The following is a 270033-nucleotide window of genomic DNA, read 5'->3' on the forward strand; positions in this document are numbered from 1 at the left end:
TTTTTTTTTATTTAATATTCTCAGACCAAGAAAGCCTTTGGTCCTCTTTAATCTCTGGTACCTTTCCCACGGGGTCCCAGACCACAAGTTGGAGAGCACTGATCTCGAAAATAAATCTGCTTGATGCACAACCCAGCGTGAGCCACCACTGCAAAAGTTCAGTGACACTTTTAGGGATCACTGTGTGCAAACTGTTGCATCCGTAAATACTAATTAAAACTACACCTTATAAGAAAAGCAGAAACATCTTTTCTGGGCGCCGACTCCTGCAGGAGGTACCGCTGTGGAAATCCTTTCCGGTGGCCAGTTTAAAAGCTGTGATGATCGAAGTGTGAACGGGCACACATGCTGCTTTCAGGTGACGTCTTTGTATGGGAGTCCTTTCATATTTGAGGCCTTCAATGCCTTGCACACATTCTGCACATTCTCAACCTATTCTCAAAAGCAAGGCTCGATTTTCAGGCGTTAAACTGCTTCGTCTGCAGTCTACTCCTGTCACATATTGTGAATATTTGGGACAAAAACTCAATGAAAAACCTGACGCTGGGGGGAGATTGAAACCGTTGAACAAACAAGAATAGAAAACCACCTCTTGCTTAAACAAAACAAAATATATTTGAGATTTTAATCAACATTTTTTGGTATTGTCCTTTCCATTAGGGATGTCATTTGTAAGTTTGAACCGCTTTTAATATATGACGTTTCACCCACAAAGTGAGCATGTCCATTAGAGTGATCTTTTATTGTGGCCACCCTAAAGGCACACCTGTGCAACATTCACGCTGTCTAATCAGCACCTTGATATGCCACACCTGTGATGTGGGATGGATTATCTCGGCAAAGGAGAAGCGCTCACAAACACAGGTTTAGCCAGATTAGTGAACAATATCTGAGAGAAATGGGTCCTTTGTGTGTATAAGAAGTGTTTTACATCTTTGAGTTCAGCTCATGAAAAATGGGAGCAAAAACAAAAGTGTTGCGTTTTTATTTTGGTTCATTATTTGTCATTTTTAGATAGACACCCATAAAGACAGTTGCTGAGTGATTAACAATCAGAGGATTTCATTTAAATCAGGATTGATGGTTACAAAATTCTAAATATTCTTTTTTTTTGACAGATTCAAACATGAGTCATAATCAGTTCATTCTATGTTGATTTTCTTAACTTTTTGCAATGCATAGACTTTATACCAGGAGATCTCAACCTTTATGACTAAAACAGCCATTTTTGGCAACTTACCACCCAATGAAATTACTGCGACAAAACTTATTTAACTTTAAAAAAAAAAAAAAAAGATGGTTTACTAAGTTATATACTCTATATAGTTTTGCTTTATTTACCAAACTGTTGCTTTTGTTGAGTTTACAACATTTATGATATACATTTTTTTTTTAGCTGACTGTGATGTTTTTTCAAACTTTGTAGTTGTTTTCAGCCTGAAAGGTTTATAGTTTGTATTACGTTTAACTGTTTTAAGCTTGTTTAACCTTATTTAGATGCTTTTGCTGTTGTTGTAGTTTAAAGCACTTTCATAGCTTTTTAGTGGCCAATTTCACCTCTACATATCAAACACACAAGTAAACCTGTTTATCTTCCTTGTCGTGCAACACAATTATAGTAACATTTTATTTCTCTTTTATAAAGACTTTTATGTCATTTAGTTTGTGTGCAGCACTCTGGCTCCCTTTGGTTGTTTATAAATAAACATGAATTGAATGAAATAAGAATCAGCTATTTCCTTACACTTATGGTAATTTAGTGTGAACTGCAAGGAGCCACTACAGCACCACATGTGGATTGCCGACACCTGCTTCATACAGGACATTATAATCTTCCGAATATTGAAAGACATATTTACATGATTTCTACATCATTACCTTCACTTTATTAACACTTTACATAGCATCCCGGTGTTTATGGGTTGGGAGTTGTACTGTATGTAGACAATATAGTGCTAAATTCCACCGTAAATCATGCAGTTCCAACGTTTTATTTTTTTGTTTTCACCCAGCATAATACTGTATATATGACTCATATCATGCTCACAATGATTTAAAAAATTTTTTTTGCAAAACTCTACTGTCAGCTCGTGCTTGTGCTTCTCTCCAGAGCAGCAGACACAGAAAGCCGCTCCCACAGGACTGAAGATTGCAGCAGACATGTTTCGGCTCCTTCCATCAGTCAGTAAAGTAGCTTGGTATGTATTCAGAGTTTTCCACTATAAAGCATCCCCACAAAGGAGAGTTACACAATTTTCTTTTGCACTGAGTTGGAAAAGATTAGTTGTCAAGCGCGCATGAAGAATTATCGTGTCAGCCTAATGCAAAATTAACACGATGTCTTTAATTTCCACTCTGTGAATAGAGCGCGTTGTCGCATAGAATTTTGTATTTTTTTCCGAGGTTGTTTTCCAAGAATGACAATATTGTAAATCAGCAATAAGCGACAGCAAAGTGCTATTTATTTTAAGAAATCTGTAGAAAATGGATTTCTGTCCTTTGTGCAGAGGTTATCAAATATTATCTGTTGAATAAAGAATGTTTGATTAAGTCTCACTAAGACAATTTCTACCTAATTTCTGACTCCTCTCTATCCTGTTTGCTCTGTTCTGGTTTACTAAAAAAAAGCAGCCCTCATGTTTCTTTGCGCGCATGAGATGGAAGCGCTCGGCGTAGCTGCAGACTCGGTGTATGCCAGTGATGTACATGCAGCCTCTGCCAGAAGCAGCTCTCGGATCCATTTTCATAACAAACCCACCGCCGGCTTGAAGCCAAGAGCTGAAATCCCAGAGCCTGCCATGGCTGTTGATGCATTTCTTAAAGTGATTGCCACTGATAAAACTTCTCACACGTTCAGATTACAAGAGGGATTTCAGACAACAAACTCACTACTTCTTGTACTTTTGTAAGTAATCTAAGTCTGAGGTGTTTCAAGACGCTGCAGTCTGTCTTCATATCCGCTCACCATTAGTTTCGCACATGGATCCTCGGTGATTCCCGCCCATTAGGCAGACCTGGGCCGCAGCCTCGGGCGCAGTAAAAACTGGCAGCTGTTTATTTAGGTGGTTTGCCAAGTTGATCACCTTTGGCAACACTGCTTACACAGCCCCGACACTCTTCTTAATAGAGTACACATTAGTCTTTCCAGTAATGCTCTCTTCTTATGCGTCTGTTCCTGCAAGAAACTGAAGTAAATGCTGTCCGTGTTGATTGTACGCAGGGATACATTTGGACGTGGGGAGGAAGTGTGATGAAGCACGTTGGCAAAGACTCGCGAATACCCTACAGGTAAGGCAGTGCTGGTAACCGTGATTAGTTGCTTTCCTCTAGTGGAATAACTTTTGTTTGTGTGTGAGTGGATCAGATCTGTATTTAAAAAGCAATCCTGGCAATGTGCAGAGTTTTGCTGGAAACACTTTAATCACCTTGTCTAGAGGACTTCAGAATGCATTTTCAGCAGCAAACCATGTTTTCTTTGCTTCACTTTGGACCGTATGAATGTTTTATTTTGCTATAGAGCCACATTTCCATTGACACTGTAAACTGTTTCCCACAGGTCAAACCTGAGAAAGGTTCTGCAATGTGGTAAGGAATGCTCTTTTTTAGTGTTCGTTCAGGGACCCGAAGATAATTCGATTTGACACCAGTGTTAAAGGTGGTATCGCTATAATACATTTGCAGATACCATTTCCTTGACCAGTGGACTCTTATTTAAGTATGTTTCCAGTAGAATTTATTCACCATTTGTAGCAGAGATAACTGTGAAAATAGTGTTTAATTGAGCACATCCAAAATGTAAAAAAAAAAACAAATCTTAAAAAGCAAACCTTTTTAAATCATTTTTTTTTTCAGCTATCTTGTCAAAATTTGGAATTTGGTCTTTTCAAGCTTCTGGGAAATTCAAAACATGAATTTAAAGCAACTAAAATATTTTTTGTCATCATCCATGAAACAGGGATGGAATAGTGATGCCTGTGAAATCAATATTATTGAACACATGGAAATATTGCTGTCTTATAATTCTTGTTCATTATAAAGAACCTCATCAGTAAGTTCAGAATGGAGTTTGACATTGTTTGTGTTTTTAATATATACCCTATTTACTCTCCCTGTGGGAATTTTCAGTTTGATAACATGTAAATGAATTTTTCGTTCTTGGAAGTGGGACCTTTCCTGCTTTTCAGACTTTAAGTTGTTTTGTAATCTCAAAATTAAAGACATTGAGTTAACAGGTGTTCTAGTGCATTCGGTATATAGATTGCCGAACCGTACATCAACGTTGGGACAATCTTCAAACCAGATAAATGTAACCATATCACTATGCAAAAACTAACTTTAAAGTAAACCAAACCAGCCGGAAATGAGAATTTATCTATCCCAAAACATCCTGTTTTTTAAGGTATTTCAAACATACACAGTGAAATTCAATATTGTAATATTGTTATGCTGAAGCCACAGTGAACAGACAGTGACAAAGTGGCTGAAAGCTGCTTTACTGGTTGTGTTGGGAAAGGAAGAAATGGCTTTTGGAAAGAAAATATATTCATTTTGAAATAAAATCATTCATCATTTGCATGTAAGATATAAGCTGTTACCTCAAAGCATGATGGTTCCTTCCTTCCTGTGCATGTGTGTATCTTCTTCCCTGTGCTTGTGTTGGCTTGCTCTGGGCAGTACAGCTTCATCCCACAATCCCCAAAAATGTTTGTTAGAATATTTGTTGATTCCATTTGGTGTTGGTGTGTGTAAGTGTTTGCTGTCTCTGTGCTGTAATCGACTACCTTGACTATATCCTGCCTTTTGTCTCTGTTGGCCACGATGGACTCGGGCTAGATAAGGCAGGAATAGAAGATTGGTAGATAGATTGCTTGTGTAACCTCTGCATCGAGCCGGGTGTTGCCGTTGTAGCTTTCAGCGTCGACGATGTAATAAAAGTGCTCTGGAGCGTGAATGTAAATAAGCCCAAAAAGTTGAATCACAGAAACTTTGAACCCTCATACTGGAGGTGACACGGCAGGATTACTAATCAGAAAGGGAAATAAATATAAATGTGAATGATTGAAAATAGACCTTGCACAGCTTGAGTTGATATGAACACATTCTGCAGTCATGTAATGATACCATCTGCTTATGGGTTCAGACTGGCTGTGAGACAAAGAGACGTCCTCAGATAGGCAACATGCTGTACTCACTAATTCTGTCAGAGACTGAGTGAGCTAATAAATGATGGCTGCGCACTCCTTCCTGCCAACTCTCAAGTGCAGTTGTGTGTTTTCTCCAATGAGTGCACCTATTTGTTTCTTAACAAGACAATGAAGGCTCATTTGAAAAGGTCTAGGTGAGAGCGAGGGGGGGTGTGGGGGGGGGGGGGGTGGGGGTGGGGGGGTGGGGGGGGGGGGTGTCTTATCTCCTTCCGTATCCATCTCAAGGACGAGCTGATTGTGTCTGGCTAAAAAGCTGCATCTCCATACAAAACGTCACCCTGGATGTCAGACTCGTGTTGACAGATTATAACTGGGGGATTCATAAAGAGACAGCCAGTGGATCGAGGGGAATTACTGCGCTGCATTTGATGCACACCCAGCCAAAATGTCAGGCTCAGGGCTCAAAGGCTTCCTGCATTTACAAACAGCTACACACCAAGGACACAAGTGTCATTTGTCATACAAATCAGAATCAGTTCAGGCTGATGACTTACATGCTTGTCACATGAATAATTCTACAAAATATTATATGGACCCCAAAGAACCGTTTGACATTTGGAAAAATATTCTTGAATGCTGCAATGAGAAAAGCCAGATCAGAGGATCAATGTCATTCATCTGTCAGGGAGTTAAATATGGATCTGTGGCAGGGAAACTATAGAAGCAATCAGGAGCTACTCCACAGTATAACGTGGAAAGTTGTTCATTGTATTCAGACGAAGCGTCATGAAATAATGTGTTACTGCTCAGCATTAAAGCTGCGGATGTTTATAGGTTTAGACCAGTAGTATCAAACCCAGTCTGCTAGAGATTCCAATATGGCCAGTTTGCAAGGTCACCTTGCAAAGTGTGAAAAAAAAAAAAAAAATATATATATATATATATATATATATATATATATATATATATATATATATATATATATATATATATATATATATTAGACATTCCGTGCAATTTTTTCAATAAAAAAGTAACTGTTGTCCCTAATTGGTCCTCTGGGGTTTACAGCGTTCCAGAGGTCATAATGCAGTAATGCCAGCCAAAGCTGAACAGCAGATGGCCACAGTGTTGGTACCCAATAGATCATTGATGCATCAGAGGAAATTAGCCACCTATTGCTTGCTAAAAACATGCATGCGAAAAACTGCAGAGTAATGAAATTCAACAGGTGTTTATAAACATTAATATGAAGAGAAACTTCATTTCAGTCTGTGTAAAAAAAGAGCAGAAAATGTTAAGCTCATTTGCATATAATAGTTTTAGGGTTTTTTTGCTATAAGATAAGACTGGGTAGTTGTTGGTAAATAGGTTATTATACAGTGATTTCACAGGTCAGGCATTATTGAGATTGAATCTGTCCTCGTGTACGGACATGGCTTTTGCTCGAAACGCAACTTCTGATCTAACTTTGTTGTTTTAGCTATTTCAGAGTTTAAAAATAAAGACTGTAGATCTCAATCTTCTCATCTCCTTCTTAGCAGGATATAGGTGTATTTTTCAAAATATCAAAATTTTTGACAAATATCTGAAGTCATTTCTTCACCTGTTGTTGTTTTTCTGCAATGAAATGCAAAGAAAAATCTGTGTTTCTGCTTTCTTTGTGTTACAGATTATTGAAGATGAGTTGCACTCCTGGTGGACAATAAAAGCTTTATCTCATCCCTCAGGATCGCTGTGTTATTTATATAAATGTATTTCTTGAATTGTAAAATATGTCCTCAGGATTAAAAAATTAATTTCACCAGAGATCCGCGCGCGGGAAGGCTGTGTTTGCTTATTTGTGTGCGTGGTGTCCCTCCTTTTCCAGTTTCATCACAGTCACATTTTGTATTTGAATCACTGTTATGGCCTCGAGTAAAAAGTCATGCACACAACAAAATTTCAACACGGCTGCACCTTACTTACTTTAGCCAGCGGAGAGGTGTTGTCATCTGGCGGCTGCTGTCATCACCAACCCCGAGTGCACCCTGTGTCTCCTCCCCGCTCACTAATAAATGGTTCACTTAGTGCTGCCAACATGAACATGTTAGTTCATTAAGCAAGTCGAGCCCACTGCTGGCGTCCCGGCCAAATGTCACAGCTACTTTACGAGCCCAACCCGTCACTGCTGCAGGAATCTACTCCAGCAGCCAGTCACAGCTAACCCCGTGTCATTTTCCGAGTGGTAGTCATAATGAATGGAGCCTTCTGCGGCTCTACATATGGTACCGAGTGATTAACACTCGAGATTGATGGAAGCAATGCGGGCTTTCTGCTGTTCAAATGAAGGTTTGGTGAATGCCTTCCCTCTGAATTTGTGTGCTCATATTTGATCTGCATAATAGAAAATCGATATCCCAGTAAAGCAAGCGCGTCGCCACTCCTCGCAGCATGTTCATCTGGAGCGGCTCGCCGAGCAAAGAGCCACACTCGATGCAGAGGATCATTTGTTTCTTATCTTTTTTGGGTGGAAATTGGGGATTTTCGCTGAATCTGCTCTATTGTGTAACGGGCCCCTTCCCATCCAAAACATCCATTCTGATGCTGGCATTTGTTTAATTCATTTGCTCTGGGACGTCCACTCCACGCAGCCCCGGTGTGACAGCACGCCGTTTATCTTCCTTGATATCGCTTGATCTAAATATCAGAAGCACAAAGAGACACCAAAGTGGGTCAGAATCCAGGCGAATACCCAGAAATGTTCGACGATGCACAACACAGAGCACGGCAGCGGCTCTAACATGCAGCATCTCCCCCAGCCAGCGACACGTACCTGAGCAAACTCAGCTCTGTTTAGACAGCTGCTTGATGAGCCAGAATAGAAAATGAGGGCTTATAATCACTGCACTCCAAAAGGGCCCCTTCACCAACATGGCACTTGTGATGAAATGGTGTGCGGAGTCATGGAGTCCGGGATGTGTTTTGATGATCTTCACGTTGTCTCCCATGCGACAGCTGGCTGGGATCTGAGCCAGGTGACAGAGGGTGAGGTTGTATAGCTTGAGCTGCAGTTTGTTGTGCGTAAGCCTACTACTGTACATCTGATCTTAGCTCCTCTGTGCAGAAAGCGCCCTCCTTCAGCTCATTAGAGTTATTTTAGCGAGGCTTGACATGGTACGCTGCTCTGTGCGTACAACTAGACTAAGCAGCAAGTGGCTGTGTTTTTTTTTTTTTTCTACAGATGAAGCCATTTGAAATAAAACCGCTTCACAGATATAGTGGCGGCTCAATGTACAACATGGTTTGTAGTATGTGGAGCTGCTACTGGGAACAGGATGAAGCATCATGTTTGGGCAACAAAAAAAAAGTGCTCCTTCAAATACAATATTCCACGAGAAAGTACAAAAGAAAATATTCATCATTGTGATTTTGAACAGTGCAAATGCACAGTGTGAACTTGCTCCAGACACTTTGTTGGAAAACCGTCATTCCTCTCTGAATGACGACTTTTAACAAAACAGCGGAGTCCAGTTTTCTTCCAGTAAACAGTGTTTCCATGCATAATGCAGAATAAGCTGCTAGGTGCATTTACATATTTAGATTACAGATATGTATTTATGAATAAACATAATATCTACTTGGCAGTGAAGCTGCTGCAGACCACAAATGCATATGTAAACAAGACGAGGCGTTTAAATTAAATTCCTCAATGTGTGCGTGCGTGCATGTGTCTGCGTGTGCAAATAAATGTGCTGAATTGAATTTGAATAAAGCACTTTATACCTGATTCAAAGAATAAATAAAACTCGTCCAGATCACTTGTCTGTTTGATCTACTTTGTTTTCTTCCAACAAACAATGCCACTCACTTTTTTCATCTATGGTATAATAAGGCATAAGAAGTTTATCAACCATCTGTCTCCAATCAAAAGCTTCTTATCTTAAAAATAATATTCATCCACGCAGCTGTAGATAATTCCTAGTTAAAAAGGACCCACTTAGATGTTTGCAGCATTAACTTGACAATAATAATAATAAACCAGCTATACACTGCTGTCAGAGCAGAGAAATTACAAAACAGCTTGTCATCGCATGCATCAACTAAGACGGGATGAGTTGAAACTCCGGAGGATCAATTCATTTTCACACGACAACATGCAGTTACAGTTATTCTTACGCTGTTAACATATATTCCAATGATTAAAACCATTGATTTGAAGCTTTAATCAAGCAGTGAGTAAATCACGGGAGTTGTAAAAGGGAGCGTTGAAATGTACGCCAAAACCAGGTATAAACAGGCACAAACCTGATACTCTGCTCACACACACATGGAAAGACTGATCTACTATGGGGACTCACTGATAATTGTCTCAGACAAAAAACACACAACGTCAATTTAGTGCATTTGTCTACATGAATATGGATGAATATGTGTGCTCCAAATTTTGATAATTACTCAGAGGAGTTTATGTTAATAGATTATTGTTCAACGTGCAATGTGATTCACCACCTTTGACAACGTCGGCATTCTTGGTGATTGCGTCTGTTTATAATGCCAAGTAGCCTTCAGCAGAGATGCTGCTGTTACTTCAGCTGGCTCCCCACAACCTTTATCTGGAAACTAGATTTTAAGATATTTTCTGTGTTGGAATCTTTTCAGAATCTCTTCTGTTGCTCTTTTCTTACCCACAGCCTTGATGTTGTGACTGATAATCTACCAGACTGTGTTGTCGGTTTTCTCTCTTTTTGACCATATACAGTATGTATGATGACTTTCCCGACCATCACATCCAGTCATATGGTCTCACATTTGATGCTTGTGAGGTCTAAATGCTCCATACAATCATTCCAAGGCAAATTTAAGCAAACAAACATGGAAAGGATTTCATTTCCTGCAGATACTTGTTGTGTAAACAGGCCTAATTTACGTTAAATCCTCATTTGCATACTTCTGTTTAAACCTGATGTCACTCATCATATTAATCTCAGTTCATCACCTGCAGTGCAATCTATTTGCTTAAACATGCAATTTGCCACACTTTTGGCAGCGGCTTAGGTAAACCTTTCCCACCTCCCAGCTCCTCATGATCGCATCAGTAGCTTTTGTTTAGCCCTCCGTGGCTGCGCCAGTAAATTTAATCCCTCACATTTGACACCATGTCACTCACCTGCTGCTCGTACCAGCCTGAACATTCAACCAGTTGATGCTCTGTTATGCTCAATGTATACTACATTTGAAGTATCATTTCAGCTTAGGTGAAATCCAAGGGTCCTGTCATCTCAGAGCCTCCATCTAAAGGTGAGGATAAAGGCGCCGCAGGTATCTTTTGTCTGTTTTCCATTTCCTTTATGCTTTACATAACCCCCGATGAGTTGGAGTGCGAGATGCTCTGTCGGATAAATGCCTCCGACAGGCGAGAGTGTGATGTAGTTGTCAAGATTCAGAGTCACAAATGTCCCCAATGTGGCTCTTTTATTTTACCTCGATTGTGTTTCCTGTCGCAGTACATAGCAAGCTGATGCTGGATTCAATCTGGAAGACAAAGGTACCGATAGAAACTCTTGCTCAGAGGCCAAGGCGATCCATCCAGCCCACACGAACCACAGCTGGCTATATTTTGTGCTGCTGATTGTCAGTGGAGGTCATGTTCGAGTCTTTTTGCCCCTGGATATTTTCACGAAGAGCACGAAACAAGAGTAACAGGCAAAACAAGTGAAAATGGGCATAGATGTCACATCGTCAGTGTCTCATAGTGACTCACTGTCAACAACCACACACTCCACACTAACAGGCTGCAGCCAAAAGAAACAAGCAGTGTGGGGTGAGCGATCGCAGGCTTATCGCTTTCTGCTTTGGCTGCTGTCAAGAGGGCTGATGGGTCAACTGTGGGGTCAAGACAAGAAAAGACATTATAATCACTTTACCAGTAAATACCTAAAAACGTCAGACTTAACATATAACATATGTTGCCAATGGAGGAGCACCAAAATGGAGAAAGGAAAGTTTTTTTTTTGTTTTTTTTAAAGCATTTAATTTGACATTAAATCATCTGAGGATCTTTTCATACGAGTGTCTTTGAAGTCTTCTTCACTTCAGTGCTGACTGCGCCCTGACCTTCTGATCCTAATTCATTCCTTTACATCTTTTGAACATTTATAATATTGCATTCGGCATGTCAAACATGTGGGCTAAAACTGACCTGCCACAGAGTCTGACCTGATCTGTGAGGTCAAGTTAAAAAGTGAAGAAAAATAAAAAAAATTTAATAAAATACAGAAAAGAAATTAGAAAGTAGAGACAGGCTGCTGTTTCTTATTCATTTACAGGGGATTTCAGAATTTTATTAAAAGTAAACAAGCATTCCTGAAACTGTCGCTGCTGGAACAGCAACAACAATAACATCAGAGTCATACTATGACACTGAATTTATATAAAATGCATATTGAAGGCTGCAAACTACTGCAGAAGAAGAACATCGTTTTCATTTTGACCCAAGAGCATTTTCAAACACGGCATATTGTTGAAACAGCACAGTTTGTTGAGATTTTTTGCGAAAAGATAACAATTGTAAAACTTGAAATTGTATATTTGTTTTACATGACACGTCTGTAGCTATTTGCTTTTTTTTTTTTCTGACCTTAATGGACTTTTGACTCTTCGGGCATGAATGTTAATTACTTCATTGATAATATTTTTTTCCCAATAGTTGGATAACCCTTTGTTTTTGTAAGCGCTGCAGCTTCGTTCAACCATAACTCAGTAACAGCGGGAACAATATTCATGAATCACAATTCATGCATCACTGAATTATTCTTCCTCTCCTGCATTTCTCGGCGAAAATGCCCAAAGGGTTGCTGCAGCAAGCTGTTGAAATCGATTGCGGGCTTGCATTGACTTCACCTTATCAGTGGGGCAACCCATGGGGGCTGTATTAGCGCTTTGTCTCGAGTCAAAGTATTCCACATCATCTTCAGGATCGCATAAGACCATACTATACGAGAGCTCCACACAAAACCGCTGTGACATTTTCTAATTAACATTCTTTTCCCAGTCCTTCACTCCAGACCTACTTTTTGACCATGATGTGTAAATGAGAAAGAAAATGTTTAGAGGGTTTTAAAAAGAAATATATATCTGATCGTGAATGTAATCACTTGTTAAAAAGAAGGAAAAAAAAAGTCTGTTTTTCTGGTTTTTTTGTCTGATTTGATTGTTGTATTGAGATCTTCCTGTTCAAGGCTCGAGGATGACCTTATAAGAAATAACAATAGAAAAACTCTCTGAGCAATTACCCAGTGTGTATACCATCTAAACTTTTATGACTTCATGCTTTGGGGTCAAACGGAGGTGATTCTGGAGAAAATAATGTCTTTTTTGAAGCTTTCTCAGAAGCTGTCGGCTCCAAACTGCAAGTGTGTGGGGCCTTCATCAGCTAAGACATCAAACTGCAAACCATTATGTGGGTAAACTGCTCTCCTTTTCAGTGAGTGCAGTTGGAGACCCTGTGAAGATGAAAAATGCATGTCAGTGGTGAAAAATCCCAGCAGCCCGAGGGGCGCTGGAGCTATGAACCACAAGAAAGAGATTAACCAATGCAGCTCTGAGAGAGAGGTGAACTCCCTGTTCTCTCCCGCATCCAACAGATCATTTCTAAAATGATTTATTCTTTAAGAAATCCTTCACGGCAGGTGTGATTTAATGGATCAAATTATTTGTTTCAATGCGAGCGGCCCAGGGGATGGTTTGTTCCCACAATGATAAATCTGGTGTGTTTGAGGGAAAAAAAAAGAAGAAAAAAAAGCTCCAAATCTGATTTAAGAAAACAGATATTTCAATTTATGACAATCTTCTCATGGCAGGGAAGGTTTTATCGTGACGCCCGAAAGACAGTATTATTCAAGGACCACGCATTTCATTCCTTTGACTACGGCTGATTTGACCTAACAACGGCTAAAGTAGCTTCACCAGACTCATTGCAGGAACTGAAATAGATAAGGAAAGGTGACAAAGGACATCGTTGTATTCATGTAAATGCTGGCTTGAAACTGTATCAGTGGTGTGAGAAACAATACTCCTCAAATGCCTTTTTATCGTGCTTGAACTTACTGAGCTGCACCCCTAAACTGCAGTATCTAAAAAAGGAACGGGGCGGGTGGGGGGGGCTTCTCTTCCATCCATCAATCTCAAGAGGGCAATCTGGTGGACTCATGTGAGCTCCAACTCATCAATTTATCAAAGTCAAAGAGGAAATCTAGAGGATTGCTCCTAACTCTTGGTTCTTCACACTCTCCCATCATTCCGATTCTTATCTGCTGTCTGTTCCGACCGCTAACTCTGTGTCAGCTCGTGAGGCATCAACAAGCTCCAGTGCACTGTCTCCCCCAACACCCCCTGCAGGGAAAAAGGACAGGCACTCAGCTGGTTGATTGTCAGGGCCATTATGCCCTCCAACATCCCACAGTCCCTGCTTCCACAATTCCCTCCATTAACAAGGGGGTTTGCTTCCCACTCTTCCTCTTTGATGTGTCACACTCTGCTGAAGATTTGTTTTTAATACATGTGACAGAATCCACTTAACTGGCAGTGAGAGGATGTGAGAAGACCTTTTCTTTCCCTTGACATCATATCCGTATTCCAGTTTTGTGTTTTTCAGCACTGAAATCACATCGCGGCGACAAATGTGGCGATGAGTTTATATAATTGACAGCTTGCTGCAAACAAGTTGCTGAATGACTGCAAACAATTGGGGGAAAGAAAACAAAGCCTTTGTCCGTTTATTTAAAGGAGAGTTCACGTAAGGGAAAAGTCCTCATTTATCTCAAGCTGTTTGATAAGACTGGAAGATCGAAATCATTCTCCTATCTGTCAATCAATTTTGCAGTTAGTTAGCTTTGAACCGTGAGAGGCAAAGAGCGCTGAATAAATGTGAGCAAATGCAGGGAGAAGTAAACAAATCCTTTGTATTTTTATTGAGAGGAGGAACCGAACATTGGTGGCAAAGCCTCCACTGCTGTATGTTCCACTGAACAATACTGATCTATTAAATACATATACAGTATATGAGATAGATTCGCTTTGCAAAGTGAGGAACCAGCTGGAAACAGCAACAGTGAAGAAACTCTATGTTGTCTATTATCACAATAAAGTCAACAGCTCAGTGTTATTTCTCACCTGTCAGTTGACTGAACGCCCAGACTCTCTCAATACTGTTACTGTTAAGGTTTGCACCAAACTCATAATCCTAATTCACAATCAGTATAAACGTAGCCTTCATCAAAGTTACACGAGCTTCATGACCTTGAGAACTGTCCGCTATTTTAGATTCAAAGCATCGAGTCACAAAAACACATTTACACTGTTTTAATTCAGTGTGTACAGTCTTCTAAAGTGTCTGATTTTACTTACTATATTGTTTGTATTAAAGACCCATCTCTGCCACGTCAACATGTTGCTAAAATAGGCTTTTCTCAGTCAAATGTCCGACGCTTCTTTGTTGTATTGTTTATTAAATTAAAGCATTTAAATGATTTGTTTTGTTAACAAATCTGGGTTTTGTTTAAAGGAACTGCTTCTACAGTCATGCACAACAGTTTTTCAGCTGTACAATCCACACAAATTGGAGATTATAGTAAAACATGTATTTTTCAAATGGAGATCTGATATCAATAATTCAACTTTAGAATAAACACGGGGGGAAACAAATACTACAGTGAAATTCATACATAGTTAATGTCCCTTCAACCAACTTTATATATTATTATAATATAAATAGTCAGGATTTACAAGGCAGCTTGATCCACAACAATGTGGCGAAGGGGAAAAGCAACCATGCAGTGTTCCTGCTGTAATTAAAACCCTGGCTACTGAAGCAAGCAGGCGATCTTTTGAGCATTTAGCTCCCTCCTTTCTCAGGTTTTAAAGTAAAGTCTAACACGAGGCGACAGCATGGCTGCAGGTGAGGCTTAGAACAAGTGCAGAGTTTGTGAGCAAAGTTAATCACATGAGTAGCGACTCACACATCTGCCAGGTTAATGAGGAGCCCGGCAGGAATAGCGATGAGTTTACATACAGCTGCAGGAAGTTTGCCTCTCATTCTACAATCAACAGGGTTGTCACACCTCCCGGCTAATTCTGTGTTTGGAAAAGATCTTGATGACTAATACATTGTCAAGCGACATCAATTTTTTTTTTTTTTTGAGGCTTTACTACATAAATTGTCATTAAAAGGAATGCGCTGCTGCTCTGTGCATCAGCTGCCAGCATTCACGAGAAGTGGACAAAATGCTGATGGGAGTGTAAGTGACGCTCCCATGGTGCTACGATCGATACCACACACTGTCACCAGGAGACCGTAATACACACTCGTTAGACGTCCGGATTCAGAGCACTGCCAGCAGTGCATCTTCACGACTGACAGTTAAGCTTTTACACCCAAAAGCCAAAAGACAACATGAACTGATGATCAGTTCTAAAGCAGAGAGTGAGTGAAAATTATGCCCTTTCACCTCTGCTGTATGATAGGATCATGAGGCGCATGGGAAACAGCTGCATTTAAACCCACTGGAACTATGTTGATCACTGGTTTCGACTCGGCTTTTTGAGATATTCGAAATGCACCAGTGTTGCAGCAGTTATTACAATTCAGATTTCCTTTGATAAATGTCACGGTTATCAGTGATTCATTGGAGTGCGCACAAACAATATTTATCTGAATAGTGTTGTGAGTCATAAGGAACTTCTTTCTTTTGAAATACAGTCGGGCTGTTTGCAGATAAAGACGAATTGTTTCCCGTGAAAATAAAACACTCACACATTGGATGGTTAAGAAAAACCCAAAGGTGCTTGGAGGTGGACAACAGACACAGAAAATTCACAGTACACTGACAATAAATGATTGTAATGTTATGATCTTATGGGGGGAAAAAAAGCCTCTTCAGTTAGTGTTTTGTCTCTTTTTTGTAATAATTAACCTTCAATAGATAGTTATATCGTATCTACGATGCATTCGTAAGGCTTTAACCAGAATATAGACGCATATCGACATGCAAGACTTTGGACTCAAAAATATGATAGAAATGATAAAGACAATGTGATAAAAATATTTTATGTACTTACCAGCTTTTCTTGTGGGATGAGGTCACATTCCATCGTCAACAGCTGCTGTTTGCCGTCTTTCAGATGGAATAATAGTTCAGCTTCAGTCAGCCTGTATCCTTCAAGATGCTGTTCATGATCTGGTTTCCCACTTTCTGAACTGTGAAGTCAGTTCATAATTCAAAAAATATTTTTTTTAGAAAATCCCAAAGCAATTAAAGTAGCACTCGAGTCAAGACTTAATTATTAATTTAGTCACCATCGGGCTTCGTTTCAGATCTGCTGAAGCTTTTTTATTTTGCCTTGAAACTAAAATGTTCTATTTTAAGTGTGACAATGCGGTACATATATTATCGTTTGACATGAATCCACAGAAGAGCTCAAATACTGAACACCATGACTTCCAACCTTTTGTAAAAGTCCAGCTGAAGAATGAGATATTTAACCAATAGATTGTGAGATTTCTTATAAAGCTCGAGGGGGTTACGCACACATCGGTGTTATTAGATGTTATTCAATACTTTCTGGGAAAAAAACCAAACCCAAAGTTAACCAGCGCTGCCTCTGGTGGGGCATTATTAAATAACAAATCACTCCCATTCTCATTCAGTCCTTTGGGTGAAATTATATAAGGGTTAGGACAAACACTGGACGGAAATGCACAATGGAGTCAATGTGGTAATCACTACTGCTGATAAAAGACCTTGTGATTGATTTTTCACAACAGGAGACTTGTTGCATGTGACTTGCTCATGAATTGACTTCTACACATTTTGAAATGTATTGCAGTTCTGACTCTTAATACGCAATGGAGCTACTATCCTCAGCAAGGAATCATTTTAACAAAACAAGGCCAATAAATGCAAAGTAAAAGTAAGTACAGCTCAGTGATATACTCCACATCTTGTCAGAAGTATTGCCCTTTGCATATTTCTCAGTTTAATACAGTATATGCAGCTATTATTCATGCACTGTTGTATTGTTATCCATTTATTCCACATAAACGTCCCTATAGCATAAATTATCAACACGAGTGTGACACTGTGGAGCAGATCTACTGTGGAACGTAAGTAATGTCCAAACATATAAATATGTAAACTGAGCTATAAAAAAAATGATTTTCAAACATTATATGAAAGAAGACATGTTATTATTGATAAGTATATTGCACTACTGGTCGGTGCTCTTCGGTATATGAATAAGTAAACGTTTATTTATGTATATAGGTGGGCGGATATATCAATACATGCATACAATAGTGTATTTTAAGGGATCACCTAATTCAAACAAGACAGGAGGTTTAATAAGCGATGATACTTACAAACATCCAAACACATATTGTATTTTTTCTTGCTGTTCATGTTTTATATGGTTATTTTAACATAAAAAAAAGTTTGTCCTAGCAGTAAGGTCGATTCTTCCTGTTTCCCTGTGAGTCAGACAGAATAGTCCGTCTTAGTTTTATTTTATCAATATAATATTGAGAAAAAAAAAAAGTTTTTTTTTTTTAGCTCCCTTCTTTTAAACAAGGTATGTGGGTAAGCGATACCAGATGTGGCTCTATTCATCAGATCTAAATGAAAATCAGCACATCTCTGATTTCAGCAGCTCCCTCCTGTTATTTATAGAGCAAGACTAAAGCTTTGTTACCTCAGTACGAGGTCTTCTCCTCTCGCTACGGCAGCTTCGGTGTGTGAGGCTCACGAAACAATCGGTGCAGTTTACTCCTGGATTCCATTTCTTTCTCTCTATGATAACACGTCATGCCCAAAAACACCTCTGGTCTGTGTAATGAGGTGCAGAAAGGAATCAAATTGCACTATGAAAGCAACCAAGTTCATGACTAATGATGGCAAATCCATTTGAAAGAGATAAACACAGCCCCAGTCAACTGCCTGCTCACCGTCTAAGAAAGTGCCAGCTTTGTCAGACAAAGTCATGCTCTACCAAATATTAAACATCAAGGGTGTCTTGCTGACAGCAGCCCGGCTGTGCACTGTTATCCATTCGCCTTATTATACTGAATAAATCCTCCTCATGTCAAGCACCATGCCTGGATTTTAGAAGCTAATTTAATTCCAGCTATGTGCGGCGCCGACGATACGAGCGTGAGACGCCGATGCAACGTGGTCCGAATGTGTCAGAACATTTGATGCAAACTTTGAAAGTCGGGTGGGTTTAAATGCTGGGATTTGTTAAGAGTGACACGTTTAAAATTAACAAGTAATAATTACTGATAGGAGTTACAGCAGGAGGGGTCGTCGGCGTAAAAACAAAATAGTCCAGTCGAGGGTGCAAATTGAAATGACTTGCTGTGACGACCCCTGTTAAACAAAGCTGCCAGACTAATCAATTGCAGATAGTTTAATTTGGATTTCCCAGAAAACTTTCAAATTGTGTACCATTCAGAGCCAACTCTGCAAGGCCTCTAAAGCTAGAATACTGTGGAAATTCCAAGAAAGCGTGATTAGGAGAGCAGCCACTGTTACCAGCGAAACAGAATGACGAAAAGTTCTCCCCTCTTCGGTAGCCACCATTTTTTGCAAATTACAGAGCAGACAAGAGGTTCAGGAGCCTAGAGAGGAAATATCTCTTGACCACGTATGCTTTGAATAAATTGCATTGTGCACCATCAGGCAATATTCCAAGCCAGGATAATACAACTGTGGAAATTGTTTATTTTCATCCATCCTCCTGCCACCATTCATTCATGCTGCTGCCAGCAAATACAATGACATTGTTTCCCAGACAGCTGGGAAATGTTCTAGTCATCAAGCCCAAAAACTCCGTTCCTGCCAAAGTGCTGTGCACCATGACTGGGTGTTGGCCATCCGAGTTCAGACTGGAGTCAAAACAAAGAAACTCGGAGAGAAAGGTTAAAAAGTAAAAAAAAAAAAGACAAAAAAATGCAACAACATTGAAAGAGAACTCAACATTGGTTTGATACCGAGGTGGGAAATACTCAAGTCAAAGCTCACAGCGATCATCTAAAGCTTTAATCATTCATTTATTGCAGGCGTGAAACAGATTTCACATGATAGGGACTGAGTCAAACTATGAACAATATGCAACCTCAAGCCCCCGTTCAAAAGACATTTTTAATAGTATGAAAAAAGAATGAAAAAAAAAAAAAAAACTCCCATTAGGGGTCTTGAAAGAATGAGTCCAGGTCCTCTGACATCTCGGCTGAATGCTGGGAGGGTTTTGCCGCGGCCTCTCGGGCCGTGCCGGATCCTTTAGTGGAAACGTTTTCCTGTGACCTCTGGGCGCCGTCCATCTCTCGCTTTATGTCCTTGCCGGTGCCCAAAAGTTTCTGGCTTTCCACAAAGTACAGGTTGGGGTGATTGAGCGAGAAAGTGGTGTCTTCAACCTGCTCACAACCAGCAACACAAACAAAGCAGAAAGCACAAGAGGAGGAAGGTCAGCAGGAAGCAAGAGAGGCGATTATTAGTTATGAATGACTGATCATTCAGTGTCTCCCCTTTGAAGACGGAGCGGGACTGGTTTACTATTGTAACAACAATCAACCGCTTTATGATCATTAATGAGGACAGCAAGCCACATTAGCAAGCTAAATCTGCAGCTAACTATTCCATCAGAGTCCGGTGAAAAGACGAAATGCCCTTTTAGGAAGTGAAATGTCAAAATCACTCACGATGAGTAAAAACCCATGAATCAATTAACGGATGAAGTTCCTCTGCTCTTTCTGTGACCTTTACCATAATTTTTTAAACAAACCATTAATTGTGATTGACGTTTTCGAAAACCTCGCTCTCATTGAAGACGTGAATAATTAAAGAGGCTTTAATAAGACGGCGTCACGAGCTCGGAGAAAACGCTTCACTATTTTCATCGACTTGTTGAAGTTTGAAAGAAAAAAACATTCTCTATAATATTTGAAAATTGGGCACTCAAAGGACAATCAGGAGGGATTTCATGCTTCCAATCAGCGCAATGAGTCTGCGGGGGCCAGGCGGCAGCGGCTTCTGAGCCCGCTGAGATTTCCGGATTCACAAAGCGAATCTACACTCGCGCGGAACACGCTGTGCAAGATCGCCACCTATATCAGCTGTGGGCATCAGAAAACTCAGAATTCAGAGTGTATTTATTATCCTGCAGGGCAAACGGATTCATTTTACACATGGCTGCGAAACAAAAACATCTTTGTTTTTTTTAATCAATTGCCAAATTAATGTTCATGTTGCAACTGTGGGCAAACAAATGGCGCAGAAATGATTCATAAAGCTTGGATGGCGGAGGGAGCAGCCCTGGGTTACATCTGTAAGGTCTCAGTGGAGCACACGTTCACTGGAAACCGGGGAGAAACTAAAACGCACGCGCAACAGACGAGGACCTACAGACCATCATGAAGTGGGGACATTTTCAAATGGACCTCAGGCTCTGTTGGGACTGATGTACAGGGTGGTGAAGACACAATAAATATCTGTCAATTGTTCTTTTTGTAAAGATAATAAAAGCTAAATTAGGATAAAATCTCCTTCTACACATATATCTTATATGAAGGCTACCAAGACAAGCTGGTGTAACAACTGGAGAGTTTTCATGCGGACAGACACATTTGGTGATGCAGTTTTATGTGTAAATGTTTCGTCTCCGTTAGGACGAGGTCTTAAGATGTAAAATATGAAATGAGCCCATTTCCCCCCCCCAAATCCATAAAAAATAAAAAAAAGATCTTATATTCATATATTTGAACCAATCCAGCAGTGAATATGCTTCATGCAGTTAAAATGCTCAAATTACTAAAAGTGCACATAATTGCATATCCTGACAAAATATAATATATAAAACATCATATATTTTTTATTATTCTTGGCGTTAAACCGGTGCAAATGTGGTTTAAAGAGAGAAAGCTCCATCTCTGGGAAAAACATCTGTGCGCGAGCTAAACCGTGCCCAGCGACCTGCGTCTGCCTCCGGTGGAAACGCGTCGTCACTTTCGGGCCCTGCTTCTTGGAGGATGATGACTCAGGCATCCACAGTGAAACAGATTAAATTAAACAAGTATCCACGGGGGACAAAACAAATCACAATGCTATAATAAACCTATAAAAATTAAGTGGCTATGACAGCCGGTTAATGATGGAGAGGATGACTGTTCTGGGTGTTTGGCGAGCCTTCACGCACGAGATGCTAACCCCCGCCTCCGACACAGGTAGTCTCCCCGGCTCCCCCCCTCCTCCCTCGCGACCGGCGTGTGTGCACTCACATTGTGTGTCAGCTCAAAGTATTTCTGGCACGCCAGCTGGTAGTGCATTCCTTTCACCAGCTCCAGGATCTAGAAGAATATGGAGAAAGAAAAGAAGAAAAAAAAAAAAAGACGATTTACAGAGGATACTGACAACATTGTGAGCTGCTGCCGCAGCCCTCCACTGCAGACTGTTTTAATTGGCTGCTGGTCAATTACCCACACAAACACACCTCATAAATCATAATGACAGCAGAGAATGCATCCTTCAGGAATTCTTTGCAGTAGCAATAAAAACAGTGCACACACTTTTTTCTCTCTCTCTCTCTCCCCCAAGTCGATTTACATATTGGTGCCCTGAGCCAACTCTGTTGAATTACCACTGGCAAAACATCAAACCTTCAGGTCTTCTGATACGTCTCAATTTTTAAGAATGTCTCATTTATTTCCATTCTTGAAGCGCTGCAGAGTTCAAACGAGAGAGCGTGAGCAGCCCGGGTCTTTACTGGGTCACATAAGGGCTCCCAGAAACGAGCGGTAAAAATCGCCGTGGCGCGAGTGTGACTGTAGCGCGAGTGTGACTCAGGGTGAGCGACCTGCTGAAAAGTGAATCCAGGTTCTTTAACACCTGCCCAGACCAACTCTTCCAAGGTACGCTGCCTGCATACGCTCCCTTCATTATTTCCCGGATCCCCGAAGGGCTGCCTCCAGCGTGATGCTGCCCCCAGCATGCTTAGCGCCACGGCTGGTGTTGGATCGGCGAGGAGCTCTGTGACTGACGAGGTGCAGCTTTTAGGTTTGTGTCGTGGAATACTCCAGAAAATATGCAAAAAAAAAAAAGGCACCGAATAGAAAAAGAAGTCGTACTGTCAGTCTCATATCCTCACTTTCTTGTGCAAAACAGCATTTTCTCCCTGCGCTGGTTTTCTCCTTGTACTCCAGTTACCTCCCACAGTCAGTCTGACCTGTTGGCCTACAGTCACCTCAGCTGGGATCGGCTCCAGCAACCCGACAGAAAGTTCAATAAAGCCGTTTCCTGGAGATAGATGGACGTTCGTACAGACAGAGGCCTGTTTAGTGTGATGACACAACCTCCCTGACAGCCTGTGTAGCTCTTCCTACTGTTCCTACATTCAGAGTGGATATTCTACATACGAAACGTATTTCAACTTTTGAATGAAGGAAGTTTTGTGGTTTATTCCAGAGGATTTAAAAACATCTTGATGGGGATTTGATATTTAAGTCCAAGCAGAAATGTTAAAGCTTATTGATGAATTTTTTTCATCGACATATTACTTCTTTGACATTTAGACGTTTCATCCTATTCATCTTCTTAAAGATGTTTTTTCTGTGGTTTTCCTATTTAAATTCTTTATATTCCTCACAAATGCCTCTTTACCATTCTTGCCTTTTACGTGTTCTTTCTTATGTTGTGATCAACTATGTAATTTGAATAAAAAACTAAATAAAGTTTGACTGACTGACTCATTTGTGACACAAGTCTGCAGTTTTCACGACGACACGCTGGTGTTTCAAAGGAGATCATTTAACATTGGCCATGTTAGCGTTTTATATATAGACAAAGTGTAATATTGTGAATTAAACTGCGAGTATTATCAGCTGTATATCATGTCGCCTGCACTGAGATGTTCCCTGTTCAAAGATCCAACGACAAACTGAACTTTCCGCTCCTATCTCCACGGCAAATAACTCTGTGTGACCACGTCTACGACCTACTGCTCCCAGCCACTGCTGACACAGTGAGAACCAACATTTGCTGGTTTCCAGATTCCATTTTTTTTTATTTTATTTGACACAGATTGGATAACCCCGCTGGCAAAATAAAAGTTTTATTTGCCGGGTTCTGTGACGTCGGAGGGGGGTAAAAGAAATGGAACACAGTCGCTGTCCTCAGTCAGGAGCAGGTAATGGTGGCTGGAGGGCTGCTGGACCATTTGACAGAGCAAAGCCTGGGCAGGGCGGGGCGGCACCCACCTGATGGATTCCACTGGGAGACACCTTGTAGAACTGAAGCTTCTGCTTCAGCAGCTCCGGGTCGCTGTGACGGAATGGACAACCTGAGAAAAAGAGATGCAGAAAAACCCCCTAAAAAACTGTAATCTGTACATAAATAAAGAGAAAACAACAGGAGGATGAGAGCGTGAGAAAATAAAGGTTTTCTAACTGTAACGAACGAAGCGCTTTAAACTAGAAAACCCGCCTATAATCAGATGGGTAATGGCTTCCTCAAACAGACGCCAACTCACCATGATGATCGCCTTGGCTGGGTGGGTTTGATAAAATCACCTTCATGCAACTGTAGGGGGTGTAGTCTGTTCGCTTGCCTTCTTTGCCAAACATGTGGCGGACGCTGTAGGCATATGCTTTGTCAAACTACAGAGAGAGAGAGAGAGAGAGAGACGAAGAGGAAGAGACGGCATTAGCGAGGACGGGAGTGCAAGAGCAACAAGGTTGGGGTGAAAAGAGACATCGTCATACATCATGTCAGTTTTGACAGGGTGTTTTCCTCCATGAAATATAGAGCTATTAGAGGGAACCTGCTGTAGAGGTGTCGCCACACTCGAGATGGCTGAATTACGGGTACCGTAATGCGGCCATCCTTCTCCATGCTTTTGGCCGCTCTCCTGCGCGGCGCTTTGACGCGACGTGACGAGCGCGTTTTAAATCAGAGAACTTCCAACGCGGCGCTCGACTACTCAGCGTGACAGGCCCGGCGTCACCGTGCACATCAGTGAGGGGCCGCGTGGTGGAGTCGCTATCCAGTGGGTGTCACTGTTTGTCTCTTTGCTCTATAGAGGAGAGAAATCTCAGACTTCTATAATGTGTCTTTGGCGTCCTTAAGTCCTCGATCACAACAGACGACAGTTGGTTGGAAAGATGAGGGACTGCATTTTGAGTTTTAAGAGTCTGAATAAGTGGAGGAAAATATGACAAGATTAATCAATATTAGGGAACAAAAAAACCATTAATTGCAGCCAAAGTTTTCGAATTTTGATATGTGAGACACTTTCTATCAAACTCCGAGATTTTTTTTTTTTAGAACATACTAAAATTGTGTGTTTTTTGTGAGGCTCTTCTTTAACAACCTGAGGTTTGACCACACATGTCGCCATCCGTGGTTCATCGAGTGCAGGATTGAGTTTGTGAACTGGAATCAGTTTCCACTCAATTTGTGCTTCATCTAAAGAGAGTCACCCTTTTTTTCTTTATTCACAAAAACGTTATTAATCATTTCATCTGTTGCTGTTTTTTTTGTGTGACTCTTCCATCCGATTTAACTTTGCCACCCACATGTAATCATCCCCTCTTCCATTCGTGGGCTGAAACAACTGGGGGCTCGTCCAGGGTCGTAAAGATGAAATAAGACTCAGCTTTATGGGGCAATTAGTTTGTTACAGGTACATTTTTTTTTTTCCCTCCGATTTTTTTGATGAGTATTTAACTGTTGAGTCTCGTGGCTGCAGTACCCACTACTTTGAACTATTTCCATCAGGCCGCAGTGCCTCAAGTGTTTCCAAAGACAGCGGCTGACATGTTGGTTCAAACTGGTCGAGACAGAACAATTTTTCCTGAAAAACATTATTTTTGCACCTTCGAGGTGTTACAGCTGCACAGGCCGTCTGTTTCTCTCTGTGGCACCTCTTACTTCTTTCCTCAGGTAACCCGGGAGATGTGATACATATCGGCGACAACTTCAAACACCTTTGCGCGCTCATGAAGCAGAAACCACATCTGCACATTTTGAAGCGACACTTAGGCCGATCCCCGGAAATACCAAAGTACTTGTGCCAATCAGTCGAAATATAGCGCAGCCGGCACAGATTGGGTGTGAAAAGAGGACGTTCGATCACTTTGTGCGTCCGCTTGCTTTGTTGTGGTTTGGTTTTCACCACGAGAGTCGTTCTCGTTGGTTGGTTGGCTGTTCTTGTGAGACTTTCGCTCCGTTTGAGATGACTTGGTTTAGTCGATTGCTCGCCTAATTCATTAGTAAAAAAAAATAACCTCAATGAATATTATTTATACATTTTTTTCCTTCCATTTCCTGATACTACTGATGCCTCAATCACTGCTAAACGTCTGTGGGTTGTAACGCCGGGGTGGACAGTTATTCCCACGTTGTAACTCTTCGTCAGGCAAGTGATCATTTAGAGTCATGTCTGGGTTTTTCCTTTTTACCACTAAATGCTATGTTGATGACATTTACTAATGAGCGCAAGACTTTTCATGACTTTTTTTTTTCTTTTTTTTTTTTTAAATGCAGGACAACAGTACCTTTTCATGACAATACATTTGTTTGTTGTTCTCTCCTTTTCAAAAGCTCAACTGAAAATACGGGATTCTCAGAACTTTATTGTTACCTGCTATCAGAAGATCATATCGAATTGTTGTAGCATTCAAAAGCCGAAGATAAACATCAAGAAGAAAGTCTTCAAACATCTTTGTGCATCTTCTATTGTACAACTGAATGTTCTGACTGACCTTCAAGTGTGACGTCGGCGTGGATTTAGTCAGAGAAATCCTGTTTAATCTCATTAGAAATAGCTGTGGCATGTATACCGAGTTTAATATTCAGGAAAACTATGCAAGCCACAGATTTAATGTGGGCAAAAGGCTCCCCAAACACAAAACATCAAAGTCAAGGACACCGGTGAACTGAATAAATAAACTTTCAGGTGGCAGACTTCGACAAACCTTCACGTCATCTTCCATTCGCTTCCAAACCAAAAGCCTGAACATACTTCAGGTGGGGTGGTGGGGGTGGTGGTCGAGGGGTGGGGGGGGCATTGTAAACAATCTTTTGCAGCAGACTTCCTCTTATTGTACGGTGATTCTTCATTCAGTCATTAAAATGCATTACGATGACCCTGACTCTAAAAATCTAAATCGTAAAATATACAGAGTGCCCCGACAGTGGAAGAATACAATCAGCATGACTGCACTCATCATCGCGCATTAATGTTGCAATAAAACCTTTGAACTTGCTAATGTGACAAGCAGCAGCGGCAATTTAAGGAGCTATAAAAACCTCTTTAAGTACAATAAATCAGATATTAATTATGCAGTGTGTCTAACATTTCCAGAACCTATTTTCTGATTTAGGACCCCTTTACTCTATTAAAACAAAACTTGGATCTCCGGCGGCACTTAAGTGTGTTTAATATGTATTATGTGGAAAAACGTGGATGTAAGAAAAAAGGAAAAAAGAAAAAGAAAAAAGGAGAGCTTTTTGTTGTAAAAATGATTCGTGGACTTCAGGTGATGTGACATTAAACTTTTAACTCATCTGGGTGACATTGAGGTTCAAGTACGTAGAATAAAAATGCAATTTTGCATCAATTTATATTATCAAACAGCTTATTTATCAAACATCTAAAATTAAAACGTCTGTGGTCAAACAGTCTTTTCTCAGACGCAGTTGGGCATTTAGCTTGTTCTAAATTTACTCCAAAAATAAAACTCATCTAAATATGATGCTAAATTTTCTTCTAATCGCCAACTGTGTCCCTCCACTTCGGATAATCCGGAGTAATATCCCAATCCGGCTGACCCCTAAAATGAGCGAATTCAGAGTAGGGAGATTAAACACATGCACAAAAGATGCATTAAAAGGAGGCGAGCCACAGCTCTTTTATTACATATCTTGGCTCGTGGGGCAACATCAGTGTAGCATCCCCCCACACTCGAGGACACATTAACAAAAAACCTGCGGCGGTGGAGACATAGAAATAGGACACAAGCAAAGGGATTGTGTATATGTGCGAGTGTGAGTGTGAGTAAACTTGGCACGGCTTCTTAGACTCGGTCCATAGTGACTTATGTGCCTGTAGCTTCAATCCGCCGTCTTATGTGTAATACCATTAAAGTACTTTGCTTTTTAAATGTGCACAACAGGCCTTTTCACATTATTAAAAAAAACAAAACAATGAGAAGTGAAACTGTGGAAGACTGCGAGCTCACATGAGTTAAGAAGTTTGATGCTGCCGGAAGAGGAAAATGATCTAAAAAGATCTCACTTACACATGAAAATCACGTTTAACCTAAAAAAATAAAAAAGCTGTGCCAGGAAGTGACTAAAAACACTGATGTAAAGTCAGCCAGCTACTCTTAAAAAAAAAAACTCATCAGTAGAGGGTTGTTTATCCCGATGCCAGTCTTGCACCACACATTTTAGTCCATTAAATGAATTTGTGTTTTATTCAGGAGAAAGTTTGCTTAACCGCCATGCAGCCGCCGGCCACTAGTCAGCGCTACAGAGCCGCCACGCAGTGTTTGAGGAAACTTTAACTCTGCGCATGTTTTTTCCCAGACTCCTTAAAAAAATGTGACACAAAGAGGACAAAAAAAAAAAAAAAAAAAACCCCAGACAAAGACGTATCTGCAGCCAACAGGCTTCAACCAGCAGCCATTGTTCTCAGACTGTAGCAACGTGCGTGACGTTATCATACAGTCTCATCGAGCAGTTTCAGATAATATGCACCAGTATGTTTTGATTTACAAGTCACTTTTTAATAGAAATCAAATAAGCACACCCCACCCCCCCAATTAATGGACATTAATGGAATATGTTGAGCCTGAATACACAGTGTTAGGTTTGGAGTATTCTTGAGCCTGTCTGTTTATTTTTCTCCCGGTCTTACCTCAAATGCTCATTTAATTGACAAAGAAATTAGTCGCAAGGGACAAATCTACTTCTTAGTAAACCGTAATTAAATTTGTCTGTACTTCTGTATCTGTAATATTTGTTTTCGTCTTTGTTTGCTGCGGCCTTTCAGTGTGGAATAGAATTTATTTCACGCTGCATTGCATCATCTAATCTCTTAATCGTAATGTGTTTCTTTTAATTGCTTTGATAGTTTGGATATCATTGCATTTGTTTTGATTCGTTTTTCACCAATGTTTTGTCTCTTCAGGGCGACTGTGGTAAACATGCAATTTTCTAACAAGACAATTGAAGACACCAAGTTTCACCATGACATTACCATGGCAACTGAGAGCTTCCAATATTCGATAGGATATCTTCTTTTTTTTTTATTTTTTTTTTTATGCATGTGCTTTCAGTGCGACATGTAAGTAGAGAAAACAATATTGAATGGACTCATCAGGCTGCATCTTTCAGGGTCCTGGTGTTATTCATTCAGCTCATTTTGCCCCGTGTCACGGATAGTTGACACTTGAACGTCAGGAATTCAATGCATCATACCTGTGCTTTCCGACAACAACTCCAATATCCAGCAAAAGTGCGCCCATAGAATCCGTCTGTGCAGGAAAACTGAGTGCAAGTCCAATCATCAGGACATTATAAAAGGGACACAATTGGGATTGAGGTTTGTCGAGGTTCTGATGAAGCATTTCGTGAGGGCAAGAGGTAGTTTGATTTTGTAGGCTGAAGATGTCCCACTGAACTCCTACATCCTGATCCTACTATCATCTTGAACATTATTGCCTCATTTTCTAACTTTCTGAAACAGCAGTTTGAAAAAAAGTTATTATAAAAAAAAAAAAAAAGAATTAAAAAAATGCCGGGTTTCTTTTGTAGCGATGAAGCAGCTTGAGGCGTCTTTTCAAAACGTACTGAAAATACCAGCGGTAAAAATAACAGTGTACATTTGCAGCCAGTCTCCGCCAGCTCTCAATAACAAAGTGTCATCTGAGTCTTCCAATGCATTGCCTTTAATGTGAAAAACGGGGTCATTTAATGGAAACTAATTAACCTCAAGTTAACATCTGTAAAACAAGTAGTTTTTTGAAGCAGTCCTGCCCGGAGGCGATACGACGCGCTGAAACGCGGTGCAAACAGACACTCCTTCAAATGAATGGGCTATCGTCCGTGGCAGGAAAAATGGATGGATCACGTTGATTTCATCTATTTTCGCTCTCCTTCTAGTCTAATATTACATCGCCTCTTCCTCCAGGCCTCCCTTTCGGCATCGCTGCCTCCCATCTTTTTCTCGGTGCCTGTCGCATACTAATGAGCCGGCTTTGTGCAGCCTGCCACAAAGTGCAGTCCCTGACACAACACATACATCACTGTGAGCGCTGCGATGTGGTCAGCGCCGTTCTGCCGCCTCTGCCGTACACGAGCCGGGCATCGTGCAGGGTCCGTCGCACGTTCTCCGGGAGCTTGTACGTGGGCACCGAGCCACCTCGGAAGTGGGGCACCAAAGAGGACTGGAACATTAATCCTGGGTCCCGTGGCTGCCATCAGTGTCTCACTGAGAGCCAGTATCACTTACGAGGAAATTAAACAGGAAAGGCAGAAGTGACAGACACGTCTATGTTGCTGCTGGAGATGCGCTTCACATGTGCCGTTGTGCTTTTGTAAAAAGCCCCAAAAAAGTTTATTCGACTCAAGAAACAAACATTTTGAACTGATTTCCAACTAGTTCTGGTGTGGGTTAATATATCACATAAAAAAAATAATACAAACCTTAATAACCTCATGCTGCCGGACAAATACAGCGTCATAAATTTAAGTCGCACAACAGTATCAAGCTAGGCAAAAAGAGGCAACATAGCAGCACCAGTGTATTCTAAAGGTAGAGAAAATTAGGGTTTCCCTTCCATTTCATTGTTTTTCTCCATTCAGAATAAACAGAAAAACATTTTAAGGAGAATATTTGTTTAGGTCACCAGAAGCCCAATGTCTGAAGGACACTGTCTCAGACAAAAGATGAGTAATCGTGACGATATCTTTGATGGTGGCTTAAAGTCTGTGGACGTATGTTGGAAAGTAATCCAGATTCGTGAAAGATCGAGGTCGCGGTCACACAACCTGGCAGCCCGAGATCATTTTCTGACAGTGTCAGAAATTTCATTTTCACCACCTCACTGTGTGTGATCTTTTCATTTACCGGCAAAGTTTTTCAGTCTGTGATGTCAAAATACAGTATATACTTTGAGTATATTCTGAGACCGCTGTACCACCTTCCTATTACACTGTTGTATTTGCTTCATCTTTAGAGTTTTGTTGTGTTAAGGCCCAAACACACAGATGAAGCCTTCTGAATTCAATATGTGTGCGATTTGCTTCATTTACTTGGAGCTTGTGTACCAAACACAGTTATACCACGTGGGGATGTGTTGTGCACTATAACTAACAAGGAAGAACTGTGCAAATGTCTGCAGGGATACAAGCAAATCAACAATACCTGGCCTAGGCACTGGGACAAAGAAGCTAAAAAACACATTTGGCAGTCCTGTTGATCGGATATATTACACTACTCAAATTGCATGGCCCTCTACTGGATGTGTTGTGCATTGGGTATAAAGATGAAGTTTTACCAAAACGGCGCCATGTCAGGGCGAGGTTTCGGCAATCATTTTAGATAGGATAATCTAATTGAAATGAATTTGATAACACAGATTTAGAGTGTCTGCCCCGCTGCTCCCTTTACCACAGGGCTCGTTACATCGTAACCTGCACTGTAGACTTATAGATTTTAAACCTGAACCCCTGCAACATCCAGGATTTGAACTTGTGTACCCCACAGTCAAGGTCAAAATGTGGTAAAATAACAAACTAGCCCTGGGAGTTTTCGCTTTCATTCATTCAAGGCAAAATTCTGTTGCTTTTTGAAGATCGCTGGTGATGCCACATTCACATCTTCGATTATCAATGCTACCTTATGATGTCCTCCATTTTCCTGACTCACATTTACCTCATTATATTGCAAGTGTATCTCTGATTGCAAATTAGGATTGGTTAATTTCTTAATCACACGACGTTGCTCTTGTGCAAGACGTGCAGAGATGTTGCAAACCTTACGCACGATTGTCTGCTTTCCAAATAGCCAAAACACGAGGGACTGTTTTGTATCGTTGTGCATCCAAGGCTGGTAGGGATCCTTTAATGTTTCTGCTCATTACTACTGAAACCCTGGCACCAGCAGGGCACGCAGCCTTCAGATATTCCCACATGCCCGGACACTTTGTATGGCTGATGCAAAACATGACCCAGACTGGAAAGAGTGCACGCTACCTGGGGAAACATGGCAGTGAGCCGCTACTACAAATCATCATTCACAGAAAATGCGGCTCAGGGCTCATCTTTACGCAGAGCAGTACTACGCCGCTGGACGAAGGGTCTGGATTTCAAACAATAGGTCATAACAACATCTTCACCTTGCAGTAATGTGATGGAAGCCCAGAGTCGATGGCTAATTTTCCAACATTTTACTCAAGCATTTCAAATCCAGCTTGAAAGGCCACACAAGTCAATCATCATTCGTATCGATTGTTCGTCTGTCAATCTCACAACCAATTAATCATCTTATTAGATCTCCCATCACACACGGGGAGCAGCAGCACATGCTGGGCGGTGCTCATGTTAAGCCAGTGATCCGACCATTAAATGCAAGAAAAATGTTTTAATATTTTCTTTCGCTGCGAATATCGCTGTTGGGTGTTTTTATTGTTTTCGCCGGAAAAATGACAAAAAACCACATCTGGTAGTTTTAAGACTAATACTTTGGATCATCAGCTGTTCCTCCTATACAACTTGGAAGCTCATTTTTACTTTAATGAATGTTCTTCAAGAGGCATCTGGACGAGGAATTCCTAAGTGGCTGCGCTGAGGGAAAAAAAACAGCACTACTTAAAAACCACGGTGAAGTCTGAATCAGCCCTCTCTCACTTCTCAGACAAGGCACAGCGACTCTTAACAGTCTTCAGTGGACGCTCTCCAGTCATATCCGCAGAAGCGAATCGATACGAGCCATTCAAAACTTATTTTCCTGACAGTCAATAAGGAAATGCATTAACACTTCCAGAGCAGCCAATTTAAAGCGTACACAAACTCACTGCCAGAGCAGCAGCTGCGTGATGACTTTCCTGAGGAATCTTAACTTCCTTCCTGCAGCTGTCACTACAAAATAAAAAAAATATTATTCTGGTTAGAAGCGAGTCCACAATTGTTCCTAATAAATTTGTGTTCCACATATTACAGCAGCGCTAAACATTTTCTCTCTATGAGATTGTGCTGCATGAAATTCTATTTGTTTTCTCTGAACTATTTCATTATGCGGTGTCTCTTCCTCGCATTAGGTCTAGTGTTTCCCTTCACGCAGAACATTTTTTAAATGTCTTCACTGTCTCTCATTTAGACGCATAATAACCAAACTCATCATCACTTACGTCTCCGTAAGCCATCTCACTGTGCCGGCACGTAATGACACCACTAAACATTTCTGCTTTGATGACAAATACTTAATCACCTGTTTGAATGTTTATCAGCACTGACGATTCAATGAGCGTGAGGTTTACACAGTGAATAAAAAAAAAAACCTCACTGAGTGAGCGGTGGGACTGTAGATTTATTGAGATTTTGTTTTGTAGGTTAATGTTTTTGTTTTTTTTCATTTCTGTTGCCATCATCCATGCATCCATCTATCTTCTATAGCACTTCATCCAATTCAGGCTCCTGGGCAGATGGAGCCAATCCCAGCTGCTTTAATGGCAAAGACAATGGGCCAGTTCACACCTGGCGTTATTATGAGTTTTGGGTCAGATCTCATGTGTCAAGCCCTGAAACAAACCGTTCACACTTGTCCATATCATACATTTCACGCTAACCACTTGAGGTTGGATTGTGTTACTACATCTACGTCACTTCTACTAAATGGCTCAGCCTGCGCTGGATGGTATCCTCTGCCCAGGCCACTATAAGGCACTGTGTCTCTGTAGACCTCCAGGCATGGACGTCCATGTTGTTTTCCATAGATTCTTTGGAAAGTTGGAAAGGCTGTAAAACTTCAATGAAAACACTTATTTTCCTGCAACGCCACCGTTGTGGCGCATGCAGTTCACACTACAAAAGCCTATGTGGTCAGATGCTCTCTGACGACCTCAGGGAGTGGTTAGAACCAAAGTGCTTTGGTGCCTGTTCACACTCGTCTTTAGGGCTCTTCCCATGTTATCGGATCACCCGAACATGAAAACACCAGGTGTAAACGGGCCCGATAAGTCCTGTAAGTCAACGATTTCAAACACATGGTCCACAGGCCAAAATATGGCTCATCAGAAAGTCAAAACCAGCACGTAGGGTGACACTGCATAGTGACAAAATTAGATAAAACATACATAACTTTTTCAAGAAAAGTACCTGTTAAATTTTGCTCCTTTGTGGAAAAAAAAACTAGTTTTATAGATTCTTCAGAATATACTTGCAGTACAACTGACGGAAACATGGAGTGGTGGTCATTTTATGGTGTTTGTTGTTATGTGCACAGCAGTTAAACAGGTTTTGCTGCATGGAACTCTTTTTATGTCTCACCGTGCAGCATGCAACAGGTGCAAAAGATAAATGTTCCAGCATGATGCAGAAGTAAAAAAAAAAAAAAAAAACAGTTAGAAAAATATCACTCTAACAGCAGTTAAAATAATGCGAAGAGAAGATACGGTGAGAAAATGCCGATTTCTAAACGAGTTCACTCAATTTTGGGTGTCATTGAACGTTACTTGTATTCAGACAATACTATGCTTTTACGTTGTCGGTCCCGTTGGGTTAACGCTGCGCTGGATGTGGCTGATGAAGAGCGAGTCCACGTTACCTTGTCTGCATCCACTTTGCCTCTGATGAACTCGGACCTCCAGAACTGCAGCGCCTGCTCCAGAGAGAGGCCGATGCCTTTGAGGAACAGACCGTACTGCATCCGGCCTCCGTGACGGAGGTGGTGGTTCTCCCGCAAGGCCTGGTGAAGCTGCCTCATGCACAGCGGGAACGACTTTCCTGCAAGCTGCACGCAAGTCGGCGGTTAACATCGTGAAATTATATAGTTTCTGTGCTTCCACATAACTGGGCTGTCTGGAGCTCGTGTTAAACACTACAGTATGTAACTGTATCCGAGAGGTGGTAAAGAACTTCTTTCTCTTTCCTCTAGATCAGCAAAGTTACTTGACAAACCAAATTTCTCTTCTTTTGCATGGTCCATTTCTGGACAGAAAGGTCACTTTTTGAATAAGTGGTTAGAGAAACGTACTGAATCAATTTGCTCCAGGGAGATCTTCCCAACGTTCTTCTGGATGCTGTAATCCTGTCCCACATATGCATGGCTGAAAAAAAAGAAAAGAGGACGGATATAAAAATCACGACAAATAACAGAGTTATTTATGTACCATGATTATACAGTGTTAGAAGCAAACAGGGACACCATGAAACCTGATCATATGTTCTAATAGAAAACAAGATGAAGAGTCGAAACGTTAAATGAATGCGATAATGAAAGTGAACATCAAAAGTCAAAAGATGTCCTGTGACCCACAGACAGACCTGAACCTGCGATCAGTCATTTTGTTTTGATGTTTAAAGACTTTAACAACCCACCGATCCCCTGGTGAGTGTGCTTTAACGTGGCTTTGTGTTTACGCTCCTCCATAAAGATTACTGACCTGCCCACTGATCTTAACAACCTGCCCACTAATCCCCAACGACAATGAAGCATCATCCCGTCTCCCTCCCTGCGTTCATGTTTTCACTTTGATCTGAGGGTAAAGAAACGCCCTCACTGTGTTCCGGCACCACTCGACTCCGCCGTTATTAAGCTGGCTATTAATGCAACCTTTAATCTTAACCTTTTTAAGATCATTACACACAAAACACAAAACTAACGGTTTTTGGCATTTCAATTGACTCGAGGAAACAGTGAGCTCTTTAATATTGTTGGCAGCACTGCAGCTCTACATTGACAATAATATGGAAGAATCAGTCTAACTCTCAGATCGTAGCAAAATCTTATAATCTTCGTTAAAAAAAAAAAAATTCCTCTGTGAAGTAAATTGATTGGAACTAATAACTGAAATAGTTCGGAGAGAACGACATTAGAAGTTGGAGATTAGTTCGAATGCACCAAAGGAGCATAAAGACTGGGCAGACTCAGGCCAGACACGCGCCTCCAAAAGGTCTCTGGTGCCAAAGATTAATCCTGCGAGACATCTTTTTTTCACTAGAATCCCAGCAAAATGGCAGCAAAGTTATTAATCCTGCTGCTTACCTGAGGTGGTTAAGGAGCGGCTGGAGCCGTTCATCAGAATGCACCGCTGGCAGCGAGCGAGCCGTCAACTGCGGGAGACATGGGCATCACATGAGTAATGGCAAATAGCCTCTGTCAAAACATTAAAACCGAGCAACACCTCCGATTTCACTCACAGACATTTTCACATAAAAGTAATTAAAAGCCGACGCTTTTCGCGCAACGCATGTGATCCGGGTGGATCTGAAAGCATGTAAACAACTCAAGACACACCTGTAATTAATCAACATGTCAGCGGCTCAGTTTACATATAAAACCCACACACATTCATCAGTTTCCTGTTAAAAGTCTGCTACAGTGGTGGAATGGAGGTGAGAGAAGCGGTATAGCGATCGGGAGTTCACAGGCTTGAATATCACAGCTGATGTGTCACCACTGAGGCTCCCGAAGACAGACCCTTGACCACCATTAGCCTCCCGGAGCACCGTCATGTCAATGTCACCGCCGCATCCTCGAAATAGGATTGATCAATGTGGGGAAGAATAATTTCCCCAATATGGTTTTGGTTAGTTTATTAGTTATTAAATTAGTGCATTTGCAGGGAGTGTGTGAAAGCTTCTGCAGGTAAAATTAGGCCGCTATAATGCCCTGACTTAAGGTAGCGCCGGTAATTTACACATTTTGACAACAGTCACATGATCCCTAGCAAACAGCGTCTCCTCTGATTTAGCTTTCAGTCTGCACATGCTCATTGATTTTTCTAAACTTGAAAACCAAACATGTTTTACAGACATGACTCTAATTTCACAACATTTCAACCAATCCCAAGTTTGCCTTAGACACTGAGGGGGAGAAAAAAAAAAAAAAAAAAAAAGGAATGTTGTGTGGACTATTTGCGAAAATGAGCATCAAACCAATAACTGGAGTCATATGGAGAAACAGCTTTCACTTTCATACCTTTTTAATGACACGTTTTGTGTGATGCCCCCGCGCTGTCCCCAGTGAAACAGAATAACCATTAGAGAGGCACGATGGCACAGTTACAAGAAAAATAGTTTGGCGCATTATTCCATTCCAACAGTTAGTGGTCCGGATAATTGCTTGGAAATGGGAGAGTGGCAGAAATGGACCAAGTTCTTTTGTTTTATTTGTGTTGTGCTTTGTAATTGGCAAGAGCCAGTCCTGTTGCGAGATGGGAGACATTTGTTGGGTATATCAGCAACACTTTGGCTGTTACGTCAACATTATCTGAAATAAAATGACGAATCAAACGTCCAGCAACATGACAAATACACAGAATTTAGTCGGGAGATTACCGGGAAGCAATATAATTCTACTAAAGAGAAAATAAGATGAGCATAAACCAACAGCATTAAGTTGAAGTAAAATCTGAGGTTAGAAATCCACGTCTAAAGAAAACCTTAGCACGCATTATTACAGTTTGCCTCAAATAAGTTTGAAACGAGTCGCTCGGCATGCAAATATACATTTTATCCCACTCGCTAAAATGAAGCCCACTTAATCTAAGACACAGATCACCACCAGGAAACACTACTATCAGATTGTCCCGTTTACATGGACACTGAATGCAGTGATCAGATGATCTTGAAGGTTCATATGCAATCAGAACACTGTCGTGTTTTTGACGCTGCTGTTTTTCCCGTAACACTGCGCGAGTCAAGAGGACGACCTAATCACATACAGCTGTTTTATTTGGATTGGCTTTTAATCAAATTACTTACAGTCCATGTAATTGCAGCTGGTGACAGAAAGGGATCGCTCTCAAAAGGGACGCAACATAACCACTGACGACGGTGGTTCAAAATACTAAATAGATTTCAGTCCACAGAGAAAACAAACGCCATTTTAGCAGATCTCGAAACAAAAGCGCCTGCGGTGTCTTTTAACGGAGGGTTTCAGAGTTGCTTGTCCAGAGTTTGCGAGAAAAATGTATTCAGAGGATTAAGTCGGTCAGTGATTCACTGCAACTCACAATACAGACAGGATGCATCCATGCACGTGCACATCTAATGGAACCCGACGAGAAGGATAAATATCGTCACTTACTTTATAGGTGTTCACGTTAATGTGGTGCCATCGTGGGCCATTTAGACCCCGTGATTCACTTAAATAATAACTTAAACAACTAGGAGTTTTAACATTCACTATTTGTTTGCCGGGTTTTTATCTGTGATTCAGTTTAAGGTTAAAACATTCATTCATTCAAACCTAATTAAGCAAAAATAAAACAATATTATTTGTAATAATAAGTTATGACTGACATTTAGTGTTATCCATTTTTAAATATTGTAAATGAGGGATATTTAAAATAAATCCCTCCTGCCACGGTTCATTTGAAAGCTTCAAGCCTGCTTTATGTGAGTATATTTCACAAATCTAATTTTTCCTCACGTGCATTGATTATTATTCTCGTTTAAGTCTACGATGTTGATAAGTTGGTCTTGTGCTAAAAATCCATGTATTTCTGCTGCACGGCGAGACCAGGAGGATTTATGTAATAGATAACAATCCCACATGAAGATCGATGAACACCAAGCGATAATCACTATTGACTTATTTCTGTTACTCTTAAAAGGAGCCAACTATTTCTCAATAATAATATGTAAATATTTATTATATTTGTTAACTTTGATGTTTGAATATGTATTTCATTGGCATAATTATTATTTCAGCATGAATAACAACAAGAATATCGCTATAAAATTCTGTTTTAATGAGCGCAATTTGGAAGAAAAAAAAATACCTTTAACTCCTTTATCTTACCACCTTATGGTTACTGTGATACATCAGGCTTTTTGTACAAAAGTCATGTTTACAACCATTTTTGAATTAAACTTTCATAAAAAATCTTTTCTACATGACTTAAAATAACAATATTAAGACAAAGAAAAATGCTTCTGTTAGTTTTGGTTCAGTCATTTTTAATTCAGCTATGTTGGAAATTCTGTTTAATGACCAATAACAATAATTCTGAAGGCTATACTCTTTAAAGTCAACTTGTATTACAGGATATGAACCGAAACTGGATAAAGCTTCATAAAAGACGTGCGGATGCAGGGCATCAAAAACCACAACTACTGTGTGAAGACAAGTTCATTGAAATCTGCTCAATACGACTATAAAACTCTTGCTCCATGTTTGAAACCTGTCGGTGTCTGTTAACTCGTCATTCCGATGACGGCGATTCAAATATCCATCCTTCTGCGACACGGAGAAGCACAGTGACGTCTCCTTAACCTATAAATCAGCAGATTTATTTGTGAGGACACGAACAGGGACAGTGGAGAGTTTTTACCAAACGTAATACTGCCTGTATGGGAATGTAAAGGAAGAGGAAATGTATTTTCATCCTTTTACTGACGTCAAAGTATAGTTACATTAGTTACAAATGGAACCCTTTACAGTTTCCTGTCCCAGAACACTCTGAATCCTCCTCTATAAGCTATATTTACGTTTAGTGCCTGTTAGGTTATATTGATTTTTTTTTTTTTCTGGAACACACACACATTAATTAAATCACTTCAACTTGCAGCCAAAAAACAAATAGAATCAAATGAGAAAGATGGTGGTTTCAGCACAAGCTGGAATAATCTGCAGCTCTTAAAGCGGGCAGGTTGTTTTTTTTTTTTTATTATTTTAATTTCCTCCCCTTCTTTCCTCGGCAAGTCGCTGTAAATCAGCTCTATTGTGGTTTTCTTGCACCTAATTAAACGAATGAGCCTATTCATAAAGCAGCACCACTGCCTTTGGTTGTTCCTCAGTCAGGACTCGTCACCACAATAAAAACTTAATTTTGGGTTGTCGCCTTTCGTACATTAAGAAGAGAGTTCCCAAAAAACATTTAGCTGCGGGTTCCTCTGGGGCATTCAAAGTGATGCACACAAGCATTGTCGCATCCTCCTTTCCACGGCCTTTAAAACAAACATCATGCCTGTGGGGGGGGGGGGGGACGCTTTTTTTCCTACTTGTTGTCCCCAATCTTCCCCGCAGACATTTCATGCCACGCGTGCGTGTTCATTCCCGTCCTTTCAACCCTGTGTTACAACCGTTTCCTTCAGGCCAATGAAGGCAACAGCTTGCAATTTAGTCTTTGCTCTTATTAAACTGGAAATCTATTGTACACATCGCGTGTGTGTGTGTGAGAATTAAGTACATGTATGTACCGAGCAGCGACACATGTACAATTTAATAATGTGTGGGAGACGCTCAGAATTTAGAGGAATGCTCCTTTTCGTTTTGTTTTAATGGAAATACAGTAGAAATGCAACGTTCTCATCTGCCATCCACTGTAAAGCAGGGAAAGGCTGCACTTACGGCCAGAGCTTTGGAGAGCCTCGTGCGGAAGTCATTCAGGACAATGGTGACGATGTCCTGGTGGGGGATGTACACGTAGCCTGCTCTGAGGTACACCTTCCTCAAACGCACCACATCCAGAGCATCCTGAAAGGGAACCTGAAAAACAAAAAAAGCAAGCAAAGTCAGGAGGCAAATAACCGACTTTGACAGCGTCAAATGTGATCCCAAGATTTTCTTGTAAAGCAAATCTGATTACTGAATTTCTCTCAATTACCAAGCCTGTCGGCAGCGCGTGTCATTATGCTAACTCAGTAACAAAACTCCAGCGCCCCCCCCCCCCCCCCCCCATTTCCTGCTCATTTAAAAATAAAAACGGACGTAAATCCACACTCTCGCTGAAAGTTCAGACGAGCTGTCAAACAGCCACTTATTTCCGAGTCGACCCGTTTTTACGCAAATGTCTCGGTGGCTTTTCACTGAAAGAGGACACGGGTAAATAATGTGCATGCGATTCTCCACGCATGTCGTTTTCTTTTATACTTAAAACTTTGGACAAGGAATTGTCATCATTCTGGATTGTGACCTGTTTTTTTGGTGGAGAAAAGCTTCCATGGTCCAAAGGCGTCTCATTTGTTATCTGTATATAGCTAAACGGGTACGTTTCTACTACGGTCTGCTCAAGTTGGTCATAGCCATTTTTAATTCAGAACATTGTAAAAAGTTAAGAGTCCCACTTGTCTGAGACACTGAGAGACACACGGGGCCACACAGGGTTACACAACGGTGTTTTGGATGAAGTCGCTTTGAGCCGTGTGTAGTTTTATTCCTCTTATATCGCATGTGAGTTTATAACATTGCCTTTGTGATTTTAATAACTTTCTGCATGTGATGGCATTAAAGTTGGAGACAAATCCCCCCCCCCCCCGGAGTTACAAAAAAAGTGTACCCTATCTAAAACATCACTTAACAATATAATTATCAATCCAACTCTTTAGTTGGACGGTAAAGTGCTCACACGCAGAATAGTAATTCCACATTAAGAAGAATTCTCCAGAAAGTTAATGTAAAGTGCCTCGGGGAGGAAACACTTGCTCATTTGCTTCATATCAGCAGATGCTCTGATGATATTTGAGAAGATGTCATCTACGGGAGGAGAAGTGAGGAAAATAGCACCTCAAACACCCCGGTCTGTCGAGCAGATACAGTCTGAGACTAGAAGCGTGGACTGTGCCGACGTCTTCAGGGGTGCGCAGACACTTCCTTCTATCAAACACTGGCCGCGGCGGCCATCTTTTCCGGGAGCGTTGTGCCGGGCGAGCAGCATCTTCGCCCGGCTGACAGGAAGTGACTTGACTAACTGATGATGAAGGCCAGCTCTGTCCTGGGACGCTCCCGAGACTCGGTTGGGGGGGGGACGTGGGAAACGAGGATAATTGCTGAGCTGTCACCCGTGTTGGCCGATGAGCCCCACCCCCTGCAGCGTACTGACAACACCAGAAAGCTCCTCTGGTGACAAACTGCTCCTTCTGTAGATCGCTCTTCCTTTCTGCTGTTAGACCCAACAATCCACGGCGCTCCCAGGTGACGCCTCCTGCCCGCCCCACACTGATAGTCTGACTACTCCGTCTCACGCCTCTCACTTCATGCTTTACCTTCAGACCCATGGATTTATGGGTATTCTCACAAATGAACTATACTTGTATGTAGTTGTAGTGTGTGCTTTCACATTTACAAACTCTTGAGGTGCCTTCAGAGTGATTCATGCGACACACTGATTAAGTCAACGTGATAAAACTTGAATAGATGTCATTGTGCCTTGAAATTTGTTCTTTAGTAATATGTATATTGTACATGTTGATATCACAGTAACGATAAAGCAGCCCTGCCATTGATGAATACATGTGCATGAATGTAATACGGTTGTCAAGTATTAAAATTATGATATGCAAAAATGAAGTGGTTGATGGTAATGTCTTTGTGCTTGGAGATATAGTCTCCCAAATAAGTCTGGTCTTTCTCAGTGGATTCCAATTTTTTTTAAATTTATATTAAATAATCTAATTGTATATCATTCACAATTTTCATACACTTGTCTTTATAATTCTCACTCTGAATTTGTGTGTGAATGCATAGTGCATTAAATATACGTACTTTACCACAGTCATTCTTTTGCAAAATGTCTATTTATTCACTTTGAAATCGTAATAACTTAAATATTTGCTATATAGTCTGCAGCCCTAATTTTTACTATCGATTAAAATACTTTATTCAGGAATTCATACATGAAGAATTATGTACCATGTGTACATGTATCAGACTTTTTTTTTTAATTGCATTCACGTGTACACAATAAATCATAGTGGTGCATCTCAAAATACAATAGAAAATATAAGTTCTCCAAATAATTTAATTTGAATCATGAAACTTTCTCATATCTTAAGATTTATTGGTCATAGTCTGGATTAATCGTACTTTTTCATCACGCAACACTGCTGTCAAGTTATGATGCAACACAGTAAATTTCCCAATGAAAAGTTCATCTGATACATTTCAGTAAAGTATTGTTTTAAGAGTTAACTGAAACTTCTTGGCTGGTAACATGTGGGAGGCACAGAGGTGAGGAAATTGAGCCCCAGTCTTGAGTCCCAGTCGCTCACTGAACCCGTCAGGGAGAAAATGTGACGTGGAAATCAAGTCAAACACACAGATCATCTGATCCGATGTGGCGACCGAGGACCAGAGCAAAGTAAACACTGTAAATATTCCGCAAATGTCAAAATTGTAGTAATATAAACGTTAGTCACGAACCAAAAGCGTAATTTGCCAAACACACTTACAGCAAACTGACCTATATTATTGAGTAGTTTTGCTTTCCACCCATTCTTTATAGCATGATTCCTCAACTAAAGTTAAAATTGAAACGTCATGCTGGGCCTCCCGTGACCGCGAGATTAGTCCTGCCACCTCTGAAGCCCGATGGCCAACACTCAGCCAGTCAAAGTGAGGAAATTACAATTTAGATCTATTTCTTTTTGTTTTTTAACACTTATTTCCAACCAAAGACTGAGTAACTGATACCAATTCAAACATCCCCATTGCCTTTGCAGGAGAACAAATTTTTTTTTGCTAAAAGTAGTACCCATTCTACACTCAGTACTGCGAGTGATCTCTAGTGCTGCATGAGGTGGTCGACAGATGGTTCCAGATCATCATAGCCGCTATTCATCAGGTTGTAAAGACATCAACTTGCTGCTCTGGCCAAAACACTTAGTTACCATGTCAAGACATGTTGCTTTTTCAATGCGTTACGGGAGGTCTCCTGGGAAATAAACTCCATATTACATCTTGCCGGAACTTAACATGCTTATGGATCTCAATGGAACGCGATGAGTGACTCACTTTGTAGAAGTCCTGATCTTCCACGGTGATCCCACTGACGGCGGCACTGGAGCTGAGAAGTTTATCGAGCAGGGCTTTCTTCTCCTCGACACTGATCTGAAAGTTATTGATGAGTTTCAGTGAGGCACTGCGAAGGGTGAGCATGGAGGTTCACGGGAACCAGACATCATTTATCTACATGAATGTACTGCGCGTTATCCCACGGCACTCTAAAGAGTTTTTTCCTTTCCAAGATATTCACAGCCAATATTAAAAATAAAAAAATATAAATAAATGCACTGCTTCCAATAGTGCAGACGGCCCTATAAACATACCATTAAGCAGAACTGAAACTAAACTGTGTGAATTTACCTACTAATTAGCTGGGATTGAGATTACCGGGATTATATGCATTTATTAAATCAATTATCAAATAGTGTTTGTTGGCAAATAAAGATTGCTTCTAAAATTAAGGCGCCTGAGCTTTCACGGCGCCTGTTGGTGATCAAGCATCGCCATCTAGTGGAAATACAGCTCAACTACAGGGACGTGGAAGAGCCGAGCTCATTGGCTCACAATCACATCACAATAATGCTCTGACATGTCTACATGGTCGGAAAAGTCTTTCACTGGAATTTAAATGAGTTCAAACGCTTACATACTGAGTTTCTCAAAAGTGTTTTTTTTTTAATGGTTCCCTTTGACTATATTAAATAATATTATATTAATCCATATACCTCCTGAACATATATGGCATTACTGGATATTATTTTTGTATAACATAAAATTGAAACAAAAACAAATGTGTCTGGAGCTACAAAACATATTTGTCTTATAAAATGAAGACAACACAGCTCGAAAAGGTCCATATTTAAGTTTGAATCTTAGGAAGCAAACTGCAATTAAGAAGAGTAAATAAAATGTATTAAATTTTGATTAGGGTTACTTGATTAGCAGTTTTAAAGGGTGTTTAGTGGTTTAACCTTTGTTTTAAACATTAAATTAGAGTGCAAAATCTAACTGGTTTTAAATCTCACCGTGTCATATTGCAGATTATTCCTGTGGAGAAATTCCAACTTCTGTTTTGAATTCAGCTCAGAGAAACGGTGCCGGAAAAGATCGACTTCCTGTTGTATGAACCATCGCCTCAGATCCTCCCTGTAAGACGTCACAGGAAATCTTCTGATGACCCGAGCGTTCAACAGCTGCACTGAAAGCCTCACATATCAATAGCAATTCTTAAAAACTAGAAAAAGCACACACACTCACGTTTGGCAGTAGGCGAGTCTGAGGATGAAGTGCGAGATGTGATCCTTTCTCCGTTTGTCATACTCGCTCAGTCCAGCCTGAGGCTTTCTGTCATCCTTTATAAAAAATAAAAACATTTACACCGCGATCAAGCTGATGCAATATTGGGCAATACTCGGAGGTTAATTCATAAGATTGTAAAGTAAGTTTAGAGACCCTAAAATCAAGAAAAGTGTGTCTTATAACTAGTTTACCATTCACAGTACATGTATAACATTCATTAACAACTTTGGTATTAATTGATGATCAAATAAGTAGGGCAACAAGAAAACCTTTGAGGTTCGGCTTTGTCCAACCAAACTTTTTACCTTTAAATTGTTGCAAAGAAATATGATCAAAACAAATAGGTGGTGAGTAAAACTCCCAATTTTCTAGATTCGTTTTCTTAAACCACATATTAGTAATGCTATAAAACCTATATAAAACTATAAGAATCCTTGTGTATAAAACAACATATCTTCTTTTTTTTTTTTTTTTTTATTCTACTGTATTTTAAAGCATATGACAAAACATGCAGGAAAGTGACACGGCTCAGTGAAGCAATTATCAACATGTTTAACACTAACCAAACTCACAGTCTCTGGTCGGTGGGGAAAGTTCAGGGATTTGGACTCGGAGACCAATTTATTTGCGTACTGCTCGGACAGTTTGACGTAGCTCACTCCTGAAGTCTCAACAGCCTTCAGCACTGCAGGAGGAACAAGAGGAGAGATGATCAAAATAAGCAGTCTCTTCAGCCAAAGTGGGGTATGACACCGTTGTCTCACATTTCAGTCGGTCCACTGCAAACGTCTCAAACTCAGAGAGAGAGATGTTCTCAAGGGGAGGCTGTCCGTAGAACTGCAGAGGCTGAACGTAGAGCTCCTTCTGAGGGCTGACGGCCAACTTCCTTCTTCTGCTAGGGAACAGCATGGTGCCTGATGGGAGGAGACATCACAGCCTTTACGTATTGCTCACAGATATACATCGCCAATATAGTGAGTGACGAACCCTTCATATAAGATATAACCACTAATTTATCATTTAAAGACTGCACAGTGAGGTACAGACCAGTACACCCTTCATCACAAGTATACAGAAGGAGAGAACCAGTTCAGTCTGACAAGTCAGGGAAGACAACGAAGCAGCATTTTAAAGTGACCGTAAATTGCAGGTTGTAATATATTTTGTAAGAAATTAAGCAAGCTTGTAATCTATTAAGTGTTTTACACTTACATATTTAGCTATAGACGTAATGTTATGGCCCCTACGGTGGCCTCATCTCAACATCCTAGGCTCTGGTTGGGATGAGGATACAGAAGAATGTGGGGCATCCACATTCAAACGTGCTGAGATCTTTCTGAAAAGTGTTTACTAAATCTTCCTGCAGGTTTTGCTGGAAGATGTGATGCTATTTGGGGTGCAAAGGGTGGCCCCACTGAATACTGGCTTCTTTAAGGTGCAGTCAACGCCACGTGTGTTAAGTGATCCAAACTCACTATTAATAAAGTGTCTGTATCTTGATGGGGATCTCCAGCCTACCGTATCAAACAAATCCAACACATCACACTACACCTAGAAGTTATTCATACACTCAATACAACACGCATCCACCACAGGGAAGCAAATAGAAGGACAATCATTATTATGGGGCAATATTCTTAACTCCTTATTAAGCACAAACCCCTACAGTGGCTTGTACAGGAGGAAGATAACCGGGCTGGTCTGATGAGAATAACTTGTATGAAGCGTAATGCAGCTTCATAGCTTTGGTAAAATAGGCACAAATAGCCGTGTAGCGTATCAGAGGGAGAGTTACTTGTCAACCAACAACAGGACAATGTAGATCAACAGACAATGCATTGGCTCATTAGCACTAGTATGATGAACGACATGAGACCAATATACGTCTTAGCAGCTGGTTAGCTACCCTGTAGCGTTCAGGTGAGCTGACAACTACAACAAGCCGAAGACTTACAACACAATATGAATGAAATACTACGTTTACCTGAGAAAATAGGACGATGGAGCAGAGTAGATCAATCTAATATCAGTCCCGCCAAACGAAGTGGGTTATTCAACAAACGCGGGTAAATGGTGACGACAGAAGGCAACCCGGAAGAGAATCACTGACGTCAGGTTTGGGTGCGCTTGTTTAGTTCGTCTTTCGACTCCAGTTAAGCCAAATAAAAATGTAAACGTAGAAACAACATGGTAGCTATTCACGTATACACAAAAACGCATTAAAAATGAGGATTACTCAAAGGTTAAATGATAGGATAGGCTTGTAACCACGCTTTCGACCCGTTTGCGACCCGCCGGAGCATTCGTATTACAAAACAAACGCACCCAGATAATGTGCCTTTCTGTAGGAACAGAAGTGCAGACAGATTGTGTACATGAAGTCTTGTTGGTACTTGTTCTAAATCTCAACAACATAAATCTAACTTTTGGGAAACTTTCCATTATTACATGAGTCATTCAACTAAGATAACGTTGAGCTATTGTTCCAGTCAAGTGTGTTTGTGCAAAGTGTCTCAAAACGTTATGTATATTTAGGCACTCAAAAACGTGTTTTCCCATGCTAAAAAAAATAGAGTAAATAATAATAATATTACAATTTCAATAGGGTCCTTCGGGACTTTCAGTGCTCTGACCTTAATAATACCCAAGACACAAGACAATTGTCTGCATATGAGATAATCGCCATAGGGCTAGTGAAAGTTCAACATTTCCAGTCGTGACTGAGAACTCCGGTTGATCCCAGGAGAATCGACACGCGGAGCTGGATTCTCGGAGCAGGACTGTCAGAACCCAGCGGCGGGTGAGTCGGACTCCCGGAGCCGGAATCCCGGAGCGGAGTTTCACTCTCTGCTGCCTAGCAACAAGCAGCTGCCAGCTAGCCACTTAGCTAACAGCCACTCGAGTGCGCAGCGTCGCGAGCCGGAGCGGAGGGTCGCAGCGGATATATGATAGATGGCTGTACATTTTTATTCCCTCAACATCACAGTTTTCCACCTCAGTTGTCGACGTTAGATAAACTTTGTCTTTCACTCTTAGGCGGGACACACCCGGCCTGTGAACTTATTTCACGGAATCCCCCAGCGAGTGGCGCGGGTGGGTGTTTTCTCTGAGAAAAAGTGGCTAAAGCTAAGCTAGGTCATCTTAGCGCTTCTTGCCACGGGGAAGGCGAGCAGAGCTCAGCGGGGCTCGAGACATGCTATGGTGGGTTAGCTGCCGGGGTTAGCGCTTCTCATGTCGACGGACCAGCTTTGAGGCGACATCACAGGTAAGAAACTGCTCTCGGTTTCCTCGTTTCTCCCCTGCAGCGTTCCCAGCTGCTCGGTGCCCGGAGCCCCGCTGACAGAGATTCAACAGGTCGCATCTTGACGGAGAAAACATGACTCTGATTTGGGTGAAGGTGGACTGATGAAAAGTTGAATCCAAACTTAAATGCCGCTCACAGACGCTGAGAAAATAAGCTGGTCGTATGAAACACACATGCACAGTGCGGAGCCGCTTAGTTACATGGCATGACATGTTAAGGTTATTTGTTAAAATGTATTGTGTGTACCGGTGCCCCGCCTTGAGGCCTGGACAAAGTAACGGTGAGTCTGTGAAGATGAGTCACTGTCGAGCTGGGAGCTGCTTTATCTTTAACATACCGAGCAGATTGCAGCCCAGGCACTGAGAGCCTCTACATTTCTCATCCTCTGTCTCATGTCTGTAAAATAGGTGGTTATGAAACCTCATCATATAGTTAAAAAAAAAAAAAAACTCAAATGTTACAGTGGATCACGTGTTAATACGCACCTGTTTAAATGTGTAATAAGAGCTTAACCCAGGGTCATGTCTTTTTCAGAGGCTTTAAAAAAAAAAAAATATATATATATATATATATATATATATATAAAATGGGCCATCTTGAAAACACTGATAACAATCAGAAACAATACAAGACTGCCCATTGCTGTTACAGACATAAAAAACATATGTCACCTGTAATTTTAGGTCATGGCTTTATTTAATTTGAAAATTATCCAAGTATAGATTATGTTACTTGTTGTACTTTGCTGACTCATAAAAAGTGGTGCTTTGATCCTTAAGCATTATTTTAATTCAACACCCTCCTATGTCACCAATGACAGAAAATGATCAACTTCAAAAAACTGTACAGATTAATATATGTTCCTGCTGATCTTAAGTTCTGATCAAAATCATTAAAAATGAAATCATTTAATTAACTTTTATATGTGATGACATAATAATTTTTTATGCTATTTTCCCTATAATTAACACTGTATGGCTGGGCATTTAAAGAAACATCAGTCGTTAGATGAAATCAGGAAAAAGTAAAGTATACATAAGTGTTTATTCAGCTACTTACCTTTACAAGGGTCGTCAGTCACCATGAGTCGTTGCAACTTGTACTTTAATTCTGGGTAGTTTTTATGCATTATGTCCATCCTGCTGCCACATTTATTCAAACCCAGTTCTGGCACACTCATGGTCAAGATTCAACATGATGCACCACTTATTTTTTTCTCTTAAGGTCACCAGTGCCTCTCATTCCAAGCCTTCATGTTACAACTGATGCATCCCGCCGCTCTGTTACGGTCGATGAATAATATCTTCTGCTGCCTTACATATTGTGAGTCAAATTCAGGCAGGCTGTTGGACGGCACAGTCACGCAGCAGGTTGTCGGTGTCCACTGAGAACAGCTTTCTTGCAATATGTTGTTTTAGCGTTGCTCTCAGCCGCTACACGCTTAATGCTGTGGAGTTGTGATGTGGAGTGCGCGCTGCTTTTAGTGCTAATGGAAGCATAAACGTGCTGCACCACCGCTCCCCCGCACAATTTGCAACGATGTGCTATGTACACACATAATGCACAGCCATTGTTATTAGAGTGCAATGAGTTTGAGGTTTGACCCCGTGGAAAAGTAATTATCAAATTTAGTTGTTAAAAAAATAATTTAATAGTCCAACCTGAGTCATGGAGACGGCCTCTTCTGCATGTTTTTGGTCCCCGCTTTAAGATTCTGATGATGACAACAACTTTGCATAAAGTTGTGTGTACGTTATGTTTGTTTTTTTTGTATTTGGTCATGCGTCATTGCTCCATCTCACATATTTGTCTTTGATAAACGTGGAGCTTCTCCACCCTTTATTTTTCAGCTTTCATTAATATTTTAAGTAGTAACCATCACACTTGACGTATAACCCATCACCTGCTGTATTAATGTGGTTACTTATTTTCAAGCTCCACACTCGGTATTCAGTGTATAATAACTTTTAATCTTACTTTAGAGTGCAGAGCGTTGCTTCTACAACAAATCAGCTTTTATACATTAACTATTTTTCACCGACAAACTTGATGTTGACAATTTTTGTTTGGCTATTAGATGATTGTCACTGGGTCATGCAGCGGTGTAGTGGTTCCAGATAATGTGATTTCCTCTCACAGTTAAAAACATGCATTTAAGGTGATTGGGTGACTCCAAATTGTCCGTGGTTGTTAAATGTGCATCTTCGTGAAATGTCATATTTATAGCAGCTTAACAAACTCTGTGTATAAATATGTGACTCTTGTACTTATCGTTGCCACTCTGCATGCATAGTGGAAGCGAGACAAGGATCCAGACATCGCCGCCATGTTGGAGGAAGACATGGAAGTGGCCATCAAGGTGGTCGTGGTCGGCAACGGGGCTGTCGGCAAGTCCAGTATGATCCAGCGCTACTGCAAAGGGGTCTTCACCAAGGACTACAAAAAGACGATTGGAGTGGACTTTTTGGAAAGGCAGATCGTGTAAGGAACAGAACTCAATCTCATCATTTACTGAAGCTTTTATTTTGAAACTCTGGACATTCTTGTCAGATTTTTTTTTTTAAAGATGTAGGTTTAATTAATGTATTTGAATATGATGGGAAACCTTGTATTACCTGTAACGTTTCAGTGTGAATGATGAAGAGGTGCGACTGATGCTGTGGGACACCGCGGGCCAGGAGGAGTTTGACGCCATCACTAAGGCTTACTACCGAGGTAAGATTGCATTTCTGTCATGGATTTAAGCGGCACCGATTTTGTCACCGCTCTCGCAGTCCCCTTCCAACGGTAACACGCTGCGGAACAGACTGTTTTGAGCTCAAATAAATGCTCTCCAGAGGGACGCTTCTGAAGTGGAATCTGTTTCTGCCTTCTCCAGGAGGCCGAATCACACGTTGTATTTTCTGTCAAGCGTAGACGAAATATTGTCCAACAGCTTGGAAACGTGAACTGTTGGTGTGTGTCGGTGCTTCCTAGGTGCCCAGGCGTGCGTGCTGGTCTTCTCCACCACGGACAGGGACTCGTTCCAGGCGATCGACAGCTGGCGGGAGAAGGTGGAAGCAGAAGTTGGAGATATTCCCACAGTTCTGGTGCAAAACAAAATCGACCTCCTGGAGGAGACCGTTATTAAAAAGTAGGTTCCTGGAACAGCAAAGTGGCGGAGAAATCGCCGAACTGTGAGGAATTCACCGTGCGTGTGTTCCCTGTGCCTGCTTTGCAGCGAGGAGGCAGAAGCCTTAGCGAAAAGGCTGAAGCTCCGCTTTTACCGCTCTTCGGTGAAGGAGGATCTTAATGTCAACGAGGGTGAGTCGCTGATAATGTGAACAGCTTCTCGGATTCAAGGGAATTACTGAAAAACATTTCTTCTGGTGCTCTTCTAGTTTTTAAGTACTTGGCTGAAAAGTATCTGCAACGACTCAAACAGCAAACGGCGGAGGAGACGGAGGTGGTTCACTCCACAAGCAATAAAATAGGTGAGGACTCTTCTCCTTCTTGTCATTTCTCGCATTATTAATTTGATCACCTCACATATATATATATATATATTTTTTAATGTTTTTTTTCAAAGGTGTTTTTAATACCACCAGTAGTAACGTCTGCAACCAGAGCTCCAGCAACGGCAGAGAAGTAATCACTTTGCGACCCAACAAACAGAGGACCAAGAAGAGTAAAAATCCTTTTGGAAGCTGCATCCTACTCTAGAATGAGAAAACAAAACATAAAACACATCTAACTCTGACAATAATTCTACTGCTAAACTGACGACGGTTGTGTTCAATGGCGGCAGCCACAGATAGAGACCAAAGCCCACACCGACTGAGAAATACTTCACGACGTACTACTTTATTAACCTGATGTTTATTCTGGGTCTTGGGTTGTTTCCCCACATTGTTAGTTTGTTTCCGCCACAGTTCATCTGTCTTATTGTACACACAGCATGTGTCCACGTCTGCACACACTCGTCGCCTTAAGAAACAGCAGCAGCTGCAGTGTGTTTTGCCCCAAACAAGTTAAGTTCCATCAGTGAGTGCGGCGGGATTTACTCTGTGTCGTACGCTTTTTATTTCTTTTTTAATTTGAAGATGACTTGACGCCGGCATTGAAATATGTAACAGCAGAAATTGCACTCTTCACTCTGAGAGAAGGTTTCCTCCCGGGCGTGGCCGTACAGTCCCTCGTCGCCGTGCTTTGACATTTCAGCCAGACAATATGTTTTTCATGTATTGGAAACGATATACAGATTGGTTTTTTTGTACCATATTTTTCTAGTTCTCAAACAGAATGTGGTTCAAGCTGTCCTCTGTCCCCCGTCCAACCTCGAGTTGGATCTCTGCGTGAGTATTTTTGTACGAAACACAACAGTGTTGAGTGATATTTTGTGCCAAATTCTCCTCTCTGAGCTGTGGGTGAGCTGTTCCACCGCAGTGATGTGGATGTAAGGTGGGTGATTGGACAGGATGTGCTTCTATATATAACCAAATAACAACCACTGACACTAAAGTAGTCCTATTGATTTACAAATACGTGAACCCTTTCACATGTAAGTGATAGGACACGATAAGGAAATTAATGATGATTCTCTCCGTCACAGTCCATTACCGTCTGATGTTTTTGATTGCAGTTGTTTACACGTTCTATATTTAACCTAGCGTTCTTTTTGTTTTGTTTGGGGTTGGGTTTTTTTTTTTTTTTACTTCAGAGCCAGCAGTGGTTCAACTACATACATATTCAAATGTAGTTCTATTTCTAATGTTTCCTACATTCAACTTGGTACAATTGTTTAATTTTCCGGGGGATTCTCTTGTGAAGTGTCTTTTTTGAGTTCACCTTCATTTGTATACGGAATCCTGTCCTTCATTAAAAAGCGGAGTCGTGTGTAAAGACAGCTCGGTAGTGTCTGTGCCTGTGGTACGGTGCTATGAACAAGATGCAAAACATTTGTCCTCATAGGAAACTAAAAGAAAACTAGGACTGTACATTTTGCTGTAGAAGTGCTTGCGTGGGCCTGAATATGCAAGAAAAAGATCTTCTCATCACGTGCGGGCCCTCAGCCTCTCCCCGCTGCACGCCTTTCTTTACACTCACCTCGAGGACACTGGTTGACCAAAGCACAAAGACATCCGTGTTGATGCTGCCGTCTCATTGTAAATCTCCCGTCTCCAGTCGCTGACGTTTCCTTACGAGTGGTGAAATCTTGTGTACCACGGGGGATTAAGAGTTACATGTGACAGCTGCGAATACATTTGCCCGCATGTTTTAATCTTTCTAGAAAAATAGAAACGCAACTGAACTCAGATCTGCGTTCAGGTGGCACCGAATTCATTTCTCCTTCCTCCTAATCGAAGTCTGTTGTGAAAATTCCCCTCAAAAGCTGCTTAGAACGTGTTCCACCAGCTCCGGCAGTGGTTCTTAAGATTGAGTGGCATTTCAATTCTCGTATTAGTTTGTATGTAAACTGTGCTGGTTTGGGGGGTAAAACAGTCAGATGACATAAGTGTAATGCATGCAAGCCTTATTTTCACCTCGGTGAACGTTCACCAATGGTCTCAATGCCTCTTTCTATGTTTACATTCTCCACCCACCACCAGGAAGCATTGTGACTCCTCTTGCTGCTTGTTTGAAATTGCCTGCACAGTAAACCTGTAAATAGTTCCATCTCAAGCATTTTGAACGTTGTGTTCATCAGTTCTTTTTTTTTCTTTTTTCCTCCTGTTTTCTGCAATTTGACTGACTGGTCTGAACGCACTTTACTGTTTTAAAACATTTAATCTCAAAGAGTTTCCAGATAAAACTAACACATACTCGCGTGCCGTCACTCAGGTGTAATAATCTCAATGTCTCTTCATTTTTTTTTCTTTACATTACATCAGTGTCTCATGTGGAGATGGACAAATCTACTTATGGATGCTTTCATTTTCGACAACAAGGAAAAAAACAAAACACTTTGCTGCAGTTGTTAAAGTGTGCACATCACTGCACCTATGTTGATATTTAGAGGAGGAAATGTTTGATGGCAATCTGAGACAAATAAAATTCAACTTTTCCTTGGCATGTCTCGTGTGATTTCATGCGGCTGTTTCATATTTGCGCACTTAAAAAGGGTCCGGCGTTTTTTGCCTGCAGTCCCTGCAGACGAGCGATAATGTCGAAATGTACACAGTGTTTTGCGACACGATAATACGGCCTGTGCTTTTGGAGAATTTTCAGGTTAATGAGCAACCAGGATGTCTGTTGGAAGTTCAGCCTCGCTCGGGGAAACATTGGTTTGACAAAAACAGCCGTGAATGGTTGTCCTCGTAATTTGTCTTCTGTCGCTTTGTTCCTCGACATGAAATTAAAGGTGTAAATTTGGTTAGAATCATAAAAAATGGATGATTTTTCTGCTCCTGATGGTAACATACAGTATTGTTTTTTCCTGTTTGATATTAATTTTTTTATTTAAATTTTTTTTGCAAATAACACATTTATATTATAAGACAACACAGTTGTCTACCAACTGTGGAAAAATTTATATATAACCTTTAAATGGGTATTTAGGTAAAAGAAAATTAAGTATTGACCTACACCAACAAACAAATATCTACTATTTTAACGATTGCCCTATAAAGCATTATTGGCAGCATGGGAAGCAGGTCATGATGTCTTTAATCTGAGGAGATTTTACACAATTGATCCTATTTTGCCTCTTCACCCCACAAATTAATGCAACGCTAAATAAACAAAACAAAAAAATAAATGTAAATGAATGATTAATACTATGGCAGAGCTCTTTCCTATTCCCTCTTGTGACCCATGAAGAATGAACCAATGAATCACGTTGTACTGGCTTCTCCATCGTTTTCCCTCGCAGGTGTATTTCCACTGTAGCGTCTTATCATGTGGCTGAGACAGACCGAGACTTTCATAATCAGCTGCTAAAATAGTGTTTATTTTCCATTTCGCACAATTTGACACAAAATCGACATTTTGGTAAAACACAACATCCACTCCTAACGTGCCTCGTGATGTCTTCACACAAAGAGGTAGTGTGTGTACGCACACCCTGAATCGTCAACAGGTAGTTAGTGAAATAGAAAAAAGACCTTTGGATTTAGTGTTGCAGTCCAGTGCTGAAGTCTCAGTGGGTCACTTTAACACAACAAACAGATTTTTACGCTGTTGAATCGCTTAATATTCTCCCCCAGCACAGTGTCTATATTTCATTTCCTTTTCAGCACTGGTTTTTATTAGTAAACAGTGATCAAACTTTGAGAGCAGGTTGTGTCTTCTGTGTTAAGTGAACATGCATTGGGTTTGTATTGTGTAAAAACATGAAGTAAAAAAAAAAAGACATTTTGAGTGAAATTTTGTAAAAAAAAAACAACAACTTTCACTTAAACATCAAACTAGGACTTTTTATGACCTTACATGAATGTTTGTGGAAGATTAGAGTACTTCTCAGGGAAGTCAGTGGCGTTTCGAACATGTTTGATGTCTCGGCGACGAGTCCTATTGACTCCCAACGACTTTACAATCTTCAAGTTTCTGGTGATCCATTATCTTGATGTTTTTTTCGGCACTTTCAACGTTCCTCATCAGCGTCTCCAGCCTCCGCTTGATCTTCTTCTGGTCCTCCAGGGCGCAGCTGATCACTATGGCCTGAAACTTCTGGTCGACGGGACCGGGCGGGGCCTCGGACACGCAGGCCGAGAGCAATGTCAGCAGCCGCTGCCGACCGCCGTCCATGTCGTCCAGTAACTTTTTCACTATTTCGTCTATTATCGCCTGAGCCTTCTGCAGGGCCTCCTCCTGCTGGGAGCTTCTGATCGTGCCAATGGAGATTTCCACAGACAGCGTTCGGCCCATCAGGCGGTTTGCGGTCAAACCTAACTCTTCCCTCTCGCCTACAGACACAAGACCAGGACAAAATGCTGTATTCTTAGGACGTAACACTTTAAGAAATAAAGATACAACTGTTCTAATGTTATTACATCTCACTTGTAGGGTGGAGCACAGTGATCAAGTATTGCCTCTCCATATGGGCGAATTTTGTAATCCTTGCTTTTGTCCTTATTGTGTGGACTCTCAATGTTCATGTTTGCTTACACACACACACACACACACACACACACACACACACACACACACACACACACACACACACACACACACCACTTAACCTAAAGCACATGTTTTTTGGACTGTGGGAGGAAACAAGTCAACTCGACACATGAAAGCAGCCAAACACAGACTCGCATCTGAGAATATTCTTGCTGTGAGGCGAGAGGGCGAATCACAACTGCACCAGGCCAACTTCACAATCTTTTATTTGGGGGGGTATTTTTAAAGCTGCAAACCACACTACAAAACTTTACAGTGCAGAGTTGTTTTAGGTTGAAAGCTGTAGTGATATGCAGCTCGATAACACAATATTGATAACTCCAATGACAGGTTTGTCTGTTTTTTTTTTTTTAAAGATTCTCTTGTTGAAATATCAATATTTACATTATAGTTACTATTTTGAGATGAATGTGTTTTTTTTATTAGATGTAAATTTGATTAATCCTGTGATTGGCATAAGTATTTCTACTCCTTCATAAATGATGGTAAAACTGCTGCATAAATGTTAAATGAAATGAAAATACTGTTTGCCTCGATTTGTGTTGAATTGGTTTAATTTGAAATAAAGTTTTACTCCTTTCTCTTGCCACATACATTTAGGTTTCCCTCGGGCTTTTGAACCAAGTTTCAAAGGAGATCTGTGGTGTCGACCAACAATTGATGGTTCGCTTCTTTTGTGTACACTTTGAATTACAGGATAAATGTGAGCTCATTTCTTGTAAATCTGTGAATAGGTGGAGCTCAAAAAACTCCTTGAACATCACCGCCAAGGCACCAGGCAGCTCTAACAACATAACCTCACTGAATCACGATGTGACATCGGAGGGGAGTGTGAACGTGAATCTCACCAGCACAGATGTTACGCATTTCTTGACTGTTCTGCAGAGACTGAATCATTTCCAGGATGGACTCCCTTTCCTGCTCCATGGCCGAGGCAGCGTCGCGTAACGCCTCCACCCTGACAACAGACAGTTCATGAGCATTACAATCCTCTCTATTGTTTCCTCACAACACTTTTTTTTCTTTTCACTGTTTAAACGTGCGCTTATTAGACATCTAATTGGGGGCGCCGCCGCCCTTTAAAGTCTGGAAGCAGCCGCTCCGTTACGCACGCCGCCAGGCCCCGTTCTGATTGAACCGCACCTTATTTCCAGCTGGTCCAAGTTTTCCAGCAGCCGTCCGGAGCGATCCGCCATGGACAGCGTCCTGCTGAACTTGCTGCACATTGCTGCTTCGTTCATCTTCGCCTGGATTTTGGCCTGAGCCATGCTGGACAGAGAGTGAGGAGGAGCGCGTGAATGTTTACGATCCGAGCCGGGGGGAGAGAGTGAGCGCGGTGAAGCCGTCCAGCTGACTCTTCCTCCTCCGGGGACACTTCCTAACATGGACTGTGACTTCCTTCACACTCCCTCCGCATAGAAGCTTCCCGAGGAGTCCAGAGCTCCGCTTCTCAACAGCAGGTCCGAGGACCCCTGCGGGTCCTTACGCGCTGTACTCAGATTACAAGTTCACACTCAGTACCTAAGCACGTTGTCCAATGTGTTTATTATAAAGGCTTTAACTTAACCCGTTGTGTGTAAATGAGAAGATTTGAACCAAAAACTAGTAAGAGAACATAACATCAGGTTTAGAAATGTATCTTTGTCTTCGATGCCACTTATTCTGTATTTCAAAACTTTGGGAGTTAATCTCTTAAATCCAACTACAAGTTTTCATCAATGACCTCAGCATTCAGACACTTGTAGTTTGTATATAGTACTTAAAGTTAAGACAAAATTGAAGTCATGTAATTATTCATACTTAAATTTATATAAGGTAATCTTCCTTGCTAAATTTACAATCACAATTCAAATATTCAAGCCTGTTGATTGTATCTCATCTTTTACCTTCTTATATTTGTTTTACAAAACAAAATAACACCTTGAGCATGAACATATTTAAATTAAATTGAGCATAATTTAGTGTACCTTCGAGGAAAACTTTGTATTTACTTATTTATTGCCATTGAGTGCAATTTAAGAGAAATTTAACAGTAGTCGTACATGAGTTTAAAAGTTATAACCAATACTTTTTATTTTTAATGAGAAAGGTTTTAATCCCCTTTTTCAAAGGCAACGTGACCTCTGACACCACAGTTAGATCACAGCTGCCAAATTCCACAACTCGGGAGGTGCGTCAACTGGTCCGTGAATTTTCCTGTTTAGCCACAATCTTAAGTTTACTGTCAAATACTAGAAAAACAAAATGCTCAAACTTCAAACGCTAACATATTAAAGGCAATGAGGTGCAACAGAACATGAAGACCCATCACCTGGTTCTCCGTCTGAACATCCTCCATTGTCTCATGCAACTTTAGTAGTTTCCCCAAACACAAAATGTAACCATCTGACTACATTTATATAACAAACAAAAAACCAAACATTTTTGAATACTATTGAAAAACTTCATATAAGACGAACGGGTATTCTTAGAGGCTGAAGATCAAGACTTGCTTCACTGCTTCCTAGGAAAGCTTGTTGCACACAATACACTGAACTCTGAGTCTGCACTGAAAACCGAGACTGCAACCGGAGACACAGTTGTGGTCACGGGTTCAGCAGTGGCATCTTGCAGTGTCATCGCCGCCAACTTTAGCACGCGTCAACACCCCCCAAACCCGTTCGATCTTCACGACCGCGTTGTGCAGAAATCCCGCAGGCTCAAAGTGTCATTTCGGATTATGCAACCCGTGTTCCGACAGAGCGACAAGAGTTGATGTATTTATTTAATGGTTTTTGAACACAAACATCTCGTACAAAACAGAAGCGCTGACCAAAGGGAGCTCATATTAAACTGCAGCCTCGTTAAAACTCCTGGAGACTTCTTTGAAGAGCTTCTTCCAATTCTGTAAAAAAAATAAAATAAAAATAAACAGGGATAGGAATTTAAGGATATGTAGACCAATACGTTTAAAGAAATACTGCAAACATGCAAAACCACTGCAAACTCTCTCAGATTTTTTTCTCACTTTAATTTCTCCTGTTATGACATCTACACTCATTTGAAGCAACTCTGAAAATCCCTGGACATGATGTCACGCTTGGACACCATCAACACACAAGAGTTTAGATGAAGAAATTAAAAAAAAAAAAAAAAAAAAACATGCACGTGGACACATAAATCATTGTTTCTATATTCAGTCTGCCGTCCTTCAGTATGCAGGACTGCTTGACATAGTTTAGAGTGTGGGAAGAGTCGCTGCTTGTACTTGCTTTGGAGGAGTATGTGAATGTTTTAGCCACCAGTTTTCAGTTCATGATCAAATCAGGTCGTTGACAGAATTCAGGTCAGACCTCAGCAAGGACCTCTTCTCAGGTCAATTAAACAGGTGCGTCTTAAAAATATATTAGAATATCAATGGAAACTTTCCATTGTGTTTTCATCGCTACACTAAACATATGCAATAGAAATGCATTTCCTACATTTTAATTCTCATGCAGCTGATGCAGTTTCTTACGCACCTGTGGGAATGGCAAGACATTAAAAATGCTCAATCACCAAAATGTGTCTTATTTGTGTCAGACTGTTTGCATGTGTGTTTGTGTCCACTGCCATTACTGGATTTAAGTTGATGTTGAATTGACGTGCAAGCTTTAAAACACTATATATAAAGAAAAATGTGGTACCGATATCAAATTACAATCTCAAATATTTAGGCTTATCATAGATTTAGTGTTTTATCAAATGTGCTTTATTGAAGATTTCATAAAACTCCAGCTGCATGTTTTAACAATCCAAAAACATTCATGGTCACTGTCTAGTGTATCACATCCAAAAGTTCATTCCTTAGCAACCATTTCTTTAGAGTACATTATTTGTATTTACATCCTTTATTTAATTTCATTATGACGCAGCTCGGCCAGCTCAACACGTACCAGCAGACTCTCTTCTGGCTTCTTCTGCACTTTGAGACAGCGCTTCTTTCAACTCCGCATCGGATTCACCTGGGATGAAAGAAACAATGACTTTACAGCCAAGTCATTCCAATCCAATACTAGAGATGCATATCAAAGTTAAATTGTACACGATTTATCACCCACTTTCACTTTCTTTGTTGATCTCACCAATGACCTCCGTCAGGGTTTTGTCATCCATCCCTATGAGTGACAGGGTAAACATGAAATTTATGTGTCACGTAAAAATTGAAGCGTCGAACGAAATAAGAGCAATTTACCATTGCTGGCTGGCGTGATCTCCACAGCATTGAGGATTTTCAAGTGGGCGGGTTCTTTGTTCGGGTCTTTCCTGCAGGTCCTAGAGCTCGCGCACGGCTCCAGTGCACAGTGGTGGGAGTGGTAATGTGTATGGAAATTCGGTACGCTCCTAAAACTCTCCCGGCAAGCTTGGCATTCTACATCAAAGGTCTTTTCCAGGTTCAGGGCCGAGTGTTTTGTGTGGATGTGGGTCTTTATCTGTGCATAAGAGGGAACAGAGACGCAACAAGGAGCACACACGTACTGACACCTCCCTTCAGCAGCCAGACTTCTCATGCACTGTGTATACGAGGCTTTGACTTCCGCTTTGCTCTTTTCGGAGCCCATGCATGGACATCGGTACGGCCTGGGGGTCTGATCGGTGGCCGGCTGAACAACCTCGTTCTCGTCGTCCATACAGTAGTAGTCCTTACTGTGAAGACTGTTGTAGTGCTCCAAGAACTCCTCCTCAGAGTCAAGCTGCATGCTGTCGCAGAGGCCACAGAAATAGGAACTCTTGATCTGCCCGTCGTGCTCGTTCATACAGTGTCTCCGCACGGTGGATTCTTTGAAGAACTTCTGAGGACAGTGTCCGCACATGAATCTCTGAAAGCTGTGACTGCTCACGTCGCTGCAGTGTTTGTGGACAGCCGCTGCCGAGTCGAAGACGTCTTCACACATCCTGCACATCCAGGTCTTCGCCGCCGTTGATGACGTCGCCACCGTGTTCTGCTGCACCGCCGACACGGACGGCGAGTACCGCTCCACTTTGCCGCTTGTGGAGGGCTTGGCGGCGAAGACTTCGGCCAGCTCTTGGGGCACCTCTTGTTCAGTGTAATAGTTGTGTCCGCTGTGAGAGTCCAACACGTGCGACAGGATGTCTTCATAGCGAGGCATCTCTACTTTGCACTTGCGGCAGAAGAAGAGGAAGTTGGAGAGGTGTGCGCCCCCGTGGAAGCGGCTCAGGTGGAGGCGTGTGACTGAAGACTCGCCCATGTGTTTGCCACACACGCCACACTGATGGAAGATCTGGTTCGCAGCCAGGAGGTGCTTACTGGCCACATCCTCCTCTGAGAAGTGAAGACCACACTCGCAGTACCACGCGGTCGAAGACCTCCTCCGACTGTGGGCCTCCATAACGGGACCAAATCTTTTCCGTTTCGCTGGAGAGCTCGGATCACTCTTATTCCCGTTTTTCATGGGAAAAGGTGCATCCCGTCTTTTCTCGGTAATCCTCCCGGCGTGTCGAATTTCATTAAACCTGCTGTACTGAAGAAGTGCCTGCGCCATAGTTTGATTGAATTCAACATCGTGCTGCATGGACTCTTTGTGCCTCTCCAGTTCACCTTGGCTGAGGAAGGTTTTGCAGCAGCGAGAACAATGTCCTCGCACTTGAAGCTGCTTTACGATCTGCACCACCGTTTTGTCAGCCTTGGCCACAGCGCAGCCCTGCCTGCAATGCACACTGAAACAAGACGAGATCAAAATCAGTCTGGACACAATCTTTGTCTGCCGCATATTCATCCACGGAGCTTCCATCCCTTGCTTTACCCAGACTGGGCTCAAGGGGGAGCTAGAACCTACGAAATGCAGGACACACCCTGGGTACAGCACAGGTCCAGAAACACACCATTTAAATAAGTGAATACAAAACATGTGGACTAAAAGCTCAAACGTACTTGAAGTGAGCTTGAGCTTCCTGATGAGAGATCAGCACTTTGTGGCATAAGGAGCATCGGACATTGAAAGTTGTGTCCTTGCACAAAGCAATGATGCGATTCTTGGCATTTTGTGGGACAGGAACCGGCAGTGCTCTTCCTCTGGTTTCTGAAACACACGGGAACAGTGGCTTGTATGATGACATTGTACAATTACTGTTGCCCGAGTAGGTACTTATTTCCAGTACACTTGTAATGCCGACACTGGGAGTTTGTCCACGGTGCTCCTGTACAGTTTCCCTCCACCGCCGCTCATAACTAAAGATGCTTTGAAAAGGTTACATTCATGCATGACAAGAAACCTCACCATTCATGGCGAGAGACTCGGCAAAGTGGTTTCTGGCCGACATGTGCTGAAGACACTCGTCTCGGAGGTTGAAGAAGAGGTAGCAGACAGGACAAGCAAAACACACGATTTTCTGGTAGGTCTGGTCGATGCTGTGACCGTCAGCACAAAGGGAGGCAACCTGGACATCAAAACAATAACACGGTTGATTATTTTATATAATAATATGCACTATTTCCCTACTATATCGAGGATTTGAAAGACAGTGATTTGCACAACTAGGTCAGTAAAGCACCTTTGACTCAAGGTGTTTCCTCCAAACATCTTTGGTTGGGAAATATTCAGCACAGGCAACACAGGCAAAGAACTCCGACGGGACGCCTTTAAGGCTGATCGCAGGGTCACAGGGGGAGTGATCAAACCTGCACACAAGACACTGGATTAAACAAAAAAATGCCAACATTCACACAATCGAGCAATGAATGCATGAGATCTCTACAGACATGAGAGAAAAGAGGACTACCTTTTTAAATGTCCTTCAAGAAGCAAAGCATTTTCATAAACCCGCCCACAGTTAATGACGGGACAAGTGGGTCTGAGTGAACTATTTCTGGGGATAAAAACGGGTCGCCGTCGTCTCCCAGAGCCAGAACTGACCACACCAGGCTTGACACCTAAAAACAATGAATTGGATTCTCTTTATTGTAGCAAAAATTATTGTGGTATGATTTATATTAAAAAAAAATTTATTCAATCCACTCACGTTCAAAGCAAAGTCATTACAGCTGCTCACTTAAAAAAACACATGCTGGCAGTTTTTCTATAGATGTTGGTCAACTTATGCTGAGAGATTAGCAAACAACAAAACGAGTGCTCAAAATGTACCTGGCATCTTTAACCACATGTCGACGCAGCGCTTTGCGTCCTGTTTATTTCCATTTAGAGAACTGAAAGCCAGTTCCTGTTGTCCATGAACCTTTTGTAGGATTTGTTTCTCCTGGAAATGAAATGCCAACATAATTTCATAAAGTTGCAGTGTCAGAGATAACAAATAAGTTGCCTCAATAATAAAAATTATGTAAACATGCATCCCAAAAGAGCAGATTAGTTTATTCCCAGTTCTACCCACTAGGTGGCAATGTTGCTGTTACAATTGGTCTTAACTGCACACACACAACTAAAAGATCAGATAAATATATTACCATGTGGTTTACAATTAACCTTTGCCTAGAAGTACACAATAGTACCCACTTGCAAGGCAAAGATTCATTATGTTAGATGTCTTTGATGCTGAAAACGGGGGTGTAAATACAAAGTGTTCTCAAATAAATTTGACCTCAGAGCTGATTGTATAAAAACATAACATTGAGAAGTTTTCTTTTTGCCATTATCTTGAATGTTTTTATTCCCGTTGCCCGTGTGAGGTTCACATCTTTCTGACTCAAAGTTAACATTGAGCACAATATGAAGATTTGATGCTGCCATCAAGTGAGAAAGCACATTCCTGAGAAATAACTGAATTACAATCTAAAAGCAAAGAGAACTGACTTCAGTTCATTGGCCACACACACACACGTCTCTCGATCTGGATTGTGCCAGACCAGTACAACAATAGCATTAAAAGAAAAAACAAAGAAACAAACTAAAAATAACTTTTAGCTGATAAGACTGTCGGTTTTACGTTTCTCAAGGTCATTCCAGATTAGGCAATGCGTTGTGTTGGTTGAGGCCCGAGGCCACATATATGACACCGCTGATGTAAAGGAGCTCACCTTGAATGCTTTGCATTTATCTGCTCTTTCCTTCCTCTCCTGCGCCACCTGGTGTGCCAGTCTGTCAAGAGTCGATGCAACGCGTGCTTTGTTGCGGCTAACTTTATCTTCAAGCTGCAGGTGGAAGAAAATGTACAATGTTTAAGAAAAGAAATATAGGCAAATATTAACAAAATCTTCATAATTTTCCACTCACTGTGCCTGCCATTGTCGAACACCCTTCATCACTGTCACTCGACAGGTCAATACATTCTAATACTGGTCGTAGAGGCCCCTCCTGTCAAAGTATAAGACAGATTCCGTGTCAATTGCCAGTGTGATGAAGTACATCCATACATGCGTTTGGTAGTAGGAGTGAAACATGCCCAATGTTGAGTGGTTTATCAGAAACAAACTCAATTATATTCAGTACCTTAAAAAAAAAATAATAATAAAAAGGCAAAACCTTCAACTCGCTGAAGTCAGACCTATAGTCATTGCTGCCACCTCCACTTTTGTTTCGACGGATCACTCTTATGATCAACATTTTTACACTTAGTATAATACAGAGAACCCCGCCTTTAGGAAGAAAATGTAAAATTCTTTGACACACTCATGAAGTCTGAGCCAATGCCTGATTTTTTTTCCAGAAAAAGATTATAATACACGGATTAGAAGTGTTAAACCAGAGTGCTTAGTGTGCTTGTCATTCTATCATTAGTCAACCCAATACCAACCACACAATCACAGTGCAGTTGTTTTCATTTGGCCTCACTGGCTTTTGAATAGAAAAATGTCTTACTGATACAAACTCCACTTCTTCCTCCACTTCATCTTCATCTGCCAGGGTTGGAGAAGACATTTATCTGTGCATGAAGCAACAAACAAATGTTAACTTCTGCATTATATCCCATTGTACACATAAAACAGCCAATAAAATTTGCATGAACATGTTTCAGTTGAAACCAAAAAAACCAAAACCCAATTCAGAATCGGTTTACCTTAAAACGTACATTGAGCAGCTATGGACTTCTTAACAGTAAATATATGGCACTCAATAATCAAACATGTCACAGGTGTTGAAATGGTCACAGAGATGCATACAAGGTAGATGACTTGCATCAGATTATATTTATCTGAAGCGAATATTCAACATGTGGTGTGGCAATGTGCCACCAGGGGGAGTAACGATGTGCAAACCCCCTCCAGTGGAACGAAGAAGACGGATTACGCGCCTTGAGAAGCGTTCATGGACTGCTAAAGTAAACAGCTAGGGTTTGGGTTAAAATTGTATGTAGCGCGCATTCCGATTTTATTGGCTTGATGCAACTTCACGCCACACCGAAAAGTCCACTTGTGTTCATACGAGTCCGAAATATCCACAGTGATGTTGACAAACTTTACGAGCAGTGAAATCTCAGCCGTTATGCACCATCCAAAACATTTGGAACAGCAAGCTAACGTTAGCTTGGCACTTCAACCATCGTTACAACAAATTCATTCCGCTAAACCAATGTCTATTGGGACACGCTGGAGTTTTAGTGGTTTGCGGGTTAAAGCACAGCCTGTGTGTCATATTACCTCCGGTTTATTCTGCGGACTCCCGTGTGAGTTGACGGAAAAGTCTGTGCACTGCACCGCTACAACATCCCGAGCAAACTGCACGCAGCTATTCCGGTCTTCGACGTCACCTGTAGCTGGTGCGCTGCTTTTTGTACGCGGAGTGTGCCGCGTGGACGGGGTTATTGGTTCTCGCATCAGAACAACGAAACTAACCCCGCCCGTGTGGACCGTATCCGGGGTGAAGTGTGACAGTATACAAACTATTAATGCGGCAGTGGTTGAAATAAGTGACTCCGATCATTGAGAAAAGTTATTATAATTTACTATAAACGTATAGTAGCACAGCTAGAAGCATTAGAAAAAAAAAGATTAAATAAAAGCCGCACAGTTACTAAATATGCGCTGTATGTTCATATCTTTGCATTTGATCTGATTTATTGATAGGGAACTTAATGATGTAAGTAATCTATGCAAGTACATATTTCGGTATGGAACAATTTGTACAATTTAAAAAGAAAAATAACACATTCGATCATGAACCTAGGAAAAAAAAAAGTGAAACAAAATAAACCCATGCAGTTGTTTGAATTCCTCTGAAAATTAGGTAAAATATTATAGGATTTAGGCATAACGTGTATTTCTGTATATATTCACAAGTGTCATAATTTGCTTCTATTTGCACAATTACCTTGGTAACTGGTAATCATTAATGCTTTACAGCCATATGACCCAATACCATCAGTGCAGTTCAGTTCTGCTGCACAGTTTATGACTTCAACACTATGAAGGTCAGCACAATTGCAGACACTCATATGCTTATAAATACCTCTTTTTGCAAGGTACTATATGGTCAATATGGATGCAAACAATATTAAGAAGTGGTCTAAAACTGAGGGATGGGATGCAACACTGTTAACTGATCCATCTCTATGAAACATGCTAGAACAGTTTTCCTTCTGCAAAAGCAAATATATCTATCATGGAAGTAAATGTAGTGCTGAGAGTGTCATTATCAATATCAACATGATTGTTTAAGTCACCCATTATACTACCTTTGTCTACACTCTGTCATTACGTGTAATCACCTGCAACCCCAAGCAGTATGGGATGCATGAAAAATGAGGGGACAATATTTCTTTTTTATATTTGTAATATTCTATACAATGCATTCTGCATATAATTTTGATGGCATTAATTGTTTCTCATTGCAATTAATTGAATAACTGATAAAAAAAAAAACGGAGGTTCTCCTTATTGGCTCCAAGTCCAACTTCACCAAAGTTAAAAAAAATTTCATCTCGGTTTTTGTCATCAATAGCTCCTCTGTTTCTCCCTCCTCTCAGGTTAAGAGTCATGGGTGTCATTCTTGACAGCAATCATCCATCCAAGCCCATATCAATGACATCACTCGGTCAGCACACTTCCACAATCACAATACCAAGTGCCCCTCCCTCACTGCCACATCGTCCACACCCTGGTCACTCCCTACCTGGGTTACTGCAATTCCCTTCTGTCTGGTCTCCCTCTCAAATGCATCCATAAACTCCCACTGGTCCAAAACGCTGCCACCCAAACTCCTTTCATCCATCACATAACCCCAGTTATCCATAATCTCCACTGCCTCCCAATCCAACAGCACATTCAGTTCAGGATTTTAGTTTTAGCATTCAAGGTCCTTCATAACTTTGCCCTCCACATCTCACTGACCTCCTCCACATCTTACACACACAGCCGCACTCTCAGGTCTGCCTCATCTCTCAGTCTCACTGTCCCTCCAGCCTGCATGAACACCCTGGGGTCCCGAGCCTTCAGCTGCTTGGGCGCCCACCTCTGGAACTCGCTCCCACCTGACAGAAACGTTCAATCCCTGGACCTTTAAAAACTTATCTTAAAACTTATCTTTAAACATATCTTTTTAAACAATGGTAACCATTTTAAACAATGTCACTCTGCTGCAAATCCATGAATGTGCTGGCACATAAAATCTATTATTATTATTATTATTATTATTATTATTGCTAATAATAATAACAATGATAATAATAATAATTTATTATTATTACTACTACTACTGGTTGTCACGTTGCTATGTAGACCTAATGCATTCAGTACAGCAGTTGTTCAGCTTTTTTCGCTTTCTCTTTTTTTTTTTTTAACCACTTCCATGGTATATGTAGAGGTAAACATATTGTACTTAAATGCTGCACAGTTAAGCACTCCCCTAATGCAGTGGTCCCCAACCTTCCTCTCTTGAATCCCCCCAGATTGCATCTATCCCAAGTTCCAACCCAATCTCACAAAAGCCTGCAGACATCCAGACCACTTTATCTATTTCAGGGTGACCGTTTGATTCGATCTCAGCTGACTGCCTGAAGGGAGGATACCCTGGAGAGGTTGCAGTTCCATCACAAAGCAAACAAAGGAAGATAGACGATCACTCACATTAACACCAAAAGGCAATTCATCACCAATTAATCTTGAATGCTTTAGGCTTTCTGGACTGTGGGGAAAACAAAACAAAACTGGAGAACCCAGAAGACAACTCACATGTGGACAGGGAGGTCATGCGTACTCCAAACAGAGAGGATACCAAGCCCAACCTGGACTGTAACTTTTGACCACTACTAACCACCACACTGTGCTGTCTGCCAGTGATTATTGGGAATACAATTTATCTTGTGTTTTGCCACAGAAATCTATAAGAATATTAAATGCAACATGTCAACATGCCATAGGCCACAGCGTTACTAATAAAACAGTTTCCTTCCTGAATTTGTTTGCTTACATTTTTCCTTTGGTATAAAAAAAGATTTCATTTTGTCCAAATATTACATAACCCCTGCTGGATTATGACCAGAGCTTTTTGTGTTTCTATCTGTGTGTTATTTCCTCTTAATCCCAAAAGTGTCACTTCATCTCTTTCCTCTTTGCAGCGCCTGCTAGTGCGATATGTACTTTAAATATTTTCAGGAAACTGTCCACATTACTGTATCCCATAAAGGCATTTAGTGGAAATGTTGCAAATATATAGGATAAAACAACATCATATTTTCATAACACATATGTAGTCTCTTGAGTGTCACAGATACTAATGCATCTTACTTTTTGCAGTTACTATTACAGCCTGCATCCGTTAGGGCAGACCAGGCTGCAGCAGATTACTGCGATGAATCTGCTGACTCTCTCTGTCCCTGCGAGAAAATAATTAAATAATTAAATAAATAACACTTGCGCCTCTGCTGAGTCATGCATTGTACCTCTCCAGCACACAACAATGATGTCAATAGTCTGGACAGTCCTCTTTGGACCTGTAAGCTTTGCACCACGTACTGCGGTGTGATGCTCCACGTATGTTTGTGATCGTCTCGAGCTGTCAGTGAAACGGCGGCGGAGGAGCGAGCTGTCGGAGGCTGCCTCGGATCTGCCCTATATCTCGCCTTATGATGATCGCTGCGGCGTTTTTGGTCCTGTTAAGGCCGTATAGTATTCAATGCGTGCTGCTGCTGTTGTTGCTCCTGCTCGGGACTATTGCCACAATTTTGTTTTTCTGCTGCTGGCATCGCAGGCTCCGTAATGGGAAGCATCCAATAAAATCGGTGCTTTCTGGACGCTCCAAGAGCCGCGGTGAGTATCGCATGCAGGCCAGCCGCAATCTCCTCACCCTGACAGCTCACACTGGACATTAAAAACACATTATCTAAATGTCCACAGTCTTTTTCTGTCATCTGTCACAGCTAAATATAGATTCAGTACCAATGACACGCCTACGTTTGGAGCTGTAAGGTGAAAGAAGCGTCACTTTGATGCTGCGAATGTGCGTAAAAACCAATAGGTGGGTTTATGGTTGAACTAGCTGTCAAGCTAAAAGTTGTAAGTAAAATCTAATTTCCGGATGACTGGTATTCGACGACACATCACACATGTGGTAGATATTACATAATAATATTATGTCATCCTAACAATTGTTATCTTTCTTGTAGTTGGCCTACGAACGCATCATTTTCGATCTGAGGTATGAACTTTTTACCTTGTGGCTTTGTCTTTGTTATCAAATAAATAAAGGAAACGATAAGTTTGCTGACGAGGATGCAGGCTGCTTGGTCTTTCAGCCGTATTTTCACAATATTCTCACCCCAGAAATCCGCTTCTTCAGACTTTTATTGAGGACTGCATGACTATTTTAAGGACAGAGCTCTGCGCATTGCGCATGTCTCAGGCTATCAATAAATAATGGAGATGATGTAGCAGTTTCATTTTTCAAAGTGAAGGAAAACTCTTTACTCTGCTTTTTTATGAACACGTGGATTGAAAGTACTGGGTACGTGAGAGAGTCTCGGTGTCATTTTTAAATGTTTTGTTTTCAGTTTATTTATTGATCGTTAAAGAAAGTAAGGTGATCAAAACAGGCAACCAAGCTGTAGACTGTACCACTCAACTCAATAAAAGCGGTTATGATATGGTAAAATTTATTTTAACAGAAATCCACTGCATTAATTGCTCTTTCTGGCATGGCCTGTAGAAAACCTTATATGTAATACAATGATAACTAAAATGAGTTAGTAATGTAATTGATGTTTAGCTCAAAACTTGAAATAAACCTCTTTGTTGTTTAAAATACAACCTGCATCTTTAGCTTTTAATGCTGGTTGCCTGGAAATTCATATGTTCGTTTTAGTGATTTTTCTTTTTTTTTTAGGTTTTAAACTACAACAAAGTAAAGTCTCAGCTTCATTTGTGGGTCATATTACTGCACTGGATGCTAAATCCCTACTGATTCATTACTGTGGCGGGTGCAGATTCCATATCATGTTCAAGGACACCACCACAACTAAAGTGCTGTCCTTGATTATTACCCTCCTACAACAAATAAGCTTTGCTGTATAACATTTAGTATATAGTTCAGCATATTGAATGCATATCTGTTAGAAAGTAAAAAAAAAAAGTAAATTCTTTATGTAGTTTAATGACTTTCTATATAATGCAGCATGCCACAAACACATATATCCTTTTAGTAGTAATTGCCATTACATTTGTGTAATATGCAACAAGCTTGACATGTGATGATGTTTCCCAGGGGTTCAGGCACAGTCCACGTCACGCAAGAAGGGGCATTCATGCTCGAGTGACAGAAGAAAAGCCCAGTCTGGTTGAGGTTCCTGACAGTGAACCCGATTCATCATCTACTCTTCGAAAACGGAAAGTCAAGAAGAGGGTTCAACCTGAATTTTACCAGTCTGTGCAGGTCACCCCCACACGCAAACCTGTAGGTATCCCTGATTACCTGTGAATAATAACAATGACAAAGTGATAGTGCTGTTTTGTCAGCTCTTATTCTCCACCTGGATGCAACTTGGCTTTTGAAATACAGGCCAGGTCTTTTGAATGTTTAAGTGCAGGTTGTGAAAAAAAGATGGGGTCCTTGCAGGTCTGTTACAAGTAAATGAAATCGGTTATCACATTTTCTTCCATGATATAGATATTAAAGATATAAGATATTTCTCTGCATGATGGCACAGTGCAGTTAAGCAAATAAATGGTCATATCATGCATGAGTTGATCATTAAATTACTGTATAAAAGTTCCATGTAGACAAACACTTTTAAAAGGCCTAAAACCCGTGCTGATTAAAAAATAACAATATTTTGTTTTTACAGCTTCATTTTGAAGTGACAATATCCGAGTATCTGAGCTTTCTCTTCACACTGGCTGTATTTGTTCTGATCCTGATGTTTGCACAAGTTTAAAAGAAAGAAAAAGACAAATCACACATTCCTTATCTTTCATTATAAAATCTATTCATTCTAGCAAGAATATAACATGCTCCTCAGATGGTGCCCTACAGACAAGGTCTTGATCTTTCACTGTTGTATCTCGTCTGATATATGTGCATTTTTACTTTTTAAATTAAACCCATTGATTAACGCTGACCTCATTGTAAATGTTGGTTTACTATGTTGCAATTTTCTAGATAACAGAAGCAAACAGAATTGTGTTTCTATTAGTGCAGTGGTCAGCAAAACAAGGAAGTCTGATTATATCAGTGTGTTGTTCTTCTTGCTTTTTATTGAACACAATCAGTTGCTGTTAAAATCATTTCAAATGTTATTGATTCATTTGTTTTGCAGGTTCAAAGTTGAACTTTGCACCAACAACAGTATTTCAGTATTGCTGGTGTATTAGTTTAAATAGTAAAGGGGTTTTTACTTGAACCAAGACACAGAAATCACGAGTTAGTGCTTCGATTTCAATATGTAAGTAGTCATCATTTCTGTAGTGCAACCCTGGTTCAGCCTATCCTGCATAATTTATGACATGCAGCACAGCCTATAACAGTGTGTGCAAAGCGGATCCTCCACAACAGCGACCCCAACTCAATAAAACCATGGGTTTGTGTATTTATAAAAAGGTAGTTTGTGAATAATCTTCATCGGTGCAAATTGACTGCCAATAACATGTTTTATTTACAGCAGGTCAAACTAAAGGGCTCCTGTTTTTATTCTATGTCGACCTCTGAAACACATGTGAAGCACATTTTAGGCAAAAAAAAAGAGAAAACCTACCTGAAAAGTACTTAAGGACTTTTAAGCTCCATTTCCACATACATTTCATCATGATGTTCTTTATAACTCATTCTGGACATACTTTCAAATAATCTGTGGACTCTGCTTTTTTGTTAAGAGGGGAATGTACTGCTCAATAACATTGCACATCAATGTGGATTATATAAGTATGAAGATAACCACACAGTGTAGTTGTGTATTTCCTTCCTCTTTTTTTTGACAGGGAGGAATTATGAATACACAGAATGCGGATAAAACCGCAGCTCTAAGCGGTCTTTTCAGGATGGAGTTTTATACTGATAGAAAGTGACGTAAGCATGAAAAAGCTGCTAATTTTAACATCGCTGCTTTTATCAGCTCTGCAGATTCTCATGACAGCAACTCGTAAAAATAAAACACACATCCTGTCATTTGTGTCAAGAGGGAGAACAGAACGTACTACAATTGATGTCGGATGTTAGTTTGCCTTTCAGCATCTCGAAAGCAGTCGAGAGCACAAGCCCATTTTGAAATACTATAAGTAGGGCAGCACTGAACTCCACAGCAGTTTCTTTAAGATTGTGATCAAACGCTGGTAAGCAAGTGTCATCATACAGGTATTCTGAACCCCACCTCTCTGTGTTAGGTCAGGCTTTACTGTGTTATTTGTTCTATTGCTCAATCGCAGGTGTGTCAGGGTGTAGCAAGATATCGCAGGAAAAAATTTTCATTCATAATTTTTTTAATGTTATATGCATAGTACATATCACAAAATAAGCTCAAAATGGTTTTGGAGCTTTTTAAACAGATGTGTTTAACTTTACATTGTAAAAGTTTGTCACAGTCCAGCTCAAACGTTCCCATTAATGACAATAAACTGCCATTTTTATGCTCAGTAGAATCTAACGGCTGCTTAAAGCATATTTTATTGTGAAAATGTAGGAAATAATAGGAGAGACGTGCAATTTAACATGTGGAAATGAATGTGCAGCATGTACTTTTTGGAGTTAATCTGGTGAGTTTCACGATGAGCCTTAAGAGTTGGCAGCCCCATGTCTCTTAGATTTTAAAAGAGATTTGCCAGGTCCGCTGACTTTAATCACTAAGGAGAGATTGGAGATTTATCCCGCTGGGTAATACAATTTAGCAGAAGAGGAAATAGTAAATCCCCCTCATTCCACCCAGCATATTGCACTCTTTAAATCAGTTGGCACTTTTAAATAGATGCTAACATAAACAAACCAGATAATTAATATTTTTAACAAGTGTTTTTATAACTAAATATACAATTTTAGGTAAAGACACATCAATCCGTGCATCAAACTATAGGTGAGCGCATGCTACACCCAGGACAGGATGCCAGTCCATCAGGGCAAACGCACAGGGACAGAAAACCGCAACCAGTCACATTCACAGCGAGAAAAACTGTACGTCCCTAATTTACCTCACATATGTGTTCTTGGACTGTGAGAGGAAAGCAGCAGTACCCGGAGGATACTGGCAAACACACACAGGGAGAACATGCAAACTCCACACAGAAAAGCCTGGCTAGTATTGGACATGACCTTCTAGCTGTGAGGTGTGAGAGTTTCTCTAGGATGGCTCAGCAACAGGAAAAAAAAATGGGGGTCAGGTCTATTTACCAGCATGATTCATCCTTGTATGTTTTTTTTTTTTTTAAAGAAAAATGGAAAGAAACAGGTTGAGGGAAACTTTTTTTGTGTTTTAATCATTATAAAAAGACAAGTGCAATGACAGTTGCAATCAGTACAAAAAAACCCCATCTGAGTTCAAATGAAAATCTCTACACCCATCAACCGATGTGTCTTATAATAAAGAAAACGACACTGCAACTGAACCCACAACCTCAGCAAATGGGAATCCATCCTTGCTGGGGTAAACCCAGGAGGCCCTGTTCTCTTTTTACCCCCGTTTTATTTATTTATTTTTTAAAATCTTTTATTTTGAGACAGCTATTTGTAGCCAGGCAGCGCCTCGGTGCAGAGATGGCGCTCTAACATCGCTGCTGCTCCTCCTGCTGCTCCTGCTGCCGCTGGTTACCGGCTGTGACGCGGAGACGCATGCAGCGTGCGCTCCCATCACGGTCCAGCTCTGCCTCGCCTGCACACGGCGCGCCATCCCCGCAGCCCTCTGGAGATCTGACATCACCTCTCATCCTTTTAATGCTTCGATACCAGACCGCCGCGTGACCGGAGCATCCCTCAAAGGGCGTGGCACCCTGTGAGATATGTGGTTGAAGGGTGCCAGCTAATAACGCCTTAATACGATTTTCTCCCCTCCTCTTCTTCCTGCTGACAGGTCTCCATGTATACAGTGGTAAGTCTTATTGTTGACCTGGCGGGGGAGCCAGATACTATTGATTTCACATTGCCTTTATTTGGCATATTTCATTGTTATTGGTCATTCCAACCCGGAGCCGAATGTCACTTCGCCTCCTAAACACGCGCTCACGTTGCGCACTTTGACCTGCTATGGTGAGGGGAAATTAGAACTGAGCTGCGCTTTCTGTATTGTTCTTTTTTCTCTCTCTCTCTCTGTCGCTTTCTTAACCCCCATTTTTCTTTTGTCTCACAGAGCTCCAGTTCGGGGAACCCTTCTTTGCACTGCTCCATGTCTTCCTCCGCGGATTTTTCGGACGAGGATGACTACAGTGTTAAATCCGGATCGGCATCACCGGCTCCCGGGGACACTTTACCCTGGAACCTGCCCAGACATGAGCGATCCAAGAGGAAGATCCAAGGAGGATCCGTGCTGGATCCGGCAGAGAGAGCCGTTCTCCGGATCGCAGGTGAGGAGCAGTCAACTTATTAGTGTTTACAATAAGGAAAATGAACAGTGGGCAAGCATGATGCAGTGTAAGGTTATATGTGAATTATGTGTCTCATTTGGGTGGATTTTATTTTTTTTCTGGGACCCCCCACTATTATTATTTGGGGACATGGACATGGTGTGTAGTGACGTGCACATGTGGCACGTGTGACGGTATTTTGGTCTGCGCTCCTGTTATTCTGGATGCGACGTTTTTAAATGACAAACCCATAATTAAAAGCACATTCTTATTCAAGTCCACGTATTCACCAACATACATCCTACATTTGTTTATTAAAAAAAAAAAAAAAGCATCTGATTTGTTTGAAGATTGAAATAACAAAGTTGAGAATTCAACAAAGGTGTGTATGATAAGACAAAGGAAATGAGCTCATACTTCTGACTCTTTGGTTTCACATTTGCTTATAGCGCTCGTTTTACTCCACTTTAAGTGTTTTATAATGCCACTTTGACACAGTTTACTGTCATAAACTCCTGTCAGATATTGTGTGTTTGACCCTTTTTATTGTTGTATTACTAACAGCTGACTGGTTACTACAAGCAAATACATGCGGATATTTCAGATATTGTTTTAAATTGAAACGTATATGTCCAATGGTGATAAAAAGCGCTATTAAGCTTTACAGGAATAGGCGTTTATGTTGTGCGCACTATAAAAAATTAAAACAATCCATTTATTTTTTTTTTTACATATTTTGCTAAAAGTGATATATTATCCCAACATAAGCCGTCGGACGAGTGCCAATAAGCCCTTTCTATTCACTAAATTTATTTGAAGAGTAGTAATTGAACTAATTGGCTTATTAAGACGGCCATTTTTTTTACAGTGCAGCCTTTCCTATCAATCTGGTGCCCTCCGGAGAGGAAGTGACTCCTATTGGTCAGTGCGCAGACAAGGGAGGGATGTAGGGCGTTTCCTTCACTACAACAACAGCGCCGATCACTCTCCAGTCCTCCCCTCACACACACACACACACACACACACACACACATATACATGCACATAAACACACACACAGCCACACGCACAGACACACACGCTGTGTCCCTGTCCGTCGCTGGTGAATGTCCAGTTTGCCCGGGTTATGGCTCAGTACGCACCGCAGGCTTATGCGCTTTCAGACGAACAGGAATACCTCCAAGCGTATGAAGATGTGTTGGAAAAATACAAAGGTAAGAGAGCAGATTGGATGTGATTCGGTCGTGGGACCATTGGGAGAAATTACCCGATTGCTGCTTGACAGTTCAATAAATGTCAGCCTGCCCCTTCCTTCTGGTGAGTGGCTGGTCTTAGTGTCATTATCCGTGCAGTGGAAGAATGAGAATATTTCCTGCATGACATCACACTGTGTATGGCTTTTAGTAGCCTGGACAAAGACCTAAATGTGATGTTTTTGTGATCATTAAATTAGATTTTCTTTTGGTGTATTTTCCTCAAAGAAAAACGCTGCGCATATATGTGTTTTCATGATAAATACTAGGGCCACATTGAAATCTTACTTCAGTTAAAATCATAATCTTTATATTCATTGGGTGATTTCACATTCATGAATATCGTTGAATTGCGTCCTATGTAACAACCCAGGACTAACAGGACAATGACATAGCAGGATAAGGTGTCACTTCATATCAATAGTCTCATGCCACTTTATGTCGCTTCTCCTTTCTGGTTCATAGAATTAATCAGAGTAAATCCATCACACATAGAGAGTTGACTTGATTCAGCATCTCTGTGACACAATCATTCTCGGGCCTGGCCTGTGTGGAAGATCCTGTGGAGCTGAATTTGAAGTGACAGCAGCGGTTTTAACCCCTGGGTCTCCCTCACACTGAGGCAAAACGCACAAAGCAACAGAACAATAACTAACAGATAGGGAGCAATGTTGTTCTGAACGCCTTTAGCATGTTCTCTCAGCTGTTGGGTGTTTTAGCCAGCAGGGCCAGTCAGCTGTGGTATCAGGCTTAAACGCCCTGACTGGAGTCTAATGGGATCATATGATGTAGCATCACTAGGATTTGCTGCTGTTGTCTTGAGGCAGAGGGGCTGTGACAAACAAAAACCTCACTTATTTTGTGTGTTTCCTGTCATAAGAAAGTAGTCTGGCAGTGGCATCTCTTCGCACACGTTAGGTATTGATTCTAAAGGATATTTGAGTTCCCACCGGCTGGTACAGGAACAATGAACTTTGCAAGGAAGGGTAAGGCCTATTCTCCATTTCTTTAATCAATTACCATGTGACACAGTTTGCTGAAGCATCATGTCTAATGTTAATGATTTGCTTTGATGTCTCAGTTTAGTATTTACTCTAATGTCAAGGAAAATTTCTTTGTCATCATATCACAGATAAGCTTCTTCAAATCTATTGCTTTAGAGTCTGCTCTTGGTGGGAATTGTGTTTTTTGTTTTGTGGGTTTATCATTTCTCTCAGTAAACCTAATTCCGATCGGTTCCCCCCCGTTTTGTTGACAACGTGGCTAAAACAAATGTTGGAGATTCGACCACTGAGACAAAAGAGTTTTCAACATTGATTTACTCAGGGGTTGGCTAAGGAGACAAACTTCAAATTTTACAAAATGTTCTTGATAAAGTTGTGCACTGAAAGTGTCTGAGAGTGATAGAATGTGATTTACTCAAAATTATTTACAGAATATTCAGTTTTTAAAGGACAGTTGGAGTTGTTGTTTATCAAGATGAAACCGTAAATAATGTGGTCTTTATTGTTTTTATTCTTTAATGGGTCCTCCCGATCATGTAAACAGCCGATTGCTGTTTTCACAAGAAAGTTTGAACATGTTTTTTTGTGGCGTTGGCTGAATGTGAGGGAAATATTGTTGTTTTAGATTTATCTATAGCAAAAGTGAACGACCAGAGCCCCAAGCTTTCCTGCATGTGATGCTCAAAGTATCAAAGGAGCATATTTTTATTGGGATCTGTTTAGCAGTAACCAAGCAAACAAAACTAAACACAGAAATAAACAGATGCTTCAGTGGGTAGGCTGTGGGAGGCGCATCTTACCAAATCAAAAATATACAATGGGATCAGTTATATAGATGTAAATATGACAATATCTTTAGGCACTTGTAATGTTAGATGTTTGTCATGATTTTTTAGTTTTTAGATACTTGTCGGTCATTTCTTGTCTGGTTTGTTCCACGGTCATCAAAGAGAGCAAGTAGAGCAGAAAATACCCCATTTTAATTCTAATGAGAGAGCGTGATTTGCTCTGCTAGTTTAAGATTCTTGGCACAGTGAGTAAGATCAGATTTATTTATTTTCTCCAAATACTTTAGTTTCTGCTTTTTCTGAGACTGGTTGCTGCTCACTTAGAGCATGCACAGAGGTCGTATTTCTGCAGCTGTAAGCAGCCCACATTATTTAAGTATTAGACTTAATAACACACTCAACAGAACGGCTTTGAGTGGGGCCTGAAATTTAATGCTGACTTTGCAGACAAAAGACCGTAAACCCGAGAAATGAGCTAAAGACGTGTTTTGAGAAACGTACAACAGTTAATAGCAGTGCACAGGGCCAGTGCGGGGCCATGCTGTTCTAGCAAAGCCTGCTTGGTCGGCTGTCAACATAAAGGGACGGCGGAGTTTCTCAATAGTTGATCTCGCTCTGACACCAGTGAAGATTTAATGGATGAGACATTTTGTTGTCCAGTGAGCTCTCATTACAATTTTCCTGAATAGGTTTATCACGTTTGAAAAATGCTTATTTTCAAACCTGGAAACCCCCCCCCCAAAAAAAAAAACACGTTTTGCTTCTCAGGAGAGCCCTCCAAGCGAATTCAAATTAAGCTGATGGATGACTTGCACTTCTCTGTTTGTACAATAATTTATTCAGTAACTGTGGCGAGGAGAAAATGAATTAATATTCTTGACCCAAGGAATCCTCTTTTCTATGGACCAATTAAGAAAGTACATGACACCCAGATTCTGTTTACAAACTAGAACTAATCAGGTGCATTAAAAAAACCCAACAACAATAAAAAGGTTTCCTGATTATGAAATCGTGAACCTGTATTTTGCAAGACAGCCACACATGATACACAGCTTGCCCTTGGGGATGCCGATGATGTCTGATGTGTTTTACTAGGGCGTGGTCTCTATGTGTGGCATTTCTCTTTGCGAATATGTGTAATCTGATTTATAGGAGCAGCACAGAACACTTACAACACATCTCATTACTATTTAATTGACCTTTTTACCTATACATACTAATGTGATCAAACAGCATAGCCAATGAGAGAGCATTGTCTCCCCCCCCCCCCCTTTTTTTTTTTAGTGCACAGTCACTGCCTTTGTCCATCCCACTAGGCCGTGCCCAGCCCAGCCCCTCTGCTTCATGTTGACAGCCCACTCATCACATTCAAATGGCCTCGTGGCCCACACTCACACATGCAGCAGAACGCCTTTTGTGGAGAGTGTCTGCTTCCATACAAAAGAAACTTTGTGTTTAGAAGCGTTTCAGAGGTTTGTTCATGTGCCGTGTCGAATGAGGTGACACTCCTTTTTTTTTGTTTTTTCGCTGAGATTTAAGAAGCTACACTTTGAAGGTGGTCTCCACACAACCGGGTCAACCGTCACACTAGCAGTCTGTTCTGTTCGCCCGAAAAAAAAGAAAGAAAAAAAAAGGAACTGTCATCGTTTTCAAATCTGAAACTTTACTATGCTGCCGGAAAGGGAAGGTTTTATGTGTCCGATTGCTGCACAGTTACAACTAATTTGTTTCAACCGAAATGTGAATAAATCTTCTCAATGTTGAATAACCAGAGGATTGAATAATGTGGAGTCATGGTACAGATGCCACAGGAAGACTCCTGCTGGTTTTTTGAAGACATTACATTTTCACTCTCTGACTCCGGTGCAGCTGTCTCAATGAAGCTGTGAAGCCGTCTGCGAGTGGTGGATGTGTTTTACAAGTTTACAGGGATGTGTTCCCGGCTCAGGCAGCTTAATATCAGCTATCAGAAACATATTTTCTCTTTTTCTTTCAGCTTGTCAGGATGTGGCTGTAGATATAAACAGTGAAATCAAGGTGGTCACCAGTAAATGTAGAGTACTTCACCACGAGATTCACAACATTTATTTATATATATATATATATATATATATATATATATATATATATATATATATATATATATATATATATATATACACACACACACACACACACAAACAAGGGTTCCTCTAAAGTACTCTTCATATAGTGTCTAGAACGCTGCTTCACTATTCAAATGGTGCAGCATTATATTTGTGCCTGGGCACCGTGCATGCTCACTGTTGTATTTATATGCTGTCATGGTGATGGGAAGACCAGCATGACTGAATTCCACAGCTCTGCTTAGCTCCTCTTACATGAGATCATCTTGTGAGCCTCCCAGTCCCACCCTGACTCATGCTCTGTAGCCTTTCCTCTCCCACACTAGCAGCACCACCCTTCTCTTCTAAATGCAACAGATGCTGGGAACCAGTCCCACCTCAGCAATGGAAAACACATTTTCCTCTCTCATTTTTTTTTCTCTTTTTTAAGCAGCCAGAAAATAAGCAGCAGCTTTTGTGATACCCTCACATTAGATGCCTTTTGGCTCAAACTATTATGTATCGCTCCTGTGACTTACCTTCCCTTTTTCTTACACTCCAACATTTTGTGATTTCAAGTAGTTTGTTTTTAGTTACGGCGTCTTCATTTGGTAAGGAAGTGATGTCATCCTTCCTGAACTCGGTTTAATAACAGACACAGTAATGAGATCAGTGGAAATGACTTGGATTCTATACTGTGGGCTTCATATTTGTCAGAAGCTGTTGTTTTTGAATAGACACGTCTTCAAAACACCAAATCAGGGGAAATGTTTTACAAGGGTGAACGATCAGGATTCTCTATAGCATCTTGCAGTTATGCACAATTTGCACAAACACTTCAGTTTGTCCTTTGAATTAGTGTGTTACACATCCTCACATTGTCAGCTTGATTGTAACATTATTGTTCTGTTTGAGAGATGATTCTAAGATTTACCCAAACTTGAAAATTTATCATATAATTTGGGGCTGCATGATATTAGATGATCATAGAGATACGAAAGTGTTATAGTATTGCAATACCAATATGATTTGGTTTGAATACAAACCCTTTGTTTGTGCTATAATAAAATAACAGTGCTATTTGTCTTGCCCAAGATTTTCACGTGAGTTATGAGTCGGCGTTATTTCGATCACTCGCACACCTGCAGTTCCCACGAGCAGACATTGTTGTTTTGGGGAAATTTTCTTTGATATTGGTGCTTCTAACTTGTGTCCTGTGGCTACAAGGTATGAAATGAAGGCTGTCAAAACATGAATTCACAGTGTATAGAACTATGCAGGTCAGTCAGTCTTTTTCAATACAGGTGTTGTGCATTTTGATAATGAGATATTGTGAAGCCCCAATAGGCCTTCTGAGGTTAAAATGATTCTTATTTAAAATCTTAATGACAAAATACGTGCCAAAATTCTTGTCTCCGGTTAGTGACTGTTCACACTTTTGGTGACACATATTGACTGATTATTCCATTGCCGTTGCTCCCTTCCAGGGTCACCACACCAGGTCATGTGATCTTCATGTTTTTAAATTTGGGACAAGTCTTACATCAGACATCCTCGCTGATGGAACCTGAGCAGTCGGGGGCTAAAGGTTTTGTTTATGTGCCACAGTGGTGACCCATCAGCAGCGGGATTCAAACCTGCAAGCTATCGGTTACAAATGGTCTTCCAGGCACGGGAGGAATGCATATTTTTGTATTTCAGCGTTGCTCAGCCATCATTGCTGTGGACCTTAGTCTAAACAGCATGTCAGTGAGAGGGAATATTTGCCTCGAGTCTTGGCCAATACACCCTGTGTGACCTGAAAGAGAAAGAAGAGTGAAAACACGTTTCTTCACATGCCTAAATCTTCACTGCAATGTCGATGCTGTCGGACATTGAACTGTTAGCAACTGTGTCTGTGTGCGCTGACGTCGGTACAATAAGAGTGTATTTATGTCCCATTAGTTGTCGTTAGAGCTTCCTCCTTTTTCCTGCGTTACTCTGCTGAGTGCCTCTGTAGTGATACAGCAGCTCATGACTGTGCGGGTACCTTTCTCGCCTCACCTTCATCCTCCATTTGCTTTTCATCAAGGGTCAAAAGAGTTTCTGCTCCACTTCATGTGGGTGTGCAGCACCTTGTGTCTTATTCAAAGTAGAGAAAGCGCAGCGTAATTGCATCGCACACAGTAGAAAATCTAAATGATATTGTGTGAGTACACTTTATATATGAATGGTCAGACATTGCACACTCTTTTCTTGGTTTCTTTTTTTAATCTTTTTTGTCCTTAAAAAGTTATGGATGACTGGAAGGGCTGCTTTGAAGGCTTGGCAACCTGTTTCAGTGACTGAGTTCTTTCACTCACATACCATGGATGCTGCCCTACCTGTCTGAGAAGACTGCCTCGAGTATTTTCACTTACTAACAATGATCACAATGTATCTTCAAACGACTCCCCCATATCATGACTCTTGTGTTTCTTTGATTACCACTTACCCGGATACTGTGTTCACAGCATGCCTAATAAAACCTTTGGGATGATGATAGCTTCAGTGGACTGAGTCATTGTCTGTTGTCTTTTGTGTAAAGAGGCACCATGAATGAATGAAACCTCTACAAAACATGTAGTGTGTTGTGTGTTTGAGAAGTATTTTCTGATAAACATCAGGATTTTAGGCAAACTGCTTCAGGCCAGTTGTTCAATGGGAGGCAACATTGTCGTTTCACTTTTTTAATGGAGCATGAAAATGGTTCACAAGCTTTTATTTGTATATATATTTTTTATGTGGTGTCTATGTAAGTACGGCCCATTTCAAAATCTGACTTCTATTCATCTTCTAAACCACTATTTCCAACTGTTGGTGGATATAAACCGTGCAATTTTGGCCTTTTAAGATAAAAGATAAATCAGAGTACGTGGAAAAAATCCTCACGGGAATAAGATGCGAACTCCACACAGAAAGGTCCACAAGCCCAGGATTGACCAGGAGATATCCTCGCTGTGATGCGAGTACCAGCCACTGCATCACAGTGCGTGCCTTTCCTCATAGTGCGACCAGCGGATTAAAATCTTACTCCGTACTTTGTCTTATGAGAAAAGACTCTGTAAACTATAATAGGATGATAGGATTATGATGATGGGAATGGTAAACTTTACACTTGCAAAACATCTGTATCATTATATTAATGAGCAGGTTCGCTTTATGTATATTCATATATCAAAACAAGACTGTGCTAAGAAGCAACCTCATGCAGGCATTTCCCTTTTTAGTTAATCGTAATTTCTGTTATTGGTGAAAGAAAGCTGCTTGTGAAAAAGCTCTGATGTTTGTTTGCTCATTTTGACAAATGCATTTATTTAGATATTTTCAGGAGAAACTGAATTAATAGAAATCTGTGTGAAGTGTCGTGTATGCCGACTCAGCAGTCTGTGTGTATTCAGTTTTTAGTAACCTCTTTAGATTTTCTCTCTGTGTTGCATGTTTGTGAGCTGACGTGCATGAGACTGACTCATTAGAGATATTCAAACCTCGTCAGGGTCAACTTTCATTTATACCCTTTAGCGATGAAAACACCCAGACATGTGGTTTAACATACTGTATATTTTTCGGCTGCTGCTTTGCACTACACAACCGCCTCAAAACAAACCGTGCCACATGCCTGTGCTCATGGAGGTGGTTGTGACACAAGAGACGTGAAATGGAAGCTGTTCAGCAGGAAGATTTTTCCAGTCACGGTCACTGGTTAAAAAGTTCAAAGCTTCTCAGTCTAGTCTTTAGGTTGTTTTTTTTATTTATTTTTTCCCTCCCATATGAGGTCAAGAGGATTACATTGGCTGGATTTTGATTGATGGCACTTTTTGACTCTGCTCAGAATGTGAGGATATTCCAGGCACACTGGCGAAACAAGTCGTCGAAGGGTGTACCAGATGTTCTCAGGACAACCATCCAAGCTTGTGACAAGGTGCTAAATTGAAGTGCTTTGCATTGTCCTTCAGCCGGTTGCATTCCGAAAAGTTTAGACTTCTCTTGGATGCAATTTAATAACTATTAATTAAAAAATGTCCAAACGATTTAGTTTCTAATGTATAGTTTGAATCTCCCAAGAAAACAAGCAGTTTCATTTTAGTTGTGCTACAGGAAAAACGTTCCTTCGGCCGCCTGTGTTGCATACTTGGAAATGAAGGATGTCACCTGAGTGGCTCAGATTATGTGGCCTGCAGTTGCAGGGGCAGCAGCGTGGTTTAGGGTTATGGCTATTTATAAACATGCACATGTGCTGTGCTGAGGTCTTCAAATAAGTGTCTCAGGCAGTCTGTTTGTAACGCTGCAGTGGACACTTGGTTTGGTAGACCGGGGTCAGACTTCAGAACAAGTCCATACACACCACAGAACTGTGTGCCCACCAATATACGAATCTGCTCCTAAGTTCAAAGGGATTCATTAGAAGAAGCTTTTCACTTGCATATCTTTAGGTAGAGAAGACTGTGACTTAATTACTGCCGGTTTAACTTTCTGTCTGAATAAGGCTTTAATGACTGCTCTTTCCAGACTGTGCCAAAGATTGTAATGCCACCAAGTTCAGCTGTAACCTGAGAAAGTAGTGGTTAGTCAGGCTTTATGCAGAATCCTTCAAACAGCAACCTATTAACGTCACAGGTCACAGACTGCTGGGTAACATATTTTACACTGTTCCCAGACGTCTAGTGTATGCAAATTTTCAAACCACCTCATGATAAAATGTGCAGGGTTTTAGTTTGCTGTTGCATGGTATGTTGGTTGAGTTAGTTATTATAAGCTAAAAAAAAAAAAAAAGTATGGGAATTGAAATAAACATCACGCTTGCGTCATCATCATGTGAGAGAAGAATGTTTATCACCAATCTACCAAAAACTTTATCATTCATTCACCCTGAATAGTTCATGTCAGCAGTTTGCTGTACAGCGACTGGATCTCTGGTCAACTCTTTTAAAACAACTACTTTATAATTCTACTCACACTCAGAACAGTTGATTCTAGATTTAATCACAAAAGTTTTTTTCTTTGTTTGTTTATTTACATGTTCAACATGGAGAGAACTTTCAAAATGTGATAAGCACTGGTGGCTTCACTGGTGATACAGAAAGGAACTGTTGATGTTGTTTCATGAGCAATGTATTCGTGAAACAAGCCTAATGTGGCCCGATACGGTTAATTATGATGGGATACATGCGGAGAAAGAATTCCCCAAAGGAGATTAACAAAGTATGCAATGCATGCATTCTTTCTTTCTTAAATAATGAGAAAAGTACTGATTCATTATCACAGTAATGAATGAGAAACATGTGAACCTCATCAGCCCAGATACGTTTTGATCTATTTTGCCGTCCTATTAATACCAAAAGCACTTATATTTATTAAATTCAAGCTTTTTTTTTTTTAAGTTCATACCGACTTCTTATTCTCATTTGCTCCTCAAGAGGGCACCATATTGTTAAACTGATAGAAACACAGGTACACCCATTACTTTTTCTCCTAATCTTTTCTCCCCTGCTCTCTCCTTCTGTTTGAGCTTTCGCAGCCTGCAGGGCATAAATTAGTCTGTCTTTGCTACAGTACCTGACAAACACTGTCTGATGTCGATGTGAATAAATAAAACGTCTCTGTTATCACCACTCTTGTGTGAAGTACAGTAGCCTGCACTGGCCATGTTTGATAGCTGTTAGATAAACTCATTTCCAGCTCCTGACCTTTGATCTAAGCTGGAGAGTTTCCTGGAATACTTGCCCAGCCAGTCTATATTAATGAGCTTTTCAGGAGGGGTTTATATATTATGCAGCGAGGAGCTTAGACATAGGCATTACACATCAAATTGGTGTCCCGCTGCAGAGCGCTCTGCTTTATTTGATAGTGATTCAGCTCCACTGTGGACTCACAGATGTATACTGCAGGAATTTTTCTGTGGTGGCGGGATCATTTCTTAATCCATCCCTCATTTCACCACACATCTTCAGTGTCATTGGCTCATTTTGTCAGACACTGATGCCGTCCAGAGTTTAAGCTTTACGTTGGGCTTTGATGAGCACATTATAAAACTGAATCAATTCAACCCATTTTCCAGTTCTCTGATGCTTTTACTCAAACTCTATTTTTAGATGAACTAAATGCACAAATCTGCTGAGAATACAGTCGGAGGGCTCTTGAGATGCTCCCTTCAACCTTGAAATTCATATGTTAGGCTTCATGAATATAATTATGTATGAAAAGCCACTTTGTTTGTTCGATTTAAATGCAAATAATATATTATTATTATTATTGACAGCTGAGTAATGCTGTTTTGTCTGTGACAGAGTGATATGCTTCTTCATAAATCTCATTTATCTAATACTAAGGAGATTCGACTTCAACACACTGATGATGATGATGAAGTATATTGCAAAGAGTTCTACCTGCTTTACTATTATATGTTAGGACAGGTTCACACTAATTTTCTCTGTAATAATATACATGAAAAAAAAACTAAATCTAAATTCCAATAAAAACGGAATAACTTCATGCAAGGAGTGTTTGCCCTTTTTGAAATTGTATCATGTTGCATGATGAATGGTGTCGACTTCTATATACCTGATTGATTTCTTCTGGCGTGAACACTTCTGATTGTTGGCAGCTGCACAATAGAAACATGATTATCTGGAAACCTGCGCACCTTTTGAAAATGTAAATACCTCTCTGGCATGTTTATATTGCTCGAGATGTAATTGATGCAAAGATGAAGTGATGCATGCTGCCGTCAGACATGATGATAAACTGTGTCTGAAACAAAACTGTTCCACCCAACAAGTTTTCAAGCATTCTGAAATGTCCCAACAAGGAACGGTTCACTTTTGTTTTTTTTCAAAACTTTGTAGGATTTTAATGGCTGTTGTAAGATAAACACAAAACCGCATGGAAACTGAAATTCGCAAGTCAGTCATGGAAAGCCTGACAGGACTCGTTGTGGATGCTTTGATGAGAGAGGGAGTCACTGCTGCCCTAGAGGCGAGCAGGCAGCCGGGCAGGCAGGCAAGAAGAGGGAGAACTGTCTCTGCTCCCTCAGTTGCTTTTTCACGTCTGTCTCCCTGAAACGCCGTGCTTGACAGCACTCAGGAGGTAGTGTGGAAGATGAAGAACCTACTGAGGACCGAGAGAGATTATAGGGCTCACCTGGCAACTCTCATGTGCTGCATGGGTCAGTATTTAACACACTGCTTCTTGTCATTTCCTTCAAGAATTAGTCCTTGCCTGTACTTGCTCATTACTAATATAAAATGTCCTTGAGCTAAACTTATTGAGTAATCTGTTAAAGACGGGTAAAGGCAGCGGGTTATCTGTACTCTGTACTGTTCAGCGTTTTTAGTAAAGACCTGCCTCCCATTATGTAGTGGGCGTCAGGAGTGAAATAAATGTGAGCTGTTGTTATGAATGTTGATATTATCAAGTATACACGTGAGGTTTTCTTTTTTTTGTGCTCGCTGAAGAATATTTAGAGGAGTTGGGTCTGGCAGGCAGGGAGGCGTGGAAGCAGTGCAATGAGTCACAGAGGAGGTGACTGGACTGGATCCCGCTCTGTTCTGATGAATAGATGCCAAGATTGAAGTAAAGTACGCCAGTTTAAAAAAAAAAAAAATAAAAAATGCTCAGAAAAACAAATGAATCTAGTGTTGTTTCTCCCTCGCTCTCCATGAAATGCAAAGTTTTTGTTTCCGTTTCACTTTTCGTTTTAGCTGTTGCTGCATGTGGCTGGATTCACTCATGCCGCTGGCCACAGGAAATACGGTTACTATGGTGATGCATACGCCAAAAAAACTTGATAATGCAGTCCAGAGCATGTATGAGGGAGTGATTTCACTGTGGTCTCGAAGTAATAACATACTTCCTTTTAGGCACTGGGACATGATTCTTCATGTGTCTAATGCTTTTCTGACACGCCTTTCATTTAAAGGTCACATCCAGAAATGTCGGTGCACATTCACTGCCACAAAAAATCCACAAATATAGTCACATCAAAAATCCCAAATTCTTCATCCCATTCAGATTAAGTAGCTTTCTCACAAGGGAATGTTTATTCTTGCCTTTTTTCAATACGTTAACCTTTGTTTCGTGTGAAATCAATGTATTTCTTTATTCCAGGTTTTACATCTATGTACTTGACATTTTTACACAAGTATATGCATGTTTCACTTGCATTTATCAAAACACAGATCCACTTTAGTTTTATGAATGAATGAATGAAAGGATGAATGAATGAGCAGCTTGCTGATGGCTGGTATTACAATTTTACATGCTGTTTGTTCTGATGAGCTCCAGTTACCACAGGTAGGCAGCCTTTGTAAACAGACTTTTCAATCCTGTAATACTCCACAAATAGAAAATGGCCTTCTGCTCGCTTGTCTCCTCAAAGTTCAGAGTGATTGATTTTCTCTTGTTACTGGATGTTTTCACAGTGAAAGGTCCTCCGTTGAGGCTTGGGAATGAATGAACAAATAGCTTTATTTAAGGGGCTACATGCCCTTCATTTGAGCTCTATAACTTTCTACCACTGTACAAAGACACAGTGTTTGCCTTGAGAGGGGACGGTGACCATGGGCTGCCGCTCACTGTGACATTTGTCCAGATGATGGATGGATGAGTGGATTTATTCTTTAAAAAACAGGACAATAACCCATACGATAGATTATCCTTTTTCGTATGCATCGTTTAATTTTTCCAAAGTGTCTTCAAGCCTCCTTTTGAATGTGATGCGTCTGACAAGGAGAACTAGTAGCCACATGGCTACTAGTGAACCAGAAACCGCTGACCTCAGAGCAGCAAAACATCCTCATCCATGGTCGTATTAAAAAGAAATCCTATAGAGTTGATCAGAAATAGACCGTTGTTCACAGAGACACTTTTTACCTTCACTTGAATAAGCGACCTGAATCGGTGCTTCTTTTTTTCAGCCGCTCCATCTCACCCTATCTCCTGCCTCCTATGCTGTTACACCAATAATCTCAATGTTCTCCTTATTTACAACCACGAATCTCCCAAGATTTCTTCTCCTCCGTCTCTCACGTCATTCGTCCAACATTTTCAACATTTCTTCAGCAGACATCTAAACCACAGAACTGGATTTTTATGCTGCCCAACCTTGTTAAATCTATATTGACTGTATAAATAATGTGGGGTTTTTAGACACTTCTGTGATATTTATTTTACATTGTTGCAAAAAATATTAACTTTTTGTTTTTCTTCCTTCCCAGATGAAAGGGACAGAGTGCAGAAGAAGACATTTACAAAGTGGATTAACCAGCATCTGCTGAAGGTAAGAAATATGACATGATTATTGCCATTCCTTTTATTTTAATCTGTTAAATTCTGCATTTATTTGATAAGTGATTTAAGAATCAGAGGCTGGTATTATTACTTGTAACTTCTATACGTAGATGAAACCAGAACATTTGTTGCAATTCTGGCATTCAGCTGTAATCAAAATCATTTTCCTGAAATGTCAACAATAAATAATTGGTAAAGTATTGCCCCACTTTCTGTGTGAGGTCTCAACAAGTTAACATTCCTCTCAATACGTTATTAAAGGTAAATGTCCTTTAGCATGACGAAGGCTGCAGCTCCGTTGCGCCAACAGGTTTCCGTTTGTTGACTCAGGAATCTCAGACACTCACTGGGGTGTTTTATTTGTCGGTGGAATCTAATGAAACACTTAAGCAGATGAGTCCGGGCACGTCTCAGTTGATTTTTGTAAAACAGACGCTAGTAATGATTTTAGTTGTTGTTTCTAATGAGGTTCATGTGTCAGTGATAATTATCACTATTAATACAATTACTGTTATTGATGGGAACATCTTTTTTTTTTTTTTAATTCTGGTGGTTCAAGATATCACTTTTTTTTTCTATTATTGATATTGAAGTCCATAAAAACAAAAGTACAGATTTTAAACTTCAGGCATCAGTTTAGTTGAGGTGTGTCAAACTCATTTTAGTTGTGGACTATATATATAAAAAATGATAGCAGAATTTGTTTAAAGTAGAAATATTGTACATGCATTTGATGTACTATTTACTACTTTGCCAACAATAAAGCTGATCTCTCATAGGCATCACTACAGTCTAGTGTTCAGTGTTGAATTAAGTCAACTAGTCTCACTAGAACAGTGCCTTAACCAGTGTCACTGTGATGGTGACAAATCTACAGTAGCCTTTACATTGATTTGAAAATGACAGCTTATGTCTTGCTAATTTTGTTTTTCATTTTGGAGATTATTTCGCAAGCCACCATTGACCCTCAGTTGTTTTTGATTGTTTGAAACCCTGGTAACAAACTAAATAATTTGACCGTGTGATGTGGATATCTTTCATTGCACCAGCGACTTGGCAGATAAAACTGAACAGCAGCAACAAAAACAATCAAGAGGCAAATATGAAACATGTAACCTTGTTGTTTTTTTATGCATCCGTTTAGGATCAAAACTTAGTTTTTGCACCCACAAGCAGTTATTGCCTATAGAAGATTATTAACTTGACTTTTGTCTTTATACTTTTTGATGAAACAGATGAGAAAATATTCTTTAGAAATCTGTCAGTTGCAGTCTGAAGAAAATGAATAATTTAGCCTCAACATAGAGTGTATAGAATTTCTATCAAGATTGTGTGAAGTTATTCATGGCCTGCAGTGGTCTGCCCTGCCTGGCCCTGATGCCCCTCCTTCACTTTCATGTAACAGGCAGACCAGAGTTACCATGCCCCAGTGAAATATGTGGAATATATCCTCACACGATTTAACAATCCCTAATCTTTTCTGCGGTGCCACCATGAATATGTGGTTCCGAGAGTAATAATAAATACTGACAAACATTGATGGTGCCATAGAGGAGAATTGTAAAAGTTTTGCTGATCCCTAAAACCTCTGCACGTCAGTAATTTGAGCTGTAAGACGTGCACCTTCAGGAAATGCTTGCAATAGCTTGCCCTCACATATTACACATGATGAACATGTAATGTCACATTTTTGGCAAAGAAAGAAGGAAGTGAAGCTCATAAAACATGCAATAAAACCGCAGAGATTAAAGCTAACACGTGGATTAAGGAGAAAGAAATTTGCCCCCTGTGGTAGTTTGAATTTGTATTAATGGCTCAATCGGAGCAATATAAACATTTTCCTCCAGCCACATGCGTTCATTGTCATTCACACGTGGTTCATGAAAAATCAGAGGTGCTGAGTAATTGTCGGGGGTTATGCTGTGTTGACCCAATAACATCAGGGCGCAGGTCTATTTTGGCTGCACACAGCTGTGGCGGCTCTCTGGGATTACAGTGCTGAAAGCCTTGTGTGAAAGCAGGTCAGCGGGCAGCGGGGTGATTTCAGAGGCGTGGTATTTAGGACAGGAAGGAGAGACGGGCCTGCTGGAAGGTGAACACTTCGGACCGGAGCTATTCAAGTGCTTGCATGAGGTGTCAAGCTGATATCCTGCTTAAGCTTCACTGGTCACATTGTTTTACACTCCATTTACTTCACTTTAGCAGCAGTGGAAAGTCCATAAATTTATATTTTTAAAATTGATCACCAAACACAATAATGGAATTATTGAACATCAACAATGGAATATTTTACTGAGATATAAGATCATTTCAAACATATATAAAATTTCTTGCTTTTACATAAAGTTAATTTATTATCTGACTCAAAACTATGATGCAAGTTGAATCATGACCCGTGTCATTACGAATGATGAAGCAATATTTATAATGTGTGCGCACATATTGTGTACGTGCATATGAACACACCACTACTACTACCAACCTAAAAAAATAAAATATCTGTACCTTCCACCTTTGTATGCACCACAGATAGTTTATAAATCCGCCAAGGACCTAATGAAATCATTAGCGTATATTTGTTTGTCTGTCGGTATGTCTCTTTTACATTTGGTTTCTTCCTGTAATTGCAGGTACGAAAGCATATAAATGATCTGTATGAAGACTTACGAGATGGACATAACCTGATCTCGCTGTTGGAGGTCTTGTCTGGAGACACATTGGTGAGTTCATGTTTTTTTCTTTAAATCAAACTCTCCATTGTCAGAAACAAACTTTTACAGTTTCCAGATTGCTTTAGTGTTGCTTTTTTTTTGTGTGTGTGTGATTTTTTTTTTTTTCCTTTTCCAAAACAATTACTGTTCCTAAAAATAGCTTTTAGGATTTCTCATTCATGCTACTAAAGTGTGAACTGCAGGATTTGCTTGTGTTTTTACGTTTTTGTGTCAGTTGTAACGACATTTCAATCGTGTAAGTTTTCCCTCATATATTCTGGGACATAGAGTATATGTAGCTGTATTCTCTGGATTAGCTGTGCTGTGTATGTGTGAGCAGATGTAAGCAATATGAAAGAAACCAGTGCAGGGAGCCTTTTTCCATGCTTATTTTTGGATTCAGTCAGTGATGGCACAATTTGTTCCACAGTACCAGCAGAGCCACACACGCGTTAAAGGAAACATGGTGTAATAGTGGAGAGTTTGGTACCAGAATGAATAAAGTCTTTCAGTGAGGAAAAAAATTTGAAAACATGAGGGTGAGAATCTACAAGTGGGGAAATGTGTTGCTGCCTACTGGGATCGTTGGGAAGATCTTGACAGACATCATTAAGTCATTAACAAACGTGCTAACCAGCTTTTTATGCCACTAATTTCTGCTTAAGGCTGCCGTATAAACAAACAACATAAAGTGTTAGATAAAGCGACATATCTGAGAGCAGGGTATGTGCATCATTAAATTATTTTTTATTAAGAAACCAGTTGGCACATCTCTTCTCATTACAGAGGTTTTATTATTATTTGTTATTAGTATTATGAAGCTGTTTATTTAAATGACTCAGATTTTGCAGGAAATCTTTTCATCCAAAGCTGTGCTGTCCATTTTAATTTATTCAAAGGTACAAGCTTTCAGATTTTTAAAAAATATATTTTAATATAACATGAAAAAAAAAAATTAAGTAAAAAAAAAAGTAGGGATTTGATCTCTGATCTCTTGCAATGTCCAGCTGTTTTATTCAACAATGTCAGCCAGTCATCGGTTTAGTCTTGCATGACTAGTTTCCACTCCTCAGTAGATCTACAGGATGAGTTGGTATCAACCATTTACGAACTGGCATTTCCCCCACGATTATCGTGTCATCGCTCAAAACTGTGTGCACTGATGCATACCAATATATATGCTTTGAGAAATATCAATATCATATATTGCTCATATTGTCCTGAAGGGGAAGCGACGACTGCAACTTTCAACCAAATCCAAAGAGCACTGAAAATCTTGAAATTGTATTCTACTTAAAGGGATGCTGCTTTTCTAACTAATACAAAAAAATGGAAGTTATTGTGGTATCTGATTGTGAAATTATTACTGTTGGTAATTATAGTAAAAATGTAATTCTAGAAATACCCAGTCAAACTTTTGAGTTACTCATTATGCAAAAAGTGACCACTGACTGTCCAACTGTTATTCCTTCAGTGAGCTGAAATAAAAGAATCCGTTCAGAATGGATTAGATTATACATTCCTTTAATAGTCATACCAATTTTACCATGCCAGATTTGCACCAGCAAAGGGAACAGTAATGAAGGTATTAAGTACTGAAGATAGAATGTATGTATGTATATACGCATGTATATTTAGATTGCGTTTCAGAAAGAAGTAATAAAAATACGGTTGATCTGTATTTTAATTTAAAAAAAAAAGATTTATGTACAATCAGATAAAAGTTGAAAGTGTGTGTAGATGTTTCATTTCGCCAGCGACAGAACTTGATGTCCTCAGTGTCACTTGTATTCCATGTCCATCTTAACATGTTTTTCATTTATTACTGATATTCGGTCTCTGTGTCGACACACAGTGTTGTTAAGCTGTGATGTCCCTTGAATTGCCTGCATCCCTGGGCGATGAATCCCCCCCCCCCCCCCCCCCCCGTCAAATTTAGTGTGACTAACATCCATCCTCTGAGTAGAATTCTATTTTCTGTTTACATCCCACTTTCCTCCTCTTCTGTTCTCTGCTCTCTGATCGTTTTGTGTCCATTGTCTTAACTTTCTTTGATTTGGCCTCTGTGTGTCCGTTTGTCTTCCTTTTCTCCCCCCATGTGTTGCCTTTTCGGTGATAAGCCAAGGGAGCGTGATTTTCTGAAGACTTTGCGGTTGGTGAGTGGGACAGAAGCATGTGCAGTTGAGCAGCATGGAGACTCGTTGGATGATGATAAGGGGGTACGTGTGGCTCTCGCACCCCCCACCTCCTTGTAACAAACTAATTCGGAGCGTGCTGTGCAGTTAACAGGAGCGTAGAAGCAATCAGACTGCGGGACCTGCTCTTATTGTCCTACTATTGTCCTCTTATTGTCTTAGATAATTGCTGAGCTGTGTTTCCGTCTGAATAGGAAGATGCAACATCAATTTTTCTTGATGCAGAAAAATTTGCACGTGATTCAAAGACCCAGGCAGTTCATCCACAAATTTCCCTTTTGAGACATTTTTATAGAATCAAGACAGCAGCCTGATGAAGAAATATGACACACTGCCCTTGAAAAAAGCTTTTAAAAAATATTACAAATCATAACAAAGTGAGTCCGTGAAGCTTGGGTCTTTATATCCATTTCACTAGCTTTGCGCATCATTGAGTCATACAGTGAGAGCTTTCCAAATCTATGTGACGAGTTGGACATTTTTTTATTTGCCGGCTTTTAAGTATCTTGCTGCTTTGAATCCTCAAGAAGGTTTCATACGTGAATGACTCGTACATAATGGAAGATTGGGTTCCATTCAAATACTTTTTTTTTTCCCCCTTTTCTATTAAGATGAACAGGATTCATGTAGGAAGTGCAAGTCTTTTTCTGCCGCAGCTTTGTTGCTTGAATGCATTTTCCATCTCATTACCTCATGCTGTGGCCTTTGATTGTTCACTAGTGTTTACTAAAAGAAACCGTCTATTGCTGCGCTGTGATATTCACAGTCAAATCTTCAGTTGCACCTCTGGATAGTACAGTTTTGTTTTCTCCAGGTTGGGATGCTTGATTTGTTAAATCCTATTCAGAGAGGATTTGCAGAGGTGGAAATGGTGGAAAATGTTGCAGGCTAGTAGAACCACAGTGTGCACACTTTGAGTGGGAAAACGCCTTCGGTTGTTGTGGGTCCAGATTGTGTGTGTTTTAAGTCTTGACTTCACCAGATCAGTGGGTAAGAAACTTCAAGCATGTCTTGTGTCCTTCACGCTACTAATTTGATTTATTTTTTTTCTTCTTTTTAATGTGTCCCTTGATAATGGCATGAACATGATTAGCATACGTGGCTCCTCTTCCCTGTTTCTGTCCACAGCCTCGGGAGAGGGGGAGGATGCGCTTCCACAGACTCCAGAATGTACAAATAGCACTGGATTACTTAAAAAGGCGGCAGGTGAGGACTGATTCAAGCATCCTGCTAAATCGCACCTTCGATTCAAAACTGATGTGCGTTTCAGAGAGTGTTGCTTGAAATGTCGCACATTTACAGTAATGAGGAATGATCGCACTTTGACATAAAGTGCAACTAATAATAGCCCATTAAACATCACAATACATGTTTGCTGCTTTATTTGAGGAGTCACGTGAAATTGTGTTATAAAACAATGACCTCATCTCCCTCCGGTGTTGAAATAAAGGCAACCAAAGGTACACACATGACTTGGGAGACTGTATGACGTCCAACAGCCCACACACACATAAAAGAATAAAAAAATAAAAAAATAAAAGAGATCACAATTCTGTTCAGTTGCTACACATTTAATTGCATCGTTTGAGGAGTGCTGAATTCAAATCCCATCAGTGGGATTTCAAAGTGGTTTGATTGCCTCCCCTCCCCCACCATGCTCAGGAGGAGCCGAACAACACAGCCTGGTTGAGCCGTGGCCAGATGTGACGTAAGGCTTGAGACAAAGGATTCATAGACGGTCACATGAGTTGTTCTGTTGTTGTAGCTACAGAACATACCCCACACATCCATGTAAAGCAGTCCAACTCTGTAAACGTCCCTCAGTCTCCACCTTTCGCTGATTGATTACAGTTATTCCAGATGGTTGCATCCACAGAGGAAGATTACATTATTTACTGCTAAATTAAACCAAGACTTTGCACTCTGCTGTCTTTTTTATGGTTTATGTATATCACGTGATTAAAAAGACATAATTCCTCACATTGATATATTGCTGATCAAACAGTACTTACAGGTTTATAGCATTTAATTGGTTGAAAACGACTACTGAAGGTTCACCTCAGTCCCACACTGTGATTTCAATATTCACCAGAAAAACATGACAATCCTGCCACCCTGTGGCGTATGTGATATGACAGGCATGACTCCAAAAAGATTAAACAGATATACACTCATATGTTGTTGTTTATATAAGTTTGTTTCACAAGGATAAACACTTTTGGAGGTTAAAATGACAGTTGACGCTAAATGTATATAATTAAAACAGCAGTCGCATGTAAATTTGTATGATATCATAGTAATGAGATTCAGTTGAGTTCTTTAAACACTGTAACATATTGTAATTTCTCATGTATTGATCTTCTGTTTTCTGTTTTCTCATCAGGTCAAACTTGTAAATATCAGAAACGACGACATCACAGATGGAAACCCAAAACTGACCCTGGGATTAATCTGGACCATCATTCTGCACTTTCAGGTCAGTTTGGCCGTCCAGTTGTGTGTTATTGATGCTTTTCAAGTAACAATGGAGAATACTTTTATAGAAAAAACGTATCTATGTGTGACTTTATTGTGTGTGTTTTATTGTGCACCAGATGGTGCGTCTCAATTTCGATTGTATTTTATTTCATTCTGGTCTTTTTTCTTTTTATCTTGGATTACACAAGACTGATCATTGTTCTGTTCTTTTTATAACGCACATGTGCATGATTTTAATACGGCTGAGTTTCAACAGAGTGATGCTTGTGCAACGGAAATGCTGGCATCCTGAGATTGAGTTACATAATGCTATAAAAGCTCCAGATTAATGTTCATAAATTGAGTTCACACCCATAAGTTGATATTTCTGCTTTTGACCACAGGGTGTCAAAACTCTGCACCCTTCATCGTGCTGTGTTGGGTTTTGCATTTTGATGAGGCTCTGTTGACCTGCCTTACTCTGTTTCATGTTCATGCAAATTATCAGGTAGTTTTGAGTGTCCCTGTTATGTCCAATTTTAAATGCTTTGGAGGCATTTTTTTTTTTTGGTCGGTATGATTTCTAAAGATTGTGTTTTATGGAAGTAATTATTTAACATCGATATTTGGTCTATTGTAGTTGGTTGTTTTTTTTACTTCAAAGAATAGTATTTGCATTTCTCTGTGATATTTATTTATGCACATGTCAGTGAAACCGTGCAATGCTCTGCACCTCATCTCTGGGTAGACGGTTTTTAAGATGCTTTGTGCTTTAAACTGAGTGAGTCATCTTTCAAATGCACTTAAAATGTTCTCTTAAGCAAATGTCTACCAATTTATTGCTGTTACATAAATCTTGTTAAGTGGCCCAGTGTTGTGCATGCCTGGACTATTCAGGTGTCCACTAAGATTTGACTGATTCCTTGCAGTATTTCTTTGACACATGCAACATGTCAGTCAGAGACAAGAATATGATCCAAATGCGAGTCTTTCAAACTTACAGCTTTGAATCAGGCTGTTGTGCAGTGGGCTTAATATTTCACGCATGCGTTTGTGTGACTAAAGCACTGAGAGGATGAATTGGGAATAGTAGCTAACATAGTTCCACCCGGACTCAAACTTGCTGACGGATAGCGTCTGTGGCGATGCCAACACCTGCTGCTGTCAGTCTCACGCAAGCCCTACAGCGGTTGATCCAACAGTGAAGGACCTGTTTCTTCTTGATTTGGAAGGTCACCAGTGCAAAGAGAAAAAGCTTAAGCTTCAGTCATATAATACACCTCTGGCTTTATTAAATAACCAGTCCTAACAGCACACCGACAGGCATGAACTGAACGCTACCGGCCTTTATATGATTGATGGTGTCAGAAGTGATCAAAAACGGTTTTAAGAACAAGAGTTGTTTTGGGCGGCATCATAAGCGTGGTTTTCTGACAGCTTCAAGCTATATTTTTATGTATGTTATTTAAACGTTTGACCCCAAATTTCTACCTCTTACCTCTTTGTGGGCTTACTGTGTAAATACTTGAACTTTTGCTGTTGTGCTTCAGACATTGTGCATTTTTTAATCATGTTCTCACTGGCAAAAGTGGATTTTGTTACACAAAGCAGGATGTCTCACGTTCATCATGTTCTGTATTTTTCTGCCGGAGAAAACCAGGGTATGATATTTCTTTCACAGTGACATCATGTCGGTTGTGCTGCTTTCAGGTGTTTCACGTCTTGTTTGCTTGTTTCAGCCAGATGGATGGCATCAGTGAAGGAATTCTGTATTTTTGGGTTGTTATTCAAAAAGTGATTGTAGCGCTTTATTTGTTATTATGAAGTAGTAACAAGTTTCTTTTTCCTGTTAATCCCTGTGGCAGTACGCTACCTGTTACTTCATATTTGCATTACTATGCATCATCTCCTCTTAAGCTTGTATTACCACTCCTAAAGCTAGGTCACCTGGATTAGTTTTTAATATTATGGCTTAAGGATGGTAAACAAACAGGGAATGATAGAATGATGGTGATTGGATGGTCATAGTCTAGAAATCCCGGTTGCCACAGTGAATGACAAATACTACAAATGGAATAGCGCCATTTCTCTACTTTTTCATGGTTTAATAAATGTCTAGGTATTTCAAATGGTGTGGTTGTTTTAGTTAGGAAAAATACGCATCCGGTCAGTGGCACCAAAAGGAACAGAAGGTTTCTAGCAAACAATAACATAATACGTTTGATCATTTTAATCAAGCCAATAGCATAATAATTTGCTCATAGTGTAATAATATATTTGAGCCAATCACATTTAGGAAATAATGTACTAATTTATCAAGTGATGCTTTATTGGTTGGTTATTGCATGATTGAAGTGACATTAAGAAATTTTGGGGGGAAAATGTAATAAGTGCAGCTAATAATGCAATCATGGCTTTGGCTTTAAAATGACCAAAATCATTGTGTTATTGACCATTATTACATTATTGGTCGTTGCCAACCAAATGTGTTCATCAGCATTGCTGTCTCTTCTAATGACAACATAATATAGATCCTTTGCATATGTACATAAGGGAAACCAGCACACTGTAGTGTGAACTATATTTGCTGTGCTGTGACCGCCTAAGAAACGTTGGTGACGTTCATACACTGTAGACACACAGTAGCACACAGTTATTTTTAGTGGCGCCGTGTGGTGACTTTATTTTACACTTTTAGATGCCACTTATACTTTTTTTTTTTGCCTTGTAATACTATTCAATTCCACTTCAGTGGGCTCTCATGGATCATGTAATTGTTCTAATGGTTTTATATGGTGAATCACTTCCTGGTCCGAGCATTACCCCCCTTGTGAACTGCAGTGGTGGTGATTTGTCCAGATAATGGTGTTTGCTTAAACCAGTGGACTTAAGCTCCACCTCTGGCTCGGCCATTGTGTGGAGCTCGATTAATAGACAAAGTGAAAGCACTTTGCCGTTCAGCTTGGATTTGCCTCAGCGTCGGCCGCTCTGTTCTGCTTTTCAGAGCCTCTGTTACTGGCTGGGACTCTGCCTGGTTCATGCAACCAAACATGCTGAGCCAAAACAAATTCCCACAGCATAATAGGCAGCCTTCAAGCGGCATCCACTTGCAGTTTTAAGCTGTTTTCCTTCCGTCAGCCCCTCAGATACAGTACGACCTGGTTACACAAATATTAGGAAAAGGAAAGAAGGCACCATGACGTGCATGTTTATGTCTTGACTAAGCAAATCAAAACAGGTTTGTCCACAAGTCTTTTTCCATTGCTGCTCAGCTGAGAGCTGTGAGCACGTGGGCCACGTCTGCGTATGCCTTTATGGTGTTTGAGCTGGATTAGCAAAGCCGGAGAAATGTTTCAAAGGTCAGAAAAGATTCCTGTGTCAGAGGAGAGACCAGAGAGCGAGCGAGAGAGAGAGAGAGAGAGAGAGAGCGAGCGAGTGAGAACTACAGAGTGAGGGAGAAAACCTGACCTTCTTAGCAGTGAGTCAACAAAAGTAAGACGTGGACTCTTGTCAGAGTGGAAGGAGTTGTTTGTCTGGCTGCTGAGCTGCGGCTGCTTCTTGTGTGATACTTGCAGAGTGTCAAAATGGCTTTCTGCCCGTGGGATCGTGCTTTTTCAGGTCGCGTGGAGCACACCGGATATTTTGCCTGAGAACAGCTCACAGCTGGGAGTTCAGCACTGCCGATGGATAATACTTCATACCACTGACAACGATGGGAAACATCTGTGGGTGTGTTCGGGGCCCTAAAGAGGAATGCTACGTTGACCCTAAGAAAGCCCCATTAAAGCCTGAATCTAAAGAGCTTAAAGGCCGTCGATATTTCCAGAGAAGAAAGAGAAAAACTGAAATTTTTAAACCGGCTGAATCTGTGTGGAGTCCTGGAAATGAAGCCATTCCAAGTAAGGTCATCTGCAGCAGCGAAAATCTACAAAACATCCCAAATAGTACCGCAGAGGAAAACCAAGAAGAGCTGGATAAAACCTCAGTGGTGGAGAAACATCTATCCAGGCAGGGCAGCATCAGCGAAGGTGTTTTTGTTGGCGAAGTCCCCGTTTTGATCCTCAGAGATCCTTGTGATGAACCTCTCGGCTCGAGGCTGCGGTACAAGGTGAGAAGGTTTTCCACGGAGCGGGAAGACGGTGACAGCAGCAGGTCTGCTGTGGAGGGGAAGCTGCGTGGCATCAGCACAACGTCCAGAGGCGTCCCGGCGAAGGATGGCCTGCTGGTGAAGAAGCTGCTCCAGCGCCAGTTGAGGAGGGCCGTTAGCTTTGGAGCAGTGGAGCACATGTTACAGACTCTGAGGGGTAACGATAAACCTGGAACTGAGGAAACGTTTGCCAAGATTATATGGGGATCTCAAGCACACAGACGGAGGAGACGGAGAGCCCACACCTGCTCCGGTTACGTAGACTCCACGCCATGTATTTCCACGCAACACGAGGTAAACCAAGGTTGTGCTATTTATAGCATTAATAAAGGTGACGCATATTAGATGGGTGTATAAAGTAGACTGTGGTTTTTAGATTAGAAATGTATGCTGAATAGATATGTACTTTTTAATACATGTATGTTGTATATGTACATATACATTGTTATGTCTTTATTTATACATGGTCATCTAAAATGATCTGTAAATCTGTTTTTAACAGATATAGTTGAAAACCCTCATTGAGACAGTGTTTATTTAATTTTTTGGAATCATATTTGACACATATTTTCATCTTCTTCAAACAATTTATGGCTATTATTGATGTGAATGGAGGCTGAAATGCATCTCATGTCCAGTTTGCATTCTTCTGCAGTTATACAGCTTACGTTTATACATTCAAATTTTGGGGTGAATGTGGCTTCAGATTTCTTCGTCCAGTTCATATTATATTCAGTATTTATGAACCTTTTTGAGATATGAGACCTGATACATGACCTACATCAACCCAGCTCTAGAATGCATGGATGATGGGCACGTTGCTGCCGTGCTCGGTTTGCTCCCCAGCCTTCATAATGTCATCAAAACTGTTTAGACGAAGAAGTTTGTAGAATCTGTGGTCGGTTCTATACAGAAACCTTTGGAGAAACATTGTCTATATTATGTCTTTGTTCAGTTCAGTTACGTTGCTGTTCAGGTCTTAATTTCGTATTTCCAGCTGAGTGGACTTTAAGCAAGTTTTGTCGTGTGTTGTTGACTGCAGGCTTGTGAGAATCTTGTGGATAGGTTGATACAGGAGGCTGACATGGTGGCGTAGTGGTTAGCAGTGTCACATTACAGCAAGAAAGTTCCTGGTTTGATGGGAGTTGATGCTTTTGTGTGTGTGGCGTTTGTATGTTTTGACTGTCGACATTATCTGTGGGTACAGCTTATTTCCACAATCTTAAAACATGGATTTCAGTTTACTGAATAAACTCTAAATTGGCTGAAGATGAGTTTCTGTTTCTGTTTCTCTGTGTTATCCCTGAACTGCTTGTCCAGGGCCGAGCCTGCATTTTCTCCAATGTCAGCGTTTGCGTCAGACTTCAGCTCCCGTTGTATTTAATCTGAATGAATGAGTGTCAAGAAACTGATAAGCAAAGTCATGCTCTATCTTTCCAGGATGGCTTTATTCATTCTTGTGTGATATTTAAAGAATTGCATGGCTGATGATTTCTTATGTCAACTTTTTACAATATTTAAACGGATTAAGATGAGCTCTGTTTTTTTTTTAAAGTTGGAAATGCTCTAACACTTTGAATTGCCTGAAAGTGAAAAAGTTTAAAATTCATATGACTGTGTTTTGTGTATGTAATGTTCAGACTGCTGCCAGCTGACTGGGTAGTGGCTCTGTTTGTTTTTACGTCATTGATCTCCGCTGTAAAACTTCAGAGCGGGATATTATCTAACTCTGGTTGACATTGCTAGGATACTGTTGACATTTTGCATGTGTGAACAAAGTGATTAATGAACCTCGTGAGCACAATTTGAAATTTTCAAATGTGAATCTTGCCCATCCTGTATAAATGGGATCTTATTAAACATGTGAGATTAATTGGGAATCCTGACTTTCCCGTGTGTGTGACTGTTTGTCCTGTGATGGACTGTTGACCTGTCCAGTGTGTACTCTGCCTTCCCCCATTGTTGGGTGACATTGGCTCTGGAGCCCCGCAACCCTGAACAGGATAAAGATACTATGTTTATGTTTATCTTGTCGCTGACGTCACTTTTGGTTTTGTCTCGTGTCACATACAGCCGGAGTACCGGTAGGTTTAAATGAGTGAGTTCATATTCACCTGTTCACAGTGGCAGCTGTGCAGGAGAGGGGATGAGATGTGTATATTTTGTTGACCTTATTTACGCTAAAGAAGAAGAAGAAGTCCTTTTGTCCGGCATCTTGCCTCATGTTGCTATGTTTGCCTCATGTTTGCAAATAAACCTGGGCATTCCTGGAAAGAGTTTTCTGATTGAAAGAATAATTATGGAATTGTGTGATGTATTATAGCTTGAATGGTAACCAATGCTGCATGAATAAGAGTTTAGTTTTCAATAATTCTCAGGGTTAGAATTGAGGAGCATGAAATTGTATTTAACTATGCCTCCTATCAAACCCTCTATTTCTATTTCTTTTTCTTTTGGTGCGTGACAGATCTCGGAGATCCATGTAACAGGGGAGTCCCAGGACATGACTGCAAAGGAGAGACTGCTGCTCTGGTCCAAGCAGATGACAGACGGCTACGTGGGAGTACGGTGTGATAACTTCACAACCTCGTGGAGGGATGGAAGGCTATTTAATGCCATCATTCATAAATACAGGTACTAAACCAAGCACACATGTTTTATTAAAAAGAATGAATAAAATTGCGGTTTAGTTTTTGTATCCAGATTTTTATTGCCATTCCCTACACACTCCTTGTTTTCCACTATTGTGTGTCAAGATGTCCTGACCTTATTGGTGTTGTCATACAGGCCTCACGAGTCCTTTTGTCCTTTCTTTTTCTGCTGCAGACCAGATCTGGTGGACATGAGCCATGTGTCGGCACAAACCAACAGATCAAACTTGGAACAAGCGTTTTGCGTAGCTGAGCAGCTGGGAGTGGCCAGGCTGCTGGACCCTGAAGGTGAGGACCTCACACTGCAGCGTTCATATGGTTTAACTTTGTGAAGTGTTTATCACCTTTTGAGCTATAAATCATTTACAGTGAAGCTTTAGTTTTGGCTTGAGGTATAATTCCTCACAGTATAGGTCACTGCCATGTATTGCTTTCTTGAGCTTTTGTTTTGGTTTTTTCCTCTCTCCATTAGATGTCGATGTTCAGTCTCCTGATGAAAAGTCAGTGATCACATACGTCTCAACACTGTACGATGCCTTCCCCAGAGTACCCGATGGTGTCGATGGGATTAATCCTAACGTAAGTACAAAGGGGATTTCATCTGAAACAAGTGAAACTGCTGAGCGGGTACTCATTGCTGCTGCTGCTGCTGCTTTTCCTCTGAACAGGATGTTGATATCAAATGGATCGAGTACCAGAACATGATCAAATACCTCAGCCAGTGGATCAAACACAACGTGGCCATAATGTCAGACAGATCATTCCCCAATAACCCTGTAGAACTCAAGGTACAGTATCACACCAAATAAAAATCATGATGTAGCTTTTGTTTGTTACTACTATTATTTTTGATGTCTTGCTATTGCTATGCACCATTTGACAGAATATTGTCTAAAAGGTTGAGGATAATTGCTTTAGATCATCCTAATGTATAATATAATGTCTCTCTGCTGAAACTGAGACTTAAAGTGGTATTGATGGCTATAACAAGAGAGCTGCAGCACCCATTTGCAATATTAAATCGATAAGTTGAAACAGTGAAGGTGCTTTCATACAGCTCTTTTAAAGCCTACCAGAGAGTACTCATGATTGCTTTGAGATTTAAATTTTTCTGGTATAAATTACTGTAATATGTTGGGGTTTTTTTTCTACAGGCACTTTATACACAATATCTCCAGTTCAAAGAACATGAAATCCCTGTGAAAGAAAACGAGAAAACGAAAATCGAAAATCTCTACAAGATGCTTGAGGTATGTATGCAATGTCAAAACTAGTGCAGTACTACGCTGATCACACGACGCCGAAATACAGTATTATCTCACAGGTTGTCGTAACATATGTGTGGTTGGTGGTGTATCTGACAGATGTGGATTGAGTTTGGGCGCATTCTGTTACCCCCGGGTCATCACCCCAATGATATCGAGAAGGAATGGGGAAAATTAATCGTCGCTATGCTGGAAAGAGAAAAGAGCCTGAGGCCAGAGATGGAAAGGTATGTGGAGGCGCACGGCACGCTAATCCTTGTTTTGACCTGGCCCAGTACAATGTGAATGAAAAACATAATCTTTGTAGACTCTATATAAATATCTTACAATAACCTAATCTTTGGCGACTTTGATTTTTCTTTCATGTGACAGATTTTGCTTGACATATATATATAGTGATGTAAATGAGAAATATATTTTAGAGCTGACAACAATAAAGGAGAAGAAATACAGCATGAGCCAGCATAATATTCTCTATGGCCGGTTGAGGTGGAGTCCTATTACAAGCTTGTTAATGTCTTTACTGAAACCAGACACTGAGAGTCAGTGCAGCATATGGGAGTGTGATTTACCCCATTACAATAAAAAGGATGGATGGATGGGTACATAGATAGATGGGTAGATAAATAGGAAGATAGATAAATACAGTATTACTAAACATAAAGACAGGATCATTTAAGAATGAAAGAAATGGAGGTTTTAGCACAATAAAAATGTTTGCACTAAATATCGACTCCTTATTGAGATACCTTGAGGAGCAGTCAGAAAGACTAAGATGTGGATTATGTTGAGCTTGAAAGACTGTCAGCTTCGAGGCAGGAAGCTGTTACAGAATTGGGTTCTTCTGCGCCGATTGTTATATTACTTCTTTCCAGAGGGAGCGGAGCAATCTATGATGTGGGTGGGTGGGGTCTCTTTTGATGTTGTTGGACAGAAGGCCGTGAGGTTCCAATACGATATCCTGCTGTCCTCAACACTTTGTGTACAGTTTCCCAGTCTGAAGCTTTGTATCCTCTAAGCCAGAAAGATGTGTAGCTGATCAATATGGCTCTCTTTAGTGCTTCTTTAAATAGCAGTGACGACTGAGCGGGGAGGTGTGCTCTTTCTATCCGCTACAGAAAGTGCAGACACAGTATTTCTGGATTACAAGTAAGCTGTTATTTTGCATGTGATAATGGTGGGTTTTCTCTGGGTTTGACAACCGATAAAATTATATTTAAAGTTATACAGCATACAAAGAGACTTTTGAAGAATGATGTTGACATGTTAGAAAAACATGACATATCTGGTTCTTACACAAACTTACAAAAAAGTTTGAACTCTTTCTGTTCTCCTTCCATCAATATTTGTTTGTGCCATGTATTTCTGGTTTCTATGGCAACTGAAATATCCTCTTTTGAGTTTTTCTGTTGACACAAGTTTAGAAAGGCTGATTTTTTGATTCTTGCATTCATGTGTCTAAAAAACACAGTACATTTACAGCATCAATGCAGGGCGTGGTGCATATGGGCAGAAACAGCAATTGCAGGCATTTGGCAGCGTTTCAAACAGTCTCACCTCTCAGAGTGTGGTGCTGTCTCAACCTGTATCTGATATTTGTCCCTCAAGGGCAGCATAGAGTTTCAGGGTGGGATTCTGTACGTGCGCCGCACCTGGCTGTGACACTATAAATAGGAGCAGGTCTGGAGCCATCCCGTCAGTTGGGCATAAGCATGTCTGCAGTCAGGCTGTCAAAGTTTAAGTCAAGACCGGGATGGTGAAGATGGAAAACAGTGGCTGTTTTTGAAGCTGGTGATAGCGCTGATAATCTGAAGTAAGATGGCTTATTTGAGTGGGCTCTCGTCCGTCAGCAACAGTAGCTTCGCCAGCTATGGCTCCAATGACATCCGCCTGAGTGAACCTTTACAAATAAACAGCTCGGTATTTCTCAATAACAACATTGCTTTTGGATCCAGGTGAGATGACAGTGTACTTATTTTACTTGTGTGAAGCTTTTTCAACTTTAATATATTTATATCTTAAGAAAACATCACTTTTCTTTCCAATTTTTTATTTATTTTGTTTTATCTCTGCTGCTCGGTTATTGTCGTGCTCTGTTCTGAATTTCATGGCTCGGAGGCTTAATATGTACAATAGAATTAACTTGAATAATATACATAAAACAACTATATGTCTATTTTTTTCTTTTGAAGGCTTGAGATGTTGCAGCAGATGGCCAACAGGGTGCAACGGGACTGTGTCAATGGCGAGGACAAGCTGGCAATGGCAAGAACGGCCCTGCAGTCTGTAAGTTAGGTGCAAACGTAATGTCGCATAAGGCTGTTTATAAATATAGATATGTATATGCTTCAGCTTTTTTTTCTCCCCTTTCTAAGGATGCAAAACGTTTAGAGTCTGGCATCCAGTTCATAAATGAAGCAGAGATTGCTGGTTACCTGTTGGAGTGTGAGAATATCCTCAGGCAGCAAGTTGTGGACATCCAAATTCTTCTGGATGGGAAATTTCCATTTGCAGACCAGCTTGTCCAAAGGTACAAAGTTGATCCTCTTTCATACTAAAATTATGTAAATCTCTTAAGAGTTTTAGATAAGGATATCTCATATTGTTGTTTCTCTTATTCCAGGGTATCAAAACTTCGGGATGATCTTCTCACAATGAGAGCCGAATGTTCCTCCATCTACAGCAAAGGTCGCACTCTGACAACAGAACAAACCAAAATGATGATCTCTGGCATCACGCAAAGCCTGAACTCTGGCTTTTCCCACAATATCAACTCAAGCCTGACACCAGCCCTCACTCCTGCACTTAGCCCAGGGGGGTTAGGTACCCCTGGATCCACATTCACCTCTAGCCTTACACCGTGCCTGACTCCCTCCATGACGCCCGCCTTGACTCCCAGTATGCAGCCCGCTTCGGTCCAGAGCTACATGGGAAGTGGTGGCGGTGGCATGGACCCCAGTGGGCTCATGCAGCTGAAACATATTCAGATCCGAAAGCCTTTGCTGAAGTCCTCTCTGGCAGACCCCAACATGACGGATGAGGAGGTCAACATGAAATATGTTCAGGATCTCCTGAACTGGGTGGAAGAAATGCAGGTGAATATTCAGCACGATTTTTTTGTGTTGTTGTTGCTGCAATTGTTAAACTCTCGAGACGGACATTGAATATTTTTTTTCTTTCTTTTGCAAAGATCCAGTTGGAGCGCTCAGAGTGGGGTTCTGACCTGCCCAGTGTGCAAATGCATTTAGCAAACCACAAAAATGTGCATAGAGCCATTGAAGAATTTCAGATGAGTCTTAAAGACGCCAAACTGACTGACGTTAGTTTTATTTTTATTTCTATCTTGCTTACAACTCGAGTAGAAATTCCATAACATTGTTATTAGCTATTCTCCGCTCACTGTGTTTATTCTTTCTCCAGATTCAGATGACCATCCCCCTGAAGATAACTTACTCAGACAAGCTAAGCAAACTGGAAAGGCAGTATGAAAGGTTGTTGGTAAGTCCATTTCAAGTCTCTTCCAATTGCTACAAACTAATAGAGCTTTTGTTGTCGACTGACTGTTACAAACTCTTGTGATTTTTAGACCTGCTCAATGGAGCGGCAGAGCAACCTGGAGAGCCTGCATGACTTTGTGTCGCAGGCAACCCAGGAGCTCATCTGGCTGAATGAGAAGGAGGAGGAGGAGGTGGCCTTTGACTGGAGTGATCGCAACAGCCACGTCTCGAAGAAGAGAGATTACCATGCTGTGAGTAACTGTTCTGCCTCTGAAAGTGTGTTTATTTTTGTCGTGCTTAACTTGATCTGTGGAAACATCAGTGTTTACAGAATAACAGAGATAACAATAACTTGCTCTGTTGCAGTTTTTACAGGGTTGCATAGTTTTGTCTAACTTGTTCCAGTTTTTATTCAGTATCAATAAAAGAAATGTACGAGTAGAGGTTGTCAGTGTTAATTTGATATTTGTGACGCTGAGACATGATATGCAATTGCGTGAGATGATGGAGTCCTTTGTCATGGATGAATGCCAGTGATACTCAGCATAATGTCTTTATACAGGATTTGATGAGGGAGCTGGATGAAAAGGAGGAAACCATCAAGTCTGTGCAGGACAAAGCAGAACGCCTCATGCTCAAGAACCACCCAGCCAGGCTAACTATTGAAGTAAGCCCTTGTGTGTGTGTTTCCTGGATACTTAGCTCTGCGGTCAGCATCACAATTCAGTTTCAGATTTTGGACGAGCAGTAGGGCCTCCACCCTGCATCCTATCATTAAGAGATTTTGAAGTCCTGCCTCAGCTTGTAGTTTTTCAGCCATTACGCCACAGCTTTTTTTTGCGTGAACTCTTCTTTATGTTTTTTCTTCCAGGCATACAGAGCTGCAATGCAGACACAGTGGAGTTGGATTTTACAGCTGTGCTCTTGTGTAGAACAGCACCTCAAGGAGAATGCTGTTTATTTTGAGGTGAGGTGCAATCTGTGACTTTTTGATTAAATACAGCCATTCTTATGTGCTTGTCACATCTAAAGTCACATTCTGTTCCACTTTGCAGTATTTCAGCGATGCCAAAGAGTCATTGGACTACCTGAAAAACCTGCAGGACTCAATTCAAAGAAAATACAGCTGTGATCGAACAAGCAGCCTGCACAGACTGGAGGATCTCATTCAGGAGTCCATGGTAATGTGACAGAAATACACGAGGTGTGAATAAGGGGAAGAGACCTTAAGAAAAAAAATTATTTTCTATGTGTCCTTAGGATGAGAAAGAGGAGCTCCTTCAGTACAGAAACACAGTGGCTGGGTTAGTGGGAAGGGCCAAAAATATTGTCCAGCTCAGGCCTCGAAACCCTGAAAATTCCCTGCGGTCCTCCATCCCTGTGAAAGCAATCTGCGATTATCGACAGATCGAGGTATGGTTTGCCAAAATTTAATGTCATCTTATCTCCTAAATGCAAGATGATAAAACTATAATGTCACTATTTCTCTCTCTCAGATTACAATTTACAAAGATGATGAGTGCGTACTGGCCAATAACGCTCACCGGGCAAAGTGGAAAGTCATCAACCCAGCAGGAAACGAGGCCATGGTGCCTTCTGTTTGCTTCACCGTTCCTCCGCCCAACAAAGAGGCTGTGGACATGGCTACAAGGTGAGACACTTAAGGACTATTTCAGTATTTTCTGTAAATTTAGCTGGATTATGAGATTCAAATGCAGTTTGATGCTACTTTTTAAGTGAACCTTTTTGCTTTTCCTGCAGAATTGAGCAAGTATACCAGAACAACCTGGCACTGTGGCACCACTCCCATATCAACATGAAGAGTGTGGCGTCTTATCATTATCTCATGGCTGACATACGAGCCATTCGCAACTGGAACGTGTCCTCAGTATGTTTAACTCATTGCCTTTACTTTTAATTGATCTTGTCCGCTGATAATGACTCATAATTAGAGAATTTCCCCGAGGAGATTAATAAAGTATAATTATTAGTTTTAGTTTTTAGGTATTAATTGGCTCTCTGTTTTCTTTTTTTATGTTTTCATCCTGAAAATGTGTGAGCTTGGATTAGGACATGCAGGAGTGTCCTAAAACCTTTAATCTCTGACCATTGCAGATAAAGACCATGTTACCTGGCGAGCATCAGCAGGTTTTGAGCAACCTGGAGTCTCACTTTGACGAGTTCCTGGAAGACAGCGAGGAGTCGGAGGTGTTCACTGTGGCAGACTGCACCCAGCTGGAGAGAGACGTGGTAGCCTGCAAGGAGTACTACCAGGAACTGCTCCGATCTGCAGAAAGAGGCAAGACATCGATCCCCTTCTCCTACTTCCAAGGAACCTCCTGCCCTAACTGTCTATCAAATGCAGTTTTGAGTTCTTTACTAGAATATATGGCTGAAGATTTATTTGGTATGTTGTGAAGTTGCAAGGTTATATGTAAACAAGCACACCCATATGTGTGCATACATATTCATCTTGGCAGTCATAAGTGTACTGCCAAAGATTTGGAATAATGATGCCATCCAGAGGAGTATTCAAATTGTGTTTGATCATGTAATGCCTCTCAAACTGCTGCTATTTTGAATTCACTTTTTCTATTCTATGGCCAACAGAGGAACACGAGGAGTCAGTGTACAATCAATACATCTCAGAAATACGTAACTTCCGGATGCATCTGGAGGCCCACGAAGAACGCCTGATCAGGCAAATCCGCACGCCACTGGAAAGAGACGACCTGGAGCAGAGCCTGCAGCGCATCACAGAGCATGAGGTACTAAAACACATCTGGGCTTCAATAGGCTTTCTCCATTTATAAACATGGCTGATGTTAAGGTTTTCACATGATTTATCTGCATGCCACTTTGCAGAAGAAGGCAACGGAGCTTAATAAGCTGAAGGAGGACCTGGATGTCATGAAGGAGAAGTGTGAGCTGTTCCTCAGACAGGCTGCGGGGTCGCCATCTGCACCAACACTTTCCTCTGAACTGTCTGTGCTCATTCAGAGTATGAGCCAAGTGCACTCTATGTCTGCCATTTATTTGGACAAGTAAGAATCTTCTTTCATTGCCCCTTAGTAAACAAAGTAGACATATTTGTATGCAGCCTAATTGAAGGTGTAGCGGAGCTCTGAATGCATTTCCTCTCGTTTTGCAGACTGAAAACCGTGAGTTTGGTGGTGGAACACAGTCAGAGTGCAGAGGCTTTAGTTAAGGCCTTTGAATCCAAACTTTATGAGGAAGAAGCCATAAACTCTGATGTCAAATCTATTGAAAGTGTCATTTCTACGCTGAAGGTAAAGCACTGAATTAAATACATCATTTCACCCTCAATGCCAGTTTTGATAAATTCAGTAAATGATCGCTGCTCTCCGTGATCACAGCAATGGCGGACGGAAATCGATGAAAAGCAGGAGGTTTTCCATGACATGGAGGACGAGCTGCAGAAAGCACGCGTCGTCAGTGATCGCATGTTCAAGGCTCACAATGAGCGAGACTTTGACCTGGACTGGCATAAAGAGAAGGCAGATCAGCTGAGTGAGAGATGGCAGAACATACACTCTCAGATTGATGGCAGGTTTGTGTGTTTTTGTTTCCATTAATTTTCATATTAAACCTATGACCACACACGCGCCACGTGTGCACGCAAACAACGTACCATTGCCTGAGCTGCTCATCCAATTTCAGGCTTCGAGACCTGGATGGTATCAGCAAATCACTGAAGCACTACAAAGACTCCTTCGGCAGTCTTGATGAGTGGGTCAGAGAAATGGAGGCGACACAGCTGAAGGCTCAAGAAAACAAACCTGACGACAGCAAGGCGCTTGCTGAGCTGTTAAACAAACAGAAGGTAGGAAAATACAGTGCCACACAAGCACAAGGAGCACATGTACGTCATTTATAGATAAATTATATGTTTACGCTTTGTTTATTTTTGTAGGTCCTTGTTGCTGAGATTGAACAAATTCAGGGGCGAATTGATGACTGTCAGAAGTACTCAGAAAACTACTCGTCTGCCATTAAGGTAATTTGTTTGAACTTGTTTTTATCCTGTAACTCACCTTTTCACTTTGAATTGTGGATAGAAATGCACGAGTTCTTTATGAATTTACAGTATATATTTGTATAGTGTAATATTTTTAGAAATGGAAATGGAATATTTGCAAAATTTCAAGATATTGTTAGAGGGACACATTGCACAGGATTAAGCAGTATAGAAGATAGATGTGTAGATGGAATATTATTGTAAGTGGGGAATGTGTAAAATTTAAGACTTGTGATTTAACAAGAATAAGAGATAAATGGCTAAAACAGTGTTTTATAATGGGCCCACTGGTCAAAATGTTTGCCCCTGCTTATCATTTACACTACAGCCCTGTATACTAATAAGGAGTCATTGTTGTGTCGAGTGAATACATCCTCTTGTGGTGTAAACCTGTACTGCAAAACTTAAGAGGCTGCGGTTAGGAGAAGTTTGGAAATTTACATTCTGCACCTTTCAACTCTGTTTTTTAAGGATTATGAACTTCAGCTGATGACATTCAGGGCAATGGTGGATTCCCAACACAAATCTCCCCTTAAGAAGCGCAGGTTGAATAGCTCTTCTGATGCCATTCAGCAGGAGGTAAAGCAACAATTTATATTTATCAGCAGAGTAAAATTAGCTCTCAGTGAACACTGACTGCTTAGTGACATAATTATTTGTTCATCTGTTTGAAATTGCAGTTTATGGATCTCCGAACACGTTACACTGCGTTGGTGACCCTGATGACACAGTTTGTGAAGTTTGCCAGCGAAACACTCAAGAGAACAGAAGATGAGGAGGTGAACTTTTTACATGTTTTTAACTCCTGGCTTTTGATACTCAGCTTTTCGGGGTTTATTGGTTTCCTTAAAAAGACGAAGCTAATCTAGCCTGAGCTTTGCATGGTCTCTATGTCTTATCTTTTGCATCAACACTTTTTTTGTAAACTACTCAGAGGAAAATCCTACAAACCAGCCCAAAACACGCCAATGTGTCTCTTTATTATGCCGCTTACATCTTGACTTTCTCCAAGGGTCATATCTTTGCGATATGGCCGGCACATCCAGAGGGAAGACCATTTGCTTCAGTGGACTAATGAAGCAAAGGACAGTGGTGCATGTCTGCATGCGTAGTGGGTCCTTGCTGGGGACGGTGACTTCCTGGGTGGCAACACCTTGTTATTTATCTCTTTGATTCAAACCCTTTTCTTATGTTAGTCTCTCTGTCTCAGACCAAAAAAAGCCTCTCCAGGATTTTGTGTTGTGACAGTAAAACAGTCCAGATGAATGAATACAATTAAATTCATTTGAAAATCCATTTAAAATCCAATATGGGGATATTTTTTGACCCCCTTTAGAGGGCACTCGCAGAAATAAATTCAAAATTTTAAACAAGGCCAGATTGTGTACATTTGACCAAAACCACACATATCTTAGGATTTGTTGTTAAAATATTCTCTAAATGAGGTTTATTTATTCTTGAGTACTACTATCATGAAATACATTGTGTTATTTACACAAAAAGTACACTGAGTATGACCTACTAGACTTATTAGGTTCATGCGTGAAAAAGGTTCTATCACAGTCATAGTCTGTGTACTGTACAAATGTTAAAACGCAGTCCTTTCACATATTTAAGATAAATACATCAATTAAGTGCATGTACTAGGAAAAATCAGATGCTTAATGAAAGTAACAATGCTACGACATTTACAGCTATCTCAATATTTAGTGCAACAATTTTTTTTCTATTTTTTAGCATATCCATTTAATTTGCTAGCTTTAGTTTAGAAGGGAACATAAAGAGATACACAAGCGATCAACAATGGTCACTTGCCTGATAAAGGGTTCAAAATGTGTTGTAACATGAAATTCCTGGAGAAATGGCTTCAAACTATCAATGCCATTGAATTGACAGTATTTAGTCGAATGTGACACCGTGGATGACTCATTTTTTTGCATTGTAGAAAAGAAAAGCTTTTGAAACAGCAGAGAATGCAAAATGGACCGAGGATATGGAGCTCCTCAAAACCACAGGGGAAGTAGAGATTAGTGAGCTGAAGCTTCGCGTGGAGGAACAGGAAGCTTTGCTCTGTGAAAGACAAGGACAGCTGGAACAACAGCGGGGGGAAATCGAAAGACAGCAAAAGATGATAGATGATCTAAACTTTAAGAAATCACAGCTCGAGCATGATGTAAACCAGTATTGCATTAAGTTAGAGATAGCGGTTAAAGACCAAGCCGCGAGCGAGCAAGAACTGCAACATGCAAAATTGTTCATCGAACAGTCGGAGGCGTCATTGTCTCTCGCTCAAAAGAAACTGGAAGAGCTCTCAAAGAAAACAAACAATGACGAAGATCTTAAAACGCTGGATCCCAAACTTAAAAGAAATATAATTGTGGAAGAATCTGTCATTGTGAGAGAGGAGGAACTGCAGAGCCAGGCCCAGGCTAAAAGGACCGACTCAACTCAAGAGTCTCTGGCGTTTGATAGCCAGGCATCAATTCAGAGCGAACAGAAGTCAAACGCAGCGAAAGAACATGACAGTGTGATGGTGGACGTGCTACAGCAGAAAGTAGAGGAGCTGGTTCTGGTCCAGAAAAAAGCTGAAATGGCAGAGGAGAAGGCACAGAGTTATAAAAAGCTGCTGGACGACAGCAATAACAGAGTAATGAAGCTGCAGATGGACATGGAATCAGAGAGGACCCAGATGAGACAGAAAGCAGAGGATCTCCAGCAGGAAATGCAGTTTATGAAAAAATCTATGAATGAACTACAAGAACAAATCCGATCTCTGCAGAGAGCAAAGTCCTCGCTGGAACAAAACTCCTTTTTCCAAAGCACTGAGGTTGAGGGCCTTAAAGAGCAGCTGAAGGTCACCCAGGGAGAACTGCAGAAGAAAAGCTCCATCGAGCAGGAAAACAGTTACAAAATTACCAATTTAGAGGAAGAGGTGGTCTCCAAACAGGCAGCGATAGATCAGCTTAAGTTTAAATGCAATGAGCTGACAAGGATAAACGTCTCGTCTGACGGTGACATTAGAGGCCTTCAGATTCAAATAGAATCACTGGAAAAAGAGAGATCTGTCGCTGAGCAAAAAGTGAAGTCTTTAAAGAGAGAGATCGATAGCTGGAAACGGCAACTCGAAGCAGTTAAAGAAGATAATACCTCACTGAAAAGATCAGAGCAGACATTTGAGCTCAAATGTAAAACTCTTGAAGCAGACCTGGAGAAAAGTGAGTTAGTTGCTTCTCAACTGCAGAGAAAAATGGATGAGCTGAAGCAAACTAACAAAGAGACGGAACAGAATTTGAAAGATATGCGAGCCAAACTTGATCAGCTGACAATGGAAATTGACGGCAAGGATCAGCAAATTAAAATCTTCAAGTCTCAGGTCGAAGGCACCAAATCCCAAGTCAAGATAGTTGAGGAGGAGCTAAATAAGAGATCTCAAACCTCCCACGAGCTTCAAATTAAACTGCAAGATTACGGCGAGGCGGTAAAGAAGTTGCCTGAACTGGAGCAGAAAGTCAAAACCTTGAAATCAAATATTTCCAGTTATGAGCAAGAAATTGCATCATTGAAATCAGAACTGAAGTCTGCGTTTGCCGAGAGGAATTTGGCCAATCAGAAGGTTGAGTTGCAAAATGCAGAAATCAATGATTTTAATGCCATGGTGAATAGGAAAAATGCAGAGCTTCTAAAAGAGTCAGCTGAGAGTAAAAGACATCTTAATAAACTAAAGGCAGCAGAAGAAGAGCTCTTCAAGCATAAATATAATGCTCAGGATTTAGCGAGCAGCACGGAGACAATCTCAGAAACCATGAGGCAGGAAATATACACTCTTCAGAACGGTGAAAGAGCCATGGAGAGGAAGGTTGAGAGCTTAAATGTTAAACTTTCAGAGTTAAACACGTCTCTGCAAAGAACTAAGGATGAATTAGCTAGAGAAACCAAACAAAGACAAGCCAAGGAGTCAAAAATAATGCAGCTGGAGTCTGAGCTTCAAAGGAATAAAGCAAGTATCACAGACGTGATGTCCACTTCTGATAAATCACGATCAAATCTCCAACACGAGAACACAATCCTGAAGAGGGAGAAAACCGAGGCGCTGGAGAAAAACATCTCTCTGGGATCAGAGGTCCGAATGCTGAAAGATAAGCTGCAACATGCGCAAACGGAGGCTGAACTAAAGCAAAAAGAAAACTCTGTCCTTCAGCTGAGGTCCGAGCAGATGGAAGAGCAACTGGACAAGTGCAAGAAAATGCTGGAGGAACTTAAAAGTAAGCTGGAGCTTCAGAAAGAGGGCTACGAGAGGCAGTTGCTGCTCGTACAGTCAGAAATAGAGAAGAAGCTTATTTTGCTGAAGTCAGAAATCACAGGTGACAGTGGGAAATCAAACCATATCGCGCAATTAGCCGAGATACTGAACAAGTATTTCACACAAGATGTGAAGGAGATGAGAACGGTGCACCGAACCACCGTGGAAACCACAAATCAGCAAGCAGACCAACAGCTGCAGAGCAAACTGGAAACGCTGCAGCAAGAAAAAATACAGCTGATGCAAGACTTTTCGAAGACAAAATCAGAAATTGGCCAACTTGAGGATGACAAAACCAAACTCAACTCAAAAATTGCTGCTTTGCAAAGCCTTTGCAACACACAATCAAATGAATCAGCAAAGTTTGAGCGGCTGTTCAGGGACAGCGAGTGGAAACTGACGATGAAAGACAACGAAGCGAAAGCTCTCCGGGAGAAAATTGAGTCGTGCATGAAAGAGGTGAATAGCCTGCAGGAAACGCTTCTGATGCTGAATGTGGACGATAACAAGATGAAACCCGACGTCAACATGATGCAGAAAATGGCGTCCGCAAAAGACGACGTGAAATGGAAAATGGACAACGACATACACAAAATGAAAGGCTCCGCAGAGGTACGGCTCTTTCAGCATTATTGCACAATTATATCATATCCAATACAAAATCTAAACACGTTAAAATGTAAAACTGCAAATTCTTGCTCCTTGATGTTATTGAGTGTTTACATGTGTAACTCAAAACTTGTTGTAATGTCACATTTACAGACTTCAATTGTCAAGACAGGACCCACTCTTGAAGGAATTACACAAGTCAAGCAAGATCAAGCCAACGTTTCTCACAGCCGAGGCCTCCCACACGATTCAACAACCACAGAAACGTTAAGCAGCTCCAACTATCAAACTCCCAACCTGCTACAAAAACATGTGCAAAGCGTCACAACACATGGATACATGGCTCTATGCGGACTAAAAGGCCAACAGTCCAATGAAACGAGTTCCAGCAAGACAAGAACTTATCGAATCAAAGAAATGAGTGAAGCTGTAACATCATCGGGGAAAACTACAAAAGATGGTGATAGAAAACTCAATACGGCATATTCAGTCTCCCAAAGCCTTCCAGAAGGCAGTGCAACTATTCAACGCCTCATCAGGTTCAGGTTCTTAGATGAGGAGGTTTTGCAAAAGTTTGAACAGGGCCTCATCACGATGGAACAAGTTCAGGCGTTGCTTCCTCAGAATTCAGGCAGGCCAACCGCTATTGTGGGAATTTACGTGGAGTCGAGCAAGAAAAAGGTATCCTTCCTTGAAGCCGCTGAAAAGGGCTTCCTCGCAAAGACGTATGCGCTTGAATTACTTGAAGCTCAGGCCGCAACAGGAAACCTCACAGATCTGACCACAGGACAAACACACTCAGTCAGTGAGGCAGTGGAGAGAGGGATCGTAGAGGCAGGCCTAAAAGATAGACTCATGGAGATGGAGAAAGCTGTTAGCGGGTACATCTTTAAGGGCAAAAAGATGTCTGTGTTTCAGGCAATCGAGCAAAGGATTCTTGATAGATACAAAGGCAAAAAGATCCTTGAGGTCCAGGTTGCAACTGGCGGGCTTATAGACCCAGAGACTGGTGTAAGGGTGCCACCGTCCATGGCTGTTGACCAGGGCCTCCTGAACAAAGAGACTCTGCAGAGTCTATGTGATCCAGCAAGTAGCCTCAAAGGCTTTCACAACCCTGACACGGGACAGAAAGCATACTACTCTGACTTACTCAAAGCATGCGTGTTTGACATCGACGGCGGTGTGTTCCTCTTTCCCTTTGGTCAGAGACATCTAACAAACACGTCTCCAATGAGTTCTCACAGAGTGTCCATTGTCAACAGCAGCTGCGGCGCTGAAATGTCAACGTATGAAGCGTTCAAGGGGAAGCACATCGACAAGAGCACTTATCTGTTTCTGTCTCAGCAAGAGAGTGAGTGGAACGAGACGTCCACCGTGGATCCCAGTGGAAAACCGCTTCATGTCCTTACCGATGCCAAAAGTGGTCGTCAGCTTTGCCTCGAGTCTGCTCTAAGTCAGAGGTTTCTTGAACAATCTGAGCTGGAGAGCTACCGCAACGGTCTTCTAAGCATCTGTGAGATTACAGACATCATATTTTCCAGAATGGTTGTTGTGGAAGATGTGAACAGCCCCATCGCTGGTCTGTGGGACATCACTCAGAAGAAGAGGGTGTCAATTCTGCAGGGCTTCCAACAGGGCTTAACTGATAGATCGACTGCCTTGCGACTATTAGAGGCTCAGGCCTGCACTGGAGGAATATGTGACCCTTGCTCTGGAGAAAAAGTTAATCTTTCTGAGGCTGTCAAAAGAGGTCTGTTAGATGAGTCACTAAATGAGCAGCTCCAGCTGTTTGAGCAGGCCTTCAACGGTATCGTTCACCCAAAGACCGCAAAGACTTTGTCTGTGTCTCAGGCCGTGCAGGAAGAGCTCTTCCCAAAGGATGCTGGCATTCGCTGCGTTGAATTCCAGCTACTGACTGGAGGACTGATAAACCCTGACACTCATGACAGAGTCTCACCTGAAGAAGTCATTCAGATTGGCCTTGTTGACAAAGCAACTGTGGCTGTGCTTAAAGACGAGAAGTCCCACACCAACAGTCTCTCCTGCCCCAAGACAAAGAGGAAAATCACCTTTAAGGAGGCTCTCGAGAGGAGCATGTACGACTGCCACACCGGGTTGAGGTTACTCGAAGCTACAAAAGTCCATGGTCTTGGACCAAAATCCACCTTACACTATGTTTTGGCGTATCAATAAACAACTGTAAATACATGAATACTCACAGTATAAATGCAAAACCTGCAAATAGATACTCCCACAGTTTTGCTTGGCTGTAACAGTAGTTTTACTTCACTGTTTTAATCCCGTGGTTGATGCAACTGATAATGACCTTTGAGGTTCTTTCTTTTTAACTTGACAATGAATGTCTTTTTTACAGTGTCCCTCGGTCTCTTCTCTTTTAAGTATGTTTGTTCATGGTTTCATTGTCACATTAACATTCTTGTTCAAAGGTCAATTTTTGTTTTGAATTCTAGAGATCTGTTGATGAGGAGAAGAGAGAGCATGGTGATAAAGTTAGCAAGCTATTACACTGGATGTCCAGTGTGAAACCAACCATGAGCAATGATGGGAATTCTCTGAAAGATAATAATGCCAACACAGACACTTCTAATAAATCACAGGTAAATAATATGTGTATCTTCTATAACACACGTTGCTTATACATGAAAAAATGACTTCATAGTAACTTATATTTTTCTAATGAATATCATATCACAGCCTTTTCCTGTTACAATCTATTCTTTCTAATAAAAGGACACTTTAAGACTTTTTGAATGATTTAATTCAACTATTTTTTTACTCTTGATGTTTATTGGAAATATGGTTTAAATTATGAATTTTCTTTTGTTTTATTTGTGCATGTCCTTCATCGTACTGATCCAATAAATATAATTCACAAGTTGCACAAGCACTCAAATAAAAAAACAAACAAACAAAAAAAACATTGCGTGAATATATAAACATGAAACAGGTAATCAAAATATAGTCATACTTTGGGATGTATAAATAAATATACGTAAGGCTCTTTCAGTTTAAATAAAACTGGAAAACACTACTGTGCTCACTTTAGAACAATTAAACTCTGACTGTGGTTCAATAGTAAACGTATAACACATATAATCTTTATAGTATATTAAAAGTAGAAAGATAACACATTTTTGTACTGAAGGATCACAAATATCATTAACTGTGTATTATTGGCATGGCAGTTTGACAAAAATGTAACTGACAAAGGATACATGTTTTTATTTTGGGGTTTTATGTATCTGAATTATAATCAGTGATTCAGTAGCAGTATGTGTCACCAATAAGGTCCTGCTATTGTCATTTTCTCACATATTAAAATATATACCGTATCATATTTCTTATTTGTATGGATTGGATACACATATACACAGTGTTATGGAAATCCCATTATCAGAAATCAGCATTTCAGTTCCTTCTATTTACATTTGATGAATTACAGACCCTCTCTGTCATTGTGTTTCTGACTTTTCTTCTAATGTTCAATCAGTTCCCTTGCATTCAAATATAACAGTGTCACACAATACAGTGATTACAAATAACCACACACATTAATTAAGTCATTCTGGATAAATACTGAACATGAATATGATATTTTGTCAGAGGTATAATTGTTTTAACAGTGCTTTGTTATGGCCACACAGCTTTTGTTCAGGTTTATAAATGTCACCAAACACTGGAGTGTATCAATAGCTTAATAAATAATAACTTAATATCCATAGCTTAACTCATTCACGACCCATTTAACTGTCCAAATTCAGTTGATTTCAGATATTTCTTTTGTCTGTGTGATTTTATGAACAATGTATCCCGTGTGAAGTCATGCTGCTCTTCCGCAATAATAACACGCCACCGGTTTGTGTTTTAGGTGTCAGTCGAGGAAATGGTGACTAAAAAGGAACAAATTGCTGAAGCACTCAGAGCCACACAAACGATGCTAAACAAACACAGTGACAAGTGAGTTTCACACCTCTGTACCTCATAGGCCTATAAAGCCTTTGCGCAGTGTTAATCCTCTGTTTTTCATTTACAGAATGACCGAGGAGGAAAGAGCGACAGCCCAGGAGCAGCTGAGGGCGCTCAGTCAAGCATACAATGAAATCTCCCAACAGTGTTCAGATCAAACAGCCTCTGCAGAAGAGGTTGGACACAAGACTTTGTGTTTGAGTGTTTAGCTATTGTGTCATATGTTGTATGACAAAAAAAACCCAGTGTCACAGTGTGGATTGCATGACTAACCATGATACTCTTTTCCCCTGTGCAGTACCAGCATTTTTCTCCTGCATTTCACTTTATATTCTCTGAGATTTTACGAGAGACAAATTTGTACAGTTGAAACCCAGAAAGCCTGAGTATGCTGTAAACATGCCTAATTGCATCCAGCTTTGGTCTGATATCCCATCATATGATGCGTTACCTTACAGTATGCAGTTTGACTAACTCCACTCTTTCTGCAAGATGCTGAACACTGCATCCTCAGATCGGCATGGTAGCTTTAAATGTTTGTCACTCTCCTGTTGCAACCCCGTTGCAGTCCTGCTCTTGTGCGCACAATGATTTAACATGCTTGTGTGGTGGTGAGTATCCATTTTTTTTTTGTCTCGTTTTGTAAATCTTTTACATATTACACACTTTGGAATGTATTTCAGCTACATAACCGTTTCTTCTTCCACTTTCTGCAGGACATCAAAATCACTACTGGAGCTGGGACCAGATTAATGAGTGATCTGATCAATCAGGCGCTGGGGGCCACTGTCCCAGAATCCTGCAAAGCTTCCACCCTCCCTCAGTCTGAGCCCCATGACCATGTGGACTGGGATGATGATCTTAGACAAGATCACATGTACAAATCCACACTGAACCATTCCCCTGAGTTGCATAAACCACGCAAGTGCATACAGAGTTCACACATCACCTCCATGTCCCTGTCTGACGTAGCAGCAGCTAGGGAAGGGTCCATGTCAGAGGATCTCATTGTAAAGCTGATAGAAGTCAACCATGTCGGTGATGGAGTGAGTGTAGGCTATACAGGGGACACACTGACCCTGGAGCAAGCATTTCAGCTTGGTTTAATACCTGCTTCTGTCTATGTGAAGACTCTTGAGAGGCAGAAGACCTGTCAGGATATGATGATTCCTGACACTGCAGAGTATCTCTCGCTCTCGGAGCCCGAGGAGGCAGTTGAACCTTGTGAGGTTAATAGGCTGATGTTGAAGTGCCTCAGTAGAGATAAATCACTGACATCAGGGAGGAACATTAGGACTCTTAGGTCTGCTTGTGATGGTTTTCTAGATGAGGAGACCATGTCAGTGGATGAGGGTGACTCTCAAGAAGGGAAGTCTGCAACTGAGGAATCAGATACTGTAGAGAGTCTCCAGGATGGTGATTGTCTGAGGATGGATGCGGCTGTTCAGTGTGATTTGATGAGCTCTTGCAGCACCCTCATCATGTTGGGGAATCAGCAGCGGTTTGCGGGAGTTGTTTTGCCTCACTCTGGGGAAATCACCACCGTGTCCACTTCATCGCAGCACGATGAACGCAGCACCAGCAGTCAGTTTTCCAGTGAACTCTTTAGTAATCGGAGTAAAATAGCAGCTTTTTACATCCCAGAAAATTCTGAGGTGATTGATTTCAATAATGCTATTCAAAACTGTTTCATAGACGGGTACACTGCAGAGATTCTGAAATCAATAGAGATCCCGGATGCTCTTCCTGATGTTACTCACCTCATTGAAAAGTTTTCATCTTGGCTCGTGTATAAAAATCTGTCCGTTGATGGATGCCATCATGCCGCCTGCAGTTCAGAGTTCAACGTCCCTTCACCTTCAGAGGCTCAGCAGCTGTTTATTTCATACTTGATGATGAACAGCTACATCGATCCACAGTCAGGACAGAGGGTTTTAATTCTCGATGAGCAGGTCTCTAAAATGGCTCAGGCCTTTTGTGATGATCCAACATTTTTTGGAAACACCGATCAAAGTTTCACTCACCTGCTTTTACATGGCAATATGGCTTCAGGACAGGCAGAGTCAGAGATGCCGCTGTGCATAAAGGAGGACACAGAGGAGATACTAAGAAACGTACAACACAGTTTTTATCCTCAAGATTTTGGTTGTGGCTTTAACGAAGAGACTGCATTTGAAGAAGGCACATATTATGAGGCATTTGAGTCTCATAGTTACGTTTCTTCGGGCAGTGTTAGAATCAGCTCTGATAAAAAATCACATGCTGATGGAAAGTCTCTAAAAGAAGACCTGGATAAATATTTAGGTGGTACCTGCACTGTTATGGACATTACAGAGTATGTTGAGGAGGAGGAATTTGTTATTCAAAACAACACAAACTGGACAAAATCTGGCGATCTTGATGAAAATATTTGGGGCAATAGATTACAAATAGAGTTTGGAGATGTTGATAATGGAGGTGCCAATACTGAAACTTCTCCAGAAATGTCAGTCTCTTCCACATCTTGTTACGTGAAAACCAGAAACATTGACTCACCGTCAACATTTGAATCCAAGTACTCCAGCCGTCAGATGCTACCACAACACAACGTCGCATCACTGTACAGTAAAACACAAAATCTTAACCGTGCTGACGCTTCATGCACTATGGATGAGACTGAAGAAACTGAGAATGGTACCTCCGGGAAGTACTATGACATGGGGGAAACTCCTCATAAAAGACTAACTGATGAAAATACATTAGAAGAGCTGCCTGATCTGCAGTCAGAACAGATAAGTCCTTTTGGAGATGAGGAGACCGCAGCTACTCATCCACAACAGATGATATTAAACAAATATCAAACAGAACAGCAGAGCTTCTTAAAATCTGACTGCATTGACAATGTGAACAAGTTAGTTCAGTTTAGATTAAGTGAAGAAGGACACACTGACTTAGATCCCAGCGCTAGCTTTTACCCTGAAGAAAACTCCATACGCTCCACGCAGGACTTGAGTCTAATTAAAATGAGTGAAGATGAAAATGTGCCGCATCCCACTGAGAGGAAGGTTTCTGTCATGATGCTTGATTTAGCAGATGAGGGAGATCCTAACAAAGAGAGTGTGGGTGATAATGGAAGTCAGCATGTAGGCTGTGAGACTGGAGAAATTAGTCACTATGTTCACGGTTCTCTTCTCTCACACAGTCATCTTGATCCTCAGATGAGCTCAGCCTTCTCCCTTAGTGAGCTGACTGCACAGCGTATTCGTCACACAGACAAATCTGCTTTGCTTACTGAAAACGATGAGTCACCATTCATGAGCAATAGTCAACTGGCAGCCAGAGTCGATATGTCCAGTGATGAGATTGGAAATGCCGCTTCAGCAGCCCAGTCACGTCCGTCTCATCTCAGTAAAACAACATCCAGTATCAGTCCTGATTATGAAAACCAGACTCAACATCACTCCTATAAATGTGACAGCCTGCCTACAGACGATATTTCCAGTGATGGAAATAATGCCCGGCTGGAAAATGAGCCCATCGATGAAAGTAAAAAAGGTCCCTTCTCATCAAACCACAAATTTCTTTTCGGGGAAACTAATGACAAGAAAAATGCAAATGCTGTTTGGTCATCTTTAGACAGTAACAATACTCTGGGTATGAATCAGACTTTGCCCTTGTTGGAAAGTGGCACTGACCAAAACAGTCCAGAAGATGGCAGTAGAGTTGCATTTCCTCCACAAACAGTGTTTGGTCCAGAAAATAGTGTCAATATTGAATCTGATCCCAGCCGCTGTCAAAGTGCTGAAGCTCGGAGAGCACACGTTCCTCCACAACAACTGAGTTCCTCCTCTCAGTTACCTGCTGCATCAGTTGAAGCCCGTACAGCAAAAAATATCAATCAAAAGAGCTCTGATGGCACAGAATGGATATTGGCTGCAAATGACACTGAGATGTTCACAGAGGCGTTTTCCCCAGATTGTGGCAGCAGTTTGAACAACAGTAGTGCTACTCTGCAGATTTCTGCATCTGAAAAACTGAAGGAAAAAACAAATCCAGACGTAGGTTGTGAGAACAGTTTGAATGTCAGTAGTGGTGATCCGTTTGTTTCTGCATATGACTGGAGGAAAGAAAACATTAATACAGACATGGATTGTGATAGTAGTTTCAATACCACTACTGCTAGTCTGCTGGTTTCAGCATCACAAACAACGGAAGGAAAAGTAAATCCAGACATTGGTCATGATAGTGGTTTGAATACATATCGTGCTACTCCGCAGGTTCCTGCATCTGAAAAGCAGAAACAAAAAGTGAATCCAGACATGGATTGTGATAGTTTGAAAACCGCGATTGGTACACGGCTGGTTTCAGCATCAGAAAGAAGGGATGAAAAAGTACATCCTGACATGGATTGTGACAGTAGTCTGAATATCACTCGTGATACTCTGCTGGCTTCTGCACCTGAAACCAAAGAAGAAAACGCTAATCCAGACAGTGATTATGATAACAGTCTGACTGTCAGTAGTGGTGCTCCGTTTGTTTCTGCATATGACAGGAGGGAAGAAGTAGTAAATCCAGACGTGGATTGTGATCCTAGTTTTAATACTTCTACTGCTACTCTGCAGGTTTCTGCATCTGGAACAAAGGAAGGAGAAGCTAATCCAGACATTGGTTATGATAGTGTGTTGAATACATCTCGTGCTACTCTGCAGGTTCCTGCATCTGAAAAGCAGAAACAAAAAGTGAATCCAGACATGGATTGTGATAGTTTGAATACCGCTATTGGTACACGGCTGGTTTCAGCACCAGAAAGAAGGGATGAAGAAGTACATCCTGACATAGATTGTGATAGTAGTCCGAATATCACTCATGATACTCTGCTGATTTCTGCACCTGAAACCAAAGAAGAAAACGTAAATCCCACCATTGACTGTGGTAACAGTTTGAATGTCAGTAGTGGTGCTCTGCTGGTTTCTGCATCTGAAATGATGGGAGAAAAAGTAAATCCAGACATTGATTATGATAACAGTCTGACTGTCAGTAGTGGTGCTCCGTTTGTTTCTGCATATGACAGGAGGGAAGTAGTAGTAAATCCAGACATGGATTGTGATCCTAGTTTCAATACCTCTACTGCTACTCTGCAGGTTTCTGCATCTGGAACAAAGGAAGGGAAAGTAAGGCCAGATATGGATTGTGATAGTGGTTTGAATACATCTCGTGCTACTGTGCAGCTTTCTGCATCTGAAAGGCAGAAACAAAAAAATAATCCAGACATGGATTGTGATAGTTTGAATACCTCTAGTGCTAACCAAGAGGTTTCTACATCTGAAACAAAGGAAGGAAAAGTAAATCCAGACATTGGTTATGATAGTGGTTTGAATACCTCTAGTGCTAACCAGGAGGTTTCTACATCTGAAAAGCACAAACAAAAAATGAATCCAGACATGGATTGCGGTAGTAGTTTGAAAACCACTATTGGTACACGCCTGGTTTCAGCATCAGACAAAATGGATGAAAAAGTACATCCTGACATGGATTGTGACAGTAGTCTGAATATCACTTGTGATACTCTGCTGGGTTCTGCACCTGGAACAAAGAAAGGAGAAGCTAATCCAGACATTGATTATGATAACAGTTTGACTGTCAGTAGTGGCGCTCCGTTTGTTTCTGCATATGACAGGAGGAAAGAAAAAATGAATCCAGACATGGATTGTGATAGTAGTTTCAATACCTCTACTGCTCGTCTGCTGGTTTCTGCATCTGGAACAAAGGAAGGAGAAGCTAATCCAGACATTGGTTATGATAACAGTTTGACTGTCAGTAGTGGTGCTCCGTTTGTTTCTGCATATGACAGGAGGGAAGAAGTAGTAAATCCAGACATGGATTGTGATCCTAGTTTTAGTACTTCTACTGCTACTCTGCAGGTTTCTGCACCTGGAACAAAGGAAGGGAAAGGAAGGCCAGACATGGATTGTGATAGTGGTTTGAATACATCTCCTGCTACTGTGCAGCTTTCTGCATCTGAAAGGCAGAAACAAAAAAATAATCCAGACATGGATTGTGATAGTTTGAATACCGCTATTGGTACACGGCTGGTTTCAGCATCAGAAAAAAAGGATGAAAAAGTACATCCTGACATGGATTGTGACAGTAGTCTGAATATCACTCGTGATACTTTGCTGGCTTCTGCACCTGAAACCAAAGAAGAAAAAGTAAATCCAGATATTGATTATGATAACAGTGTGACTGTCAGTAGTGGTGCTCAGTTTGTTTCTGCATATGACAGGAGGAAAGAAAAAATGAATACAGACATGGATTGTGATAGTAGTTTGAATACCTCTACTGCTACTCTGCAGGTTTCTGCATCTGGAACAAAGGAAGGAGAAGCTAATCCAGACATTGGTTATGATAGTGGGTTGAATACATCTCGTGCTACTCTGCAGGTTCCTGCATCTGAAAAGCAGAAACAAAAAGTGAATCCAGACATGGATTGTGATAGTTTGAATACCGCTATTGGTACACGGCTGGTTTCAGCATCTGAAAGAAGGGATGAAGAAGTACATCCTGACATGGATTGTGATAGTAGTCCGAATATCACTCATGATACTCTGCTGATTTCTGCACCTGAAACCAAAGAAGAAAACGTAAATCCCACCATTGACTGTGGTAACAGTTTGAATGTCAGTAGTGGTGCTCTGCTGGTTTCTGCATCTGAAATGATGGGAGAAAAAGTAAATCCAGACATTGATTATGATAACAGTCTGACTGTCAGTAGTGGTGCTCCGTTTGTTTCTGCATATGACAGGAGGAAAGAAAAAATGAAAACAGACATGGATTGTGATCCTAGTTTCAATACCTCTACTGCTACTCTGCAGGTTTCTGCATCTGGAACAAAGGAAGGGAAAGTAAGGCTAGACATGGATTGTGATAGTGGTTTGAATACATCTCGTGCAACTGTGCAGCTTTCTGCATCTGAAAGGCAGAAACAAAAAAATAATCCAGACATGGATTATGATAGTTTGAATACCTCTAGTGCTAACCAAGAGGTTTCTACATCTGAAACAAAGGAAGGAAAAGTAAATCCAGACATTGGTTATGATAGTGGTTTGAATACCTCTAGTGCTAACCAGGAGGTTTCTACATCTGAAAAGCACAAACAAAAAATGAATCCAGACATGGATTGCGGGAGTAGTTTGAATACCACTATTGGTACACGCCTGGTTTCAGCATCAGACAAAATGGATGAAAAAGTACATCCTGACATGGATTGTGACAGTAGTCTGAATATCACTTGTGATACTCTGCTGGGTTCTGCAGCTGGAACAAAGAAAGGAGAAGCTAATCCAGACATTGATTATGATAACAGTTTGACTGTCAGTAGTGGTGCTCCGTTTGTTTCTGCATATGACAGGAGGGAAGAAGTAGTAAATCCAGACATGGATTGTGATCCTAGTTTTAGTACTTCTACTGCTACTCTGCAGGTTTCTGCACCTGGAACAAAGGAAGGGAAAGGAAGGCCAGACATGGATTGTGATAGTGGTTTGAATACATCTCGTGCTACTGTGCAGCTTTCTGCATCTGAAATGCAGAAACACAAAAATAATCCAGACATGGATTGCGGGAGTAGTTTGAAAACCGCGATTGGTACACGGCTGGTTTCAGCATCAGAAAAAAAGGATGAAAAAGTACATCCTGACATGGATTGTGACAGTAGTCTGAATATCACTCGTGATACTCTGCTGGCTTCTGCACCTGAAACCAAAGAAGAAAAAGTAAATCCAGATATTGATTATGATAACAGTGTGACTGTCAGTAGTGGTGCTCAGTTTGTTTCTGCATATGACAGGAGGAAAGAAAAAATGAATCCAGACATGGATTGTGATAGTAGTTTGAATACCTCTACTGCTACTCTGCAGGTTTCTGCATCTGGAACAAAGGAAGGGAAAGTAAGGCCAGACATGGATTGTGATAGTGTGAATACCACTATTGGTACACGGCTGGTTTCAGCACCAGAAAGAAGGGATGAAGAAGTACATCCTGACATGGATTGTGATAGTAGTCTGAATATCACTCATGATACTCTGCTGGTTTCTGCATCTGAAACAAATGAAGGAAAAGTAAATCCAGACATTGGTTTTGATAGTGGTTTGAATACCTCTAGTGCTAACCAGGAGGTTTCTACATCTGAAAAGCACAAACAAAAAATGAATCCAGACATGGATTGCGGGAGTAGTTTGAAAACCGCGATTGGTACACGGCTGGTTTCAGCATCAGAAAAAAAGGATGAAAAAGTACATTCTGACATGGATTGTGACAGTAGTCTGAATATCACTTGTGATACTCTGCTGGCTTCTGCACCTGAAACCAAAGAAGAAAAAGTAAATCCAGACATTGATTATGATAACAGTCTGACTGTCAGTAGTGGTGCTCCGTTTGTTTCTGCATATGACAGGAGGGAAGAAGTAGTAAATCCAGACATGGATTGTGATCCTAGTTTCAATACCTCCACTGCTACTCTGCAGGTTTCTGCATCTGGAACAAAGGAAGGGAAAGGAAGGTCAGACATGGATTGTGATAGTGGTTTGAATACATCTCCTGCTACTGTGGAGCTTTCTGCATCTGAAAGGCAGAAACAAAAAAATAATCCAGACATGGATTGTGATAGTTTGAATACCGCTATAGGTACACAGCTGGTTTCAGCACCAGAAAGAAGGGATGAAGAAGTACATCCTGACATGGATTGTGATAGTAGTTTGAATACCTCTACTGCTACTCTGCAGGTTTCTGCATCTGGAACAAAGGAAGGGAAAGTAAGGCTAGACATGGATTGTGATAGTTTGAATACCTCTAGTGCTAAGCAGGAGGTTTCTACATCCAAAACAAAGGAAGGAAAAGCAAATTCAGACATGGATTGTGATAGTTTGAATACCACTATTGGTACACGGCTGGTTTCAGCACCAGAAAGAAGGGATGAAGAAGTACACCCTGACATGGATTGTGACAGTAGTCTGAATATCACTCGTGATACTCTGCTGGCTTCTGCACCTGAAACCAAAGAAGAAAAAGTAAATCCAGACATTGATTATGATAACAATCTGACTGTCAGTAGTGGTGCTCAGTTTGTTTCTGCATATGACAGGAGGAAAGAAAAAATGAATCCAGACATGGATTGTGATAGTAGTTTCAATACCTCTACTGCTCGTCTGCTGGTTTCTGCATCTGGAACAAAGGAAGGAGAAGCTAATTCAGACATTGGTTATGATAACAGTTTGACTGTCAGTAGTGGTGCTCCGTTTGTTTCTGCATATGACAGGAGGGAAGAAGTAGTAAATCCAGACATGGATTGTGATCCTAGTTTGAATACCTCTACTGCTACTCAGCAGGTTTCTGCATCTGGAACAAAGGAAGGGAAAGGAAGGTCAGACATGGATTATGATAGTGGTTTGAATACATCTCGTGCTACTGTGCAGCTTTCTGCATCTGAAAGGCAGAAACAAAAAAATAATCCAGACATGGATTGTGATAGTTTGAATACCGCTATTGGTACACGGCTGGTTTCAGCATCAGAAAGAATGGATGAAAAAGTACATCCTGACATGGATTGTGATAGTAGTCTGAATATCACTCGTGATACTCTGGTGGCTTCTGCACCTGAAACCAAAGAAGAAAAAGTAAATCCCAACATAGATGGTGGTAACAGTTTGAATGTCAGCAGTGGTGCTCTTGATTTACTAATTCTTCCCTCCTGTCATGTGCAGCAACAAACAGCCATTGGTTATGATAGTGGTTTGAATACCTCTAGTGCTAACCAGGAGGTTTCTGCATCTGAAATGCAGAAACAAAAAAATAATCCAGACATGGATTGTGATAGTTTGAATACCGCTATTGGTACACGGCTGGTTTCAGCATCAGAAAAAAGTGATGAAGAAGTACATCCTGACATGAATGTCAGTAGTGGTGCTCTGCTTGTTTCTGCATATGACAGGAGAAAAGAAAAAACGAATCCAGACATGAATTGTGATAGTTTGAATACCTGTACTCCTACTTTGCAGGTTTCTGCATCTGAAAAGCAGAAACAAAAAATGAATCCAGACATGAATTATGACAATAGTCTGAATGTCAGTAGTGGTACTCTGCTGGTTTCTCCACCTGAAATGAAGGCAGAAAAGGTAAATCCAGACATTGGTTGTGATGGTAGTTTGAATACCTCTGGAGCTTCTCTGCAGGTTTCTGCATCTGAAAGAAGGGATGAAGAAGTAAATCCCAACATCTACTGTGATAGTAGATTAAATGTCAGTAGTGATGCTCTGCTTGCTTCTGCATATGACAGGAGAGAAGAAGGACTAAATCCAGACATTGGTTGTGATGGTAGTTTGAATACCACTACTGGGACTCGGCTGGTTTCTGCACCTGAAAAGCAGAAAGAAAAAATAAATCCAGTCGTGGATTGTGATAGTAGTTTGAACACCACTACTGGTCCTCTGCTTGTTTCTGCATATGACAGGAAGGAAGAACTAAATCCAGATGTGGATTGTGATAGTTTGAATACCACGAGCTGTACTCTGCTGGTATCTGCATCTGAAAGGAGTGAAGGAGCAGTAAATCCAGACATTGACCTAAGAAGTTGTGACCCAGGGATTGGGGAACGGTTGGGATCTGAGGTTGAACTGGACAAAAACAGGTCAGCCGTATGTAAAGATCCCCATGTAGCTTATCACTCCCTATCAGACGGCAGCCATTCCTCCAGCTTTTTCTCTCCAAATGGTTTAAAAGCTCATGAAGATGACTCAGGGGAATTTATTTCAACAAGGGCTGATGTCAGTGATTTTCAAAAGGCACAAACTCAAGACCTTGAAAACAAGAGTGCTTTAGATCTAAATCCTCCACGGGCTTCAGATAAAGATCGTTTGCATGAGTTCACACAGCCAACGAGCACTGGCCTCCTCATGGGTTCACATGAGGAAAACACTCTCCAGTCAAACAATGAACACACAGGAGATCCAAAACTGACATTTGAGGAAGAAAAAGTCAGTGAGAGGACAGAACAGCCTTCAGATATCCAGCTTCAACTACTGCAGGTTTTTAAGGCCGCTTCCTCGAGCCAAGACCTTTCAGTGCTTCAGGAGGTGATGGAGACTCTGAGCAGTGCGCTGGGGGGCGACTCTCAGGAGCAGGACAGGTGGCACACACTGGAGAGCATCAAAGAGGAGAGCTCAGAGGAGGAGGACGAGGAGTCGGCAGGGGACAACACTGGTTTGTGTCGCGCTGCTGCGGAAACTCAACGACCATCTGGCAACTCAGACCCCTGTGAAGATGAAGTCAAACATAAGGTTCATTTAGTTTCAGTGTTATTTCAGCACCATCCATTAGTTTGTTTAATCAAAGCATGCTTGCTGAACATTTGCCTTCTGTTTTGCTTTATCCCACAGCAGCTGTTCTCTGTCCAGGATTATTTAGAGTGTGTTGGCAGACTGCAGGATCATGCTGATGTTTTAGAAGATGTCAAAAAAGACCTGCCAACCCAAGTGCCCACAGGCAACAGCATGGAGGAGCTGCAGGTCCAGATAGATGAATGTCAGGTTAGAGAACTCAACTTTAATATGTGCAAAGAATTGTCATCACATTTAAATCATATATATTGCTGTTGTTTGGTTATATAATACTTGACATGGTCTCTTCTAGTTTCTGGAGTCACATCTGTCTAGACTGTCTGATGTTCTGACGGTTGATATGGAAAAAGCCAAGCAGCTTATAAACTGTGTTGATGAGGACATTCCCATTCAAATCCACCAAGATTTGGCCTCAACGTACCTGGAGCTGGAGCCACATTTTAGTTCTGTGTCTGACATGTGTGCAGAAAGAAGGGACTCTTTGGTCCAAGCAATGGAAACAGAAAAGGTTGGTGTTCAGATGGTAGGGACATTACATTTAAAGTCGTAGCAGCAGCCATTAACAAACATATTTGTGATTTCAGGTTCATTTGGACGAAACTTACCAAAAATATTTGGGTGATCTTGAGGAACTCAAAGGTCTCATTCAGCAAAACTCTGAGATGTGGGATGTGGATTTGAACTCATGTGATGTGGACGCACTGAAAAATTTGAACCAACAAAATAAGGTACATTTAAAGTCTAACTGAACACATTGTAGGTACAGATACCAGAATCATGAAGCAAATATCCAACTTTTCTTCCTCCAGGACACGGAAGACAATCTGCTCAAAGAAGCCAGGCTCAGATTGGAGGACGTCACATTTGAAATCCAGTGCTTCATTTCGGAGAATGCTCATTTTCTGAGTCCTGCTCAGAGTAGCTGCCTCCTGAAGTTCCTCAGCAGCACTCAGCGTGGGCTCAGGGACCAGATAGAAAAGGCTGCTACGCAGAGGAGCGCCTTAGAGGCCCTACTGGAAACCAAAGAACGAGAAAATCAGGAGAAGGTCTGCCTGTGTTTGTGCTGATGTTTGTTTAAGATGCTCTTTCTTTTTTTTTTGTGCCGTGGATGTAGAATACTTGTTGTCAAAAATCTACTTTCCTGACAAAAATATTTGATCACATATAAACGATAAAATTATCCAGTTTTTGTCTAGACATGTCAACATTTTGATTTTATGTTATTCACTAGTTCTCTTTACTGATTGGTTGAGCTGAAGTGAGTCCACTGTAAATGCCTGAGTGTTTGAACAAGTGACTGCATTGCATGTTTAAATGCTTGAACCCTCCTGCATACTAACCTTTCTGCTGGTTGTACTCTGCAGGCCTGAAGACTCCAGTGAACAGTTAACGCTGGAAAAAAAAAAATGTTTGTCGGAACACTTTCATGCACAATGAGCCTACTAACACACACAATAAGATATTCTCTGGTTCCTGTTACGAGATCAAAGCTGTGATGACAAAGAGCATGTTTACAGCATACTAGACCTTTATGCTTTTTTGATGCAGGGAAATGTGTTTAAATAGACTTTGCATGGTCCTCTGTGTGTGCTTCAGGAATTTCTGTTATGTTGTTATGGGTTTTCTGTTACCAAATATGAAATTAGGCGTTCAGACTATAAAGATACGCCTTTGTGTGACATTGCTGGAGGCCTTTCTTTGTCAATGTTTTATTGTGAATGGGTTTGATTCTCTCTCCAAAAAAAGTTCTATGGTTGTAAAGTTTGATCTTAACTTAAGATATTTAAAAATGTATTGTTTATTATTATTTTGTTCAGTCTTTGTTGGAGAAACAGACGGAGTTTGCCAAAAAGTTGGAGGAAGTTTGTGATAATCTCACTCTGACCGAGAACCAACTGATTGGTCATCAGCAGCAGGTTGGGAACGCTGAATGTGTCTCGGACCTGCAGCAGTACCAACAGGAACATCAGGTTTGATATACTTTTTCCTTGATTTGATCACAAAAAAGTTTTCTTGAAATGACAGCAACAACTGCTTTATTGCCCGTCTGATTTGAAGGCTCTGCAAAAAGATGTTTTGACAAACGCCAGCGCCCTAAATGAGGTGATCAGCAGTACGAAAAAGTTTCTGGATGAAAATCGCAGCAAACTCATGCCAAATCAAGTCGCCAGTATTGAGAGCAAGCTGGAAGAGGCTAAAGACAAAGCCAAGCTCATCAACCAGCGTGCAGAGGAGTCCAGGAAGGATTTGGAGAAGGTGGTCACAACATCCATAAAACAAGAGAGCGAAAAGGTTCAGATTACTTTCATGTTTGTGGAAAAATATGTATTGCCGGAGAATTTGAATGATGTGGTCATATGAAATCAGCATTGATAATGTGTGGTCCGTCTGTGCAGGCAGCAGCTGTGGAACGGCTTGAAGAAAGTAAGAACAAAATCGAAGGTCTTCTGGGCTGGATATCCAACATAGGGAATCAAAACAACAGCAGTCTGGAGCAAACTGACCATATAAGTGCAGAAAATGGAAACCTGCCAGAGGAAACCTCGGCTACGGCACTGATGGGGGAGGACGACAATGCCAATGGAAATGCTTTACAGACCACTGAAAATGATTTTGGCGGAGAGACCGGGGGCAAGTGCGATGCAGCCCACGACCTGGATAAGCAGTACGACCGAGTCAAGGTAAAGTTTGTTGCAAAACAATCACTCGCTTCCTGGCTTTGGAAGAAGAAAATGGACTCATGAGAAGTGACACAAATTGATTTACACAATAGTTGGAAACTGTTCCAAAACTGAAACCTAAACTAATCTAGCGTGACTCCACATTAAAAACATAAATTACACAACTTGTGGTTACAGGCCACGGGGAATTTGCTGCACAATTGCTTCACAAAGTTTCTGATTTTATTTCATTAATAGTTTATCTGGATTAGAGCTTTTCAAAGACTCATGTTTTCTTAATGACTTCCAGAAGATGTAATGAGCCGTTTTAACAGTATTTACTATAAGATATAGTAATATAAAACCATATAATCATTAGCAAAATTTAAATAGTAAATGAAAACAACTCCAGTTGGATTCTGTAGAGATTGGGCACGTAAACTAGATAAAAACAGTAGGAAACAGAAGAGAGTTTAAGATGTTTAAAAGTTTGAAATAGTAAAAGTGACGGCAGCTATTGATTTGTTGTGTCTGCAGGCACGTCATCAGGAGATTCTGTCCCAGCAGCAGGATCTGATCATGGCCACCCAGTCAGCTCAGGCTCTGCTTGACAAGCAAGCGAACGTTCTGTCTCCCGAGGAGAAAGAGACTCTGCAGAAGAACATCCAAGACTTGAAGCAGCGCTATGAGACCTCCCTGACTCAGGCTGAGCAGCAGATGAAGCAGGTGCAGGGCGTCCAGGAGGAGCTGAAGAAGTTCAAAGACGACTGTGACGAATTTGAAGGCTGGTTAAACCAGGCTGAAGCAGAGATCGGGGAGCTGGGTGCTCCTGCAGGCTCCCATGACGTACTCAGTGATCAACTTCAGCAACAGAAAAGCTTCTCAGAGGATGTGATTTCCCATAAAGGGGACCTTCGCTTCATCACGATTTCAGGACAGAAGGTCCTGGATGTGGCTAAAGCCTGTGGTTTGACTGACTCTGCAGCTAAGAACACTGAGCTGCATGTGGATACTTCAGGGACCTGCGCTGCTGTTCAGGATAAACTGGATTCAGCAGCCAGTCGATACAAAGCATTGCATTCACAGGTACTGAGCAATATGCAGTGGTCTAATTGTGCCACAAGGTGGAAGCATCTGACTCCACAAATAACTCTAAATATATATTTATATAAAAACAATATTTCATGAAGACGTCACTTTATCCTGTGAAAATGATGTAAAACGGAAACCTATTTTAAAGAAACACAGATTATCATGTATATGTTTTTATATGGACGCAAGAGTCTGCAGTAAAGATTGATTCATTCATCTAGTTTCAGATAGTATTGAATTCTGTTCTATCTTTTTTCTTTTAGTGCAATGTCCTTGGCAACAACCTCAAAGAAGTGGTCGACAAATACAAGAAGTATGAAGAATCGAGCGCTGGACTTTTGAAGTGGCTCAACGGCTCAGAGGAGGAGGCGAGAAAACATCAATCAGAGGCCATATCAGCTGACCCACAGACACTGCAGAAACAGCTGGAAGACACCAAGGCAAGAAACACACAGCAGGGTCGAAGCAGTCAGATGGCGTGTGAAACCAAGTTTGTGTTCTGTGATCTGTCTGAGAAGGCAGTTTTGTTAAAATAGCTTCTTGATCTCTTTTTTTATGTGGCCTATTTATTTTAGAATATTTATATACATAACAAAAAGTTCTTTCACATACTTTTCCCTTGAAATGCGTAAAATATCCTTTTATCTTAGATTGAAAAATGGATCTTTACAGTCATCGCTGCTTTGGCGTGGAGCTGTGCTTGTTATAATTTTCATCACCAACACATAAACTTCAATGTATGTGAGCTTATGAATGAGCCAAGTACAAACATAAAGAATAACTTCTTTTTGAAGCAACACATGCAAAACTTGGAACATCCACGGGGTTACGAGGTCGCAGGCTTGCACAATAGACCTGCCTTACCATATACAGTCTTTCCACTGACTTAAGAACGGAGGGCTATTTTTAGCTCCACTTTCAAACCCAAATGTGAACAGTTTAACTCTGGGGTTTTTTTGTAGGGTGCATTCTCCAATGAGAGGATAAGAAAGCAGGCTGACAGAGCTGTCTCTGTTAAAACTTTTGGCCGCAGCAAGCATGAACATTTCTCTGTAGGGAGGTATTGACTTACAGAAAAGATATGCCCAGATAAGAGACGCCTATGAGCCAACCAAGAACCACAGTTTTACAGATCACAGCATAAATCCCAACATCTTCTTGAATTGTAACATTCAAGATGAGCACACACATTTCACCCAAATCGCAATTGTCTTTAATTTTCTGTTAGTCTGATGAAATATGCATATTATAATATTACATTTAAATTATGGTTCTGCTGTTTGTGAAGGTGAATCCCCCCCTTTTCTTTTTTTTACTAACTTCAATTCTCTAATTTGCAGGCCCTTCAAGGTCAGATGATGGGACATCAGACTGCAATCGACACTTTACGTAAAACTGCAGAGGCTTTGATAGCATCTGAAGGAGACCTGCTCAGCAACCCTGATGAGATCCAGGAGACCGTAGGTGAGGAAATCAGGTGGACATTGTATCACGTCCACATATTAGCTCAGGACTGACATTGAAGCTTTTGTCATCATAAGTAATGTCTTCAGTAGGATGGATAACTTTTAAATACACGGCCTTGATGATCCCAGTATCCTCATCTAAATTGTTCAGAGAGCTCAGACTAAATATCTGAAGGTGAGTCTGAATGTCAAACATCACTGAATGAAAAATGAAAAGAAAACAAAGAGAAGAGGAAGGCCACTTAAGGAGGTTCAGTAAGAGTTTCTTGTTATTTCTATAACAGTGACATACTTTTATATTGTATTTTATTCTATTTTAACTAATTGGCTTTTGTATGGGTCACTAAGGTAGCAGAAGTTTTCAATCAAACAGTTTTTACTCTTCCACTTCCATCCATGTTTTTCAGTGTCAAACCTTGTACTCACTATTTGATTGCCCTTTAACTTCAACAAGGTTTCACTCTAAGATCTCTTTCTGAACTTATAGCTTTAAGAGCCACACAGAAATCTAATATCATCTTGCTTTATTTTGAAATGTTTGCGTCATGTGCAACAATCAGTGAGAAATTATATTTTTTTCAGCACAACCTGATTTCTCTCCATGTCTTGCAGATGACGTTGTGGAGCGCTACGACAACCTGTCCAAGTCTGTCAGTGACCGAAATGAGAAGCTGCAGATCACACTGACTCGATCTATGAGTGTGCAGGATGGTCTGGACGAGATGATGGGATGGATGGAAGGAGTGGAAGCCAGTGTAAAAGAGAAAGGCCAAATCCCTCTGGATTCCGCATCTATTGGTGAAATACTCAGCAGAGAAGCGGTACGAATTCCTGTCATGACTTCAGAAATACAATAACTGTGTGAAATGTTCCTTTTAGTATTTATTTAACAGTTTCGTTTTGTCCTTTTTGTGCTTTTAAGGCATTGGAGCAGGACATCGCAAGCCGCCAGAGCAGCATCTCGGCTATGAAAGCTAAAGTGAAGACGTTTGTGGAGACGGCGGATCCGTCTGCCGCCGCGCTGCTCCAGTCAAAAATGGAGGCTCTCTCCCAGCGCTTCTCTGACGCTTGTGATAAGCACAAGCAGAAGGTTTCCCAACTGGAGCAACTGAAAGAAAAGGTCGAGCAATTTGAAGACGTCGCTGATAAAGTCCAACAGTTTGTTGTGAAGCGCTCACAAGAGCTGCACGAAACAGACGGGCCGGGGACGACGTTTAATGAGCTCTCGAAGATGATGCAGGTAAGTGTACTGCAGACCTGGTCTGAAGCTGGCGATGGTGACATCACTGATGTATTTCATTCACGTGATCTTCTCGGTCATTTAGATCATGGTTCTCATTTTATGATGATGATTTCACTTCAGAACACTAAAGATGAAATGGTCGAGTACGCCAGGGATTTGGAGAAGCTGCAGAGTCTCTCCAAGGATCTGTCCGAAATGAGCACAGATGGAAACAAAGTCCAGATTCAGAGCAAGATGGACAATCTCTCCAATATTTTCAACACCTTCAAGGACACTGTCAAAGAAAAGTGAGGGAAAAAAACAAGAAACATTTAACTTTAACCAATTAATTCTAAAACCTAGTCTAACCTTAGTGGCTATTTGTTGTTGGTAATGCACTCATGGAGGCGTATTCTGACTGGTTTTTGTTGTCTGCTTCAGGGAAGAGGAACTATCGTCCTGTCAGGACCAGCTGGGAGAGTTCAGATCTGCAGCCAGTGCTCTCTCCAAGTGGCTGGAGGAGACCAGTGACAAAGTACCTGCAGTTCAGCCAAACAGCAGTGAGAAAAGCCTGGAGAAGGACCTGCAGATAGTCAACGTGAGTCGTGGATAAATAAAGAATAACCCGTATTGTAAACACAGTTCTTTTTTTCCCCTCTATATGTTTCGAGTAGCATAAGCATATTGAAAATTCTGAAATGAAAGTAATTGATGTTATACTTAGCATCAGATGAAGAACTTTGGCGCTCATGTTTTCTGCAACAGACCAGATCCTAGTGTTTTTAATAGATAGTAATCATGCTCTCCTCCCTAAACGCTACACGATCCCAACCTGCTTTCTCTGCCAACTACTGACAGATGAATTGCAAGTGTTTTTAGAGGACAGATGTAGGAGTGAAACATGACGATGTCCAACAGGGAGACTATTTTCTTCAAGATATGTTACAGCAGAGATTACAGAAACAGATTTTGTAAAAAAAAAAAAAAAAAAAAGTTGTAGAAAGAAAATTTAAAGAAACAAAGCGAATTCTTGTTTTGTTTTTATTCATGGTTTTTTTTTTCTATTTAGATTGGTCGCAGTACATGGAGTATGTGTGCAATTCCTCTCCATATTGTGAAACTGCAACAAGCAGACTTATACAGTATTGCATTCTAAAGATGAAACCAAAAAGACTTGTTCAGTATATTAGCCCAGAGGGAAAGAAATACAAGAAAAGAAATACATTATCTTTAAAAACAGATGGGTTATGTTGCAGTTCTGAATGTGTGTGGTTTTGGTGCCAGCTGTCATGTTGATTCTCTTTTGTGTGCATTTAATTGTGTGATTAATCTTTCTTCAGGGCTTAATAGATGAATGGACATCTAAAGGCCCTTCTGTTGAAGACTTGAACAGTAAAGGATCCGCACTGTGCAGCCTCATTACTCTTCTCACATCCCCTGCCAAGACAAAGACCACTAACAAGTCAGGTAAACAGCAAAACACTTCATTTCATTCATCGCAATCTCTCAGTGGAGTGGGAAGCATGGCTTTTGGCCTCATGTCTGAATTTCATGACTAACTGTTAGAGATCATGAAAACAACTTTGAGGGAGATGGTGGTCAGACTCCCTGTTCTTTACTCAAACTCTATCTTATGTCTTTGCATCAGCTCTTACTAATGGTGGTGGTCCAGCAAGCCATACTTACCTAACAAATAAAGGTAACTGTGTCTTTATGTGTCTTTTTGTGTCTTTGTGTGTGCGTGTGTGTGTGTGTGTGTGTGTGTGTGTATTTGTGTGTGTGTGTGTGTGCACGAGCATGTGCGGGTGTGTGAGTGACTGCTGTTTTGTAATGCACTGTGTGAGGTATGCTATGGTTGATGTAGCTTTGAACTGAATACATATTTTTTCTTTGTATCAGTATGTTCAGATGAGTGAAAGGAACACAATGAAAATACAGACAGAGTTTGATATTCTTAAAATGTTTTTGCATTCCTTCACAATTTTCACTTAATAAATGCAAATTTTCAAATTTAAAGACCAATATTCAATGAGATGAGATGGGATTTTATTTATTGGGCCTTATTTCTTTTAATAATATGTAATTTCCATGTTAAATTGTTCAAACCCTTTTCAACTAGAAAAATACTTGTATATACTTTATTTAGGCTGCATAGTGGTGTAATTGTAAACCTCACGGTGAGAACATCCCTGACTCAAGTCCTACTTTGGCTTGAGGGCCGTTCTATGTGGAGTTTGCATGTTCTCCTGAAGCCTACAGGTTTTTTGTTTTTTTTCCGCTTTTTTGGGCTCTTCGTTTTTCTCCTTGAGACCATAAAAAATATGTTTGAAGTTAATCAGAAACACTAAACCCAGTGTCAGGAAGCAGTGTAGACGATAAGTGGATGGATTTATTGTTTTAACTTTGAAAACACTCCTGAGACACTTTCACTTTCTGAACATACTGTCCTACAATGCTTCATTAACAATGTCCAACTAGCGTTTTAGTCAGAATATTACATTCATGCAGCAAAGTCTTGTTGAAGAAACTTGACAGAATTGTTTCCGATGTCCTCAGAGCTGATGGGGATTCAGCAGAATATGACATTCATCAGCGAGGGTTACACAAACCTCGGAGACACACTGAAATGTCGAGCAACAGAGCTGAGCAGTTTGGTGGAGGAGGTGAAAGATGCCCAAAACGAAACTGAGGACATGATGACCTGGCTGAAGGACATGAAAAAGACTGCAGCATCCTGGGGCAATGCAGGCACAGAGAAGGATTCAGTGAAAACGCAGCTTGAGCAGCAGAAGGTACTGAAATTTTATTGCTTACCAAATTGACTGTCAAATGAAATTATGGATCCAATTGTCAGGGTTTTTATTTAGAAGTGAGTGTGATAGTCAAACAGCATTCCTTTTGGAAATCACATGTTTTAAGATTTGATATTCTTTTTTATGTTCTTAGGCATTTGAAGATGACATGAAGCAAAAGCAGGAGCAGCTCCAGAAGCTCCGAGGGAAGCTTCTTAACTTGATTAAGACTCACCCAAACTCCCCGGAGGCAGCAAAATGGAAGCAGATGCTGGCTGAAATAGGTATGCAGCAAGGTGTTGTCTCCAGATGGCCCCGGGTAATTTATGACACTGAGACTGTCAAAAGTACGGCAAATTTTTCTGACAAATAATGTATCTCGTTACAGTGCTGCTGTCTGAGTAATGCTTTCTGTGAAATGTTATATATTTTTTTTGTGTGTGTGTCTTCTAAAATTGCACCACCTACACAATTTACACAACAATTTGTGAGCCAGCCTCGGTACCTTTTTATTTCCGCACTAGTTAAATTAACACATTTGTGATGCCAGATCCTGCACAATGGGAGGTTTGCTGGAAAAACAGTGGGGAAGACGACAGAAAGGTGTTGTTGTGCTGACTAATGCAGGCGCGATATGATTGCTGCACCCTCCTGTTTAGATGCTGCTTGGGCAGAAATGAGCGGCTCTGTCGAGGAGAGGAAGCAGCACCTGGAGCAGTCCAACAAGAATCTGGACATCTTCCAATCATCTGAGCTCCAGCTTGGCCAGTGGCTCTCCGAAAAAGAGCTGATGATGAGCGTTCTCGGGCCCCTCTCCATTGACCCCAACATGCTTAAAATGCAGAAACAGCAAGTTCAGGTAAGCAAGGTGCTGGCTGTCGGGAACAATGTGACACTTGCGCATCTCATAGGAACCGGGGTTTCCTGAAGAAGGGTTCAACTTGACTGATTTACTCCCTTCGTCCCTCAGATCCTCCAGAATGAGTTCAAGAGTCGGAAACCTCAATACGAACAGTTGGAGAAAGCCGCCTCATCCATCCTCAGCTCAACAGACAACCAAGACCCCTCGAGCGGGAAGGCGGTGAAGGAGCAGCTCGCCGCCGTCACACAGAAGTGGGAAGGCCTCACAGGACAGCTGGACCAACGAGACAGCCTCATTGACCAGGCAGCGGTCAAGACCGGGCAGTTTCAGGAGTTGCTGAGGAGTCTCAGTCAGACGACCTGTCAGCTGGAGAATCAGCTCACAAATCATCACAGTCACAGCACCCAGCCGGATGCTGTGAAGAAGCAGCTGGAAGACGTCCAAAACATCTCCGCTCAGCTGAGGGAGGAGAAGAAGAAGCTGAAGAATGCTGAGGTCATCAACGCAGAGCTCGCGGCCATGGTGACGGAAGACTATCTCAAAGCAGACTTAGCCCGGCAGCTGGAGAGCGTCAGCAAGCCTTTCAAACAGTTGGAGGAGAAAACAGGTTAGTGGTTTATCTCAATCTCACTCTGTAGTGTTGTAATATTTACAACAGAAGGAACTGTCGCACTGTAAAATCCAATCAAACACCTTACTTTAAAAGCGAGTAATAACTATTTCAAAATATGAAAATAATATTTACAATAAGGTTTATTGTCAGAAAAATGCATATTTAGACATAAGTGAACATACAATGGATTAGGATACCATAAAACAGGAAAATAAATCTTTGATCGGTAAAATCATTAAATCGAGACAAAATTGAGCTGCTTATCGAAACTTTTTTAGCATTTGGTTAATACTAGCAAACGGAATGATTAAGTATAACATAAAATGTCTGCAACTCCTCACATTGGTTAAACAGTTTACATATAATCTCACTAGTTTATTTAGATTTTGTATTTAAAACAGTTTTTGTCTTCAGCATGATGAATGTTCGGTTTAGAACTGAGACTAAGTGAAATATAGAATGGACTACACGATTATGTTGGAAACATATTCACAGTTGTGTTTAAGTTCTTCCCTTTAAATTTTTCCCTCCATTCTCTCTCTCTCTCTTTTTTTTTTAGCCCAACAGATCGAACAGTTAAACTCCACCTTCGCCAGCTCCCAGCAGTTTCACCAGACTTCCAAAGACTTCCAGACATGGCTGGGTGAGAAGCTCCAGGACCAGTCGAGGCCTCAGCCCATCTCCGCCAAAGTAGAGGTTCTGCAACAAAGTCTGGAGGAGCACAGTAAGCTCCAGCAGGCACTCCGCGACCACGAGGAAGCTTATAATACAATCACTGGAGAAGGAGAGATGCTTCTTCACAACACTGATGGTGCAGAAAAGTTAGCACTACAAGGGCAACTCAATACCCTCTCGTCCAACTGGGAGGAGGTGAAGAAGAGCTCTGCAGAGCAAGCTGAGAAGCTTCAAACTGCTCTGCTGAAGTCTCAAAAGTACCAGGAGCATGCGGAAAAGCTGAGCTCCTGGATTCAGGAGTGTGAGGCCAGCAAGGGTCAAGTCAAACTCAGTGCTGACCCTATTGCGGTGGAGAGCTCCATTTCTCAGGTGAAAGCTCTCCAGAAGGACGTGGACAAGCACAGAGGTTTGGTGGAGCAGCTCAACACGGCTGCAGATAGCCTTCTCGAGGTGGCCAACACAGACACCGACGCCATCAAAGAAGAAAAGTCCAGCATTGGCAAACAAGTGGACAAGATAGTAGAAGGTCTTCAGGGCAAAAGGGACTCCCTGGAGAAGATTTCACGCACCGTTAAGGAGTTTAATGACGCCCTCAAAGAGGCAAAAGGTCATCTCGAGGGTGCCAAGAAGCAGGTGGATGCTTATGAATCACAGGGAGTCCAGGCTTACAGCAACAAGAATTTAGCCAACATGAAGGCTCAGCATAAGAGTTTAGAGGGAGTGCAAAACCAAGTAGAGCACATGAAAGCATTGGCCAAGGACCTTGTAGTCGAAGTCCCAGATGCTGAAGGTGTGACAGATCTCTTACTCGAGGCGGACAGCCTAGAAAAAGACTACAGCAACCTCGACAAGAAGCTAGAGGACACATGCCAGGTGTTGGAGGGTAAACTGCAGGGCATTGGGCAGTTCCAGAGCAGCCTTCGACAGATGTTCACCCATTTCACAGAGCTGGACGATGAGCTGGACGGTATGTCTCCTGTGGACCTTGACTTGTCCACTCTTAAAGAGCAGCAGGACAGCATCCAGAGTTTTATGGCCAAGCTGCGAGAGCTGATGGCAAACACGGCCAACGCTGGAGACAGCTGTAAGAAGATGCTTGAGACCGAGTCTTCGCCTGATCTGTTGGGCCTGAAGAGAGATCTGGATGCTCTGAGTAAGCAGTGCGGCAAACTGTTGGACAGAGCCAAAGGGCGAGAGGGGCAGGTGCAACGCACCCTCACCACTTTGGAGGAGCTGTATGATCAACTCCATCAAATGGAGGACAAACTGAGCAGAGCTGTGGACAAGGAGGCGTCCCAGGAGGCCGTCGGCATGGAGACAGACGTGATCAATCAACAGCTGGAGGCCTTCAAGGTATGTTGACTCATGTTCAAAGCTTCAGTTTGATTTATGTGATTAAAAAGTGGAAAACAGGAGTATTATTGAACATGTTTGGAATCCCAACAGTACAACGGTTTGATGGTAACAAGTTTTCCCACATTATACTCATACATGTTTATGTAGACTCTCTTGATCAATAATAGTAGTATTGCACAAAGTGTTCATTTGTCTTGAAAGACTTCATATCTCTTCAGGATCTGAGTGCTTTTAAGATTGCTTTCAACACTCATAGTGATGTTTTACTCAAGAAATGTCTTGCACTCGCTTAAAGATTGAGGGCGTGTCTGAATATTAGTTATGTGCATACTCTATTTACTTGAAATATATAGCTTGTTTTGGTCAGTATCTCTATGCTACTTTGGTTTCTACATTGTTTTACAGAAAAATCATGCACATAGTGTAAATGCACAGTCTTACTATCAACATGATTAGATACCTATATATCTAGTATATAGAGTAATGTTTCTTTTCTTTCTTTCTTTTTTTTCTAACAAACCTGTGATTGTTGCTGGAATCCAGTTGTCCAATAGCATATGATATTTTCATAAAAAATAATCTAAATCTGGTAATGTTCATTCAAAACACAGAAGTACAAATGACATTTCGACTACTGTCCATTCATAAAAGCTTACGCAGCATCCAGGCAGAAGCAGGCTCTTAACTCAGCACTCCTGCTTCATTTGTCACTATTCTCTGGGGATTGTTGGTTTATTCAGGGCATCTGGCATGAACAAAAGGGCTGGGGTCCATATGCAGTGACGGGGAAAGAGGGAAGGACCGTCGTAGCCAGGTGGCTGCCAGCATGGTGTCGCTTGACTCAATAATGAGGCTGAGCCTGCATCCTGATCTTTTAACATAGATATTGTTGCTTTGAGTCTTCACAGCCTGACATCATATGTGACGTTAAGCCCTCAGTTGTGTTAGTTTGACCTTTTTTAACTTGAAGGCCAACAAATCATACTACCTTGAACCTATTTAGTGCTGCCCTGAGTCTTCATTGATCTAATGGAGACACAAAAGACAGTTTAGCACAATAGTTTGTATTTGTAACCACATAAAAATATGAATGATGGCAGATTTTTTGACATTACAAATTATGTTTTATGAGTAGTACTCCAAACACGTGTTTGAGGTTAACTGAAAATTGCACTTAAAGTACATGTGTGACTATGTGCCCGTCTATATTTCCACTGTGATGGGCAGCCCCTCCTTGACTCTCAAGTGGATAAGTGGCGTATAAGATGGATGGATGAAAATAGTTTTAGAGTGGCTGCGCAACAGCCAGTGAAAATCAGGGAACGTTAAAGTCTGTTAGATAAAAGCAGAACAAATGATGGTTGGATGAAAATTGAAGTATAATGCAGGAGATTTATATAAGCAGCAACAAATGCCACACAGCGTCCTATTCCTCCTAATTGTCAGTTTTCAGTTGTTCTGACTCTCCCTATTGTGTTTACAATTGTGGGTAATTTTAGCGGTATCATTTCGGGGACAAAGCAATAGTCAGGCATTAGTAAGATTTGCAGACAGATGCAGAAATATTTTAAACCTTGTAAATTCCTGTGGAGTTTTCAAAAAGAGGATTAGCCTACATTCAGAGGTGAAACCATGCAATGCTTCTTCATTTACTGTATTGGATAGTATTATCGTAGAACAATGTAAACAGATGTGTATGGGGAAATGACACAGATCTGTCCTTATAATGTAGGTCAAGGGATTTTTTTTTTTTTTCAATTAAGAGGGCGCTTCACTAATGTTGGTAGGCTGCATGCAGACCTCCAGCTGAATTCTGTGGATTAAAATATCAGAATGGCTCGGGTGGAGGTGTCACCCCTACTGAGCTGAGTTGGCTTTAAAGGCCCGATAGAGCAACTATTAAAGAGGTGTTTGATTCATATTGTTGCTAAGCAGCGCTGTGTGCATGTTTCCACCAGGCCATTGTCCCGCCACCACTCTGGGTTCAGAGGGCATATACGGCCTCAGCTGCCGGTGGAAAATCCTCTTTGTGACAATTATGCTCGTGACAAGTATTGTTGCACATGAATACAAACAGTGAGTCAGTAATAGGACCTGATTTTAGCTGCAGTATGAAAATCGTCAACAACTCTATCAAATTTTATTCAACTTTCCATGAATGAGACCATTGTTATTGTAAGGGAGTGAGATTTACTGGCAGCTCCAGAACTAAGGAATAAACAAAGAAAGGCAGCCCTTGGATTTGTCTCGTTCTATGGCTGTTACCATTTTAGGTGAAGTTTTAAAGACGTGCTTGACTTCATACGTTCACTCTTGGTGTTCACGTGAGTTTTGTCATAGCTCAGAAGTCCCGGCGTATGTATAGAAAGAAGTGAAAACGACCGTAAAGGTTTAACTTAGTGATTCAACACCACTGGGGGGGGTTTGTGTGGGCGTCTTTTCTCACAGTTCAGACATTACATCAGTGTGTTTTACAATTCAAAAAGAATTTCCATCTTCTGAATCACGGTGGAGTTCTTTCATTACACTGAAGGTGGTGATAGAAAAGTGTCATTTTGGCCATGAAGCCCTTACTCACTGCAACATTGTCTCGGCACGTTCTCCCTCATGTGAAACGTGAAACTTCTATCGGCCACTTTCTATACAAGTACAGCATTAGTTGTAAGATGATTAAGTCGTGGCCTCATGAAATGCTCTTACTCTGTGTCATACTTAATCTGAGGTATGAAAACAGATTTCAGCTGCCCCTAATGGACAGAGGATCGTTTGAAATTCTTGACTATGATATAAAAAGCTTTTAAGTAGCAGCAGTTGGCCTCACTTTGAAATACTGTCATGATAGCTTGCAATAGAAGGTCAACTGTGCTGTGCTGTTTAGTAATTTCAACATTAAATGTAATACTTTCTTAGTCACTTAGTTAATTTAAACATCCATACTAATAAGGAATCTGTATTTTTAGCGATAAATATTTTCCCTTATTGAGAATAAACTGTGTTTTGTTTATGGTATATTGCAGGGAGTAGACTTAGTAGCCTTCAGGGAATGGTTTTGAATTAAAAGTACAAACAAGATTTATAAAGTGAGTTAGAGTCACAAATGTGATTTAAAGAACAGTGCTCTGAATAATCGGGGATGTACTTACCAAAGTTCAGATGTTTAAACGAAATGAGATGACTATGATTACAGACTTGATGTTAACATTTAGCTTGTGTTTGAATTCATCACTTTCTTACTGTAGTAAATCATTGTTGATAACTATCTGAGCCTCTTCGCATATATCAATATTTATTGTCATGCAACTCATTCAAGGACGTTTGTAATAAGGCTCTGTTTCTATTATTTAGTGTCCTTTAAGTAGCATTCCATTTTATGAATGTCCATGACCTCTTGTTTTCCCTTGTGGAAAATTGACTTAAAAAAAAACCTGAACAATGTTTTGACTTCTGAATCAACAAAGAAATATTCCTCTTAATTCTCTTTACAAGACTGATGATCTTTCCACCAAGGTTTAAATACTTTAAATACTTGTAAGTATAGCTTTAGAAACATAAAAGTAAATGAAACTAAAAGGTTTTAAACAAAAACACATTTTATAATTAATTACATTTGACTTGCTTTTGGACACATTTTTCCATAAAAATTTTACCCAAAAATAATTTCGAGAGGTTGTTTAATCAAGTAATGCTTTGTATTTGGTTTTATTAGCTTGACTTGAATAGCGCCCCCAATGATTATGCAAAAAAAAAAAAAAAACCTTTAGGTATGACACTAATGTGAACAAAAAGGCTTTGAACAAGTAAAAACATTCAGGAAAATCATTTGTATTCATTCATTTTCACTGTTGTGAAAGGTTGAAGGACTCAATAGTGGCACATCCTCTCTCTTGAACAACAGATCTTATTAATCACTGCCAGTCTGCTGTCCTCATCTCCTCTCATGTGTGCAGAGCTGGACAAAGAAGCCAGGGCTATTCAGCTCCGTACCAAGCCACTATGCTACAGACAATCCAAGAAACAAAAATAAATTCCCGTCATTATCTCCTCTATCCTCCTTTCTTCTTTTGCCCCGGCCAGTGGACATAAAAGCCCGTTCGTGCACTTGGCAGAGCGGTGGGTGTTAAATTACCTGGGACCTGTGCCTCCCTCAGCATTCCTCAGTAATTAAGAATGTCTGCAGGGTCCAGAGCAACCATCCACCAGGAGAAAGCAGAGGGCAAAAAGGAAAAATGTGCATCTGTTTTAGGATGTGTGACATCATCAGAGCTGTGTGCTGATCTGCTTTTTTTCTTTTTGGTGTGGTGTGTGTGTGTGTGTGTGTGTGTGTGTGTGTGTGTGTGTGTGTGTGTGTGTGTGTGTGTGTGTGTGTGTGTGTGTGTGTGTGTGTGTGTGTGTGTGTGTGTGTGTGTGTGAATTACAAAAGCTCGTAGGTACTTCTTCCCCTCCCCATTCCCTCAGTCAGCGAAAGGAAAAAAAATAAAAGAGGAAAAGTGAGTGACTGTGTCAGGATGCAGGGGATGGCTTAGAGGTGAAGTCATATGGGCCATGCAGACATAAGGGGGAATTAGAAAGGGAAAAAAGGGTCATATGTCCACCAATCAACATGTGCCGGAGCGGCTCTGAGCACAAATGGAGTTGTGGCAGATGTTGTCTGAATAATGAGGGGGGGCGGGGCATGAAACCCTCTGCCAGGAGGGTGTCTGTCAGTGCGAGGGGAGCGATGAGCGAGGAAGGGCAGCGTTTTTTGTTTATCTAGGAGTACCGGCTCTGCTCGGAGCTGCCCACAGTTTTGAGTAGAGCCTGCTGGATTTGTCTGTGGATGTTTTTACTTCGCACCGAAGATTTTCTTTCAGCTTACAAGGATGCTGCGAGGATTTCAGGGGAAAAGACGCACTTTGAATCAGAGATCTGATTAAGTTTTTTTGGCACGACACATGCTCGAGCCCGGAGGAATACTTTTTGGGATTTCCCTTCCTAATATGGAACATAATGCTGCTGTTCAGTCCTAGCTATTTATACTCGTTGATATATTTGTGTTTCTGACACATTTAGTTTCTTATCTAGATCTCGTCTTGAAATAAATTTTTACAGATGAATGTCCTCGGGCTATTGTAAATTATGTTTTGGAAAGTGAAGTGGAAATGTTCAGTGTTTACTTGTTAAATTCTCATTCAGGAGAGGAGAGATACTCCTTATTAGTACACAGTTGCTTCCCATGTGATTTGTTGACATTGAGCTCGTTTTTGAGTTGCTCAGTGTGCGCTACAACTACTCATACCTCAAAGGATCTCAAAGCATCTTTAGTCTTTTCTTTGTTGTGAGCTGTGACAATTGTGTGAGCATGGGCAAACCGCTGAGCAGACCAGACTGCCTCAGACAAAACCCTTCCTGTATAGGGAAGGGGGAGGAGGAGGACCTGAACATTGACGACTGCTATGTGCCCCAGAGATCCATCTACGACACCGTCCGACTCAATGAGCAGATAGACTCGGGCTCTAAGGGCAGCCTTTCCTCCCGACATTTCACAGGCACCCTTCCTTACTCGCACCGCACACTGGACCTCAGCAGCCTCTGTGGAAATGGAGTTATCTCTGCCTCCAGTTCATTTGAGCTCCGAACAAGAAAACCTGCTTTGCTGGATGAGCGCGCAGTCTTTGATGGACTTAAATTCAATGGGAACATGATCAGGGTGAATGACACGGTGTTGCCAAAGTCACGTCTGCAGGCAGGAGAGAAGAAGGACCATCCCCATCATCGGCGGTCATGGAGGACTTTTGCCCCCACTAATTTGGGCGAGTATGCGAGCCGCAGTGGAACGCTGTGCCTGGGGAGCGTGGAGAGGCCCACGCTGAGCAATGGGAGACGAGGACAGAGCATGACCAGCTCACTGACATCTGAAGAGGATTCGGGACTGTACAGTCCCACAGTGGAGAGGGAGCGACGTGCCCAGAGATCTCATATAAGAACGGGCCCTGGCACAAGGAGCCTGTCGTCTTCAGAGGCAATGCACATGTCCGGGGACCTGAGAACGGGCCGATCGCTCAGCTCTGGGCAGGAGGACTTCCCTTTTTCACCTGTGAGGGACAACAGATCTCTTTATCATAGCAGCAGCTTGGTTCAGGAGAGCAAACAGAAAGAGTCTGCTGTGGTGAATCTCATTGAAAAGGATACCTTGAGCAATGGAGACTATAAATACTCCACTGGGAGGTCCTCTTTAGGTTCTAGGACTCAAAACGACAGCTCTGGATGGCGTTCCAGGACTTTAACAGACTATGATGAGCTATCCACTGCTGAGCTATTGGAGGATGTGTCACCCCAGGATGACTGTGAGTTGGTCAGTGTGGTGGTGACGCAGCCTGAAACGTACGGAAACTCTGTAACCCTACCCATAGACAGCCGCCAGCAAGCAAAGCCATGTCTTGTACAACAAGGAGCATCCAAGTATAACATGGAGGAGCTGGAGGAGTTTCTACAATCACTGGAGGCCTGTTTCCCTAAAAGTTTACACACATTTCAGCATGCAGAGGAGCATGAGATTGAGGCCTTGCTGAATGCCATCGCGACATGTCCTGAAATGGACCCGATGGGTCTTTTCTCCACACAGGTGCTTAAGCTGCCTTCGCATAAAATTATCCCTAGCTACTAGATTGCTATTTTTGTCATTTATCTGTTTACTTGGTGGGTGTATTAGGTATTGCCCAGTAGTTTTATCCAGGAAGATCCGTTGGCCTGATTGTAGACGACTGTGACTACTGGCTCTGTTTTCCTCGAAGCTGATGACTCCTTCGAGAGTTGTTTGTGTCTGCTTGACTTCTAACTTTAACCTCGAGGTGGTGATGTGGCAATCTTGTCCCCAAACAGGGGAGGAAAAAGGAGCAACTTCGCCTTTTACTTTTGGGCCTTTTTCCAAATTCACAGAGAGTCCAACTTGGTTTATTTGGGGAAAGATTAAAAATACCAAAAATTTAAAACTTACTAAGTTGATCATGTTATGATAGATCTTTCCACAACTTTGATTGTTGATTTTGATTTGTTTATTTGTCTTCAGGCTTTCCAGAAAGACGACATCGATCCACTGCAAACTCAACTTCAAGACATCAACTCTCTTGGTAATGGTTTGATCCAGAATGCTGCTAAAGGCACCAGCACCAAGAAACTGGAGGACGACCTGGAAGGTGTGAACTCAAAGTGGAATACACTCAATAAAAAGGTAGACGGCTGATTAATGTTTTCCTAAGTGGCTACGATAGTGTCATGGGATTGTCGGCTCGGGCACTCTTGAAACAGATGACATCTATATTTACCATGTGGTCCGCAGATCGCCGAGCGCTCAGCCCAGCTGCACGAAGCCCTGCTGCATTGTGGAAGGTTTCAGGATGCTCTGGAGTCCCTGCTCAGCTGGTTGACCGACACAGAAGAGCTTGTGGCCAGTCAAAAACCTCCGTCTGCAGAGTTCAAAGTGGTGAAAGCACAGATACAAGAGCAGAAAGTGAGTTCCACACAACACAACCACACACAGGCTAAACCATCATGTCTGTTTTAGTCTGAACGCTTCAAACACTTGACTTCCAATTAATTTTATTGAATTGACATGGATTGTTAATCATGAGTGCGGTACACAAAGCTTGTTGTTTAATGAACGCCTCATTTGTGTCTTTTAGATTTACTGTGTTACAAAATGAAGCGACGTGAAGGAGCTTAATAACTCTCCACTTTTGTTTACCTCTGACAGCTTTTACAGAGGCTGCTGGATGACCGAAGGCCGACCGTGGAGCTGATAAAAAAAGAGGGAGGGAAGGTTGCAGAGCTAGCAGAGTCTGTGGATAAGGAGAAAGTTGCAAAAGAAATTGAGTGTCTGGGACAGAGGTGGGACGCTCTGCTCAAGAAAGCTGAAAACAGGTTGGTATACAGAGCTGTAATGGAAAACACGTTTAAATGAAATACGAGCAGTCATAGATTTGTATTTTTAGGCATCTTTCAACAGTTTCCAGTTGTAATTTGATTTGGAAAAATTTAATTAAGAAGAAATATATGAGTAGTTGTACTTTACTGCTCCTCCCACCTCTGCCATTAACACATTTTCTGATAGCTTGTGCTTCCTTTTTATACACAAATAGAATAAGCACATCTGCATGTTAAATTTAAAGTGGGTCACTTTACTTTGTTTATACTTCATTATTGTGAATATTTTCATGCCTTTGACAGGCACAAACAACTAGAGAGCATCTTAGTGGTCACTCAGCAGTTCCATGAGACTCTGGAGCCTCTGAGCGAGTGGCTCGCAGCCACAGAGAAACACCTTGTCAATGCAGAGCCGATCGGCACAGAGACGACCAGACTGGAGGATCAGATCTCTCAACATAAGGTAATATCCACCCTTCATCGGCATATGTGAGTTTTTTTTTTTCAATGTTCAGCTGAACGCATTTCTGTTTATTTCACATTTTATTATGTCCATGCCTTTTATGATTTTCCATTCCACTTTTTGTTTCATTTCAGTTTTACATTCTTGTTTTTTTGTTTGTGTTTTCTGTTTATGTCATGTTTGTCTCCATCACCCGCTCCCAGGCCTTAGAGGAGGAGATTATGAATCACAGTAAAGACCTGTTTCAGGTGGTCAACTTGGGCCAAATGCTTAAAACTGTGAGCTCAGTGGATGATAAAGAGTTTGTTCAGACCAAACTGGACAACACTCAGGGAAGTTACATAGAGCTCCAGGAGCGATGCAGGAGAAAGGCCGAGATGCTGCATCAAGCTCTGGCAAACGCCCGGCACTTCGGAGAGGATGAAGTGGCCCTCATGAACTGGCTCAGCGAGGTGCACGAGAGGCTGCGTGAAGCGTCTGTGGAGGACTACAAAATAGACGCTCTTGAAAAGCAGCTGGCAGAACAACGGGTATACACTCCTCCTCAGGCCAGACGTCACGTTCAGTCCTTTCATTTAATTCGCATCAGTCACATTTGAGTTTGTTCTCATGATTGGTTTGTTTTCCTGCGTTCACACTGGAGCCTCTCCCGTCTATCGCGATGAGTGTCTGACATTGCACCTTTCTTCGTCAGGCACTACACAGTGATATTGACTTGAGGAAGAAGAATGTTGCCCAAGCTGTTTCTAATGGGTTGGAGCTCCTGAAGCAAACAACAGGCATGTTTTCATTTACTTTCTTTACCAGCAGTACAAACCGACAAGCAATGCTGTTCCTGTAATACATGTATTGAGGTTTTGTGCTATTTTTAAAGATAATTTTAACCACTGATGTCCAATTCGCTAAAATATGTACGGTTCCTAGAATTTTTTTTCTTGAAGTTTGTGGAGTTTTTTTCACAAATTGCATTTGTAAAAATAACTTCTTGTTTTTGTCTCTTATTTGGCAAGTCTTAATAATCTACAGTAATGTTGTATTCCCAGCACCTATTTTAACACAAGGCAAAAGTTTGTTTAATGTTAGGAAGTCGGAAAGGAAGAGTATTCATTATTAATTTTTATACAAGGGCTGATGACTTTTGTCTTCAGCTCGAATTGATATTTGTTTTGGTTTTGGAAGGGAGTGTTCCATCCCACACAATATATTGTTACCATTCAGACCATTGCATTCAAATCTATGTTTTTAATTGGTCAAGAAGAAAACTTCCTCCTAAAAGAAATATTGAGAAAGGTGTGTGTAATTTACAGTTCTAAATGTTGTTACAAGAAGAAAGAGATTGGTATTAACATAGCAATGTTTTTTGTTGTACATTTTGAGAATGAATCCCAGTAATTTTAGACAGTGAATCTGAATGATTGCACCGCAATTAAGAAAAAAAAAAGCTTTTAATTGCATATGGTCAATCATTGAACATCACTTCAGGATTGATATAATAGTTAAATCATCATCTTTTGGGTTAAAACACAGGAAGTTCATCATTGATATAGAAACTGCAGCTTATTGTGAGACAAACCATGAATGAGTTTAGTGTCAATTGTACAATTTCATACTTATTGTGAAAAATTACAGCCCAGTTTATATTAATATCAACTTTCTAGTTAATGGAGTTGAAAAACACTGGTTGGTTTGTATTCACCAGTAACAATCAGTTATCTTCACGCTACATTGAATCCAATGGGAAACACAGTTTAGCCCTGTTTTAGGATGTCAGAATTAAATTTCTTGACCTTGTAGGTCTCACAAATTATCCCAGTGACATTTGTTGTTATGGTATGGCTGCCAAATACCAAATCAAAAAATTCTCAAATTGTTTTTACTTAGATTAGTGGGATACCAGTGTGCTGGCTGGCAGATTTGATAGCTTTTGAGAAGAAACGAGCAAACTCATCTTTTGTTGAGTGGTATCAAAGTACTGTTGAATCTCCTGATAATCGAAGATTAACTTTCAAATTAATTTCCAGTCAGATGATGATAGTGGGTTCTAACTTCAATACTCCCTATCTTACTGGAGAAAGGAATCACTCAATATATTTTATGTTTACAGGTGATGAGGTGGTCGTTATCCAAGGCAAACTGGATGGAATAAAATCAAAGTACGCTGAGATAAACTCCATGAGTGACAATGTTTTGAAGACACTGGAGCGGGTTTTGAGTCTGTCTTCTAAGCTGCAGCACGCTCACGATGGTCTGCACTCCTGGCTGGAGAAAGCAGAAGTGGAGATTAACAGTTTCTCTGATCAGGAGCCAGTGGGCGAACAGTTAATGCAGCCACAGAGCAGACAGAGGGTAAGTCACTATATGTAACTGTTTGAAGAAGCGGCGCTGAAACACATCTGTGCTTATATCACTCTTAAACTGAGTATATGTGTGTCATGCAATCCTGCGCAGGCCCTGCTGAAAGAGACCAAAGACCAAAAGCCTGTGTTGGACAAGCTGAATGAGCTGAGCAGTTCACTCTTGGATCTGATCCCCTGGCACACTCGTGAGGGTTTGGACAAGCTGGTGACGGAGGATAACGAGCGATACAGAGCAGTCTGTGACATCATCACTCAACAGGTGGACCAGATCAATGCTGACATACTCAAGTCACAGCAGGTAAACCAGAGCCGCTCACAAATAGCTTTCCCTTATTCACCTTCTTTTTGTGTCTTTTCATTTAACACATCGCCTGTTTTTTTTCCCGTTTTCTTTTTCCCCCAGTTTGAACAGGCTGCAGATGCTGAACTCTCCTGGCTGACTGAAGCTGAGAAGAAGCTGCTGTCAATGAATGAGATCAGGCTGGAGCAGGACCAAACCGCAGCCCAGCTGCAAGCACAGAAGGTGAGCCCGTCATGACACCGCGTGTGCGTGTGCGTGAACACAAGTATTTATTGGAGCAAAATACAGTACACACCCACGCAAACTCACTTGACTGGTTTTTCAGATTTTCTCCATGGACATCATGAGGCACAAAGATGCTGTGGATGACATTGTGAAAACGGGGAAGGCCATCATGAGCAGCAAAAACCCTGAAGAGAAACAACTCTTGAAGGTAATGTGAATTTGTTTCCTTTCCCAAACAAGGAAATGTCATTAAGGACTGTGCCCATGAACCAAAGGGTCCCCTCTGTTTTCAATCAGGCCAAGACCCAGATGCTTCTGGAGAAGTATGGTGCCGTCAGTCAGCTGAATTCAGAGCGCTGTCTGCAGCTGGAGCGAGCCCAGTCTCTGGCCACACAGTTCTGGGAGACCTACGAAGAGCTGTCACCGTGGCTTCAAGAAGCCATCGGCACCTTCAGCCAGCTGCCGCCACCTGCCATCGAGTATGAAACTCTCAGGCAGCAGCAGGAGGAGCTCAGGGTAAGAGGTGAACAAATCCCAGATGTGTCGCTTCAAATCAACGAAAAACCAAACTGGATTTATTCTCTGCTCTCCAGCAAATGCGGGAGCTGATTGCTGAGCACAAGCCTCACATTGACAAGATGAACAAGACTGGGCCTCAGCTGCTCGAACTCAGCCCGGAGGAGGGGGTGTCCATCAAAGAAAAATACACTTCTACTGACCAACTTTACTCTCAACTAAAAGCTGATGTCAAACAGCGAGCTGCCACTTTAGATGAAGCACTCTCTAAATCCACTCAGGTGAGGAGCAGTTTTGTGAATAAATGTACAATGCACTATACAGTTCACTAATACAATTAAACATTATCATTTATTGAATTCTGATTATGAGGAAATTCTGTCTAAATAGTACTTTTTTTTAAAGAAAATTGTTCCAATTAACATAATTCAACATGAATGAACATTATATTAATCGAGGTTGTGCCAAAAAAGTCATTCCACATTCTGCAAATATTCATTGTCTAAGTACATTTTATATCTTCTTTACCTGAGGAATGATGCACATTAATGATTTTAGTTATACTATGTAAAGTGTCAAGACAAGCAGAAGGTAAATACCTTCTTCGTTTTCCAGTTCCATGATAAAATTGACCCCATGCTGGAGTCCCTGGAGCGGATTGCCGAGCGGCTGCGGCAGCCTCCATCCATCTCTGTGGAAGTGGACAAGATCAAGGAGCAGCTTAGTGAAAATAAGGCCGTCTCAATGGATTTGGAGAAACTGCAGCCCTCTTATGATACGCTGAGGCAACGAGGTGAAGAGATGATTGCCCGATCTGAAGGAGCAGACAAGGACATATCTGCCAAAGGTACAGAGTACACTACATTATCTGTTTAACTGTATTTCGAAATGTGTACTCATTCATTTCATGTTCATTTTAAAACAAGTTTTCCTTAGACTAGCGAAATGGTAATGGCCTTTTGGTGGCTGTAGTGGTTTTACCTTAAAAGGACATAAGGATAATCACAGGTAGTGTAAATAATATACTTTAACATCGTAAAGGTTCGAATGTACCAAAATTAATACTTAATTGGGAAACCTTAGCATTTACACGTGCTGAATTCATCAGCTTTCCTCCAGTGGTTTTCATAACCCTTGTTTCAACAACAGATTCTTAAAATTACAATTTGCCATCAAATATGTCATATTTATCATACACCTATTGAATGTTTGACTCTCTTTCTCTTGGACTAGCGGTACAAGACCAACTGGATCACATGGTGTTCCTGTGGAGTGACATTCAGGCCTTGCTGGAGGAGCGTGAGGCGAAGTTGCTGGATGTGATGGACCTGGCAGAAAAGTTCTGGTGTGACCACTGCGCCCTCATCGTCACCATTAAAGATAGCCAGGACCTCCTGAGGGAGCTGGAAAAGCCCGGAGTCGATCCTTCGGTCGTCAAACAGCAGCAGGAATTTGTGGAGGTGCACGCAACCCTCAAATCAAACCAGAATGAATAAACCAACTCATAAGAAAAAAGCAAACTTACACGCATTTCATTCCTACAGGGATTTAAGGAGGAAATCGATGGGCTGCAGGAGGAGCTTGATGTTGTTCGAAACCAGGGAGACGAGCTCATGACGGCCTGCGGCGAACCTGATAAACCCGTGATTAAGAAAAGTGTTGATGAGGTAATCAGTTGTTTTTGAAAGCGTGTTTACAAAGATGCTTATTTCTCTGCAAAGGACTCTGCTGATACCTTGCAGTTAGACTTTGCCACCCACCTGTGGATCTGAATAACATTTGCGTGTTATATTTCCAGGTGAATTCAGCCTGGGAGAATCTCAATAAGACATGGAAAGAGAGGATAGAGAGACTGGAAGAAGCCATGCAGGCTGCTGTACAGTTCCAAGATGGCCTGCAGGTACTTTGAAAACTTCTTCAAGGAGAACACATTAAAACATGTTAAGGTTAAGAGTTGCCCTTCTAAAACATAAAAGATTGTATTGTAGAATATAAGGAGATTTATTGTTTGGTTCTATAGATAAAACCAGCTTACATACCGGTGATGATGCATTCAGACATATTTACATGTTTTGAAGGTAAACGGTGAGTTCTTAGAAAAAAACACAGATGATGTAAAAGTTAATGCTGATGGAACATTTTATTTTATACAGGTAATTTTGGAACAATAGAAAATAAATCAGCTATGATCACTAGATCTATGCTTAAACTTTACCTCAAGTGAAAGTTTTTCTGAAATTAATTCATTGTGGGGAAAAGTAATCCTCTGTACAACAGGTTTACCTTGGCTTTCAGTATAAATGTCCTATTCAATAAGAAACTTGACTCTGGGTGCAGGTTTGTTTTCTTCTGGTAACACAATGGCTCCCCACCTTGTACGCAGGGTATGTTTGACTGGGTGGATATACTGGAGAACAAACTGGATTCGATGTCACCTGTAGGCACGGACCTGGAAACTGTCAAACAACAGATTGTAGAGCTCAAGGTACAGTCTGCTTTATTTGGATTTGAACATAGCATGGCAAAATATTTCTGCTGTTTTTAATACCGAAATCATTATAATTAACTACTTCTCTGGCGTTGTAATTTCTGCTTTATTTTGCTGCATGAAATACTGATAGCTGTATATCCGACACCAGCTGTGGTGTGTTTGATTCATAACCTGCTCCGTTGCTTTGTTTCGTGTTGGGAAAAAAAAGCTCTATTAAGTCCTCAGCTTTTCTTTGATGTATAATGAGACAAATGATTCCTTGACAGAACAAAGCTGTTATTGTCTCGGTGATTCCTGTACTCCTGTTGACTCACTGCGCGTTCTGGTTTTGTTAGGAGTTCAAAAAGGAATCGTACCAGCTCCAGATCGAGATGGAGCGTCTGAACCACCAGGCGAGCCTCCTGCTGAAGAAAGTGACGGAGGAGGCCGATCGCTGCGCCATCCAGGAGCCTATGTCTGAGCTCAAGATGCTCTGGGACAACATGGATGAGAAGATCATCAGTCGGCAGGTCAGAAGCACGGGGAAGCAAATACACACCATTTAAAGTGTAGTCTTGAAGCATATTTGTATCAAAGCTCTACATTTCCTCCTGCCCTCGCAACCACGCAGGGTGTGCTATGTGTCACATGCATGTCAAGTGCTTACGTCTAATGGAATAATCTGTCATTAATCCAGCACAAACTGGAGGGAGGCCTTCTGGCTCTGGGCCAATTCCAGCATGCACTGGATGAGCTGCTGGCCTGGATGAGCCACACTGAGGAGCTGCTCAACGAACAGAGGAAGGCTTGTGGAGACCCCAAAGCCATCGAGATAGAGCTCGCCAAGCACCACGTATGACAAAGCCCCCTTTATGTTTTGCTTTTGAAGCATTTGTTCTGAAAATAATGGATAAGGACAACAGTCTACTAATCCTAATGCTAATGTGCACTTTATTCTCACAGTCTTTCATTTAAAAGATTGTATAGAAGATCTGTTTATAACTATGCTGGATCATATCTTCCACCTCCATGCAGATCCCTTTGTGTGTTACAATACTAATACACTTTGCATTTTACCCTTCTGGCTCTGTTACATGTGCAGGTTCTGCAGATAGACGTTTTGGCTCATAAGTCAACAGTTGAAACGGTGAACAAAGCTGGTAAAGATCTTGTGGAGTCGAGTGCCGGAGAGGAAGCATCTTGTCTGCAAAGCAAACTAGAGAATCTGAATCAGAGGTGGAAATCCATCTTGGAGAAGGCGGAGCAGAGGAAGCAACAGCTGGAAAGCTCCCTGCTTCAGGTATACGAATCAGTCTGACAGAAAGTTGATCAGCCGGAAAGTCTTATTAATTGTGACTCACTCTTTTCCCCAAGGGAGACATAATTGGTATGCTGAAGTCATAAAGTTCAGAGTCGTGACTCTGATCTCATCCCCTTTCTCATTTGTCTCGTGTTTCTATTAAAAACTTCAACATTTCGGGATTTGCTTTGATGAGTTTTTTTTTTTTTTTTTAAATGCTTGAAAGTTTCCAAGAGAACAATTTTTCCATTGTTGACAAGGTTTCAGAAAATGTGATTTATATTTTGTTTGTATGTGAATGTACAATTTTGTATCCAGTACATTCAAAATGGTTAAATAAAATAGATTAGATGTTGTGAATCCATCTTCTGTTTTCACTCCAAGGCTTTAATTCGTTCTAGTCTAGCCTTTTATACAGAGAAATACCACAGATACTCAATTTTGGTTGCTTAATGAATCCAAGGAATTAATAACTCAGACATCCTTGTCTCTGATTCGCAGGCTGCGAACAATGAGTGTGTGTGACACCTTTTGTCCTGACTCAGGTTGTATTGTGTTGTAGGCCCAAGGTTTCCATGGAGAGATAGAAGATATGCAGCAATGGCTGAAAGACACAGAACGTCAGCTGTTGGCATCAAAGGCTGTGGGAGGCTTACCAGACACGGCCCGGGAGCAGCTTAACGCCCATCTGGTATGTGTTTAACAATATGAGGGGCTGCATACAGATGGCAGGCTTGCAAAGAGGTGACTGTGTCTTTTCTGTGTTTTATCTGAAGTGTGAAAATTAAATGACACTGCAAACTACACCACTTGCATCCCCCTGCAGCGGATGACAAAAAGTGTTTCAAATTGATTGAGGCATGTCTAACTACAATCAATTGAGGAATGTTTCCCCTCATTGTTTTTCCTGCTTTCTAATCCAGACACTTCCACAGACCCCCCCCCCCCCACACACACACACACACACACAAACATTGGCAGAGAGAGATTATTTGGCAACAACCTTGATCAAATTCGTAACACAATACAGTTCAAAGTCTGAGTGCCATCATGCCTTACTCTGCTTGTTCTTTCAACATTTTTGAAATAAATTTGGACTTACCACTGGCAAATATATTACTAGAGCTTCTACATTTGAATGTAGGAGTACAAAAAGCAGTCATTTACTCGTATTTCGTCATTCTCTTCATGCTATCGTGTGCTTTTTTTTTTTTTTTTTTTGGCGAACCAGGAGTTGTGTTCTGCCTTTGAGACCAAGGAGGAGCTGTATCGGGAGCTGCTGAAAAAGGGTCAGCAGCTTCTCACAATGACGCCCGAGGGTCTGGACAGCAACACAGAGCAGGACCTCGCCAATCTGAGGGACAAATGGGAGGCGGTGCAGGCAAAGGTTGCAGAGAGAAAGGTAGGCAAGCTTGTGAATGCCTTTCACGTGCTCTTAGCACCACTTCAGGTTGAGGTCCCAGCGAGGGCCCGTTGACATACAGTGGAGCCATGACCCTGTGGTTGAAAGCCTCTAATCCCAGTGCTGATAATGAATGGTGTAAGGACAGGGTGCTGGCAGAGACACACAGGATGCGGTTACACTGTTGATCAGAGCAGCTGAGTTGCTGTCTGAGTGAAACAACAGTGGTCTCATGCATTTCCATGGCAAAGAGCTGACACCAGTGTAAAATAAATCACATGTATACTAACATTTGAGCCAAAATAAAGAGTCATCAGTCACTATGTTTTTCTTTTTAAAATGTGTATTTACTAAGCGACTTATATGCAGCAGTATTTTCCCACTTTTGTCATTATGATAAATAAATGTCATTGTTTGACATTATGAAAAGATAATTCTTGTCTCTGTTCACCAACCCTTCTCCAAATAAGGAGCTTCTCAATCTGGCTTTTTCAATCTTCTCTGTAACATTTACCTTTTGCTCTCTATTAACTTTGGTCCCTTTCCCAAGAACTCAAAGTCCAGTAAATCTTAGAGAAAGCAAAGTGCTGCTGCCAGACCTTCTTCAGCAACGTGATACTATCCTTGTGTATTTTTCAAGCAGAGAACTTTAGTTTTCTTCTCAATTTCTTTGTTGAGTACAGACTACAACCCCCTGCTTAACAACATGACACCCACTGTTAACTATTGTCATTGTTAACTACATCACTTTCGCTTTGTTTGTGTTTTTTAACAGTTTGTTTTGCTTTTAAGTCTCAGAGAGGTGAGCAAAGGAAGAATACAAATGCAAGGTGTAAAGTTTATGGAGTTTATGCAACAACTCAGTAATAAAAACCAATTGAGGTTTATTTATGAAGCGCCAGTTCGAACATAGCAGTCTTATGGCACTTTTACATTTGACAAAGTGCCGGGGTGTAATTTCATGCACGGAGCTGTTCTTCATCGCAAACAAAAACCCAGAGCTCATGTACAGCTGTACTAACTTTTACAATGTTTTGTATTTGTTACTGATGCCAGCTTGGATCTGTTACAACAGTCCTGCCTCAAACAAGCTGTGAAGAAACAGCTTTTTGAATGACAGATTCACAGGCTGATCCTCAGCCAGCAGGACCAAAACCTTTTCTGAGAGAAACTCATTATCACCCAGAGCATTCGTCATATTCGTAATGTTATAAACGCAGTATTCACATGATGAGTTTGAGCTGCTGGCCTTCACTGTTACTCAATTAAAATCCCATCAGTCCCTTTCTGCCTCTCCAGAGATGTTAACTTCCTCTGTTCAGATCGAGGTCATGTGTGTCACATCTGACGCTATAGCAACCAAACAACATGTTTGAGCATTACTGAGCAGTGTAATGCATTCTGGCTACATGAGGGAAAAATGTGAATGACTGATTTTATTATGCGCTTTGTGTCTACAGGTGAAACTAGAGGAGGCTTTCACTATGGCCACAGATTTCCACAACTCTCTGCAGGACTTCATCAACTGGCTGACCCAAGCGGAGCAGACGCTAAACATGGTTTCCCCTGCTTCCCTCATCCTGGACACCAGCCTGTTTCAGATTGATGAGCATAAGGTAATGTTTGTACAGAGGGGGAAGGTTTTTTTTTTAAAAAAAAAAATGTTTTACATGCATGGAATTAAGTTTATTTTAAAATGCCATTTTGTTTCTAATTTAATTCCAATTAAGCCTCTTAGACAATGTCTACATGCACTAGTCAGTGAAAACATTACATGAAAAAAAAAATACAAATCTATTTATTTCCATTACTGTATCTGTCATGCTCTTCCCTCAAGCCAGAAAGGATTTAATAATGTCGGTTGTGTCATTCAGGAAAAAAAAAAAATCCCTCATTAATCACATTAATCACATTACTAGTTATTATTTGTAATTTCCTCTTTATATTATAGAGCCTAAATGTCTCCTTTCTGTGCACTGTGTAGATGTTTGTGACAGAGGTGAACTCCCACAGAGATCACATTATTGATCTGGACAAGACAGGAACTCATCTGAAATACTTCAGCCAGAAACAGGATGTGGTCCTGATCAAGAACCTGCTGATCAGCGTGCAGGGCCGCTGGGAAAAGCTCGTGCGGAGGTCTGTGGAACGAGGTCGTGTGCTGGACGATGCCAGAAAGAGAGCAAAGCAGGTACTGTTCTCCGCAGGTTCATTCTGAGTCTGGTACTTTCACATATTCCCTGCCATGGGGACTTTTAGTTATCACTGGAAAGCACAGGGAAACTAATACTGAGCCTGTTTTATATTCCGTCTGCAGCCTTGGTTTTCTCTTGTGTTCTTTGAGCACTTAACATGTAATCATGTGAACATTAGGCAGGGCTCTACTGTAATTGTTTGTTTGGATATGCTTCGTAACATGAGTTTCTTTATATTTCAATAGTTCCATGACACTTTCAATAAACTGATGGAGTGGTTGGATGAATCTGAGAAGACTCTGGACTCTGAAGTGGAAATTGCCAATGAACCAGACAAAATCAAGACCCAGCTGGCACAGCACAAGGTGACGGGCATTGGTTTTTTTTGTTTTTTTTATTTTATTTTCCTTTATCATGGTTTACTGTTAAAATAACATCAATAGCAAAGGCCTATCCCTAAACAGAAACATCTGCATCTAAAGCAGCTGTTTACAAGTCAGAATAATGAGGCAGCTGGTAAACACGCTGTTTAATGAGTAATATAACAGTGTTTGAGTTCCAGTGGTAAAAGCTATTTATGGGAATGACAGTGGCTTCAGTATGCATTAGAAGAGTTCCCTCTTGTTGTGTTTGCAGTGTTGTGTGGAGAGATTGTGCTAATCCTATCATAATCCTGGGATGGACTAAATGTATCAGGACTGACCTTGCTTTTGGATACTTTTAATCCCTCAGGAGCAGTGGCTCTTGAGTTTTGACCCAGTTTTTGTTCCTCTCTGTCTTTTTAATCATGACACACACACACACCAACACAGATTAAGAAAATCACTGCACCCCGTGCATTTAAAGGTACCACTAAACCTGTCTATTGCAATCTTAGTATATCACTGACTCTTTTTTTTTTTTATTATCAATATGCAGGAGTTCCAGAAAGCTCTGGGAAGCAAACACTCTGTGTATGACACCACAGCTCGGACAGGACGGGCGCTGAAAGACAAGACCTCCCTTCAGGATGATAATCAGAAGCTGGACGACATGCTGAGTGAACTTAGGGACAAATGGGACACAGTTTGTGGCAAATCAGTGGAAAGGTGGGGATTCAGTCAGACACATATTGTGTTATTTATTTCACTAATCTCATGTTGTCAGACTACCCGCAGTACCCCGAAAGGCCTCCTCAATCACTTGAATGATTTCTTCTCCCCTGCAGACAAAACAAGCTGGAGGAGGCTTTGTTATTCTCAGGCCAGTTCAAAGATGCTCTGCAGGCTCTCATTGACTGGCTGTACAGAGTGGAGCCTCAGCTGGCCGAGGACCAGCCTGTGCATGGAGACATAGACCTGGTTCTCAACCTGATAGACAACCACAAGGTAGAAGGACCACTCCAGACTGGACACACATGATGTTACACCTTTTTTTAATGGTGATATGATACTGTTCAGAGTGTTTAAAGCAGGTTTATGTTGTCTGATTGCGCCTTTCAATGATTCATTACTGCAGGTTTTCCAGAAGGAGCTGGGAAAGCGTACAGTAAGCGTTCAGGCTCTCAAACGTTCAGCTCGGGAGCTGGTTGAAAGCAGCCATGATGACTCATCCTGGGTGAAGGTCCAGATGCAGGAACTGGGCACTCGCTGGGAGACGGTGTGCAACCTCTCGGTGTCCAAGCAGGCCCGGCTAGAGCAAGCCCTGTGTCAGGTACTGTGCAGACCCTGCAGTCATGAGAATTGTGTCGTCGTTGCTCTGTGAGCCTGACTGAGCTGTTGTTCTCTGTCTGCAGGCTGAGGAGTTTCATTCTACTGTCCATATCCTGCTGGAGTGGCTCGCTGAGGCAGAGCAGAGTTTGCGTTTCCATGGCAGCCTTCCTGATGACGAGGAGGCATTGCGGGCCCTTATTGAACAACATAAGGCAAGCAAAGCAAATGTTGAAATAGTTTTTTTTAAATCCAAATTCCTACGAAAGTGATATGGTTTGACAGTTTTGGGTTGGAAAAGAAACATGCCTTTTTGATTAAGTTTTTTTCTCAAGTAAAATGTCAAGACCTTGTCAGAGTTTGCAATTGGAAACCCTGTCATCCTCCATGCCAGAAAAAACTTTTTCTTTAGTTATTTCACTAAAATCAAACGTTATTTTTATGTTTGCAGAAGAAAGTCTCATCCCATACGGAAAACACTTTCCCTTTTTTCTCTATTTTCCAGGATTTCATGAAGAAACTGGAGGAGAAGCGAGTGGCTCTAAATAAAGCAACTAACATGGGGGAGGCCATTCTGAGCATCTGCCATCCAGACTCCATCACAACCATCAAGCACTGGAACACTATCATTAAAGCCCGGTTTGAAGAGGTCAGCCCACAGCTGCAAGGCGGCACTCATGCGCCTCATACCTGCAGATATGACTCAACACATTACACTGACTAGTTCAATTCACAAGTAAAAAGTTAATCCTCCCTTAGCCCTATTTGCAATATACACTTTAGGTTATGATTGCGTGACTTTTGTCTTTGTCTTTTATGTGATTGCTTAGAAATAGTAATCCAGCAACAGAAAACGACTCTTATTTTCTTTAGTTTGATGATGTGAGTATTTCTGCTGTTACAGGTGCAGGCCTGGGCTCGGCAGCACCAGCAGCGACTGGGCACAGCACTTACAGATCAGTTAGCCACTCAGGAACTGCTGGAGAACCTTCTGACCTGGCTACAGTGGGCCGAGTCCAACCTCAATGACAAAGACAAGGAAGCACTACCTCAGGAAATCGAGGAGGTCAAAAGCCTGATTTCAGAACACCAGGTAAAATATTATTGGCATTATTTTACCATACTGTTTTTGATCATTTTTGTTGATTTTCCACTCTTATCAAACTAAAACTGCCTGTGTAGTTATTCTGAGAACAGTAATTGATGGTTAAATCTTTCTGCAGGCGTTCATGGAGGAAATGACCAGGAAGCAACCAGATGTTGACAAAATCACAAAGACACACAAAAGGAAGGCTGCTGCGGAGCCACAAATCCAGTCTCAGATCCCTGTGTTGGACAAAGGAAGAACTGGAAGTATGTATCCCCCAATATCAGTCACATAGTGTGACCTGAGCCATCTGGCAAAGTGCTGAGTCAGCGCGGGATGACTCGACATCCGCAACTTATCCACTTTAACACCTGGAATGATGTCAGTGTGGATCTATTCCGTCAGATCACTCGCTTTTGTCTTTCATCAACAGGAAAACGGTCTCCCACACAAAGTATGTATGGGTCAACAACACAAGCTCCCATCGAAACTAAAAACCCGCGGGTTAACCTGCTGGTCACAAAGTGGCAGCATGTGTGGCTGCTGGCTTTGGACAGGAGGAGGAAGCTCAACGATGCTTTGGACAGACTAGAGGAGGTGATCCAGCACCTGAGTTTCACACAAATCCGAACACAGGAGATTCCTGGTCACTCATATTGGCCATTCTTTCTTTTTTGTCCGTGCAGCTAAAGGAATTTGCCAACTTTGACTTCGATGTGTGGCGAAAGCGTTACATGCGCTGGATGAACCATAAAAAGTCTCGTGTCATGGACTTTTTCCGCCGCATTGACAAAGACCAAGATGGCAAAGTGACCCGACAGGAGTTCATCGAGGGCATTCTCTCATCCAGTACGACCAAAGTTTACAAAGTGACTGCTTCACATCATGTGGCCAAAACACTCATTTCACAACACTTCTGATCTCTCTCATAGAATTCCCCACCAGTCGTCTGGAGATGAGCGCCGTGGCAGACATATTTGACAGAGATGGCGACGGCTACATCGACTACTACGAGTTTGTGGCAGCACTCCATCCCAACAAGGACGCCTATAAACCACTCACGGATGCCGACAAAATTGAAGACGAGGTAACGCCGACTTGGTAAAGCCACGAATTTCCTCACTATCCGCCTCAGGCATGGTTTTCTAAAAAGTAGTCTGCTCGCAGGTCACACGTCAAGTGGCAAAATGTAAATGTCCTAAACGATTCCAAGTGGAGCAAATTGGTGCCAACAAATACCGGGTAAGCATATTTCTACCTGTTCCGGCTTAAAATACAATTTTCACACTATTTTCCCAGAATTCATGTAATGATACTAAATTATTATCTTGGGAAGGTCATAGTAAAGGTAGGTGTTGAGTGTGCAGATGAACATAAGAGTTGATACATTCTAACGTTTTAAATTGTTTTTTTTATTGTTCCTCACATCACCAGTTCTACCTTGGAAACCAGGTACATGTGACTGTCTGTCTCTCTGCCTCCTTCTGTTCTTTGCTTTATAAAGCAGCTTTATGTCCTTTTTCATTTGCTGTTCAGCTAACACTTCCCGCCCAGATTTCTGGCTAATGTTTTTAGACTGGAACTCAGAAGTAGGAAAAAACAAATGATTTTTTAAAAAAGAATAAGAAAAAAAAACAGTTTAATTGAAATAGCAAGGTGAGATATTTGATTTGACATTTAACAAGCATTACAAAAAAAAAAAAAACATTTCCTATTATTCAGTTTATAAATTATTACAATGTTATAGAGGTTTGAATGTTGGAAAATGATTCAGTAGGTCTTGTCAGTGTCCATCTATCTGCTTTTGAGTTTCAGAAAATACAATATTGGCGTCCCAACACCATTTCAGCCCATATTTTGATTAGCCTGCGGGCATAAACTCATCTGCTGGGCATTTAAAGATGCTTTCTGTGTGCTTGCCTTTGGCGCTTCAGTGTCATGGGAATGACTTATCTCAACGTTGGCTGACACTTTTGTTTGGTGTAACGGACACTTTTTATTCATTTAAAGATGGGCGACCCTAATGATTTATGAATTTGTTTCTTTTATTTTGAGTTTCTATGTAGTGACAAAGTGCATGCTACACAGTTTATTAGGGGTGTTAGTGAGAAGGGGTAGGGGCATTATAGTGGTGGTATTTTTGAACTAGTTTGTATTGATGTATAACACAACAATGAATTGAAATAATTCTTTCGACAGTTTGGTCTGGTTCACTGCTTACATGACTCCTTAATCGGCGATGAGACAATAGCAAACAGGGAAAATCAAAATCTTACCCCTCACCTACACGTTGCAGTTTTGGAAAGCTGTATTCTGGTAAATAGTTATTTTTAAGATGTTTCTTGTGCCTCTTTTTTCCTCCAGATCATCCTCACCTTTTAATGTATTTGATCACTAGAATCACCAGTGGCATTAAATCACTCTGATTACCATACAAGTTAAAAAACTATTTTTACCAGCTGAACAGATGTCATAAGATCAGAGACACTCTAGCTGGAGAGTCATCAGTGTTTGGTCATGTCTGCTTGTCACACTGTGGTGGATTAGACGAAAATGATTCAAACCATTCCTCATGTTGTTCTCAGTGTATCATTGGAGCGAGCCGCATTGGATCTGCATCAGTGTCAATGCATTTCAATCGTGGCTGTAGAAAATGCTGGATTGCAGGAGCTTGATGTTCATCTGCTTGATCACAGTGTGAATTCGTTTTTTCGACGGGAAGCATGCGGCCTTGATTGTTGTGTGCAAATTGCGTTTTTTTTATTTGTGCTGATGCTCGTGGTCACATCCAACTGGCTGACATCTGTCGCCTCATACAGCTTCAACCATCCACATCCATAACATGCCCTCTGTTCTTTTGTCCGTTGTGCGTGTGGTCGGTCAGACGAAGACAAATGATTATACACTAGGGCCCCCTAGTGGTATAATCACATGTTTTGAGGTACCTTGAAACTTGTAACCTCACAGCTGAAGTGAAGACAGACACTCCAGCTCGTCTGACTGCTGCATTTAGGCTTTGCAATAAAGAAACAGACTAAAATGAACTTCACTGTGAAATGTAATACAGACTAATGGGTGTTTTCACTACGTGGTATTGAAAGATCAACCACGTTAATGCAATGATAGTGAATACATTTTACTTACATTTTAGTGTGATTGCGTTTCATGATTGGCCAAAATAACTAACAGAAATTCTAACATCCAATCTGCAGAACGACATATTTAGCTCAAATTGTGTACCCAACAATAAATCAGTCAGGCTCCACATTGCGTGACTCATCAAACCCCTGTACCAGAGGGAGAGTCAGTGCTCTGTGGCATGAACTCACCGGGCAATGTGGGATTATTTTATTATTGATTATTTACACTAAAAAAACAAACAGTTGGATTGGCCTTTGTGTAATTTGTGTTTTTTTGGGGAATGAAAAGTGGAAATGTGTGTGTCTTTGTGTCAGAATCTTTGTGTGTGTTTGTGTATGAACCTTTGCAACCTGGACAGGAAACCAGAAGTGGATATAAATAATCATTGATTCAATCTTTTTGCAACAAAAAAACAAAATCTAATATTTGTGATTGAAATTGTCTTTTTCCACCTTAAAACTTCATGATTCACTGTTGTGATTGTGATTCTCTGAACCATTCTGGTTCCCTGTCTCGCACAGCTTTGCAATGAGATGGAGCTCAAGCAGCGACCGTTGTTTTCTCACGTCTCTCTGTTTTCCGTCCCCTCCATGTAGTTTGGAGACTCGCAGCAGCTTCGTCTCGTGCGCATTTTACGCAGCACAGTGATGGTGCGGGTCGGCGGAGGCTGGATGGCTCTGGATGAGTTCCTGGTGAAGAACGACCCCTGTCGAGGTGAGGCCAAGAGATTAGCTTGAGAAGGAAATCCCATTCACACAAAGACTATTTCAGTGTAGATTTACAGGTTATTTGGTTTTCGGTCGTAAAATGTCTTCAACTGGAAAGAATTCACTAAAATAATGGTTTGAATTTTTAAGTTTATTTAAAAAATCCTGATGTATATTTCATTTGATTTAAAAAAAAAAAAAAATATATATATATATATATATATAAAACCAGAAACAATGCCATTTATTAGTATTAGCGTCATTTTTGAATTCATAACGTAAACATAAAAGCATAATAGTAGTTTTCTTTTCGTTCTGTTGCATTAAAGGTGGAATGCAATCCTCTATTATAGTGGAAGTAATCAGAGTAGATTTTGTTGTGACTTTCTGTGTTCAGTTGGACAGTGGTACTGATTTATATAATGGTTTTGACACTTTAATTACTTTTTTTCACTCTCAAGATGAACAATCCAACATGAAATTTCTATAAAACAGAATGAAAACAAAAGCAGCACTAAAAATAATCTCTTGTAAATGTGTCTAATTTCTTAGCAGATTGATGAGCTGGTGTGTATTTAAAAAAAAAAAAAAAAAAAAAAAAAGCTTCCCTGTGGCTCTGTTTCATTTAAAAGCTTTAATACTCTTCTTGTTTCTGCTAACACCTGTATTGATGATACGTTTGTCTTTTTCCTGCTGACCCCGCCTCTTCCTCCTCCTCCTCAATGTGATTATCGTTTCTTCTAGTTCATCACCACGGGAGCAAAATGTTGCGCTCGGAATCAAACTCTTCAATTACTCAGTCTCCTATAGGTTGGCAAATCTCAAACTTACTCACCTTGCTCCATGAACATGAACCCACCAGTGGTATGTGTGTCTGCACATCCGAGTGTGTGCTGCTTGGTGTTGGTGTCCTGCCGTGTTCAGTACTACCGTAGCCGTGTGTGAATGGATGAATGTCATTCTCGGAAACCAGCTCCGCTCACCATCACCCCCGTCGCCCCGCTGGTTTTCATGCATGCGGTTGTTTGTGTGAGTCACTTCACCTGCTGTCACTTCCTCCAAAGCTCTGTTGTAGGACGTGATGGGGCAAAGCAGCTCTTTTTAATCACAGCATGTACTGAGAAGCTTCTTTTGCAGTTTGGGGAACTGTGAAAAGAAGCGAGAGAGCCTGATCTGAAAATCTTTTACCATACAAAGCTCGAACATCATCACGGAGGAAATTATGATTTTCTTGTCCCCTAATAACACAGTCCACAAAGCCAAAGCAGTATTTATTACACTGTTTACTTTATACTGCATGAGAGAAGGTTTTCCACTTTAAATCAATCTGCAAGACGTGTTTGGTTTGTTGTGTCAAGATTTGGTTTTCTTGGTTTTGTAATCCTTCTCTTCTGGGAAGTTTTGCTTGTTGGAGTATTTGCACAGAGTTTATTTTAGTTTCGATCAGGGTGCGATTTGTGGTTAAAGCAGGAGGGGGGTGGTTTTCAGTAACCGTGTCAAATGTGAAAATAATATTCATTTGATCATAACAACCTCTTGAACAGACTTGGGCAAGCCAAGCTCCAAAAATCTATAAATAATTTCTTGGATTGAGCTTATTTGAAGTCTGTTTTTCAATTGACATGATCCCACATTACTTTATTAGTGGGTTTATTTCAGTGTAAACTATATGAAATGCATGCAAGGTGATTAAAATTTGTTTTCCCATTTTTTTGGTAAAAAAAAAAGCAATTTTCACGAAATAGAATTTGTTGCTTCAAGGTGAGAGTGCGGCAGCAATCTTTCATTTTGAAATTCAAACATAATTTTGTACTTAACGTGAGGCAAACGGTGTGCAGTCTGAGTTTAGACTTAACGCTTGAGTTTTAATGGGACTGCATGAGAGGAAACAGATCTGCTTTATTTTGAAGACATTTATTTGGCTTTTATGTTCCATGTTCAGCTGTTGAAGCAGCTTTAGTTATTCTGCACGAAGCAGCAAAAGAGGAGAGGTACAGTTTATCCCTCCCAGCAAATCGCACCCTTGTTTTGATGAACCAAAGGTTGATTCCACTACTGTTGGACTTCTGTTGGACAGTATGGATGAAATGTAATCCTGCATGACTTTTCAGGGGCGTTTGTGCTTTTTAAAGGCTGTGCTTATTTTGGGGGGAAATTGACCGTCACATCATGGTAACACTTTATTTGTGATGCGTGTCGTCACATAATAATTTCTCAGTAAATTTTTCTTGAACTTTTCTGGAAAGCACCCTAGTAATTTGGTTTGAATGACTTAGTTTCCAGTTAAACACGAATATTTAAAATCGTGTTGGATATAATAGTCTTGATCGTTAGTGTGGGGGATCTGGGTTCGATTCCAGGTTGCAGCAGGAAGTGCATCAGGCATAAAAAAATTGTTTAAGAATAACTTATTCTATTCAAAGATGTGCAGCTATACCCTGAAAGTTTTCTATAAAATGTTTGGGAGATTATTGAATTTTTGAAATAAAGTGTTAACTCGTCGTCTCCATCGTCACCATCACCAATAGTTTGAGTAGAATTCTTTCTTTTTATCTTTTTTTAGCATGGCTCATTGTGTGTGTAATTTCTTAGCAAAAGGCAGGACCAACGTGGAGCTGCGAGAGAAGTTCATCCTCCCAGAAGGAACCACGCAGGTGATGGCGAGCTTCCGCTACAGAGGCCGGAGGTCTCGGCCTTCGTCCAGAGGAGCGTCTCCCAACAGGTCCACCTCCAGTCAGAGCTGTCCCGTCCCGTCGCACCAGGCGGCGACCAGCACACCCAAGGTAACGCGCCTTCTCTGAGACTTCGCCCATCTTTCCTTTCCCACCTCGCAGTAGATCGATCACTCCCCCGATGTAATTTCCCCTTCATTGATCTATCTTTAATTTGCATTATTTGAACAATTTTGTTATTTATCCCTTGTGTTTCTTTCACCTAGTGATTCTTGTAGTTTTTGATTTGTGAATCCATCTGTTTTGTTTTTTTTTCTTTTTGATTCACAATTATTCCTCAGACTCCCCAACACATAACCCGCAATTATGATAAGCCCTGGCTTACAAACAGCAAACCCTCCACTCCTCTTAAATCATCCGACTCCTTCGGGAGCCAAGGTTCATCCTCAGAGGTATCGTCATGTGAGCAGAAAGCTTTGGACACGTGACCCAACTGAAATTTACTGCATAGTTCAGAAGCAAAGACAAGAGTTTTAGCCGTAACCCTAAACATGTTTGTTGATTCTTGATTGTAATTTTACTTGGCTAAATTTTCTCTGCAGTGAAATAAATACAACGACTGAAGATGTAGAAGTTTCATTTGGGTCCTGTAAATCTTTCTGATTAATGGGTTAAAGATTTGATGCTTGTGTGGAAAAAAAAAAGAAGAAATATCTGCCTCGTTTTAAGCGCAATCTTTCTGCATTCAATGCATGTCTGATTGTTAAATGGTTATTTAACACTCCATTAATTAATACTAACAGCTTCCAAAAGACTCGCTTCAGGTGTCGCATATATAACATATATATGTTTCAAAACTAACACAGCAGTGTTTTCTTGTTTTTGTTCTGTCGTTTTATAAATCCTGTCCTTGTCTTGCACAGCGACATTCTCTAAAGTATGAACTGAAATAATTAAGGTTCTGTTTTTCACAGAGTGCTGCGGTTCAAGGCAGCAAACTGCGTCTTCCAGGTTATTTATCTGGTAAAGGATTTCAGTCCGCTGAGGAAGGTACCTTGATCAGCGCTGCCGTTCTGAAAGCTCGAGCACAGACGGGTGGTGAGTGGAAGTTTGATAGATCAGGACCCGGATGCAGTGTGAAAATAGGAGCTCTTTTGCTGCCTGTCTGATTGAGGGGGTGTTCACACTGCGGTGTTAGTCCAGTCCGTCTGTGATCTCTGCATTGGTCCGCTTACAGACGTGTGCACAATTTGTGCTGCATTCAGAGTTTAATTAAACGTTAATCCAAACACAGCTGAACGGCTGAAACGGAAAAAATCAAAAGGATGTGATAGATTTCAAAACAAAACAACAACAAAAACCCCTAGTAGAAATCCTAGTATCTGCTTTGACTCCTTTACATATTTAACTTGCTGCCGGTGAGCTGTTGGTTAATAAAAATCCCACGACAATAATCCAATTGGCATCGTATTGCATTAAGTTCAGAGAGTTTAATGTCTGAATTGTAAAGCATTAGTTTTCTTAACAACCTTCGGTCTAATGTTAAAAACATCAGAGTGAGTGCAAAGCGGACCAGCCTCATGTGAATTTTGTGTTGACCATAAGTGGTCAACTAGCAGAGTTTACATTTTCACTCTGTTATCAATCTGATTACATTCTTTCTGATTGAGGGATCAAGATGTAAACAGGATTACATGAAAGCTGAATACATTTTATGTGCATATTGCAGTGTGGCACTGACCCCCTGTGACAGGCACGACTGCACATTAAGCTTCATCGAGACGTTTGCTTGTTCACCAAGAAACATCCAGTCACATAAACCATTCTGGGCTCATTTTAAGAGTAAAATTTTCTGTTTCCAGAGTCGAGAAGAAATTCCAGTCGACCAGGAAGTAAAGCAGGAAGCAGAGGCAGTAGTCGTCGAGGGAGCGACGCCTCTGACTTTGACATCTCAGACATTCAGTCCGTTTGCTCGGATGTGTCTGAGACGGTCGGGGAGTCGTCGAGAACGACGCCGCGCTCCGCGTCCCGCCAACATGGAGGGAAGCCCTCCAAAATCCCGACTCCACAAAGAAGAACCACTCCCACGAGCAAACTGGCCAAGGGATCCAAGCGATAGTCAGTGGCCTTGAAAACAAACAAACCCAGGAGCTCGTTGCACCCGAAACATGACACGGACACTGGAGATGTTGAGCTTAAAAGACTGCTAATGTGTTGAGTGTTTATTTAAATTGTCGCAAAGATGTAAAATAGTCTGTTCAGAGATGATATGATTTAATATTGTGTGAGAATGGAAAGGTAATGGCCTTGTGCATTTGTTTTTAATGTATTTTATTTTTTGTGGGAAAAAAAAAAGAAAATGTCAAAATTGTTCTTATTGTATTTTATTTATGCAAATCCTGTAGAGGTTTGATGAACACTAGAAATTCTGGGAATGACTTTGATGAACAGTTAAACATTTCTACACACTAATGAAGGGCAAAAAGCAGGTTGGCGCTCTGAAAGTTACTGAATGTACTGTACTTTATGTATGCTGATATTTGGAGTAGATGGTGCATTATTGCACCATTTCAGGCACTGCAATTATCTATTTAAGTGCTACGTTATACTGCCGACTTGCATTTAAAGGGCAATGCAATATATAACAATGAATCCCAGTAAGCACTGCAGAAACCTTGGAAAATTCCTATTTAAGACAAGTAGCAGAAACCTCGTAATCATGCTGCTTTCGATTCCCCCTTTGTTTGTCAGCAACTGTTGCCCCCTTTCTTTTGTTCGACCACTTCACAGCAACGTACGCAACGACCTCGAAGAGGTGCCACTTCATGTAGACATTCTCTGTGCATCCACGTCCATGTGTTGGTTAATTTCGGTGGAGCTGAAATTGTTATTGTAACATTACTTTGTAATAATAAACCTGCTTGCAGAAAGCCACCAGAGACTGGTGTCGACCACAGCATTGTCCTTGCTTTGCTCTCCTTTTAACTTTGGTACTTAACTAAGTGTTTCACAAACCAGCAGATGGATTAGCAGATATATTAGACAGATTTGTATATTACTATACGACTATTGGACAACTTTACTTTTTCAGACCTCGGTTCTGTTTTAACATTTAAAAGGAAACTATATATGCAGTTAAAAAAGAGAACATAGACACAGACAACTTCTCTGTTTGAAAAGTATTCTGCAGAATTTATTTATATTTCAACCAGGGTTGCAAATTTGTCCCCATTTACAGTAAGTCCCTTAGCAGTTAGTGGAAAGACATGTGAAGAGAGAGTGAAATCCAGGTCAGTGACTCTTAGTTTGCTGAATTAGATACTGTAGTTTAGTTACACTAAAATTGCTGTGTGTTGTTGCAACAGTTACCTAGTATATATTGTATTACTCTTGAGGCTTTATCCCAGTAACCTGTGCTGCAGTGAAGGTGTGGTCTTGTCTGGGTGGAATGTTTGCAGAGCGTCTTGTGTTTAGCTGTGACATACTACATCTTTCTCTCATCGAGAGTGCAGATGGTAAAATGCCGCTTTCAATGTAAAGCCACTAAAACTGTGTTTCTGGCTTTAAAGCAATTATAAACCAGGTTTCCACAGCAATCTGAATCTATTTGATAACCGACCTATTGGCAGTGTAAAGACAAACAGCTCTCAAACAAATAACCACAAACGGGGGTTATTTGCCAACAGAACTAACTTAAAAGTGTAGATTTTCTTATTAAATATGAATTATTTTGTTCTTTTGGCTTAGATTTCATGAATGTGACTTGCTTGTCCTACCTTTGATCGCTCAGGTTAGTGGACTGTGCTGCACTGTCTGATTGGCCTATGAGAAGCAACAGATCCCCCTGGGGACGAAAGGTGGAGTGGAGCTCAAGGATCAGGCACCTCTGAGATCCAGAGTATCTAGTTTGAATGGTCCTCCTGTTCAGCTCAAACACTGACCCCAGGATGGCACTTTAGAGCGGGATACAGCTCCACTCAGAGAACTGGAAAAGATCCACAAGCAGGAGCACCAACACTTTGTTTTTCAGGAATATGTAAGTAATATTGATATATTTTTAAATTTCTTTATGCAGGCCTACATTTTGTGAAGCTCTACAATTTATTTTTGTAAACTGGAGTTGACTAGTAGATCTGATTGAGACAAAGACATTTTGTGTCATTTTAATATTTTAACTGTAAAGTAGCAGATACAGAAAGTCTAATATGGGTAGAGAACCATAGCCATCTTACTTCAAAGGAAGTCAAAGATTAGATTTTCATAATTAATTAGGTTAAAAATGTAAAATCATCTATCATCAGTATATTTTAAAATGTATGAATGATTGTGTGGGTTTAGTTTTGGAATCATTTTGACTGTATCACCTCTTTTTGTGGCTGGTGTATGTATATTCAACTTTGACTAAATCTGATTTCTTATTATTTATATTTATATTTATATATTATTTACATTGCTTATATTTCATTTGCTGCACTACAGGCACTAATAGGTGACTCCAAATAAAAGAAAATGCCAGTCTGCAGAAATATGCTGGTGTTTGCAACGCTCTTTTTGGTCTTGGGATTGGCCCATTGTCAAAAGTTGCCAAGTAAGTTACTACTACTCCATTTTTTTCAATGTGTATGAATATTGTGGCCCATCACTGCTATTTGCTGGAGTCTTATTGTTTGTTCCGGATTGTATTTTGTTATACAAGTTGGTCCCTGCCAGAAAGAAACCCTGTAGCACTGATTTCTTTAGTCCTTGAACCATATTTTGGGTCAACCGAATCTCATAAATGTATAAGATCATACTTGTAGACCTCCAGTAGATTATGTGCTGTGAGGTTTGAGCATCACCACTACTACTAATTGCCCAGCAGGTGTCAGTGTTTGTCAGTTCACAGCCTTTTGGTTTGCCTTGGCAGCAGAGGACAGTGTTGGGGTTCTTGCTCTCACACTGACGACATGCGCACACTAAGAGGTCAAAAGGTCACCCTGAGGTTAAGCTGTTGACATGAACCTTTGAAGTCCAGCAAATTAGCCTCTTTGCCACTATAATCTGCACCATAAATATCGTCACATGTTTAAACATATGGTATCTTTAACATATTTGACTCATGAGCAGTGAGGAGCATAAATAACGCCAGGAGTAAAGTTTTCTTGGACGTTTCCTGTTAATCACAGTAATTATTCACTTTCACTAGAATATGTGAGACTTTTATATATATATATATATATACACACACACACACACACACACACATATATATATATATATATATATATATATATATATATGTATATGTGTATATCTGTGAAATGAATGTCAAGACATGACCACATATTTTAGATGCAAATGCATGGAAATGTTTCCCTCCATACAAACAGACTCACCTAAAACCACAAAGCCTTACTTGTTGTGAATATGTGAATATTATTCTTCACCAGCTTTCATCAGATATCAAAACACATTCAGACTGCAGCACAAAGCATCCAGCATATTTTATTCATTAGATAAATCCTTTAATGAAAGTAAATAAAGGGCTTATAGTGTTGATGGGTTTTGATAGTAACCTCATAATACCTGTGAAGAGGTGGCCTCTTTAATAAAACTGCGTCATGTAGCCGGAGACAAAAAAGTGCTGTCAGCATGGACATTAAGATGCAGAATAAGTTCAGCCCTTTGATGCAGAATCAAACTAAGCTCAGTGTTTGTGCTGTGAGGTTTTGATCTTCTGGAGGAGTTTCGCGTGCCCGAGTCAAAAGGGGTGAGGAGAGTGGATGGTTCTCAACCTGAGGCAGTGGCTTACCGGGTCAACCCCTCCATCCACCTACAGAGGAGCATGAGGTACAGTGATATCTCATTTGAGCTTGACTCATCTCAATGAAATCACTAAACTCAGACTAAACCTGTCAGAACTGGTGTTAAGTTGCATATTGATTTGTATTGTGAGTTTGGCTTGAAAAGCTGTGTCGCAACTGCAAAGAGACTGAACAATGATGTCGTATTGTGTTTATTACTATTGTGTTTTCACTATCAATACTTTTTTTTTTCCATCTGTAATCTGTGGATGCTGCTTTAAACTGTGAATTTCTCTTAAGGCTAAATAAACGATATGATCTAATGTAAACTAGACTCCCTAATACAAGTTAGTGCAGCTTCTGAAATGTGCTCAAAGTGCAAAAATGTAAAAAGTCGCCCCTCAAAGACTGTTTCAGGTATTTGAGCTGACATTTCTCTTCAATATGACCAAAGATAGGAAACGTCTTGCTGTGTTGAAGGCTATCCGTTATAAGAGCTGTCAGCTTTAATTTCAGTCATCACAAACGTCACGTTCAGGTGGCATCTGTCTTGGCTTTTCAAATGTTTATTTAATGTTTCTTTATTTTTATGCATGCACAAATTGTGGTTTTTTTTTATAAATTCAAAATCAGACATGATTTCGACAAGGCATTCAATAATGCAAACACATAACCCAAATATATTAAAGTAACAAATTAGTGATAAAAATACACAAAATAACATACAGCGTAGTAAAGGTTTGATTCAAAAAGTAAAGTTTAAAACTGTAATGTCTCATAGAAAGTATTTCCTCCTTTGGTGTCGGAGTATACTTACAGTAAGGTCAGTATATAAAACATTGATTAAAACATCGGTGCTCCACATCAATCATATATTCAAAGGTATTTTCTAAGCTCTAATGAGACATTCTGTGTACCTTTGTTGTTTAGAAAACACTTAATTTACCCTTACATATATTACTATATAAGCGTTCACATGGAGTGCAAACATCACAGAGTAAAATTAGTGACTTTTTTTAGAATTAGGTTTTTATAATGTGAAAAACCGAAACAGCCAGTTCTGTTGTCTAGATACTGTTGATACAGATGGTGTGTTATATTTGTGTTTTATGTCAAAGTATTAATGACATGAAAACAAAACGAAACTGACATGAAAAAAAGAAGAGTAAAAGTATATATATATATAAATGAATTATCTTAATGTTGTAATGATTATTTCACCTTGCGAGGTGCCAAAAAGTACAAAAGAACACTTGTTTATCAAACAAATTGTTTTTATTATTTTGTGATGTTAGCTTTTTGAGTCTAACAATATTTGAAAGCACAACTCCCAGAGGTAACAGTGTTGCTTCAAGAGCTTACAATTGTTTTCATTTGTTTTCATTTGTACCCACAGTGTCTGACAATAAATTCAACATTTTCCTTTGAATGTTGTCCTTTGTTCACGTTGAAAAAAAACAAAACAAAACACACAATTGAAATATTACTGAAAAATGTTTTCACAAAAAACAAATGCGGGCATTAAAACCTTCCAGCTTGTATTCTAATGTGGGTTTTAAACTTCAAATTACTGCTCTTCTAAAGTTAATCCTTCATGCGTTTATGAAAGTTGTGTTTTGTTTAAAAGTGTCCTCTTCGAGCCGCTCCGCTGTGAAACCTCCCCTCTTGCTTCACAGCGATGTGTATCCAGATGGACTTCCCACAGACTACTCCATCATTGCAACGTTCAAGGTGACTGAAGATGGCGCCGAGGCCTCCTGGAGCCTGTGGCAGGTCACTGACCCCGAGGGACGGGAGCAGGTTGGGCTGCGTTTCCACGGCGACACGCGCTCGCTAGACTTCTTCTACACCGGCCCTCGGGGGAGCCACATGCTCAGAACCTTTCGCGGTGTGGAGAAGCTGTTCGATGGAGACTGGCACAAGCTGGCGCTCAGCGTAAAAGGCAGGCGGGCGAAGCTGCTGATAGACTGTGAGGAGGTCCGGGTGGAATCCATAGATGAGCCCAGGCCGGTCATTCGCCAAGGGTACACCGCCATTGTAAAGCGGGCTGCGGGACAACGCAGAGTGTCTGTATGTTTACAGCTTGTGTTTATGCATATGAAGGCCATACTTGCACCCTGCGGTCCAGCTTCACGTTGTCCCTCGTACCTTTGTAGGTGGATCTCCAGCAGGTTGAAGTGTCGTGCGATCCAGAGAAGGCGTATTCAGAAGGCTGCTGTGAGCTCTCCAGTGTGGTGAGACCTCCGTGATTCCACACTGCTGCACTCCCCACATTTAATCGTACAAACAATCTCTGTTCACACATCTCAGTAATAAAATTGTCATTCAAATCAGAGATGAGACCATGGAAAGATGTTTATTGAAGGCAACACAAGCAAAGTAATATTGTTAATAATTTCTTTCTAATGCTGAAGCAGCCATTCAGCTGACTTATTCTACTCAGCTTCTGTTTGCTCATTTTTTTATACTATCACTTTTGCACATGCTGCACCTCATTAGCTGTTGTTAGGTCTGGCTCTCCTATGAGGAGATGAGGAGAAATTGTTATTGTAGAACAAATATGAGTCTGCTTTCAGGCCTCTATCAAAAAACAGGACATGATTAAAAACATAGAAATCCACTCTAATAATAAAATGTATAGAAGCTATAATCCTGCTGTGATATATAGAGTTCACCTGGGTTTTAAAAAGTTCATTAAAACTTCAAACGCTCATCTATTCGGAGGTGCATGTGTGCATTTTGACTCCAGTTGTCTGTTTCTGGCAGTGTGGAGGGTACGCCGAGATTGGCCTCACAGCTGGAAGAGCATCCTGCAAATGTATGCATGGTCAGCCTGGTGTTCAGGGTTCACCAGGGCCTAAGGTGGGAGTATATGTACAGTAAACTAGTTGAACATGGTGATATGACAAGTAAAATTTGAGCTGACTCATTTTTTTTGTTCTCCTGCAGGGTCACAGGGGTCTTCCAGGGAAGGCGGGAGACCAAGGACGACAAGGAAACTGGGTAAATTGAGATGCAATATGTCTCTCAGCGATGTAAATCTCAAACCTGGTGTCATGCTGGTTAGTGCATGTCCTAGTGTTTGCTTAATGTATTCTCAGCATGAGCAGCATCCATTTCCTGTTGCTTTGCACAATAAAGAATTAAAGTGGCTCGTGGGTGAGTAACACAGTAAAATTTTCATTTGTGGGACGACAGCAACGTGGTGGAAAATGGCGATAGAAGCACAACTGAGACTCGACCGGATGGAAACGGATCTGGAAGCAGAAGCACTTTGCGATAGTAAACACAGGGACTTCTTTCATAGTTTGAGAACTTGCGGAAGCTTTGATTTCAAAGGAGTCTGAGATAAACACAAGCCAACACAGATGTGACAATCTTCTTTTTTTTACAGTTAAATAAAAAGAAATCAGCATTTTTCATTTTCACACAGAATATGTCATGGTTCATATTAAAAGATTAAACTCTGACTGGCATAAGAGCACAAAACTTCTAATCCTAAAAGTTTAACTTTTTAAAAAATTTATTTAGAAGTAAGTGTTCTAAATCCCCCACAGGAAAGAAAACTTTGGTATAATGGGCCCTGTAATGAGTGGCTCATATGAACTAGAGGCTTATTTCCCATGTGAAATGTGTTCTGTTTATTAAATGTTTCTATTTTTCATTCATTAGGGTTATTTGATTCAAGGTAAGAAGACTTAAAAATGTAGAACACAAAAAAAAAAAATCTGAGAATATTTCACAAAATACACCCAATACACCCGACTCTCATGTTTGCGTCCCTCTGAGAGCAGCAGACGTGATTATTTCCACTTTGAATTTATGACTTGTTAACCTCTTTGATGCTTAGCAGTCGGTGTTGTTGGCTCAGGGCCGCGTGTCTTTTTAAAGCAGCCTGGCTAACATGTGTTTAAAGCAGGCCTGTTTTTTTTTTTTTTTCTTAATAAACATATGTGATGGTTTGACATTTAATGTGGCCTTTGCTCTGAAAGAAATCCCCCGTGATGCCTGAACAAACACATGTAGGTCTGCGGATTGAAAGTACATTTCCAGAGCCGTACATGCTACATATTCATGTCTTGCCTCGCAGCTGTAGCTCATCTGGGAGTAAACGACTGTCTTGTGTAACGGGTTCAAGCTTTGACCTTCTGCCAGCTTGTGAATCACAGAGCCCCAACTTGTTTATCTCCTCCGCTGGCATCCGAGGAGGGCATTTCCTGGCACAGTTACGCGAGCAGCCCCATCTTGGGTGGTGGGTGGTCGTTTGCCCGTCTGAGCCGTACGGACCTCAGAAATGTTGTAAAAGTTCACGGTCGTGCCTCGCGCCTTACTGTCGGCCATCTCTGAGGTGGACCTCCATCCAGCTGACTCTGCGTAAAAGACGGGCGTTTCGGGGGGGATGATCCCGTAAGCTGGAGAGACAAAGGCATCTTGGCCTTGTTGAATGTGTTTGTTGACTCAGTGAAATGCAGCCAATTGGAAAACATTTTCCCCTCTGCTGCTGAGGAAGTCAGCATCTGTGCAAACAACACTGATCCGTGCTGTTGTATTCGTGACTCATCTTTCCGAACTCCTGCCTATGTAGGCTTTCCATTAATGTGTTTGAAAGAAGTCCGATTAGAATTTATTGCATGTTCACTGCTCAAACATTATCACCCTCATTTTGTCAGAAGGGTTTTATATTAGAGATCAAAGGTATAATTCATGTTTGACAGTAACAGAATTTTGACAACTATATGGTATCAATGAAAGAGTCTATTTAGGCATGATCTGTCTTTTTGTGGTTGTCTGAAAAATAATGACAAAACACAAGCCTGAAAATCTGGCGGGTTTCTGAGGGTCCCACTCCCGAATAGAAGAGACACTTTAGTACAGACTAAAACAGAGAGAAGCAGTTGTGACGTCAACAAGACAGCATTTGTGCATGCGCATGAGAATTTCTGAATGATGCACAACAAAATAAAACTAAGTATAAAACATTTGCAAGTGAAAATAGCCCGATATTCTAAACTGTATACTAAGCTTTAGTATTCCTATGCCAGTGAAGATGACCATCAGCTTATGGACTATGATGTGGGTCATTTATCTAACTCTAACTTGGAAATGGAACTTTCCTATCTGGTAAATTCCCCCCTTCCAAGCAGCATGAACACACCACCATGAACTTGAAATTATTGTTTTAATCTGATAAATCAAACACGTCCTTCCTATTAAAAAGGTCAAAGCTAGTTTCTTTTTGTTCTTTCACCATTTTTGCAGACTAAACAGAGGCCTCCACCTTCCTTCTAGAGTTTGGTTCTTAAATCAACTTGTTTGAATCACCTTTCCGTGTAACGGGTAACAATGACAAATTATACCAGTTTATCAAACAATTTGGAAGAAAAAAACTTTAGCGTCTCAAAAAACACGGATCGGTGTCAAATTAAGCCCATAATGTATTCAAAAACGAATTGAATCTATTCTTACTCTGTATTTAAATAGCCAATAAATGACAGTTGCTATTTATAATGCAGCATGATAAGTGAGGCTGTTTTCTGTTAAAGAGATAGAAAAGAGAAACATCCGACTGACCAGAAAGTTAATACATGGAACAGCCTTCTTTTTCTGGCAGTGACATGTGGAGTCTGTTATTAAGAAGCAAGTGCTGTCAAGCCGCAACAGTTATTGATGGGTTCATAGTTTAATAACTTGGATATATTTAACTCTCTCAGAGGGAAGAGACATTAACATTTAGATTTTACATTTTGGGTTTTTACAGGCTGTTTAATTCATGAATAGAAAACTGCAGGAAAAATCATGAATTCTGTTCATTACAAAGTCAAATTTGTCTTGCAGGGGATCCGCGGTAACACCGGGGATTATGGCAATATTGGCGAGGCAGGCCCGAAGGTGAGATGCATCCTAATTTGCCCCTGCCAGGGTTACACTACGGCGTGTCTCTTTTTCATGACACGTTAATGAAACCTCACAAATACTTCCTCAGGGTGAAGGCGGAATCAAAGGAGAGAAAGGAATGAGAGGACTCTGGGGCCAAGTGGTAATTTCTCACACGGAATAATCATTTTCCTTATCTTGAAGTGGTACAAATTTAGATTAATGAGACATTGTGTTCACAGGGGGACAGAGGTCCCAAGGGACTGAAAGGATTAGAAGGGGCTTCAGGCTTCAAGGTAAATTACTCTTTAAGGGTTTAATCAAACAAAGTTAATCAGGTGGAAATGTTTCATGAAATGATCAACATTAGTGCACAACTGAATCGATTCATTTAGAGATTAAATGGTCACTTTTGATGGTATTAACAGGGAGTTCGGGGACCACCTGGAGATATTGGAGAGACAGGGAACCCTGGAGAAGTCGTAAGTTAAGCTTTCAGGTAGTAATAATCCCTTTCGCCAATGATCATGTACTTAATGTATTTCTCACCTTTTGGCCTCCTGTTAGGGCAGCAAAGGTGACAAGGGATTTGAAGGGATCCCTGGGTATCAAGGAGTGAAGGTACTTATGTTTTCTTTAAGTTGATTGCTCCCCTTTCTCATTATATTTCACAGAAACCCACCATTCTCTTATTTGCAGGGTGAAAAAGGGATCGTCGGTAAAGCAGGGCGGCCTGGGAGCAGGGGAAAGCAGGTGGGTGGTTTTGGGACTCCCTGTTTCCTAACCCACAATAATTCTCCAGATTCTGTGTTCACTACATTTAAAATCCCCTTATGTGAGCATAAAGAACCATTAAATCATTTCTAATGTGGTAAAACACTGGAAGAGCATAGAACCAAGGAGTTTGGCTTATGTGCCGTCTCCATAAACAACATTAGTCCATGTGGCTGGATTTGGAAGGACAGAAATGCCTGAACTATATCTACATAGAAGATATAGAGAGAAGAACTGCAGTGGTAAACCTACTCTATGGTGCATGTGGGACGGCTCACTGGATGCCTGTGCTGCTTATTGGATGAAACATGTTGGAGACAGTCATTCATGTGGATCAAACTGATGATTTGACAGGGTATTATTGGAGATCCAGGAGAAAGGGGAGCTGCAGGAGACAAGGGGAAGCCGGTAAGTTACATTAAATTCATACAATGATATGGTCTTATTTTTTTAATTTAAGTTGCGATGGCCCTTTTACTGACTATCTCTGTACAAACCTTTGCAAATTAGGGTATTCCAGGACCCGTTGGACAAGTTGGCACTGTTGGACACAAGGTGACCCAATCAAACCTTTACTTAAGTTTGACAATCCCGCTGTAGTATCTTTGCTTTATTTTACCATTTGGATGTCCTCAGGGCATTATTGGAGATCCAGGATTGCCTGGCAGAGATGGTGATCCAGGAATAGAGGTATTATACACTCTGTTCATTAATAAGTTAGATTTTAAGAGGCAGAGCTCCTCGATTTTTATGCAACGATTGTTGTCTTTTCCTCGCAGGCTTATCAAGGGCCACAAGGCCTCAGTGGGAAACTTGGACGGGGTGGTCTCAAGGTACCTCGCTGAACATGCTTTGCAAATAAAGATAAAGTGGAGCTTTTTTTTGACAAATTAATTCGTGGCCATGTGTTTCTTTTACAGGGGGAAAAAGGTACCCTGGGGCCTGCGGGTGAAATGGGTCCCCAAGGCCGCACTGTAAGTCACATTTCAGCCACTGAAGACAAGCGTGCAAAACATTTTGTTTGTAAAGTGGTTTGCCATATTAAAGGAAAGCAAAGAATGAAGCAGTTATGTCAGTTTGGTTAATAAATGTTTTATCTTCAAGGGCCCCAGAGGTTACAAGGGTTCTGCAGGGAAGCCAGGACGACCTGGATTTATTGGCCCACCTGGACCGACTGTAAGTGCTCCAGATGAATTTCCTTGACTCCTTCATAAACTAGTTCATTTTCTTCAAGCTATTAAAAATGTGCCATTTCTTTATAGGGACATGTTGGTGTGCCTGGAAAAGCAGGCTCCAAGGTAATACATCCGTTACCCATTAGAGATTCAAAAGAAGAGAAGAAATTACTGTTATACTGTGGCTCTGCAGGAAGTGTTTATGGGGTCCATAAGCCACATAGAATTCAAGATGTGATCCAAACCAAAACTCTTTACTGGTTTGGAAAGCAACGTTATATTTAGGTAACAGTCCAATGGCAAATCAGCCTTAATGATAATAATGATATTATCCAATTAAACCCCTAAATGTAATGAGAGTTGACGGAGGAAAAGAGCTCGATGATATAGATTAGAGGATGCCCCTCGGGGCAGATTGGCTCCGTGTGTCTTATTCTCTCCATCTGGACAGAAGGTCATAGCGAGTGCTAAACTTCCCCTCAGGACTTGTTGTTGATGTTTAGTGAGGGTCCCATAACAATGAAAGAGACACATTTTCTTTCAGTAACCACTTTTATGCTGTTTATTTTTTCTGTGGCGCATACAAGAGCAAACAAATCTGATTAAAAGAGAGAGAGAGAGCGAGAGAGAGAGAGAGTGAGAGAGAGAGAGAGAGAGAGAGAGAGAGAGAGAGAGAGAGAGAGAGAGAGAGAGAGAGAGAGAGAGAGAGAGCCCAGATTTGGAGCAGAGAGCTACCGCTGTTTTGTTTTTGACCTAACTTCTTGTAAAATAATCAAAGAGAGACTGATAATTCAAGAAATTGTAATGTGTTACATTTGACAAATAACGGACAAATAAAAAGATCTTCAGAAAATATGGGAAACCTGAATGAATAATCAAAGAAAACACTACCTTCACCTGGCTTTTAATACCAATTTATGCAACTTAAGGCAGAGAACACCCAGGACAGGTAACCAGTCAATCACACATATTCATGTTCACACTCGCAGACCAATTACATTGAACGTTTCCAATGTCCTGACTTGAACTGTGGACCTTTGTACTATAAGAACTGAATGCTAACCACCGGCAGCTCATCTCTATCAGTTTTCAGGTGTAAGGAATATGGGAATACATTGTCATGTTTTTTTAGCTTTTGAAAGTCATTTTTCTGGTTCGGCAAAGCTGCTGAGAATTAACAGGATGAACACTAAAGAATGCTAACACAAATGTGAGATCAGAGCTGAAGATTTGACACTCTCATTATATCTACAGTCTCAAAGAGCATCTCCTGTCATTAAAAAGAAGACAACGATTAGAGTAAAACGGGCCCTATGGTATCAGAAATCGTTATGTGACATGAAAAAGAATGGCCTTTGTTCAGGAGAAGGTTTAGATTCACGGTAGCGCAATAGGAGCGGCTGCGTCTGAGACGGCAGTGCAGGTTGTCTTCCACGTACAGGTTTTTAGTTCGATCCACCATCTTGCCCTGCCAAAGTGTCCTTGAACAAGACACTGAACCCTAAATAGCTCCCAGTGGAGGTTGAGCATCTGACATCGAAGTTGTCTCTATTAGTGTGCGAATGGGTCGATGTGATTAACAGTGTAAAGCACTTTGAAAAGTCTTATATACACTCATTAAAAAAATTAATGAAGATGATACTTATATAGAAGCAGAGATGTTCCTATAAGATGTTGAATATAGTATTATTAAGTCGACATCGGACACATTGAACTCCTTGGAAGAAGGTGAACACAGAGCAATGCTTCCTTAATATTTCACTAAAAAACAACATTTTATCAGATATACACACAAAACAATTAGATATCAAAGTCAAGGTTTTTAGCTTTAAGGTTTAAGGCTTTATCTGCTAAATACTGCAGTGGTTTCACTCCTGAGCTACTGACTGTCTCTTGGAGCTTGTTGTGGATCACACAGTTAAACAATCAATAGAAATTCCAGTGTAAGGCGGTGCAAAGATGATATGGGCAGGTGACGGCTTTGTTAGCAGTTCCACCTTCTTACATTGTTTATACATTGTGGTTTAATGCATAGTTACAATATAAATGAAACACAGACTCTGTTAAACACTGTCAATCACCAGACAACAGAAGGTGAATATTCCATATTCTAAACAATGTTTGTTTGCTGTACAGGGTGACGCAGGTATCCAGGGGATCAAAGGAGTTAAAGGTGCAGAGGTATTGCCTTCAGTGTTTTATTTTCTCGTCTTCTTATCACGTCTGCTTCATTTGCTTTTTCCTAAAAGAAGTTTGTTCTTGCTTTACAGGGTGAAAAAGGAGTTAAGGGCCCAAAAGGACGGGTGAGCTGTGACTCAGATGGATGATTCAATGAAAATATGAAATATGCTTATTAGCAGTATGCATATTGCTTGTGATAATTAGAACCCATACAACTAAGTATTAAACCCTTGAACCAATCAAACGTTGCTATGATGAGTGGGGTATCTGCAGAGAGCAGGTGTGATGTTACCTTGCACTTGAATATTTCTACCACTCCTAAATAGAAAATCCTCCAGTTGTCACGTTCTCCATTTGCAAAGTGAATACTCTGAAAAATCTATGAATCAAATAACATTCCAGGCATATCTGGAGCATCTGGGGATGCGATAAGAACAGTGACGCCCACAAGTGCTCTGAAATGACTCTTGCACATTTCTTAAGTTTTCTCTGCCAGGGTTATTATTTATTTCAAAAACTTTCATCTATAAAAATGCTTGAACATTCACATTTCACACCACTTTAATTTATTGAGAACCTTATCACTCTTTAAGACAACAGTTTTCAGTTGCTTATCAGGCATGCTAAGAAGCTACGCTCTGCTTTTTTACTAACATTGTGTTAATGGAAATGTGAGTATTTGTTGTATTGTGATTATACACTTGCACTATTCGGCTGACGTTGTTGACAAACCCTGTAGGTTGGAGACCGCGGTAAGCAGGGTCCTCTAGGAGGACGGGGGAAGCGCGGCCCCGCAGGCCCAGATGGACGGTCAGGTCCTGTTGGAGTCAACGGGGTTCGAGGTGAAGGAGGACCAGATGGTTTTCAGGGGCCTCCAGGGCCACCAGTGAGTACAATCTGAACCTCTGTGTGTGCATTTTGGCTGAAATCTTAGTTTTGCACGAGGGGTCCAAGTAATAAAAACTGTGTAACTGAGTTTTGAAGTACTCCTCCTGAGCATCCACTGTAACTGGCTCCTCATCAACAACATCAGTGATGAGCATTTTAACAGTTCTTCATCAGCCCTCACTTAGTGGTGAGTAACAGCAAGAGTGGCATTTAGTGTGGCTATAAATCCTTAAATGGGTTGTAGACATGATGGACGATGTGGCTGGTCCAACAGTTGGGTCATCTCCAGTGATGGATGCACTACTGATTTCTCACCCAGGGGCCCACGCTCCCGGCCCAACACGTGATCGAGGTTTGTAAGAAGGTGGTCCTGGAGCAGATGTCCACCTTTGCCAACTCTGTGAAGAGGACATGTGCTGCTGTCTGCCCTCTGTATGGAGATGTTCCCATGGGTGCCCCCGGTCCCCTGGGCCAGACTGGACCCCCTGGACCTCCTGTGAGTTGAAACGCTCATCATGAAAGATGTTTCAGTCTGTGCCACAGGATTATTTTCTCAGCAAAATCCCAACACTCGCTGTCACCTCACCTCCTGCAGACCTTTAGCAGAGACCCAGAGAGCAGTTCATCCTCCATACATCGTTCTTTTGTTCTCCCTCTCTGGCTCAGTAAAATGCAAACACATTGTGACGGTCTGGACCGGAGTAAAAGAGCTGAAGTATTTGGCAGAAAAGCTTGGAATGAAAACATTACGATTTTCCACGTCTCCATGAGGACAAATAAGGAGTCACAGACTAGACACTTGGTCTGTGCTGAATGGTTTTTGGAGAGTATCAAGGCTGTCCTTGGATTGAAAAGCCTTTTCCACATTATTACACAGTGTTGAATCAATTCATGTTCCACAACTTCTAATCACAGAAGACTATCAGGCCGATTAATGTTCTTCTATGCAAAAACACTCCATTATCATTAGATTATCGTCACTAATCCTGCTGTTGTGGTGTTTCGTGCCAAAATAACTGATGAACTGGTGCCGTACGACACTTTCCTAGCAGAGCGTCTGCAGATTTTTCACGAAGAGCTGGTTGGAGCTGAGTGAAACCTTGCTTTCAAGGATTACCCCAAAACCTTCCGAATATCAACAGTGTATTTCTCTGTTGATGTTGTTGTCAGGGGGATCCTGGTAATGACGGTGTTGATGGAGAAGTGGGACTACCGGGATTCTACGGAGAAGCTGGAGACCCAGGCCAAAAAGGAGGAAAAGGTGGGATAAGTTCAATCCTGACAGATTTATTTGACTCGTCATCTGTAACTCGGTGATGCTTCTTTGAAGAACATCCAGTGTTGGAACAAAAAGTCATTTCTACTGAACCTGCTTTGCAATTTTATATTTTTGACAAAAGTTAGCATAAGCTTTGCATCTATCAACAACATATTATTCCCATACAAATGTGATGGCAAAAGTGAGGTTAACAAGCTCACACATTGAGTTCAATTACTTTGTTTTGGATTCCATTCATTTTGCTGAGCTCCACAACGAGCTGCAGCACTACAGGATTTTTACTTGCCGTATTGGTACGAACATAAGACAGGCATTTTATCGTGGACATCGGTCCGGATAAGATAGCACAAAGATGTCAGAAACAAGAGGGACATGCTGAGCGTGATCCGTGGACACCTGACTGAGTGAGTCCAATGACGGGTACGAGCTAAACGTGTTGATCATTGTTTTTACCAAGCTTTTTGAAAAGTTTTGAAATGCTGCTTCAGGTGCTTTGGATGTCAGCAACGTGTTATGTTAGAAGCAGGAGGAACCGGAGCATACCAGCAACAATAGCTGTTGTGAAACTTTGCAAGGAAGAGGCCAAGGTCAACAGGGACTCTAAATCAGGAGTGTCTATGCTTTATACACTGAGAGCCACATAAGGACAGTGCTACTCAATATGAGGTGCGCTTTCCCCACTCACATGTTTGCTTGTGTTATTTACACCGGACATTAAACTTCATGGAGCAAGGAAACATCTGTGAAGTTCAAGTTGTTTGATGTTTCATTGTAGATTTTTTTACTCAACATGCTCAGTTCATTCAGTCTCTGTTAGTTGGCTGTTTAGTGTTTTGATGTATACAACACATTTTTAACAAACACATATCAATTGTGACCAAGTTGCTAATCCTGGTAAAGTCATACAGCCGTCATCAGAAGTTATTTCAGTATGGGTTGCAATAATAAATATTGTAGCCAAAGTCTGCTTTGTGAATCAGAGGCAGGATGTTTGAAAGAGGTGAAAGGGACTCTGGCCTATTGGCAGTTGTATCTGGAGGGTCAATCTGTCCCATCTGATAGAGTTAAGAAAAACAATCTGACAGGCATACTGATGGTTTTTGTTGACGCACTGGCACGGTGACTTAAGGTTGAACTGATTAGTTTTAAGGGTTCAAAGATCGCCTCTCCCTCGGGTTTAAGGTCAGGTTTAAGGTCCAAGGTGTATGAGATGCCAAATCAGTAACATCCCTGAGGAATCTCATTACATCTGGTTTCCAAGTTGACTTGGTAGTGATAGTAAATGAAACAAACAACATGACTGTGACCTGAGGTTTGAGATTCGACTGAGATGGCAAAGCTGCAAGACCATAAATGCAAACTGCAACCTGGATTATTGCTGCACACCTGAGATGTGCTTGTAGTTTATATCTGTGCACTTTGATTACTCTATCAATGTTCAATTAATATACAATTACACAGAAGTCCACAAGGACTATAAGCTACATGTATCTAAAAAACAGTCATCAAGCCATCGAGACGAGTTTCTTTGGATCTATTTGATGTATTTTCTTTAGTTTGCATTAATCTGCTTCGGAAAAACTCCAGAGTGTTTTATTTTACGGTTACTCGTGCACTTTATTGAGTGTTAAATCTTTCATCATCAAAAAAGTCAATATTAAGTGCAAAGTAATAGTTGTCTAAATGTTGTGGCGTTCCCTCCTAAATGCAGTGTAATAAAAGTGCCAGAGCTTTTTTCCAACACTGGAAAAGGACACTGTGACGACACAGCGTTCCGTCGTGAAATTTACCTAATGAAACTGCTGAATCAAATGCAGTACAGACTTATAAATTGAGCAGACGAAGGTATCCATTCAAAACTCAAATTTATGGTTATGGAAGCCTGAGAATGATGTCACACTCGCACTACTTCCCGATGCCAGACCAATGAAATCTAAGAATATTTACAAGGTGTTTTAAACATTCATTTAACAATGAGCGATCTCAGTAACACATATGGTCTTTCATCAACACGGACGGCTGAGTCTTCAGTAGAACCGAGGGCTTCTGGCCTGTCTAATGTCATTCTTGTTAACATATCTGGTTTTGTGTGTGTGTGTGTGTGTGTGTGTGTGTGTGTGTGTGTGTGTGTGTGTGTGTGTGTGTGTGTGTGTGTGTGTGTGTGTGTGTGTGTGTGTGTGCGTGTGTGTGTGTGTGTGTGTGTACATGTGTGTCTGGATTGCAGGAGACAAGGGAGATCAAGGTGATAAAGGAGCCAAAGGCCATGGCCTCTCTGGTCACACTGGCGATCAAGGATCGAAGGGTAAATCCTTCTTTTTACTACTTGTGTGATCATTTAATTAGAACAGAACTAATTTGTTTGCGTCTCTTTGACGGGGCATCGTTTTGAAAGCTGCTACGACTGAGCCTGAAATTCCAAGTAAAGGCGGGGAGGGAGGTTTACAGTCATAGTTTTTCACTGGAAATTCCTGCTTCCTGGAATTTCTGAAAACAGCTGCACACAGCAAACTGAGCAGCCTGCGAAGGCTGAAGACTCATCAAACGTCTTCACCTCAAACACAGGTCAGCGTGGACGTCCTGGCAGAGCCTTCACTGGCCAGCCGGGGAAGCAGGGGGAGAGGGGACACGCTGGCAGGCCCGGACTCAGGGGTCACGCAGGACTCCGGGGGCCTCCGGGGGTCTGTGTCACCTCCGGCTGTGCTCAGCCCAACTCCACCGTGGGGTCGCCTCAGCCAGCACCGCGGAGGTTGAGGAATCGCCCATAAAGTGGGGGTGCTGAATTAAAAATGCTGAGTTCAAAGGAGTAAAGAATGATTTTTTGTTAATAAGTTTGTTCAAATAAACTGAAATTTCCATGTAAATATGCAAAGCAAAAGTGAACTTCTATGCAAAAAGTTACCAAAGACAACGGCCATGTGACTACGAGGAGCGTGCTGACAAAAATGTATTTGTATAGAAAGACCACCTGCATTTGACAGATTTATTTAAACTGATTTCACGAGTCTTACGTTGTCTTTTAACATCTGCTCTTTATAATAAAAATCGAACTTCGAACATCATGAATCCAAGTATATAATTTATAAAGAACTGTTAATAATAGATAAGATGTGAATGAGGGCTAACTCGGAAATATTGAACTTAAGAAAAAGATTGGAGCTTTTATTTTGTATTGCTTGTATATTATCTGAACTGTTTTGTGAAAAAAATATATTTTCATTAAAGTTCTTATTTGGTTTGAAAATAAATCAAAATCTGAGTGATAGTGATAGGCTGATAGTGTGTTCTGTGTCTCCTAAAGGGATTGTGATGCTGTTTTATTGTGGCGAAGTAATTCAGCATATTGTCATTCATTGGGAGTAAACCTTCCTACACACGCCTGCAAGCAATTGACCTCAGTAGATTCACCAATTAGAAAACTTTGAAGGAAAACACATTTTGATCTTTTGTTCAAGAGAGTGATGATGTAGAAAGAAACAATGGGTGACATTTTAGTGATTTCAGTCAATTCAAATCAAAGCCAATGTTATTTTTCTTATTCAGAAAGCGATGATATGCTGTGTCCACCAAAATCTGTCATTTGGGAACTCTGTTAATAATTTGAAGTTAAGAAAACAGCTGAAATAGCCAGAAATAATGTACAGATTACTAGGAAAAAGCTTTTTTGAAATCTAAAAGAAATTCATTTAATATTATTTTTTATGTATAAAAGGGATAATTCCATTTTGGACAGGCCCGTTCTTGGGTCCTTGGGGGAGATTCTTATAGTCTTCAAATAAAAGCATAACTGGCATGAGCAGAGTTGCCTTTGGATTCCAGCAATATAACAATAGTATCTATCAAGTCTTTCCAAAAGCCCAAAATAAGTTCTTTGGTGGTATGAGAGGTGTCTGACAACACATAACACCTTAGCATTGGGAAAGGTAGCTGTCCTCAGCGAGATTAGTACTGTGTAAGCACTTTGTGCCACATGATAGTAAATCCCACTACTTTTAGTCTGTCATGTTTTTAGATGGGAGGGAGAAATGGTGACTGTTTGCCAAAGTCAGATATAACAGCAAACACAATGAGGGTGCCCTGAGCACTGCAGCCACGCAAGAGTAGCCTCCTAAAACAGTGTTTGAATCTTACATAATAGGCTTTTATTTGCATGAACGTCTCAACTTTGTCCTACGGGACGAGAGCGATTATACACGAGTTCAACTGGCAACAGAAAATATATGACCTGCAACCTGTGCTTGTTTTTTTGTTTTTTTAGACGTTGTTGTAGTGATGGGAACAAACAGTGACACAAACAGCAATATTTCCCACATGGCGTCTCAGTGGATACTGTTACTTCGAAGCAGTTTGATTCCTGGCCTGCGTGTACTTTCCAGCTGAAAAACCTGCCGCTCACGTGGAAAGGAGACTCCAAATTACTCCATGTATTATGGAGCAGACCCACGCCACATCCAGGGGATTCCTCCCCCGCTCTGTGAGCAATGGATGCTGGGAAAAAAAACTTCAGCGTCCTGCAGCTTATTAAAAACATGATGAGTTGAGAAAAATAAAGATTGCTTTCCACTGCCAACATTTTCACAAGGAAACACTTGTAAGAGAAGAAATACACTGTGAGCTCCGTGTGTGGCTTCTCACAGTCTTTCCTGGCTCATGCTGGTTTCCTTTGAGGAGCCCATCAACTGCAGGACATCATCATCATCCTCCTCTTCATTGTGACTGCCGCATCGTGAGTGCCATGCTACTCTGTTTTGTTCCATCGGACGATGCTATGGCCATTTCTGTTATGGAAACCATTACAAATCCGGATCGGCCTTCAAATGTTCTTTCTGGGCTCAACCACTCGCTGCAGACATGCTCACTAGTTATCGCTGCGGCGAACCAGACAAGTGATCATGATGAATATGGCTTAATGCTTGTGAGTTGTTCTACATGGTCGAGCTTCAAAGCGATGGCACCAAAACTGAGGCTGTTAGACAGTCGGGTTGACATTGTCCTTAGGCAGTCATTTCAAAGATTCAGAGCAACTCGTAGGGACTAGGCAGTAAAAGCGCCACTATTTAAAAAAAAGAATTTTTGCAGCAGTGAAATTGAGCAGACTATTGATGCTGTTTAGTCTGAAGGGGTAAATGGTTTGTTCACATGTGACTGGGAAAAATACAATACAACTTTCTGAAAAGCAAACTGGAAGGAAGTCAGCATTTTTTTTGAACATCTATTGTGTTAAACCAACTGTAAAGTAAAAAAAAAACAAAAAAAAACTGAAAGTCTCACATACCTGGAAGTGAATTCCACACATAAAAATTGACTTCACCACCATCAACTCATTCATGTGTTCCTTTCTTTTGTCATTTATCTGTTGTATTTTCGGGGCCGACTGGGCTACTGTGATTTCAAGTGATTGCTGCCAAGTTGTAAGAAGAAACTTCCCACCTGGAGACTTTACAATCTTCCAGCAGTGCGAACGCACCAAGTAACTCCTCAATATTCAAACCAGGTGTGTCAAACATATGACCAGTGAGCCAAAAGGTAATGCCATGTCATTTGTCCCATTTTTTGTTACAACAAAAATAAAAGGAACATGGAGTTTTGACTCCTCACTCTACCTTAAGGCCTTATCCACCTTATTCTTATCTTCAATGCCCATCATCCGTCAAGCCAACCTTGATCCTGGTTTGAACTTGGCAAAGAGAAACCTCATGTAGTCATACATTTTAAGCTTATCTACATACCATGTCTCTCAAATCAATACCAACTCCAACATCCTGCTTTGCTTATTGACAGTGTGTCCAATTTGGGTTTACAGTGTTTCAGGAATTCAAGCTCATCTATGCGGAAGAAAACCCCTGGCTTAAAGAATCATTCAATGAGGTACTTTCCCTCTAAAGTGTGTGCACAGGGCTGCATAGAGGCGCAGTGTTTGGTGTTCTCTCATAAAATGTTTGATCAAGGTCTTTTTGTGTGAGGTTTGCACGTTCTCACTGTCCATGTATGGATTTTTATTTTTGGTACTTCTGTAGATGACAACAGGAACTGTGGTGGATGAAAACTGGGAAGAAGCATGCCTAAACTGTATTTTATATACTGTTAATTCATCTAGTAGTTGTCCAGTGAGACTTGAGAAGAGTGCTAGTATGGCAGAAGAGACATTATTTCTATCATTCTTCAGATTTTTAGGGAATATTTGAAATTATTTTAAGTATAATCGCCATGTTGAACAACAACTCAAAACATAATCCAAATTTGTGTCTTTGGTTGAAAAGAAATTTTGATTTGTGATATAAGTGGATTCTTTTCTTTATCCATACAGAGGAGACAACGTTTGAAGACATTATTTGAATAGTGAAGAAAAACACAGAAGTTCAACAATCAAGTTGGAGTTTATCCTCAGAAACAGGCTGGCAGCACTGTTGTAACTGATATTACCTTTAGCATAAAAGTATAAAATAAGGATAGAAGCATCCCTTTACAAAAGCTGCTTGCTTTGTCATTAGTTTGTGAATCTAGTGTTCAGTCCTCATTAGACTGACAGCTCAGCGAACAGCAGCTGTTTCCACAATAAGATGCACCTAATTGTTCTGAAATGTAGTGTTGTTCTTAACACTGCATGTCTACGGCAAATTTAACTTTACAGCCTCAAACTAAATCACATCTTCACTGAGGTGCTTGGTTGTAGTTTTTATGAAAATATATGCATATAAACTTTCTTTTTTTTCCCACTTTTGTTTTAGTTGCTCATCATCATACATCATCATCTTTTTTTTTTTTTTCAAAGGGACTCTCTTTCTTACAGGCAACTAAATATATACTCCAGATTTTTTAATTCAGATGTGTCACTGTAGGTACTTATTTGTTTTGAACCTCTGCCATTGATAAGATATCTATATAACCCTATATTCCAAAAAGATAACATCACAAGGAAAATAGACTCATTTGCTTTCCCTTATTTTAGTTACATGTATGGTAATGTGGAGAAAAGTTAGCAAAAAATGAATGTTGGATCCAAAAATGACATTTCAGTGGTTTTTAAGTTAATTTCCTATTTTTATGAATGTAACATAAACAACAGCTTTGCTATCCAAACCTACATTGTATAATCAGGTTTGGTGTGGCCTTCACTTCGAAAGTTTGATATCTTTTGCAGCACTGGAGCCAAAAAATGGCTGTATTGGTTGAGACTGAGAGATAACAGACCCGTGATCAAATTGAATCAAGGCTTTTCAGCAGATTCTTTCACTGCTCGTTCGAAAATGAATTTTAACTGAGAAAAATTAATCATTTGCCTGTTTGCTCAGAAAAACGAATGAACCAATGGAAAAGAACAAAGAAAAGATACTGAAGGAAAATGTCAAACAGAAGTCACAGATATAGTTTGTAATCTTTTATTCAGTTCACATTGTGTTTCTGATTACATGACAGATGATCACGCCTCTTATGAAACACTAAAACAAAGCACAAAAAGAAAAATCATATGTTGTCCTTAAAAAAAACCCCGATCAAACATTTTTCTTAATATAATCGTAGCATCTGAAGTCAAAAACAATACATATATTATATGGTCATAAACATGAATAAGATTGGCGGTAAATTGCTGCTTTACTTGGATGTGGCAACTTTACTAGAAATACTTTAAACCTGTTAAATTAATGTAAACAAATGAACTGATAACCTTATGAACCTCAAGCTTTGCTGAGCACCAGAACTGTTGGACTTACTGACTTACAGCCGTCTTAAATCATTTCGAATGAATCTGAAAAAGCCACGTTTCCAGGTCCGACCACGTGCGCATCAGTGTCTCGGTTGCTTGTCGGAATAAACACACAGATTTCCTGCATGTGGTTTCCTTCATGTGCACCTCCTGTTGGTTACAAACCAAGGACCAAAATAGTCTGCAAAGAAGGAAGATTACTCAGCATTGGAAAGTCTGGTCTAATCAGCAGCTTGGCCACTCCCAAACTTCTTCCAAACACCAACTCCGCATTTTCCTTTGAGATCCACCAGAGTGTGCTGAGGCTCAGGGTCAACAAGGCCTTCATCGGGGACTCACTGCAGCGTGCAACCGAGAGGACAATTTTAATATGTGATACGGCTTTTATCCTTTGTAACTCTTGTTCACCCTGTAGCAATATGAGATGGATAAAGGTGCATGGTGATTATCTTTAAAAACAAAAAGTGGCAACAGAGGCAGAGTTCCTAAAAGCATATGTCTTATTTCAGTATTTTGCTAAGTATTACATTTAATGCATTTTCATGTAACAAGAATACATAGGCATCAATGTACTTATCATTGTATATGCTGAACATGTGATTTATAAATTGTGCTTCCGAAAAATAACTGCTTTCCTTAATCTACTTGACTGCACAGAAGCAGACATTTAAAGTACTTCACAATCACATTTGCATGCTTGAGATGCTTTAGTTTAATGTATATATTTTCACATAAAGATTTAGACTTATTAGACGCTACAATTTTGGGGGGGAATATTTGTGTTTACGTGGTATTATCTTTGGTGAATAATCCTTTATCTTCCATTGATACCACAACTTCTCAAGCTTTATTTCTTTTTGCATTCTTTTGCCAGTCACAGGCGTTCTTCTGCATTTTTGTAGCTTCACACTGAATTACACTGTCAGGCTTTTTGGAGCCGTCATGAGAGCCGGCGAACACAGACACTGTTGTTGGCTGATGCAGAGCAGACTGCCCCCGAGTACAAACATGATAAAACTTGTTAGAATGGATCAAACTGAAATCTGCGTGTTCTGCGAGATAGCAGATACTTTTCTGCATTTCTAATGACTTCCAGCTGGCTGTGCAGAGAACAACTCTGCAGTAGTGTTTCACACCTTGCTCACTGCAGACTTGCAGAGCCAGATACGCTTCCCCCCCACCTTTGAGTGATGAAGTGAAGAGACAGAGCAGGGATTCAAGCAAAGGTGGTGTAATGTATTGCAGAACTGTTGGTGTGCTGCTCAGAGCTGCTCAGGAAACTGTATAGTAAAAGTTGTTTGGTGATGTTGTGCTTGTCCTGCATCCAGACAAACCCCATGTTTTCTGGTTGTGCCCCGAGCAGCCTGCTCATGATCCAAACCCTCAGCACTTGGAAGGAGATTGTATTCATTACTTTTATTTTCCTTTAAGACTGTCAGAGATGGGCTGTCCTCTACACTATTTCATGCTCTCCTTATCTGCTTCTCTTTCCACCCGTGGTAATTGACAGTGGCTGTGGGCCAGTAAAAGTCCGGAGTGAAGAGTTGGGGGGTGTGGAGAGGAAGAAGGACAGAAACAGAGGAGACAGAAGGAGCTGCAAGAAAGGGCAGGCTTTCATTCAGCTGAGAAACATGTGCACTTCTGCCTAAATTCAGTTTGTGTAAACCCAGGGCCGTGAACAGCTTTGATGACTGGCTCTCAATGAGAGGATTAATGGGAATTCACACAAGGGCTTGGACGCTTACCGGTAACTTCTGTCTTACTTTTGTCCTTTTTAAGACAACATGCTGTATTTGTGCAATTTAAAGATGTTACCTTGCACTTTGTGGGTGCTTTTATGCATAAATATACTACTGTCATATAACATTAAATATAAAATAGTCAGGCAATAAACAGTTAACTTTAGAGACACTTCACAGATGCTTTTTTTCAATTGTAACATATTTAACTGATTTCTGTTTCAAATATGTATGTTGGAGTGTAGAACCACAGCTTAACATTGTATGTTTTTGGTTATTATGAGTGTTGTGCTGTCTGTGCTGCAGTTGCATATTGAAGACATTACTAAGTTACCAGTCCCTTGTTTATGCAACTATCATGAAAAGAATGAAAGGAATTATCTCATATTTTTTCCTGGCAATTTCACTTCCCATAAAAAGATTTCTCTTGAAACTCCCCATACTTACTGGACAGCAGGCTGCAGCCTTGCATGGATTCTGCCCATACATTTGTTTTTAACATGTTTTTAACAGACATGAAATTGCATGCATATCAATGCAATTATCTTTGAGAAGAGTGACTGAAACATGTTTGATGATGTGAAATTGGACTTTGACTGAGGAGCTTAGATCAACTGTTTTACATGACATTATTTAAATGTTTGGATTAGCGGAACACATTTGCTCGGAGAACAACTGATAGGGCTTGGCTTCCTCTTGTTGCATGAAGAATTTGGCTGCTATAAATTCCCCTGATCTTGGCAAGGGCTGCTCACACTGAACAGCAGTTGTTGTTTCTGGACTGGAGCGACTTCCTTTTGCCAAATTTATTGCAGAAAACTATATCCACAATGCCTCAAGTAGATTAAAAGTGTGATGTTACATTACACAAACTACCTGCATAATTTAAACAGAAAAGTCTTTTTTTCTGTGTTCGATAATTGGTAAATAGTTTTCTGACTTCACTGTTCAGAGAGTGCAATGACTCAGCGTCAATCACCCTGAATGCCTGATATCTTATCTACCAGAGAAATTTGAGAACTAATTTGTTCAGCAGCTTCTTGAACAGCATAACTGGAACTAAAGTACTGCTCAATCTTATATCAAAAACAGCATTGCAGGCTCAGCGTGGCATCTATTGTATGACGTATTTATAGTCAAACATCTTTAAAGCTTTTAAAATAGTACCAGTAATATTATGCATATCAGCAGACCTGAAAATAATCTGGAGCTGCAAGATGTTTGTTCTGCTCCTGTAGCATTATAGATACTTGAGCGGGGTTAGGGTTAGTGCAATCATGTCACTAATCTGCGACATGAATGCACCTGCTATTACTGCCACAGTGTGCATGATTTCCAGCTCTGACCATGATAACCCGGCAAGTGAACTGTTGTGTTTTGATTCTCGGACAAAGCTGGATTGCTTTCATAATGACTAAATTTGTTTGGTTACTATTCGAACCCGGAATCTCATCGTCTGATGGTGTAAATGAATTCCATGTGGCTCAGATTGAGGTGTAGAAACAGTCAGTTTGAGGAAAGTCAGTCGAGGGGAAAGCCATCCCCGCTGAACGCTGCCAATGAGGGGGTTTTCCAACAACCTCCTCCAGCTTTAGTCAGGGGAAAAAAAAACGTCTGGAGAAGAAATGACTTGCTCAACTACAGCTGCTTAGCACCTCCTTCGACTGTGTAACTTCCACACTGAGTTTACATGATGGAAAAATTTAGTCATGTTAAAGATTGTTACCCCCCACACACACGCACACACCCAGCTCTACATGCGCACGCACACACACACACACCGTCTTTGGCCACACAGGAATAGAAGCATTTTGGAGACCAAAGGTTATATCCTGGCTACCGGTTTCTTTGACCTTGTCACAGTCTGAAGCAGCTACAAGGTGCATGGTCAGTTCCTTCCTTTCAGATTTCTTCCACAGACCCTATATTTCTCAACTCATATGAAGCATATCTGGTTTGTATTTGCAACCGCTTCCTTTTAGATTGTCAGCAGTTTTTCATTCATGTGTTAGAAACACAGTCAAAAACAGAAACTGACTTGTCACACGATTTAACACTGCCTGCCTTCACATTAATTCAGAAATGTAAAAATTACTCTTTTCATTTTTTTCCTCCATCTCTAATTTCCTAAGCATGAACAGTACACTTCACCATAATGTTGCATGTAGTTTGCAGCACATGCAACATTATTATCGCTCTCTTATTACTCAGATAAACTTTCAAAAAACAATGTATGTTTAACATGCCCGCGTCTCATTTGGCAGATTCAATGTTATTTCATGTGTTGCACTTGCCTTGACACTACTTTCAAAATATTTGAGCAGGCAGCACTCAGTAAAGATACTATTGTGCAGGTGCTGAGTTGGGTGGCCTTAGGGCAGGGCAAAGCAAAATTAAAACAGATTAACTGAATCAGACAGGCAAAACAAAATTACAGGAGAAGCTGGAAGGAGTTCAAATAATAGAAACTCAAAAAAGATTAATCTAAATCTGTTTACCTTCTTAATGCCTTCCTAAAATTAAGATTCCCCGTAGGTTAGAACATGCAGACAGTTTGAAAACATTTTGTCAAGGCGTGACATAATCACACCTGGCGACTGCTGTACGTGCTGTATAGCAGCATGTGGTGAACACAAGGTGAAATTACAACGTATGTGCATGTGAACAGGGTCTCACAATTGGTTTTGTCTATGAGGAAGGAAAAGTTTAGGAGTGAGGCTTTTCTATGGTATTTGGGCCAGTGGTGGGCACAGAATCGCAAATCGCTGCAAATTTGAGGAAACAGCTGATAATCCCACAGGAAACAGCGAGCATGGGTTTCAGGGCAGATGTGGTCAGAGGTTCAGCGAGCTGTTTATTTAGCGAGGCTGACAGTGCCATGTGAGGATGTGGTAGATGAGGCTTGAAAGGATAATGCTAAGGTGTACAGAGGCTGTGGAGGCAGGATTGGAAAGACCGAAAGCGCCACATTAAGGAGCATGAGAACTGAGGATTAGTGATGCAAGCCAGTGAATGGAGGATTTGTGAGCAATCGCAGAGTGTTTGAGTAATGTGATTTGTGTGATGGGTCCACGGAGATTCATGTTTTGAGGTATGTGGCTAATGTGTAGTGCCTCCTTTTACAGGACCTCTGCATTGCATGAGTTCCCTGTAGGGCTTCCTTGTGTGGTTTACTGCTCTGGTAAAGACATTGTGTCTCATTGTGAACATGTGTCCTGCATTAGGTCAGAGTAGGGTTCATTTTAGGTGGCTGATGCCTCCACTGAAGCAGTCCACAAGGGCAAAACTCTCCTCAAGTAGTTTGCATGTAAAATGTTCAAATGTATGGGGATTTCTGTTATTTCAAAAGCATTTTCATATTTCTAATTGTCTCTGTCAAAAAGTCACGATAAGCAGCAAATGCTCATTCATGCAATTAGCATTCTACCTGAAGTCACATCTCAGCCCTGCAAAACCTAAAGTCTTTGGCACTCTCAATGGCCTTTTCGCTCATCATCTTGGTTTTCCATCCTGGAGCTTTTTATTCAGTCTCACAGCTCTCATCCATCAAAGTTCCAGTCACAGAAGAAAGCTGACTTCAGCAAAGAGTAATGACAAACTGCACAAACAGCAGGATACAACATTATTGACTAACTTGTGCAGCATTTAGCAGTGTAAGAAACAGTATCTGTTTAAAAAAAACCAACAAAAAAAACTCAAAACATGTATTCTCTGGCCGGATAGTAAACTTACAACACTGTTACAGAACGCCTGGCTCACACAGTTGCCTTGTCAGCTTCATCAGGTGAAAATTTGTCAGTGTTGTTGTACCACCTCAAATGCCAAAATCATGTCAGAGTAGTGCAGAGCAAGACCTCTTTATTTCTCTGTGTAATTGATCTCTTTTTGATGTTTAAGCTTTTTCTTTCTCAAATAGATTGCCCCTGCAGCAGTCAACCATCTTGCTTCTGTACTGCAAAACATGATGCGATTGCATTGCACATATGGATGTTTGCAGGGTTGCTCCAAGGCCGCGTGTTTTTGCTCTGTTCTGCAAACAGCAGAAGCAGTTCAGGAGAAGGTTCCTCAGAACGCTTCAGTTGATATGCAAGTCAGTACCTGCTTGGAAACAAAACATATCTGCTTTGGAATCCTAGAGTATTTGTGTATGTATTAGTGTTACATTTCTCAGTCAACTTTACTTGGAAGATGCTTGGAAGTTTAATACTTGTTTGATAGCACACGTGTCTTCTTGCTCAATTTATCATGGCCCTTTAGAAAAGAGTTATTTATAGTTTTGACCTGAACCTGTGTAACAAACCAAATATTTGATAATTGTAGGTAAGTAATAGTTTGTCAAGGCAAGAATAACCATGTGCCACAAATGCTTGCATTTGTCGTTTTCTATTTCTGTGCAATACAAAGCATGTTTTCCCTTTCCCTGTAGGTGCACAATTGGAATTTGGTGCTGCTGCATAATGGGTTATAAAGCGACATCCATGCATTGTGTCTTAGGATGCCTGTGCTTCATGCTTCTCCATTTGTTTTGTGCAGCTCAAGATGAAGATATAAGAAGTAAGAATGCTTCTGTCTTCATTTTCTCACACTTTGTTGTGCTTATTGTCTTGACATTGAAACTGTTAAATGCCATCACCTTTCAAAGATGAATTTGTTTCTCTACCAGAGTTCAAATGATTTAGTGAACTTACTGCCCATTGCTGATCGCTGTTTCCTTGTGTGCTTCAGGTTGTAGGACTGCACCGTGTGATTTGGTCTTCATAGTAGACGGCTCTTGGAGTGTGGAAGATGTCAATTTTGAAATTGTGAAGCGATGGCTGGTCAATATAACAACAAGCTTCAACATTGGACAGAAATTTACCCAGGTTGGAGTTGTGCAGTACAGTGATGATCCTGTTTTAGAGATTCCATTGGGGAAGTACTTCTCCACCAAAAACCTCATCAAGGCGATGGAGTCCATTCAGTACATGGGAGGAAACACAAGGACTGGGACAGCCATTAACTTTGCCACAGACAAACTCTTTGGCCTCTCCGAGCGTGGCCCTTTGGGCGTTTCCAGAATAGCTGTCGTCCTCACAGATGGGAAATCCCAGGATGAAGTTGTGAAAGCGGCCGAGGTAGCGAGGAAAAAAGGAGTCATTCTCTTTGCAATTGGTGTTGGTTCAGCGACAGAAGGAGCTGAACTGAGGGACATCGCCAACAAGCCGTCCTCGACCTATGTCTTCTCTGTTGAGGACTACAAAGCTATTTCCAAGATCATACAAGTCATACGACAGAAGCTATGTGAAGGTAAGCAAACATTTCTGAGGCTGGAAATGATTCACGTGTTTGATCATGTCAGCTTAAATTGGAATAAATATTACATTCAGATCAACTTTATTTATATAGCACCAAATACAACACAGTCATTTCTAGGTGCTTTATACAGAGAGAAACCTGACAAATCCACATGCGCATATTATATCAATGTGTATGATTTGTATCAGTTATTGTGACTCTTCAGTTCACTCTTCATTGATTCATTTTACCTTTGGTTTTTCCTGTGATTTGTTTTGTCCCTATGTGTTCGTATCATTGAGAATTTTCCTGGTTCAATCTTGGGCTTTGGGACTTTTCTGTGTGGAGTTTGCATGAGGGATTTTGTCTTAGTTCTCTGGTTTCCTACCAAAGTCTAAATATATGTATAATAGGTTCATTCTAAATTGCCTGAAGTTGTCAATCAGTATATGTGATTCTCTATCTCTGTGTTGACCTTGGACTGATCCATGGCGTACCTTGGATTTTTTTCCTCTGGAGGGACATGTCTATCCCTCTAATTTACTGTCTCTTTTTAACAGAAACTGTTTGTCCAGCCAAGATTCCTGTCGATTCCCGAGATGAAAAGGGCTTTGATATTCTGTTACACTTAAACTTGGCTAAAAAAGCAAAAAAGACCCAAGGTGCATTTTATGGCTCAAAGGCCTACGAAGTCACATCTCTCGTTGACTTGAGTGCGACTACAAGGTAATCATAAGCGCTTCCAGTCTTCCTCTTCATCCTCGAAGTTGTATTTAAAAAGGTGACTGCCTTGTTCATCCGAATGTTCAGGACCCTTTTCCCCGATGGCCTGCCTCCATCGTATGTATTTGTGGCAACGCTGAGGTATAAAGGATCCGTGCTGATCGAGGAGTGGGACCTGTGGAGAATACAGACGCGTGACGGGAAGCCTCAGATGGCGGTGACTCTTAACGGCGTGGAACGCACTGTCATGTTCACCACGACCAGCGAGGCACCGAGTGGGACTCAGACCGTCACATTTTCACAACAGACGGCGAGGGTGAGTTCGAGCTGTGCAATCCTTGTCATGGTGTTAAAAGCACACTACGCTTAATTTGTTTTTCCTTCTGCATGCATCACAGCCACCAGTGAAAACATCTGTATAATGTCTTGTGTGGTTCTGCAGACACTTCATCAAGGTTTATTTCTGCTGGGGTTGAGAAACTGAACATTTGGGTAAGCTTTGAAGCGGATTGTGGAAAGATGACTTAGGGTCTCGCTTCGGCAAATCTTCTCTTAATTTAATGGAAAAATTTATCACACTTTTCAGGATATTCTAACGGTTTACACACCAAAAACAAAGTTCTCAAACTGCTCTCTCAACCTCGTCAGATCTTTTGCAAAATTTCTGTTTTGTGGACTGTGATTGTGCCCTTAGAGCTGTTTTTGACCATATCCCAGCATGCACATTTGCAAATCGTGAGACATCTCATCAGTAACAGGTTTGTTGCAATGTGGCTTCATTTATTTTATATTTTCGTCTCTAAATGCGGATGTGTGTGTGCATGTGTGCCTGTAAGTCAACCTCTCTGTTGGTCAGGATGCTATCAGGAGCAATTCCATCCGCGATCTGTTCCTTGTGGGTTTTTTCTGCGGTCTATCAGTATCACCTGATCTATCAGACCCTGTCATCTGATAGACAGACTCTTTTTGGAGTCACACACACAAAAACAGGCCGACCACAGGTTTAAGGGTGAACGTTTGAAGCTCTGATGGCCTTTTTGCAGATACAGTTGCTGTGACTGAAAGTGTCGAAACACATTTTTTTATGGCACCGAGATGTGCTGTGTGATTAAAAAAGAAATGAAAACAATCTTCTCTGCAATGTGGGACCTTTATTCTGTCTCTAGTGACTCCACTGATTTTCTACAAGTGCAATACTGAATTCCTTTAACATTCAGACTGATACTTTAATGTTGTATATCATCACATTAACCTGTCTGAGAGGAACAGCTGTGCAAACTTAGTTGAAACAGCTGCTTGTTTCTATAGTCTTCAATATTTTATACATGGGAGACCTGACAGGAACGCTTTCCTTTCAGAAACAGATGAAACTTTTTTTTCAGATTGATGGGCTAAGCACTTTTCCACTGTAGTTTATTCATACACAACATATTTTCATGTTTTCACCTAATGAAACAAAACACTCAGTGACCATATGTGAACATGGAAACTGGCAGTATTGTAACTCAGTTATTAATATTAAATATTATCATTGCAATCTCAGTAGACTCATATTATGTTACTAGAGGAGTATTCTAAGATAATGTAGTGTCCTTTCCTTTCATCATAATGATTACAAACATTTAAATGTCTGGCTTTGATAAAGGTTGCTCATTAAACTGCCAAAGCCAATGAGTTTGATTGCTCCTGCTTCCTCCCGTGAAACACAATGCTACCAATGCACACCCAGTTTTAATGTCTCAATCAGCCTCGCCTATTGAAATGCACCATTAAAAGAATGATTATTTCTTATCCTTTCGTCTCAAACAATAGATGCTGTTCGATGAGAAATGGCACCAGCTGCGGCTGCTTGTCACTGAAGAGGATGTGACCCTTTATGTTGATGATCTGGAGATTGAAACTGTATCGTTGGAGCCTCCTGTTGGCATTTTCATCAATGGAAAAACTCAAGTAGGAAAGTATGTCCAAAAGGAAACAACAGTGCCGGTAAGTCCATTAGCATCAACAACTTTGTTCTCATGGGTTTACTTTACTGCTATACGTTTTTATTTGTGACACATTATCAATTGCTCATTGCAACCTCCTAAGTGACACGTGTACCTCTGGGGATAGTAAAGTCTTGGAAGAATTAGCCCTGCCGTCTTCATCGTCTTATGATCATTTTATTTGTCTCTGTTGGGTTAAATAATGTTGAATTCGTTTGTTGGTCTGCTTAGCAGATATAGATCCATACAAACATAGCATAGCATCTTGATGCACAGAAATTCTATCGGAAAGGAGAATAGCTCCTTACTGCACTGCACAGGCTTTTGTTTCTATTGTCAGTATGATGTAACACATTTTTTATTATGAAACAATCATCTAAACTGGCCATTTAGAGGGCTCATGTGTAAGCAATTACGCAGGCTTTGCCTGTTGCAGTTGTAGTCATAATGACAGTCTACAAAATGAGACATGTTACAAGAATTGAAATAAACAATGCTCTAATTTCAGCTTGTAATATTAGTTCTACGATGACTGTAAAATTTAAGGAACATAATAGTATTTTGTTTAAATTAAATGTACTACTATTATGAAATGATGGGTGAACCCTTGTTTATGTTTTTTGTTGCTTCTATATATCCTTTGCCAGACGCAATAATAAAGTTTGAAATGTGTTTATATGAACACTCCTTGGCAATAAGAATCATTGTGTGTTCTGATCCATTGTTAAAAGGATCATGAAGTTTTAAGCCATTCAACAAAGTCAGTGTACTTATACAAGAATTGTTTCCGTATAAACACACTTGTAACGAGAAACAGATTTCTGTAATCGAGCCTCTCAGTGCACACCATGATTGGACGATGTGATTTTTATGAGCATTTGCCATAAAAATAACCCTCAGACAATCTGACCATGCTCAAAGTGGTGTGCAGATCCAAATACCAGCATGCAACGTTATCAGCAGCAGAGCTGCATTGTTATCAGTTGATCGACGCTCTAAAAGTATAGAGTCACAAGGCTGGGAATAATGTAAATCGTATGTTGGGGCCATTTTTTTTCTCCATGTGGTGACTGGATTGAAACAGTCCACTGGATGCTCTGCAGCAATTTCACAACCGGTATCAACAAAATACTAAATAATGGAAGAAAAGTGTAACGTTGCTCCAAAACACAGAGGGGGGTCTGGCAACATGGAGGGCCTCAATTCCCAAGGAGGGCACTTATCTTTTCTTAGGCTGTTATAGCAAAACAGTTTCAATTCATTGGTGCCACAGCACTGATAAAACCGAACAAACTGTTGCAAAATTACCCCCGTACGGCAATTAGTTGACGTGTTTTGCTTGTTTTTCAAGCCTCACAAAGCGGAAGTTAATAAGACTTTCTTCTTTCTAAAATGTGTTTAGTTTGAAATTCAGAAGCTCCGCATTTACTGTGACCCTGAGCAGAACAACCGAGAGACTGCATGTGAAATACCTGGAGTCGTAAGTATCAGAGTCGACTTGGCCCTCCGCTTCTTCTTTCTGTCCAAAACAAAAGTGTTTTTCAATGAGTTCTCACCCTGTGCCGCTACATCTGTTTCTGCTATGAGGAGCACCCAACAATGTTGCAGCCAATCATGTCATCAACTCTGCACCTTTACACTGCACAGCATAAAATCTGGGTTTCTGGCCTCATATTTCATCATTATTACAGAAGGTGTAAACTCAGCATATTAATGTTAAGTCACATCTGTTTATGTGTAAAATCATTTGCTGGAAGGGAACGCGTGGCTCCGCTTCAAACATGATGCACCCAATATAGGTTTTCTTTTTTTTTTTTTATTGCCCGCTGGCTCGAGTGCAGCAGTGGCCCATTGTTGAGTTGGCTTGGAAAACCCTGTAACCACAAAGTTACAGCCAAATTACTGTTTTTAATGTGGAGCTGTCGGATAAAAAAATAAAAATAAATCAAAAGACACAAACCGAGGAGCCCAAAAGCAAACGCTCGCCAAATATCACAACTTCTATTCCCCTTTCTGTCTGTCGCTTCTCAATACTTTTATATGGAATCTCAGTTTTGAATGTAGGATCGGGGGCTTTTCTGGCAAAAACAGTCACACCATATGATATGAAATATTTTTTTAAAAGATCCTTGAACCCAGTGCTTTGACTCGTGTCCAGTGGATGTCCTTATCTCTTCCATTCTATACATACCTATTGCATGCACTTCACAGAGCAAATGTTCCCCATCTGAGCTTGGGGGCCTTTCTTTAAAGGTTTGCATATTCTCCCTATGCATGAGGGCCATTCTGGGAGGTAATTTGGATTCTTCCAAAAGTTCCAAAACATGCATTTCAGGTTGATTGGCGACTCTAAACTGTCGTAAAGGGAATATGTCTGTTTGTGATGGTCTCTGTGCTTGATGGACTAGTGAGCAGTCCAGGGTATAACCTGCCTTCATCCGCTCGAGCACCCATTGTTGGATAAATCTGTATAGAAGAAGGAAGGATGGATGTCATGTGTCATACTGGAATTCGAGACTTCAATTGAAAAAGAAAGCGAATTGCACTTATTCCTCCTGGTCCCTGGAAAATTAGAAGAATTGTTTCCACAAAGAAATGATCAGAAACACTGATGATCAATCACTCCACTATTTATGTATTCGAAAACATTCTCATTCGTTGTTGAACATTTTGTAATCTTAGGGATTTAAGCATGACGTTTTAAAGTTATTTTGGGAAATAATGATGTGGTCTCGTAAAACAAACAAAACAACATCCAAATGAAAATTGACATAATCAATTCTTATTGGAGAAAATAAAAACTGTAGTTGTTGAGAAAGAGAGAGAAATTATTTGATTGATTAATTCAATCTTTGCACACCACATAGGATTAGAACATAACAGTTTTGCTTATTTATTGTAGTGCTCCAATAGTCCTGATTACGCTGAACCACCACAGGAACCTTGTGGTTGCCCTCCTGGACCACCTGGACTTCCAGGAATTAAGGTCAGTTTCCTTTTTTGTTTCTATTCGTGTATGAGCTATTTCCTCCTATTTTTGTAGAGTGTTGTGTCTTTGTCCTACAATCCTAATAGTGAGCTGCTGCCACTGTAAACACCCCACAGAAAACAACCTCACATGATTGGATTTTAGACAATTGAGTTTGTCCCTGCTTCAGGGTATGAACCTGATTTTTGAGTTTTCTCTGGAACCAGACAGTTGGTCACACATTTACTCTTAACAGTGGTGCTTTTAAAAGAGAGATTCGAAAGTGAAAAAATAACTTGATCGGTAACTTTGTCAGTTTATATGTAAACTCAGGAATGAAATAGACACTCAATGGATCCTATGGTGAGACAAAGCTCAAGCTTTGTTTCTTACACTTCATTCATTGTAGGATGTTCTGGCAGTTTAATCCTCTAAATGTTCAGTTACCTACTGAAAATGTCCAGTTTTACAGTTTATCTACACACCGAGGGGTCTCTTTTCTTCTTAGCAAAGAGCCGTGCCATTGTGAATAAATCATGGCTTGCTTTGTGGGACCCAGTCGTGCTGAAGTGTTTGCTTAAAGCAAACCAGACCAGTATCCAGGATAAACTCTGCCTGGGATGGAAAATTACCAAACGAGGAAATTAAACCTATGCGTTGGTCTTTATTGATCACAGGGTATTAACCGAGTGATAGCTGCCCCAGTTATAAAAGTCTTCCCACAAGGACCTCCGAGAGATAGTAAGCTTGGCAAAAAAAAAAAAAAGGCTACATGTTTTCAAGCATGTTTGTGTTTATAAGGTCACTGGTATGTTTTTTACTACATTTCTAATAGATTCACAATGCTGGGAGCATTTCTGGCTTGCAGATGTTCCCATGCAACTACACAAGAGCATTGTACATGATATAAACTAACTTGCTTAATGCATTTTATAGATAAATAAAGATTGCAGGACAGCATTTTATTACCAGAGATGATTTGAGCGATTCCATTAGCTGCTTTGAAACTGAAAAATGCAAATATAAAATCTACGGTTGAATGACCTCATTTCACCTTGTTCAGGGAGAACCAGGAAGCTCGGCTGTACCTGGTCAGCCTGGACCTGCTGGTGCTGATGGTAAGCCTGTGAGTACTACATAGTTCAATATACAATCATACAGTACATAATCACTGACGGCAGCATCTGAGAAAACCACTTGAGTTAATGCATCCGTTTGGTCATGACAGTTTCTGATTGTTCATACTATGTGGTCAGGACTGCTGCAAAATGTTAAAACAGAGTGGTGAATGTGCTTATTTGATTATTTTCCCATTGGGTAAATAAGAAACAGCTCTGATTATAGCAGCATCGTCAGCACTGTGCTGATTCTTTGTGATGAAAACTACCCAAAAGGGAACCACATGTTTTGCAGCATGATCAAAACCTTTGAGAGAAATAATCCACCCACAGCCTTGAATTCCCTCACTGTGTGCATGACACAGTGAGGGAATTCAAGTGTTTAACCAAATGTTTGTATCTTTTTTTTTTTTTTTTTTGTTTTGTTTTTTATCTGAAGGGTATCCCTGGCATTAGAGGAAGTCCAGGGCTTCCAGGTCCACCAGGGGTAGAGGTGAGGCAAAAATGAGATTAACACAAATTATTTTGATACATGAAATATGAGAATGTAAAGCTGTTTTTTTGTGTGTGTGTGTCTGTTTGTGTGTGTTTGTTCTGCCAGGGGCCACGTGGACCACATGGGTACAAAGGCGAACAAGGGAGGCCTGGTGTTTCGGTAGGAAGGTCAAAAAGCACATTTGTGGAACGATGATTGTTTGTTTGATTTGTCTTAGTCAAACTGCAGGACCACTTCTACAAAGCATTTTCAATACAAGTTTGTTCTTTCAGGGTGAGATGGGTATACCTGGATTACCAGGACCAGCTGGACAACCAGGAGAGAAGGTGCTGACGTTAATTATTCAACTACTGTGGCTGTATTTTTCACCAATATGGTATCTAGACACCACTCAGTGCTGTGGATGTAATATTCCATAATATATATTTCCTGCTCCAACAATAAAAGGGACATTTATGACCGCACTGATAGAGCAAAGCCATAGAAACTGCTTCTTATAGAAGAGACAAACAATCTATCGTTAAAAAGTACAAAAACACATTGGATTGTCAAGGTATATCTCATTTTTGAGATCAAATGTAGGATTGGACAGGAAGTCCCTGCTAGAGAGATCAGCTTGAACCATTGAACATGGTTACATCAATCACTCAAGAAACCATATGTTTTAAATATAATGGTGAATCCCTTGGGAGAATAAAAAAAAAGAAAAGAAAGAAGAATACAACTTCTATACTGTGGGGCAGGAGCACTCAGCTGAGGGGGCATCAGGGTCATGAGAGACCTTTAAAATGTGTCCTTATGTCCTCAGTAGCTTCTTCCTTTAAAGGCTATAAGAGCATTTCTTACTTTATTATCTACAGGAAAGCAAAGGTGAATCATGTGTTTTCCCTGTGCACGTTGCATTCTACCTCAGGCGTTTGAGTTTTTGTCCTTGCTGAGGTGGAAGGACATGGGTTTAAAGATAGAAGATTTAAAGATAATCAATTCTACAATCATATTGAGATCAGAAAATAAAAGTCTTTTGTGGATCATGCCAATCAAGTAATATAGTAATGTCCATTATTTATTTATTACAATAGTTCAATACAAAAGTTTTTTTTTATTTAAAATTATAAAATGTGTTTGTCCTTTATCTTTCCAGATAAATTGAGACGGGGAGAACTTGTATTTCATTTCAGTCGCAACTGAGAAAGCATGCAAGTTGATGTATAACAATCAACATGGCAAACATAAATGAGCCACGATGATTGAGGATCAGTTCACTAAAGGGTATCAGCGCACACAGTTGACTTGGAAATGACGCAAACAAAGTGATAGCGTGGCCTCTACAATGTAAGGAAGGCTGGGGCTCTTCTTGCAGGATTCCCCATGAGAAAGCCAGAGTCAAATAAAAGCTCACGGAACCTAAGTGACTCAACAGCTGGTACTTATTTATCACTGGAACACCTGCCTCGGCCACAGACGCTGCCGACTCAGTCACTGTGGTTCATCTGAACGACATCACAATGAGCTAATGCTTCCTCCTGGGATTGCATCATCTCTGTCTTATCATCCTACCTTGTAATCAGTGTGACAGCAGGAGGCCTTGCCAGCTGCTTCAAGTGCTCAACAATTTAAAGTTATTCCTGCCTTGAAAAATGTGCCTGAGCCTTTTGTAAGGCACATTTTTAACACCTGGGGCGGATTCCCCTGAACCATCTGTTCTGTTCTTCATCTAGTGTCACTTACAGATTTAAGATGTATCACGTTAAGGTTTTATTGGTGTTTGTCCTTGTCTTCTCCACTCTCGTCGATGAGGTTGAATACTTCAAATGTGGCCAAACAGACATCCAAAAAGAAAGGGAAATGCTGTTAAAAGTCAGGCAGATTGATCTAACGGGTTTTTTTCAGTTACACTCAAACCTCGCAGATGATCAGTTTTACTGGCCTATAAAAATGCAAATGGCCCATGATGAGCATTCACACAGTCTTCCAAGTGGTAGGACAACAAACCATCGCAGCTATACAGGACCAGAAGACTGGTTTTACAATTGCATTGAAGTACAGAGACGCTGTTCCCTTTATGGCCTTTTTGACCTGCACACAAGTTTTAAACTAAATTCAAGCAGCAACAGGGATCCATTGCATAGGAGCCATAAAAGAAGCAATGTGGGAAAACTTAACAAGTAACTAGTGAATTCTCGATTTCTTTCCAAAACTTTCTTCACTTCATTGTGGTTGCTGCTCTAATGGTGCTGCTTTCAAGTGTGGCTTTGTGCCATCTTAGATTTATAAAACCAGAAGGGGGGAACAAAACATGCAAACTCTGCACACAACATGGAAAAAGTAAGCAGGCCGCTAGTTTAGAAGTAAAACCTGAATACGACTTAGTTCATTATCCAATGAACATCAAAGGAGCAAATTCACGAGACCAACATCTTATAGACTTGGGGAAAGTTATAGACACAGACAGAATGCAGACAGATAGACAGACCCACATTACTGCATAACAACACACAATATAAGGTCATTCTATTATGTGACAAAAAAGGCTGATGTAAGGTGGCATTCATCGATATGAAATTGTCACAAGTAGAAGAAGTGGAAAAGATCTGATTCATTGGCGTCGCAGAGATGCGGGAATACATTTGAAGCCTAAGATGCCTTTGGCTGCACCACTTTTTAAATTCTAACTATTTCTCTTGCAGTTTTAAAGTCCTTCGTTTCTTTAAACTTCATGTGAAAGACAACACATTTTTCTTCGTGTCAGGGCGAGAGATGTTAGCAAGCGGGGAACCTGAAGACCCTTTATAAGGAAATCTAATCAAAATAAACTTTAATCAGCTGCTTAAGATTCTTTTCAAGTCAAACAGAACCCACAAGTTGCCATCTTGTAGCGCATAGGATTTTCTTTGGATACAAACACATTTACATTGATTTTTTCCAAATTGTTCCCATATTGTGCAACCACCCAAAGGTGCAGTTTCCTTTTCCTGGCAGAGGATGTGTAGAACGGAAACACGCGATGTCTGCCAAATTAAGTCATAAGCACATTATTCAAAACCATGTTTGTGTATTTTCTGATATTTGTTAAAGACCTTAGCCATTAATCATCCTTGTATGAACAACATATTGCCAATGATGTGGGCACACAGCCTTGCGCGATCGCTCTTTTCTTTTCATTAGAACTGTAGCTATACTGGCGGCACTCAGTTGAATCCAAATCTGTGAAATTCGCCCTCCCGCCTGGAAAAATAATGTGAATGTTTCTTATCACACAAGACAATTAAAATCAGGCTGTGGTACAATCAAGCCCGTTTTTTGCATGTGTCATTAAAGCTGATAAACCCAAATATTTACAATGTAGTGAAAAGGAAAAAGAGTACACAATTAAATTGAACTCAGTGCGGCTTAGCGACAGCTGTAGAACAGATAGGTCCGATTCAAGAAGCTGTTTTGACGAAAGACATTTCATTAGTGCTCACATGGACTGAAAATGTAGAAAAACTGCCTATTTAAAGGAGCCCTTGTTAAACTAGAAAAATGCCTTTGTGTAGCCTTGCAACATTAGCACTGTAGTGAGTGTCAGCCCTTTCACCTTTAATTACAATACAAGTGTTTAAAGAAACAAGTCGTTGCTTTATTCTTTTTACTGACTTCAGCCTATATTTGACATTGAGACTGTGGTAATTTGAACTAGACGAGTTGTTCTCAAACATTTTTCACAGTGTGTACCACCTGAGAAATTATCGAGCTCTGCACCATTATGGCTGACCTGAACATACAGCTGCGGAGCCTTACCCTATTAGGTTTTGACTTATATACTTATTCTAAATATTAATTTCAATTTTTTTAATTCTAGTACTGTTTTGATACATTTATATATTTTCAAATACCTTTCTTTAAAAAATATTTCTTTGTATGTTGACGACTTGCCCCACATACCTCTGAAGGGAGCTGGCATACAACTATAGTTATTCCTTTTACCTTGACTTTTGCATCGCAAGGTTTTTTTGCACACAATGTATTATTGCTCAGAAAACCCAATGCGGAAAATGCTCCTGGTGCTGATGTCTACAAATCGTCCAGTAACAAATGCGTCATTTGGTTTTCAGCTTCAATTGATTAGCATGTCTGTGTATGCAGGAATGCAATTTCTGAAAACCCTAGTGATGTAATTTCTCTCTTGTTCCAAAATCATCTTCTTTTTTTTTTTTTACTTAGAATTTTTGTGAAAAATCCACTGACGTAATGTTTCCTCTGCTTCTGCCAACATTTAACTGATACAGAACGAACAACCGCTTTGGAGTGATCCGATGCAATTTTAGAAATGCCTGAACGTTGCAGTAAAACATGCCACTCTGTCAATTTGCAGCACAAATAGTTGTGCAACGACTGCTGACTAATGACTGCATATTTGCGACCATGCAGACGTTACGATGTTTGTTTGTCTCGCTTTGTCTCATCGGGCTATCATAGTGTGTATCGCTTCAGTGCTTTCATGGAAAATCTGTCAAATACGATTATTCAAGATTGTTCGAAAGCTGAAATGAATTAATCGTTTGTAGATCATAACCCTTTTTGAAAAATCTTTTCTTAGGGTTCGATAGGGTTGCCGGGAATAGCTGGGTTAGCTGGAAAAGCCGGTCAAGTGGTGAGGATGCATCATTTGATTAAAAACATCAAAGAAAAATTATAATTCTGAATTTTACTTGATATGAAGTCATGACGTTGCCCATTGTAACCGTCTGTTTTAATATTTCCAGGGAGAAAAAGGAAGTGTTGGACCTCCTGGGCCACCTGGCTACCTGGGAGAACCTGTATGTATAAAACAGCTCAGGACCAACCCAGAGACCTTGTACCAGTGCCACTGTCTGTAACACCACTCTGTGATTTCAGGGTCTGTCTGGGAGAGATGGAAAGACTGGTATTCCTGGGAGGCCCGGTCAAAAGGTCAGCTTGTTTAGACAGTGTGACATGCTACAAAAGTCATAGTAAAGACTTGTTTTTGCAGAAGAGGCTTTGCTGTTCCCTGAACTTGCGTTGAGGCTTTAGCGACCATGGAAAATGAATTGCACAGACACTGGTGTCCCTCTTGATTCTTTTCCATTCCTCATTTGACTAATGTTGTCAGCATCAAAGATTTCTTGACATTTTAGATGAATGTCTCTTTGATGGCCTGACAAATCTGTGACTCACTGATGAGACGTCATCAGCGTCAACAAACAGGCCTGTGATTTCAAATTGTGTTAAAAATAGACGCAGGAATTGAATTAATGTCTCTGATTTTCAAGGGGGAAGCTGGAGCCAGTGGTATTCCTGGAGCTGATGGAAGACAAGGCCATCCTGTGAGTCCTTACACATACGGACAATATTAATATGCACATGTTTGGTGCTTTGGAGGTTGCATGAGTTCTTGCTCTTCTTGTACAACCGGAAGAAACCTTCTGTACACTATTTTGCAACATGTGTTTGAGTGGAAGTGTAAAATGGGCGAATATAATGAACTACAATTTGCATGCTCAATGTTTTTTTGTTATAACGGGACTGAAGCGTGTTAACAGAGACCGCCCTGGACAGCCAGTATGTTGGGGGTATTTCCCCTGTAGTTCATCCCAGGATAACCCTGTTATGTAACAAGTGGCTGTAATTGAAGGCAGTGAAAGTAACTCATCGAGAGAATGCGGTGGTTCTCTGGCAGCTCTGTTTTAGGAAGAAAGTGTTTCAACTGGGCAGTCAGCCCCGCTGATCAAGTCCTGTCCAAGAGTTTTGTGATTGGACTACAAAAGATGAGTCACTTGCTCCACAAGGCTGCGAGCCATTTTTCCCCACCAGAACAATAGAGTTAGCGACGTAGCCAGGGAGACGGGATTAGTACTGCATTTCCTCAAGTTAAAACAAGATGCTGTCCTTCAGTGTCGGCCTCAGCGTGGGGATTTCTTCAGCTCTGGGGCTGGAGTGGCAGCGTATGTGTGGCTCTTTCTATGGTTCTGTCTCTGTCTCCCCCCCCAATGTATTCACTATGCACATTAGTAACTGAAACGTCAGTGTGAGGCAACCACCATGCATCTGCAAGCATTTATATGAGAAAAAAATAACATTAAGAACCAAATAGGCTTTCCAGTGTGAGTTTGCCTCATGGTGAACTGAATAACCTCTGAGTCTATTGGACCATTTCCTTTAAAATGTGTCTCTCTTTACATTTTTTTTCTTTATGAAATTTAAATCCGGAAAACCTTTTTTATCATTGCATTTATCAGCACGTGAAATATTTGGCAGTGCAGTGCATCAGCTTGATCTGAGCTCATTTTAATCCAGTTATAAAGAAGGAAATTAACTTCAATTTCCAGTTTTTTGAATCAACCATATATTCATATATTTGCTCTCTCGCAGATTTATCAGAGCTATTTTAGATCTTGCTGCATGTTGAGTATGAGTATGCTGAGATTATTAGTCATGATGAATTGTGCATTAATGTTTCCAAGCTCTGCAGAAAGTAAACTACTGAGATACCGTTGTTTAGCAACCATTCTGAAATGCTGCTTTGAAAAACATTTGTTAACTCTGGTTTGTATTTTTAGAATGTCATGTTTCAGCAGGGGGTGCACAGTGCAGGAGTGGTTTCCACCCTCACTTCCTAGTGGAAAAGGTTTCCAGTTCGAGTCTGGGTTGTGCTGAAAAGGCCTTTCTGTGCAGAGTTTGCATATTTTCCCTGTGCATGCATAAGTTTTCTCTGGGAACGCCGTATTTCTTCCACAGTCTAAAAACATGCATTTGACTTTGATGCTTGTAAGTGTGAATGTGGTTGTGTGTCTCTTCGTTTTTGTCCCGTGTCGTATATGTCATGAAGGCTGAATATAGTGAATTACTCATGAAGAGTGCTAATATTTTGTGCTTGATCAGTCACTACTGACTTTGAAAAGGAGTGGTTACTAATTAGTTATTGAAAAAGTAATGAAGTATTTCAAAACCATAACCATAGTGAGGTGGGATAATTTCCATTGTAAATGGGATGAAGCTGTATTGAAATATAAAAGGGAAAAAAAAGATGTTTTAACAGAACTCTATCTGAAAAAATTTATTGATTTTCCATGTCATGTATACTCTCAGATATAATAAATGCATTCAGTAATCCGTTTTATTGCTCTCAGGGCATGCCTGGTTTACCAGGGACTGCAGGGCTAAATGGACCTAAGGTAACATATGGCTCTATTTCACATAAATATCCAAAATACACTATCTTTACATCCGTGATTTCATTTGGCTTCATTCTTATTAAAGGGGGAACCTGGTGAGCTTGGATTGAGGGGATTCAAAGGATCAACTGGACCACCTGTAAGTTAATTGTTTCTTTGTGACAAGCACTTACAAGCTACGCACTGAATATAAAGAGTTAACCACTGTTTCTTTCACTCTTCTGCAGGGTGAAATGGGTTTACCTGGTGCACCTGGGATGAAAGGACCGTCTGGGCTAAAGGTAATCATTCATGCCGGATAGAAAATTACACTTGATCTTCTTGAAACAGCTGCATTAGTGGTGCAAAGCTCCAATACACCTCGCGGAAATAAGGCCTGCCTTTGATCTTACCTGACACCAAAAAGATTTAGCAAGTTTTGAAAAAGCTAAATGTAATGTGAGTTTATCCGTCTCTACATCCCGGGGGCTGTTGAGCGCGCTGGTTGAAACTGCAGCCCTGAAGAGTCAATAACATTGCATTAATCCACACAAGCTGCCACTGGCCACGAGCAAGCTGCAGGCACAGCCTTGTCTGGATTACCGTCAAATCCAAGCACAGTGTAATATAGCTGCCAACGAGTACAGCAGATCAATGCAGCGCGATGGGATACTACAAGATGTTCCTAAACTCTCGGGAGTGGCAGGAGCCTTGAACAGCATAGGAGACTGCTTGGGTGAGCAGCATTTCATGTTTTGTTTGGCCAGTGTGTAAAACACACTTTGATACAAGTAACAATGTCTTGGCCACTCCAATGGAGCTAAATTAAGCAATGATTCGGTTCTACTGCTTTCGTCAGTGGAAGTTTAGTGGAAATGTAAGCAGTCTGGTCTGGTCGCTCTGTCTCCTGCTCATTTTTCATTAGCCGATCTGCCTTTAGGAAGCCAAAGTGTATTGGTAAAAGGAACAAGTAAAAGCCTAGTTCATGGACAAGCAGGCAATACTTTGATTTCATGGCTTCTTTTCAGAGAGCAATTACTGAGACTTGTTCGACTGGAAAAGAAAGCATACAACTAGACACAATTATACCCCAAGCTGCACGTTCCCAAAACCTCATGAATATCTCGTGCGTCACTGAAGCTGAGTTATGATAAGGAATTGAAAAAACTGACTGCGCTCAATAAGGTGAAGTGGTTCAGATGGCGTTTCATTGTTTGCTTACTGTAACATAAGACATGTTTTATTTCTTAATCAAGGGGAAGATGGGTGAAAGTGGAAGTCCGGGTATACAAGGAACACCAGGACCTGTGGTATGTTTTCATTTAATTAATCTAATTTAAACCATGAGGCTATTTCTTTGAGTCAAAATGAAAAAAATTAAAGAAAAACAAAAGATTAACCCAAGCAATAAAGCAGCCACTGTTTATCCACTTTAAAGCTGAGTATTTTTGGAAGTGTTACATCCTATTGTATGTAAACAAAGTGTTTTTTGGGGAATAACGGATTAACTGAACACCTTCAAAGGGAAGTGCAGGGGAACCCGGACAAGAAGGTCAACCGGGGCACCCGGGCATGCCAGGCCTGAAAGGAAGCAAGGTACAGTACATGATATCATTTCTGTCTCTTAGTGTGGTTGAAGTGACACCGTTTTCATTGCGTTTCATGTCATTTCCATTGTTCGCTTCTGTTAACATCTTAGGACTAACTGACTCAGGTGAAACTGAAATTTTGAAAATTTCTCCATTACCTTTTCCAGAACTGCCATTTGTGTTCCTTCCATACTGACAGCCTTACAGCACATGAATTATGAAAGAATTTCCTGTTTTCCTGTTTTCATGGTTTTATATGGCTTATCATCTGCAACGAAACAATTTTCAACACTTTGAATTATGTTTTGTTTTGTTTTTAACAGGGACAAAGGGGAAACCTGGGAGAAAAGGGAGAAATAGTGAGTGAAAAAAAAACCAAACTGAATTACAAATCCGACATTGATTATGTAACCACACATGGAGATCAGCCCAGTCTGGGGCTTCGGTCTGAGGGAAATGTTCCATCTCTCAGTGAAGGATTGTTTAGCTTGCAACATCGAAATTGAAATTATTGACTAAAGCCTGAAACTTTGATTTATTTGATGTGTTTTGTCCTCACCAGGGACTAAAGGGGGACAAAGGAGAACAGGGACGACCGGGAGTTCCTGTGAGTTTCTATTGAATGACAAAAGTTTTGGATTTATTTTTAATGGATGCAAAATAATTGAATCGTTTAGATATTTGATGCAATGTCCGACTCTATGTCATGAAGTGCATCCATCAAATGCCACAGGGCCAAGTTCATGAAAACCAAAAATGTGGATTAGTAGTTATTGATTTGTGATCCAATTAAAGGAAGTAGTAAAACTGAACTATGATTGGACAATATAACAAGTTTATTCTATTATCTGGGCTGATTGATCACAGCACTAACCCACAGAGACAGACTACCAAAAACACACTGACAGCTTTCGCTTTAAAGTGACTAATAAATTTAACTAGCAGAAGGAAGCCAGAGTTCCCAGGATAACGTGCAAACTCAACATAGAAAGACCCCCAATCAAACTCGGGCGGGTCACTCCCTGTGGCTACAATGATAAACACTGCATAATTATGTTGGGCCCCAACATAATCAGGATACAATTAGACATTTAATATACTTCCCTGATGGCTATTCTTTCTGTTTAAATATGCGTAATTTGGTGGTTAAAAAGGAAATGTGGCCACTTTTGCAGGCATTTGCTAGGGAAACAGTCCTCGAGCAGAGATAAATATTTCAGTTATATCACTCACACTTTCTGAGCTTTGTGGTTGAGGAGTCAAATGTTAGTTTTTCTTCTGAAATTCTACATCCCGTGCTCGTTTTTGTACAACTACTACATAAATGCTTTTTTTTTTTTTTTTTTTTTTTATCCAAACCTTGGACTTCCATACTATTGTTTCTAAGTTCTTGAAAGCCTATTTTATACATTAACAAAGTTGGATTATGTAATTCTTTAACACATTTTACATGTTCCCATATTGGCGATAGTAGAGTGCTTCATCATGTCTATGACGCGGTTCAACCTGCAGGTGGTGCTATTGCTTCTTATTGCGGAACCATAAACTTGTTATTTTGACGTCATGGATATCTACAAATTGTGTTTTTCAGGCAGATTTGAATGTTATTTTAAAATGTATATACAATTCTGTTGTAGCTTTTAAGATCTTTCTTTTGTCTTTGGTCCACAGGGGTCCGCTGGTCCGATCGGGGTGAATGGAGAGGTATGTAAGCAACACATACAGTGGTTCAGGATTGACTGAGATGTATCACTTTATCCAGCCTGGTATTTTTGTTAGAAAGGGACAGCAGGGGACCCGGGGCAGAGAGGTCAAGAAGGTCAAGTGGGGCACCCTGGACAGCCGGGTCAGTCGGGCCCAATGGGTCCCAGAGGGCAGACGGGGGACACTGGATCCCCTGGACCACCTGGACCTCAAGGAAGATCAGTACGTGTGACATTTGATGTGCCAACAGCTCTGTTGTTGTGAATTGGTTTACTCATGAGACTCGATGAACACGATGAAGCTGTCAGTATACTTCTTATCACTTTACTTCACAGGCAAGTGAAATGTCCGACAGCCACATTCGACAGATCTGCAGAGAGATCCTTCAGGGTGAGAACGGTTTGAGAATTATTGATCTGCTCTCTGTAAATTCTCATCGTCTGAAATATTTTCTTTTGTCACATCTCTCAGCTGAGCTTCCTTCGTTGTTGCTGAGCAACCAGCGGAGCACCTGTACCAGATGTCAAAGCCGTCCTGGATCTCCCGGTCCACCAGGTCCAACTGGGCCCCAAGGACTGAGGGGCCTTCCTGGACTCAGTGGCTCCACGGGACAGCCGGGCCACCCTGGTCGACCGGGCCATCCCGGGATTTATGGACTCAAAGGTTAAATTAGCTTCAACGAGTCAGTGCATCATTCAAACTGTATTGAAATGAACGTTAACAAGGATATTTGTGTGTCTGCAGGAGAACCAGGTTTGAAAGGTGAGAAGGGGAACCCAGGTCGAACCACGACTGGAGACCAAGGGCCACCGGGACCTCTTGGTAAATAATGTGACTAATTATTCAGTTTCAGGACAGTTTTGAGACTAGCGTGTTATAGTTACTAAAGCACTACCACGTTTCACATTAAAGCGCTTGTAACTGATTATTATTACAAGAACAGAATGACCAGAAGAATCACTGAACATTTTGTGAGCTTCCCTGCTTTGCTCGCTGTGCTGGCTGTGGGCAGTGGTGCTACCTGAAGCTGTTGTCTCCACAGCAACAGTGATGTAATATTGGGTCTGAAAAAAAATGTGAAAAATGTTTGTCTCCATATCTGTAGTTTAACGCTTCTTTTCATCCTCAATTGTTCCAGTTTCTTGCCAGCAAAAGTCCTTTACCAAGATGTGTAGCCCTCCTAACTGGAACATAACATACCTTTATAATGAACAAATAAACAGATACAATACTGTGTATTTTTCACCATTTGACTTCCAACTAACTGATGATCACACATAATTCACTTTATAATTATGTTGTATAGAAACAGTTTTGAAATAATGAATTGGTGATTCTATCAGTTTTTTTTTCCCATTATTTGAACAATTCCCTCCATACATCTTTTTTTTTTTTTTTAACCACTTTATCTAACTCAGGGTCGGGGTATGGGGTGGGAGGAAGGGTACATCGTGGCCAGGTTGCCAGACCATAACAGGGCAAATACAGAGCGAGACAATGACACATGTTCTGAACAATCTGTCCAATTCTCAATTTGAACTTTTCACAACTCAGCATGTTTGCCTCCACAGGTCCAATGGGTCCACAGGGGTACAGCAAGCCAGGTCCTCCAGGTAAGGCCGGCTCCCCTGGTCTCAATGGAGCGGAGGGCAAGAGCGGGAATCCTGGCGTCCCCGGCCAGCCTGGAGTGTGTGACCCGTCCATGTGCTATGGTAGCATGATGAGGCGGAATTCCTACAGCAAAGGTCCCAACTATTGACACACAGCAGCCGAGAACAAACAGCCATTCTCAGGAAGATCTCATCTTTACAGAGTCTCTCTGTCGTGCAAACAAAATGTACCTCTTCTGACCATTGAAATGATCTTTATCAGCACCGCAGACTCTCTGGTGGTATTTTGTATTATATGTCACGTGTCTTTGAACCCTCTTTGAGGTTTTGATGGTGTTTGAAGAATAAGAATCCTCTGCAGTGAATACCTCTGAGCTCCTTGAACTGATGTCAGTGTGGCTGGTACACTTTCTCACATTGCCCCCTGGTGTTACTTCACTGCATGTAACTCTAAATTTGCTGACTTTGTGGATACTGTAGACCTTTATGACTATAAATGACATGTTTAGTGAACTGTTGTGCCAAAACCTTTTTTCTCCAGCTGATGAAGAGCTTCTGTAAGCTTGTCCATATATCTGTTAAAAACATGTTTCTACATTTAACATTGTGTAATACGCAAAAGAAGTTCACATGTTCTGCTTTTTATCACAATGTCCATCCATTCACTCTACATTTTCTTTTAGGATTAGGTTGTAAAATGTTTAACAATCAACTGTTTAGTAACATTTCTTTTCTTTTTCTTTTTCTTTTTTTGGCATTTATGTCCCTCAATCTTGCCTTTTATTACTGTAGCAGGTATTTTATTGTTATTTATAAAAGAGTCATAACTGTGTATGTCAGCAGCGACATGTCTTCAATGGCTTTTGTAATTTTATTTTGTCTTTTTTTTTTGTTATGGTGACTTTTTGTATGATTCTTTTTTAAGACCAGAATAAAAACATCTTAGTGATTTATAAATGTTTGCACTTGTACTTTCTAGCCTTTAAGCATGAGGTTTGGGTTTTTATCTCTGCATTCATAATAACATTGTCTGTTTCATTTTTGTGAACAAAAAAACAAAACAAAAACTGGGTGTGGAATGAAAGGAGTTTCCACATGGACTGAATCATCAAATGGATGAAAAGAGATGATCACCTGGCTCTTCCGCTTGAAGACACTGCATTTATTATGTGTATTGATATCCATCCATCCATCCATCCGTCCATCCATCCGTGTGGGCGGGAACAGGATACCTGGACAGGTCATTGGTCCAACAAACACATATATATTATGATAGCTGTGGCGTTTGCATGTTCTCTCCTTGTGTGCACAGACTTTCTCCAGGTAGGTATTCTGAGTTCCTCCCACAGCCCAAAAATATGTATGTGAGGTTCATTGGTAGCCCTAAAGGGGTGTCCAAGCTCGGTCCTGGAGGGCCGGCGTCCTGCAGGATTTAGCTCTCTCCCAGTTGCCGCATACCTGATTACAATGAAGAGCTCGTTGTTGGGCTTTTTCACAACCTTGGTGATGACGTCATCATTAGACTCAGGTATGCTGAAGAAGGGAGAGAACTAAAACATGCAGGACACCAGCCCTCCAGGACCACGTTTGGACAGCCCTGCCTAAGTCACCCTGAAGTGTGAATGTGAGCGTGTGTGGTTGTCTGAATCTGCCCTCTGGTGGACTGTGGTCCTATCCAGAGTGTACACTGCGCTCGCTCATGGTAATGTGGGATGTGCTGCAGTGACCCCTGGACTCTGCACAGGACAAAGTAGAATAGAAAAATATACTTTAAAATGCTTTATTCAGTAGCAGCGTGGGGGTCTCCACTACTAACTAAAAAGAAAAAAGAAGAAAAAAAAAACACAATAATGTTACATCTCAAATTAAACAGAAGAACCTCTGCTACAAGACAAAATGAGAAAAAGCTTTATCCAATAATCCTCTGAACAAAATTATCCAACTCATGGTTTCGGGATGCCAACTGGCAAAATGCACCCTGACAGATTACCATTCCGTCACATGACAAACACAAAGAGGTAGAATTCACACCTTTTAATGCACAATTTTAGACTGTTTGAGAAAACTCAAGGAAGCCCATGCACACACAGGGAGACAGAAAAACCCTCAACACTAACCAGGAATCAACCTGGTGGCTTTTTTTAACTGTGAAGCGAGAGTAACAACCGCTGTACCACCAGAATTATAGTTCTGAAATAAAATTGAATATGATGGAGACCTTGGATACAGCACTTTAAATGCTCCCTCTCTGTACAGTAGATGTCGCTATACGGTAACATCTCAGCATGTGTGAGAAAGACTTTAGTGGACAGCGCTTTTTGAGCCTTGGACCGCGGCTATTGCATCACGTGCTTATCTTTCAACGATACCACCGTGATTTCATCAACTTATTTACTTAATCTTTATTAAAAGTGAGTTTTCTTCAAATTCACTCTTTTTTTTTTTGTCTCTAACTGTAATTTATTTAAAAGTAGAAATTAATCAATGCAGGAAATGCAATAGAGAAATGTGGCTTTCTGTTGTATGTTTTCATTTTGCATAAAAATAAAAACGAGTTGATGCACTTGTTGCTTTGCGCTTTTGGTAAAGTTTTCGACCTCACCCACATGGATGAAAAATGGGGTCCCTGTAGTGGGTGAATGTAGCTGGAGCCCTCTCCTATAAACATGCGGACTTCAATAAGTTGAGGTGATTAAAAGGCTCTGTCATTAGTCTTTCTCTCGTTAAGACGGGCTCTCGGATTTCAAGTGTCTCCTTTTACACTCCCGAGCCGCCACATTCATCATGGGACCGGCTGAAGTTTTATTGCGGCCGCTAGAGGAGGATGCAAAAACAAAAAGTTGAGTGTGGGATGGACTCAAAAGGGCAACTAGCGCCGATACAGGCTCTCAGGAGGGTTTTTGGAAGGGGGAGGAAAAGAAAAAAAAAAGAAAAGAAAAGAAAAATGCGAGCCGGGGCATGAGTCGAGTGCTTTCCTCTGCTCGGGTTTGACACAGTTCAACACATTTCATCCTCCTGGAAACTGCGGGTTATCCCTCGACGCTGTATGGGCGTACCTCGGTGTTTTTTCATCACAGAGTAGTAAGGTGCGGGACGGGGTCACCGCTCCATAAATACTTGGTGCGGTGGAGGCTTTGGATGGACCCTGAAGGAGTTCAAAACTTTACGCACTGGACAGGAGCGTCGTTTTCTCTGCAAGTTGATCCCTCATTTGTAGAAGAGCTGATTGGTGAACAAATCTCCACGGTTACCACTGTTTGTCTTGTGGTACCTCTTGGCTGATATGGGAAACCTATGATTCCGTATTGGCATAGATATAAATGGTTTTATTCGTCTCCCAGAGTGCGATGTAGTTCACCCTCACCCCTCAAAGTGAGCTATTTGTCAAGATGACAGCGCTTACACCTTTGGGCCGCGCTGCGCTCGGACTGGCGTGGAGCTGTTTGACTTTTCTGTCGTGCGCTCATTGCGCGTTAAGTGACAACCATGTGCACTCCAGCTTTATTTACAGGAGGTTGCGCAATCACGAGCGCAGGGAGATCCAGAGAGAGATCCTTTCCATCCTGGGTCTGCCCCACCGGCCGAGGCCCTTCTCTCCCGGGAAGCAGGCGTCGTCCGCGCCGCTCTTCATGCTCGACCTGTACAACGCCATGGCCGTGGAGGAGGAGGAGGGCGCGCACATCCAGCAGCAGGGCGCAGGGAAGGCTTTCGGTGCCAAGGCTCAAGGGCACTCCAGGAAAAGCTACTACAGCCCGCAGCATGCCGCCTACTCCCGTGTGGCACAGCCTTACCGAGCCGCACCGCTGTTAGGCCACAGCCCCGCACTGACCACCGCGCACGACACCAACTTTCTCAACGACGCAGACATGGTCATGAGTTTTGTCAATTTGGGTAAGTGTCATTAAAACGGCCTCATTTCCCTCCCTTAAATTGAAATGAATTCATGAATAATCGTGACAAGCAAACAAAAAGTAAGGAATTCGGAATATATATCTTGAAAAAAAAAGCAATAATTGCGATTGATCATACAAAATGAAAAATACGCAGTAGTTTTACAAATGGTCTGAAGATTACTTATGCTATATTATGTTCTTTATAAACCCAAAAGAAAATATTGTGGAGCTCATTTTTTCTGACTCAACTATTTCTAACCCATCTTTTATATATTTGTATATTGAAAATATTTAAAGCCTTTTTTCCAAGACGAACCACTTTTAACGTGAACACCATGTGTTCTTTTTGACACGTGTGAAATATTAGATACAGTTGAGTTAAGATTTCTTTTAACATTTTCACCTTATTAATGCGTTTTTCTCCCCTTTTGAAAAGCAGCGGGTATATATAATGACTGCGTTTGTTCAGTAGCTGCGACCCTTCACCCTGCACTTCGATGCATCTTATCAGATGACTGTCTGACCTTCACAAAATTGCTCTAAATTATTTCCTGTTGTTAAAGGAGAGCGATGATTATTATTATTTGAGATTGTGTCACTGAGAGAAAATAGGATCCACTTTATTCAACATATTTATGTTTCAGCCTTGAGTGTTTGAATATCAGCTCTGTCTTCTTATAAAGCTCCTCAAAATTGGATTTTGCGGACACATTTCGGGACTTTAAAGAATGTTTAAAAATCCCTCTAACCTTTATGACACAAAGCATAATGTTAGCATTGTAGTGTTGAGGGTTTAATTTTCTCAAAACATGTAAAAGTGAATTTGTAGAGTTGCTTGAAACTATAATCCCTCACCTTGTTCTGAGCCCATCTGTTTCTACTTAGTACTATAGGGCATGTACACTGTCAGCCTTGAACGCTGTGCTCCTTCTGGGGACTGTCAGCGAAGTGTTCAATGGGGCTCTGTCTTTATTACAGTACACTCAAATAGAGCTACCGACCTCAACTGTTTTACAAACCTCAGTGTGGCATTTCGTGCAGCGTAATGTGCTTACTGTAGCCCTTTACCTTTTGAAAACACCAGTTTAAAAAAAAAAAATACAATTTTGAATCTAACATGCACAAAGTATTATGCAAAAGCTCTAAATATAACACCGAGAACACTGAAACATGAGGGATTTTTATTTTATTTTTTTTCTCTATCCTGATAGAGCAAGCTGGATCCACTTATTGAGCAACAGGTGAAGAATAGACATGGCTCAAGCTTATCACCAAGTGGAGTCACTATTATTTAATTTTTATCTATTTGAAAGTTGAAGCTGTGACGCTTTCAGTGGCACTCCTGCTTCAGATTTACTGCCTGTGGTTAATGTAATGGAACATGCTCAGTGGGTAAAAGTCAGTCCTGACCTCTGACCTGTTTGTGCTAAGTAACTGCAGGCGTTCGCTCTTGATAAAATATCAGAGAAAAGCACTGTGTGATATCACCGCGGATGTCAGGACATCCGCTGACCTCGGCTACATGCCTCTCTTCTGCTTCTGGGTATTGGTGTGAGAGAGCGGCGGTCACTTTGTTGGCACGTTGATAACACTGACACCGTCTTTGATGCTTTCTTTACACTGAGACGGAAACAATTAGTGTATTGCTGTTCACGTCCACAAGACAAACATTTTGTTAAAACTACAACCGTTAAAAAAAAAAATCTACCTTATATTCCTTGGGTATATTAGAAATATTTCATCTCTGTTGTGAAACTCTATAAGGGGTCAGAAATGAGGTCAGAGTCGACGCTGAGATGACGAAGAAATCCTGACTGGTCTTTTCTCTCACTTGAAGAGCAGACGAAAGTGTCTTTAATTGAAATCAGCCTGTTTTTCTTAACTGACAGCCCATTCATCATGGCCAGAGAATGTAGTTAGGCACACAGTAGAGGGCCTGTCTGGGAACTGCTACCTGTATTGAGTTGACTGATTTAATGAACTGGAAAGTGCTTTTGTTGGTAGTCAAAATGTTTAGATTGGACCTTGAATGTAAAAGAAGATGTGATAAATTACTCTTTTTCTGTGCCTTAATGTTGGCATATTTTCTCTTTTGAGCAACACAAGTGGCGGTTCAGGAGGTGAACTCATATATTTCATTTTTAAATCAAGGTTCGCTGCCAGTAAAAATGAAGCTCATCGTAAAATATTTTCTTTCCCAGTGGAGAAAGACAAAGATTTTTCTCACCAGCGAAGGCACTACAAGGAGTTCCGTTTTGATCTGACTCAGATCCCAGACGGAGAAGCGGTGACGGCGGCAGAGTTTCGTATCTACAAGGATCGCAGTCATGCTCGTTACGACAACATCACTCTGAAGGTCACCATATATCAAGTCATCAAGGAGTATCAGAACAAGTAAGTCAACCAGAACCACCCGATAAAGGCAATATTGAAGTGGAACTTACTGCTGTTGTAGTTTCTGCTTCTTTCTGTGATATAGCTCAACTATATCTCTTTTTCACTATATCTTTATGACCTGTTAATCTATAATTAATTAATATATTTTATACCACAGCCAGCCCAAAATACTGATATGCTGCTTTCTCAGTTACATGCAGGGAGCAATTTAGTGATTGTGTTGGGGGTGAATGCCAGTGCAGCGGGGGATCAACCATCACTCTAGTTGCCCCCCGCCCCCCCTTTGTTGAGGATAAACTTCCTCTCACAGGAGTAGAAGTTACTTTACCACCACTATGAATAAAACACATAAAACATTACAAAGTCAAAGTAAAGCAGGATGCAGATTGAAACTCATACAGAACGTAAATATTACATACAGCTTGTATTTGGTCGAAGTAACACATTTTGGTTCATGTCAAGCTTCTTAAAAAATGTCTCAATATATATATATATATATATATATATATATATATATGATTTTTGGGGGGGATCCATAAGTAAGTGTCTGTCTGTCATTTTCTCTCTTTATATCCTCAACTGATACAGCAGAAAACCGCCACCTCTGAGCCTGGTTCTGCAGGTGTTTTGATGTTAAAAGCGTGTTTTTCCTTTCCGCTGTTACTTATGCATGCTCGTGTGGAAATGTCGGGTTTTTCTCTGTAAAAGTTCCTTGAAATGACTGTTGTGTTTAGCACTATAGAAATAAAATTAAATTAAAATGAAATAAGAGTTAGAAGTTAGAAACTTTTTCTTCATGCAAGGAAGGCGAAGGGCCTTGTACTGTAAATCATCTTGCGATGTGACACCTAAAGATTTTGAGCTATACTTTATTTTTTTCATTTAAATTTGTCTGTATTACATCTTTCACAGTTGTCATTTTAAACTCCACTTATTCCTTTCTTAAGATTTTCTCCTTCTCTTGTCTCTTACATTTAAACTCCCTATCCATTGTAATTACAGATTATCTAACTGTATTCCCAAGAGAAAACTGTCTAATAGTTGCATGTTGATTTATTACACTTTCTTTAAGGGAGTTAAACTGTTATTTTATAATAAATCTGTTGCCATTACTCTGATTTATACCTGTTGTTTTAGTTTTGGGTCACAAGTTTCCCCCCTGGTAGTGAGAATTTTTTATTTTCTTTTGGTACTAAAAATGATGAAAGTTCCCCTTCCGTGTCTTAATATAACATTTCAATTTTTTTTTCTGTTAATCAATTCAAGGATGCCAGGCTTTTAATTTTATTTAAATAAAATCTCTAAATATGGCATGCACCACCAACTGTGATATGTCCTAATCCTTTGAGGATAAACAGGTTTATATTTGACATTTGATCAAAAAAATAAATCTGGCACAGTCTTTCTATGCAGCTCATAAAATGGAACCCAGGCAAAAGATCTGGATCAAGCATGTTCACAGTTATTTGAAATAGTGTCACAACACAAAGCAGACAGGAAAACGTTGCGTTTGAAGTTGCAAAATGATGGAAAACAAAATAGCTGAAACTCCAGTGAAACGAAGGCAAACCTCCTCACACCCTGATGCCGTGAGTGCAGTTTTATGTTCTAATTTAAAATACAAAGCAAACACTCTCCTCGTTTGAAACCTTTCCGCTCGCAAACAACATCCTTGTATGTCTTGAACTCTGTTCTGCTTCATTCGCACCATGTCTGCCTTACAAATATAGTCCTCGGATAAAGAGAACTCCATTAGCAGGTTGGCCACTTATGAAGCTTGGAAGGTCCATCAGTTATCACTCGTCTTGTGTTGCATGCCAAGTTGGCCTGTCCCAGATGAAACCTTGGAGGGCCCATATTAGGTGAGGGGGGACCGGGCGGGGGGGACCTCCCTCGGGTGCTCCTGCGGTCACTGTTGTGCCCACCACCTGCCTGTCTTAACAATATCCCGGAAGTTTAAAGCATGACATAGCTGAATACACCAGGGTGCACTTAAAAGTGGGCCCACATTTGCTTGCCAAAAATGTGTGTGGGTGATTGAAGGGAAGATACGACCCTCCTGGGCTTTGAAAAGGTCTGAGTCAATGGACTCTGCCATCTTAAAGGGGAAGAGTGCTCAGTTCATGTTTTCACAGGCAACTGTGTGTTTGAATTAGCACATGCAAACAGGAGCGGATCTTTGTCAAAGCAAAACATCTGTCAGACACAGGGTGTCTTAACATATCTGAACAATGAACTCATGTGGTGTGCGTTTGAATCAATGCTGTACACATTTAGGCTTTTCTTAACACATCAAGACAGACCGACTGGGAACAATAAGTGATCGTCATTTTCAGTCAGTTTTACACAATCAATGTGTTTGTTAACTAAGTTCTTGAAAGTAAGCAAGTGGTTATCAGTCTTCACTGTGGAGTTTGCATGTTTTTGCTGTGTGTTTGTGTGTGTTTGTGTGTGTGTGTGTGTGTGTGTGTGTGTGTGTGTGTGTGTGTGTGTGTGTGTGTGTGTGTGTGTGTGTGTGTGTGGGTGTGTGTGTGTGTGTGTGGGTGTGGGTGTGGGTGTGTGTGTGTGTGTGTGTGTGTGTGTGTGTGTGTGTGTGTGTGTGTGTGTGTGTGTGTGTAGTCCATTTTCTTCAAACCCCAAACAAATCTTGTAATTCCTGTTGCTGTGTGTTCAGGTGTGTGTTACTGTCAGTCCCTCTGTGTTTGCTCTGTGATTTACTAAGTTGGATAAAGCAGTCAGAATACGAGTGGATTGATGTTACTGTCCATTTTAATAGTAATTTTGGCAGCTTAAATTCAGCAAAAACATTTTTTTGCCCTTTGGGCTGATTGAGTAACTTTGGCGTCATTGTTAAATAAGCAGTTTGTTCTGAATTGATTCATTTTTTATTTTATTTTGAAACATTTTCAGATGATTTTCTGGTAAAACTTTGTTTTTCACTTTACAATGCATAGTCTTTCTCTTCTCTAACTTGAGAGGCACCTTGCTAGTTCAGTAAAACCATCATTCCTGTGCACTCAAGTGGACAAGACAAGCAAGGGAAAAAAAAAAAAAGGTCTCTTTAAAATATATTGTTTCATATTTCTCCTAGTGATGAAAAACTCCGCAGGGTACCCCTGGACTCCGACTACTCCACACTAACCTGACCTGTACATCCACATTCTGCACTGTCAATGAACTCTGCTGATAAAGATGAATTACCAATGCAAAATAGTAGAATATGAACATGATTCGCTGGAGAAAGATTTGTTTAAAACATAAAGGGTTACCTATATTCTTTAGTCATTCCAGTAACAACAGCTTAAAGCATGCAATAAACATTGATGCTTTTGGATATGACGATAGAATAACTTTCACCATAGCCAAATGGAATGAATGCGGGATAAAACCTTAAAAAATATTTCTAGAGAGGAAATGTATTTGTATGTTACCCAGGTTATTAGATCTTTAATAAAAAAAAACATTTTCTACACTCTTGGGGCCACATGGTTGTCTGGGACTAACATAACGAAACCACAAAAACAATCTGCCACTTGAAAAGGAATCTGATGAAAATTGCAAAACGGGGCCTTTTAAACTTGCGTTTGATTGATGTCGGATGTCAGGATTATTCTGAAAACACACAAAAGCTGATATACATGTTCCATAAGTCCTACAATGTTTTTTGCATTAAGAATAATGAAGTCTTTGTGCATGTTTTGCTTCATAACTCTGCAGTTCATTCCTACTTAATAGCTGATTTTTCTTTTTTACAATAATTGCAATGATCCTTTTTTAAAGTCTGGCACAAAAATGGCGAAATGACCTTTACACACAAAATAATAATAGGTGTAATAAAGTTAAACCTCTTGGATTTACTTTAAACATAATCAGCTCTGCCTTGTATGTATGAGGTGTTCGGATGTATTGTACATTCGAACCCTGATTTATTTAATGCTGACGTTGTTGGGATTGTTTTCTCTTTTTCTTTTTTCTTCAGGGATGCAGAGACTTTCCTGCTTGACTCCAAAAAGGTGCAGGCGTCCGACGGAGGTTGGCTCGTGTTTGACATAACAGCCACCAGTAACCACTGGGTGATGAACCCGCAGCAGAACCTGGGCCTGCAGCTCTGCGTGGAGACCATAGATGGCAAGTCACATTCATTTTGGTTTTCTTTTACCTGTAGCCTGTCTCAGTTTAAAGTTCTGATTATGTGCGTTTCATATATAAATGTTTCAGCTTCAACTGCTCCCATTAAATAATGTCTGCATAAACCTAATCTTTACATTTGAAGTTCAGGCTCACCTTGAAAGCAGCCACAAATTGATAAACTCATCAGTTATCTGAACGTTATATTCATCTTCTGTGTTTCCAAAGGACGAAGTATTAACATAAAATCTGCTGGAATCATTGGGAGGAACGGGCCGCAGTCCAAGCAGCCGTTCCTGGTCGCTTTCTTTAAGGCCAGCGGGGTGTTGCTTCGCTCTGTGAGAGCCGCTGGTGGGAAAAAGAAGAACCACAATCGTAATAAATCAAATAATCAGCAAGAATCATCAAGGTCACCGAAAGCTGGAGGTACGTTATGATCTCATCACGATGCCATATTAGTTTGATCAATAATTTGGCCTTTCTTTTAATTGAATTCAATTTCATCATAACATTTGGTCCTCATTTACCTGTTTTGGATTTTCCACTCATGTCAGTTTGGTCGGCTTATCTGGTTTCTTCTGCCAGGTATCTGCACAACAACAGGTCAGGCTACCATGAATATGTAAATAAAAGTCTTGCCTATCAACTCAGTTTTGACTTGTGTACAGGAAACATGAGTAGTCTTTATATTCTGCAGTCACGGACATGTAAACTGCAGAGTATCTAATATCTCAGCGCTCGCCAGAGGAAGTCCTTGAAATGAATTGCTGCTTTCCTTTGGTTTCATCCTCGAAATGAACTGTACATTTTATCCACACAGCTCAAACGGTTGTTCAATATTTTGTTGGCTGGCCTGTGTATACAGTAGAGTAATACATATGTCAGCCATGAGAGGTCGTTTGCAGTTTTGCTTTTTTCAAAATATCCTTGTGGAGGCTGAAACCCCCCCCCAAAAAAATGACTGCCGTTTATTTACTTTTTTCCATATGTGCAAATATATAATTGTGCAGAGGGATTGCTATAATGGATAGAAGCTTATTCGCATGTCAGCCAGCACTGTACATGCCATTAATAATTTATAATAGGGCGCATTGTTGGATGAATTACTGTCATGTACGTCGTCTTTGTGTTCAATTTGTTTGGTAAATTCATTATTCTCTGCAGCTCTGCAGCATCAACATAAGTCACCCAAAAAGCAATGACTTTTGCGTTACAGTGATTGAAAAGCGACTCATAAAGACCTGCTTTTTCCTGCGCTGATAAGTAACCCTATTCTTTCAGATTTTAACACCAGTGAACAGAAGCAGGCCTGCAAGAAGCACGAGCTTTACGTCAGCTTTCGAGACTTGGGCTGGCAGGTATGCTATTTCAAATCCAATCAGCCAAATAATAATACATCTAATGTGAGATTATGAAACTATACAGGAGTATGGTCTGCAATAAAAGCAGTGTGCCTTTATCTTGTGAAGGACTGGATTATTGCACCGGAGGGCTACGCTGCTTTTTACTGTGACGGTGAATGCTCATTCCCACTCAACGCACACATGAACGCTACAAATCATGCAATTGTCCAAACCCTGGTAAGTGTTCCCTGGAGCGCATTGCACATTTGTATTGCAGTTGAAAATCACAGTGTAAGTCAATGATGTTCTTACTATATCCTGCCCATTTGAAAACTCTTTTGAAAGTGTCACACCTACTTTAATCAATCAATCAACTTTATTTGCCATCGCAAACGAAAGTACAACGAAATTTCATAATCTGTCTTTATGTTCTCATTTTATAGGTCCATTTAATGTTCCCTGACAATGTGCCAAAGCCGTGCTGCGCCCCGACCAAGCTTAACGCAATATCCGTGCTCTACTTCGATGACAGCTCGAATGTTATCCTGAAGAAGTACAGAAACATGGTAGTCAGGTCTTGTGGTTGCCATTAGCGGCCAGGCTTCAGTTTAATTTATGCAACCTGTTATGGGAATCACAAGAAAATGCGTCTCCAACAGGAGTGATGTGATGTACAGTATTATGTATATAAAGTTTTATTAATTTATTTTCGTTGTTTTTTTTTTTTAAGAGAAATAGCACTGAATATTGTGATATTTAAATGTTTAGAACGCAATATTGATCTTACTTTGAATCACTCATGTAACTTTTTATGTCCTCCGGCATATACTCTGTCAGGGTCGCATCAGTCCGATTACTTCACCTGTTCACTGGAATCACTGTCATCGCATCCCCTTCTGTTTCATTGTCTCCCCTTTCTCAAGTAAATATTGGTTTATTTAGTGGCCTGGATATCGTGTAATGTTCACCAATGATAGTGATAATAATCATATGTAACCAACACCTACACAGTGTATCTCAAACTCCTCAATATGACGGTGTTAGCTATAACATCTCTACTTCAACAGGCTGTTGGAAACATCTTAAAACTAATTGGATCACCAGAGGAAAAAAAACACTCCCTCTCCTCTAATATACACTTAACTGTCCAAAACTGTTTTCAAGCTGTCACCATCTTTCAGATACTGTTTCACCTTTTCCAAGACAGTTTTTTTTTCTTTCATAAGAAAATGTGTTCTCAGAATTTGAAGCTCGAATAAACCGTATGTAATGTTGAATGTTCACTCTTGAATGTTTTACAAACCATGTCTTTTTTTTTTTTTTTTTTTAAACAAAGTTTACGTAACTGTCTCATAAATACTGTCTCTCACTTCTCTGTGGACTCTTTTATAACCACAAAACATCTTTGCTTTGTCTAGCTTATGATTGGGACGTGTATCTTATTATAGAATCTGGTGTATTTTAATAAATGTACCAATTTAAAACTCAAATCTCAAAACGTCTTTTCTTCCTCCATTTGTCTCCCAAAACGAAATCTGTGTAATAACAGTGTGGAGGATACATTACTCAAGCTTGAAGTTCCCGGGCCCTGTCTGTGTTTCTGTTTGGAGTTCAGCAGCTGTCGTGCATGCCGCTGCAGGACTGCCATCTCAGATTTATAAATGTTTCACAAGGATGATATAAACTAGAGGTCCTTCCACGGAGCCTGTTGACATGCTCTTGGGGAGTGGTAATGCAAGTGGTACAGCGCGAGCAGTAAAGTGCTGTGACCTCCACAGTCTGCCCAAAACGGTGATTATCGCGAGGCTGAAGCTATATCATTTTGTAGGCAATCCCTTTCAGATTATGGGGGAGGGAAAATAGCATATACTGCATTATGTATGCGATGTGTACGGTAAACCTTGAATTTTCTTTGCGCTCTCTAAACTGAATTTCTGCTGTTGCAATCTGCTCTAAGCCGAACTTCATCCCCTGGAAACAAAGTGAAAACCATAAACAAAGTTTGAGTAAACGTCGCTGCTCACGTACGGGATAAACAGAATTTCCAGAAAAGTGCGAAATACCGTGCCACTTCCAGAAAAGCACTGTGGTTACGCAGGGATTTTACCCTGGCTTGGAACTGTAGGGATTAGGTTAGGGATTAATATTTATTTACACAACTGTGTTGACCTTCACTGAACACAGGATAAGCACTGTTGCACTCCCACACCACCCTCCACCCCCTCCTACTTTTATAAGATTTCTTTTTTTTTTTCTCTCTCTGACATGGCAGAACATTGAGTGACTGTATTTCACTTAATTAAAAGCGGTGGCTGGCCTGCCCAGATGTTACGGGCTCCATCGAAGAGGAGTGTTGACATTCAGTGAATAGAAGAGGCCACCTGCTAACTTAACTCTTGGCTTGAGGGGTGATTTGCATTCCTGTGGCCTGTTGCCTGGCATGATTACTCCCACCACTTAACAATCCCATCTACTGTTTAATATCGTGGATTCTTTCCAATTCCGCTACATTTTGCACTTGTCCGTAATGCAGGAGTTTCCATGAATGAGCTTCTATTTAACTTCACCTGAGCTACACAACGCTCCTGACAGCAACCTCCTGCATGACCACATGAAAGGAGACGGCAACAATTCCCATACTGAAGGCAGATTAATATACTGGCCCCTGTTCCTCTGAGACCCCGTGAGTCAGAGGTACCTTGGCATTCATCAGATCAGCACTTCCAGTGGCCACTTCTGAAAACATGCTGGAAAGAGGTCACAACCCCCAGTAGTTTACTTTTCGTGAAGGATTTTTTTTTTGTGAATTATTCATGTATCATTCTCTCTGTTTATAACGTATGTCACAACATACCGTTGGCTTCACTAAAACATGGCTATATAATGCCAAGATGTGTTTCCAGGTGCTGATTTTAAGCCTTTTTTTTTTTTCTTGTAATCAAAAACATGTTTACTATCTTATTCTGATTGGAAAAACAGATGTGCACCTCTGCAACCTCTGAGATGTTCTTTTATTCAGCAGCTGTAATGCATTTATTCAGAGGAGATGACCGTGATTGGGTGTCTGTCCATCACAAGTGAAAATACTCATAATTTAGGTGTTTATATAGTCAGAAGCACTGCTAGGAGGAATTGTAAACACTGCAAAGTTAATGGGGGCTCCTAATAGAAGAACCGATTAATGTTGTTAGGAAGTAGAGTGACTGGATTAAAAGTGAGCTTGAACAACATGATAATCACAGAAGAAGCTGCCAATCAGATGCTTTTAAAATGCTGCGCTTGTGTGTCAGCATGCCATTATTTTGTTCTGATAAGGAGTGAAAGCTTGAAATTATATTCACATCACTGTTATTAAAAAAGTATATTTAGATGTGCTTGTTTATTTTTTTTTTAACATGATTGTTCCCAGCGTGTCAATTTAAAGCATCATTTTTTCTTCAGCTTTTTCACAGCCAATACGTGTTGTTCTCCAAACTCCAGCTTAATATTTGTTTAAAATAATGTAACTTGATCCGAACGAGGTGTTTTGAACGTAGATTTCTGACTTTCATTTTTTGAGGTCCTGCTCTTAACGTGGATTAAAGTGGCTACAAATTCAATAATGGTACTTTTTGTTGTTATAGAGTACAGGTCAAGCATCGTAACAGCCGTTATTCTTCAGTGCAGCTTTTCAGTGCTCTTTCCACCTCTGGTTTTGTTTAAGGGTATAATCCATTCATGCATAGGTTATTTATATTGCAAGTCGAGGTAATAGGCTGTACTTTTTCCGGTGTGTAGAACAAACTAGAAAACAACAAAAAGTACTTTAGATACAAGAGGAACCACTAATAACACATAAATGATACCATACAAATAAAGTTCATGGTCTTTATTTGTTTTCTTTTTGTGTGAGTTACATTCTTGTGCATACCATTCCTTTAATTTCCTAAAGTTGTTTGTTTGTGGAGTAATCTAGGTATTGTAAACTGTTATCCATTATGTATACAAGAGAATTTTGAATACACGTCAAATATGACCAGACAGAAAAGTTGGATTTCCACACAAACAGGTTCATAAACTGTGAAAATAAACATTTGTTTTATAGAGTCTGAAGTATGTTTGTTCTGTTAATATGGGTTTCCACATAAAAAAAACAACATTTGTGCCTTTGATTTATTACAAACCGTACATTTCTTTTTACCGATGCATTTATTTTAGATGTTTTACGTGTTGCATGTTTTCAATGACATTGTGCTCCGTCCAACCTGACTGCACCAAGAATAATGATTATTGTTCATTTAGTTTAGTGGATCCGGTGTTAACCAGAGATCTTTTTCTTTCTCTGGCTCAACGTTTATTTTCAGGGTGTCACCTTGCAGTCCATCCACAAGGCAAGTGAAATTGTATCTAATAAAAATGTTGTGCAGTTTACCTAATTCATCTCCACACATATGGTTCTCCTTATTTGTGTTCTGTGGGTGGGCTATGACTTCCATACAGCTCAATCAGTCGCTCTTGAAGGGGGAGACCATATGGGTCACATTTTTACATGTTGTTTGGTATGACAAGGCTGCGGCAGGACCAGCGAGGAATGTGTCCTCACAGAGGGCAACGCAGAAACACCCTTATGTTTGTTTGTTATTCACATATGCACATTAGCCTCCCGAGCCAGAGAAGAGGGGGCTTTATGGCTTCTCAGAGTTACAGCAGTGTGTTTGTGAACTCAACTGTCACTTTTCATTAATCTTAGCATTGGCACCTGTGCGTTTAAGGTTCCTATATTCTCAAACCGTGTTCCTATCAACACAAGAAATTCAAAATATATGGTTTCGTCTTTCATTCTCTTCAGTAGGGCTTTTTTGACCCAGTTAAATAAGTATACAACAATAATGAATTTTAACCTTCTGTTTTCTCTAACTACTTAAAACTGATTTACATGTAGTTGTGTTTTTTCCTCTTTTTCTTCTTCTTTAAGCTTTAAAACTATGACTTTCAGCTCTTGTGTTGCATGCAACATGCTTCCCATGTGTGGTCGTAAAACACGAGGGTCCTTCCAGATTCCTCTGTGTTTCTTTAAAGAAGAAATAAAAGATAAAAGTATCTAAAATGCTCACGATGCCCACTCTCTCCTTTTTGAATCAGGTGTGTTCTTCTGCCCATACACCTGAACAATTTATGGGAAAGAACACATATAATCAAAAATGTCAACCAAAGCACAGGCATTAAATTAAAAGCCTCTTTTCTGAGGCCAAATATGTGTCTGTCCTTTATTATTAAAGCTTATTTATTGCACCACAAACGTTTCAGATATGCTTTTTTAAAGCTGCTCATACGGAGCAGAATATGTGCAGCTCTGGGCACAATTATTAACTGTGAGGAGGGAACAAAAAAAACAAATAGAAGGCAGGACCATAACAATGAGTATTTAAAAAACATGTTGGTCTACCATATTCGCATTGAAAACAATAAAAAAAAACAAAGAAAAAAAAGCTTTGTTTGAACCCAGTCTCCAAATTAGAAGGTAGTGTCTGAGTCAGACATTGAGTAGGACAGTTCTATCTATTTGCCTGAGCTGTAATGAAACCAACAGCCAAAACAGAAAGCAAACAAGCATTCAATTCCTTCGTAATCATTTTTAATCATATTCATCTTCATTTCTACCAGTGATCAACCTAGTAGATGTAAAGAAAGGTTATTTATGTTATGCTGTTCAAGTAGCAGAATGACTTGTTTATCTGTACCCCATATTGTGTATGGATCTGGATATTTGTATGTGTATGATGTTTATGTATACGAAACATGTAATTGCGTGCCTACAAGGAGCTGTGGATCTTTTGTTCTTCACCTCCACCAGAGAGTGGTCTCTCAATTTGTTGGACTTTTACAAGTCGATACATAGACAGTAAACCGTATCATTGGGTTTGGTTCCCCTCAGTTAAGTTTCACAGGCTAAGTTTTCGTCAAACCATCCAGGCGCACTAATGCTACAATTGAAATCACTGAGCACTTTTCAGTGCTACTTCAGGCATTGTGGTGGCGATATACTGAAGGAGACACAGTGAAAACTAAAATGTCTGAAAGGTGAGCCTGCCAGTGTGTAATGAGAGCAAATTAGTTACAGATCGGTCTCTGTCATGGCACCAGAGTAGCAAATACCACCAGTGAAAAACCAGCCAATTGAGAAGCATGTGGAGGTGATCACAGGGACTTTTACAGCTCTTTGTGGGCACGCACAGATTTAAATAAAATCTCCCACCAAACGTATTACGCATAGATAGTAATTGTTGTATGCACGCACTCTTCTATTCACACACATGATAATTAATATGCACTGATAAATAGAAGCATTTTCAGGAATCTGGAATGAAAATTGAGCTTTATTGCTTTGTGAAGTATATATATATTGTAATTTCATGACAAGAGAGTGTCTGTCTTCACCAGGCTGATTGTTCTCTCCTGGTCTTCTCACACCTCCATAAAAAGCAATGAGGAAAAATCACTGTTACTAATTTACGGCCAAAAGCACACAGAGATGTCAACAGCCATGACTTAACCCCGTTCATGTGTATTCTGGCAGCTGTAAATTTCACTGTGAAATTCAATTTCTCCCACCACGGATAAGAATACACTGAAGGAAATCTCCGTGCTTTATGATCCAGGTGGAGCCGTAATCCAGCCGTGAAGTTCTCCACGGTACAATATAAAAATATGCGCAATAAATATCTGGCTGCTTAGAAACATCCGCTTTAATGGGTGTATGACAAAGCAGTGTTAGCTTGTGCCTTTGTGGGGAGGGAATCATTTGTTTATATGGCAGCCGGCTGATCAGTAACAGGTGCGGATTAGAGAGATTGTGATCTGTCTCCTCATTAACTAAAGTTCACGAACATGACCGTGTCCCACAATGTTACAATAAGAGCAATAGAAAGGAGATAATGTATGAAAAAAAAAAACCCTGCTCATATGTCCTGTGAATGTATGATCATGTGTGAACACAAAGGCCTTGGTGAGTGACTTTAGTGACTAAAAACCACACGGCGCTTGGTGGTGTGATTACAGTGAGGATAATCTTTAACACACATGCTGTCTCTGAGGGGAACTGTGGAAAGTTGGCTCGGAGTGACCGGCTTTCCTGAAAAAACTGTGGAGTCGGCTGCTATTTTTATAAAGACTATGTTTTGCTTTGAAAGGAAGTGTTGGTGGTCATTTATTCCTACAGTACACATTCGAATATGATGGAAATGAAAGTGGGTGGGGATGTTTTTCTCATTCAAAAGTGAAACAAAAAGATTATTCATCTTGATTCTTTCCTCCTCTCCCTGATTCAGCTTCATATATATATATATATATATATATATATATATATATATATATATATATATATATATATATATATATATATCCCATTAAGTGGTGCATTTCTATACAACTGAGAGTAATCACTATAGGAAACCCTTTCATCTTGCCTCTATATGACAGACTATGTCATGATTATTACCTTCAGCGCAATGCTAATGTGCTATCCGCTCAGCACCAGGCACTCTCTTGTTGTTACAGTTCAGTTCAAATTGAAGACGGATGGAGGATGAAAATTGATTTAATCTGGTTCCTGTTTTCTTTCTCCCACTTTGTTTTCAGTCTATATCTAAGCGCTTAAAACCTCTTTCATGCCATGCCGAAACCTGTACCCTATAAAGTATTGCTTTTCACATCTGTTTCTTTCTTAGCACCAAACGAGAGAATAGTCTCTTTCTTTTAAACGCAACCTTTTTTTCCACGCTCTGAGATATAGTGTGACAACTGAAGTGTTTGATTCCATTTAATATTTTAAGACGTTTGTCTCGTGCTTAGACTCTGCAGTACTCATGTGTAGAATATATTGTTCTCAGGAGATGCTTACAAAACTGGTGGAGAAACATCCCTTTTCCTGTCAGCGCATATCTGTTTGCCTAATCTGCACTGACTTAGACACTGAGTCCCTTCACAGAGTTTACTCCTTTTAGAAAAACCTCTGAAAGTTGTGCGTTTGTTTCCCTGTGTGTAGCTCAGGAATTGTTTTAAATTTACATTTTGTTTTACTCTATTATGTCGAATGCTGAACAAATCATGTGGGGAGTGATTTTTGAGTACCGTAACCAAACAAAACTGAAAAGCTGATCAATCTCATTCAAACTGAAAAGAACATTTTCCAACTCATTAGTCTTTCAACACGCTGCTGAAACTTTTTGGTGGCGCTAACTTCCCTTGTTTAAAATCGTCGAGTCAAGCAAAACAAATCAGGTTTATTTTAAAGAGTCTGGGTTCAATTTCAAGAGTCTGGGTTAGAGTTGTGGCGTAGTTTGAAGAGGTCAAGTGAAACACAGATAGTCATGATTTCTTGATAGATAAATAAATAAATGAATGAATGAATGAATGAATGAATGAATGAATGAATGAATGAATGAATGAATGAATGAATGAATGAATGAATGAATGAATGATTGGTGCTTTGATAAATCCAAATGTTTTAGCCGAAGAGTCCTGTCAGGTTTCACAAATACAAGAGCAGTTTAGAGTCCAGTGGAATCCAGGTCTTGTTTTAATTAACCAGCTACAGTTTAATGAGAGAAATCTTTACTTTCAAGAGTCTAGATATGGAGTAAAAAAAAATCAAGTCTTATTTGTACTCTCTGTCTGTAAAAGACTGTAAGGAACTAAACATTTGTTGCTCAGTTAAAAAACTAAAACAACAACAACCACTGAAAAGGCTAAAGACAGAGTCTGTTTTGGAAGGTTAAAGTTTTTCTTTTGAATCCTATATTATGTGGTAAGTTTCCAGGTCAAGCTTCAAGTCCACGTTAGAGTTTGACTCTGATTTAAGAGGATTTGTGGTATTCTAGTCTTTTGCAGAGTGGATGCAAACTGTAGTAGTTATTAACACTCACACTTTGAATATCCCTGGTTGGATCCTGGACTTGGAGGCCTTTCTGTGAGGAGTTTGCATGTTTCTCCCGTGCATGTTGGCGTCTTGCCTGGTTTCCTCCCAGAGTCCCAAATTATGTGTTTTAAGTAAAATGGTATTTCTAAATCGCCTGAATTGATTGTGTTTGATTGCTCGAGTCTGTATTTGTGTATTGGATTGGAGACCTGTCTGTAGCGTAATCTGCCTTTGAGCATAGTCAGCGATGATCGACTCCAGCGCTTCGCGGTTTGAAGTTGGATAAAGTAGAAGATAAGAACGATAAATACGAGATACAGCGATGGATAACAAATGCAAAAGTACTCGCTTGGAGCACCGCCATTTAAAAAGTCCTCGAGGCTTAACAAATACTGTGTTGTTTTCTGATCATATTGCAAAATCTTCCTCTTCTTACATACCATCCTCAACTTGAAAGTTTCTGCTCACCTGCATCACATTGATTCTTTTAAGCAGAAAAAGCCCTGAAGGCCAACTCTTTAAAGAGACCCTCTACAGCTGGTTTTTGTCAAGATGAACCAGACCTGCAAAGTTTTCTTGAAAGCAAAAATGTTAAAAGGCCAGTTAGGATTAAGTGATTGATGCAGTTATCACTGAGTTAAAAGAAATCCTTCTCCAGGACTCAAATTATTTCACTGAAAACAGACAGCAGGTATAATCAATAACTTCTTTAACGGTAACAGGGACAACCGACTCCATCAAACATGGCTGGTGATTCTACATCTCTCAAAATGAGCTTCAGCTTTTGTCTGCTACTTACAGAGAAATAAGACAACTAAGTCCAAAAGATAAAATTTTTCAGAAAAAAATATCAGCAGTTAAGTGAGTTCATGTCAAATGTGCTAAACCGTCAATATTTAAAACTCCCTTGCTTCAAGTGTGTCTCAAAGCTGCACTTTGCTTCTCCGTCCCCGAGAGGAACATGAATAAGTGATTAGCGGCCTTGCACCGAATGGGATTTCGAAATTTAGGGGGTGGCAACTGATAGACATCAACCTTGAAGTCTGCTACAAAAAAAGCTTTTTTCAAGGTTGATGATATGAGTCGCCCCCCACCTCCCCCCCCCCCACCCCTCCCCAGAGAGAGAGGTGGAGGTCTCTCATCACTGTGCAGTTTAGTGTGGTGAGATGGTTGAATGGTAGGGCTTCATTAAGCCCCTCTATTGTTAACATCTGGGTTCAGAATGGCTCTCTCTCTCTCTCTCTGGTAAATGTTGCTCTGGCTTAACAAGGGATTTTATTACACCACGCAGTTGACATTGGCAGCAGTGGCACGTCTGGCAATGGAAGACCCTCAGCGGTTTAGGTCACAGGAGATCAATCAAAGCACGCTGTTTCCCCGAAGCCCGCCGCTCCGAACAGGACAGGGAAGGTGAATGTGCATCTGATTTTGTTGAACCAAGACGTACAAATCTGTCAGCTGTGAGACATTTCAGTGAATACTGTTTTTTGAATTAAGAAAACACTCAGTAGATGAAACCTACAATTTTGGATGTCAGCTGCAGATGTTTAAACCCTTCTTTTTTTTGTATAGTGTAAATAAAAGAATGTGCACCTGAACTGACTTGACATTTAGAGACATTGTTATATTTCTTCCAAATTCTTCCACAAATTTCAATATTACAACTTTGAATCAGCCCCCCCCCCCCCCCCCCCCCCCCCCCCCCTCTCTCTGTCTCTCTCTGTCTCTCTCTCTCTCTCTCTCTCTCTCTCTCTCTGGCTCCCAGTTGTGAGGCCCCTCCCTGCTAGAGATGGGGGTTGCTATGGCAACTGCTGAATCATCCTCCACCGTCCATAGCGGTCCTCTAATTTAATCTCCTAATGCAGCCGGGACTCTCCATCTCTCAGGCCTGCATCAGCGTGCTGATCTGACGAATTCTTCGGCTCTGGTATTTGTGGCTAACCGTGCAGCTCATCCTCGGAGGGCAGAGCGGTGCGGCGCGGCGCGGCGCGGCGGGCTGGAGGAGCAGCCATTCGGATGGGTAACTTACCCACCACAGTGAAGCACTGCCTGAGCTATGAGCAACTCATTGAGGACTACCCATGGCTGAGACGCTGGCTGCAGGAGGAGAAGGTGGGCGTTGTTTTCCTTGTTTCTAAGCTGCTGCACATGCTCAGACACATGACTCCCTCATGACAGAGCAGCCAGCCACTGGTGACAGTGCAGCTCCAGCTTATGTAATGCTCATCTTCTGCTCATCTATCCATCTATCTATCTATCTATCTATCTATCTATCTATCTATCTATCTATCTATCTATCTATCTATCTATCTATCTATCTATCTATCTATCTATCTATCTATCTATTTTCTCAGCGTGCCGTCTTCCTTCATCCATGTCAGATGATATAGGATAAAACTGATCATATCAATATAAAACAGATTTTTGAACCAAAAGTTATATTAAAATATTACAGACAAGCTGAAAGAATAAAACAAACTGTAGCGCAACAGAGTCTGTGACAGGTGTGGAGCGTCCACTAGTGATGTGCGATGCCACTAATCTTGTTTCTGATCCGATGTGAAGTAAAACTGTAACTGGTATTGCTGATAACAGTATAATTTTATGCATATTTGAACCTGATTTCAGTCGAAATTACTCCAACTCAAGTTAGAAAGCATCAACAGGAAATCACCTTGATTAAAATTAGAAACAATTTTGTTGTTTTTCATTTAAATTAGTTGTCATATTTTTCATAAATCCAAGTAGTTTAAGTGCTCAGTCACAATATGAATGAAAAACTTTGTGACGCTCCCAATCGAGTTGTCTGCTCCATTGACTGTGGAGCCGTTGACAATATCTGTTTAAGTCTGGACCAATTGCAGTGTGATATTTGTGACTTCAGAGTGATTTGAGAGTTTCAGTCTCAGCGAACTTCATGCAGAATATAAATTATTCTATTTGATGTATTTTATCAAATTAGCTTTTGAACATGCTTTTATGAAGATGATTTTAATTTCAATTGCATGATAAACAAAGCATGAAATTACTGTTAAAGTCCCAACAGAGAGATGAAACGTAAATTTGTTTGTATTATTTAATATGATAATTATCTCCATACCAGAGAAAAACAGCACATTTGCCATCTTGAGTGAAAGCATAATGATTCACAATATTTTTGTACTCCCTCTTGGACAAATTTGATTAGCGAGTCAGCTGGGTGGTCTTTTATAAATATCTGTGTCACTCACTTTGACAAGTTACCTGAATAAATTCTGTAATCTTTAATCTCCCCTGAGGTTTTGCATTTTGGTTCAACAAGAGTCTGTTCTTTAAAATTATGAGGTTTGGTGGGGGGAAAAAAAAATCCTCCATCCTCAGAATATCCCCTGTGGTTTGTGTGGAGTTACCCTAACCCTCTTTCCCAGGTTTTTGCTCTATGACACATCCCCTGAGTTTGCTTCCTAATGGCATGACAGGCTTATGTTTTGGTTCTCCGGTTTCATGTGGCTTTAAGGTAGAGTTATTCACATTAGAAACATGTCCAGGAGGTATGTGGTGCCAAAAGAGGGGGTTGGAATTTTAGCATTCAGTGTCTTGTCTAATGAGATTTCTCCATTTATTTATTTATTTGTTTGTTTGGTTTTTTCCCCCCCGCAGACCATTACTGGGCGCAAGTTTCCAGAGTTTGTTAAAATTGTTGAAGTCGGGCCAAGAGATGGACTTCAAAATGAAAAGGTACACACAGTCGTTTCATTCATATTTCTTATTAATAATTAATGGCATTCTGCTTTTATGACTATGATTGACCCTCACCGGGAAATCCCAGTTTATCCCTGTATGTTTCATACATGTAGGAATCCAATACACATGGCTTGTTGTGTGCCATAATTGCCTGAGGCATATGTTTTGCATTTTCTTTGAAATTGAATAGGAAAGATGACACGGCTTTTGACTGAGTTTACTCTGCTGAGCATGTCACAGCTTTATTATTACCTTATTGCTCACCAGTAGTTTTACAGATTGCCTTGGATGTAAGAATGATTTTCTTACCACAACATGTTAAGAAGGCTCTCAAAATATCAAGCAAAGGCAAGACGGGGCACGTCAAATATGAAGTGCACAGGGAGGAAAAAGTCTTATATGTCTTTGTTGCGCCTCCTATCTCGAGTGGAATCAAACCCAGAAAGAGCTGTTTCAGTGTCATTGTTCCCCAGGAAATTGTTCCGACAGCGGTGAAGATCCAGCTGATTGACATGCTCTCAGAAACAGGCCTGTCTGTGATCGAGGCCACCAGCTTTGTCTCTTCAAAGTGGGTACCGCAGGTAATAACTCTTCTTTGTGCACAGCAAAAGACCGGTGAGTGATTTATGAGCCACCCTTTCTTGCCCGAATGAGTACGGAAGAATATTCCTCTCTTTTGACGTCTTTGTTGGATCCACACACGGCTTTTGGTCAGAAAGTTTCATACCTTACAAAGTCACTCTCTAATAAATTGTACCTCTTTTTACAAGTGGTTGCAACTGCATGAACAGGTTTTACTACAGGTGGAAGAATTGACTCAAAATATAAGCGCTGTGTCAACTCCATTGCTTTAGTGAAGTTTAGTAAAAGCACTATAGTAGAGGTTCTGAAGAGTAAACAAAGAAAAAACAAAAGTTATAAGATAGTAAAGATGCATTCTTCTTGTCTTTTAAGAAATCTTAAACCATTTTTTTCTGATATTAAAAAAAACAGTTTAACTTTTCTGGATTGCTGATTAAAATAAAATAAAGTTTTTACGCTTTTGTTTGAAGACAAAATAATATCAAAACTTTAAAGGAAATTATAATATCAGAAATGTAGCAGCAACATGTCAATGGCTATAATTTGTGTTGTAAAATGTACTAATTAATAACACTTTCAAAGCAAAATGAAAGTCTTGAGATTATCATACCCAGTATGAATTATTAACTTTTGTAGTGAAACACAGAAAGTTTGTTTATGGCTGTCAATGTGTTTCTCTGTTTAAAAAGTTTCACAGTTCCCCTCTCTGGCCTGTCAAACATGTAACCAGAATTTAGAAAATGAAGATATATTTGTGCTCAAAAGTAGGAAGTAATAAGCAAGAAGTTGTTACAATAACATAAAGTAAAGATACCTGAAAGATCTACTTACTGACACTAATAAAGTATTTATACTTTAAACCTCTGCTTTTAGCATTTATGACATGAAAACAAGTCCGTCTTTTGAGGATTGTGTGCTACAACCATATGAAAACATTTGTGCAGGATGATGTATTTTCAGGGACTTTTTTTTTATTTATATATATATATATATTTTACATCATGTGTTTTTCCACCTTCTTTCAGATGGCAGACCACAGCGACGTGCTCAGAGGAATCAGGAGAGCGCCCCGTGTTCGGTACCCTGTTTTGACACCTAACATGCAGGGCTTTCGGGATGCTGTAAGCATTCATTTTCATTTCAGGCTAATGATTTGTGTTATATACTGCAGTTTATGTAATTCATCACATTCGCTCATGCATGTCAGTTTGAGTAAATTATTGGCATTGCACTTGTTGAGTCAAATAATTCTTACACTTACGTAAGTATCACTCCGGCAGCGTGTTCAAAACAGTTCATTCCCTCTACTTTTTCTTCCCTTTTTTTTTCCTCCCAGGTTGCAGCTGGTGCTACTGAAGTGGCGGTGTTTGGGTCAGCGTCTGAAACCTTCAGTAGAAAAAATATTAACTGCTCCATTGATGAAAGTATGCTGAGGTTTGAGGAAGTCATTAACGCCGCAAAAGAGCGACAAATTCCAGTGCGAGGGTTAGTATGCTGGATCATAAATTGTCAACAGTATTGACAGAAAACACATATTAAATGTTTTACACACTTTCTCATTTTACGCTAATTATCACTTTTATTTTTCCATGCAATGGGAAACAGTTGAACATACTGGCATATAGGAGAAAGAAAAAAAACACACACACACAATTTGATAATGATACCTCCATAGAAAAGTTCCAGATGTTCACCAGGTTATATCTATGCATGAGTGAACCACAAGTCCAGATGGGCATTAAAGCAAACCAAATAGAGTAAGTTACTGAATATAGACTGGCCTTTTATCATACATGGAAAAGTAAGCCACTGCGACTTGTAATGCATGGTTCTTATATTATATAAAGTGACTCAAAAAAAAAAAAAAAAAAACCCAGCCAGAACAGCACATCTGTGGAAACTTTTGCACTTTGTATTTGCTGTTGTTAAGTAATAATGCGTTCATTCTTCTTAAAAATCCCACTCTTGTTTGAGTTTAGATGATAGGCATAAAAACAAATATAATCTCCATTTATTCCACTCAAAAGACAGCATTGCGTTGGGTGACATCTGTCATCTTGCTGTCACAACACATATTTCCATAATTTTATGTTCATCTCACCACAGGAGAGAGCTAATGTCTGCAATTCCATAGAAACAACTGTGTGTTTATGGGTACTGGATATTGGTCATTAGACCTGGCACAAAAACACAACATCATGGGTCCGTATTTAACAAGCACAGGACAATAAACCTGTCAATACTAAAACCTGACAGAAGTTGCAGAACCTGGAAGCTCTATGTTACCATGATTTTGCTGCTCCCTTCACAGAATAACCGTTTGCTTCAGTAGTTGAAAGAAAGAAAAACCCAATCACATCTTCTTTCAGGTATGTTTCTTGTGCCCTTGGATGCCCCCATGAAGGACACATTGAACCTGCCAAAGTTGCTGAGGTAAGAACATCCGTTAAATTCACACAATATATGTTTTGGTTTTTTTTAAATCAGTAAACTAATATATAGTCCATCAGTGTGTATTATATAATGAATTTAAGTTAAAATCTTGACATGTCTCAATTATTTGATTGAATTGCATAGTGCATCATTGAGAGGTGTCACAGATTTCCTTTTTGTTTTATTTATTTATTTATTTATTTCTAATTATGAGAGAATGTCTGCCCTGTTCCACTGTTTTACAGGTCGCAAAGAGATTATATGAGATGGGCTGTTATGAAATTTCATTGGGGGACACTATTGGCGTCGGTACTCCGGGTTCAATGTCTGAGATGCTGCAGCAGGTTATGTTGGAAGTGCCCATCAGCGCTCTAGCAATCCACTGCCATGACACCTACGGACAAGCACTACCCAACATCCTCACTGCAATTGGGGTAAGAAACATCAGAACTGAAAAATAATCTCCTAATACTGATATTCATGGTTAGTCGTTAACAAATTGTAGCAATCTAGCACATTGCAAATGTCACAATATCGTTGTTGTCATAGTTATTGCTCCTATTACATGAAATATGAGTGTTCAGTTAAGGCTCAAAATCATCTGCAGTGTAGCTGAAGGGAACGTTAAGTTCGGTGGACTGTATATCCAAAATGGAGTTTGCAACTTGTAAGTTTTAATCCAGACAAACAGATACGAGGGAGTGAATGAAGATGCGCAATAACTCAAGTCTGTGCTGGCTGACACACCGGCAGACAGGAAGGGAGGAACAATGAAAATACTGGACACTAAACACTCTGACAGGAGAGCTTTTATATGTGCTCGGGAACTAATGAAATGATGAAGCACGTAACATGAAAAGGGGATGAGAAAGCCAGGTGTATATCAAAAAGAGGATAAGCATGTGACAGCAGGACTTAGATTTTGGTATCAGACTTTATGCGAGCTGTCTACTGAAAATAATTGTTTCATACTACATCAGCTTGTCTAAACATTCATTCTCCGTATCACCACAGCTGTGCTTGTGAGCACGTTTAGGATGCATTGGGCTATGCACGTGTGATTTGGTGACCACAGATTAAAACATTATCGCGCTGAGTGTACGTTTCAAATGTAAATGAAAATGTAAGAAGAGTTCAGAAATCATTGAATTGGTTGTTAACAATCTGACCTCAAGAAGACGTGGGTTCGATCCCAGCACCTTTCGGTTTGATGGTCTCCACATGTGTCCACATGGGTTTTCCTGAGGTACTCAGCTTCTTCTCACAAAAAAGAACTGTCGCTTCAACGATCAACTGTTGGTGTCAAATTGGTAGAAGGTGCGAAAGCAATAATCCGCTTCACCGTTAACCTTCTGATGGAATGACAACCCCTCCTTGGAATACTTTTCCCCAAACAATCTATTATCTCAGACAGACTTCAGCCTTGGATAAAACCGCCTCAGGAAATGGATGGATGTTTGGATGGAGTCAACGTGTTGCCAATTGTCTTGTTTTTAGAAAAGCCAAGCAAAGAGAATAAATAAACAGATGGAGCATTAAATCTTAACACGAGTCATTTTTCTCCATTTCTTTTTTTTTTTCATTTTTTTTTGTACCTTGTCTTTTGTCAGGAGGAGCTTCTGTGCTCGGTCTCGTAGACACCTTGTGGATGTTTTCAGGTAATCGGAGAAAAAGTACAAAATTCCTGGCACGCACATCTTTTTCTTGGGATGTTGTCAGTGACCATTTTAGCGATTTTTTGTTTTTTTTATAATTAATAATTTTCCTCTGTCCTGAAGTCTTCAGGGTGAAGTCATTTTATGCCAACACCATGTAATCTAAAACCCGCACTGGACACAGATGGCGCAAGAGAGGGGAAAATATTGAGAACGTTTAAAAAATTACGAACACACAAAAACCGCACAGTCTCACCCTGAGTTCACTTGAACTCCATCCAGCTGCTTTGGAAGGAATTGTGGTTTACAAGTGTTGCACTTTTTGGCAAGCCCGCGCTGCTAATGAAGGAGAAAAGCTCCAAGGTGCCCCAGAAGTGCAAGGACCGGTGAGTTTTTGAAAACTAGGACAGAGTTGCAAGGATCAAGGAGACATTTCTCTGAAAAACAGAGTGAATTATTGACATTACGTCTCTTTAAAAAAAAATGGGGAAAATGATGCAGTGATGTCCGTAAACAGACAGAAAGATTGGACGTCTCGATGAAAACATCTGATCTTTATGGGAGGTGCATCATGTGAAAGGATCTGCTTTTTCTCTCATAAAAGAGTCGAGGCAGCTTATAGATTGCTGGTGTGGTTAGAGAGGGAAGCTTATTTACCTCACTTAGAAGTATATTGTAGATTCTCCATTAAACAAGAACAAGATAGCAATACATCATCCTCTTGATCCTCATATCCTGGCATGTTAATCTGTTTGACAGCTTTACTCTCTGGTTTCCCAGAGGCTTGGCAAGGATGTGGGGCACCTTTGCCTTTCGCGTGTACATCCTTCTTTTTGTGATGAGGATGAATAGTCTTGCGGAGAGCCACAGGCCGATTATGGATAAATGCCCAGGCTTTGCATAAATCAGTGTTCTTATTTATGATGACACGAAGAGGAGCAACCAGATGTGGAACCTACGTTGAGGTGGTGAATCTTGTTCCAGGATATCTTTTAACTTTCTAAAGTTACTGCCAACATTGTAGACATCATGAGGCTTGTTTTTATGGATTTTAAATCATTACCCCTATGGGGAGAAGTCATATGTTAAGCTGATCTCAGTCCCTCTTCTTAGGTTTTAGGCAGATCGCAACTTCCTCAAAGACAGCAGTTTATCTTTATTTTGATTTATTTTTTTACAATGAGCAAAGAAACAAAATACAATTGAGCTGGAATGTCTGCAAACCTCTTTCACCTTCTCCACTTACATCACGTCACAGGCTTATTCTGCGATCAACTGCGTTCATTTACAATTTACATAAAAAATAAAAGGTAACATTTAATTTTCACAGAAGTGTGTACATCCTCGTTACACCCAAACCTTAGCTGAGATGCTCCTGAGATGTTTGTACACATGTGGTCAATAAAATTGCTTGAACGTGGTTTGAATTTGCTGAAACCTGCTTATACAAGGTCCCACAGTTGAGAGTGTCTATTAGTGCAAACCCCATTCTCGAGACTTGCAGGCATTGATCTGAAGAAGGTACTGAAATCTGTCTGGAGCGTTCAAGGTCCCACAAAGCACAACGACCACCACCATTTGTAAATAGAAGAAGTCTGGAACCGCAAAGAGTCTTTTAAGACGAGGCCATCCAGCTAAAGCAAGCAATCATGGAAAACAGGCTACAGCCAGCGAGGTGAGCAGGACCCCAGAGGGTCTCTCTGACTGACTTCTGTCATATCTTCGTGGAGACTGGAGAACCTTTAGAAGATGAATTGCCAATGCTGCAAACCATAAATCATTTATGGTGGACTGAAGGGAAGCCACTCCTGGATAAAATGTACACTGCGGCCCGCTTGGCGATTGCCAAACAGCGCCTGGAGGACTCTTATGGGTTTAAAAACATGATTTTCTGGTCTGATGCAAGCTAAATTGAACTTTTGTAATACCGAGTGCCAGGTCTGGAAGAAACCAGATGCTCACCATCCAACCTGACGAAGCTTCTCCACAGAGACTGAGCTGAAAAAGAGTCAAGCCTCTTTTCAAGGAGCTCTAAGTTGCACACACCGGTTATTTTGCTGAGGGTATTTATGGATATGTAGCCCTCAAAGAACATTTCTGTCAGTGGAAAAAAAAACATTATTAAGAATTTAAATATTGTCAATCGTGTGAGAAAGTTTGAGGCAAAATATGAACTCCGAGTCGTACAAACATCTCAGGCAGTGTCAATGCACCTCGACTCAGTTTAGGTGTTGCATTGTGCACATTTACAAGATCATCAAAACCGTCTAAAAGATGTTTTCATTTTGTCTTTATGTTGGAGAAAATACAGCGGTATTTTCAGTGGTATCAGAGGTACAATGAGCCTTTAATCGAATAAATTGTGAAGAGATGAAAACAGTGTGAAGGTTTTCCATGTTGTCTGTAGGTGATTAAATATTTATAAATCGTCATAGATATTTCTATTAGCGTGGTTTTAATCTTTTCATGTTTTGGTTAGGTATCAAACCAAGTATTATAGACACAATAAAGCTAATCACTAATTGTTAGCTAATCTCAGAAAAATGGGTTAGATGATTCACCATGCTTCAAACAAGTATTGCCACTTTGGAAGAAGAGAAGCAGTCTATTGTTGTCCAAACGTTTATGAAACTCACTGTAGACCTCAAACCGCCACTGAGCCTTAATGACAATGGAGCGGTTTATGACATTATGAATGTAACCCGTTATGTGTGCGTTACAATGGGACACACAGAAAAGCAGGAGCCGTCAGTCAACAAGGAAGAGGGGCATTAAGAAACATGATCCAAGCCTCCACACAAAGCAAGATGATTCACAAACTGCCTGCTGTGGGGGGGAAAAAAAAAAAAAATCCAGAATCTTAATGAACACAAGATATTTGTAATGAGCTCATCACAGTGCATAGTAAGGACATGAATCAATTTGTTTCACAGAAATAATAACTGTGGTGTAAACTTGTGTGAACTCGCCGTCAGTGAGCGCTTCTCACCAGGCTGTTGGTAGCGAGCGTGAACCTGAATTACAGTATATCCAGGCTGAGCTCAGAGGTAACGTGGATATGGCTGTATCAATTCTCCAGAGCACATTGTCACTGCAGCGGAGGAAGCTCATTGGGGGCTGGGTGGGTCAGCAGATGTGAGGGGGTCAGCACAAAGGCTCACCTATTCAATGTCTATTGGACAAAGCAACTGAGAGCAAGGTGGATAGAAGGGCCCCGGGGGGCTCCTAACTCGTCTGTCGCTTGAACTCCCTGACAATGCTGTGCTTAAAGGCCGGTGGAAAATGATCCTTTCATTTGCTGGATGCTGAGCACATGATGAATGGCGCTGCAGCTGCAGAGCCCGCTCCACAAACTTTGGTCGCACTGTTTTTTTTATGGGATCATAAATAAGAAGTGTGCAGAATATAGCTCCACTCTGTGACTTTGAGTTTGCGTAACTTACTGTGTAATTGCAGCAGTGATAGTATTCATTTACTGGGCTCTTGTAATCTATCACTTAGCAAAAACAAAGTAGAGGAAACATTTAATTGCCAAGAGTTATGATCCCTCCAAAGACCCCACCATGATACATATATTTGCAGAGTGATGTACAAATGGTAATAAATACAGTAATTCTCTTTACCTCCAGTTCTGTTCGCTGTATATTCATCCTGCCGGACTAAAACCACAGTAGGAACTATATACAGACGATGACATAAATTAACTTTGTGAAAATATTATTAAGTAGTACGTTTTGGTACTTGGACTTTTATGACTGTTGTGTAATTATGTAATTTCAGTCAATTAAATTTGCACCATTATAAAGTATATATTCAAATCTTTCCTCAGCATTTTTTTTTTTTTCAACAAACAAAATTCTGAATTTATATCTGTATTTGTTTACAAGCAAAATAGGTCTTCCAGGCAACAATTTAATGAAATATCTAACGGTTATAAAACACTGAAAGTAGTTTTTCTTGACACATTTATTTAGGTAGAGCTTAAGCAGCAGTGCTTTGCCTTGTAATTGAGTACAATTCAAACACTGCAAAAGTATTACCCACTTGTGCATAATTTGGAATTTCTTTTCTTTCAAATAAATAAATAAATAATAGAGTTTGAGCATCTGTATCAGATTAATGTAAAAATATGTTAAAACACAGTCAAACTAAAATTTGTGTGTGTATTCACCTTCATTTCATTTGAATTTCTCTTTAAATTATGTTCTTTATACTTGACTATGTGCAACCTTGAAAAATAATTTGGAAAGTTCACTTTAATTTTCGTTGATGGAGTGCAAAGTGCCCCCACCCAAAAAAAAAAAAAAAAAAAAATCCTTGGTAGATCATTTTCAGAATGATTCATCACAGCTGCCCCGTAGCCGCAGAAAATATTTGCAGCCAGATATTTAGCTTACCATTTGCTCACCTATAAACAAGAAGGAAATGAAAGATTTTATCATAGTCTTTCATTACTATGTGCCAGAACTCCACACCACCAACTGAGAGAGAAATGAATTCCCCCAGTGCTGTCAGCCCTGAGTCACTTCTTTTGTTCCTGATAAAGACATTCCTCAGTCTTTGTACCTTTGCTCTTTTTTTTCCATTTCCAGGAGATCTGGGGGGGCTTTGTTACAAACCTACTCTGGCAGGTCACACAATGACAATGTATGTACTTAGATTTCACAGACTTGGCAGGGAAAATCATTTATCCTGACCTGCATTTTTGGTGCATTGTGTGTACTTGCTGCAGCTGGAGAATACAATATAACCTTCAACTCACACTTTAGCTTTCTTCTAACGATGATATTGATCTCAAGTATTTCCCTTTGTCTCGGCCGATGAGGCACTGTACAACATCCAAACATGCTCATAGCATCAGAATACGTTCGTGTTGACCTCAGTGGCGGATGTGGAGTAGAAGTGAGTGACAATGTTGAGACGCAAAGCGATATTATTGTACATACTATCACTATCGTCATTGTCTCATAACAGCAATGAAGTGGCAGTTTTCATTACGTTCTTTCTGGAGCTTGACAAAGACATCTTCACTGAATCCGAAAGTGAAGTAGGGGGAAGTCGTGCGAGAGAGGTCTCTCGATGGAACTGCACGTTCATTCCTGTACACACCACAACGCATTGGAGCTGCACAGTTGCATGGAGCAGCTCAAATAATTTATACTATCTGTGTGGGGTGGGACTGTGGGAGGGATGAAAAAAAAAAAAAGATAGAGAGAGAGAACATAGAAAGAATTGTACTAAAACACATGGAAGAAACTGGCAGCCTGTGGGCCACCTGATGACCCTGGAATGATTGGTTAGATATTAGTTATATTTGAAGCAGACATCAACTGGGTCTACTCTGCAAATACAGCATTTTAAGTATGCATGTTTATTTATTTGCTAAATAAACATAACCTGCAGATACGTAAGCAGTTGTTTTCGATGGATTACTAACCGAGACCGATGTTGCCCATCCACGGTATATAGAGTATATGATCCGTCATCGAGATAGATAAGATAGATATAATTTTGGAAACGTCTTTGTTTTAGGTTATTTTCTTGTGCATCAAACTTTGGTAGTCGACTGACGCTGTTTATATAGATATCAGCTATTCCCAGTGTATTTAACTTTAGAAGTGTATTTTGAGGGATGGCGGTGGCCTAAAGTTTAGAGCAACATACTTGTAATTGGAAGTTCAAGGTTTGAATCCCACTGCCCACGAAAACCAACTGAGGGTTGTGTCAGGAAGGACAGCCGGTGTTCAACTTGAGCCAAGTCAAACTCACGAAGCTCGTGGGGCAGCTGGAAGAAAGACGACCAGAAGACAATCATCATGCTATATTGTACTGTTATTCAGTTTGTATTCACATGACATTTGGAGTAATGACACATATTGGATATCAAATATATAATACTGGACTGTCATAAAACATGTTACGAGTAATAAATAAGAAATCTAAGTAATTTATTATTAGTTTTATTCAAAAAAAATTCTCAAAGTTTTGATGTGATGGAGTTTCCACATTCATAACCGTCTCTGATCCATGGCAGATGAATGGAAGAGGAATGATGTTGACGTTATGCTGCAAGAAATCACAATATCATTTAATCATTTATTTATATTTAAATGTTTAATATGCATCCTTGCTGCCTTCCTATGTCTGGGGCTTTGCAGGCTTATTTAAGCATTCCTGGAAAGTGGTGATATATGTGTCAGCAGCGGATCTGTGACAGTTTGATTCAGCCTACTGGTTTATGTAGTAGTGGGTGAAGCATTGCTGCTTCATATCCTCCACTGAATACACACTCTCCCCTTCTGTCTCTGACGCAGTTATAAAACCAAAATGGGAACATGTCCATCTTCAGCCTCGTCCACTCAGAGAGCAGAATGTCAACAAGCTTATCCCGAATCATGCAAGCTTAAAAAAATGCACTGTATCTTTATCCAGGAATGCATTGTTTTTATACAGCCGCAGCTCACTGAATCTGGCTTTTTAACACTGAGCACACATCTGGTTTCTGAGCAGTGTGAACCTAAGTGAGCATTGGCAAGCTCGAGCTGCTGACCACCAATTCCTGCGTGATTAGTGACCAGAGGTGCAGGGCATGCTGCTAAAGGGTTTATTTTGTTCTCCTCGGAAACAGTATGCTGAAGACCCGTGGCTTTACGGAGGTTGCTGCTGAAAGTGAGAGGATTGGCATGGCAGATTACAACTCTGTGTTTATACAACTAAAAATTCTGCCCAGTACAATATCCTGCTCGGGCTTTAACCAAGGTCTGGAAATCTCGTGCACTGCACACACTGGAGTAGATCTCCTCCTCCTTCTACCCACCTCCTCCTTTTCCCTTGCCAACACAAACAGCAATTACGGCTGGCTCAGACGGCCCTCCGAAAGAAATAGGTTCTTGTCTGGAGGAAAAGCGACCAATTAGCAACATTGTTCCAGAAAAGCCACTAAGATTAATTTGATTTAGCTGGCCCGTGCTCCGCGAGGTGAGAGCCCCTCGTGCCCTGATGCCACTGAGAGCAGCAGCTTGTTAGCTTCGTCTCACTCCAGGATCCCGTGTCATCTGGGTCTGCCACGGAAGCTGGAAAACATCTTTAATATTCTCATGACAGTCCCAGGGATATGTGGAAAACATCCCGAGGCTTCAGTCCATAATGACTCTGATGTCTGCCTTCATCTTTGTTTTAGCGTGAAAGAAAAGGATATAATGATGGTCATGTAAGGCGGCAGACGGTGGAGTTATTTGTCGAGGCAATCTGCTTTACACAGTCAACATCAAAACAAGGGGAAATAATACATGTTTGAATGTTTAATCGATCGACTGTAAAAATACTGAAAAGGCACCGCTCATTTGCATATTGAGGCCAGACGCTTGCTGTTTCATTCAGTGAGAAAAAAACATAAAAAGGAAAAACATTCTCCATAAAATGTAACACTAACAGTGATTATAAGCACTCAGACTCTCAGCCAAACATGTGTCAACGTAAACAAGCCTGAAATTGAGACATGGGGAAAACATTTAAAAACCAAGGTGAAATATCTGTTACTAATGTAATTTTCTGTTTTCACAACTAAGAACTGAATATTTGCGTAGTAATGTTACAGTTGCTTAGTGTGACGAGAGAAGACACTGTCCATTCAACGGGGGGAAAAAAGCATCCTTTCAATATGGCATGAAAGTGTATCCCCCCGTTGGGGAACAGAATTGTGTGAGTAACCATGAGAATCAGAAACATATGAAATGTTCTGTTCAGCATTTATAATGTTCCTCTCATATGAGCAAGGCTATAATTATGTGGTGCTGGTGGTTTAAGCTGACAAAGAGGATGACTAAGCCGTGCTGTGGGACATTCTGTGCCCACTCATCTTCAGGACTGAAGCCCACAGTTCTCTGAAACAGCTGTAAAACACGACCACAGGCCTGGCAAGGTGTGCTGCACCGGTTCGAACAATCCCACAGAACAAGGATCTTTGTTTCAGGGTTTTTACCTGTGTGGAGTTGCTGAATGTGTCTCTTGTATGTGTCCCCGCAGATGGGGGTCTGTGTGGTGGATTCGGCAGTGGCAGGCCTGGGAGGTTGCCCCTACGCGCAGGGTTCATCTGGCAACGTTTCAACAGAGGATGTGCTTTACATGCTTCATGGCATGGGCATTGAAACAGTAAGTTTGTCTTCACAGTGCCCTTTGACAGGCCTGCTGTGTTTTTCTGTCAGTGATACCTCCACTAAAGAAAAAAAAAAACAACTTAATGATACAATCTTTCAGCTCTCAGTTACATAAACTCATCGTGCAGACATACTCTCCATTGTAAATGTTTATCCTATGTCACAACTTTTACACTACTTGTGCAAGAGCGTGGTATTAGACACATGGTCTCAAGAACAATTTATTTAACAATTTCTACCCCTGGTGGTGAATTATTTTCACTGCAGTTTAGAGTTCTGTCATCTGATTCAAGGATTTGGACGATCCTCTGTTTACCTCATACAAACCAAAGCAAGTTTTTGTGAAATTGCACTTTTTTCTAATAATCTATTGATTGCAGAGTGGAATGAGATAGCATTGCATTAAATGACTATATGTGCAAGAAACAAAAGTGCATTTAACTGAGAAAATCACCTTGTAAATGAAGAATAATTTTGAATATTTCTTCCAGGGTGTGAACTTGGCCAAAGTTATAGAGGCTGGTTACTTCATCTGTGAGGTTTTGTGCCGCAAGACAAACTCCAAGGTTGCTCGGGCAAGAAGCGGGTCACTGTGATGGGTCTCCTTCAAGAAATATATTTATTTATGCAGCTCAGTCTTTTTAAAAGTGCTTCCCCCTGCTGTTGATGCCTTTACATTTATTGCCTAAGCATTTCAATCTGAACTACGTTGTTTTGTGTGTCCGGCATGAAAAAGTTTGACCTGTTTTCATTTGTTCTTTGCAGTTTCACACTTTCATTTCATGTTGATGAGTACAGTTTATTCAGACTTTCATGATGAGTTTACTTCACTCTGTTATACAGTCATGGAGAATTGGAATGTAAGAAGTCATTAGAAAACACCACAATAAATCGTCATTTATGATAGAAGCTCAAAATCCTGATTTTCTGAGTTTTGAATGCATGTCCAATTTGTTTTAGCTTTATTTATTCTGCTTTGGCAAATAAACCTATTTCAGGTTCGTCACTTTAGCTCAGTGGCCTTATATATATATAATAAGAATTTGTCTTTAGCTTCCTGCTGCAGTCAGTGGCTTACAAGCACTTTACTTTTAAAGCCATTTCAGTTTTTCTTAGTCACTGAAAGAATTTTTGAATAGAATAGAATAGAATAGAATAGAATAGAATTACGTTATTAATCCCTTGGGGGAAATTCTATTCAAACTACCACTACGAAGATACGGTATGTGTTTGAATCAGGGTCTAAGGACATTGTTGCCATCAGGTTTGCCAAAGAATACTAAAGAAAAGTGCCCCATGATGTCTTAATTTTTCAGATTGATTTACTTACTTACTTTCACCATGACATAAGCTATCGTCCGTGGTGATTGTCTTTCTTTGAAGCAAAATGTGGTTTACTTTTGTGTTCCTATTGTGTACATGTACTATGCTATCAATGATGAAGAATAAAGTAAAAAAATGTCAGTCTCATAAATGTGTTTTTTCGTAGTTTATCATTATTTATAACCCAGGAGTCAGGGCACTTCTGGTTTTCTATCCAGCGAGTTAAGTCACATCGATTACCCTGAATTTAACGCCCCAAAATTAAACTAATTAGCAGGCCAACATTATGCAAACTGGGACAAGAAAGCACTTGACTGCAATGAACAGATGTGTGACAAAACAGCCACATTTGCATAAGTGTGTTGAAAATGTGGTAATTGCTGAGCGTTTAAGGTTCATCTCCATCACATATGCAAATAGTGATCCGGTGAAGAAATTTCATTCATGTAGAGTCACGAACAGGTTTTGAGTGGAAAGTTTTCTCTCACTTTATACAGATGTATGTGTAAAAAATACCTCCACTTTAGCTGGGCTCTTTGAAAAGTTTGGACAATAGCATTTAACTCAGTCGTTATATGGCAGTGGAATTCGGCACAAAGATCATTTCAATTGGAAAAAATAGTAGGTTTTTTTTTGTTGTTTTTTTAACCAAACATGCTTCAATAAAAGAAAATACATATTTTAACAACTGTGTGAACAATAAGTGTCATCAATTTAAATGAGGAACATTTCCAGAACACATGATGGACTTGGAGCAGGATTAAAAAAATGTTAATTTAAACTGTTTGGTCTGATTTCTTCTGCAATGTTTGAATGGTAGAATCAGACGTTGGGGGAAACCATGTCACAGCTTGAGTCCACTGTTGCATCAACAATCCATGCTGCTGCTGATGGTGATGTAATGTTGAGGGAGAAATTTTCTTGGCACACTTGGAACTCTTCAGTTGAACATAATTAAAACCCGACATCCTCTCAGTGTTTTTGCTGGCCTCGTCCATCCCATGAAGCCTGCATCTCCTAATGGTTGATTCATATAGGATTGTGTACCTGTTATAAGGCTCCAATCGTATGAACGTGGTTTGTTGAGGATAAAGGTGACTTCACTGGATTTAAATATCCTGAGCCACCAGATCTCAGTCAAACAGAGCACGTCTGCAACACAGTGCAACCGGAAATTCATCATATGGATGTGCAATTGTGAAATCTGGAGCAACTGTGTGACGCAATGTCTCTATGAACCCAAAATTACAGGGAATTTTTTTGTAACGTATATTAACTTTGGAAGGCAAAACGAGTCCAACTTACTCCCAGCCGAGTGCCTCTACAATTACTAAATGAAGCTGTACTGGTACGCGGTGTAAAGTGTATAAAGATGAATAGAACAGGTTGATGCAGAGGTCGATAGAGTACTTAGTGAGCCGTCACTGAGTAACATCATTACATTAGGACGTGCAAATTCAGATACGTGGAACAATACAACTTATAGATAATATTATATAACTATAACTGGTACTAAATACTGTACATCTGAACTACAGAGGCTTGCAAAATAATTTTGAAACGTTTTGTCAAATTACATCCACAAATGTATTTTATTGGACTTTAATTTGATAGACCAAAACGATGTGCTCCATAATTGTGAAGTGGATAAAAAATGGTTTCCCCCCCCCCTTTTTTTTTTCACAAATAAAAAAGAAACACACAGTTCCAAATCAACACTAGTCATATTGCATTAGATTGACAAATCTGCCATAAATGTTGCCAATAGGTATTGCAGGTCAAAATATCAAGCTATTTATTTAAAAATAAAATAAAAAACACTGGCATGAATTACTGGAAATCTGGAGAAAAATGGCATGGCAGTGACTGACTTACTGACTGCCTGACTCACTCACTGACTCACTGTTTATGTCAAATGTAAAGGCAAAATATTCCCAAACATAAGTTCACGCATCAGTTTGTCTGAGTGAACACACCTGCAAACATCAAGAGTAATGGAGTTTAATAAAATGGTCTATTCCATATTCCATCCCTTGCTCATCTGTGGCTCTGTTACCAAACGTATCAGAAAGTCAGAAACATTCACCAGCCACCAAAATCTGCACCTAGAATGTGACTTGTTCAAATACAGCTGTTGGCTTTTCACAAACAATTTTCTTACAAAAGCTCTGAACTACATTCTGATACTTCCAGTTAGTCATTACGCTGAAGAAAACCAGTAAAAACCTGAGAACCTTTGAAATCTTCCCAGACAATGCTAGTCCCTGAGAAACCACGAGAGAGGCACTCAAAATGAGAGAAATAGACAAAGTACAACACTTTTCAGTGATGACAGGAGGGTTTAGAGAAAGAGTGTGAACGCAAGAGATCCGGGAAATAAAGGAGACAAAAAAATGAAAACTCTTCATGTTTTTTTTATCAGGATTCTTTCATTAAATGACATGTTTGGAAAAAAAAAAAAAAAAAAAAAACATGGCATAAAGAGCAAAAAATAAAAAAATAAAAACTTACACAACCCCCCCTTCACCTTTTATACCCCACTTCCCTTGTAATATTTATGTCCTCCTCCGTGATTTTCATGGTTGACTCATTGTGGCCTCACAGGAGGAATGTTCTGGCTTCCAACCAATTGGGGTCTTTCAAACGCGTGGTTGTGTGTTTAAGTCTGTGTGGGTTTCTCTCTCTTCTCGCTGTCCAGGAATACTGGCAAGGCCAAACTTTTAATTTAAACAGATTTTTTTATGACTTCCGATTCTGACATTACTTCCTTGCTTTCACCTTTCTTATAGAGCCCACCTTACAAAAGTAGTACTGTCTGTTGCGAGGAGAGCGATGATGTTGATATTATCTGATGGGGCTTTGGGCCAACATGCATTTCACACTGTGAAGGAAAAGTAAAGAATATTAGAATTCATGATAGAAACTGAAATGACTATGCTCTTGTTTCCAGAGCTTATAATGTGAGAAAAAAATACCTTGAACCCCCAGTCCCCGAGTTCTCACTCCACAAATAGTTTGTGTCATGACACATTGTTGCTTTTGTCACTTTTGAATGTTTTTAATTCATTGAGATATAATTGTTTGATCATTAAAATATTCCCTGATATTTAGTGGAATTTCTGATAAGTCTCTACACTCAAAGAAAAAACATTTGCTGGGTAAATTTTATAATATTATGGAACTTATTTCGTCCAAAGTAAAATGTTGTTGTTTTTTTTTTTTAAATCAAGAAACTTATTTGTGGCATGATCTAAATATGTTGTGCCAACATGATTCATTGGTGTTCCTGTTACCTAATTAAAAGGGTTTAGTTTAACATCATTTGAAAAGTTTAATTTGACATATTTAAGCTGATAGGATTGGTCTACATTTTACTGGGTCACTTCAACTTCTATGTTAAATTAATGTAGTACTCCATTTATTACAACTACATTTTAATGGTACTTGATGTTTTCCTCACTACTTTCCCTTCTTTCCTTGAAAGGTAAGCAGAAAGGATTTGCTATAGCAACCCTTAGAATTAAGTTGGGTTAACAGAAATCAATCTTGAAAATGTTAGTTTATTGCCTGTCATGATACAAACACATGATATCAAGGTTTCCAACAACAATACATAAATTAATTCTATAGAAGTTGTATGTTACAACTATGTTGATGTCACAAAATACTTTATTTTTTTTAATTAAATTAAGATTTTGACCCTCCATTCATTTCTTTTCATCCTGATTCCTCCTCAAAAATGAAAAGAGATTTTTCCAGGAAGCTTTGTGGCGCTCCCCAGGGAAGACCCGCCTCATACTTTGAAAAACGCGGCCGAACCTATTAACTTCAGTGAACTGAAGAATAATATTGTACTTTCTCCAGGAGACAGGAGACATCTGTTTTTCCAGTAGGATGAGGGGGAAAAGAAACAAATGTACAATTAATAATCACACACACACACACACACACACACACACACACACACACACACACACACACACACACACACACACACACACACACACACACACACACACACACACACACACACACACACACAGTCTAATCCACTTATTTTGATTACTTTACCACTCAGGTCTCCTTGTCCCATCAGTGTGTCGACAAGGTCAGTAAAAGGGGAATAGGAATTATACTCATCTTTGTCTTCCTCACCAAAGTTTGTGCAAATAATGTCTGAAATGGGTTTCCCAATGTCTTTAAATCATATTTCTCAAACTCAAACAGTTTTTAACCTCCTGCCTTGATTAATTCTCACGCTTTCAAGCTCTGACATTAAAGAAAAGCTGAGTAATCTATACTTGACTATACCTACCAAATAATTTCGAGCTACTGCTACCAGTCAATTTGGAATGTTTATTCAACCTTTAACTTTCTCTGATTTTATTATGTATTTTAAAAAGTATAAATCAGGTGCTTTGTCATTGATGTCAATTTTAAAGTCTCAAATGAATCTAAATACGTTTTATCAAATTGTTTGACTTTAGGGTTTTCAGAATGGAGTTTTTATATATATGAGAGAGAGAGAGAGAGAGAGAGAGAGAGAGAGAGAGAGAGAGAGAGGGGGAGAGAGAGAAGGAGCAGCAAGGAGTGAAGACAGTATAGATCACTACAAAAATACCCCTTATAACAAAGTAATCTCATATGGCTGTGCGTCACTTTTAAGGATGATTGATTTGAGAGTGAGAGGCAGTGGGAAAGGTTATTGATCCGAGCTGAAAAGGTGACATTGCATTCAATAATCCACCAGTGAAACAGTGTTTCCAGCATTTGTACGTTGATTAAAACTCTGAACACAAAGATACATTTAGTTTGTTTTGTTTTTTAGTTTTGTCAGAAATGTTAGTGAATTTCCAATACAAGGTTAGAAACATTTGATATCTCTACTTGTTCTGGATAATAATTACAACTATGACTTCAACAGACATTAAAGTGCACAACATTTGTTTGAGCATAGAGAGGCAAATGACAATATGAATGGTAACAAATGTGCCAAAATGTGATTGTGGCACATTAGTTGTCTTCGACTTTGTTCCATGTCGGCGGTAGTTTTTTTTTGTTTTGTTTTGTTTTGTTTATTTCCCAATACCGAATATCCAGCTGAGTGCCACCACTTTGTCACCCTTCTCTCAGCTCAGGCTTCAAATATCCTTCAACACAATTCAGCTTTTGGGACACTGAAGAAAGACAAAAACCAGACAACAAAAACAGAACAACCGAGATTCTCAAGAGAGACAGCAGGCATTTTGGAGAACAAAGGGCAGCAGGGTCCTGCCTGGCCGAGGGCCCAGCAGCAGTCTGGTGGACAGAGGAGCCCCAGTGGACTGAGGCGGCGGACTGAGGTGTTCTGGGGGAAGGTGCGTCTGGGGATGGTTATTCCCCCGTGGATGACCTCACCATGGAAGAGGCGCTGCGGCCAGAAGGTGAGGAGCCATCTCAAGAGATCAGTGACTCTGTTGCAGCGATGGATGGACTCCCACCGCCAAGCGAGATGTGTTGAGCTTTTGTAGAAACCTGTTTAGTCTTGGGTTTGTTCTTCACTCTGCTCACCACTAATCTCAATGAATCCTTTGAGAGTCAGAAAGGCTCTGTAGTTCCCTATGTCATGTCCTGGATTCTTTTTTTAACCTTTAACATTTGAACTCTTTCAGCCCGTTTTAGATTGTGTTACGTAATGTGCATATTGTCAGAGAGAAGACGAGACACACAGGGAAAAAGAGTCAAATCAAGAATATGACTTTGGCAGTGTGACCGACTAGTGAAAGTGTTGTGGATTGATCCAACAAATGGCTAAAACTGCAGATGAATACGCTTTTTATTTTTATTGTTGTGGTATTGTCACCTCCGCAGTCTCCTGATTTCTTGCCTCCGCATTCTTGAAAATGAGTAGTTGACCTGCTGGTTGACTTTATTTGGTTGGCATTGGCTGTCAGTTATTGAAAG

General features: G+C 40.6%; 10 protein-coding genes across 13 annotated transcripts; 7 read left to right on the forward strand and 3 right to left on the reverse strand.

The window, feature by feature from the left end:
- Nucleotides 1-18876: 18876 nt before the first annotated feature.
- prim2 (DNA primase subunit 2) lies at nucleotides 18877-46504 on the reverse strand. 2 transcript variants are annotated; one of them, XM_080482119.1, is made up of 14 exons: nucleotides 46408-46504; nucleotides 45188-45337; nucleotides 44996-45108; nucleotides 44382-44476; nucleotides 44150-44270; nucleotides 43134-43229; nucleotides 39753-39890; nucleotides 35439-35506; nucleotides 34428-34500; nucleotides 33999-34184; nucleotides 23697-23823; nucleotides 23425-23507; nucleotides 21451-21519; nucleotides 18877-19590 (listed from the first exon to the last, which is right to left on the reverse strand). In XM_080482119.1, exons 2-14 carry the CDS (start codon nucleotides 45330-45332, stop codon nucleotides 19363-19365), a joined length of 1542 nt encoding a protein of 513 aa, XP_080338245.1. In that variant the 5' UTR covers nucleotides 45333-45337; nucleotides 46408-46504; the 3' UTR covers nucleotides 18877-19362. The 2 variants fall into 2 exon arrangements, with proteins under 2 accessions (XP_080338245.1, XP_080338244.1); XM_080482118.1 differs by having other exon boundaries at nucleotides 44987-45108; nucleotides 46408-46498.
- An 812-nt stretch (nucleotides 46505-47316) lies between these two features.
- On the forward strand, nucleotides 47317-53777 carry rab23 (RAB23, member RAS oncogene family). Its single transcript, XM_080481066.1, has 7 exons — nucleotides 47317-47688; nucleotides 50021-50208; nucleotides 50357-50442; nucleotides 50704-50860; nucleotides 50948-51030; nucleotides 51108-51200; nucleotides 51296-53777. Exons 2-7 carry the CDS (start codon nucleotides 50054-50056, stop codon nucleotides 51427-51429), a joined length of 708 nt encoding a protein of 235 aa, XP_080337192.1. The 5' UTR covers nucleotides 47317-47688; nucleotides 50021-50053; the 3' UTR covers nucleotides 51430-53777.
- An 862-nt stretch (nucleotides 53778-54639) lies between these two features.
- On the reverse strand, nucleotides 54640-57349 carry bag2 (BCL2 associated athanogene 2). The gene is made up of 3 exons (XM_080481247.1): nucleotides 56971-57349; nucleotides 56676-56785; nucleotides 54640-55610 (listed from the first exon to the last, which is right to left on the reverse strand). The coding sequence occupies exons 1-3, from the start codon at nucleotides 57210-57212 to the stop codon at nucleotides 55216-55218; spliced, it is 747 nt and encodes a 248-aa protein (XP_080337373.1). The 5' UTR covers nucleotides 57213-57349; the 3' UTR covers nucleotides 54640-55215.
- Nucleotides 57350-58540: 1191 nt separating this feature from the next.
- Nucleotides 58541-65503, reverse strand: znf451 (zinc finger protein 451). Its single transcript, XM_080482120.1, has 13 exons — nucleotides 65396-65503; nucleotides 64617-64680; nucleotides 64032-64112; nucleotides 63836-63949; nucleotides 62949-63060; nucleotides 62587-62737; nucleotides 62359-62485; nucleotides 62085-62244; nucleotides 61739-61886; nucleotides 60041-61524; nucleotides 59907-59963; nucleotides 59742-59810; nucleotides 58541-58711 (listed from the first exon to the last, which is right to left on the reverse strand). The coding sequence occupies exons 2-13, from the start codon at nucleotides 64674-64676 to the stop codon at nucleotides 58671-58673; spliced, it is 2604 nt and encodes an 867-aa protein (XP_080338246.1). The 5' UTR covers nucleotides 64677-64680; nucleotides 65396-65503; the 3' UTR covers nucleotides 58541-58670.
- A 3120-nt stretch (nucleotides 65504-68623) lies between these two features.
- Nucleotides 68624-176503, forward strand: dst (dystonin). 2 transcript variants are annotated; one of them, XM_080481787.1, is made up of 98 exons: nucleotides 68624-69001; nucleotides 69358-69389; nucleotides 70452-70640; nucleotides 74512-74725; nucleotides 89088-89149; nucleotides 91791-91880; nucleotides 95195-95272; nucleotides 96450-96542; nucleotides 103138-103304; nucleotides 103497-103609; nucleotides 103794-103900; nucleotides 103990-104109; nucleotides 104476-104571; nucleotides 104686-104813; nucleotides 106779-106872; nucleotides 106962-107116; nucleotides 107210-107681; nucleotides 107777-107905; nucleotides 108007-108084; nucleotides 108173-108334; nucleotides 108646-108750; nucleotides 108955-109050; nucleotides 109139-109264; nucleotides 109344-109496; nucleotides 109580-109734; nucleotides 109845-109971; nucleotides 110199-110382; nucleotides 110694-110851; nucleotides 110949-111127; nucleotides 111235-111373; nucleotides 111461-111654; nucleotides 111765-111927; nucleotides 112018-112101; nucleotides 112594-112701; nucleotides 112803-112901; nucleotides 119503-119649; nucleotides 120921-121009; nucleotides 121086-121194; nucleotides 134202-134354; nucleotides 134443-134676; nucleotides 134781-135065; nucleotides 135582-136130; nucleotides 136400-136576; nucleotides 137477-137600; nucleotides 138215-138423; nucleotides 138525-138842; nucleotides 138966-139132; nucleotides 139266-139422; nucleotides 140165-140291; nucleotides 140473-140523; nucleotides 141381-141616; nucleotides 141771-141900; nucleotides 142276-142475; nucleotides 142587-143085; nucleotides 143651-145119; nucleotides 152168-152329; nucleotides 152438-152608; nucleotides 152852-153018; nucleotides 153325-153484; nucleotides 153688-154014; nucleotides 154179-154263; nucleotides 155589-155830; nucleotides 155933-156139; nucleotides 156245-156364; nucleotides 156468-156575; nucleotides 156665-156883; nucleotides 156961-157164; nucleotides 157499-157730; nucleotides 158117-158343; nucleotides 158428-158550; nucleotides 158682-158783; nucleotides 159267-159368; nucleotides 159710-159883; nucleotides 160051-160206; nucleotides 160456-160653; nucleotides 161216-161344; nucleotides 161885-162055; nucleotides 163516-163671; nucleotides 164040-164246; nucleotides 164496-164615; nucleotides 165169-165338; nucleotides 165458-165617; nucleotides 165748-165942; nucleotides 166025-166153; nucleotides 166444-166587; nucleotides 166843-167031; nucleotides 167162-167291; nucleotides 167459-167622; nucleotides 167712-167874; nucleotides 167958-168112; nucleotides 168193-168267; nucleotides 168460-168477; nucleotides 170763-170880; nucleotides 171618-171737; nucleotides 173466-173656; nucleotides 173887-173997; nucleotides 174520-174643; nucleotides 175408-176502. In XM_080481787.1, exons 1-98 carry the CDS (start codon nucleotides 68818-68820, stop codon nucleotides 175662-175664), a joined length of 17145 nt encoding a protein of 5714 aa, XP_080337913.1. In that variant the 5' UTR covers nucleotides 68624-68817; the 3' UTR covers nucleotides 175665-176502. The 2 variants fall into 2 exon arrangements, with proteins under 2 accessions (XP_080337913.1, XP_080337914.1); XM_080481788.1 differs by lacking the exons at nucleotides 68624-69001; nucleotides 69358-69389; nucleotides 70452-70640; nucleotides 74512-74725; nucleotides 171618-171737 and adding an exon at nucleotides 75727-75939 and having other exon boundaries at nucleotides 175408-176503.
- Nucleotides 114051-119800, forward strand: LOC308120889 (uncharacterized protein). Its single transcript, XM_080481789.1, has 2 exons — nucleotides 114051-117034; nucleotides 117185-119800. The coding sequence occupies exons 1-2, from the start codon at nucleotides 114116-114118 to the stop codon at nucleotides 119222-119224; spliced, it is 4959 nt and encodes a 1652-aa protein (XP_080337915.1). The 5' UTR covers nucleotides 114051-114115; the 3' UTR covers nucleotides 119225-119800.
- Nucleotides 176504-178054: 1551 nt separating the features above from the next.
- On the forward strand, nucleotides 178055-194264 carry LOC308121115 (uncharacterized protein; the record flags this gene model as incomplete). The annotated part of the gene is made up of 26 exons (XM_080482193.1): nucleotides 178055-178133; nucleotides 179251-179374; nucleotides 181005-181398; nucleotides 181485-181562; nucleotides 182095-182190; nucleotides 182278-182331; nucleotides 185164-185217; nucleotides 185312-185365; nucleotides 185445-185498; nucleotides 185631-185684; nucleotides 185770-185823; nucleotides 185902-185955; nucleotides 186331-186384; nucleotides 186487-186531; nucleotides 186613-186666; nucleotides 186756-186809; nucleotides 186897-186950; nucleotides 187081-187152; nucleotides 187239-187274; nucleotides 189288-189332; nucleotides 189422-189454; nucleotides 190072-190218; nucleotides 190540-190716; nucleotides 191391-191481; nucleotides 193724-193801; nucleotides 194062-194264. 26 exons carry the CDS (start codon nucleotides 178055-178057, stop codon nucleotides 194262-194264), a joined length of 2292 nt encoding a protein of 763 aa, XP_080338319.1.
- Nucleotides 194265-200747: 6483 nt separating this feature from the next.
- Nucleotides 200748-226522, forward strand: col21a1 (collagen, type XXI, alpha 1). Of its 2 annotated transcripts, XM_080481293.1 has the most exons (29): nucleotides 200748-200948; nucleotides 205367-205494; nucleotides 205666-206226; nucleotides 206775-206940; nucleotides 207025-207253; nucleotides 208750-208923; nucleotides 210325-210402; nucleotides 211825-211908; nucleotides 212954-213016; nucleotides 213448-213501; nucleotides 213610-213663; nucleotides 213777-213830; nucleotides 218084-218137; nucleotides 218250-218303; nucleotides 218383-218436; nucleotides 218778-218831; nucleotides 220635-220679; nucleotides 220765-220818; nucleotides 220907-220960; nucleotides 221915-221968; nucleotides 222183-222254; nucleotides 222571-222606; nucleotides 222810-222854; nucleotides 223919-223951; nucleotides 224027-224173; nucleotides 224287-224341; nucleotides 224423-224614; nucleotides 224696-224773; nucleotides 225523-226522. In XM_080481293.1, the coding sequence occupies exons 2-29, from the start codon at nucleotides 205398-205400 to the stop codon at nucleotides 225708-225710; spliced, it is 2883 nt and encodes a 960-aa protein (XP_080337419.1). In that variant the 5' UTR covers nucleotides 200748-200948; nucleotides 205367-205397; the 3' UTR covers nucleotides 225711-226522. The 2 variants fall into 2 exon arrangements, with proteins under 2 accessions (XP_080337419.1, XP_080337420.1); XM_080481294.1 differs by lacking the exon at nucleotides 205367-205494 and having other exon boundaries at nucleotides 200779-200948.
- Nucleotides 226523-228522: 2000 nt separating this feature from the next.
- On the forward strand, nucleotides 228523-238809 carry bmp5 (bone morphogenetic protein 5). Its single transcript, XM_080481012.1, has 7 exons — nucleotides 228523-229452; nucleotides 231656-231848; nucleotides 235831-235979; nucleotides 236208-236405; nucleotides 237261-237337; nucleotides 237449-237559; nucleotides 237766-238809. The coding sequence occupies exons 1-7, from the start codon at nucleotides 228951-228953 to the stop codon at nucleotides 237913-237915; spliced, it is 1380 nt and encodes a 459-aa protein (XP_080337138.1). The 5' UTR covers nucleotides 228523-228950; the 3' UTR covers nucleotides 237916-238809.
- A 9168-nt stretch (nucleotides 238810-247977) lies between these two features.
- Nucleotides 247978-264238, forward strand: hmgcll1 (3-hydroxymethyl-3-methylglutaryl-CoA lyase like 1). The gene is made up of 9 exons (XM_080481204.1): nucleotides 247978-248330; nucleotides 249858-249935; nucleotides 250415-250522; nucleotides 251549-251644; nucleotides 251860-252008; nucleotides 252893-252956; nucleotides 253202-253390; nucleotides 262637-262762; nucleotides 263259-264238. Exons 1-9 carry the CDS (start codon nucleotides 248235-248237, stop codon nucleotides 263361-263363), a joined length of 1011 nt encoding a protein of 336 aa, XP_080337330.1. The 5' UTR covers nucleotides 247978-248234; the 3' UTR covers nucleotides 263364-264238.
- Nucleotides 264239-270033: the final 5795 nt, after the last annotated feature.

The sequence above is a fragment of the Lipophrys pholis genome, assembly GCF_963383615.2.
Source record: "Lipophrys pholis genome assembly, chromosome: 15".
In the NCBI taxonomy this organism is placed as follows: domain Eukaryota; kingdom Metazoa; phylum Chordata; class Actinopteri; order Blenniiformes; family Blenniidae; genus Lipophrys; species Lipophrys pholis.

What these genes read in the sequence shown, in the direction of transcription:
- LOC308120889 (XM_080481789.1), top strand. Translation starts at nt 114,116, where the DNA reads ATGGAGCTCCTCAAAACCACAGGGGAAGTAGAGATTAGTGAGCTGAAG. An exon ending in AAATGAAAGGCTCCGCAGAG is followed by an intron (nt 117,035 to 117,184) that starts GTACGGCTCTTT and finishes TCACATTTACAG; the next exon opens with ACTTCAATTGTCAAGACAGG.
- dst (XM_080481787.1), top strand. Translation starts at nt 68,818, where the DNA reads ATGATGATCGCTGCGGCGTTTTTGGTCCTGTTAAGGCCGTATAGTATT. An exon ending in TGTGGCAAATCAGTGGAAAG is followed by an intron (nt 165,339 to 165,457) that starts GTGGGGATTCAG and finishes TCTCCCCTGCAG; the next exon opens with ACAAAACAAGCTGGAGGAGG. An exon ending in TAGAGCAAGCCCTGTGTCAG is followed by an intron (nt 165,943 to 166,024) that starts GTACTGTGCAGA and finishes CTCTGTCTGCAG; the next exon opens with GCTGAGGAGTTTCATTCTAC.
- prim2 (XM_080482118.1), bottom strand. Translation starts at nt 45,332, where the DNA reads ATGCTGTTCCCTAGCAGAAGAAGGAAGTTGGCCGTCAGCCCTCAGAAG. An exon ending in AGACTCGCCTACTGCCAAAC is followed by an intron (nt 44,271 to 44,381) that starts GTGAGTGTGTGT and finishes GACGTCTTACAG; the next exon opens with GGAGGATCTGAGGCGATGGT. An exon ending in CCCTGGAGCAAATTGATTCA is followed by an intron (nt 34,185 to 34,427) that starts GTACGTTTCTCT and finishes ACTTGCGTGCAG; the next exon opens with CTTGCAGGAAAGTCGTTCCC.
- col21a1 (XM_080481293.1), top strand. Translation starts at nt 205,398, where the DNA reads ATGGGTTATAAAGCGACATCCATGCATTGTGTCTTAGGATGCCTGTGC. An exon ending in AAGGATCAACTGGACCACCT is followed by an intron (nt 220,819 to 220,906) that starts GTAAGTTAATTG and finishes ACTCTTCTGCAG; the next exon opens with GGTGAAATGGGTTTACCTGG. An exon ending in CGGGATTTATGGACTCAAAG is followed by an intron (nt 224,615 to 224,695) that starts GTTAAATTAGCT and finishes GTGTGTCTGCAG; the next exon opens with GAGAACCAGGTTTGAAAGGT.
- znf451 (XM_080482120.1), bottom strand. Translation starts at nt 64,676, where the DNA reads ATGTCTTCTCCAACCCTGGCAGATGAAGATGAAGTGGAGGAAGAAGTG. An exon ending in GAAGCTCAAGCTCACTTCAA is followed by an intron (nt 61,525 to 61,738) that starts GTACGTTTGAGC and finishes GTCTTGTTTCAG; the next exon opens with TGTGCATTGCAGGCAGGGCT. An exon ending in GATCACGCCAGCCAGCAATG is followed by an intron (nt 59,964 to 60,040) that starts GTAAATTGCTCT and finishes TGTCACTCATAG; the next exon opens with GGATGGATGACAAAACCCTG.
- hmgcll1 (XM_080481204.1), top strand. Translation starts at nt 248,235, where the DNA reads ATGGGTAACTTACCCACCACAGTGAAGCACTGCCTGAGCTATGAGCAA. An exon ending in ATGGACTTCAAAATGAAAAG is followed by an intron (nt 249,936 to 250,414) that starts GTACACACAGTC and finishes ATTGTTCCCCAG; the next exon opens with GAAATTGTTCCGACAGCGGT. An exon ending in ATGGCATGGGCATTGAAACA is followed by an intron (nt 262,763 to 263,258) that starts GTAAGTTTGTCT and finishes TATTTCTTCCAG; the next exon opens with GGTGTGAACTTGGCCAAAGT.
- bag2 (XM_080481247.1), bottom strand. Translation starts at nt 57,212, where the DNA reads ATGTTAGGAAGTGTCCCCGGAGGAGGAAGAGTCAGCTGGACGGCTTCA. An exon ending in TTGGACCAGCTGGAAATAAG is followed by an intron (nt 56,786 to 56,970) that starts GTGCGGTTCAAT and finishes GTCTGTTGTCAG; the next exon opens with GGTGGAGGCGTTACGCGACG. An exon ending in AATGCGTAACATCTGTGCTG is followed by an intron (nt 55,611 to 56,675) that starts GTGAGATTCACG and finishes TTGTGTCTGTAG; the next exon opens with GCGAGAGGGAAGAGTTAGGT.
- bmp5 (XM_080481012.1), top strand. Translation starts at nt 228,951, where the DNA reads ATGACAGCGCTTACACCTTTGGGCCGCGCTGCGCTCGGACTGGCGTGG. An exon ending in CATGAGTTTTGTCAATTTGG is followed by an intron (nt 229,453 to 231,655) that starts GTAAGTGTCATT and finishes TTTCTTTCCCAG; the next exon opens with TGGAGAAAGACAAAGATTTT. An exon ending in TTCGAGACTTGGGCTGGCAG is followed by an intron (nt 237,338 to 237,448) that starts GTATGCTATTTC and finishes TATCTTGTGAAG; the next exon opens with GACTGGATTATTGCACCGGA.
- rab23 (XM_080481066.1), top strand. Translation starts at nt 50,054, where the DNA reads ATGTTGGAGGAAGACATGGAAGTGGCCATCAAGGTGGTCGTGGTCGGC. An exon ending in GAGGAGACCGTTATTAAAAA is followed by an intron (nt 50,861 to 50,947) that starts GTAGGTTCCTGG and finishes CCTGCTTTGCAG; the next exon opens with CGAGGAGGCAGAAGCCTTAG. An exon ending in GGATCTTAATGTCAACGAGG is followed by an intron (nt 51,031 to 51,107) that starts GTGAGTCGCTGA and finishes GTGCTCTTCTAG; the next exon opens with TTTTTAAGTACTTGGCTGAA.